Below are 288358 nucleotides of genomic sequence, written 5' to 3' on the forward strand. Positions count from 1 at the left end.
AATATTATCAATATTCTCACCATCCATGTGCGGCAAACCGTTGATGATGAGATCGGTGGAGACAGCTTGATTTTGGCACTCATCCAGCTGCGTCTTCAGTAGCGCAATATCACCCTGTAGTTAACCATTTAGTTGAATTTGTGCTTCAGCTTTCCCCAAGCGTTCTTCCATTATTTTCATGCCTTTCCGCAGATTCGCCATCTCAGCCGCAATTTCGCCAAGCCGCTGCATTACTCGTTCTTCGGAAGTTTTCATTCTTTCGGAAATCTCTTCGATGATACTCCTTCTCTGCAACTCGGGTTGTTTCTCTATCCGCTCAAGCCAGAAATGAGGTGGTGAGCTCCCTTTTTTCGCCACTTTAGTTAGAATACTCGCGCTGCTTTGCGGAGTGGATACCATTTGGCGTGTGACTTTTCCTCTTGAAGTCATTTTTTGCTTGTTATAATTTGCAAAACTATCTACTTTACTACTTTACTTTGTATTAACGCACACAAAAATTTTTTCGCGACCACAGAATTAGAATAGTGAATGAGTGTTCAAAGAGACACGAATCGCTAAAAAAAATTTTTTCGCGACCACAGAATTAGAATAGTGATTGAGTGTTCAAAGAGACACGAATCGCTAAAAACAATATAAATAAACTGGGCACAAACACAAGTAAATCAGAAATAACTGCAGCGCACACAAAAACACGTCTACTCAGCTTGCATATATGTATTATTTAAAACAAAAGTAAAGAAATGTTTACTAAAGTAATTGGAACCTTCACGTGTTTTATTCTTTCCCACCAACGAAGTGAAAAGCTTTAATAGCTATTGACTAACTTTTGGCTTTCATAATCTACTTACTTTCCTAAAACTCACTCAGCTAATTTCTTGACATTATTTAAACACAGCGTACATATTTATACTACAAACTTCCTGTGCGACTCCTAAGACAAAAATGAAAATAAAAATACATTTCCATTTATCCACACCACCATAGCACCATTAGACTACACTCGTATATGTATGCATATAAAAGTGTGCGGAAATGCTGGCTAAAGTTACAGTTAAACGCTTCTATGCATTTATTTTTATGTATTTCAGCTTTCATCGCTTCTTTCGAAGTTTTTATCCGCATGTCGTTCCGCAATGTGCGATTAGCGCCTAACTTTGTACGCAACAACGTATGTATGCATTCAACCCTGAAAGTATGCAAAGAAAACTGCAACAATTGCCGTGCTGAAAGTTTAAAACATCTGTGCCAACATATGCATATAAAGATTACATCAATGCACATACATTCACACCATGGCAATTTATTTACAACGCATATATATTTTCAATACAATCTGAAAATGTGCATGAATTTTGCGTATACGCCCCGGCGGATATAAATATTGTAAATGTATGTGCAGCCTCACTCTTGTGCCTTGCCGGAAAGCGAATTGTGGCGAGTTAATGCATTTTACGTACATAAAAATATAGTTGGTGGGGAGTGCTTTGTACAAATTTCAATATTATTGGATTTAAGTGAACGGAATATGTAGAATTTATATAGAATATTGAAAAGGTCCATTTTTTCAAGCTCAAAATATGCCCTGGTAGCTTAAGAATTACATATTCAAGGAATTAGTATGAGCAAAGTGCCCTAATACTTTTACTTTGATTTTTCGCACAGTTTCTTTCCATCCATTCCCTTTCTATCTATGCAGTCCCCTATGAATACCGTGCCGAAAACTGCCAATGCGTTTTTCTCTAAACCATATTTTTCAAGTCGACCAGACCCGAAGAAATATTTGTCGATAAAGTATTTGAAATATTAACTATATGTATGTTCAAAATTAATTTCTGCATTAAACAGAAAATGCTTTGTTTGGAAGTTGCATACATATTTGTATATATAATTGGCGCTACACCCTTTCCTCGGTATGTGGCCGAACTCATCCTACGATTTGTGGTGTGCGGCTTGATGATAGTGTGCGGGATGACTTATGTGCCAAACAGGGATGCTTATTGTCGTCAATACTATTTGCGCTTTACGTAAATGATTTCGATGAGAGCTTAGAAGAAGAATGAAACATAGAAAGGCAAAATATTAGACTTTTAATGTATGCGGTTGATATCATTTTGTAAGCGGCTTGTCGGGCAATACAGTCATATGCAGCACAGGTATTTGGGTTTTGGTTGCTTCGAAGAAGTTGATATACTGCAAAAGTATATCGTAAATCGAGTTCCGAATCTACTATCACATATGTCTAAATAAATACATCGTTCTCTTTTTTAAACCGGCATGCAAGAAAATGTATAGAATTTTGTTTATGTATGAAAATCTGCTGCCACATTAACTGTCCAAAATTGTTATAAAGAAAGAAGCCTTCTGGATTCGAGATTTAAAGAACTGATTTAGTAAAAACAACGTCATCTGGCGAATAGGTAACATACAGTCAAAAAGCTGGTTAGAAGATGCAAAATAGCTTTTAACAAACCACAACCAGGTGAGAGTGAATGTGTACATACAAAAACCCTTGAGTACTAGAGGGATAAATAAGGAATTATACTAGTCAAAAGGTCTGGTTTATTTAAAAAAATATAACTTAAAATCCAGTATCACGGATGGCTCCAGGACCGAGCACGGTTCCGGCTCTGGTGTCTACGTGGAATCTAGCGGCACAAAACTACATTTTGCTCCCGGAATATACGCATATGGGTTTCAAGTGGAGGTGTACGCTATTCAAAAAGCGATACTGAAGCGAACTTTATTGTGAGAAACAGATAGAGAGGCAGATCTGTATGTGTATGCAGCGACAGCCAAGCTGCGCTCATGCCCTTCAACCACTTCAAGGGCAGTTGAGTCATGTAAATCCAGGTTGCACTATGTCGGTAGACATAATAAGCTAATGCAAACATGGGTTCCGGGACACGTGGGTACCGAGAAACCTCTGAGGATGGGCTCTGAGGCCAACTTCTTTGACCCGGAGTTGCTATCAAAGCCGCGTTTAGTAAGCGATTTACTTCAACCCACAAGCGAGCTTGGTAAGCTAAGAGAGAGGCTGCATATGGACTAAATAGATGTTACCTGTCATGTCCGAGTGACTGTCGCAGTTCCTCCTGTCACTAAGCAGAGGGGACTGTAGGAGGCTGATTGGACTAATGACGGGCCACTTTCTACGGGCAAAGCACATGGAAAAGGTGGGCATCGCAGACAGTGCACTCTGCCCAATATGTGGAGAGGAGGATGCGACGGCGGAGCTCTTTCTGTACGTCTGCCCGGCCTTCGCTCGAATCAGGCTTGAGGTCTTTGGCACTGATTTGTAAAAAATGACCAGCTTATCTACTCAGATTTCGACCAAGATCTACTCAGATTTCTTCCAAGAGCCGGCAGATTTAAAGAACATTAAAGAGACACCCGAGTGCAGTAGATACAATGGGCTTAATATTTTCTGAGTGCTGGACTATCTAGTTTGTACCGACAAGAAAAAGTAAATAACAACAGTTTTAACACAGAAAATAAAACTTGCTCAAAATGTAATTTAGACGAGCTTGAAAACATAGAAAATCTCCTAACGCTCTGTCCAACAGTAAGAGAATATAGTCCTTTTGGGAAAATTTACCTTAAATGATTCAGAATTGGTTGAGGCTCTCAATGGGCGAAATGAGCATTGCGATAAACTTTTGCGTTCTATTAAACTTCTTTTTAGACACAGAAATTACTTGAGAAAAGAGTTTAAGTGGTTATTAAATTATTGTAAATATACATTTTTTTCTTAATACTAGAATAACCACTTTTTCCCACAGGGTACAAACAAATTCCATGCATTTGGTGCAGGGTTTTAAATTTGACTTCGAATAGTTTTCGCGCTTACACCAACAACACCAATGGTTGTTTATCGTTTAAAGTATTCACCTACGCTGAGACTACAAGTAAAAGTGTGGTGCTGTTACCCAAAGGCATGTGAGGGTGTGGGGATTTAAGCAAAAAGTGCAAAGAATCTTTCGCGAATGCACATCTGGTCGTTGATTATATTTGGAAAAATTATGAAATCTTCAGTGTGCTATTTATTGCAAGAACTTCCAAGTAAACATATTTTCTATTCAATTTTGAACTTAATTTCTTCTGTTCATGAAATCTAAATACTTTCTTAAGAAGTAAATAAAGTGGTAAGATGAAGCAAAAAATATGCGCCATTAGTCGGACTGCTAAAAGTTGCGAACAAGTTTGAGCAGGTTGGACGTTTCTTTCCATCATCCACTCTAAGACTAAAAACTGGTGAGTTAAGGAAAAAAGTCGAACTAAAATTCACAAAGAAAGGAAGTATGCTAAATTTCTAAGCATACCAAAAGAAATGCCTCCTGAAGAAACTAATAACTTGAGCTACTAAAAATCGTGATCTCGCTCTGTGTTTTGAGAAATACACTTTTAGGGCTCCCGCAATGATATTTTGTTGTCAAACAATCTTCGTACGGCGCTGCTTCTAAGATTGCAGTTTTTGTTTCACTTCAACCAGAATTTTCATGGAAAACTTAAAGCGAGTTTCATGACTATAGCTTTTTTAGACTTCTTAGCAGGCTTTAACAATTAATATATATTATATATATTTGATCCTTTTAATCCTATATGGAATATAGGGAGTTGTTTCCACTGGGCACGATTTTGCGCCCGGAATTTAATTTCCTTCCCTATTTTATTCGTAAAGGCGGTATAACCTACAAACATCCAGAGGAAATGCAGAACCAAAGCCCGTCGCAGATGGCCACCCCAGCACTCAGACGGGTGCGGCAGGCCAATAACCTGCCCACTTTAAGGGGGGTACACCACTGTGATTTTTCAAAAAAAAATCTACTTTTTTTTTGCATTTTCTTAAAGTAGATATATTCAAAAATATGTAAAAAAAAATTTTACTTAAAATCTTGAAAATGGACGAAGTTATACACAACACAATAATTGCAGGTAGTGAGTTACAACGGCCAACGAAAACTTCAAATCTTTTTTTCTCAAAGCGATTTTTCTGAACACGGTAGCCTCGGTTTCTCGAAGACAGTTTTTAATTTTTTTTTTTGTAATTTTTGTACATGTACTGGGTACAGTCGTACACAGCCGTTTTTAAAAATTCCAAATATTAATATTTTTTCAAGCCTTTCGAAAACAAAAAAACAGGTAAATACACAAACTCATTTTTCAAAACTGCATAATTTTCTGGAAAAAAAAATTAAAAAAACCGCCACGTACGACGATAGCCATTAATGTATAGATTAAGAATTTTTTTGGTTTTTTTGCTTTCAGATGATTTTGCACCGCTGTATCGTGGCCACCAGGGTGCATCAGTTTTTTATGACGTCATTGCATTAATATTAATAACAATTGTAAGTTTTAATATTTTTTAATAAAAATTTGTGTCAGTATTGTTGAATATATGCTAAATAAATTATATTTTGTCCAATCCTAAAAATAATCATCCCTACTTATAAAAAAAATGCATGAAAATCACCTCATTTTCACGCGTTCACAGTGGTGTTCCCCCTTAAACTCAACATTATTACAATTTAAACATATAAGAATAAAAACCGGAACCTGATACAGTTGATGAACTTTACAATTTACTTGTCGCTTGTTTACTTTTAATAACACAGGCCTGCGAAATCTCGCTTTTTGACAGTTTCTACAACCGCTAAGGGTGTTTCTTGAAGGTTTTTTTATGCTGAAAACGAATATGACCTTGAAAATGTTCCAGGCTTTTAGATATGCAAATTCAACCTTCCTAACTCTCTAACGCCCCTGTAAAGGGCGAATTCAAAATGGTGTAACTTTTTTTATATTAATTGCAAAAATATTTTTAAAAATGGATTTTAAATCTGAAGACTAGTACTTTGCGATGCCGTTGTGGAAAATTAATAAAAAAACTTTACCTTGCTCAAAAAAAAATTGCCAAAATCTGCATTTTTTGACTATTTAACCTCAAATTGCCAAAAATCCTGACGTACTGGAGCATTTTCAAGGTCATATTCGTTTTCAGCATAAAAAAACCTTGAAGAAACACCCATAGCCGGTTTAGAAACTGTACCTCGCAGGACTGTGAAATATAGCCGATACATTTTGGTACATTAACTTTATTTTTACTTAATTGTAAAATGTGAAAAATTGATGGGTGATATAACTTTTTAATAATTTTTTTCGTAATCAGGACACCAAATTACAAAGTAATTAGTTAAAATTATCGAAAAAGCTTTTTGGTTGTTGGCCTGTGTAATTTCTGTATGAAAACATAGTTTATTCTTCTACAAAAACTATATAAATTCAATATTCAAACTTTTTAGGAATTAAGACAAAAAATTAACAAATTTGTATCAAAACTTAAAAATGTCTAGTCAGAGGTTTAGAAAAATTTTGAGCATACAGTTTTATAGTCTATCGAATTTTGGGGTAATAAAGTGCATGTATCAATTGGATAAATGTCGCACTGTACTTTTCTACATTTTTTTTTCCTTGGCGGTCTTGTACCTTGTTTTCCATATAACGAATGTTCGATCACACATTTTCCAACAAAACGGCCAACAAGTCAATGGACCTTTCCTTTCTTTTGCAACATATTCGACCCTAACAAAATCCCCGATGTTATAGATTTCTTTGTAGTCAAACAAATACCAAACCATATCATCCAAGTAGAAGACAGCGTAGACCTGAACTCAGACCATTCACCTATTTTTATGTATCTTAATGGCAAATCAAAATTTAACGAAAGAAGTCCGTTAATAATCTCAAATAAAATGACCGACTGGAATTTTTTCAAGTATAAACTCGATACGTATATGGAAAATACCGACACAATTACCAACGAAGAAGATATTGAAGACGAAACAATAAAACTTAAAACACATATTCAGAAAGCAGCTTGGATAAGCACACCAGCAACTAAACAAACACGAGATAACCATCAACAAAGATATCCACAAGAAATATTAGAAATATTAGGAGACAAAAGAAAAGTAAGAAAAAAGTGGCAATCAACAAGGGTGCCCTCCAAGAAAACTGAACTAAACAGATTAACAAAATTGCTCAGAGAAAAAATACAGGAGCATAAAAAGAATATCATAAAAAACACTCTGAAAAACTTATTAGCAGAAAAAACAGGTGATTTCTCGCTTTGGAAAGCGATGACGTGTGTCAAACGACCAATTCAACATAATCCGCCAATAAAACAGCAACATTGTATTCACATTTGGGCTAAAAGCGATGCAGAAAAAGCTGACGTATTTGCCAACCACCTGCAGAAAATCGTTCAACCGCACCGAAAAACAATACATTTCACTCCGCCATCAACTGTACAAGAGTTCGTTAAAATAAAGCATTTCAGTATAGATAAAGTTGCTACCGAAATTTCCAATTTAAAATTAAGGAAGAGTCCAGGGTTCGACTTAATAACCGCCGAAGTTTTGAGAAATATATCAACTAAGGCGCTAATGAAATTGACTTTTATAATGAATGCATGCCTAGATTGGAAATATATGCCATTCCAATGGAAAGTATCCGAAATAGTAATGATACCTAAACCAGGCAAAAATCCGAATGAAGTGTCATCTTACCGGCCAATCGCTCTGCTTCCAGTAATGGGTAAACTATTCGAAAAGCTGTTCTCCAAACGCTGTAAAATCTATAATTGCCTGTAGAAACATCATACTCTCACATCAGTTTGGCTTCAGGGAAAAACACTCTACCGTTGAACAAATACACAGGATAACACATACAATAGAAGACGAGCTAGAGAGTAATAAAGTCTGCTCAGCAATATTCCTTGACGTTGCCCAGGCATTTGATAAAGTATGGCACGAAGGACTACTTTGTAAATTAAAAGCCCTTCTTCCGTTGCAGTTCACTGACATTTTGGAATCGTATATAACAAATAGGTACTTTAGAGTAAAGCAAAAGCAGGCGTATTCGGAAATAAAACAAATATTGGCCGGAGTACCACAAGGCAGCATACTCGGCCCAGTACTGTACCTACTCTATACCGCAGACCTGCCAGTACCAAAAATGTGCAAAGTAGCTACATTCGCTGACGATACATGCATCTTAGCTGTTGGATCAACTGAAAACGAATCCATCCAGAAACTGCAGACGAAGTAGTCACATGGACTGAAAATTGGAACATAAAGCTAAATGAAACCAAATCAGTTCACGTGGATTTTACTAATAAAAAAATTATCTACAAACCAGTTCATATTTTGTTAGCAATAGTGCCAAATGCTAGGCATGAATTTAGATGTAAAGCTCAAGTGGAAAGAGCACTTGAAAATCAAAGCTGCTGAGCTGAATCTAAAGACGCAAAGCCTCCAATGGCTAATTGGCAAAAACTCTGAGCTATCAACTCAAAATAAACTCCTCATTTACAACCAAGTGTTAAAGCCGGTGTGGACCTATGGTCTTCAATTATGGGGATGTACTGCAAAGACCAACATCGACATTATACAGCGCCTCCAAAATAGAGTAATCAGGGGCATCGTTAAAGCTCCCTAGTACGTGCGTAATGAAGATCTGCACAAGGATTTAAATTTAAAAACCGTCTCAGACGCAGCCAATCTCTTTGCAGTTAAGCATGCTGAAAAGTTAAAAAAACACATTAACGCAGAAGCTTCCGTACTAAGCGATGAAGCAACTGTAAAAAGAAGATTAAAAAGAAAGAAACCTCAAGACTTAGTTGTCAATATTGTTTAAGTTACTTCAAATTGTGAAATGAAAATTACTTATTAGTTTTATACTAGGTGTAATCTTTATGGAATGTAAATAAAAAATTTATAACATTTCAATAAAAAAAAAAAAATATTCGATATCTTAGCAAATGGCAACCTTTTGTATTTGCAAGGAGCTGATGGGAAATTTTTGACGTCTTTATCAAACACATTGACCCTCCCAAGCATCGAAAATCGTACGAATAATGCAGCCGTTATTTCTCAGTTCACTACTACTTTGGCTGCGAAATCATTTTTCAACAATCCAATTACTAGCCCTGCGACTATTGTAGTCAACCAACTGACCGCAGCCGATACACTCACAGCGCAGAGAGATTGTCATCTTTGTCTACAAAGAGGCGAAAAGCTTCGTCCAAAAACTCATTTCTATTCTATTGCATGCAAGAATCCAATGTGTCAACAGCACTCAGAAATCTCTTATGTTACGATACTTATTTACAGGTATGGTACTATTAATTGTCACAGCTACTACAGTAGATAAGTTTTAGTATTTCTTATAGAGCATTACGATTTCACTACCAGATTCATGTTCAAGCTACTACACTACAAGAGCACTAAATGAGAAAATTATTTCTCGAAAACCTTTTGATTTTCTTTTCTTAATTCTCAACTACTTCACTCATATTACTCTATAATAATTATCCATAAATTTTGTTCAAGCCTTTAACCTGTAATAATTAGTGCTCAGATTTTGATGATTTAACCTCAAACTTAGTAAAGAAGTAAATTAAAGTGAATAATTTAGAGTCAATGAGCTACAAAATATGCTTTCCCTCGGACTTAGACTTTTCCATACTTGTGACAATTTACTTTCAGTTATCCAATTTCTCACATTTTCTGGCTTTCTGCTCGCTGCAGCAAATAACATCCACAAGTAATTTGCAAGGCATTGGCTCATTTAACGCATCTAAAAGAATAATTTATTACTCTAAAAGCCATAAAATAATTAGCCGAATTTTGTAAAGTACCCTGGAACTATAAATTCATACATACACGGAGCCTAATTTATTTATTAATAAGTTTTATTTTGCGCAATCTCTTGGAAATACTTGTCAGGCACTCCATTTCTACTCGTAGGTCAACCAAGCTATGATGTACGGGCACTTGTGAATAACAACAACTGCAATTATGATGAGTACACCTCGCGACAAAACGATAGCACATCAACAATTTGAAGAGTTTTGACTATTTCTTTTTTTTTTTATTTTGTAGTGTTCATTATTCAAATAAATGCAATTCTAAAATCCACAATCTTTGGAAAACACAAGCGGCGCTATCACTGAAAATGATTTTGCTTGCTATTAGTGCACAAAATTTAAGAGGTTTGGGGTAGTCAGAATTTTCAAAAACTTCGATTTTTTCTTTGCATTTTCTTAAGGTATGATATCTAAAAATATTGTGTGAAAATTTGAAGTGAATGCGACAAATACTTTTCGAGTTATTCAAGAATTAACGAATCGATAACAAAATCGATAGCAAAACTTTAAATGCGTTTTTCTCAAAACTATTTTTTTTGAACTGGTGATCACTGTACCTTAAAAACCGCGTGATAGATTTCAATATAGTTTATACTGCTTTCGAAAAACATAAAAAAATTTCGGTTTTTTCCTAAAAATTAATTATCGGTTTTTTTCGGAAAACTGAAAAATATTTCCAGAGACCGCCATATTGTCAAATGAGAAAGAAAAGCTTCAATCAGGCACAAGATTATCTATTAATAAAACTAGTTGCTCTTCTCCGATTGATTTTAGATGAATCTCCAAGAACTTGTGATGATCACCGTGACTTCTGGAGAAACGGCCTCCACACAAGCAGCGATAACTTTTACAATTTTTAATTTCTTTTTTTTTCAAATTTTGCTAAAGTCAAGTCGATACATGATGTATTAATGCTATGTTTTTATTTTTATAAAATAAAGCAATTGAGTAGCAAGACAATAAAATATTGCAAAATCATCATTTTTTCTGGCCTCTGACTACCACTAACTAAAAGACAAAAACAAATGTATCTTTTTCACTTTATTTCATTTTCAAAGCGTCACAATATTTTTTAATGTCTCAAATCGCTATTCAGTGATTTCGTCATCCCTTTCATCGCCACTGATTTCATTGTAATAAGCAGTTTTCAAATTTTCGGTTAGTTGAACATATTCGAATGTCAGACATATAGACCCAGGCTTTTCAATGTCAATGTCTTTCAGTGGAGCTTGGCCTAAGAAATGCAGAGTTAAATCCAAGAAAATCCCATTATTTTGAGATCAGTATACACAATATTTACTTCGGACATGCCAATAACATAAGAAGTAAAATGACTACTTACGCTGACGATACAGCCTTCATAGCTTCTAGCGATTCACCTGCAATCTCATCCTCTTTGCTGCAAAACCAACTAAATATTTTAGAAATTTGGCTTGATAAATGGAGGATCAAAGTTAACTCCGACAAGTCTACCCATGCCACCTCTACGTTAAGAAAAGATAACTGCCCTAGAATATTTTTAAATAATGCTGTAATACCAACGAATACCAAGGTGACATATTTAGGAATGCATTTAGATCGACGCCTTACTTGGAAATCCCATATTAAGGCCAAACAAGAGCAGCTTAAAAATAAAACCAAGCGAATGCACTGGCTGCTTGGTCGCAAATCTCAGCTTAGTTTTGAAAACAAAATAAGACTATATAAAGCTATTTTAAAGCCTGTATGGACCTACGGTATACAGCTTTGGGGAACTGCTAGCAAATCGAATATAGAAATCCTGCAACGCTACCAATCAAAAACTTTGCGTGCTCTTGTTAACGCCCCTTGGTTTGTCACAAATGAAGCAATACACAAGGACTTAGATATCCCATTTGTAAAGAGTGAAATTCCAAACTTTTCTAACAGATATCTTGCACGGCTGTCAAACCATGTAAGTACGAATGCTATATGCTTATTAGACTCAAGTAATGAAACAATACGACTGAAGCATAATCATATCTTAGACTTGCCATTTCTCTAATTTGGCTGAATTAAATTATTTATTCAACACTAAATAAAAAACAAAATACATAAGTTCCTATATGAAGATAAGCAACTCATTAGTACAAATGAAATTTAATACATTTAAGATATAAGATTTGAACAAATATCGTAATTTTATATGTAGTTTTGCATTTGCGCAAATACTACCGCTGCTATTAGATTATAAGACCTAATTTGCTGAATATCATTGTATTAAGATAGATTGCAAATAAAATATTTACACAAAAAAAAAAAAAAAAAATTTTCAACCTATTTGTAACCTTTGATTTTGATCAGTGGAACTTGAGTCTTGCCAATTTGTATACCGAATACATTTTGTTTTCTATTGCTCATGCAAACAGCCGAACCTGTGACGTGCTTAGTACGAAGTTTTGCCAAAATACCATACCAACATATCCCAGTACATATAACTATACCCATTTGAATATTTTGCGATGCCAAATTATTTTCTGGAATTCATTGGGTTTTGTAGACAATTTGCGCACATCATCGAGAAGACCTTCAAATCTTGCATCAAACAACTCAGCACTTTCAATCATATTAATTTTTTTTGTTTCCTTCTTTACTCCTCTCCGGCCTCTACAAGACTCAGTCTTGCGTTGGTTTCGTTAATCTGTTGTTGGTTTGTGACAGATTAGGTGATTAATCTGCCGCTCCCAGTCCTAAATAGTGGGAATGCCCACATGTCGCTGCTTGGGAAGAACACCTTCTTACTACTTGGAGCGCCATCTGTGTTTCACATTTTTCTGGCAGAAGGATCGCATAGATGGTTGAGGACTTTGCAAAATTTCGTGTGTCTGCGCTATTACCGAGGTTGCCCGCTTCCACTTGCTGGCGCCACTGATGCAATTTGTAACTGTGTGTTTTTCTTTGTTGTTGCTTGTTTCAGCAGCCATAATGCAAATAATGCGCTGACTATTGTACGGGAGTAAGGATGGGAAGAATAAGTTTTTTTTTGGGGTTGAAAAATGGAATTGGAGAATTTTTTTTTTAGAAACAGGGAAAGTAGGTATATTTGGAAAAGTGCGAGGACCGTGCTTTACATGGAACTCGAACCCACCACTTTTGGGATGACAGGCTAGTGCACTTATGCTAGTTAGTTTCCAACAAAATGGAGACCCGATATATGCCCTCTAAGGCGCTGATGTTAAGCATAATTTTTTCTGCGGCAAAATCTTTCGAATTACTTGTACAAATACCGAACATGTTTCCAATATATGCAAATTTATGCATTCTTGTTAAATTTTCAGCTTTTAGGGCCTTGTGCAAAATCCTTTCTGTCAATAACAAGTTAGGTTAGGCTAAATGGCTGCCCTAGCTTAGGGCACACTTGGACAAATATTAAAAATTCGTCCGTTGTGATCCCATACATGGGAGAGGAGAAAGAAAAAGGGAAGGAAGAAGGAGGCTTGGGATTAGAGACGATGATGACCAATATCAATAACAAGGCTGGGATAATTTGTTTACATCTGTCCAAAAACCATTTACAATATCGAAATTAAAATTTCCACTTTATTGCGCATTTTTTGTTGTTATTAACTTCACTGGATTCTCCATCGTCACATTCCAAACAACTATCATCGGCTAATTCAAAATTATTTCTGATGTCGTTTCTTTCTTAAAAAATGCACGCTTTGTTGTTTAATAGCTACAAATCTTTAATATCTTTTTTACGGTTTCCCGATAATTTTTACATCGCTTGGCATATGATAATTTTACCTATTTATTTTTATTAATTGCTTCCTTCCTCTGTATTTTTTGGCACGCTCAGAGGTCGATTTTCCAGTATTGGTTGTCATACAAAATAGTCTTGTAATACTGCGCTAGAATTTTCGCATTTTCTGACATGTCTAACTGTCTGTTATGACTATTATGACATCTGACTATTATGAGTTCTTGAAAAATACAACCTGTGTTCTTACGCTTTATTTCTACACCGCGCGTTCTATCATCCAAATTCAACACAATCAAAAATTTTGCTTTCGAACTTGTAAATGCTACAATATATATTTGAAAAATCCATTTTTTGAAATTCTACATGAGCAAACAAGAAATACAGTTAGTGTATTTATCAGATTTTAGTGTTTGATAGATTTATATATTTTACTTGTGTGACGATTTTTATGTCGTGTCGCGTCGCTTATGTATATTTTATTCTCGAGTGCTTGGGGGCCTCTTATCAGTGGCTTCAAAAAATGGTGTTTTTTCTCAATTTTTTTCGAGGCGAAAAAAGCGACATACAGGAATAATCTTTTGCATTGATTTGAAGGCATGATTGAAGAGTAATAAACAATTTTCTAACACAAATAAAAACAAAATGGCGGACATATGAGGGATATCGCACAGCTTCTCGTTGCGCGCTAGTAAAACTGCGTGTAAGATTGCGGTCGTAGTTTTCATCTGAAACACTAAAGAAAAATATGGTCTTATTCAGAAGACTTTCCTGCATATAATAGACTACTTTTGTATAAAAATATGAAAAAATTAACACACAATTAATTATTAAAACAAAAAGAATGTTTTTTTTTTCGCTATTTTTTTTTCAAAAAAGGTGTTAAATAACATTGAAAAATTAATTTTTTTTCTATTTTGTTAGTTAATTAGTTGCGCGTTTTAATTATCTTTTTATAAATTATCGGTTTGAAACGATAACTTGTGACGGTTTCTTTAAATCTTACACGCCATTTTCAAAAACATGGTTTTGAGAAAACGTGTTTCAAAGTTTTCAGAAGGTAGACTACTGTCTCACTCGAGGGACGGTACACAGGCCTGTAATTCCAAAATTACTTTAAATTCCGCTATAAAATTTTGAGGGCAAATTCCCCTATAATATATCTATAGATTGCCGTAAATAAAATCGAAATATCTTTCCCCTAAACACTTTTTAGTACATACTTTAACCCTAATAAATATAACGAAAGCGTTAATATTATCAAAAAATGGTTTCGCCCTGTCTATATACGGGCACTGTGCCAAAAATCATCTAAAACTACTGCAATCACCATATCACACAGCCGCTAGAAGATGTATCCGGGCTTTCCCCACATCCCCAACCAAAGCTGTCTTAACGGAAGCAGGACTACCAGATATCGCAACCAGAGTATTGAGCAAGACGCTGATGTTAATACCAAAAACTATGCACTGCAAGAGCAAACTTCTATTCAACATAGTCGAAAGGTCGTCACAGCTTACAATGCAAAGCAAGAAGCCGTCGGTCCTGTCGCGATGCATCACACTCGCCAAAGAATTGAACATCATATCGGCTCCGATCCTTAGGAGCTTCCCTCAAATCCTGTTTCTATAATAAATTATTCTGCCTTAAAAAAATTGAAAGAGCATCGGTCGAATACATACAGCACTACAGCGAAGCTACTGAACCTTTTCGTGCGGAATGGGATTTTATATTCACAGACGGATACAAATCGGACACCAGCACAACATTTACTGTGACAAATAGTGACGGTGCCATAATTTCTGTCGGTGCACTGCCTACATACTGCTCAGCTTTCACAGCAGAAGCAGCTGCACTGCATGAAACAGTAATGTTTGCCTCCCAAACGAGCAAAAATCATCTAATATGCAGCGACAGCAAATCCGTCATTGAAGCCTTGCAGAACCCAAAAAACGATCTGTTACTCATCAATATGATTAGAAATATTATATATGAAAAGAAAGACGCAATAAAAATTATGTGGGTTCCTGGTTATGCTGGAATCAAAGGCAACGAAGTTGCTGATGAACGTGCAAATAAAGCACGGATGCAGCCATTACATTTCTTTAACCACCTCACTCCTAAAGACCTACGGATGTATGCGTCAAATTACTTAGCCGGAAAACTCACGCATGATTAGGCCGCCTATCATCACTTCTACAAATTAAATAATCCCCGTGGAAGTAAACCCATTTTCCCATCTGACTCTCCTTGCAGAAGTATCAGAACTTTTGTGCGTCTACAAATCGGACATTCAATTCCCACTCATAGTCATTTACTAAATGGAGCCTTGAAGCCGCCATGCTCACACTGCAATACACCAGATTTATCAGTACAACATCTCCTGGACGAATGCCCTGGCCTAAGTCAGATCCGAACAACAGTTTTTGCCAGCAGCAAACCCTCTTCCCATCTAATTAAAATTAGCAAACTCAGATAATATTAACGCTTTCCTTAAATTTCAAATCTTAGCTAAACTAAATATTTAAAATTATTGTTACTTTCATCCGGCATAACACAAAGTTTTGTTTGTTTTTTTTAATACTTAATGTAAATTATCTCTAATTATCTAAAATAGTCTTATAAGTATAAATCTCATGCCGAAGGCCTTAGTAGCCAGAGTTCTTGTTACATTTTAGTGTATTGGTTGTTTATAAATACTACTCTTACATATAAATAAATAATATAAATAAAAACAAAAATCGAATTTTTGAAGCCGACTGATAGCCCCTTAATCATTTTCAATGATAAAAATAGAACTTTTCATACTTATTCCAATGATTTTAATTTCCAGAAAGATTCTTGGTACGCAGTTTTATAGCCTATTAATTTCTAGAATAACTAAGCGCCCGTTTTAAGGTGCTAAAAAACTCCTTTGATTTTTTGTAATTTTTTTCCTTGACGGTGTTCTGCATTTTCCCCACATAGAAAGAAAAAATCCTGTTAAAATATTGGTGTACTTTCATTTGACGCAGGCTGTACATGTAAAAGCAACTTGTTAATGTAATACAATATTACACTTACATATATATATATATATGTGTGAGAAATTGTTAAAATGTAATATCTGAAGCGTATTACATCTTTAGCCACTATACAACACAAGCAAGTAAATAATTACTTTATTAATGCGTTTTTTATTCTCGCCACCAACATCAATGTTACCGTTAACATTGTCAACGCCGCTCGTGTTGCACATTGCACACATGCATATTTGTGTGTGTATGTTTGTGGCTTACACGGCCACAAAATAATGTCATAGTGTTGCTACTCATTTTTGCTTGCCGCCTGGTTTTGTCATTATTGTAGCCATTTTGCAATTTTGCCATTTGTGTAGTTGCGGTAGGATGGTTGTGCGGTTTTCAGGCGCTTGTCTGTTAAGTTGTTATATGCTATGCTATTATTGTTATTACTGCTATTATTATTATTATTATTATGAATATGTTGGTCTACTCTGTTTCTTTGTTGCTTCTCGTTGTGGGCTTCTATGTTATGTTGCTAGGTTGCTTTTGGCTGCCTGGCATGCTCGCTGCGCTCTTGTGGTCAATTAATAAATTCATTTTGCTTTTACTTTACCAACACTTCCAGCAGGTAGTGAAGCACTGAAGTGCGCGCATGCATACAGGTACTTTTATATACATATATGTAGATTAACACACCGACATGGCGTATACGCAACATATGCACACACAACATCAACTGGGGTTATTCGGACTTACCTCATTTCGTGTGCCATTGTTGTTGACTCTTGTTGTGTTTATTAATATGCCTGCTTTTCATGTTGCCATAATTTAGGAAGGCCCAGATGTATATCTCTATGCTTATGATTGCCGTTGTTATTGCTTTTGTCAGGCGCAAAATTATTGCTCTGCCTTTCTATCTAAATTATTACACTTGCTGTGTAAAACATCATAGCGGTTCCGTTGCTGCCAGGTGTCTCATACACACTCTCGCACATGTCAGCAACATAACACAATGGTATTTAGTGCATGTATACATTCATTAAATGTGCTCTCACTCAGCCTACCATATGGACAGTCATAGTCGTCACTTCAGCGCCAACTTACAACGCTGTACGTATGTTTATTTGTATTTGTAAGCTAAATATGGTGTATGCTTGTTATGTTGTGCAACAATTCTTTGCTGATATGGCAATCTGGTTATCTTTGGTGTCAGCCTGTTAATTATTTGTCGTACTGTTAATTAGCAGATAACATTTTACATGTGACAGTTTAATTGGTATGTGAAGAAAATTATGATTATGACAATCTTCATGGCAATACGCGTGTGCTAGTGATTTAATACCCAAACACATATAGTAACAGGTATTTAGAGAAGGTATGCATATCTTTGTAAGGTATATATTCCAGTGCCACAAGCATATGACTGCATCAAATTAAAGTTGTCGGCAGTCACCTTAGAATGTCAGGTGGTTTCAAATATTGCAGGCATACCTAGGCCCAATTAATTAAGATCAAATTATTTGTATATCCAAATGTATTCTAGCATTAGAAGACGTTGCATGGACACTAAAATTTGCCATTTACAGAACAAGTTATCAATTTTCGACTCAAATGCTTCAGTCAGTATTGTAACATAGTATCGGTAAGAGTAGATAGAGAGAGAGCCAGTAATTTGTTTAACACTAAGAATTAGCTATTCGATATTTTCCTCATGCACGACTAGAGCTATCGACTAGAGCTATGTTCTAAGAGCTGCAGGTTTGTTGGAAAGTAATGAAAGCAAGGAAAAAAGATAGGAATTCTTTAAACCGGAATGAAATTAATTGTTTTTATTCAACCTAGTGCCTAGTGCGCAGTGCGTTGTTGACGAAGAAAGACTATTCCACAAATATTTGTGGAAATATCGTTTAAGGGGTTACATATGTCCAAAATTTTCAAAAAATCGATTTTTTGTTTTTTCGATATTTCGAAAGGATAGTATCTTAAGACTATACTGTGTGTGTTCGTGCAGAAATATAGCTTTTACAGCCCATTAACTAGGTAAACAGCTGTTCGCGCGCTCCTGTACCTCAAACTTTAAGCTCGTTTTTCTCGAAACTACTTTTTCCGGCACTGTCTACATGATAACACATACAGTGTCTCATATTTTTAGATGCGGTTTTCTTTTAAATATTCGAAAGTGTTTTCTCCATAGTTCGCCGAGCCAAATAATAATGGACGATGAGGTAGATTGACCTCAGCACCATCTTTTTAGCTGTCCTGATTTATTGGGGCTACAATTTAGAAATCTTGGATCTGATTTCTTTGCTGCGTCTACTACGCCACTCCGCTTAACTCGCACTCGCCACCCATTTTCTGACACTGAAACCAAGTAAAATAACGAAAAATTCTCAAAAAGTTCTTAAATACTTTCCAGAGGACAGGGTAACAGCATTTATCTCCGTTATGTACTTACTTTAAATAGTAAATGGCGAGCTCAGATTTATATGTGTCTGCAGCGACAGCCAAGCTGCGCTTATGGCCTTAGACAGCTCCCCAATTTCGAGTCCTGTAAACCCAGGCCGAACTATGTCGGTAGACATAATAGCCTGATGCTAACATGGGTCCTGGGATACGTGGGTATCATGGGTAACGAGACCTCTGACTCCTTAGCTGAGATGGGCTCTGAGGTCAACTTCTTTGGCCCGGAACCCGTTTTGCCACTCCCTTCAGCGGCCATCAAAGCCACGGTGAGCAAATGAGTAGCTACAACCCACAAGCGAGTCTGGCAGGATGAGAGAGGCTGCAGATGGACTAAACTGGTGTTACCTGTCATGTCCGATCGACAGTCGCAAGCCCTTCTATCATTAAGCAGAAGGGAGTGCAGACGGCTGGTAGGACTGATGACGGGCCTCATTCTGTGGGCGAAGCACATGAGAAAGTTGGGCATCTCAAACAATGTACTCTGTCCAGCTTGTGAAGAGGAGGATGAGACGGCGGACCACTACCTGTGCGTCTGCCCCGTCTTTGCTCGAATCAGATTTAAGGTCTTTGCACTGATGTGTTAAGAAGCGACCATCTTGGCTCCTTGGCACCACAAGATCTACTCAGATTTCTTCGGAGATCGGGTAGATTTACAGAAAATTAAAAGGGAATCCAAGTGTAGTACAATGGACTTAATGAAAGTCTGAGTGCTGTACTTGCTAATTGTCCCGACAAAAAGAATGGCGACATATTCCGACATACTCCGATTTTGCCACTCGATTAAAGGCAAGAAAATATTATTGTAAAGATTATATTTAGATACCTTGAAGACTATACTTAAGATTAGCAGTTTCACTGCATAGAAGTCCTGCAGCGGAAAGAAAGTTTCCGGAAATGCATCTAATTAAAAACAAATTAAAATGTAGACTGAAAGTTGAAACTGTTGAACACTTTGACCTCACAAGAAATGTAATTAAAACCAGGTCTGTTATTACAAAATCAGTGCTCTGTTCACCAATTCTGCCACTTTCAACTTTCCAAGATGGCCGACATATATTGGCAAAATTCGAGCGCACGAATTGAAAAATTGGCGATACCGCAAAAATGTTCTTTAATGGATTCGAAGATGCTTTCGTCTGACTGGTGAATACAAGGCGCTTAAAGAAATATATTAAAATAAAACAAATGGATCGTAACTTAGTGCTGAACTTTGCACAGCAACTCCTGTGAATATACTTGTATTACCACTTGTTTTTGGTGGCTCTTTGAAATCCAAACTAAGAAAAAAGTAAAAGCAAATGAAACCATCTCTACATATTTCAAGAGTACACCTTCGTTGCACATTCATACAAAAATTATCACATTTGAGAATCTGCTTCTGTCTACTTCGTCTGCTTCTAAAGTGCAGTGAGCTGATAGTCTCGCTTTGCCTAATTTTATGCTGTCTTACCTAAACTTTATACATTTAGCCGACTTTTCTTTCACCTTTACGGCAGATGCTATTTAAATGGAACTTTAGAATACCAATAAAAGCAAAAACTATCAGTTTGTCTAACAAATAAGCGAACATTTCGTTGAAACATTACTGAGAAATCTTTTTAATAGCTGAGCAAAGTCTACTAATCGTGCAAATAAGAACATAAACTTCGCAGCTTCATTACGTTAACGCAGCGTACATTAGCACGGTTGTAAACCCTAAAAAAATCCTCACTAATATTAACAAATAACCGAACCCATTAAGTTAGCTTAACAACGAAGGCAGGTGAGAAGCTGAGAAAAGCAATAAAGACAAGAAGTTCAAATGAGTTGCTACAACAACAAGTATGCTTAAACGAAAGGCATACACCTCCACATACACAGATTGCTGAAGCAGATGTTTTGTAGGCGGGTTTACCAAAATTAAACATAAGTAGCTGATAGTCGTGTGGAGTGATTTAACAGGAGTATTTCGCACCTTCACTGAAAATGGTAACCTTTCGCACCTTCCTTCTTAGGTAACAGCAGTCATACATAAATCTGATTTTACGTGTTGAAAAAGAAGGGTATCACTTTAGTTTTATCAAATTTTCGAAAAGGATATTTTTCCCACCAGCTATCAAACTCACACTTTTGATGTCAATTTCCACATATTTTAAACCATGAAATACTCGCATCTGATCAAAAAAGTTGACAAATAAATGAGAGGGTGCTTAAGGCAAATGGATCTTAAAGAAACAGAGTGCGTGTAGCGTAGTACACATAACAGCAGTGTAACTTTCAAGGCAAACAAAGAAAGAGGGAGAGACTCGAGAGAGAATGAGAGAGAGAGAGAGAGAGAGAGAGAGAGTAAGAGTATATGTAAATAAATTCACGACTTTTGCAGAGAATACAAATAGACAAAATTGACAAAACGCGAAGAAGGGTCTACCGGTGTAGGTAAACGCCGGACACAAACCGTGGCTACTCCGAGCGTTTATCACCCGCACAAACGCTGCGATTCCAGAACCGCAGCAACGGCGCAAATTATCGCAAGGCAATACCAATAAATCCGATGCCTAAATGGATAGCACTATATAGTACGCACAAGCACTAGCCAGGAAACGGAAAGAAGCGCCAAAAGTAGGCACCAAAAAAACGCCAAAAAATTGGGAGCCGAAAACGCTCCAAACAGTAGGCATCAAGGAAATATAACGCCAAAAAGTAGGCACCAAAAATATATTTCCTGCAAGTTTGCACCAACAAACAAGCGCCAAAAAGTAGGCAGTGTTATTTCTCTAGAAATTAGGAACCACAAGGAAAAACTCAGGAAAAATAGCCTAAAGTGTATCTAAGATATATATAAGGTATAGCTCTCTCTTTCCTTTTCCTCTACGTTATATCTTTCTTCTCTCTTGCGAAACGAAAATGCCCAAAACGTTGCATGGCCTTGAAATTTTACTCTCCATTCTCGCTCGTCCATCGACGCCTAAGAAGTTTCTCTTTAAAAAGACAGAATTATAAAACTATCCGATAAAGAAAAGTTTTGTCTATTTATTTATATGTTCATTCTCTAAGTTCAATTATTTTTCATAAAATTATATGCTGTTCCATTCAGTCTTTAAAAAATCATATTAATCTAAATTTCGAACTTTACAGAAGATTTAAAAATTCGAAATTCATCGAAATTGCAAACGTTTTATACCCCTTAGCATAATAAAGTGCAAGTACGAAATGGTTCAAATGTTTCGTTGATTTTTATATTTTTCGCCTGAGGCTGTTGCGTATTTTTCTGAAATATCAGGTCAGTCCATAAGTTCGTGCGTATTTTACCCACAATTTCACTTGTGTACGATTTTTGCATACAAAAATTATTCGCGGAATATAACGGAACTATTTATATTTTCTTTGATATATTGTGTTTTCAACAAGTGTTTTTAGTCGCGGATAGAAGCACGTGCTGTTAAAAAATAAAATGGAATCTTCGAACGCGTATAAGATACATATTTTGTATTTTTTTTCTAAAAGTGGTAAAAATGCAACAACTGCTGCTGCAGAAATACTCGTAACACTGTTTACGGAGGGGATACCGTGAGTGTAAGGACCACGCAAAAGCGGTTTTCAAAATTCCGAAGTGGTAACTGCGACGTGGAGGATGCCCCGCGCACTGGTCGTCCTGAAGTCTTTAACTCCGACGCCTTGCTCGAACTCGTGGAAGCTGAGCCAAATTTGACAGTCGATATGATAGCTCAGAGGTTAAGTTCATCGCATGGAACAGTTCACAGACACCTGCTTGAGTTGGGAAAGGTTTCAAAGCTGGGAAAATGGGTTCCGCATAGACTTTCCGTCGCTAACCATCAGCAGAGAGGGAATGTGTGTTCTCAGCTGCTGCAACGGCTTAAAAATGAAAGTTTTTTTAACCGTATCGTTACTGGTGATGAAAAATTAGTCTTTTGCAATAATCCTGATCGCAAACGCCAATGGTTAGATAAAGATGAAACACCAGAACCGACCCCTAGAGATGGCCTTCACCCCAAGAAGATTCTCCTGTCTATTTGGTGGGATATGGCCGGTTTTGTTTATTATGAACTTCCTGAACCAAACCAGACGATAACTGCTGATTATTATTCCCATCAGCTATTGAACCTGAATGAGGCACTTAAAGTTTTGTTTCACCACGACAACGCAAGACCTCATACCGCAAGGCAAACATTAGGCAAGATGAACGAGCTCGGATGGGAGCTAATGCCGCATCCACCATACACTCCGGATATTGCACCTTGTGATTATCACCTTTTCCGTGGACTTCAGTCCCATAGAAGTAACAAGGACTACACCTCAAAAGAAGCTGTAAAAAGGGATATCGAAGCGTATTTTGGCTCCAAAGACAAACAATTTTTGAGCACGGAATTAAACATTTGCCTAAACGTTGGGAAGACATTGTAAATAATGAAGGAAAATATATTATTGATTAATAAATACTTTAAACATCTCTTTTATTCATTTTTAAACCACCTTTGAAAAACGCACGAACTTATAGACAGACCTGATAAAAAAAAACAAATCGTGCGTTTCCAATATGGATAAATTGCGTAACACCGCCTAAGAAAAAAACTTGCAAAAACCAACGAGAATGTTGAGCCAATTTCAACTAGACTATAAACCATATTCTAAAAAGTTTGCTGAAAATTCTCAATAAAAAGGGTGAAGGTCTGATTGTAATCGAATGCATGTTAAAAAATGTTGCACTAAATGTAAAATGTAGATTTGTTATAGAATGAAAATATATTTAAAATAATAAATATAAAAACATATATTAAAAAATATATTAAAATTATTTTAAGAACAAATATGGTAAAAATGTATCACTATTCACTCATTTATCATTATTTCACTCACTATATTCCAAGGGCACCACGATTGAAGATACCATTCATAATGCTTTTGGATATATAGAATTTCCATAAAGATTTTGAATTGCGTTTTATATGAGACTCATTTGGGCTCATGTATTTTTGTTTTAAATTATATAAAAGGTTTGATGAGGGTCTCATCCTCCTTTTTAGCTAAACAGAGATCATCTCAATCCATTGAAACGAAGTCCTTTTTTTAATTTTTTACTATAAACCCTATTTTTTTTGTATCTCGCTTTAAATAATCTATGCTTATACCGGGGCAAACTGAAAATTATATTTTCCTTAAGTACAGGAAAGTAAAGGTTTAGACTGTCTCGGAGAAAATTCGAAGTATAGATTTTGGGAAAAATAAAGAACCATTTGAAACTTGCACCGATTGAGTCCGATTGGGTTCACCTTCAGCATATAAGTAATTTTCGAAAAGTAGATTCCCAAGGTAGCGTTGGAATCGGGATATTTCTAAAAATCCTATCTACAGTCCGATTTGGCTTATACCCAAAATATAAACGAGTTGTTTGAAGGAAGCAAAATAAATTTTCAAAAATATCAAAAAAAAATATTCAATGTAATTCAATCCCTTACGCGGGAATAAGCAAGGAAAAACCCAATATATCTTTCAGATCGCGGTGCTAAAGCCCCTCTTAATAAAAATAAGCAGGCAGACCAAGTACGAGCCTCCTAATGAGCTTGTACAACCAGTTCTAAACGTGGGAAGTACCCAAGCGCAGAGTTCTAAAGCAAGTGAAATAAATAAAATCATCTACTAAGTAAATGCTGAGTAAGAAATACTAACAGCTGCCACAAAATTAGTCATCCAATTTTGTTTTTGAATAACTTTTTTATCATGGGACCAGCACAAAGCGCCCTGTGTCGATGGGTAGTTTTCCAAGCATCCTTCATTCGATGATGTATGCCATCTGCATATGTTTAGAGATAAACGTAGACAGAAATTTCCGGAATGAACCAATTGCCATTCTGAGCGACAGTGAGGCGGTACTCAAGGTACTGTCACTCTGTTATATTAGGTTTGGCAGCCGCATCGCACATAGAGACAACGATGCCACTTAGACTACGAAATGGGTCCGTTGTGAGCTCTGTTAGATTAAGCCCTCCTGGGTCTTGAGTGTTTCGAGAAACAGAATCTACTAGGAACGCACATTTGCATCAGGCTAATTTGGTCCCAAGACGCACTATAGCTGGGAACGAAGTGGCAGGCGCATAGGCGCCTTACTTTTCGTCAAAACACCATTAAGGAGAAGCTTAAGAGTGAAGAGCTAAGACTAATGGAGGTAAGCTGGTACCAAATGCTATGGGGCTTAGCCAGACGAAATCCTTACTGGGTGAGTACAACCAAAAGAGCTTTGAAAACTTGATAATTCATCTTAACAATAAACCGAGAATGCTCCCGGGTATTCTCACAGTTCACTGCAGATTGTGCGTTCATCTGCACAGTGTTGGGCTATGGTCTACAGACTCGTGTCATTTCTGCGATCCCCGCAGACTACAATACACCTTCTCCTTGAGCGTAGCGCTATAACGCGGAAAAGGTTGAGACATTTGCAGTCAGAAGAAAGGCACACAAAAGCACTCAGTCCAAACCAGCTGTATAATGAGTTTAATAAGAGAAGTGGGTCTGGATGAGTAGAGAGCCATGAGGTCGAAGTGAACTTCTCGAAGTTATCTACATCGAAATCTAATAAACTAGATTCAGAAGCGTGTTAAAAAGATTTTATTTTTTATTATTTTATTAAAATTATTATTTTTTTATATTTCATTATTTTATAAATTTTTTTATTTATTTCATTATTTTATCAAATTTTTTATTTACTTATTTCATTATTTTATTAAAAAAAAATTATTGTTATTTCATTATTTAATTAATATAAAAAAAATGTTTTTAATTGCATTGCCCTAAAAAAACACCCATTACATATTCATATGTATGTTCAGCCATGAATAAATGCACACTTATAGTAATTTGCCGGTATGTCGGAAAATTTACCAAATTCTTACACCCGACGTCATTTATACTGCGACAAGGTTTATTATCCTTATCCTCGCTTACGAGTAAATTGGCACACCTCTGCACACTTACAGAACTAAAATTGCACAGTATACGTGTACCCAAGGTGTTAATAAATACGCGTAGGAATTTGCCTATTCTGATATCACGCATAGCTCGAAAATTTAAGGTATGTTCCCTGCTTGAATGCTTAACTTCTATTGATTCAATCCGAAACAAGTACATGCATATGTATGTATATTATGTGTTGGCACGTCTCTAAATTCATTCATACATATGAAGCTAGGCAATCACTTACCTGTATTTATAACGCACACATTTAGCCGCGCACATTCGCACTTTACGATAAGCTTCTCTACGTTTGTGCTTCAGTTGTGCTTCTCTTGTGCGGCCGATTGCGTTTGCTAACGTTTTTATGCTACTGTACGAGTATTACGCTCACTAGCGCTGCTGCCTTGAGTGGTAACCAACAAGCACACACTTAAGTGTGATTATAAGCGCGAACACAAACGCTTACGATATAATATGCACTTATTACCAAAGGGTGTTTCAAGTTCGTGCTTCTTTCTTTTACTTAATCCAATTCACTTTTGCGAATGCGAATTCAAATTCTACTTATATGTTTGACTCAAATAAAGAATTGAATGAATAATGAATTATATATTCTCTCTCGCGACTCATGACATTGGCGCATATTTGGGACTACATTTCAGTAACCTCAAACCAATACCAAATGCTAGCTCTTAAGGCTTCAGTAGTTTCCGGTTTTTTACGAAAACCCTTTAGGGCCCCGCATAAAGTATGACAAAGGCGTGATTTTGCTTCAGAATTTCGATAAATTATTCTTTACGTGAATTTCCCTCGCCATAAGCTGAGTTTCACTTTGGCTATGTGGCATGTCGCACCGTCTTGTTGAAACCGCATATCTCCAGTAGCCATTCTATCGGCATTGTACGCTTATCGCGTTGATAGTAAATAAATTTCGAGTTGTATTTTCGAAGAAACATCAGAAACATCATACCATGGCTTTCCTCCAAGAGTCGGTTCTAAATAACCGGGACGAACCGGCATTTCTTACGACCAAGAACTACCACGTCTTTCAAATTCTCAGAACATTTTCGGGGAATATTTTTGCTGTTACAGCAACAACCACGATGTCTAGCAATAAGTAACATAAAAGGAATGCAAACGCTTCTCAACATATTACCGAGAATTTTCCATTCCCAAATAATGCAATTAATTGTTTGCCTACTCGTTGGAACGGATATGAGCTTCGTCTGAGGGACCGAGAACGAACAAAACCATGTGGCTTTTTCTGTATAGGGATTTTAATTGTTTTTATATGACTCTCGAGAGAAATCGAAATTATTTTAGTACAATAAATTACCTATATTTTTCCCCGTTAGGAATGAAACAAATTTTTTTTTGTACTTTTTTTTTTATTTTGTTAAAAAGTTTTATTGCCGCAACAAATTTTTTTTTTGTACTTTTTTTTTTTATTTTGTTAAAAAGTTTTATTGCGGCAACTTTTTAACAAAATAAAAAAAAAGTACAAAAAAAAATGTGTTTCTGCAAATGACATAATCAATGAATTAAGATGGGAAGAAGTTCTAAATACTTTTATGTTTAGTATACCCCATTTTGGGCATAGGGAACGTTAATTGAGTTTAGCTCCAAATAATATTTTTCATAACACGAAACAATTTAGACTGATTAACTTTAAATTTTTACTATATTAATAGGACTATGAATAAGTTCGTTTCGGTTTTACAACAGATGGCGTAACTTGATTATTATTCCATCGATCCACATTTCCAAACATTCATTGGAGAGCTACTGTCGTAAGGCACAAACGTCAGTATAAGTTTTTTATTTGAAGCGTAAACAACAATATTTTTACCACACTTGAAAATGTCGAATTTCGTGCCAAATAATGTGTTTTTGCGGGGAATTCTTCTTCATTATTTTAATATGAAGAAAAAAGCAGCCGAAAGTCATCGTATCTTGGTGGAAGTTTATGGTGAGCATGCTCTATCTGAGCGAACGTGCCAGAAGTGGTTTGCACGCTTTAAAAGTGGTGATTTTGGCTTGGAAGACGAAGAACGCGAGGGTGCGCCGCCAAAGTTCATGGATACCGAATTGGAGGAATTGCTCGATCAAGATCCGGCTCAAACGCAAGAAGAGGTTGCAAAAACTTTGGGAGTTGATCAATCAACCATTTCCAAACGTTTAAAAGCCATGGGAATGATCCGAAAGGTAGGCCATTGGGTGCCGTATGAATTGAAGCCAAGAGACGTTGAACGCCGTTTTATGGCATGCGAACAACTGCTTCAACGGCACAAAAGAAAGGGTTTTTTGCATCGAATTGTGACTGGCGATGAAAAGTGGGTCCATTACGACAATCCAAAACGTCGGGCAACGTATGGATACCCTGGCCATGCTTCAACATCGACGTCGGCGCAGAATATTCATGGCCTGAAGGTTATGCTGTGTATCTGGTGGGACCAGCTGGGTGTTGTGTATTATGAGCTACTGAAACCGAATGAAACGATTACGGGGGATGCCTACCGACGACAATTGATGCGTTTGAGCCGAGCACTGCGAGAAAAACGGCCGCAATACGCCGATAGACACGACAAAGTTATTTTGCAACATGACAATGCTCGGCCACATGTTGCACAAGTGGTCAAAACATACTTAGAAACGCTCAAATGGGATGTCCTACCCCACCCGCCGTATAGTCCAGACCTTGCGCCATCCGATTACTATCTCTTCCGATCGATGCAACATGGCCTGGCTGACCAGCACTTCCGTAATTACGATGAAGTCAAAAAATGGATCGATTCGTGGATTGCGGCAAAACCGACCGAATTTTTCACAAAGGGAATCCGTGAATTGCCAGAAAGATGGGAAAAAGTAGTAGTAAGCGATGGACAATATTTTGAATATTAAATTTGTAACCATTTTACGTCAATAAAGTTTCAAATTTCGAAAAAAAACCGCACGAACTTATTCATAGTCCTATTATATTATTTACCTTTTTCCCTATGTAATTTTTTTTTTTTTTTTTTTTTAATTTTTTGTTTTTTCAATACATTACCATCTTTTTTAATGTACACCATTTAGACGGTTTTCTTAATTTTTCCAATACGCCAAGTGGTCGCCATACGCCAAGTTTTTGAAGGAGCCATATACTAGGTTGCTCAATAAGTTTTGCGGCTCAATAAAATGATTGAGAATACATTTTATTATCCAGTTGTGTCTCCCTGAGCATCAATACATTTATTCCAACGTGAGTCAAATCTATGAATTCCATCCCTGAAGCGAGAATCTGAAAAGGCTGTAAAATACGCTTCCACAGCTGTTATGACTTCATCATTTGAAGAGAAATGCTTTACACGCATGAATTTTGGAAACATATGGGAGTCACAGTTGGCCCGAAACTGCTGAATACGGTGTATGCTCCGACAATTCGAACTTTAATGCATGGATTTAAGTCCTAATGAAAAATAAATCTAGAACTTGAACACAAACGTCATAAAATACATAAATCCCCAATGAATATACTGGCTTGGACACGTAAAAAGAATGCCTTAGCAAAAAGCACCAAAACGAGCCTTCAAGAAACAAACGTATGGAAAGCGAACTAAGGGAAGAACAAAGAAAATATGGATAGATTCGATTATCGATAACCCCAAAGAGGTGAACATGCAAAACTCATGGCGATTGACAGCAGATCGAGAAATCTGGACAATAGTTGCGGAAGCAGTGGTCCACTCAGAATTGTTGAGAAAGAAATTGCTAAGAGAGAAGAAGAAAAAGATTTTTTTACAATTTTTTTCACGATTTTTTCCCTTCAGCTGGGTTAAAAGGCTACAATAATATTCAGAATTCAATGTTTTACTAGTTTGCAAGTAATCCGGAAACTAAATTCCTTTCACATACCAAGAGACTGGCCAATTTCTGAACACAATAATAGGATCATAATGATTGCCCTAAGTCTCATCTGTAGAATCTATGAAGAATCGTTGTCCATCGATCCCACTTTATCCTTTCGAATAAGCTCTAAGTGTTGCTGAGAAAGTCGCCTTCCATGGTGTTTTTGTTCCATTGATATCGATTGTGGCACCCATTGTGCACACAGCTTTCTGAAACCGCATACTTCTGTCAAAATATTGCTTACACTGCCCAGTGGGATACCTAGGGCTTGTAGTAAATCCCTTGCAGTCCCTTCACAATTTTCCAATGCGATATTTTGTATCTTTTTACGATTTCTGGTGTTGTTGCTCTTTTTGGACGTCCTTGAGGTGGATCGTCTTGAAGTTTTGTACGACCACGTTAAAATTCAGCAACTCATCTATTATTATAATAGATTAGATAAGATTAGATTTGTGGGGGGTTGGACAAGTCCAAGCACTGAGTCAGTAGACCATTGTACTACACCCTGATAGAAATCAGTAGAAAGAATAGAGATAGGAAAGATAGAAGGTGGATGGTAAAAACGGATAGATTAGTTTGAGGTCACTCTTCCACAAATCTCTTGGATTCATTGATAAATTTAAAGAGATCCGGAAGAGGAAGAGTATGAACTTTGTCCATACTCAGTGTAGCGCAACCCAATATCCTAAGTCTGATTCTGGAAAATGCAGGACAGCTACAAAGAAAAGTTCAACTCAAACAAACGACCTCTGTGGGTAGACCTCATGAAGTCCTCAATCCATAGTTGAATTGATGCTGAATTGACACCTAGAAAGGATTCAGGGTCTTGTGGCATACTTGCAGAGCCTTCATTTGCCAATTTATCAGCCAACTCGTTCCCTGCAATACCACAATGTCTAGGCACCCAAATAAGACTAACTTTGTTGTGGTTTGCAACACTCTTCAGTTTTGTCTTACATTCACCGACTAACTTCGAAGAGCAGCATGGGTTAGCAAGGGCTTTCAGTGCAGCGTGACTGTCACAATAAATTCCAATACTGTTGTTGTTATATTGTATAGTACAGTGATTCGTAAAAAGCTTTTGCGTCTTCGATTACCCGAAAGTCTTACAAATTTGCCAAATTCATGCTGAAGCTGACGGAAATGGACCAAACAAAAGTTTGACATTTTTTTCACAGAAGTTATGGGAGATGGCGGAAATCAAAATAGTTCATAGTCATTGGAAAGGTTAGGCAGTATTATAGCTTGGTTAAAAATATTCCCAACTTTTCCCAAACTATTTTTTTTAAACTCTACTTCTTAATTGTCAAAATTCCATATTCCCAAAAGGTTTTAAAAATGCATTAAAAGTATTAAAAAAATGCCTGCAAAATTTTTTGTATTCCTTCCTTATTTTTCGTAGTAGAGTCCATGTCCGTCAGTTGGAGCATCAGCTCATATGCAAAACTTGCGCAAAATCGAAAATAAAGCAAATTCCGTTACATTTTATATGGAGTGGCTCTGTATACATACTCATTTTGCCCTTTACATACATATGTAGTAGAAAAAAAATTTTTTTCTGGTAAAGAAAAATTTATTTGTTCAGTTGGTTCGTGCGTGCGCTAATCAAATAATTGCCTCGGCGCAGAGAAGCTGTAATTTCTTTTTCTTTATAAGTGAATTTGAAATATTTTATTGTCCTGCTGTTAAAAATTTCCAGCAGCTTATATTTTTCGCATCTACGCCACCCTAAACTCTTGACATCAGTCGAAAGAGACAAAATTGTAGTAAAAAATAAACTCCAACTTGTAAGACCCTATTTGTAACCCATGCCCTAATATTGACATGCTCATCCACACAGCTATTTACACGGATACATCCACTAATGGAAACTCCCCAAATCCAGTGTAATACCAGCACTTAACGCCAGCAACCTATTGCAACTAAGCCCAACTAACTAACCCAGCGCCATTATGCCACGCCCCAAGGTGTAAATCTTCTTAAGCGTTTTAGTGCTTGCATCCATTACTTTTCCTCCTTTTTGTTGCCATAACTGCACTTCGTCTTTTTCTTTATTTCTATTAATGCAAAGTCTCTCTGTTAGTTTCAATTATCCAAAGCACCAAAATCAATACACGTACATTTTCTGCATGAACAGGTGCAATAACAACAACTATTGGAAAATAGTATCACTTGAGTGAATTACGCAACGAATATTGAGGAGTTTTGGCATAATAAGGTAGCAATTGTTAAGTTTTTAGCGTGAAAACAAAACGATTTTCGTTAATAGCCAGTTCTTGAAATTGAGCTTATTTTAGATACATAAGTGCGATTCTAATTGGCTTACGAAAATAGTTTCCCTGGAAACACCGCTTTGCTGTTGCATTCGTTACTGTATTTGGTCCATAGGCGCAACACAAATTTGGTCCCTTGGGTAATCATTGAGAGGATAAAATGGAAAAGACAGGAAGAAAAGATAAGAGAAGTAGGCCGAACGATGACTACTTTCGGTTATATTAACCGCTTCATACTACTGACAAATCTCATTAGGTGTGCGATATCTAATCCAATCTCAGATCAGCGAGAGCAGCGCGGCTGAGAAAAAAGTGCTAGTCTCATCCTCTGGTGTAATCTCATACTATAGATGGCTGCTGCCTAAAGGACTCGCAGCAATACCAAAGCTCACCGCGTGAATTCTTATCGGATAATATACGAAAAGGGTACGCTTCGAGAGCTGCGGCTTTGTTAGTCTTAGAAGCCTCCTCGTGTGCCTTCGACATGCCCGTTGCCAGAAGTATATCGGAACTTCACAGGTTTAAGTACAGCGATCACTGAGTTGACTCCAAGCCCACCACGGAATCCAACACTTCCACTACGCGGAGAAAACACATCAAGGATCTGCTGTCTATCTAGCTCACCCAGCCAGCAGTTTCTCGAAATGTCGCCGTAGCCAGTAACCAAAATGAGCCTAATATCAAAGTATTTGGATGCAGACGAGAGCAAAGTAACGACCGCACTACCAACGAGGCCAGTGCTCTGATTGCCACTTGGATGTCGGAGTAAATGTTTACCTTTTCGATAGTGGTTACACAAGTAGGCGACCACTCAGGCACTTGTTTGATTGCGGCTACGTCTGCTTAGAAGGAACTACAGAACTACGCTGATCCAGTAGCCTGAATTTGAGCTTGATGGAAGCTCTTCGCAAAACACATTCTCCTCCACTAACTCTTCCGTCCTTCAATCCAAATCACAATGGAACAAATAAAGACATTTAGTTGCATGAAAATAAAAAATAATATTAATTTGATATCAGTGCGTCGCTTAATTGCCTGCCTGTCTACAGCCTTAGTTCTAGTATGTACTAAGTTGATTCGGATTAAAAAATTCAATAGGTACCATCTGTCTCTTGTTGCTTTAAAAACACCAAGAACTGCTTTAAGGCTAATAAACCTTAATAACCTGAAACAATAACACACGAAAAAAACCAGAAAAAAAATGTTTTGAGAGTATTTTAAGTTTGAGGCTACACATCCCCTTGCAAAGCGATCGGAAAGCGAATCTTTCATTACGGTCATGAAGTATAATTTTTTTTTTTTACTTTAAAGTATTTACAAAACTACGAGTCGCAAATACTCAATAAACTGTGTAGTCTCCATCGTTGTCGAGTATAGCCTGACATATTATCGGTATGCCTTGAAGCTTTTCTGTGTAGCTCGTCGAAAAAGAGGACTAGATTTTGCGAACTTGATACACGAGTTGCTTTAAATCGTGGACTATATTTTCGAAAAGATGCGTTTTCATAATTTCCCACAAATTTACAATGGGTTTGGCGTCTGGGGACTGGGAAGGCCAGTCCATTACTATGACACCATTTCGTTGTTTCTCAATGTGTTTTTCTGAGAGTAGGGCGTAGACGATGTGGGACGGTGGGATATGTTCGCCTCCTTCAGTCGTCGTTCGATGTTGTTGACACTCAAATCTATTCCCTTTTACGCATGCTTGGCGTAGTCGCAAAGAAGGGCCCCGCTTAAAACGATCTCGTTATCCTGCTTTTTTGTACTCACTCCTGCTTTTTGACTTCCGCGCTCGGAAAAGTCATCAACATTTTTGTGCACTTTACCTATAGCGCTAATTCCACATCACAACAATTTTTTTTGATTTCTTTATCACTTTTGCAGCCGCGGCGTAAGATAATTTCGACCCTTTCGAATGCGTGGATAAAAATACCGCCTCGAAACCGTTCGTGTACTTCTCACTAATTTTTGTTTGGTTGCGTTTACGTGAAAGTTTCGAACGACAATACCCTGAGTTAGCACTGGCGTCGAAGCCCTTGAGTGGGACTACTACGCTGCAAAAATCAGAGCGAAATGTATCTTAGAGTTACAAGAAAAAGACCGGTTCCTTTCTTCTGACACAGACTGTAGGTCAATAATTTTTGAAAGAATACAAAACATAGAGTGCCATAGTCGTTGCATACAGTGCAGTTGCTTGGTGAATCTTGTTATGCTGGAATCTGGTGCTGCAGACTACCATGTTTCGGACCCCTGCGAAGTCGATGAGCCTCTGTCCGTTACCGGAGGTTTCGTTGTACAGACTGAATTTTCCGACTGTGGGACCAAGAATTTCCTCCTTGGCCACCCTGGCGTTGAAGTCGCCAAGCACGATTTTTATGTCGTGGCGGGGGCAACGCTCATAAGAACGTTCCAAGCGCTCATAGAAGGAATCTTTGGTCGCGGGTCCCAATCCCAGCGCACAACCATGTATCCTGGAATGTTTCACCTTCTCACCTTAGCTCTCTCCCGAACGGGTGTTCGGAAGCTGCCCAGAGGATACTTGGGCTAATCTCGGGAGTTGTGAGCTGCTTGAACCATATGCAGAAGAACCGTCCTGGCCACTCCCAAGTGAATGGCGATCAGTAACTTTCCCCACTTACGTGGACTTCTACATATGGAACCATCCTCCTTTCGGGATTAATATTAGTGTAAAATTTGAGAGAAATGCAATTTAATTTAAAAGCCATTTATCATTTTCCTTTATTCTTTTGCAAAAGCCTTCTCCACCACTATCATAAGATTTGTCTAAATAGGAGTTTTTCTGAATAACACAACATTGTTGAAAAAAGAAAATGGCAAACGAAATAATCCTCTACTCCTCCGAATGCTTTCAAAGAGCTTAAAGCTGCTCGCTCTTAACATCATTGTAATTTTTGGCTAACGAACAGATATTTATGCAAAGCACAAACTTACACAAATTAGCCATGTGGGCTTGCCGAAATACTTGGAATGCGTACATGTAAACAATATGTAAACATCGGCAATTTTGTATTCCTTTTAACCTATTTTTGCAACAGTTGCACTTTCACTAATGGTCTCTGCAACATTAAGAACATTGTATTCCATACATTAGATTTGCTGAAAGAGTGCCGGGCATATATTTGAAAACAAATACGAGCTTGCACATTAGAGCGGGTCGACGAAAATGCTCACAAATCAGCTACTATGTGAAAATGCTGGCGAAGAGTCTTCCAAAATAAGAAAACAATTTATGGAACGTCAAATTTAATTTTAGACACAACTTTTTATATAATATTTTTAATTTTACATATCCGCTAAATGCTTTAATTTTTTTGGAAAAGCAATAATTACGGTGTATGTTGGACCAAAAAAGCTCACTAAGGAAATATGAATACGGAAATGAATATGCCAACTGGCGACTGCTTTTTATTTATTTACTTGAAATACTCGTATAATTGCAAATAATCATATTTTTAAAGACAACCAGCAGCAGAGGCTATCCGCCTGATTTTCAACTAAAGGGTGGTTAAATTTCAATGGCCGATGTTGAATCTAAACCACACCTAAAAGTCAAGTTTTTTCTGCATTTTATTTGACATTTTTCAATTTCAGATTAACTCAATTTGAACCATGGAAAGACACACAATCGAGGAATGGTCAGAATGGTGGCAGGAAATGGCAAAGGTGAATGACCAATTTTCGGAGAAAATCATCTTCAGTGATGAGGCACATTTTCACCTCAGTGGATTCGTCAATAAGCAGAATTGCTGCATTTGGGCGAATGATAATCCAAGAGTGATTGCCGAAAAAGTAATGCACCCACGAGCAAAAATCTAAAAAGTTCCTTGAAAGGACTACTTTTGACGGTTTTAAAGTGATGCAAAAAAAATATTGTTCTTGAATTGAAATTTTAAAATAAATGTTGAGCTGTATGATTCCAAATCACCCTGCGCCTAAATATAAAATTGCCTTTAGTTTTAAGCAGACTTGGGACTTTTCTTACCTGAGCCCTTCTCTGTAAAACTTGCCCCAGTGCTGCGCTTAATGTCCTTTTGCACTTACTTCCCATCGACTTATATTCATCACAGTTCACAGTGCAATCAGGTTAAAGGAGGTTGGCCTCTGGAGGCAATCTCTCAAGGGATATGGTAGCATTTTCGGTTAACTGAATTCATCTCAGAGACCTCCTACCCGTGCATTGGCATCCTCGTGACAATTGTTAAAGGGGAGCTGCACAAATTATTTCTCAGGAAAGTGCAGAAAAGATGGACCTCAATTTCTTCATGTGCTATTTTGAAAACCCTTTGGTCCCAGTACAACATACGGAGGGCTCAGAAAGTCCTTTGAACTCCTCGGCAATCAATTTCCAAACTCGTGGCTGAGTTTACCAGCCATTGGATGATCGGCACACACGCGGAAAAGCTAGGTCTATCATAGCTACGAGTTTGGAAATTGATTGCCGAGGAGTCCAAAGGACTTTCTTAATCCCCATTGCAGAAACTGTGAGGACCATTCAGAGAAGGAGACATGGAGCACTTTCTTTGTAAATGTCCAGGTTTGGCAGCTAGACGATTAACGTCACTGCGTGCTCCTTTCTTCAACAGCCTGGGGCAGTGTTTCAGATATCTGCCTGTTGGAGGTCTCATAAAGGTATCAAAACGGTGCTTTAGTGCTAGTTGAGAAGTGCCAAACTGACACTTCAACCATTTCACTTTACTTGCTCTGAGTGTATACTACTGACGGCCGCCATAGTCGAATGGGTTGGGGCATGACTACCATTCGGGAGTGCGTAAGGTCGAGATTCTGTGCATGAACATCAAATGGCAATGGTACCTCAATGTGTAGAACAAAAAGGAGAAAGAGCTGGGTAAAACATCTAACAGAAGTTTATGCGCCAATTATTTATTTTTTATAACAAGTGCAATGCTTTTTGTGCCTTCAAAAATTATAATACATATTTAAAAATTAGCTCGAGTCCAAAAATTGTTCATAAATGAAGTAAGCAAATCTTTCGAAAACTCTACAGTTTTACACAGTTTTAACAATAAATGTTCCACAATCTTACATTTTAAGGAGTAGTGTCTTTACATGCCTACCCAGCTCTACTAAATATCCTTCCAGATGCCGTTGGCTTTTCTGATATAAATAAATATTATTTCCCTTTAGTGGACTCATATCAACAATCAGTTTTCATTCATAAAAAAATAAAATCTTGTCGCTTATACTTATGAAAACAAGAATAATACCTTCCAGTAATTGAGACATCTTCGTGCTCGAACAGATGGCATTTCTCCAAATATTGCTTGCTCTTCAAGTTTTCTGTTTACACGAGATTTTTTACTTCAGAAAGAAAAAATTTGATGATTATGAATCATCTGTTTATGTATGCGGTAGTGTTGGAAGTGGTTGAGAATTATCGGCTAATATTGCGCATATGGCGCATATTTTTTGTCCTAGCACTTTGGACGAATCATAGGTAGGTAGGTAGGTAGGTATAAATGGCAATCGGTCTCTGAACCAACTCACTAAACCACCCAACTCAAGCATTGCTGATCCATTGTGATACCCCAGTAGTAGTTTGTCTGCTACTCCTCGTTAAACCATTTGGTTTTAAGTACAAACCCTTTGATCTGGCAGACACTTATGTTATAGCCCTAAGGTCATTGGTATCATTCCAGAGCGATGAGCCAAAGTATCTAAACCTACTGGAATGCCACACAGGGCAATGACAAAGGAAATGTGTGACAGAATCTTTCTCCTCCTCATTATTGCAGCTTCTGCAACTGTCGAAAAAGATAAATCCAACCTTTGAGCATGACGACCTTGGAGACAGTGGCCTTTGACCAAAGTAATTAGCATGGAGAAGTTTTTCCTTGGCCGATTGAGTAGCACCTTTGAGTGCATTTGAGTTCCATTTTGGCCCAATTCTTTTTGTAGCATTACATGCCAGATTATCAACCCATTTCGTGTTGGCTAAAGTGACTAAGCTACTTGTATCACGCAATTTTAAGGTTCAGAGAGGTACACCTACAATCTCCATATGAAGAAGGGGGCGAATGGTAATGCCCTCTTTCGCTAATTTGTTTGTCTTACAATTCCCTGGTATGTCACGTTGCCCATATCAAATGGATGCAGAAATATTCCACCAAATCGTTAAGAGGTGCCCGGCATTTGCGAGCAGTGATGGGATTGGTGACAACCCCAACAAGACATTTAATCACCGCTTGGCTATTGGAATAAATATAGGTCATCTGAAGGTAATCACATTTTGCGTAACCAGACAACGACCTCATTAAAGGCTAGAATTTGACCCTGAAATACGCTACACTGGTTATGATGACGAGCCAAATCGGCAAAACCAAAACGTTTTGCTTCTTACAGTGGCTTTGGTGTCTGCCAATTTTATCGTCAAACTTTGAGCCATCAGTAAAGAACCGTAAGCAGCTTTTCCGTCTTGGGATATTGTCGACCCACTCACGTCTAGTTGGAATTCTAGTACTAAATAACATATTAAAATATGGTTCATCCAAACAATAGTCAATAGGACTGATTGGACCCAGACCGAGTGTTATGATTGAGTGTCCAACACCTAAAACGCGCCATTGATTAGTTGCCGCAAGCCAAGCAGCAGAGTTACCGTCATTCTGTTTACCAAAGAAGAAGAGGAAAAGAGTATTCTGAACATCAGAGGATGTGGTTCTGTGGTGCCTTTGATGCATTTGACCACCAAACTTTGAAGCTGCTGAAGCCTGTTTTCAATCGAAGCTTTATCGAGAGCCTACACCAGACTATAATCCAGTAAATGAGGATAAGTTTGATAATAGCCCTATACAGCCAGTGAGGGTTCTTCGGAGATAGACCCCACCTACTTCCTATGGCATGGAAATAGAGTTTTCCTTGATCTGCCCTCTACATTAATATTCCAATTTAGTTTTTTGTCGAGAATTATACCTTAATATTTAGAGCTATATCCTACTTCTAGCCTTACATTATTTAAAGTTGACTTTACAAATTGTGGAATTTAGTATTTCCTCGAAAGCAGCACTAATTCTGTTTTCTTGGGTCTGAGGGATGGGCCGTTGAAAGCATATTCTTTGACTATAAGGATATTTAATTGTTGCTACCCTGAAAACCTTACTGGCGCCCTTTTCTGCAGCAAACTGAGTGTTTAATTTGCTTGGCCCATGAGCTCGTTCACTGCCCATTCTTTTAGTGTTTCGTTGTATTTCACATAAGTATTAATGGAAAACTTAGTGAAATGGTGACGTATTTGCTTTCGGGCTTCCTTTTTCGGAAGCCAAATAAATGCAGGGCTACAAACACATTAGTGTTGAGAAAAACCCCATCCAACCCTACAGTCGAGATTACTCCCAAGGGAGTACTTGCCAAGCACAAGCGCACACCCTGAGCAACAAACGGACGAGTAAGTAGGTGCATGTAGGGTAGCAAGCAGGGGAATGCGCCTTACTGGGTATAACCTAACGCGCACGTGCGTGCGAGTGGAACATCTCTGGAAAGCTGAGTGAGGCAAACAGACTGGGCAAATGTGATAAGCAGACGAGAAAGCTAATAAATTAATTAATTATTGTAATTAAGCTTTTAATTACTTTAAAATACTTTCCACAGCGATGTTACACCTTTGAGAGCCATTAAGGGTTTTTTAGAATTAGAAGGCAGATTTATAAATAAGTAAAAGTTCTCAAAAGGCACGCTTAAACTAAACATTTGTAAATTTTATTTGAGGTTTTCGATACATTCTTCATTACAATTGCAGGCAAAGTGAAAAGTCGCAGCAGTCGGCGAAAAAAAAAATTGTGCTGTTAATAAACCCAATACAGCATCGAATGCAATAGCAAAGCGGTTATTTCAGGGCCTCTGTTCGGGTAGGCTAATCATCGAAAATATTAACAAAATCACAGAATTCGTGAAGCCAGGCCCACATTTAGCGCTTATTCGAATGACTAGGAGTTGAAGATTAGTCAAGGGTAGGTTGAAACGTTTGTCCTCTCGGGGACACACTCAGGCTCATGGCACATTGTGATGCCGGATGGGGAACTTGTCCTTAAGATTAGTCAAAGAACTGTTTGAAATCATTCAGTTTACGATTCTTTGTTTCTTTCAAAACTTCATATGAATCTTTCATTGCTTGAAACAGTGCCGGAAGTCTTCTTCTACATTTATAACTTGCTCGAAGAGGACGCGTATCCGCTTTCTATTTCACTGTTCTAATGCTCTCAAAGGTTTTTGCAATTAACGCAGATTCCTCCTTAGAAAATAGTTAAAAGTCGCATGTTATAATATCCCCAGTTTAAGGTTGACAGTCTAACACCAAGAACTCTATTTTAAATCGATTTTTCTTAAGCACTATTTTGCGCTATTTTTACACTTAACATTTTTCAATTATCTGTTTTAATATGCGAATCGATCCGGCCTTATGTGCCTACCGATGCTCATAATGAATGTGTGTGTATGTGTGTGATGATTATGGGTGTGTGTATGTGTAGAGGTTTGAGTGCCCAAATGCTTGTCTTTAGCCTTTGAGTAACATTTGCTATTTATGTTATTTGCTCCCTAAAAACCTCATTCTGATTTCTGCCAGTTATGACTGTTTTGTATGTATGTATGTATGCATGTGTGTATATATGTATGTATGTATGTATGTATGTATGTATGTATGTATGTATGTATGTATGTATGTATGTTTGTATGTTTGTACGTATGTATGTATAAACAGACATGTAACGACGCCTAAATGTTGGAGTCTTCACTCAACGTCGAATGCCATCTCTGGCAAACTGACATATAATTGTTTATTTTTTTTCTCTTTTATTGAAACAAGAAATTTATTTTATTTTGAATGTAAACACGTGTCTGTATGTATGCCACAAATATAAACATGTGTATATGTTTATGTGGTATATACGATAATAATATATATTCCTTTTGGGTGGTTCACCCTTCCAAAATCAAATGGAAGCGGTATGTAAGAAGAGCTTCGCATATGAATATTTTTATTCTTTTGCTACAATTCATCCCTGAATTTGAATTTGCATTATGTAGCATACATATAGGCGCTCGTTAAATTTCGTTGCTGTATTTTCGTTTAAATTTTCATTTATGCGTACAGTGGGCCACAACGGTACAGATATAACATTTATATAAGGTAATTATCCCATACTTGTTTTTATCACACTGGGTCTCGAGGCCTAAATGGGTGAGCTCTAATTTCTTATGGAGAGTGGTTAGCACTGTAACCTAACGTAATACCTAGTGATAATTATAATAAATAATAAATAATAACCTAAAGTGATAATTTGCCATTTTATGAATTTTTAATTAAAAGAAAATTGTGAAATTCATTACTCTTAAGTAATTTTCTATTTCATTACCGATTGCAACACTGAATTGTACTTGCTTTCTTTCATGCTGGTTTTTTTATTCATTAAGTTCCATGAGTGCGGCATATTTCGCTAGTTAATTGGAATGTTATGCATATAATTTCTTTACTTACTCCGGCCAGACAAATAGTTTTTATTCGCGCTAAAATTTATACATAAAAACTATAACATAACCATTTTTTCAGAAATTAAAAAACCACTTACAGAGGCGGTCATAATAATAGCAATAAAAGCAAAGTTTCGACTATTTATACATATTTTTTAATATGTTTATAAAAATAAGATTCACATTACAACAAAAACCATTTAATTTAAGGGGGTTTTCTAGTCTAGAGGCCCGAGCCTCGACATTTTTTGACGGTGAATAAAAACAAAGCTATTGATATTTTCACTATCCATTTTCTTATCATTTATTTATTTATATATAAAGTGCCCACAAAATGAATTTACAAAACAAAAAATTTATTTTCATGGAATTATGCGTCCTTGAAGTGGAAGGGGAAATCCAAAGGCAATGTCCTCGCCGTCACGATTTCTACCTTTGTGGTCATTTGAAAAAAAAACAAAAAGATGACAAATTCTTAATTAATATGAATGTCATTGTCGTATGACGCAGAAAAAAAGAAAGAAATTTTTTTCATAAAATGGCGGCTACTCAAAAATTGAGCTCGATTTTTCCCTTATTTTTAAGCTTTCTCCAATTGTTTACACATATTAAAAATATTGAAATTTCCAGTTTTTCGTGCGTCATCCGATAGAAATACAGTCGAACTTCTCTACAGTGAACTTCCATATAATGAAGCTCTCCTTATAATGAACTGGTTTCGAAGACACTGCTTTTTCGTTCTACTTTCGTGTATTTTTGTCTCCTTATAATGAATTTCTATATAGTGAAGTTTTCTATATAATGAACAAATTTTACAGCTGGAAATTCAAGCGTCCTAAGTTTTTGTCTCCATATAGTGAATTTTTTCAAAAGTTTTCTGTTGCAAAAAATTACAGTTAGATGTGGACAAACTGTAATGAGGGGAATCCCAAAATTAAAACAGAAAGAGCTGAGCTATTACAGTTTTATTCAGTGATTGAAGTTACAATGACGCATCGACGCAGCATTTCGCTTGAAAAAAAGTTATTAATGATTAACAAAGTTAATGAAGGAAAGAAAAAAAAAAAGATATTGCCAATGAATTCGGAGTTCTTCCCAGCACTTTATCAAATATTTTAAAAAATAAGGAAGTGATTTTAAAAAATGCGGAGGATTTGGCAGTAAATACCATAATAAAATCTTTAGGTGTCGATTATGAGTTTAACAAAAAAGCATGGATGACCAGTGAGATTTTTACGAAATGGATTGTAAAACTCGACAAAAAATTTTGTGATCAAAACAGAAAGGTGTTGTTTTTTGTTGATAACTGCACTGCCCACCCTAAAGATGTAAGAGACAAGTTGAGAAACATTCATCTCGCTTATTTTCCTCCCAACATGACTTCGTTACTGCAACCAATGGACCAAGGCATTATCTACAACATGAAACAACGTTACAGAAAACGAATTTTAACGAATATATTGACTCAAGTGGATGAGGGAAATTCTGTTATGGCCATAGACTTGCTGCAAGCAGTTCGAAATCTTAGCAATGTATGGAATGTCTATGTTAAACCAGAAACAATTGCCAACTGTTTTGAAAAGGCTGGATTTTCAAAAGATGCTATGCAGATTCCATTTGAGCATTGGGATGGGGAGGACCTTCTTTCAATATCGGATTTGGCTGCTTTACAGTCTTCATTTAAAAAAGTAGCAAATATCGAAGCATCGTTTGATGACTACGTAAATGTTGATAATGGTGTGCAGACTTGGGACAACCCATCCGAAGAAGATATTCTCAACAGCATTTTTGAAAGTCGCGGAGTTCCAGCTGAACCTGGTAAGCATTTATCTTTTTATAGTCAAACAAAAATTTAATATGTAAATATTATTTCAGATAACGATGAACACGATTTGACCGTTGAAGAATTGGCAGAAACTGAGGAGGCATTACCTACGTTGATACAAGCTGCTTCATCCATTAGCGTGATTATAACCTTTGTGGAAATGAGGAGTGACGTGCCGATTAATGTTTTCAACTCTCTACATGATTTGGAAGCTTTTATTGAAAATGAAAAATGGAAGACTGTAATTCAAACCAAACTCACTGATTATTTTAAATAAAATTACATAAAAAATCAATGTTTCTTTATAATGAAGTTTCTATATAGTGAAGTGATTTTCAGGTCCCGTGCGAATTCACTATATGGAAGTTCGACTGTATATTCAAAGAATATTCATGATGAACTTCAAGCAAATTGGTTTATTAGAACTTGAGATATCGTGCCGACCGTATCGAAAGAAGAAGTTTCGAGAAAAACACGTTTAAAGTTCGCCCTCCGCTCAAACCAGTCTAGCTGTCGCGTCACTAAAATAGTTGTAACTTCGAAAATAATTCGAATTTTGAAAAATCCTTTTAGGGAGATATTTTTTAATACTTAAACTATCGAATTTTGAAAAAAAAAATGTTCGATTTTTTCAAATTTCTAGACTATAATACCTTAAGGTTCGAGATATTGCACAAAATTAGAAAAAAATTAAAAAATTATAAAAAAAGTTATCATTTTATTCATAATTTCTAGAAAAATTCTCCAGTTGCGGTTTTGTAGTCAATTCAATTTTGGAATATTTAAGTGGAAATTTCAAGTGGCTCAAAAATGGCGTTGAGTTTCAATATTTACTTTTGGCTGGCGATCGTGTGCATTTTCTCTATATAAATAAATAAAACAAATTTACATACAAATATCTATCTTTTTATTCATAGGTTAAGCTAGATTAACCCGGCTGGCATTAAGCTACGCATAGAAATTTTTGGTCACTAGTGATACCAGATGCAAATCTAAGCAGCTTTGGAAAATACACTATGGAGATATCTTCCAGACACTCACACTGGGGGGCTCCCAGGTACTTCGAGCGCGTTTTTGATAATGGCGGATAAAAACACAGAAGATGCTCTAAAGTGTCCTCTTTATCCTCTCTGCACTTCCTACATGTTGCTCTATCGTTGTTAGCAATCCCTACCATGTAAGCATATGCAGCCAGTATATTATGACCTGTCGGCATACCTATGATAGCTGTCCAATCTTTTTGTGAGAGCGTAAGTACGAATGAAGTCAGTTTCCTATCATTATTTCTACACATGAATTTTGCAGTTTTGCATGTGGTCATATTAGTCTATCTAGCTTTCACTTGCATCTTTGTATATCGTACTCTTATTCAAATGGTAGGCTAACAGCACTTTCCCCTATCTCCTCGACTACTTCGTTTCCTATAATGATTTTGTCATCCGGTAACCAATTGATGTATGCGGCTAGCCATTCTATAGCTTCCTTCCTCAGTTGGACATTTTTTGAGTTGATAAAATATGAGCTTATTGCTTTTATTGCTGCTTGACTGCTCACTGCCCACGACTTCCACAACACCAAAAACTTCCGCTAGGAAAATACTGCTCTGATCCAACAGCTTGATGAGCTGCCTAATTCCTAGTTTTTTTATTCATAATTTCAAGAAAAATTTTGGGAATGCAGTTTTGCAGACCATTCAATTCTGATATAATATTGCATCAGTTAAAAGTGATTCAAAATTTTCAATAAATTTTGATAATTTGTTTGTTGGCCATTAAAAAGTTATCCCAGCTCACGTTCGAAGCCAGTATTAATACCATCACACAGAGGTTCCAATGCCTTCGCATCATCTGTAGAATATTCTGGCCGCACACCATCAGCAACGACGCGCTGAGGAGACCAATGAATGACTAACCAATCCTATGGCAAATCAAGCGCTGAAAGTGCGATGGATAACTCACATGCCCACAGAAAACCACCTGATAGAATTACGATATTGACACTGGATTGGAGCCCGTAAGGTAGCAGAGGTCGCTGTCGGCCAAAGAATACCTTGAGAGAAAATCGATGTTGCGCGAACTAGCAGATATCGGCATCGCACGGAACTGCGAACCGCCCAAAAGCGTGTACGATGGAAGAATATTGTCCAGACCGTATGCTCCCGAGTGAAGTGAGCTCGGAGAAAAAATAATTAATGAGTAAAAGACCTTCAGTCGCTCCAATAAACGCTTAAATCTTGAATCTTAGTCCTTGGTAGACGGTTTCCTACCATTGCGCTAAATTGTTCTACTGTACAGCAGCTGAAATATTTCAATGCCATTCTGGTCAAAGTCAGATAAATACACAGAATCGGTGGGGTATCTAATGATTTATAGTAGTATAGAAAACCAGGAATAGGTCTCTTTACACAAGTGACTTCACATGCCTGTGATATGCAATTCAATTCAATCCCTCAGATAGCAAATGGATAAGCAAATGTCAAGTCCAGTTTTAACTTAAGACCTTTATATATAGTATATATCTAAATAAAATACCTGTGCTAGGCTGAGGTTTCCTGTTTTTCGCCAGTACTAATTATGCTCTCAATTTACCCACTCAGTCTTTGTAAATCTGTAAGATGATCAGCTTGGGCCACAAAATAGTTCCGCTCTTACGAAAACGCTTGTCTAACCCTCCTATTACTGTAAGTTCTGAGTTCTACTGTAAGCTCATACTGGATGCCTGATTTCTGGCAGAAATCAAAAATGTGTGGATATTGCAACAGAGTGGATGCACGAAATTATGAAAAATCAACGAAAACTTTGAGTCACTTTAAACTTCCATTTTATTGTACTACAACTTAGAAGGCTATAAAGCTGCATACCCAGAAATTTTATAAAAATTCTAAATAAAAATCATAAAATTGTGATGGAAATTGGATGAGCGTTTAAAAACGTTACATAAAGTTTCAAACTTGGTTTATGTGATTTTTGTTATGAAGTTAAATATATTTTTGTAAAAAATTAATCTGAAAAACTTTGATAAAGTGGCCAAATTTGTCCAGCTGCCATTCACCACTTGAAACTCGCACTTAGCTGTACCAAAATTGAGTGGGCTACAAAATTGCATGCCCAGAATTTTCTATAGATCTGAAAAGTGTGATGTTATGATTGGGGCGATCGCCGCAGCCGAATGGGTTGGTGCGTGACTACTATTCGGGAGCACGTAGGCTCGAATTTCCCTCCATGAAACATCAAATGATAGAAAGTTGTCTTCTAATAGCAGCAGGCAATGGTAACCCTCCAAGTGTATTTCTGCCATTTGAAAACTCTTCATAAAAACCTTCTTCCACTCGGTGTCGGCTTAAAACTGTAGGTCCCCCATTTGTGGGGCAACATCAAGACGCACGCCACAAATTGGCTCGTCCAAACACTCAAAACGGGTGTAAGCGCCTGTTATATGTATGTAAATTATATACAATATATTATCATTAAAGTTGTTTGATTTTTTTTTATTTATTTTTTTTTTTTTTAAATTTTGTGCAAACTTTGAAATTTTGAGTTTTATGGGTTTTGTTATAGTATAAACTCTATTTTTATAAAAAAAATTATTAAAAATTAAAGAAACAAAAAAAAATTATAAAAGCTGGTCCAAATATCGAGTTTCTTATTGGGTACACGCACCAGTTGGTCTAGGAGTATAAACGTATTAGACCCTCCCCATAGACAAATTTTTATTATTTTACACGTATTTCCAATCATCTTCTTAAATACTCGTCCTATGCTTTAGAGAATAAATATGATGTGACTTATAAACTTTCTAAAAAGACTTTCTCGAGAAAAAAAAATTCCTTTATTTCTCTAATATTTTTTCTCGCTAAATACAAAACCCCTAATAGGTGCGACTGGAGGAGGAGCTCACCCAAGCACCCAAACACCCAATAAAAGGGATGTAAGCGCCAATTATTATTATTTTTTTTCCTTGTTCACTCCACTCTGGAGCGACAAGACTCAGTCTTACGTTGGTTTCGTTAATCTATTTTGATTTCTGACAGGGTAGGTGGTTAACCTGCCGCTGCCAGTCCTAAATAGTGGGAATGCCCACCTGCCGTTGCTTAGGAACAATGCCTTCTTACTGCTTGGAGCGCCATCTGTGTTTCACATTTCTCTGCCAGAAGGATAACACAGATGGTTGAGGACTTCGCCTGCTTGCTCTTGCTCGCGCCACTGTTGCAATGTGTAACTGTGTGTTATTCTTTAGCATCCACAATGCAAATAATGCAGTGAGACAGGAGTAAGGATGGAAAGGATAAGGTTTAGGGGTTGAGGAATGGGATTTTTTGTTTTTTTATTTTATTTTTAGGAACAGAGAAAGTAGATAAATTTGGGAAAGTGTGAGGGCCGTGCTTTACGTGGGAGTGCCAATTATACATACAGTTCTAAACATTAGTTACATTTAAAGAGTTCGTACTGTACTTAAGTGTATGACATTTATTATTCTTCTTTCCGCAAACGTCAGTACATCTACTATAGAATATCGATGTATAAAAAGTATGCTGTATATATGTACATCGTACGTGTGTATTTGTTTTGCCAATGTGTGTGCTTTTATTTTTCCCTTTACTCTCGCCCCATTTGCTTACCCCAATTTTTACATACCTTGTTGTCGTTCTTTAACTTTTTCATAGCTTTTCAATTGTCATTTGTTTGGTAAATATGATATTGGAATACACATATACATGCATACATACACACAAACATACGTACATTTCTCTTTAACTTTTCCTTTCGCTGCTCTACGGTTATTGGTAAACAATTTCTAATAAGTGGCAATCACCGTATCGACTTTCGCCCAACATGAATTCGGTTAAATTTATTTGTTAACAAAAAATAAAATACCCGAATTATGTCTAGTATTTATCGGTAGACTTTCTGTACTTGTAGATATGTACGTAAGTATAGGTATATACCTACACACACGCGCTCAGCGAAGACTCTGCGGATTGTCGATACTCTAGTGGCACCATTTATATTTGCACATCCTGCTTTCATCTCTCTACCATATCCTTACTTTCACTATTTTCTTTTATTGCTATGCTGCCTGAATTTTAATGTGCCTACAGTGGTATTTAAAAGCCATAAATCATGCGTTTGTCGCACAACCGCTTCCTCCGTCCAGAAGTACTGCAGGAAAATATTGGTATAATGAAGTACAGCAGAGACATACAGATACTTTTACGTGTAGTCTGAAAGGGTTGCATGACTCTGCTGTATTTTTAAGAATTATATCCCTCAATTTTGTTTATATTTACTTAAATTTTTTCATAGCAATAATTCAGTCATTGCCTGATTTTTGTCCGTTTTTTTCTTCCTTTTTTGTGGTTAATATAGAATAAGTATAATATATATTCTTATATACATATTTTATATATTTATAATAGGATATATAAAATAGCGATTGCTAAATTTCTGGGGCAGTTCTATTCACTCGCCTATAAGTATGCAATTCTCAATAGAAAGTTACATTCATTAGCACATAAGTATGCAGGCATGTCTGAGCTTCTCAACTAGCCTATGCATTTTATAGTCTTTCAAGAGGAGCGGTATACGGCAGCTACTGCAAAAGGCGTATTGCCTGCCCAGACCAACAACAATGTTCTGTACGTATTGGGAAACTAGAAAAAAAAAATGAATTCGCCTTGTTTCATTCTGAGCTGACAGCCACATGGACACGGCGAAAGAAAAAAAAACAAATCAGCTGATTTACCAACACCACCTCTAAGGGGACAGATACCTGTAAACGGCCATATTTTCCCTGATTTGCATTAAAATTATTTAAAATGAATGAAATTATTTTATTCAAAATTGGCATACAGAATACAAAAAACCAAAAATTTTTTTGTTTACTAATGTCACAATTTCTATATGAATTAAAAGCAAATAGAAAAAAAAATCGTGGAATGAAATGCTTCAAAACAAAAATGAATTTTGGGGCGAATTTTCCTACTATTTTTCCTTCGAAAAAATTATTTTTTCGAAAAATTTTCGAAAACTTGTAAATTCACATAGAAAATAATATAAAAAAAAAAGATGTGTTCAAAATTTCAGGAAGATCGGTCAATAACTTTTCGAGTTATCGGCCGATTCGAAAAATATAGTTTTGAGAGAAACGCGTCTAAAGTTTGAGTACAATGTAACTATACCTCTCCCAGCGCTCGAACGCAAAGAATAGAGTCGTCACGGTTGACAATCTATAACACAAGAAATACTTAAACTTACGTTTTAAAATTTTTTTTACATATTCTTAAAGGATTATACGCGATATGAAGTGTTACCTATTTAAAATACCATAACTTTTTTGTGTGACACTAGTTTTTATTGATTTCAAATACAAAATTGTTCAAAAATGATTGCAATTTTAACATATGTATATTCACTTCAGCTCGATATGACCGCCTTTTGCCTTGACTATAGCCTTCAAACAATTAGTTGCATGCTGCACGTATGTGATCTTGAGGTATTTTGGCCCATTCTCGTATAATCGCTTTTTCCAGCGCATCCACACTGGCATATTTTTTAGTCCTCACCTTGCTCTCCAAAATGGACCAGATGGAATAGTCCATTTGAATTGCGTCTGGCGAATTCGAAAGCCATTGTGTGGACGAAATGAAGTGTGGAACATGATTTTTTAACCATTCAAATAAGTCGCATTCACTTTGACACCAGGTTCGATAATAACGATTGGAGAGCGTCCATCAGCGGTCACTGCAGCCCAAACCATTAGTTGCGATGGGAAATTGCTTCGAGTGGCCATACGTAGTCTCAAATTCTCGTATGAGCGTTCGGTCAAGTAAACACGATCGTTTTGAATGTTTATGAACTACTCATTTGGGACATTTTTTTCATCAGAAAACACAATGTTAGGAAATTCGCCACTTTCGTGCAAGCGCAACAACTCCTTTGCTCTTTCACACCGAAACAATATATTGAACTGTCTTTAGAACAATTTTGACGGTGATGTCATGAGCTATTTTACAGATACAAGCAGTGTGAAGTTGGTAACACTTCATATCGTTCACCCTGTATTAACATTTTATGAAAAAACAATTTTTTTTTTCGAAATTTTACAGGCATCTATTTAATCTTTGATAAAGTAAAACACGTTTTTGTTTGAATATCAGACTTGGCATTTTCCACTAATAAATTCTATTTTATCTTGTATTTATTTATACCCATAAATAAGGATATTCTTCATAAATTATGATATTAACATTCAAATATTAATTAAAATATTTTTTAAACCGTTCGAAATTTGTTTTCAATTAAATAAAAAAAATACTATTTTTTGGTACCATTTTTACCAAAAAGGATTTAATTTTTTCCACTTTCTTCACCTTCTTAAATGCAATCTTTTTTAAAGGAGTGTCAAAAATCTACTGTCATAAGTGAGTAAACCTTTAATAATTGAATCATTGGGGGCAAACATCAAACCAGCTCTCAGCGAATTTGAAAGAATCAGCTCATCGGTTGACGTCACCTGGCTCATGACAGCGATTTGCTTATGAAGAAACTGAAATCGTTTTTTTTTTTGATTTTGATATTATTTTTGTGTTCACTCTAGTAATGATTTGGTTATTTGAAGATGTATATGTGAGGTCTCGATCGCAGGAGTTGAAATTCGTTTGAAGCGTAAACTTTTTCATCTCACGTCAAAGCGGCCGCATTGGGGCGGTAGACATGACAAACTGATTTTGCTGCATGACAACGCCAGGCCCCACGTTGCTAATTCGGTAAAGAAAGGAACTGAATTGGGAAATCTTGCCCCACCCGCCGCATTCCCCAGACAATGCATCCTCGGATTACCAACTGTTCCGATCAATGCAGTCAGCCCTTATTAGAGAGCGGTTCACTTCCTACGAGAGCGTGGCAAACTGGCTCAATGAATGGATCAAGTCAAAAGAACTCGAATTTTTCGTCAGAGGAATCCGTATGCTGCCTGAAAGATGTAGTAATGTTGTAGCTTCCAATGGTGCATAACTCATATAATATCAAGTGTTATTTAATTTTTTAAATACTGCGTAACTTTGGCTAAGGAAGAAATAGAAAGGGGGAGGGTTATCGAGGTCTCTTGCGCGCTGCGTTCAAATAACTAGTACTCGAACCATTCTCAAGTAAATAAAAAATTTACCTCTGTCAAGTTTTTTTATGGTATTCGGTGCAGAAAAGGGGTCTGCCCGTAATGGATTGGGTCATATTTTACAGTTATTTCAAAGAGCTTTTAAGCTTAAAAAAAGTTGTGGCAAATTGTTTTCTTTAGTATAGCGAGCTGTGTTTTACAGCATTCCAAAATAAGGTTAAAAATAGAAAATTCGATACATTCTTCAGCACCACAACGCCTCGGATGGAAAGTCTGTGAGAATTGAACTTCTATGAAAGCTGTTACGTCAGGAAAACAGTTGATTTCCAAGGATGACAGTTGTTTGACCTTCAACTCTGATGAAAACCAAAATGGTGAGAGTAACTTCGGTTGCCACATTACATAGGCCTCGGCAGCGTAGCAGAATTCTGCCCGCTCATTTCACAAGTATTCCTTCTCTTTTATGAGGACGGAAACTTATTCCCATACCTAATATTACTTTCACATTTCCTGGTGTATTTCATTGATTGGATGTTTTGTTGATAGGTTTCCCTGAACTCTGAAAACAAAATAGTTTTTCCTTTTTTCTGTACGCGCGTCAGGTAGTCTACGAAACCTAAAGAGAAAGAGCTGTAAACCAAGTATAAGCGGCCAATGAAATCTTCGTTATCATTTCAGGAAACTTGGGTTAGCAAAAAGCAGGGAATGCCGTTTTTGCGAGCTGAGGGTTGAAATGCCGAAATGTTGCCTCTGTGAATGTGTAACTGCCGCTAGGCGAGGACACTCACACCTACATAGGCGGTGTGACTCGAAATCCATTGATGATGTGGAACAAAAAGCATCAGCTTGAGCTGAAATTCATTACAAGTCTCCAATTATGGGCACAATAGGGCGCACTAGAATATGTGGCCCGGTAATAATAATAAAATCAGACAACATAGCAAGAAAAACCGTGAAGGAAACCCAATATTCGTGCTCAATGACTGAGAAAGTATCAGGAAAAAATTATGCTTAAAAAAGACGATTTTTTATATCAACTTTTTTTTATTTTTTATGTTTTTTTATTATATTTTTTTATTTCTTTTTATAGTTTTTTTTTGAATTTCTTTCTCTTTACCAACTTTTTAATAAAGTTCATTAAAAATGTAAAATTTAAACAAATATCCAGTTGCAATCTTTTTTTGTTAAATAAAACAGCTTTTCATTTCAGTTTAATATTTGCTTTTATTTTTTATTTTTTTCTACTAAAAAACAAACACATTTTTATTCATTTTATTTGTTATGGTTTTACAGATGCACACAAACAGTAGCCGACATATGCATGTATGTGTGTATATGTGTAGAGTTATACAGTATATCCTCATATATGAATATTAATACGCCATATGTTTACAAAAAACAGTTATTTCATGATATTTACTAAAACTTACATATTTATTGTTTATTTATTTACACGAGTACATGGAAATTTTTAATTATTTAGTAATAAAGTAAAGCACAGAAATAATGGACTTCGAATATTAGTAAGCAGTGACGTTTCAAAATTAAAAACAAAAAAAATGCTTCTCCCTTAAAATAGAGGTCAGCTACAAAAATGATTGAACAGACAAGTAAAACAGCATAAAACTCTATTGAACAAAGCTGTGAATGCAATCGAAAAATCGCAACAAAAAAAATTATAAAAGGAATTAAATAGAATTAAATGAAATAAAAATAAAAAATAAATAAAAGAATAAAAACGAAATAAAAAAATTAAATTAAATAAAAAATATGAAAAAAAAATCGAAAAATATTAAAAATAAAAATAGAAAAATAAATAAATAATAATACACTTTGGGTCATATGCTTGGTACAGCTACGAACCTAAGAACTAATTTAGACTGAGCATAGCTTTTTTCATTTTTAATAGTTACAAACAAATTAATTTCTTTAACGTCAATTTTATTAATAATTTACACATTTTTTACATTATCTTCTAAAGCAGTTTATATACACTCATATTTCTTATTTCTAGTTTTTTTTGTTTTGTTTTTATTTGCCTTTAAAAATTCATAATTGCAAGTACCTCGCTGACTATAAATTGCTGTGACGCGTAAAATCACTGTTAGAGCTCATTCGAAAATGCACTCAAATGCATTAGAATTTACATGAATATTACACAAAATAGAATTATTGGCTTAAAGCTTAGTTTCTATATTCTTAAGGTAAATAAAATATGAATATTCTCTGCGTATTTAGTATTACGATTTACATATATTGGGTTTTTCCTTTTGATATACTAAATAAAAACTAACATTTCCGGTATGTGTGAATGCAGCCTAAGTTCAATTACAAGGTGGCGCAAAATTACTAACGCTATCGTTCATGAACCATATTTGACACTTTTGCACTTTTGACAGCTGCAGTAGGCAAACAGATAAGCAGTGGAGTGCGTACAGGTAAAAATAATGATTTCCATCATTGAAAGAGAATTCTTTTTATTTAGAAAAAAATTAATTTAAAAACAATATGGGATGATTCATTTTTATTTTATTTAAATATGCAGATAATTGGCGCCTTTTGAGTATTTGGTCGAAGTCCTCTTCCTATTTGTGGCATGCGCGATTTGTTGTTTCATAAACAAAGGGACCTACAGTTTAAGACGACCACGCCCGGTGGATGATTTTTTTCATGAGAAACTGTTTTATGGCAGAAATACGCTAGGAGGCATGTCTATGCCTGCCGCTGGGCGACAGCTGGTAGCAAAAACTTTTTCTATCATTTTTGATGTTTCATGCAAGAATTTTCGAAATTACGCACTTCCGAATGGTAGTCACGCATCAATCATTGCGCTACGGCGACCACCCTATTTTATTTATTTACTTGACGTTTGTTCGAAAGCTTTTTATTTGAAAGAACATAATTTTTGTTCGGATAACCATTCTTGTCATTTTTGTTTTTATTTATATTGACTGCCCTATACTTAAGAGCGCCTCTCAAAAAAATGACAGTTTTTCCAACCAAATTATAAAATTTTGAAGAATTTAAGTTTTCTACCAGAATATTTTGAAAAAAAAAGTAATAAGATTTTCATGAATGCGACTGGTTTGCAAATAACTGAAAAAGTCGAATTTTTTAATAATTAATTTTTAAAAATATTTTTTCCTTAAAATTAATTCAAATAATAAAAGGTTCAAGTTTAAGTAAGTCTCTGCTTAAAAATGTTAAAAAAATTGCATGAAGGAAATTAAACGAATGAGGTATTTAAAGCAATTTTTGGCCTTTATTGGAAAAAACTTGGTTTAAAAAAAGCTTCAGGCAAATTCTGATAGATTTAGACTTCTAAGGTATGAAAAGTATTTTCGTTTTCGTTTCTTGGAAAACTAACCAATGCACATCTCAAACATCATTATTTTGGTTATATGGACAATATGTTTTAAACTTAAACTCTTCTACCATCTGAAGTAATAAATTAATAAAATAAAAACCAAGTTTATTCATTAAAACAACTCGATGTTTGGAGGCATTTTAATTTTTTCAAATCGGTGCGGCTCACGTAAATTTTAATATTTGTCTAAAATATTTTTGGAAAAGTCTTAAAATCTAATTTTTATAATTCCAACGGAAAAATATTGTTTTTATTTTGTTCCTTGGTTCTTTTTTTTTTGTTTTTTGTTTTTTTTTTTTTGTTTTTTGTTAGCTTGTTTGTTTTTTTTGTTGTTTGCTTGTATGCAAAGTGATGCACTTACTGTACAGAAACAGACTCTTTCCTCAGAGTCATTATTTTTCAAACCAAAAAATGTGTTCTGAGTTGAAATAGCGAGCATTGCGCATTCACTAATTTTGCAGCATCGAAAGGAAAAGCTGATCCACATATTGCATATCACTCTGTGTGCAGTACTCGTATGTATGCAGCGAATGTGTAGAACAGCGGAGGTGTAACTGTTATACTAAAATATGCTGTTTGACAATGTCTTGATGATACTGATAATATTTATTAGAGCGAATGCGGCAATAAAAATATAAAAAGAAGCCGCAATTCCGGTCTGTTCTTTTGAAAAAAACCTGTAAGAAGTTTCGTCACACGAAAAAGCGAATTGATACTGAACTTATTTTAATTGACTGCAGTAGATTTTTTGTGAGTTAAAATTTCCTTTGTGAGTTTTGCCTTTCCACACTCTTTGATACAACCCTTAGACAGCCTTGCAGAGAAACCAACTATTCACTATATTTTCAGAGCTATACTTGAGCGTTTCACCAGAGAAGATGCAACACATATACCAAAACCCCTGAATGAGCTTCAGCAGCTTGGTTCCAGGAGGAATTTAATTGTCCAAAAAGTAAGGCGGTCTGACCTTTCTTGAGTCATCTCTAATAAACATAATTGAGTAAATCTGGACTATTTACTTTGCTATTAGAGATTGGTATGTTTGTAGAAGTATGCTTATTTCCCATTTAATTAAATTTAAAATATTTTTAAAAATATATTAATTAATTTTTTTGATAGTTGTTTACAAAAATCTTGTTAAAACAAAGATTACAAACATGACCGTTATTTTTGTTGTTCACATTTATGGAGTGACATATTTTAGAATTATATGAACCGCTTTTAAAATTGATTTAGAAGCTATAAAATTTCCGATTTTTATCCGTATAAAATTTGGATGAAAAACTGCAGCCAACTGAGCATTTTTAATCCACCTACTATATTCTTAAAGGTTTTAAAATGGAATACTGCAAGAATCATCCTGTTGTATTTTGAGGTGATAAAATAACTCATCCACAAATAAAAATTAGCTCTCAAAGATGTCGTTTCCATTATGGATCAATGCACCTAACTTTCGAAGTCTTTCCGTGAACGCTTTTATCTCAAAAACATCTGAAGTGACATTTGAAGTTTGTTTCATAAAATATGAGGCGTATTTTGAAATTGAATTGTAATTTTTAAATCTGAAAGGTTTACCGCTCAACCATGTCACTAGTAAACTTGTTTTTTTTCCGAATTTATCCCAACTGTTACAAATTCCGGAGTTTCCTTCATAATGGCTGTGGCTTTAAACATGTTATGCTATGAAATATTTCTTTCTAGATTTTTTCCAAACCGTCATAAATCTCGCAAGTTTCAAGTTAATGGCTAACATTTGAAAAGTGTTATGACATAAAATATGTTCCCCGAAATTTCCTCAATTTTTTGGTTTTTATTTGAAAAATTATCAGCTATGAAATATTTTCTTCTCAGTTTTCAGAAAACCTTTATAAACCGTTCAAAAATTTCCTCGGTAATGGCCAATACTTGAAAAATTTTAAGCCACAAAATATTATATTTTTTTTTTAGATTTTTTCTGGACCGGCATAAATTGCGAAATATTCTCATTAATTGGTAATGAATATTTGTAAAATATTATGCCATGAAATATTGTATTTGCTTTACGGATTCATTCGCAAAATGTACTGCTTTAAAGTATTTTCTTCTCAGTTCGCGTAAAAACTTTATAAGTCCTAAAATTTACTTAAAATAAATAAATAATTGGCGCGTACACTTCTGTTAGGTGTTTGGCCGAGCTCCTCCTTCTATTTGTGGTGTGCGTCTTGATGTTGTTCCACAAATGGAGGGACCTATAATTTCAAGCCGACTCCGAACGGCAGATATTTTTTTATGAGGAGCTTTTTCATGGCAGAAATACACTCGGAGGTTTGCCATTGCCTGCCGAGGGGCGACCGCTATTAGAAAGATGTTTTTATTAATTTTGCTTTCACCGAGATTCAAACCAACGACCTCTCTGTGAATTCCGAATGGTAATCACGCACCAACCCATTCGGCTACGGCGGCCGCCGTACTTAGTAATGGTTAATATCTGAAAAATTGTATGTCATAAAATATTTGCTTCACGATTTATAAATCCCGAAATTTCGTAAATAATGTCTAATATTTGAAAAAAGTTTTGCTATGAAATGCTTTATGCCATACATCGCGAAATCTCCTCGTTCGCAGTTTTCAAACTCCATTTAATAAAATCAAACGCCCAAAAAATTTTATTTTTTTAAAGGAATCAATACCTCTTGTCACAGTGTGAACAGCTACTGACTTCCATTGTGAATTTTATACTCGCTCATATAAAAGGAAGGTAGGAATAGCTGCGAATGACTTAAAATAATGATTTTTCTATTGAAATTTAATACATAAATTATCATGCAAATATTAAAACTTTTTCTGTGTGTTTTGTGGAAGTTAGCGAAGCCCTTTATTTTGCATGGTTCACTAATTAAAATGAAAATATTAATTGCAGCTGTAGTTATTATTATTTTTTTTTTTCGATCACGATACTAATGAATTTTAAATTAATCGGAATTTTGGTTTGTTAACTAAAAAGTACAATTTCTGTTTGGAACTGATGTCGCTTTGTAGTTCTAATTATAGAAGTATTTAATTAAATCTCTTTGCTTCACTTTTCTTGAATGCCATTTGGAAACATTAGCCTTATGATTGAAAATTCATTTGATTCAATTCATTTCATGTAGCTTTTATAAAAATTAAATAGAAATAATTAATTATTAAAAATAATTACCATACAAAAAAATTAAAAAAAGGACATGAACTGAAATAGAGATCAAAGAGAACTTTGCACACTTCAGTGAAAAAATGGGCCTACATTTGTATGTTAACAGTAGTTATAATATTATATTAGATTTTCATTTTTTTCGTCAGCAATTATGGTTGTAAAGGTGTAAAGGTTTCCTCAATATGTGCGCTCTATTTGCACAATTATGAGCTAGTAGTATTGCGGATTATTTAGTGAAATTTAGTACGAGTAAATCTCATAATATTTCCTTAACTCGTATTCCTTTAACTCGACAGTTAAAAGATACATTGAATACTTATTACAGAAAAAAAGATAGACCTCGACACAGCACAACAAAGCGAAGCCGCCCAGACATAGACTTAAGAAGACGAAGCTGGCTGCATGTCAGACCCAGACGTGGGTGAACAGAAATGGTCCATTTTACAGAAGCCGTTCTGTAAGGGTGGACTTCTATAAGTAAATAACTATTTCTGACCATAGTGGGCATAGAAGCCATTGAAACATGGCAAAGGTTTGTACGGAGAACTCGAAGAACATTGCGCTCGTTTACAGGGTGAACGATATGAAGTGTTACCAACTTCACACTGCTTGTATCTGTAAAACAGCTCATGACATCAACGTCAAAATTGTTTTCATGACAGTTCAATATATTGTTAATAAGCCATCAAAAGCATTTGCGTCTCAGTTTTGTTGATTTTTTTTTTTGTGTGATGGAATTCAAACGTAATAGTGTGATTGCGTTATATTTGGCTGGAAAATCACAACCAGCCATTGTTCGTGAGCTCAGTCACCTCAAAGTGAATAAAATGTTTGTGTATCGCACTATAAAACGTTACGCTACGATACTGGTAGCATTGCAAAGCGCTATGGAGGTGGCCCAAAAAAAACCGCAACAACGCCAGAAATAGTTCGGAAAGTGAAGGCTCGACTCGAACGAAATCCACGTCGAAGTGGAAGAAAAATTGCCAAAGAACTGAAAATATCGCAAGACAGCATTCGACGCATATTGAAAAATGAGCTCAAGGCTTACAAGTTCCAAAAAGCACACGATCTTTCATCCCAGCACAAAAAAGTTCGGTGCGAAAGAGCAAAGGAGTTGTTGCGCTTTCACGAACGTGGCGAATTTCCTAACATTGTGTTTTCTGATAAAAAAATTTCCCAATTGAGCAGTTCATAAACATCCAAACGATCGGGTTTACTTGACCGAACGCTCATACGAGAATTTGAGCCTACATATGGCCACTCGAACGATTTCCCATCGCAAATAATGGTTTGGGCCGCAGTGACCGTTGATGGACGCTCTCCAATCGTTTTTATCGAGCCTGGTGTCAAAGTGAATGTAACTTATTATCGGGAAAATGTTTTAGAAGCTTTAGAGCCATAGACACGCAAACATTTCGATCGTAGACAATGGACGTTCCAACAGAACTCGGCACCATCTCATAAAGCTCGTGTGAAATAAGAATGGTTAAAAAATCATGTTCCACACTTCATTTCGTCCACACAATGGCTTTCGAATTCGCCAGACGCAAATCCGATGGACTATTCCATCTGGTCCATTTTGGAGAGCAAGGTGAGGACTAAAAAGTATGCCAGTACGGATGCGCTGAAAAAAGCGATTATGCGAGAAAGGGCCAAAATACCTCAAGATCACAGAGCAATGGGCGATTTTTTTGCCTCCCCAAAAATCGATCCGGCCTACTGTACATATATAATTGGCTCTTGCACCCTTTTTGGGAGTTTCACCGAGCACATCCGCCTATTTGTGGTGTAAGTCTTGATGTTGAACGAACTGTGGATAGCTGTTAGATTTTATATGTATTTTATGAGAAGCTCTCTCATGGCAGAAATACACGCAGAGGCTTGCCATTGCCTGCCGAGAAGGATTACAGAGACTTTCTATCAATTCAAGCTTCATATCCTCAGTGAATGCAAGCGATATGCGCATTTTATCTATTTCAATTAATCAGGCAATTTTTTTCTCAGTAGCTACTTTTTCATTTAATCAGAATTTGCATTACAAAATGTTTTAAAAATCTTATATAGCGTAATTTTTTGTTCTCTATATTTGTAAATCATTTTTTTTTTTGCCAAAAATACTTAACAATTTGTGATGTATCATGCAATAAAATAATTTGTTTCGATAATAGGCCACCATTTGAATGTTGAGTGAATATTTAGAATATCCTTAGATATCTTTAGATTATACAGCTGAGTTCAAAATAATAGCAGGGCGGCATATTGCAGAGTTTTAACTATTTTCATATTTTTTATAATTTTTTTATAGTGTTTTGTTGGAAAAATATGGTTTATACTGTAATAAAAACCATATCAATGAGACTTTCAAACTTTGTGCGAGGTATAAAAAAATTACAAAAAAAACTTGTCAAAAAAATTTCAAATTTTTTTTCAACATTGTTTTCACAATTTGAAACCTTTTAGTAAGAATTTTCGGGAAAAATCTGGGTATGCAGTTCTGTAGGCCATTAAATTTTGGTATCACATTGTAACAGCTTAAAGTGGTTAGAAATTCAGTTTGTTGCATTTCCTTCCATACAATAATTGCTTTATTTTTTTTTTTTTATGGAGAAAATATACACAACCGCCAGCAAAAAAATTTCAAAAATCAGCGCGATTTTTGCGCATCTTCAAACATGCACTTTATTTCACCAAAATTTAATGGGCTGTAAAACTGCATACTCCAAATTTTCCTTCAAATTTTTATTGAAAAAAATCTGAACCATAATTAAAAAATTTCAAAGATTGCAGTATTGTTTTTTTCTTGTTCATCTTCTCCTCTTTCTGTTTTTTTTTAATTTGCACACGATTTGAAACTTAAATTTATACAGTTTTTGTTGCAGTATTAACTATAATTTCTTATAAAAAAAAGTTAAAAAAAATGTTCAAAACTTTGCAATTTATCGCGCTCCTATTTTTTGAAACTCATCTGTATATATTATCTGAAATTTTATCTCAATTCCGGCCATACGCTAACATATTAAACATACATACAAAAAATGGTGTTATATAGTTTTTTACAATATTGATTATATATAATATATATGTATGTGTGTGTGTGTAGTATAATTTAAGTATGACGGTTACTAACAATATTTTTCTGTTTAAAATTTCACAATAATTACGCTTTTATGCACATGCAAAAGTTGTTGTACACAATTAAACTTAGTTGGTAGTTAATAATTTACATTTATGTATATCGCTTAGAACTAATACATACAAACTTACATAGTAAATTGCATAAATAATTACATACATCGAATCATCAAAATCAGATACATTTAAATTTATAAAAAAAATGTGTTCTTCGATCAACACAAATTAATTTGCTTATACTTGCATTACATCACATTGGTAAATATTGCAATGGCATTCGCCGTTTTGTGCCACTGTACAACAGAAAACGCGCAGAGCAGAAAAACGAAAACAAAAAACTTTTATAAAAAACAAAACCAAGTTCGATTATTGATAAAGTGTGAAACATGGAAATACACGCAAGTATTTGGGCGCGACAGCCAAGTTGCTGGGCGCACGAATTGATGCGTACTTTCGGCATTTAAAATGGAACGTGTGCAAAAACTCATACGAGGAAGACAAAACATACGCGTGTATGTATGTATGTACATATGTTTAAGGAAAGAATGGAGTGGGCTTTACGATGTTCAAATCATTTGGAAATTTTCCCAAATCATTTTGTGGTGGCGGGAATGCAAAACGGCGAATGACCTCATACGAAATGCGTGCAGTTTTATAAAAACGTCTGTATTTAGGTAGGTATATATATGTATGTGTGTGTGTGTATGTGTGTACTTATGCACTACTAGCTTGTGAAACCTTAGCTGCAAATGCGCAGCAGCAGCAGCAACAGCAACAACAATAACACTACAACACTAGGTACTACGTACGAAATCAAATTTTACCCTTAGACTTACAAAAACAAAAAAGTTGTAATAAAAAAAAATAATGCGTTTTTAATTATCTTATATTACAGTTATGTATTTAATGTAAAATGATTAATTAATATAACAGCAGCAACAAAAACAATACAATAACAACAGCAACAATGGCCTATACTATAAATTACAAATACATTCAAGTGAACATCAATACAGCGACGTTTCGTATATGCAGCAATACATATATTTTTTGTATTATTACTTTTTTTTATTTTTCCCCTTCTTTTACTCTTTTACTTTGTTTTCTTAAAATGTTCAAGCTTATCAGGCAACCTCGACTTGTGTGCGCGAATTCCGCGCGCCACCCAAACGCCCTCTCGTCTTTACTTGTACGAGTATTTGATGCGCGCCCATACTTTGGTAGCTTTCAAAATAATTTCCTGGTACTGGCTTATCAAATTCAGTTCACAGAACTTTTGTTGCTTCAAAAAAATACATATATTTTATGAAAAAATTAATTTATGAAACATTTTTTTTTAATATTTTTTTTTAATATATTTTTTTTCAAAAAATTTTTTTCTAAAATATTATTTTTTAATAAAATTTTTCATAAAATATTTTTTAATAAAACATCTTTTTTTTAATAAAATGTTTTCATAAAACTTTTTTTTTATGCGTAATTAGGGTACACGCTAGGATTGCCATTGCGTAAAGCGCTTACTGGAGTTGTTTTTAGAAAAGAAAAACAAAGTCAAGCACAGTTGGTACGCCTGAATCCTTTATTTAGAACTACAAGTAACCATACTTGGCCGCTCATGTCCGCCACAGCGTTGTTTAACTATATGACTCAGAGCTATAAGCCATTAGATGGACTACAGCGCGTGCCTTAGAGGTTTTCACTAGTGCTGAAAGTATTTATTTAACGCCCGCTATGTAGACGTTGCAGGACCCACTCACTAGCATCCTCTAGCCTGCTTTGCTAACTCCATTTGGACGATTTAGCGACCAAACTGTGCTCATGTTTTGAAACTCAAGCACTTCATCTCTATATTTCGACAACTTGAAGCTATGAAAATTCAGCGATGCCCCCTACAGATCTTTAAGGATTCAGCGGGGATCACTAGTTTCCTCTAACCTGCTTCCCTAACTTCCTTTGCCAATTTAGTGGCGAGCTTATACTAATATTTTGAATCTGAAACACTTCATCTCTCTATTCCATTAACTTTAAACTATAAAAGTTTAGCAATGCTGTCCATAAGGGTTCAACTGGCCCCACTCAACTTTTCCAGCTTACCACTCGAGCCCCATTTACCCATCTAGAGACGAGTTCCAAAGAAATACTTTGAAATTCAAGCGGTTCATCTCAATATGCCGTCAGCTTTGACGTATAAATGTTCAGTAACGCTACCCATGAGGGTTCAGCTTGATATGCAACACTTTACCAGCTAGCCCTCTAACTCCATTTACCCATCTAGAGACGAGTCCATACTATTGTAATATTTTGAAATTCAAGCATTTCGTCTCTATATTGTTTCTCATTTAAGCTACGAAGCAACACCGGACCAACAACCTTCTCTAAGCTGCCTCCCTAACCCCATTTACTCATTTCGCAAAAAGCCTGTGGTAATATTTTGAATCTCAAGCACTTCATCTCTATATTCTGCGAACTTTGGTCCATGAGAAGTAAAGCAGCACACACTATAAAAGTTCAGCGGGACGCATTAAATTTTTCTTGCTTACATCTCTAACTCCATTTATCCATCTAGAGACGACCATATACCGACATTTTGAAAATCGAGTACTTCGTCTCTATACTTTCTCACATTAAAGCGAAAAAGTTCAGCTACTATAAGGGATCATCCGGCCCCATCAACCTCCTCTAGTCGGCTGCTCTAACCCCATTCACTCATTTAGCGACGAGCCTTTGGTAATGTCTACAATCTCAAGCAGTTCATCTCTATATTCTGCCAACTTTGAGCTATGAAAATTGAGCAGCACACATTAAGAGAGACTTACTAAACTCTTCTAGCTTGCCTTGCTAGCTGTATTCTTTTTTTTGATCCTCCAGTCCTCTACTGTCAATTTTATACTCAAGTACTTACTCCTATCTTTACCAACTTTCGCGCACACAGGCTCCATATAAAACCAAAATTTGTGTGATAGTAGTTACCCGATGTTAAAGCTTTAGCGGCTATAGTCGAGTTTGAGCTTTCAAAACTGAATGAAATTTTGCTCATACAAAAAGTGAAATCCATTTACTTCCTAAGAATATTCTTTGGCGCACATTTCCCTGCACTAACTTCCGACCGAACGCTCTTCATTCGTGCCCTCGTCAAATTTCCGCAATACAAGTTATGATGTGTACTATTTAGCTATTTAAAAATGTTCTATTTTTGTTCTTTTCAGTGGTCTCTATATTACTAAGCGTTAATTTGTTGATACATATCTTTGTTATTGTTGGTTTTTTATTTTCTATTTTTTTACTTTACTTAACTTTGTTTATTGGTATATGTAGGTAATTTGTACGAGTGCTCTTCGGAAAAAGCTCGCCCCTTTCAATGACAGCTTTTGCTTTGCCCGCTTCACTACCCTTGAAATGGTATTAAAAAAGCTTTTAAAAAATTCACTAAAAAATTGTTCACTAATTTCTTGCTCAATTGCCAACTTTCCTCTATTTATTTATTTTTTGTTTGTTTTTGTTTTTTTTTTTTTTTGTACACGTTATACACAGGTCACACAGGTGGTACGTACATACATATATACTTGTAGAGGAAAGTTAAGGGTTTATGTTCTAACTTTGGCTTTCATTTGACTCTCGGGAAATGCTGACCACAGGCGGAACAGTAGCGATTGTTCTTTGTTCGCGTCCCGATTGGTACGCCAACTGGCTGGTAACCACCAATAGGTCGACTGTTCCGCCTCGGCTGTTGCTGTTGTTGTTGTATACATATTTGTAGCTGCTGTATCTTCGAGCGTGTTTGTTGTTGCTGCTGGCACACTATCATCACTTAGCTGATCAATTCGTATAATTTTACTATTTCGACGACTATGACTAACAAAATTGTTGTTATTGCTAATTATATTGTTATTATTAACATTCTCACTAACGCTACTAATATCACTTAAAGTACTACTACTACTAACACTACTACTACTGTGACTATTTTGTGTACTATCACTACTATTACTACTAATACTACCAAATGAAGAGCTTCCAGCAAATTCCTCTGGCGTAGTTGCTATTGTTGTGGTTGTTGCTGATGTTGCTTCAGCTTCGGCTTCGTCTTCGACTTCGGCATCGTCTTCCACTGCCGGTGGAATGGCACCAAAGCCAAATAAAGGCATGATCCGCGACCAAAGTGTCCCACCGGTTGCCTCTGTGCTTGCCGCCGTGGCCTCGGTCTCGGTCTCGGTCTCGAAATAAGGTTGTGCACTTGTTGTTGTCGCAAGCTCAATGATCTTACCAAGCGCAGCCGCAATTTTAATGTTTTCCACAGTTGTGGCCTCTGTTGGCGTACTGCCAATTTCCATTTTAGTTGCTGTCTGTGCTTGTGGTGCGGCTGTTGTGGTTCCACCAGCTACTGTTGTTGTTTGTAGAACCTCGTCTTCGTTGCCACCAGTCACGGACACGGACGTCTTGTCCAGCATTTTGTCTTCAGCTGTTATTGCGGCTAGCTGAGTTTTTGTCGCTGCATCAACATCACGCCGCTCCTCAACCTCACCCTCACCGGCCGTTTCCACGCGCCTCACATTCTGTTCATTCTCCACTACATTTGCAGATTTTTTCAAATCCAATTTTGGTTCAATTGCAGTTGGCAGCGTAGAAGTTGGTGTTGCTGTTGATGCTGTTGTCTTTATAGCTGGCATTTTCGTCGCGGCCAACTGTCGATTGCCCTTCACCAATTCATTAATCATTCGCAATTCTTGTTGGATATTTATTTCACTCGTTGCTGCCGCTGCCTCCGCCGTCTTACTGCGTATTGGCGATTCCTTATTGTTGTTATTCTTATTGTTGTCATTATTGGTGTCGCTGTTAATGCTACTGCTGGCAGCAACGACATTCACTAAATCGCCGTTGCCACTCCTCGGCACATCACTCACGATGTCGGTGCTTGACGCTGCTGTCTCCTCTCCGGCAATTATGTTTGCTGCTTGAGGGGCAACTGAGTTGACTGCGGCCGATACTTGTTTACCTGCTGCCACTTGGATTGGTGCGACGGCAGCGACGGGAGTACTGCGCAACCGGTTCGTGTTTGGAGTGGTTGTTAAAATTGTTTTTGCAGTAGTGGTTGCGACTATTTTTGATGGCAATGCGGCTGCATTGGGTAACGGTTGTGTTGTTGTTTCTGCACGTGTTGTTGTTTCTACCGATTTTTCGCTCACTTCGAGTGCTTGTTTTGTTGTCGTAGTTGTTGTTGTTGTTGTTTCATCTGTTTCGTTTACAATTGTTTTGGTAGTTTCGGTTTTTGTTGTGCTGTCGCCAGCTATTGTTGTTTCCTCGTTAGGTGTAGTTGCTGTTATTGGCGCCAAATCTTCAACCGGTTCTACTTTCGATTTCTGAAATTCCAATTGCTGCTGCTTCGAAATTGCTTCCAGTAAGGAAGTGTCGTCCGGCGTACTGGCGAACTCAGCATTCTTCTCGACCACCGTTGTGTCGTCGATTTGAAAGCTTGTGGTGCCTTCAGCTTCTGTAGTCGTCGTGAAGCTCAGCTCCTGCGCATCGGTATTGGTTGCGGCTTCAGCCGAATTATGCTGCGTCACGCTGCGTGGGCGTTCATCTTTTGTGGCCGGCGGCGGTGTTTTCGTGGCATACCCAGCAGCATCTGCTCTAAATGTCGATGTAGACGTTGTTGTTGTTGTAATGTATGGAGCAACACTGCTCAAGGGCAAGAGCGCATCGGCGCGTAAAAATTGTGCAAAACTGTTTTGTTGGTGTTGTGCAGCTGCTACTAAATCTCCATCATTGGCGCGCATTGCGTCTTCATTGCTTGTGTGGTTGCTGCTGTTCGAATGGGCAATTACCGTTGTAACCAGCTGTACACTACTATCGTCCTTGAAAAGTGATATGCGGTGCGGTTCAAGGTCACCACCAACAGCACTACCACCAACACCACCACCACCACTACTTCTCACCGTTGTTGCCGATATGCCTGAGCTCGCGGCCGACAATATAATCGCATCGATGTCACCGACTGCAAAGGCCGATATGTTGCTACTAGCCGCATGCAAATCGCTCACTCTGTGGCTGTTGGTGCTGTTTCCATTGGTAATGCGATGATTGTTGTCGGTTGTGTTGGCATTAGCCGTTGTGGTGTTGGCGCTAATGATGCCGCTGCTTGTCGCGGAATGCCTTTGAAAAAAACCCTGCACCGCATCTAGAAGCTGTGTGGTATTGAAAAATGGTGTGCCTGCATAATTGTCAATGCTAGCAACTCCACCAATGCGATCGCCTTCAGACATATTCGTTGGTAGCATTTCATTTAATGGTCGAGCACCTCCACTCCCTTCCACCGCGCCACTACTAACATCCGCTTCGTAATCATTTGTTGGATACTTTTGTTGAAACAGATTAAATTTCAGCGGTTCATCGCGTGCAGGCGGCTGCTGTGCATTCCCCGACCCAGCAGCTGAGCCGGCGTTGAAAGACTGTGCCGACTCATACATCACCGCCGGTTCGCCTTCACCATATCCCAATCCATACTCCTCGTCCTCATAATCAAATTCGTATGCATTTTCGCTGCCTGCTGTACCCTCATTGCCCACAAACAAGCCCAGCACTTGCTGCGTCAGCAAATCACTCTGATTGATGTTCACGGTTGGTATACAGCGCGACTGGAAGAGCTGATGGCCGGGCGGGCAATCACGAAACGGCAGCGAAAATATCGATTTCGGCGTGACTTTGCGCGATTTCTCCAACTGCTTCTGCTCGGGCGGCAGCATCAGCCACGCTTGCCAGGCAAGATTTTCAGCGGTGCCCTCGATGGGTTTCGAGGTAATCGGTAACGCTTCGACGACGAATGACCACCGCGGTGGCAAAAGTGCCACCGGCAGTAGCGGCTGAAGTGGTGGTGGCAGCGCACAAACGAGCACTAAAACTTGCAAGACGGCCAAACAACAACGACGCATTGTTGTTGCTGTTCGATTTGTTTTTGTATGTGGCATTGTGATCAGTTGACCGGCTGGTATCGATGTGCTCGTTGAATTTGTTATTATTTTCGTATGTTGTTGCATTGTTGCTCTTGACTTAGATCTGTTACATGTAGGTGTTTCTAATGATACTTTTGACGTCGCTGCTATTCTTGTAATCATGGCATGTGATTGCGATCAGCGTTTTGTACGAGTATTGCGATATCGCTAAGGCCTCACTCTGCTGCTTTTGTAACACATTTAAAAGTATTAAATATTGCTGCAGTGGTACTATGGCGTGAGTTGAGTTGTTGGTGGTTACTTATGTATTATTCGCTGTTGTTGCTGCTTGAAGTTGCTTGATCTGCAAATATAAGAGGAAATAATTGTCTTCAATTAGCATTCTCTTCGAAAGTTTTTTCAGTTTGAAAAGTTGAATTAATTGCTTTAATATAATTTTAGTAGAATAAAAGATATTTGAATTTAATGGTTCATAAGGGCGGGCTTGCGTTCTTGTATAATCAACGCTTATATGGTGGCAACAGGTAAGTGAGCGGAATGATTTTAATTATTGGCATTATACAATTAGATTTATTGACTTCAATATTCTGTTCAGAAACTTAGGAAAATTCTGCTAGCTTCGAAATAATTGAGCTTGCATGTCAAGCAATGGCTTTATACCATAGATTTCACACAGAATGTATACATATATCCAAAGCGATAGAAGAAAATATTTATCATATCATAGTGATAATCAGAAATCAGGTCAAATATTCTGGTAGATTTTCTTAGTGGCAGAATACCTGTACAGTTTATACACGCAGTGGGTAACAATGTGGCAGCTTTAAGAAAAAGTGATGCATGGTAACGATTTTTAGTGGCCAAAAATTGAAGGCATGAACTTCAGCGAACTTCAAATTCAGTAGAACGCCAGCCCATGCCAAAATCGATCATTTGCGCGCCAAGTTCGGTAATCGTGCCATCGACCTTCTCGACAATGACAATTGGCCGCAGGTGCGATTTAACACCGTGAAATACCGATGTTGTGGGGTTCTTTAACTCTTCACGAAACACCTAATCCCAGCTACGCATCGTCATAGCTCGCTTAGAGTGCACAGTACCTCCACAACACGTTTCGCCATAAACACGAAGGTAAAGCGTGTGATTAACCACAATCTCCACTGCGGGAGAACTATCCTAGCAGTGTTAAACCTATCAAATACTTTCGATACAGTTAACCATTCCGTGCTACTAGATGATAGCCACCAGTCGCCCCTTCTGCTGGGACTAACGAAGTGATTCACGAAATACTTTTGCGGTCGGCAACTGCCTGCCATCTTTCGAGACCACAACTCAAAACAGAAGGGAATAAAACAGATAAAGGAGTGCCGCAGAGTAGTGTCTTTTCATTCTTGCTTTTTGACTTCTATATTTCAAAGCTTCGCAACCATCAGAAGGGGTTCATGAGTGTTCAGTGCTGACGATTGTTCGATAGTGGCGCCCGGGAATGGCATTGATGATCTGTGTTTCAAAGTCGGCGTTTATCTCGCCAGCCTTTCTCAACCTGATTCCTGACCCTAGCCACAAAACTAACAATGGACAAAGCTTCAGACCTTTCAGAATACTGTCATCCGGACAGTCGCGAAATGCCTCGTGATGTCTCCTCTGCAACATCTTCACAATAAAGCATTCATGATACTGGTTAAGAAGCATAATAAAATGCTCTACTTATAGTTCCTGCTGAGGTCCTATCGCAGGAATCACCTTCCAGGCTAAGTTAGGAGACATGTTTTCGACGGCACTGACGAGATCAGCCACTTTATAGACAAATATTAAACGAATTTCATCGGGAGCCTCTTATTGCCTTCCTAAACTAGCGACCCCCGAATGTCATCATAGAAGTCCACCCATTACTCGTCGCCGACGAAGAGATTCAGATGCATCGTGAGGCCCGCCTATCTTTGGCTCAATTCCGTTCATGATATTCTTACAGGTTAAACTCCTACTTTTCCATAATGTGCCGAGGTCCAGTATATGTCTAGCACGTGCAGACCCACCGCACTCAACTTACACATCTCTCCACCTGGACGCCACCCGTCGAGAACACACGTTTCAAAAATTTAACGAGCCATTTGTGATATGGAGTCAAAAACCGTTACCATTATTCAAGGGGGCCCTCGAACAGTCGAGCTTTTACGCACTAATTTCTCTATTGCTGATATCTTCAAAAGAATGTAGCTGCTGCTCAACTAGGTTATGCTGCATAGAGCGAAAAAGTGGTAGTCCGAAGTAGTCTAAACTATACTGGGCATGAGCATCCCACTTCAGTGCTTTACAGTATAATCAAGAAGGCAGTAAGGTAAATCTTGATTACATAGAAAAAAGTAGGCGCCGGCTGGTTGCTTTCAAATATCTTAATATTCATGTTTTGCTTAGCATCGTTGCTAATAAGCTATCCGCCACTGTATTTAGCTGAAACTACATACAAATGTACATTCAACGAAAAACATATTTGATACTTTTCCATTTAATTTATTTATATTTTTGTTTTGACGCATTTCATCAGACATAGACCAAGAGCCACGGCGGCTGCATAAGTAATAAAACAAAAACCATGAAAAGAAAAGTTTTCATCATCGACGTCAACAGTTGTCAGTGAGTGAGGGAAATGAGCTGTTGCTTGTTCTTCAAGTAAATAAAATAGAATAAAACCAAACTACTTAACAGTGCTTTTGTTTGGTTTTACTTTTTTTATATCTGAGTTGTTATTGGTATACGAGTACATGCATACATACATACTTATGCGCGTACTCTGTTTTATTGTTTCATTTGTTTGCCTCGAAGAGGCTTTGTAGAAGAAACTATTTTTTTATATTATGTTTCATAACACCTGCAGCACACTTACATTTGTATACACATTAGGGTGTATTACTTTTGATCCCAAAAAATGGGCACTGCTTTTAAATCGGAAGACTTCAACCAAAATATTTCAGAAAAATATTTAGATTCTCGTGAGTGGAACCGAATTGAAAGTACCTCCAAAAATTAAAAAAAAAAATTTTTTCATTCTGCTGGTACAATTTTTATGCTGACTTTTAAATAAACATAAATTATTTTAATATCTGAGCCGATTGTTCGGAAAAAATATTTTTAAAAACTAATTTGGCGATTTTTTTTCCACGTAGGAAAATACCTGAATCCAATGAGTGTAGCTCACGTAAATAGCTCAATATTTTCCCGAAATTTCTGGACGAAAGTCTTACATAAAATATATTTTATAATTTCGGTCGAAAATCAGTTTTCTTTGTGAGACGCCCTAATATGCATACATACAAACACTGGACAGATATGTGTGATTACATGCGTATTAATTCACATTGAAAGCTCTGTTGTCGCTTGTCATATAATCGTGCAACACACTTGTTGAACCACATTTTGGAGTTCTTACTTAAAAGTACTGCTATGTAAGTATATACATGCATACATATGCTCGAGAGCTCGTTGATAAAGGGTGGTTAAATTTCATGGGCCGATGTTGAATGTGAACCACACCTAAACTTCAAGTTTTTTTTCTGTATTTCATTTGACATTTTTCAATTTCCGACTAATTCAATTTCAACCATGAAAAGATACACAATCGAGTCAATGGTCAGAATGGTGGCAGGAAATGGGAACAGTGAATGACCATTTTTCGAAGAAAATCATCTTCAGTGATGAGGCACATTTTCACCGCAGTGGATTCGCCAATAAGCAGAATTGCGCGAATGCTAATCCAAGAGTGATTGCCGAAAAACCAATACACCCACAAAGAGTGACTGTTTGGTGCGGTTTATGGGCCGGCGGCATCATTGAGCCGTATTTTTTCTGGTGGTCAGGCAGTTACTGTGAATAGTGTTCGCTATTGTGAGAGGATAACAAACTTTTTATGGCCCGAATTGGAAGATATGAATGTGGACGATATGTGGTTTCAACAGGATGGTGCCACTTGTCAAACAGCTAACGAAACAATGGCTCTTTTGCGTGAAAAATTTTATGGCCGTATAATCTCACGTCGCGGCGATGTCAATTGGCCGCCAAGATCATGTGATTTGACACCGTTGGACTTCTTACTTTGGGGTTATTTGAAAGAAAAGATGCACGTCGATAAGTCAGCAACAATTCAGAAGCTAAAGGATGAGATAATTCGGCACATTAACGGCATAGAACCTCAATTATGCCACAGCGTCATCGAAAATTTGGACCATCGGATGGAGGTGAGCCGTACCAATATTATTATAATAAGGAGAAATGACAATAATTTCTTAAAAAAATTGTATTTTATTCAAAATCAACACCAGCCCTTAAAACTTAACCACCCTTTATATGTCTCACATACATACAAATATAAGCATACACCTGCGTTCACAATAACAGCAGACTGGCATTTTGAAAAGTTTTGACTACTTTTTACTTATTGTATACAAATGTCGTTTATACCGCAAAAAAATGACTTTAAGGTTCGAATTTTGTACAAAATTTAAAAAATTAAACGAATTTTCGTCAAAATTTTAAATTCTTTAATCAGAATTCTTCTGAAAATATTGGGTATTAATTTTATAGCCCATTGAATTTGATTACAAGAAGGTGCAAGTGTGAACTGTAGCGCTAATTTTCAACAATTTTTTATGTTATATGAAAAAAATCTCGTGAATTCTCTATATGGCAGAAAATGCATAACATCGTCAGGAAAAAAATTTACTAAAAATCAAGGCGAATATGGAGACACTTTAAGTGTCAAATTCACATATAGGCTATAAAACTGTGCACCAAAGTTTTTTTATTTATGATAAGAGAGAGAATCCAGATTTTTTGCATTTTTTATACCAAAATTAAATGAGCATAAAACTGTAAACGGAAAATTTTCTAAAAACTCAGAATAAAATGTTTAAAATTTTAACGAAATTTTTTTTAGCAGATTTTTACCAAAGCATCGACTATATTGTTATAAAAAATATAAAAAAGAATTAAGTAAAAAATATATAAATAAGCAAAACCTTGCAATATGTCGCGCTGCTATTATTGTGAACAGAGGTGTATATTTCCATAAGTAAACGTACGCATTCCACATGAGGCTCTTAATCTTTCTGCAATGCCAGAATTCCAAATTTAGAATTCTGGGAATGTCAAAGTCACATCTTTAACGACTGTCATCTGTGCTTCACTTCCCTTTTCCATACCTTTCAGCAGCTATTATGGCTCAATTATGCAAGCCAGTTCTGCATAAACTTAATGTTGTTGAACTTGTTGTTCATATAACGGTCTGCTAGCATGCATATGAATGTGTGGATGTGATAAATATGTAAATATGTATGCATGTAAATGCACACAATTGTATAGGTTATGCAATTTTGGAGCTGTCATATAAAGAAAGTGGCAAGTGTCGGAATGAAAGAGCGAACGCGCAGACAAAAGAAATTTGTTCGCTGATACAGTTTAAAAAAAAAAAAAAATTTGTTATTCGCAGCAGCAGTGCTTCAAATTCAAAAGGCTAAATACATTTCAACTGCATAAATCGAAAATGCGCATGCAAATGACATTTTTAAAGTATTTCGATTAGATTTCAATAAAACTGGTAATATTTAAATTTTTTATACTTTAGCTATATAATTTTTTTTTATATTATAAACATTTTTTTTTTGTAATATTCCATACGTTTTTTCTTCGCCAGATATGCATGCATATCAGTTGATGCACAATAAACAAAAACATACGAGGTGTGACTTTAAAATAAGTCGACGGACGCTGGTAGAGAAAAAGTATACATGCCCCAAATACCAGCAGTCGCGAAGTGTTTATGGGGAAGCCTTCTCTTTCATATACAGCATCTCGAGTTCCTGTGAATAATTCAGCATAGTCATGGTATTCGTTTTTAAAAGTGTTTTCTTTTTAAAGTGAAACCTCTTAGGCGTCGATGGACGAGCGAGAAGGGAGTGAAAGTTTTCAAGGTTATGCAACGTTTTGGGCATTTTCGTTCCGCGAGAGCGAACAAACACTTAACGTAGAGGAAAAGGAGAGAGAGAGAGCTATATCTTATAAATATCTTAGATACACTTTAGGCTGTTTTTCCCGAGGTTTTCCTTGTGGTTGCAAATTTCTAGTGAGAAATAACAATGCCTACTCTTTGGCGTTTGTTTGTTGGGGCAAACTTGTAGGAAATATATTTTTGGTACCGACTTTTTGGCGCTTGTTTATTGGGGCAAACTTGTAGGAAATATATTTTTGGTGTCTACTTTTTGGCGTTATATTTCCTTGGTGCCTACTGTTTGGGGCGTTTTTTGGTCCCAATTTTTTAGTGTTTTTTTTTTGGTGCCTAGTGCTTGTGCGTACTATAAAGTGCTATCCATTCCGGCGTCGAATTTTTTGGTATTGCCTTGCGGTAATTTGTGCCGTTGCTGCTGTCCTGGAATCTTTGCGTTTGTGCGGGTGATAAACGCTCGGAGTAGTGCGCGTTGTTGCCACGGTTTGTGTCCGTCGTTTACCTACACCGGTCGACCTTTCTCTGCTTTTTGTCAATTTTGTCTATTTGTATTCTCTGCAAATGTTGTGAATTTATTTAGATATATATTTTCTCTCTCTCTCTCTCTCTCTCTCTCTCTCTCTCTCTCTCTCTCTCTCTTCCTCTCATTCTCGCTCGGGTTTCTCCCTCATTCTTTGCTTGCCTTGAAAGTTTCACTTCCTTTATGTGTACTACGCTACACGCACTTTTTTTTTTATATATTTTTTTTTTGTTTTTAATTATTTTTTCTTCAGCGTATAAATGGTAAGTTTATCAAGATATCAAAGTTATGCAGCAGCTCATTCAGCATTGTATGCCCAGCGGTATCTAGCCAAGTTCAGCTTCCCAAGGTTAGATCATCCAACTTATTATTCAAATATTACACCGTGGAAGGTATTGAAATATTTAAGTCTATCTTTGAGAAGCTATTAGAGGAGACTTTAAGCATTTTTTCGTTTCTCATGGAATGCTGTAGAGTTAGAGGCGTGACATATTTTGAGGCTAATGACAACTAAATAAATATGAAATATGAAAATAAATGGTCTTCTAGCGGCAGCCTAATTATTTATTAGCCACACCACGTACGAACTTACATACCAATATTTACAAATATTTTCATAAAATGATATCTGTCGATGATTAAAACAATGATGTGCCACTCGACGCGTTATTTATTAATATACAAATTCAATTCCGTCAAAAAACTTCGATATTTTAATTAAGTTGTGTGCTGTAGTTGCATACCTACGTACGTATGTATATGTATTAATATGCAGATATCGAAAATATCATCTAGCAAAGAATGTTTTCCAATGTTTTCTAATGGCTGATGCAAAAAATGTTAAATTAAAACTGCAGCTGCAGTAGCCGATTTGCAATGCCATTCATTTTTAATTCAATAAAGTGCACATATACACACATATATACACATGTATAAGCATATATTCTCATGTGTTTGCAGTGGTATGCCCAAGTGTGTGTGGGCACTAGTAATCGAACGCGGAGGCGATCAGTAGCACCAGCAAATAAATCGAAATGCTACCACGCGGGCAATAAACAAGTTAGGCAGTCGGCCATTGCGGCAAACAGTCAGTCAATCTGTCAGCCAGCCAGACGGTATGCAGAAGCTTTACATCAAAGTATCCGTTAGTCAGTTAGTCAAATGGCTGAAATTTTTAGTGTGCCAGCAAAGCAAATTAAAAAAAAATGTAAGCCAGTCAGTCAGTCAGTCAGTCAATTATGCATTTTCCCCCTTCGTGCATTCACTTAAGCATTTAATCATTCTTTGTCAATTTAATTGAAATGACATTAGCGTTATTAAACCACAGCAATAGCGCTGCCACAAACTAGCCAAGCCACAACCACAACAGAGCAGCAGCACTAACACCAGCACTGGCATATCTACAGCTTACAAAATTCGCAAATAAAAGTTACCAAAAGCTGCACATACACACACACACACATACACAGCGGTATTAGCTGCCACACCTATTGACCGCCACAGCTTTAGCAATCATCTACCGATGGCAAGCACATCAACGCCAAATACCACAATCAAAAAGTTTTGCGCGAAACCGCATTTGCTAAGCCAAAGCCACTGTACTCGTATGCACACACACAAATGTGCATACCTACAATACATACATTCATACAAATACATACATACATCTGTTCGGTAAGATGCTCAACACATTCATTTAGAGAATCGGTCAGGTGAGTGAGCGTCCAACTTGCTTATTTGTCCGTCCGTTGATCCGTTTCATGCAGCCAACTTTTCGCGTTTGATGTCAGTCATCAGTCAGTTAGTCAGTTGGTCAGCCATATATACAGCGCAGGTGTTCTCAAACTTTTTTCACCGCAGTAGCCTTCTGCTAAAAACAAAACCAAATTAATTTGAGTGCTTACAAAAAAGAGGTTATGCTAATTTTGTGCTCATAAAAATGAAACTGTTTTAATGCACTTTTTGTTATTCTTTTCAAGTTTATGAAAAATTTTGTAAATTTTACCCTAATTCGCTTGACACTGAAAGCTTTCTTACTAGAGTTTTTTAAGGCAATCTTGCCTTGGTTTTTGCATAAAAGGAGTGACATATTGATAAGAACACCACATATTGTTAAGTTTTGGCTATTTGGCTATACAAATATTTTTATTTTTATTAATTTTAATATAAATTTCTCTTTGCAAATTAATTTAATTTTTTGTAATATATTTTATTTATAACAAAAACCTCCTATATCCAATTTCCAAATTTGTGCAAAAATTTTAAATGTCCATCAAATTTCCATCAAAGTTTATTTTTAATCAAAATTTTCACAACATTTTTGGGTATGCATTTTTTTTGCCTACTTAATTCTAGACAATAAAATGCTATATTAGTTTCAAGTGTCTAGATATTCTCGTTGATTTTTAATGCATTTGTTTTTGCAGGTGTTGCGCATTATGAAAATAATACGCAATGACTTACCTATAATGAACCATAATTTATAAAAAAAAGATTTAATTTAAATAAAAAAGAAAAAAATATATTAAATAAAACAAAATAAGACTTGTCTTCTTGGCCCACTTCATGGTATTTAATTTTCAAAGTGCTGTCTTCACTGATGTCTAGCAGACTTTGAAAAGCAGCATTTGCCATCTCAATAGGTTTATGTTACGTGCCAAATGAACACGGCTTTATCATCCAACTGTGTACATGATTTAAGTCAAACTTCATTCACGTTTCTACAATAGCCACAACTTCCGGATGTTTTAATGCTTTCCCGACTCTACACTTTGGATATTTGTTCGCTTCCATACAGTCATCAATAAAATGTGATTCAAACGGGATATTGTTGTTGTAGCACCATAGACATTCGCCATATATGTTTTGGGAATGCTGCTGAAGTGACAGTCTTTGACCAGATATAAATACTGGTCCTTCCGATAAGGCAGAAGGGTATTTAAAAATTTTTTTTTTGCCTAGAAGTCCGTGCTGTGAAACTTAGGTGCATTTTATAATAAAATATGTTTTTTTTAATACAAATAGGCCTGTATTGTAGTGTTTTTTTTTGGATTTTTGTGCAACTACCTTTAATTAAATTCACTAAGAAAGATCTGTAATGCATAAATGGGAGAAAAAGCCTTTTGGAGCGCCTGAATAATAGTAAGGAGTATCAATATTTGATGATGACAAGAGAAAGGTGGTGAGACCCTGAGGGCACAATCCTTTATTTTATATAAGGGGCTTTCCAATAAGGTTTTTCCAATAAGAATGAGTCGATGTTGATAGGCTGTGGCGCCGTACCAACCCCATGGCGGATATTTAAAATATGTCATATTCAATACTTTGCCCTTTAAAAAAGAATTTCAGCCCCGCAGCGTGTTTTGTTCTTCAGCTTCTAATAACAAAATACGAGTTTATAAAACATACATTTATTTTTATTCACCTAATAAAGTCTGGTTTATGTATTAATACACTTATTATCTCTTTTGTATCTTTCCAGGTGAGCTGCAAAGGTTATTTTTGAAAAGTCGTGTTTAAGCATTACAAAATCTGTAAGTCGACTTATGTAAATTGAATAATAATAAATCTGTTTATGTACAAAACTGAATAGAATCAGGAGTCGGAGCAGGCGTTTTCTCTAAATCAGCCAATTAATATATTTCTTAAAAATTTTAGAATACTACTGAGGTTTTCCAGGTAGAAATCTTTGCGATCCTGCAGACATATAAAATACTTAGGAAACGTGGGAGAGAGGGGGATCTCAACATTTTTTCCGATAGTCACGCCGCGGTAAAGGTTCTGACGATGCCATGATGCAGATCCCAACTATTCAACTCCTGTAAGGAAGAGATAAAATCTCTTGGGTACGAAGGTAACATTTCTCTAATCTGAGTTCCAGGGCATAGGAACATAGAGGGGAATGAAATTGCTGAAGAGCTTGCCCGGAAGGGGGCTGAATTGGTTTAAGAAACCTCCTACTCGGTCATCGGCATCCCTCTGACTGTTGTTAAACGGGAATCGCGCAACTTATGTCTCAGGAAATTGAAGCATCATTTCTTCATGTGCTATTTCGAAAACTCTCTTGCCCGGAAGGGGATTGAATTGGTCTCAGAAACCTCCTATTCGGTCATCGGCATCCCTTTGACTGTTGCTAAAGGCGAATCGCAGAACTTATGTCTCAGGATAACGCAGAAAAGATGAAGCATCATTTCTTCATGTGCTATTTCGAAAACTCTCTGGTCGCAGTACAATAGACGGAGGGCTCAGAAATTACTGGGGACTCCACACCATTCAATTTCTTAACTCGTAGCTGTATTTGCCGATCATTGGACGATGAGCACAGACACGGAAAAGTTATGTGTACCATTTAACCCCCATTGCAGAAGCTGTGGCGACCTTTCAGAGAAGGAGACTGTTGTCAGTGGGCGCTCCATTCTTCGACAGCCTGGGACACTGCGCCTACTTAAATCCAATAAATTTGCTCCATTACATCAGCAGCTCGGGTTGGCTGTAAATATCTGCCCGTTGGAGGTCTCAGCTTTTGTGCTTTTGGGGGAGCTTCAGAGTGGTACTTCAACCATTTCATATACATACAGTCTTATTGAGGTCGGACCAAGTCTTAGGCATTTTGGTTCTCATTTTTTAAAGCTGAGTAGCTATCAGATTGGGATATTAGTTGTCTGCGGAATTTTCTAAATAGCAACGCACTATTTTCACTTTCGCAATTCCCAGCCAGTGACAAGTACTAAGGACAAGGGCCATCTTTACTTCCTTCCTATCTTGAGTTTGTTTCGTAATAGCACCGTGATGGAAGATTTCTGTACTCAGCTGCCTAAGTATACCGCCAAATTGTTTATAAGGCTTTATGATTAAATGAATTAGTTGTGTTTAGCAACTAACGACCACATACATATACATGTGCATGTATTAAAAAATAGTAATCATAAAAAAATATCTTAAAACTGTAGGTCCCCCAATTTGTGGAAAAACATCACACGCACACTACAAATATGAGGAGAAGCTCGGCCAAACACCCAAATAGGGTATAAGCGCCAATTATATATTTATTTTTCTAGACAGTTTTATCAAAGCAATAGTGCTTCCCGTATTCTAGCTGCTATCTTCCATATTGACATTGACTTTTCTTGTAATCTTCATTTAAAAGAAATGTATCTAATGCTTTAGTACATTTATAGAGCACATCAGCTTTAAGCCCACCCAAAATAAAAAATCTCATAAACTGATTACAGAAAGAAGACCGTGAAATAAAATAATGTAATCGCTTTAGATAGCAGAGCTATGTTCAATCAGAAGCATCTTGGGGCATGCTCCACAATAAAAGCTAAGTTCATATGTTCTTGCACACACATTCGTAACCACATATGAGCACACAAAAGCGTACAATGACCGATAAAGAATGGGAAAACAATGATTATAATTGGCCACGGATTAGTCACAGTAGTGAGGTGATACGCTAGTGAGGTAGGTGCGTACCAGTATGCATATATATGTGTATATGTGGTAATGAAAAAAGTACCTACAACTACATACATATATACATAGTTACGAAGTAAATAATTATAGATAATTTTGGTAAGTTTCATGCGGAGCTGGTGTTAATGTCAGCTGAGTGCCACCAGACAGCGCGTGGCGGTTGGATAGTCTACGAAGCTGGCATTTACTTGCAACTCATCCAGTGGCTATGGAGGCGTTTGGGCTTCAATTGTTTTTTGTATTGTGTGTGAGGTATCCCAAAATTTTCAACTATTAGAAAACTTATTAGATGGGAATGTAATTTAATATGAATTAAATGGCAAGCGGAATTTTGTCAAATTTTGAGTATTAGAGGTCCAAATTTCAAATATCTGGTTGCATAAATGGAACCAAAATAAGTTGAGGCATCGCATTTAGTGAAATTTAAGGTACATTTATATGCACATACATACTATATACATATTGGGATAGCTAAGAAAAATATAGGATTTCTTGATGATGGCATAGGGCGAAATAAAAAATAGTTTAAGTTAATTTTATTATTTTTTTTTATAAATCATAGAGTACCATTTCTGGACATCTTTGAAGAGAAAGTAAAAAAGGAGTTTAAATAATAACTATGTATGTATAGATAAAAATTGTATACCAAATTTGCGGAAGAGTGAATATTTTGCTTGGAATTCAATGGTATTTTTCAAAGCCTTGTTGCCACATATTAAATATAAAAAAAAAGAACAATAGGTGTCTGATAGGGATACCTTAAAGAAAAAAATATATTTTTTCTTATACCTACATATATACTAGGTGACGCAAAATTAATCTCCATATCGGAAGATTTACAATTTTAACAAATGGCGGCGCACGTCGGCCACCAGTTAGGACTCAAGTACCACCTCTTATTACCAATGTGATAAAACCACTTCATCGCTCTGATAAACGCTAAAATATTGTGGATGGCTGCCGATTCCAAGTCTGCTAGACATCCAAAGAAGCAAGAGATTTGGCAGCGATATTGCATTCTAGAAAGAGCGGAACAGTGGCAAAGGAAATATCCAACGGTCTCCACCTCCGCCTCGTTTCTGCAGCTGCGACAGAGGTAATTTGAGGTTACCCATGTGTTCCAGGCAATGCTTGGTGATGATACCAACTCCCGTACTAATGGGAATCTAGTCTATAAGATACTCGTACATATGTAAGGGGCCTAGTTCCGTGCACATTTTTCCTAGACCAAATTTATCTAGTTATCTCACAAGTGGGCTCGGTGTTCCATTTCCTATTGGCTTGTGTAATGTAGACCGACCTGATCCAAAGCTTAGATTAGATTTGTGGGGGCTGGACAAGTCCAAGCACTCATTCAGTAGACCATTGTACTACTCCAAAGCTTGCTTGAGGATAAAGAGATGCGCACGTATTGGACAGAATTGACGGATTTAAGATGAGTTCCCCTCCTACCCTGCTCGTCCGCGATCCAATTTCCAGGGATATCTCTGAGTCCAGGACCTAAGACAACGTGCGGGATACAACCTATCACTTAACTACTTATAGTACAATATGATTTTTATAAAAACTACATACAACCATAGCAATGGTATCATTGAATTCTAATAGCTCCGAATTTAAATCTGAAATTCATCGAGTGGCAACATCATTGAATCCCCTCGCAATGTCAAAGCGTAACTAAAGTATTTGCTAGCGTGGAAATAATATAAAGGTGCCAATTCTAAATAAAATATGTGTGTATGTATGTATGTAAATTGTAAGTAATTTATTTATTTGCCTTCCGTTCATACACAACATTAATACGAGAGACCTTTTATTTACTATAAAAGGCGAGTTTAGCCCTCAAGTAGGCTTTTTTCCATTCAGGTCCAAGTTGTGCTTCCAAAATGTGTAAAGCTCTAGAAAATGTAAATCAGGGTATGATATTGATATATAAAAATTTTTTCTAACGCTATGCAGGCAGAAAATCTGTACACTAAAACCAACCAATCGAAAAGTTCGACGGTGATGTAATTAAATTTTGGCTGCCTTGCCTCAGGACGCCAACTGCATACGTTTGCTTGTTTATGGTAGTAGTCTGGTAACTTATTTTGAAAATTTCGAATTTCGATTTTTTACATATTTTGAAAGTGCGATATATTGCTAATATACTGTACAAATTTTAGACCGAAATTCGAAATATTGACGAAATTATAGCACATACATGAGAGCGGCTCGTACTTGCGCGCGCTAAGCCGCTAAAACTTTAAACGCGTTTTTCTCAAAACACCGTTTTTCCGGATGGCCGTCGTGAAAACCAATTTTCTATCTAACGGATTGAGCTGAAATTTAGATATGTTTTGCTACACATCAATAGTTCTGGCGGGTAGTAGATTTAATTTATTTCGTCCCTAACTTTCCATTTTTTAGTCCGATTTCCACTTTAAAAAAAGGCAATTTTCTTACGAAGTCCGCCATTTTGTTATTTTTTGTCAAAATCATTTGATCTTACTGCCCGCCAGAACGACAAGCACACTGATTAATAAGCAATTTGTTTTTTCTGTTTCAGATGACCACAAGTGACGATGATCACGCCGGCCAGCCACTGTTCCTCTTTTCTTTGCCGCTTGCTCCAGTGTACAAAAATAGTATCAAAACATTGAAAAAAAAAAAATTTTTTTTGTACACCTTCTGATACCTATAATAACATATCAGAAAATCAAACCGATTGAATTTTATTTTCCTTTCCAAAAAATGCCCCAAACATGGCCTCAAAAAACGTGTAAGTTGCCAGACTACTACCTTATGTGAGGGCTTTCTATGAAAATGAGACTCAGAACTGATCAAGTTTCTTTGTAAAGATAACTTTTATTTACGTACATTCATTATGTCAACAATTTCGAGAAAATTTCACGCGACTCTTAACATTTTCGGTTGAATTTTCACCGCAAAGGGGCCCATGGATTTTCTCTGCCTTTCGAGTGCAATAGCAAAATACATTTTTTAATCGCTATACTTTATTTAATCACACTTTGATTGATTACATTGTGGCAGTTAAATTCGATGTTGACATGTTGGTCTGAATGTGATTACAAGCCTGGTATGAAAATTTGCTAGTAAGTAAAGGGTATTCCCCTAACCATCAAAACTTAAATGTCTGTGTGAATAGGCCATCAAGCGATAATTCCGTGCATGCAAAATAGTTTAGAAATCAAGTAAAGAAAATAATAGCAGCTAAAACGAGAATTTCATTAATTTTATAAGTTCATTTCATAAGTAAATTCACAAAGAACGCCGCACAGTGACCCTAAACCTTTCATTGCACACGAAAATGTCCAATACTGTCTAGCAGATGAAACTCGTTTGTTTGCAATTTCTATTTTAAATTGATTTTTCCGGCCCATTAATATTAAATTGAATACTGGAAATATCTGAAACACTGTCATTGTTGTCGGTTGTACGTTGCTTTGAAAAATATTTTACAAATAATCTTCCTTTGAAAATCTTAACCTTGGGAATTAATTACTTTGGTCGCTTTGAAGTGAGATTAAAGTGCGCATGTTAGATTTGCTTTTGTAATTTATTTAAATGTGTTCATTTGAAAAAATGTATGTATGTGGACATGAAAAATCGCTGCTATGTGAGCAAGTCTGTGGAGCTCCTTCCATGGGTATACACATGCATATGTATATATGTATATATGTACTTGTATGAGGGTACATATGAAATTAATAAATACTTTTGTACATGAATGTACTTTCGGTGCTTCAGAAAATTTCATTTGAAATGATAAGCACACATTTGTATGTATGTACGAGTTTTAGAAGGAATCAGTCAAGGCAGCTATGCATCGAATGGAGTGTGTCGATTTATAGTGTTGAAAAAAGTGTTAGTTTCACATCACAAACATTTTGATTTTTTGATTGAACAGAAATGTGACAATATAAATATATTGTAAAAAAACCCCTTTAAAGAGTGGATAAGGTTAATTCGGCGAAGAAAGCCATACTTAAAGAACATCTGGGCGATACAGACCTAAGGTCTGTCTCATCGTGTGCTATTTCGAAAACACTATCGCCCCAATACGATATAAACAGAACACTTAAGGGATGGGAATGCCCCCCCATTCAATTTCCAAACTCATTGCGGTGTTCACTGGTCGCTGGGTGATTGGTACTCATACGGAGAAGCTTGGAATTCCGTACAACCCCTGTTGCAGAAGTTGTGGGAATCCTACAGAGAAAGAGACTATTGAACATTTTCTTTGCAAATGTCCAACTCTGTCGGCTAGGTGATTGAGATTCCTTAGATGCCCTTTGGGGATGACTTTAAGAAATTCTTCAGCCTAGATCCCTTTTCTCTCCTCCACTACATCAACAGCACTGGATGGCTGTAGAAGGTTTTCTCTTCCCAATAAATTTTCTTTGCACAGGTAATGGTCCACATTATGGTATCAAAACGGCACGTAAGTGCTACTTGAAGTGTGCCTGGAGCACTCTTGCCATTTTACCTAACTACCTACCTACAGACCTAAGATACAGATAGTGTTAGTATATTCAGTATTTCTTTTTTAATAATACAACATTTGAAAAATATTTTTCCAAATTTTTATTGCGAAACATTGAAAATTCAGCAAGTCAGTTTAGTGGCAGTGAATCTTCGGAGACGCTTCGAAAAAAGTTGCTACAGTTTATACACCAGGACTCGCAACAGAATCATCTGAACCAAAAAAAAAAAGCAAATTGCATTTGTAATAGAAGATGTTTCTCGAGTTATCAATGACAAGATATTTTTTTTTATTTTTAAATTTTCAGCAGCTTGGTATTGGTATACCTGGTGAGTTATTTAATTATTTGTTAAGCCAATGAATATAATAGATCCTTATAACCTAAGTGGACACATTTTAAGTTTAATAGGTATTAAAAAAGGAAGTAAAATTAAACTATTTATAATAACTATTCAAAACTTACAATGGGTGATCTTTTGAACAAAAAAAATCTATCTCAAGGAACTTAGAGATTTGATTAAACTCAATTAAGGCTCTAGCAATAGGAACATTTCGAGTATAAGAAGATTTTGAGAGACCAACAGAGAAGAGCTCCGAACTAAGCAGGGCTCTGGCCGGAATATTAAAGAAAATGTTCTTAGCAAGCACCGGACAGTCAACAGCACCACGAATCAAGTCAAAAATGAATGCGAAAGATAGGATTATTCTTCTGATCAGCATTGATTTTAAGTTGATCAACAAGCAGCGCGCTTCATATGTAGGGATAGGATCCGAAAAGCGTAAATTACGCAACACGAAATGTAAAAATATCGTACTTATGTGATAAGTAGGGTGCAGAAATTTGATGGGTCCAAAATTTTAGAAATTTCAAATTTGTACAAAATTAACACTTTGAATGCTAACGCAGTTTTTAGTTAAATATCCAAAAACAAATTTGGTTTTAGATTTTATTTACTGTTCAACAAGTTGATATCGAGGATGTGACAACAAAATGGCACGGAAGCGCTAGTTGGATCCTGGAAGAATCACCACTTTAAATAACCAACCAACCAGGTTTTATTTAATAAGATATTTAAGAATATAAATATTTTTTATTTATTTCGATGCGCTTTTCCGCAAAATAAAAAAATAAAAGTGGTAATGTAATGTTCCAATGGAGCGGTTTGTTTGTCAGCGGTCAAAGTGTAAAAAAAAAAACAAGTCCAAAAATTTTCATTAATATTTCCAACTTTTTAATTAAAATTTTTATTGAAATTTCAATTATGCAGTTTTGTAACTCAATAAATTTTTGTAAAATTGTGAGTTTCAAGTGGCTCAAAAATCGCGTTGATTTAAAAAAAAAATTTTTTTGCTCTGCGTTCTTGCGCATTTTCTCCATATAAACAAAATTTCGGTCATTCTTTATATGGAAAAAAATACATAAAACAACAAAAAAAATCTCAAAAAACAACGGGAATTTTGTGCCACTTCCAACTTAAAATTTGTTTTATCAAAATTTATCGGACTATAAAATTGCGTAATCGAAATTTTTTGAAAGATTTCTAGGGTTGCCCATATTCGACGGACCCATGTGTTTTTTTTAAATCAAAGAAAAACACATTTTTTTGATGTTGACGATAATAATCATTTTATTTGGTTCAAATAGATTTTTTGACATCACTTTTTGAATATGATATCTCTCAAATGACCACCTTGAGTCTGTACGGCGTATTGTGCTCGTTTTGCAGCATTTTCCATAGTTTTAGCTAACATTTCGGCTGAAATAGCGGCTATTCCCTCACGGATGTTGTTCGTGAGCTCTTCTATGGTCCTTGGCTTATTAATATAAAACTTTGATTTTAAATATCCCCACAAGAAGAAGTCAGGTGGCGTTAAATCGGGCGAACGCGGTGGCCAGTCAAAATCGCTATTTTTCGACATCAAACGACGAGGAAACAATTTCTTCAAAAAGTCGAGGGTTTAGCGAGCGTAGCTTAGTCTACTATATAAAAATTTCAAGCGATGTATCTAAAATGACAAATAGGACAAAAAAATAAATTTTCTAGAAACTCTAACTGAAAAGTTTGAAATTTTGAGTTATATATTTCTTTTTTATTATAATTTTAATAAAAAAATTAAACAATTATATAAAATTTAGTGAACATTAAAAAAAATTAAAACAATTCCGGGGGTTGTGTCAAATATTAAAAAAAAAATTTGCATACGAACATTTTTTCTAGAAACACTTACTAAAAGATTCGAAATTTTGAGTTATATATTTCTTTTTTATTATTTTTTTATTATTCGTTTTTATAAAAAGAATGAAAAAATTATGTAAAAAAAATAAAATTAATAAATGATCTAAACTTTGAAATACTTTACACTGCTATTATTGTGCACACCTCTGTATATATGTATACCTATCTACTTGTGCACATAATTTCACTTTTTCTCACCTAGCCAAACAAAAGTTTATTGTGCGAGTCCCATTACAAGCAAATATACATATGTATTTAGAATACACCTTTCAGTTATGGGAATTTTTTAAGAAAACTTGCCATAACAGCCACTCATCCGCCTCCAACAGAGTAGCGTAACACAATTTTTCTTAACCAGGCCTCAAGTCCAATAAACAAAATCATGCCATGGCATGGAAATAGAAAATCAAAGAAACGAGAGCCGCAAGTAACACAACAAAACAAAAGGGTACTACATACACACACACATATACATACATAACTGCTTGTACTTGGTGCGCTTTTATGATTTACATACTTGATGTGCAGTTAGAGGAGTGGGTGCGACCAGTGAAGAGAACGAGAATAGGTGAAAAGGCCAGCCAATGTAAAGGAAGTGCAGAAGCTGAAAATACGGAATTTTACTTTTTTTATTATTATTAGCAAGTTGAACATGTGTTAGAAAGTCAGAATGTGGTAAATAAATACAATAACGCATTGTTGAGTACAAAGTTATAGCAGCATGTACGTTCTATAAGTACCCGTACATCACAACAACAATGCAGTACGTGAAATAACAATGCCGTGTTTATGAATTCGGCACGCGTTCACCACCGAAATTTACAAACAAAATATCGAATTGAAGAATTTTCATGGTGGCCCCTGACTTTCGGTGCAAACTGGCGTTCATACAGTCGATAGCATAAGAACGTAGCCAATTTTATGAAAAATGAAAAGAAGGTTTTTAGAATATTCTTAAATTTATTGTTAACCTGCTGCTACCTGAGATCGTTTTGTGTAATTTGAGAAATGGAGAGAAAAAAAAACTACCTCAAGGCGCGAGACATAAGCAGCGCTCGCCTGGCTAAAATCATGCACATCTTCTTTTCGCCAAGCGTTAGCAAGTGAGTTATACCTGGTTAATGAGGTATAGCCATACTTGCTAGCGGCAAATCTTGCTCGATAACTTTGTTGTTGCTTTCGCCTGCAAATTTTTCGTTAAGTTAGACGAGCAGAGATGTAACGAGCAAAGAAGTGGCGAATAGAAGAGGCCTTAACTAAATAAATAGAACAAATAGCTGTTTGTTTCATTCTTTTGGTTTTTAAATGCCTCAACAACCTTATATAAAGTGGCACAAAGTTAATCATCCGATTTGATTTTTGTACAACTTTTTTACTAATGAGAAAAAAATGATAATTTTAAGCGATGGAAATCTTATTTTGAGCTTTACGCGCTCCATTGATTACCTGTTTGTGTACTGCAGCTGTCTAGTTCACAAGTTTGATAATATGGTTTTGAATAAATAAATTATCCGATAGAATGATTACTTTTGCGCCAGCTAGTGCAAGCCAAAAAATTTTATACAACGAATAATCCATTCCCGCTAATCGAGATTACGCTCTTACGTGGCAGACTGTACATTTTTATTGTTTTTGCTTTTTCCCATTTTTACTCCGCCTGTTTCTGATGGATATCAGCTAATAGTTAGTTTGATGTTTACTGTTCTCTCGACTTGTGGAACTTTCCATATGCGGCTATGTATGCGCGTACTCGCGTCCGCACTTACGTGTGTGTGTGTATTGTGCATTTGTATGCTAAAAGTGCGCACACAATCAATTTAATGCCTCCTTTCATGATTTCTGCAAATAAATCGAACATTTGCTTGCATCTGTTCTTGTTATGTGGATTTGTTAGCGGCAGCCATCAACCCCCTTTTTCCTGGCCCGCAACCTGCCTACCACGCTTCAAGCAGCTACTTTTTTTTTGGCAATTCATCTCCTATTTGGACTGCAATTATAATTGCTTTTTTTTGTTACTTTGTTTGTTTTTAAAATGTATTTATTTTCTGGTTGCTTTGCACTTTTTTGTCTGCCACAATGTCTGCATATTTAGAGCCTCACGAATATTTTGAATTTTTATGTTCGTTTTTGTGTTTTTGTTTTGTTTTGGCCACGCTTAACCCATTTGGCCAACACTCTTCTTTTGATCTCTATCTTATAATGGTAATTTTTATTGTTCTTCTCGGTGTTAATTTTTGTGCTGCCGCCCTCTAACGGTGTTGGTGTTGTGTTACCAAAAAAATTTAAACATTATGAGCGTGAGGAAGGAAAAATGCCGAAAAAACAGGCTAACAACTATGGAGGTGTTTAAGTTAGCCACTTGCAACATACCATTTTTTGCCTTGTTTTGTGTTTTATTGGCTACTAACAGGCGGTCATGTAGTCCATAGGCAATATACCCCACTTCCCCCTGCTGCCTCGCCTATCAATATTCAGCCTTCGCTTGCCGGCATGCGGAAATTTAAAATTGCTTCTCACTTCCAATTGTTTATTCAATTTATAGTATTTTATGGCAACCACAAAGTTTCCCAGCCCACTCAGCTCTTTGCGATTTTCTTAACACTTTTTCTAATGGTTTTGAATTTAATTTGAGAAATATTTATTTATTTTTTCGTTTTGTTTGTTGTGACCTGCACTCGCCTTTGTAGTCACGTAGCGCTTAAATGCTGTGCGAATTTACTGGAGGTTTTCACAAAAACTATTTTCATCATTTAATCTAAGATATAGCAGTCATTTATATTTGAGTATAGATTTTTCTGGCGCTCCAATTTCTACCATTTATTTGTTTTGAATTTTTATTGACTTTAAGTGCATAAGTGGCATAAAGTGCACAACTGTAGTGGGAAAAATTGAGAATTTGAGTTCCTAGAAATATTATTCTGTATAAGTTGTATGTATAAATTTTCCCCATGCGATGTAAAATAAAAAAAAAAATCGTTTAAAATGCATTTGGTTTTGCTTTCACGATTTTGAAGGTGTTTGTATGGTAATGAGCGATGTCGATCCCGAAATCTTTGGATACTTTTAATGTATAAGAAGTATTAGAATGCCAAAATGGCTAACGAAACATATTTTCCTTGAAGAGAAACATAGTCGAAGTATTACAAAAAGAAAAAACAAAAACTATTATTATTATTAGGAAAACAAAAAAAACATTTTTTTTTTTAATTTTAGAATCACGAAATAGCCCCATGATATGTAATTTTCTTAAAGAAGAAAAATAAACAGTTGCAGGATAAATAATTTCCCTAAAGAAAAGTAGAAAAATTAGGAAAAACAAATAAACTTTATTTATCTCAAAAGCAAAAAAAAATATTTTTTTCTTATAGAATATGCATAATCTCAAAATGTGTATGTAAATATTGTAAATTCACGAGATATAATTAAAAAAAAAAATCTCACTCGAAAAGTTAGAAAAACGAATAATTTACTTTTTATTTATCATTTTATAATTTCAAAATGGACCCCAGATAAATAATTTTCGTACGGGAAACCCTAAAAAAAAATATGTATAAAAAAATATTTTTTTTACTCGCAATATGTATGTAAATAAATTCACGAGACATAATTTTTTTTAAGAAAAGCCTTATTTGAAAAGTTAGAAAAATTAATAATTTTTTGTTTTAAAGGAAAGCCTAAAAAATAACAAAAATTTTTTTAATTATTTGAAAAAAATATATTTTTTTTTATTTTAATAGATTATCTCGAAATATGTATGTAAATTCCCGAGATTTAATTTTTTTAAAGGAAAAATTAGAAAAATTATTTTTTTTTATTTTAAAATTTCACGGCATATGATTTTATTAAAGCACAAGTTGAAAAAATAAAAAGAGTTTAATTATTAAAGAAATAAATTTTTGTATTAAACAAAAAAAATTAATTATATAAAAATAGTAATATCTAATTAAATAAAATTAAAATTAGTTTTTTTTGTTTTAATATCTAGAAATAGATGCATAAGGTATAACTTTCTTAAAGAAAAGCCTAATTAGAAAAATGAGAAAAAATGCATCTTATTAATTATTTATTTAATTGAAATATTAAAAAAAATTATTTAATTGTATAATTTCAAAATAACACCTCGATATATGAATTATTGAAAGAAGAAAAAAATTAAGAAAAAAACGACATTTTTTTATGAATCTAAATTTTTTTAATTCAAAAAAATTTTATTTTTTTATTTTATTTTTTTTATATGGATTCTTTGAAGAAGACGAAAATTAAGAAAAAAAAACATTTTTTAAAAATCTAATTTTTGTTTAATTAAAATTTTTTTATTTTATTTTATTTTATAGGTTTTTTATATGAATTCTTTAAAGAAGACGAAAATTAAGAAAAAAAACATTTTTTTATAAATCTAAATTTTTTTAAATTAAATATTCTTTTTATTTTATTTTATTTATAATCTCGAAATATATATGTGGATTCACGGAATATAATTTTGTTAAAGAAAATCCTAAGTTTAAGAATAAAAAAATACAAATAATTCTTTTTTTTTTTTTAATTTTTTAATAAGCGTCATCGAATCGCCACTTCTCCGCTCGCTTTCCCTGGGCTCTGCTCACTTGTCAAAAAATTTGAATGTGAAAGCAACAACAAAGTTAACGAGCAAGATTTGCCACTAGCGAGTATGATTATACCTCATAAAACTGGTTTAACTTACTATTTTCCAAAACAATGTAATTTTTGGCAGCTCTTTTCCAGCGCCACCAGATATGTTTATTTATACCAGTTGCTTCATCTATTCGCCACTTGCTAACGCTTGGCGAAACAAAGAGACCCCATGTCAAACTCTACTCACTACACAAATTCCATTAAGCAGAAAACAAAGCCAAAAAATTAGAAAAGTAACTTTTTCATGTCATCAATGGGAAAAAGTCGTTGGAAACATGAAAAAAATTTCCGAAGGTCGGAACGAAATTGATCACGGCTTTGCTAAGTCACAGAAAATGTTCGATGGGTAGGTTTTTGCTACATGAATTAACAGTGAAAAATTTAATGTAAAAAAAAATAAAAAAAAAATGTAAAATGCTCCTAAAACGAAACGAAACCGAGTTATTTAAAACAAATTAAGAATGCATCACATAGAGCATTACTATAAGAAAAAAATCCTCGGTAAGTTAAAGCGAAACTTCCGAAACTGTATTAAAATCAGAATTGTCAATATGGCAAAAATACTCACCATGTATTTTTTAGGTATTAGAACTATGGGGCGTAGCTTTTATACAAAGAGGCTGTTGCTACTGTAAAAGAAAGACATTTAAGTATGAGATGCTTCCTAATGATAAGCTGAGAATTTTCACTGCCATTCTCACAGATTGCGTAATCAACTGTATCTGCCTCATACCTATATGAACTACTGACTCCTGTCGTTTCTGTAACGAATCGCAAAAACTGCAATGTGAAAGAATGCCCTATACGGCATTGGGATGAGTAAAGGGCACAAAACACTTTTAGGTTGAGGTGCAAACCTCCTATTATCCTATTCTATTCTTTTCTACTATACATAAAGTGCAAAAGTGCCAAAAACCAGCGACCACCAGCAGTTTGTGGTGAGCCTTATCGTTCAAATGCACCCCTGGCTTCTGTAAACGCAACGGCATAGCCACGGTCTTGGTTCGCACTAAAATTGCGCGCTTGTTTCACCCGAAAAAGTCGAAGACAATGCGACAGGTCATTTGGCTTTGTTTGTCAAAAAGTTTCTAGCAAAGTAGAGTAACCTAGTGCTAGATCAGCCGCCTTATTTGTTATATCCTACGCCGTAAACACTTATCTATTTTCTCATGCAAAACCTGTATAAAAATAAAGAGACCCGTCGCGATTGTTTAAGAAAAGTAGCACAAATCTTTAAGTAACTTACCGAAGAATTGTGCCGGCATTGTTTCAAACAAAGAAAGGTTTGTAGTGAAGCGATACAGGACGAGTGGCGTATATTAAAGGCGCTAACATGCAAGTAAATACGTTTCGAATGAAAGTAAAATGGCGTATGCTGTGATTTTGTTATTTAGGAGCCCCAACTAGTTGCAAAATATGAGCTAATTTATATATAAAAATATATTTCCCGTGGTTTCTAGAAAGAACAGCTGCTTTAGTCTAGCCAAGCGATGGCGCTTTTCTTTCAAAAAGTAATCAAATTAAAGTAGGACATTCTACTGAAGTGACCAGACTTGATGGTGAGAAAAGGCCTGTAGCTTAGCTGGGATGGCGCAGCGCTTGGCTGGGAAGGTTTTATGCATCCTGCCGATATTCTTGAGTTGTATTTTTGAAATAAATATGATTCAATTTGGTCTCTGCAAAGCTTAGAAGATCGCGTAAGCTTTGGACGCACTCAAATTGGTCAGCAACACAAGAAGTTTTACAAAATTGAAACAATCGACGTATCCTAAAAATTTAAAAAAATATGTCGTGGTTCAAATATAATATTTAATAAAGTTCTTTCTCGATCGCTCGCTCAACCAGGAAATCGAAAGCTGGTTAATTTTAAAATGCTTCAATTGCTTTCGTGAGGAGTATTGATTTGCAAAAAATTCGGTTTATCTGAAGAAGATTTTGAATGCCAGAGAAGTCTACGCTCACTTGCATACATACATTACATACATACAAATATTTTTGTAATACATTTTTACCCGCTATATCCCTCTGTTATAAGAATTTCTCGCTCTTTTCCATGAAAGAGGCCAAAAAGGCAAATCCATTAAAGCGTTAGAGGGTTAATATGTTCCACAATAATGTTGGACATGTTTTTTGCATAGAACTGCTGAACACAGTATGCATCTAAACTTTATGGTTCACATAGTTTCCTATGCCGATTTACCATAAGAATATGCAAAAAGGGGAAACATTTGATCCCACGAAAATAAAATTCAGACGTAAAGCTTCAAATCGGCCATACGGGTACATATGTATATTTTTTTTTGTCGCCTCTACCAGAATCTATTGTCGAAACCTTGTCATTTCAGAAAAAGTTTGATTTTATCATACAGTATCCAGCCGGCCGCCGTAGCCGAATGGGTTGGTGCGTGATTACCATTCGGAATTCACAGAGACGTCGTTGGTTTGAATCTCGGTGAAAGCAAAACTAATAAAAACATTTTTCTAATAGCGGTCGCCCCACGGCAGGCAATGGCAAACCTCCGAGTGTATTTCTGCCATAAAAAAGCTCCTCATAAAAATATCTACCGTTCGGAGTCGGCTTGAAACTGTAGGTCCCTCCATTTGTGGAACAAAAGACGCACACCACAAATAGGAGGAGGAGCTCGGCCAAACATCTAACAGAAGTGTACGCGCCAATTATATATATATATATATATCCAGTCCAAATACTTACTGAACTGTACCTGACCTAACCTAATATATGGCCTAGGAAACTAAAAATATAAAACAAAATACAAGGAAGTAGTGAAAGCCGATTGCCGACTATTTAAAGAAAAAGACAGAATCTTTCCTAAAAAATTATTTCGTATAGAACAAAGAGCCATGTACACAATTTAATAGCAAAAAACAAAAAAACCCTGGTCATTATTTGAAAGCATACTGATGAGTGATTATTTTTTTTATTTTCAAAACTCCAGTGTATGAATATACGAATACAGTGGATCGTAGCATCAACAGGTAGGTACTTAGAATTCCAACTTCCATAAAATCGTTGCTGAATTTGTATTATTTTCAGTTTTATCTGCTACCTTTTACAAAAATTCCAAGCAATCTGAAGTCATTACTGCAACTGAAGAGCAGTAAATCAACTTGAAATGCAGTTTTATCATTTCGCACTCAACTCCGAGGGGGGCACACATACAATAACAAACCATTGCATTTACCTTTTGTTATCTTATTGGTGCACTTAGCTGACCAGCAACTCGATAACCACCACTTGACCTTTGTATACAATGGAAAAATACGTGCTCACCAAATCTATTCACGCTTGCAAGAGTTCAAATATGTAGAAAGTGATTTAATTTGAGATATAATTAGGCCACTTCGCTGCTTTAACGTCAGCGTCATTTGTCAAAGTGTACCCTCATCCCTTCTCATGCATAAATCAACAGTGTGTGATTTTTGATATCCATTAAACGTGTAAAAGTATCTATTTATATACCTTCGTACGTTTACTTGGGCACTCGTGGAATGTTTTGTGTATGTAAAGCGAAATACAAAAATATAAACAAATACTTCACACACCACATTTATTTTATTGTTTCAGTTAAGTACTGCCTGAGCACTTCCACTTGTCACAGCCAAAATGTCAAAATGTCTGGCTTGGCATATTCGTCAAACGCACAGGCAGGGGTATTTATGTCTGATAATATGTAGTCTGCTTTTCGTAGTTTTGTCTGTTTGCTTCATTTTTTTGTATACGACAATTTTCGGATACTTTTTTCGTTAGCCTCACAAAAAAACCAAACTATCTACTGAGGAAAAATTTGGTAGAAATGCAAGATATGCAAGGAATGTGGCAGTTTGAAAAGAAATATTTAAGTATGTTTGAGTGTTTTCGAAAGTACATATGCGTGTATGTATGTATTGTACAAATGTATGTATTTTGGTTTGTTTCAAATTTAAGGCCCATATTAATAGAGGGCACATTTTCAGAGCAGACATATAAATTTGGAAATTTTTCTTACGTTTACTTGATTCTTTTCGATGACACCGTGCGATAAAATAAACTTCTCTTATTCCCAAGAGAGATATTCCATGTGCCCGTGAAATTATAGATTTTGTAAAGTAATGTTGCATATTCCGTTCTTCATTTCCTTATTAATTAAAATTTTGAAAGGATTTCAGGTTTCAAATATAAATACTTCTACTTACTCCGTGATATACTTTTACTTATTCTGTGATATTAATACAGATATCAAACTAAGGAAAATATACATATGAAGCAAATCGCGAATATGCGATATGTGAATAGTTGAAAATGAGAATACGGCTACTGCCACTTTGGATCTATTTACATAAAGTGAACTGTTCCCCTTTGTTTGAGCGGGTCCTATGAAGACTGATTGTACCTTTTTGTATCCAAACTGGTATGATGTGGGACTAGTTCTCGAAATTTGAAATTCGAGATTCATAACTATGCGAAACAAACATAGCAAAACTGAGATTTGGCTCATAATTCATTTGGCAATGCAATAGCCGATAGAGGAGAGTATTGACGCTCCCGGAAATCAGGTTTTATCCTAAGCAAAGAAAATTAAACAGCGTTGCGTTTACTATTTTTCACATTCTAACTTCTTTATAAATTTATGCAAAATTTAATTTTTTCTTAATGCAAATATTACAAGGAAGCTTTATTTGTATTTCATTTGAAACATTCACAAGGCCAAGAGCGTACTAGAACCATAGCCTACAGAATCGTAGCAGCTGCTTCATATTTCACATTTCATATTTTGATTTAGTTCAAGTCTAGAACATAACCATTGTTTTTGCAGACCACTTAGAGCTAATATGTGCTTAAGATAGTTTAATAAATAAATAAAAAAAAGAGTTCAGAAATGTATAAAATTTATTTTTTGACACTGAAAGGGCAAGGGAAATAGAACTCCAGATTTCATTGAATTCACTTAGAGCGCGAGTAATAAACGCATTACGCGCATAATTCGTGTTAAGCCATTTATGTAAGATGAAATTGGTATTAGATTAGATTTTTGGGGAGTTGAATAAGTCCAAGCAGTCAGTCAGGATACCATTGTACTACAATGAAATGAGTAAATATGAAATCTTGTAGGGATATGAAAGTGAATGCATTTTCTTCTCAGCCTTGTTACTTTCAAACTTCAAGGAAGTGGTTCAAAATTGTCAAATTAATACCCAATTACACTCTTTTTAGAGATTATACCTACATTCTTATTTTCATTCTATAAAAATATAGCTCAAATAACAACAACCATATAACTCAAAGTTTTTATAGTATTTTCTCAATTTCAGAAAATGTTTGGGTGTGCAGTTTTATAGCCCATTCAATTTTAGTACAATAAACTGCTAGTTCTCAGTGATTACAAAGTACCATTGATTTTTGACAGATTTTTCCCCCTAAATCTCACGGCTTTTCTTCCGTACTCGCATTTTGTTATATGGAAGAAAAGGTCTTGCGCCATCAATACAAAAAAATGTTGCCAAAAATCGAAAAATATTGAAAGTTTGAAAAATCAAAAATCGAAAGTTTGAAAAAGTTTGTCCCTATTTTATATCTAATTAATTTTATAAAAAAGAAAAAAACTAAATAAAAAAATAGCCGCAGTAACGGATACTTGTCGTAAGAGGCGACTAAAATTCACACCTCAGCCTGTTAGTAAAGAGGACTAACTCAGCGCTAATAAGCAGTACGACACAGATATAGAATCAGCTTGATCACGATGAGAAAATTGTTGCATTTAAACTAAAATTTATTGAGGAATTAGGCTCAGAGAAATACTCTGAATCCAAAATAAATCGATAAATCGCCGCATAATTGAATACTCGTATATGGATCAAAGCTCAAAATTAAAAAAAAAAATGTTGAAATTCAGTACAAAATGTTGAATTATTTTTTTTATAAAATTGATGTTATATTAATCGTATATTCTACGTACATACGTACATAGTATATACACCGTGTAGGATGAAATTCTGGAAATAAAGTAAACATATTAAGTCAATTTTTCAAGATTTGTTCAAGTTGTAAGTTTGACCAACTTGAAAAATTCCAATTCGAGAAAAACGCATTTAGAGGTTTCAGCAGATTGCGCAAGGGTTAAAAAAGACTGAGTTAGATTCAAAATAAAAGTATATACTTCTACATTCTTCTAATCCTTTCAGTATCTCATTTTCATATAGTATTGAAGAATTTTTAATGGTGAGAAAAATATCTATACTTTGAGATTTCACCAGCGGTATAAATACTTAAGAAAGAAATGATAAATATAATTATTATCTTCCCTTCAGATCGCATAGCCTTAAAAAACGTTTTTCACTTTTTAATTGTTTTTCAAGTTCGAACCAAAATTAGCAGAAAATACAAATATGAGTGTTTGAAAGAAAAGGTAGCAGCTTTTAAAAAAGTAGTCGAAAGGAGAAAAAACATATGTCATAGCCGAAAACTTGACAGTCCCGTTTCTTAATTCAGCCACCACCAGTTTGGTTTATTAAAATGCTGGTTTTCAGTCTCTGGCGTGTTGCACGTTTCAAGTGCTCGGACTAAAAGTTCTTCCACGTCCTTCTAATTCTTTCAGTATCTCATTTTCCGAGTATTGAGAAATTTTTAAGGGAGGAAAAAATATCTATACTTTGAAATTTCTGCAACAGCATTAAATTTTAACAAAAAAAATTGTGAAAATCATAGTTTATATTTTTTCATTGGATTATATAGAGAAATTGTCATTGTCAAATGTCAAAAAAATACATTTTTTCTTTTTTTTTTTTCAAGATTGAACCAAAATTAAAAGAAAATGCAAATATGAGTACTTAAAAGGAAAAGTAACAGCTTCTAACATATATTTTTGAAAAAAGGGACCATTTCAGGTGCCTCCCGAACAAATTTCTAAAAGCTAAAGGGAAATGCCGGATAGTTCTATTAAATATTTGTTTCACAGCTGTTTTAAATAAAAAAGTAGTCGTATGGAGAAAAAACCATATATCGTAGCCGAAAACTTGACAGTCCCGTTTCTTGACGACAAGTTCGACTCATTGAAGTGCTGGGTTTCAAACTCTGGCGTGTTGCATCGCTTCACTGGAGCCTTTAACCATAAAATGTTTGGCATTGACTTTTAAGAACCAAAATGTCGCAGGCTATTGATGGATAGACAACATTGGTTCTCAATCTCAATCTTCAGTATGGGAAAATATGGGCTCATGCCACTTTCAGCATCGAATTGGCAACAAACTTTTGTTCGCAGTAGCCAAGATGATCGCTACTTACGTCTAGTGGCTGTAATTACGTGTATTATAAAAATTAATTAAGTACTGAAAATACATATTTTAGTGGTGCACTAATTATATAAAATACTTATTGCAGAAATACTCAGATTAATAACAACTTTCTAAAAAAACGTATTCAAACTTTTATAGTTCAATTGCTGCAAGTTAATTTCCAGCGAGTATTACACACGTACTCGTGTACATTAGGGTGACCTACGCACTTTGAGATTAGAATGAAAAAAAAAAATATAGTTGCATATCTTAAAGAAAAGCAATGTAAGACAGACATTCCTTTAAAGACATTTTAGCGAAATTCGAAAGCTTTCCAAAAGTTGACTTGTATTTCCAATTCATTCGAAGAAGCTAAACTAAAACGGATTCTCAATTAGAAATATTGGTAAATGTTAATAAGATATATAAGTAAATACTAACTCACATTCACTTGAAAAAATTCTAAAATTCAATTTCAGTTTTTTTTTTTTTTTTTTTTTTTGAGGAATAGCGAATAGATTTACTTTTCACATTTCGCTTTCATTCCACAAATAATTTTTGGTCGAAATTTTTCACTTACTGAGTTTAAAAGCAAAAATTATTATTTTCGAGGCCATTAATGGAAAAAATTCTACACCCACAAACCAACATCCACTACCGTTTCTTCTACTTTAAATCCGCATTTGATGGCAGGAAGAGAAATAGCCTACATGGCATTGCCATACCTCGAAAATTGATATGCTTACGTAGAATGACATTAGGCATGCACATCAACCTCTGATAAAACTAGAAAAAGTAAGTCAATTCATGACCAAGGCAATTCATTTTCTACGCCCTAACGGTACCATACAACTAAATACTACTACGTTGCTGGCGTACACAGACGTTATTGACACAGTAGTTGGCCTCATCACCAAGACTCTAAGCGTGACACTTTTAAGCTTAAAGAAGGAGGCAAAAGAAATTGGTCTAGTAGGAAGCGAGAACAAAAAACGAGAACATTCCGGGAAATATATTTTACGAAGAGCCATCGGATACTAGAAATCACGTCACTTTGGAAAGTTATAACTTTGAAGTAATGAAGGATGTCTTTTGTCTATATCCAACAGAAAAATCACCAACACTGCCAGCCGTGAGGGCAAAAGAACAATTGTAGGATTAACAGTTGACTGACTTCGCTCGAAGAAAAAGTAAGAAAATCAACTTTTCAACCACAATTTTCAATATGTTAATGTTGTAGCAGTTCGTCAAGCCAAGCCCTGTCAGTGCAGTGTGGTCACCGATCGTCATCGTCTAGCTCATCTAACGCTAGGCTCAGGAAAAATGCTGTTTCACCAAGTTGGGTCCAAGGCGAGAGGGGTGTTTGGTAAACAGATAGAGCTTTCACAATATTTTAATTGGGTTACTTAATGTTTTGTGAACATTTTTGATGGAGTACATAAGTTTTCAGCAAGTAGATACATTTTTTTATAAGAAATAAAACCCAATTTTTTAGTGGATACCCTTATTAAACTGCGCTGCATTGCAAAATTTTATATTTCTCCAACGAGAATTTCTCATAATATTATACCTATATTGGTAAGTAAAAATTTCGGATCAGATTAAACTACTAAGAAACTTGAAATTTTGATTGACGGATTGGTCTACAATCTGCCAAATCAATGAAATCCTCTTCGATCTGAAGCAATAGGCTTCAGGCTATCAGTTTTTTTTTTTCGTAATGATTCAATTTTTGAAGCCTCGATACGTGGGTACTACTCATTTAGAGTCACCCTTTACTGATTTAACAACTTGAAAAGGTTGAACTCCACTTTGGCTATAAGTACAGATGAGCAAATCCTGAAGGTTTCAGGAAGAGCAGCTAGGATAAGGAGCAAGAGCACTTCAAACACACGTTATTTTTAACTTTAGAGCCTATTTTGTGCGAATTCCCCTCAAACCTATATTAAATTAAAAAAAATTCCACTCAATAACGAACCATCCTAATGTGCAAATATGCACACATGTGCATGTGCATTTATTTTTAGCTACCACTCAATTGACATTCTCTTTATGGTATTTGTTACATATTTTAAAATTACTTTCAATTTACAAAGTGCCACCTTGAAATACGAAACCGGACAGCGCCGATAGCACAGCGCAACAGTAATTCGTATGGGCGCTTGGCCAAACTTAATATACAATATGTAAGTACGTAAATATGTGTGTGGTGTATACATTTGTGTCTGTACTCTGTAGGAAATCCAAAGGTATCAAACTGGTTACATTTTTGTGAATTTAGAACTATGAATAGTTGACGTTTCTTTCGTTGGATATTTAAGTAATTGGTGAATTAAAGCTGAATCAAGTTTTTGAAAGTTCGGAATTAGTACTAAATGCAGCAGATGAGATTTAGTAAGCAATGCCTCCGTCATTCCATAATTCGTTAAATTATAACTAAGAGAAACAAAGCGATAGTTATATTCTCATTCGCGGTATTTGTACTAGAGTTGCAGTCAAGAGGGTACTGCATAGGTGTATCATAAAAAATACTCTGTTCAATTCTTGGGAAAGACAAAAAAGTGTCAGGTTTTATTTTTTTATTTATCCGCTTATAGTTTATAAGTTTGAAAACTATCAAGAATTCGCTATATATAATCTACGCTATTTTAGGGCTATTTCAAACTCGCTTATTTTTAAATCGAAAATCAATGGACTACAGAACCGCATACCCGAAATTTTTTTTAAATTCTGAGTAAAAAGCGTGAAATCTTGATGAATTTTTTTTAAGTTTTATTAACTTGAAGAACTTTAAACTTGAGTGATATGGTTTTTGTAGAAGAAGAAACTGTAAAAATGATTGGAATTAAATAAGAAACAAAAAATTGTCAAAAATTCACGCGATTTTCCAGCCATTTCAAACTCACCTTTTATTAAATCAATATTCGATAGGCTATTAACCTGCATACCCAGAATTGTTCTAAATTCAAAATCTAATTCTGAGTAAAAAGTGGGAAATTTCCATGAAATTTTTTTGAAGTTTATTAAATTTGCGAAAATTTTAAAAATGGATTTGCATGGTTTTTTTTGGGGAAAAAAACTATATTTTCTGAAAAAAATTATTAGAATTAAATTAGAAAATTAGAAACAAACAAGTTGTCAAAACTTGTCAATAAGTCATGGTGCTTAACGAAGTAAAATTTGCTAGCCCTCCTCAAACTAGCAGCTTATTAACTGAGAAAAAGTGGCCTCACCCAATGACACATTTTTTTGAGTACCATTTCTCCTTTACTTCGTCAAACTGAGAGGACAATTAGTGTTACTCCCAAAAGTAATAGCAAAGCTTTTGACAATTGGCGAAAGTTGTACTATTTTTTAACCAGTAACTCGTTTCACTAATGCCAATTTTTCCAGCAGGGAGGTATGCATGTTTTGCTTGTTCAAGAAAACTAAAATAATATATTAATATATGTACATATGTACACATAAGTATCTATAGGTCATATACGAATATGCAAGTGAGACCCTCTGTTGATAAAGTACTAGGAATTTGTCAAGTAAATCAAAAAGGTTGAATTATTTATTTGCATGGAGAAGCTAAAAAAAACAGAGACTGTAACTTTGATTTATGTTTTCGATGTTCAAACGGGCTTTGGCTTTGATTTTGATGTTGCACAGCAATGCCGTATATAAGTAGAAAGGCGTGCATCATCGGAATAAATATTTTTTTATCTTTGGAAGTAAACCGTCCATAATATTTTTTTCTTTTGTTACACGCTAAAAACCATAAGACAGTTGAAAATCGACGCTGCGCCTAAGCACTTGACGGATGGGATGAATGAAAAATTAGTTTTACGAAATTTTAGAATTTCTTTTTCGTTAAATTTTTTTTCTGAATTTTATAAGCGTGCAGAAATATATCTTTACTTTTTTTTATAATAGTTCATGTTATTTTTTTTTTAATAAATGTTATAACAAAACCGTAAATAAGAACCTAACGAGATGTATTGCCCCGAATTTTGGTTTTTTTTTCAAACAATTTGACCAATAAATGAGTCAAGATGCCAAAAGGTAATACAAATTTAAGAATTTTCGAAAAAAAAAAACGTAGTTTTTCATACCATCCCTGATATTTTCAAGAAATTTTCACCTTATAATATAATACGATTTTTCTTTTACATTTCCTTTTACCCAAGAAATGTTTTTTTTAGAATCTTAGAGTGTTTTTACCGCTAATAAAAAACTTTGGATTCTTTTCGACCAGAAGTAATTTTGTATGTACTTAGACGAGTATATTCGGAGCTCACATCCTTTATTGGGAGTTAAAATGAGTTTTTTGCTCAACTTATACTGTGAGGCTTAAAGTTGTCTTACAAATGAATTTTTGAATTTTTTTTTCTTCTTTTAATTTTAACGTTTGCCCTTGCCTGCCGAGGTGCCACCGTTTTTAGATAGACTTTTCTATCATTTCATGCCCTTTGATCACAATAGGCTTCGAATCTGGGCCCAACCGAATGTACTTACCTACAATTCTACCTTAATATTAGAAGCGAAGCATAGGGTGGCCTATCTAGTGTTTGGAAGTTAATTTATTTCGGCTATAAATATAAAAGTGTATGACTATTTTTCAATTATTAAAAATTCTAAATTTCGGCAAAGGTTTTGTTGGAAAATTTTACTTAATTGAGGTCTTCTAAATTTAATTGCGTCAGATTGGCTCCAGTTTTCAAAACAGTATTTGAAAATGGGATTTCAGCTGAGGGCTCTTTAAGAAACAATCTTAAATCATAAAATTTTAAATGAAAAACTATTCAAAACTTAATTTATACACATAATTTTGAATGCAAAAAAAAAATACATTTTGATGTGTTTTTTATTACTTTTTACATTTTTTGTTTTTATTTTATTTAATTTTTTTATTTATGTATAGGTTTTTTGTTTAGTAATTTAGTTAAAATTTTAACTTTTTGCAGATAATTTCTCCAGTCTCAAATCTATTCTGCTAAAATTTTGGACAACATTAATCTTCAATATGACATGAGTTTTTTTCTGAAAACCATCAAGATCGGATCCCTTTAATTTATATTTCAAGGTTGTTTCTAAATAAGCCCTCAGTGGCCCAAGGTGCATTTTTAAGTACCATTATCTTGAAAACTGGAGCCAATTTTGCAAAACCGTAGACGCCATTGAATTTAAAAGCCTCCATTTAAGTAAGGTCAACAGACAAATATTTTACCCAAAAAAAAGTTGAATGTCAGAACACAGTGTTATTATGGTTTTATAAAAAAGAGTAAGTCTATAAAAATTTAAATATATTTTCATTCTAACAACTTCTAAGGCTGGTTTCAAAGTAGAAGATTCGGTCAAATAAATTTTTCAGTACTTTTCCGAGAGTTTTGTCACTTATCGCACCAATGGCTACTTCTATTACATGTTTCAACTCTTGATTCGTCTTTGCATGGTTAGTGTAAATTTTAGTCCTAAAATATAATACCTCAACATTTCGACCAGTTTTGAGTATTTGTCTTTTCTTTTCAATGCTCATTATTTTTTTATATGTATAAAAGTGTAGCCTATTGTCTAACAAATAACCATATAAATCCAAATTTCAGAATTCATTCGAAAATTAATTAGAAAAATTGGACAAATCTTCATCGAAATTTAAAATTTTTTAAGAGAATTAAAAATTGAAAAATAATTACGCAATTTTATAGCCCATGAAATTTTAGACCCGTCAATTTTTTATATTTTTTCCCCCTAACGGAGTTACACATTTTTTCCAGCCAAAAGCCTACAACTGCTAGTGCTAGAAAGTAAAATTTGTACCTTATTTTCTTTTGTAATCAAATAATAATAATAATTTTTTCCATATAAACAATCCACGAATTTTTTGTACCTAGAGAAAATAGGCAACACCGTCAGAGAAAAAAAGTTGCCAAATATGAACGATAATTTTTAGCCACTTTGAAGTTGCACTTTATCAGAGAAAAATGTAATGAACTATGTATCCACACTTTTGTTCTTTAATTGTGATTCAAAATTTTAAAATTTTTATGATGATTTGCAATTTTTATAAATCTTGTATAAAGTCTGAAACTAAGATCAATATGGATTTGAGTATAGCATGAACTATGTTTTTATAGAAAAATAATTTTATTTAAAAATTAAACCAATAAATAGTCAAAACCTCTCAAAATGTGCTTTATTTTTTTCGCGGGCCTTAGTTAAGTCACAGCTTCTAAGTGGTTACTCGACTTTCGAATATCTTAAATGAGTCCATAATTATGGATAAGTCAAAATGAAAAAAAAAATTGCTTGTCACTTATTTCACACCACCTGATTTTAAACTAAATTTATTCAATGTAGTTTTTAAAATATGGTCAAAAAATGAATCGTTTGAAGGTGCTTATAATTTTAATATTGCATGGCATCCATTTAGTGTTAATTATGAAAGTGGTCTAAGTCAAATATTGAAAGAAATTATACAAACATAACTTGACAATGACGCGTGGCTCTCTTTGTTGCGTTTCTGAACGATTTAATAGGGCGATAAATAATTCATTCGTGTTTATCTAACGACAAAGTTCAGTGAGGCTCTTCGGATCTAATTATTTGAATTAATTTTATTTCAACGAAATCGTTAGAAAAATTAACTACAAGAAGGAAGTAAAAAAATACAGCAGGCGAATCTGTTTTTCGGCTATAAATGCAATAGATGAGATTCTTGAAAAATTAATCTTACAAATGGTTCTATAAAACTTTTTTAGATGATACTAAATTGCACGTTTTGGATTCTTCGCCTAAAAGAGGAAGACCAAAAATATATGGTAATTTTAAGCTACTTCCATTATACACCACCACTAGACCAGTAGGGGAAGAAAAACATAAAGCTGTTATGTATTAACTCCCATACATCACTAAAGTTTTTTAGGAACACTTTAATAATATTAAAAACCCGAAATGATAAAAATGGATTACTTTTTTTAAATAATTAATAAGCGTTCATGATTTATTACATTTAGGTTATTTTTTCAAATAAAATGCATAGTTCTTTCTTGCTTTAAAAAATAATTTAGGGACCATTCACCTTATTTTCAAAATGGTTTAAGTCAATTCCAACTTTAAAATCAACCTTTTTATGAAATTCACGCAAAGTTTCATATTCATATTAAATTTCTGTTAATTACGACAACTAAAATTCGAAATAAAACGGTCAGATAAAGTAAAAATATGTTTTCAATTATACAAAGGCAGTTCATTAAATATCTCGAAACAAAAAATATATGACTCAGACCACTTTCATAATTATGGGCACAAATGTATCTCAACTATTTTTCAAGCAAAAAGCGAGCCATTTTTTGATGTCTAACTAAAAACTCAATTTCTAATAAAACACGGCTGTTATTTCAGCTATCAAAGCAAACAAATAATCGACAGTTCAAAGATCGAGGCCCCAGCTGAACCACCCTGTAGCAAAACTTTTACAAGACGCACTAAAATAAATATTTGCGTACGAGTATTTTGCAAGAAAGATAGTTTCGCTGCTGCCATTTACCAATATTTATGCAATTTTGTGTGAGGAAAATGTCGGTAAAAGCTTACATGACATGCACATTGGTACATTTTTGTGCGCAAATGTATACGTATGTATATATGTGTGTATACTCCATGTACATACATATATGTTCGGTTTGCTTATCGACTTAAATTACTACTTTCAGCGTTTTCCATTGCATAAACAGTAAAAGCACAATTCCCGTAATGCAATTGTTATTGTTGTTGCTTTATTGTTCATATCATTATAGTTTATTGCATTTTTTTGTTACTTTTGTATTATTACTTTTCAGTTTTGTTGTTGCTTTTATGTTTTGCAACTTAATTAAAGCAGTCAATGTCATTGCCGAGACCGAGACCGAGAATGAAATGGCAAAAGATAATAAAGTTATGGCAGATCCAACAGCTTAGAATGAATACGAAAATAAATAAAATTGAAATTAAAACAAAAGTACTTTTTTTATAATGTCACTATTTGCCGAGAGCTATAACAAAAGGCTCATTAAACCATGTATGTATGAGGTATAATGAGAAATAATGTAAACAATGCAATGCAACATAAACGAGCCACGCGATGTGTCATTTCATTGCACCGCTTTCTTGCCATCGCTTATCTCCACTTAAGAGCAGTCAAAGCTGAATGGCACTTGGAAGACAATGCAATTGTTAAGTATTTATTTCAACGTTTGTTCATATGTATGTGTGTGTGTGTGTATGAATACCCATTTGTGTGGATGTGTATGTATTTGCACAATAGTATTTACAATCGTGCAACGGTGGCGGTCTGCCACTTTAGTAGGTGAGTGAGTGTTATCATACGTACGCCCATACACAAGCATACATACGTATGGCGCGGTTGCACGTTGCCAGACAGAGTCAAAGCCAAAGCCAAAGTTGTCTAGTTTTTGTGAGCTGTTTGTTGGCAAACAATATCGAAGACTGGGTAAATAGTGTGGAATAAAGAATAGATAAATGTGCTGATAGACAGTCGGTCAAGTAGACAATGATTTCTGCTTCTACGTAGGTAAGTGTGTTTGTGCGTATCGCATGCAGCGACAACATTGAAGACGGCATGCACAGTTACACGATAACCACAGCGCTGTGGCTGGGCACTGCTGTCATTGAACGCGTGTAGGTATGTATGTATGCGAGCGTACAAGTTTAGGTGTTGTTGCAATTGAAGTTCTGTGTTAAGTTGAAAAGCGTTCGATGAATTGCACTGACAATGAGTGCGCTTTTATATGTGTGCTTTTTGTTTTATGTGCTTAATGGCAATTCAGTCACTCTCTATTGTGGCTAAATGTGGCTAACTGGTGGCCGTGACAGTGGCACATGCGCACATCACTTTGATAGACTCATTAAATACCAGTGGCGACATTGTGCCACCACTACGAATCACTCAGTGGACAGCCAGCCATCCAACAATATAGTCTAGGCATCGAAGTAAACTGCACAATAGATTTTGATTGATGTTGACGCCAGAGAGAAAGCCGTTAAAATGATGGCGTAAAGTATTTGCGTTTTTGCATTTTTGCATTTCTGCCACACTAACACCACTTCGCTTCACTCTACTCGTAGGCGAAAAACTTTCAACACCTTTTTTTCAACTTTTAACTCCTAGGGCAAGGTGCGTATCAGCGTTTACGTGAAAAGTTAGAAAATTAAGAATAGGATAGACCTTTTTGGTGATCGTGATGTACAAAAGGTCTTACTTTCCTAAGTCGAAACAACATCTCAGTTTTTAGTTTTATGATTTTGGTAGATCAGCTGGAATTCCGCTAAGGCGTTTATGGTATCCCTGGTTCTTTTTAATGATCAGAAATAATTATTTTTGCCAAAAAATTTTTTGAATGATTTTTTTTTAATTCAAATATTATTAAATATATAATTTTTAATCAATTTAACTAAATTTATTATTAAATTACTACTAAATATTACTGAATATTTAGTTATTAATTTTTGTATTATTTATTTTTTTAATTCACTTGACATAAATTGGTTATCTCAATTGCCAAGTTTTGTGTAAAAACATTAGTCACAATCAGTTATTCCTACTCTATCAATCTACTGACTAAAAGCAACAAGCACCTACTACTATATACCTGTACAATACACAGTAAGGAGTACTAAGAAGGCGGCGCATATTGCATCATTGCTGCTCGGCTCTCAGTGGCCTCCACAGAATTAGTTATTGCACTGACATATTTGTAAAGATTTGATAACATTGTTTTTTTACTTGCAAATAACATTTTCATTCTATTCTCTTTTGTGTTATCTTCTCTATTTTATATGTACATAAATATGTACATGAATCTAACTTAATATTTACACTTCCGTCTATAAAAGCTAACTATTCTAGCATTTTTTCTTAGTTCTTTCAAATATTACTAATCTATAATACACCATGGGAGTTACCCCAACTTTTCCTCCTTATTCTGCGTGATCTTAAATTCTTTCTTCTATTTTTGTGTAGATTACGCTTTGCTGAGTTGAACGAAAGAAAAAACATTTTAACGGTATTGAATAGATAAGAAACATTCGCATCTTTAAACTTATACGAGAAAATCTTCTATATTCAGACGGCTCGAACGATTTCTAAAAATTTTTGTGTGCATATGTAAATGTTTTACACTCTTACATACGTCGGACTGTATAAACTCAAATAGTGATCTCACAGACGATGGAATACTCTGGCATGTTGTGGATTTTCATCCCGCTTTTTAATAATAGTTAAAAAAAATTTACTTTCTCAGTTTATGTAAAGAGGAGTTTACATTTAAAATTATTCGCACAAGGTTGCCATCCTTACTTCATTTTTAGTATTGAATAAAATATCATAATATCATACTTAAAATATTTTAGTCAGCCTTAATTCAGGTGTATTTTTGAGTAAGGTTGCCACGTAGTTTTTAATAATTTTGTATAATTTGATAAACTATTTAATAAACTAAGAGGCGTTACAATGATATACTTCATGGTATATACATATATTGAGATGCTAAGCGAGGATTATCCGGCAAATTATGTATTATACCAGTGAGCATGCGTGTAAGAGATTACGACACTTTTAAATTATTTAAAAAAGGGAATAAAATACTAAAAATATAGATAATCTATTTCTAACAGCTTCAATGCTATAATATTCCTGAATAGAGTTGCCACTTAATTTAATTTATTTAAAAACTTAGTATTATAAAATACTAAATATATAGATAATCTATTTCTAACAGCTTCAATACGGTAATACTTTCGAATAGAGTTGCCACATAATTAAAAAAAGATATTAAAAAAGTGAAAGAAATATTAAAATATGGATTATCTATTTTTGACAGCTTTAATGCGATAATATTTTTGAATAGGGTTACCACATAATTAAAAAAAAATTATTAACAAAGTGAATGAAGTAGTAAAATATGGGTAATATATTTCTAACAGCTTCAGTATGGTAATACTCTCGAATAGAGTTGCCACATAATTTAAAAAATATATATTAAAAAAGTGAATGAAATAGTAAAACATAGGAAATATATTTCTAACAACTTCAATACGGCAATACTTTCGAATAGAGTTGGCACATAATTTAATAAAAATGTATTAAAAAGTGAATAATATACTAAAACAGGGGTAAACTATTTCTGACAACTTCAATACGGCAATATTTTTGATTAGAGTTGCCACATAATTCAATAAAAAATTTGTTTAAAAATAAATAAAATACTAAACTATGGATAATCTATTTTGACAGCTTTAATATGGAAATGATTTTGAATAGAGTTGCCACTTAGTACAATTTTAATTCATTTAAAAGTCAATAAGATACTAGACTATGGATTATCTATTTTGACAGCTTTAATATGGTAATGATTTTGAATAGAGTTTCCACTTAATATAATTTTAATTTACTTAAAAGGCAATAAAATACCAAACTATGGACAGTCTCTTTTATCAAATCTCACATAATTTTAAATTATTACATAATTGCTTTATTCTTTTATTTTCTTTTATATGCTACCCCGAAAATATTCATTTTTGACTATCACTGCTTTTTAATAATTTAAAAAGTGATGAAAGTACTAAAATATGCATAACCTATTTTTGACAGCCGCAATACGTTAATGGTTTTGCTTAGAGTTGCCGCCTCATTTTAATTAATTAACGATTTTACTTTTTTAGGTGTTAAAACCTATTTTTAATTATTCAAAAATTAGTTAGAAGAATTACTTGTAGAGTACGGTAGAGTGTAGAGTTGCCTCCTAATTTTAATCAACCAATTAATTTTTTTGTTCTTTTATTATTTTTTAGATGTGACCCCTGCGAATATTTATTTAGGACTATCATTTCTCAAATTAAGGACAGAAGAGTTGAGTTGCTACATAGTTTGAATAAGTAATTATAATTATAATTCATTATTATTCCTGCTTAGATGCTATGAATATATTCATTTAATGTTACCACTTTTTTAAAAACTAAAAAGTAAATAAGACACCATCATAGCAAAACTAATTTTTGGCAGTTTTCATACAGTTACATTTTTCAATAGAGTTGCCGGACAGTTTTAACAAATTAATTATTTTGTTTATCATTCCTTTTTGTAGGGTTCCCCGAAAATATTTATTTAAGGCCATCATTTTTTAAATGATTTCAAAAGTAAGTAAAATACGTAAAGAACCTTATGAGGTTTCTCAATCCCACATAGTCGTGAGGGAACAACCGTATAACTTGTTGGTAGCGAGGATGTGGCAACAAAATGGTCGCGAAGCGCTAATGGGATTTGTAGTAAATTAACAATTTTACCAACCAAAGTAAATTACGATAATATGGAAAATCTATTTTTGATAGGTTTGATAAGAAAATATTTTTGTGCTAGAGTTATCACATAACTTTTGATCGAATAAAATTTTTATTTTTAATTACTTTCGCAAGCGTTACGTATTAAAATATCCATTTAATAATACCAAATATTTTAAAAATAAATAAAATACAGAAATATTTCTGAGCAGGGTTGCCAACTGTTTCACCTTTTTTTATATTACCTGCAAGATCTGTATTGATATGGCAATACAGAGAAATCAAGGCAAAATGTTTATGCAAGGGATATTACATATATATCGATGGTTTTCGAGAAAAGTGACAATTCAAAAATACAAAATACTGAGTTGGGCCAGTTTTCTAGATAAGTGACGCGCCAATTCGATCTCCTGACAAAAGGACACTAACGCCATCTCTCAGAATTGCTTCAAGATTCGCTTATGACGCTTTCCAAATTTGAGTTAATTTTGAGTTGTGTCGCTTTTCTCGAAAACCATCGATATGTATGGTATATGGCATTTTATCAAGCGAGGCATAAAAATTTAATTATCAAGGCATGGTAATGATTTACTAGTAAAAATTCATGCCATATTTCTTGGGTGAGGCTTATTTTTAATGAATTTGAACGCTTTTTTGTGCATAATGCCACACAAAGATCTACCACAAAGCTACTTTTCATATTCGTTCATTTCATGAAGAAACTAAAATTTTACAGAGTTTTACATAGTACCTTTTTTTTTGTACCCATTCCGAACTTGGATACTGAATGCAATTCATAAAACACATTTTTGCACACTAACTAAATGGTGCAGCAGTTATATAATATAAAAAATGAAAAATATAAAAAAATTAAACAAAACACTATATTCAATATGCAAGTTGTGACGACTTGCTTTTACGTTTGAACTCCTCCAGTTTAAATTTCTTTCAATGAAATTTCCCTCTTTGCAATTGACAACTACAAACATATACATATACAAATAAATTTTTCTAAAGCTGCAAATAAGTGTTTCAATAAAAAATGGAGCACTGCTACAAATTGCATTTAAAAAGCCACCAGGAAATAGTAATTGCAACAATTCAAACAGTAAACAAAGCCCAAACAACACTTGTACAAATATTGGGAGGAAAAAAATTGATTGATTGCAATGCTGTTAGTGCGACCAATTTCGGTTGATATAAAAACCCACAAATTCAACTTAAGAGCAATCCAATAATTACTAGCTGGCGTAAAAAAACGTATTAAAAAATTCTAAAAACGTATTTCATTGAACAGCGATAAACCAATTCAAGCCAAACAACTTTTTAGCTGAGGGCTAACTATTGACTTTGGTTTTGCTACATGAAAAACACCTACGGCTAAATATGCTGTTATTTACTTTAAAGAGCTATAAATGCATACAATTAAAAATAAATAAATGTTGTAGATGAATTGCAATGTGCAACGAAATGTGATTAAAGTTTGCTGAGCCAACTAGCGCATGGAAAAAATTGGGCAAGTTGTCAACAAATGTGGAAAAAAATGAAGGAATTAAAACACAGATGCGTTGCAAACCAGATTAATATAATTTGTATATAAAGTAGATACACACAATTATGTGGAAGGCCGTAAATAGGTAACTATTTCGGTGGTACGGAGGAGATCGGAGTTTCGAGCGAAAAACAATTGTTTACCAGATTTTATTTCACTTTAACATTTCTTAGCAACCCCGTAGAATACAAAGAGCATGAAAGTGAAACGAAAACAAAAAGCAAATTAAAATATTAAAGAATTTCACAAAAGCGTTGCATAAAACACTAGGAAAATCACAAAATTAAGAGATAGCTAAGAAAATTATCAAATATCTGCAACTAAAAAGGTTAAAAAAAAGATTGTTTTTTAATTAAATTCCATGCGTAGGTCAAGAAGCAAAAATTTTCGTTGCCATGGCAGTCGGTTCCAGCCGGTGGAACGCCTCGAATTTAAGAACTGCCTACTCCAGCAGCAATCGCCGCGCATGTACAGAGAAAATTTATGCTGCTACAACAATAACAACAACAAAACCTACATTTTACTAGTATTTTTAGCAGCAAATCAATTAATCGCTTTTTCAGCATCCAGCCAAAAATGATAGTGAATGCTCATTCAAGCTTTCAGTGGAGTTTGTTATTAATCGAAAAATTGATAATCGTTTCAAGGTCGAAAATTACCATTTTGTAGTATGAAATGTAAAAAAATTTTGAAAAAATTAATTTTTAAAGTTACATTGCATGGACGCTTGCTGACAGAAAATGTCATACATTTCAATCTCTGTTAAAATTTTACAGCTTCTTAAAGCAGTTAGTGAGAAATGTGAAAAGAAATTTAGTTCATGCACCGACCAAGCTTTCTTACTTCGCGTCGCGAAACCTTCTTTCTTTGTACAGGATTTGATGTGCCATCCTCTGCCATTTGAAGTATTGATTGTTCTGACTTTGACTGCTAAAATAATAACCGCGATAAATTAAAAATTTAGTTTTAGCAATTCCCAAACTCGCGAATATGTACCGAATAATTGGCCGTTGAAGCCAATGATACTTTGTTCAATATTTAACAGCAATATTTATCCTACATTTATTTTACATAAAATTTCACTGGAAAATATATATGAGTTTTTTATTTGTAGCCGCATTAATTTAAAATCTCACCACTACATAGACAAAACCAGTTAATATAAAATAATTAATTGAAAAGTTCTTCTTCTGCCGCTAAAAAAATAAAGAGCAGAAATTTTGTTCTGAATTTTTAAAATGTTTTCTAGTATGCAATTTCATTACTCATTTAATTTCAGCATAACAAAGGGCAAGTTTGAAATTGCTAAAAATTTGCTACAAATTCATGAAATTTTCAGCTTAATTTCGCACTTTCTATTCAGAATTTTTCCGAAAATTTTAATTGATTAATTAATTAGTGAAAACAGTGATAGGTAATGAAAGTTTATCGTGACTCAAAACTCCCATTCATTGATTTTTGAATATTTTCCGCACATTCTTTCTTCATATGAGTGAGTATGGAGCAAACTCACGATACCGCCTGGGAAAAAATTATCAAAAATCAACCAGAATTTCTAGACGCTTCACACTTGCACGGGATTACACTAGAACTAAATGAACTATAAAACTGCGTACTCAAAAATTTTCTAACGATTCTGAAAAAAGTTTAAGTTGTTAGTTAAAAACTTTAAAATTTATATATAGCTTGTACAAAGTTAGAAACTAGGATTGATTGATTTTAGTTATAGAATATTTTTTTTGAAAAAATTATTGAAATTTAAAAATTAATAAAAAAAAATCAAAATTTGCCAGTGCGTACCGCTTTTAAATTTTTTAATTGATTTTATATTCAACTCAATTAACGAAGTTCTGATAATGCTAAATAGGGGTGGGGTTATGGTAGTAGCATACGCCAATGACTTGGTCCTAAGCTCTTCGGAAGGGCTATAATATCACTAAACTAGAGAGGGTGCAAAGCACTGCATGCATTGGCATCACTGGAGCATGTAAAACTTGCCCCAGTGCTGCCCTGAATATCGCTTCGCACTTACTTGCCATCGACTTTTACGTTATTTCCACCGCAGCTCAAAGTGCAATTAGGTTAAAGGAGGTGGGTCCCTGGAGGCAATCTCTCAAGGGACATGATAGCATTTTCAAGCAGTTAACACCGTATTTCTCTGAGCTTCGTAGAAATCTCTCTATCCGCAAATTGGAGTTTAAGGGTCAGGCCAGAGCAATCTTTCCAAGTAGGCAGAATTGGAACGGGGGAAAAATCTGTACCGAGGCTGTTACCTCTGTCTTCACTGACGGCTCCAAGATGGAATTGGGAGTCGAAGCAGGGGCTTACTCTGAATCAGCCAATTTGTCTATCTCCTTTAAACTGCCGAACACTGCTAGACTTTTTCAAGCAAAAGTCTTTGCGATCCTGCAGGCATGCAAAATGCTTTGGGAACGAGGAAGCGAGGGAGATATTAACATTTTCTCCGATAGTCAAGCCGTGATTAAGGCTCTGACGACCCCATGGTGCAGAACGAAATTAGTAAACTCCTGTGAGGAGGAGATAAAATCTCTTGCGTGTGCGGGTAACATTTCTCTGATCTGAGTTCCAGGATATAGGAACATAGTGGGAAATGAAATTGCTGATGAGCTTGCCAGGAAGGGAATTTAATTGGTCTCAGAGACCTGCTACGCGGGGATCGGCATCCCCCCTGAGAGTTGTTAAAGGGGAACTGTATTTCTGAGGAAAGCGCAGAAAAGATGGGCCTCCATTTCTTCATGTGCTATTACGGAAACCCTTTGGTACTCCTCGCCATTCAATTCCCAAACTCGTAGCTGTGTTTTCCGGTCACTGGACGATCGGCACATACGCGGAAAAGCTTGGGCTACCATTAAACCCCCATTGCAGAAGCTGCGGGGACTTTTCAAAGAAAGAGACTGTAGAGCATTTTCTCTGTAAATGTCCGGATTTGCCAACTAGACGACTAAGGTCACTGGGTGCTCCTTTCTTCGACAGCATGGGACAGTGCGCCAAATTAAATCAAATCATTCTTCTCCATTATATCAACAGCTCTGGGTGGCTTTAGATATCTGCGTGTTGGAGGTATCATGGTGGTATCAAAACGACGCTTTAGTGCTACTTGAGGAGTGCCAGACTGGCACTTCAATGTTTTCACCTACCTACCTACATATGTATATTCAATTATTTACGTACATACATACATACTAGAGCGGGTCGATTTAAAAATCGCTCATTGCTCTGTGAAAATCGTATTCTAGGGATCAAAATAAGAAACTTTGCCGAAGGAATCATTCCTCTAAAACGAATTCTGATGTCCCCCAATTTAGGTCGAACGAAAAATCCCACTTTGACCCATTTAGAGTGATCCAATCGAGTCCAAATGTATGACCGACCCCCATTAACTTTGGACGGCCGATCCACCCATGCCAGTGGCACACCCCCTGGAACTCCTCTGGGGGGTTCCCCATACAATCATTTCAAAATATCACCATTTTTGGCATTTACATGAAAAAAGAAACTAAAAAGTTCGACCCAAATTGGGAGACATCAGAATTCGTGTTAGAGGTATGGTTCCTTCGGCAAAGTTTCTTATTTTGATTCCTAGAATATGATTTTCACAGAGCAATGGACGATTTGTTTGCCTCCCCACAAATCGACCCGGCCTAATACATACACATTTTATTTGCGCCTGAAGCTACATAAAAAACTATATCGTGCTTTTGAATTTATTAATAATATAAATTTTCCGAATTGTCAAATAGCTCGTCTAGTTTGTTGCTTGATATATTAAAAACAAAACAAGCAAAAAAATTAAATAAAAAAGCGCTCTCATTTTAAATTGAATATCTCTATTAAATTATGCTTATTTGCACCTTTGCATATGACCATAAAACATCACTTAATAAATAGGTGAAGTGTGAAAAAGTTGCGCAGATAGCGAGATAGTAAGTTTGCATATACATACAATAACAAAGTTAACATAACATATAGTAAATCATATCAAACACACTCGTACAAATATACAAACATAATTTTTTCACAGCTTAATGAAAAGTATGCAAAAAAAAACAATTGAAAGCCGCATATTATGACAACTCTGGCATTTTCCAATATGCAACTGATAACTATTTTTTGTGTTTATTTTTGAAACGTAAATCATGAAAAAAAAACAATAGTGGTTTCCATATACAAAACGCACCTCTCTCTGTGTGTTTACACCTCTCATATGTGACTTTCTATGGCACTTTGTCAATGCTCTGCCATGACATTCTTTATTGTAATATATTACATTTCTATTGTTTTCAGCTTTCAATTATTGCGGATTTACTAGACATTTGACAGCTAAGCATTATTTTCGCTGCCCATTAGCCTCGTAAAGAGTTCGTAACCGTTCATTTTTTTACCAAAACATATACCCACACACACACGCGCACATTTGTCACACTTACTGCATATCACTACTTTTCAATTATTCAAAATATTTTATTAGCACTTGTTTTATTTTTTCATGGGAAATATACATAATAAACATATGTATGCACATATTAAGTTGTTGTTTTTCGTCCCGCTTGTTATTCTACATATTTAACAAAGTTCATGCGTTCATGCGTTCATGTATTCACTCACTCAATGAACCTTTTATTTACGAATTTTTCTTTGTGTGATATTGTTTTGATTGAAACTGAATCACTCGTGAAATGTTTTTACTACACACATACACATGCAATACACAAACAAGCAGATGCTTTGATTATACCCTGTAGAGAAAATATGATTTAGTGAAATCAGTTTCTGGCCCAGAACTAGTGCGATTCTGCCAATTGCGAACCACCTCGTGACTTCAGTTGCGAAAAAAGGCATCTGGTAGTCGTGTTGGTGCCGCAAAGTAAGTCCAACGACCACTTCTAATGCAATGGATAAGGAATGCAAATAACATTTATTATAATATATTAGTTTGGCAAAATATAAATCCATCATTTTTATTTTGCGCAAATGGCTTAAAACTGTTTTGTGGTCAATCTTTAGCTCCTAGGTGATGCTACGATTACTAACATTTCGGACAAGTTCGTTTATTTCTGTGACGTTTTCTTTAACATCAAAAAAGCCTAAACGGAATCGACGAAACCAAAATCGCAAGTACAGGGTTCAGCACTCGAAGTGTAACCAATTAAAGAGGCCATGAATTTAGTTTGGAAGATTTCTTTTATTCAATTCAGGGTAAAAAATGTACTATGTAAAATAATACAAAATAAGAACCACAATAAGAAATAATACAAAATTAAGAATAAATTTACATTTGCTCGATATGGCCACCGTATGCCTTGACTATGACCTGGAGACGGTCCAGAAACGTATCGCAAGCTGCCCGAATGTGACTTGCAGGTATTTTAGCTGCCTGCTGGTGGCCAATCTATAACTCAAATTCTTATATGAACGGTCGTTTTGAGGGTTTACGAATTGCTCAGTTTGAAAAATTTTCTCGTTAGAAAACACAATGCGCGGAAATTGAGCGCTTTCGGCCAAGCTTAATTAACTGTTACAGTATCGGCATAAACATCATTCGCCTTTAACAAATCACTTCCATTGCTAACACAACTGAATAGAACTCACAACTGAATAGAACAAACAGCAAATTACCACTTAAAGAATAGCATAAACTTGAAATTCTTTGATCGATATTTTTCGAGATATCGATTACTACAGCCATCTACCGAGAAAATAATGGATTTGAGAAAATATATTCGTCTTTGACCGCAAACCAATCATCGAGCCATTTTTTGGCTTCATCGTAAGAATTGAAGCGCTGCTCGGAAAGTGCGTGGCCCATCGATGCAAACAAATGATAATCGGAAGGCCCCAAGTCTGGTGAGTAAGTCGCATGCACTAGCGGTTCCCAATCGTACGTCTTCCCAATTACCGGGTCACTCTTGTTCGATTTGGCGGTGCATTGTCAAATTTTCAGTTCATGCGGCTCCCATCTTCCGACCTTTAAAATCATGCCCATGTCTTTCAAACGTTTGGAAATGATTTTTTGGGTCCCTCCCAACTGCTCTGCCATCATTTCTTGCGTTTGACAATCATCTTCATCCTAAAATGCTTGCAATTAAGCGTCCTCAAACTTTTTCGGTGGCCGGCCACGGTCCTCGTTCTCCACGCTAAAATTACCACTTCGGAATTTTTCAAACCACCTGAAACACTGTGCTCTACTTAGAGAATGTCCACCATAAGCTTCTATAAGTATTTGATGAGCTTGAGAAGCAGTTTTCTTCAATTGATAACAGAAAATCAACGATGTCCGCAAATCGTGGTTTGAAGGCACGAAATTCGACATTTTTAAGAGCGACAAAAATGCATTGTTGTACGAAACGTAACAAACAATGAACTGAATATTGTTGACAGACGAAAAAAACAAGCCATTTGGGAAGGTTCAAAAATACTCCTAGCGACATCTATGAAATAATAGCTGAAAGTCTCATTTCATAGGTATATACCATAATTGGCGCGGACACTCGTTTTGGGTGTCTGGCCGAGCTCCTCCTTCTATTTGTGGTGTGAGTCTTGATATTTTTCCATAAATGGAGAGACCTACAGAAATACAATCGGAGGTTTGACATTGGCTGCCGGGAGGCGACCCCTATCAGAAAAAACTTTTTCTTCATTTTGGTGTTTCACCGAAATTCAAACCCACATTCTCTCTAAATTCCGAATGGTAGTCACGCAGCAATCTATTCGGCTAAGACGGCCGGCCGTCCAGTTATTATGTCAGCTAAATCCATCAGGACACAAAGCGACGCAGTTGAAAAGCGGAATGCCACGTCCAATAATCTGCATCATAAACCAATGAACTATTTCGGCACTTTGCGCCCTGGCCGGTACTCTAACAAATAATACTAAACCGTTGAAGAGTCAAGCAAAAAATCTAAATGATAAAAAAAAATAACAGAACAGGCCAACATTTTTTTTTGCTTTATTATTATTTGAGATTAGCAACTCATTTTCTGCAGATTTTTGGGCTTCTTGTGACACGAATCGTGTTAGTATTTCAGCAAAACTCAAAAAATTATACGAATGGGCATTTTAGAAAATTAATACTCAATCTCAAAATGGCAAAATTTTTTCCACAAGAAATTTTTGTAAGCCTACATATTATATATACAGGATTAAGTTTAAAATTCATTAAATGACTAAGTTAAAAAAATGAACTTTTATGCTCTTCCCAGGATGCAACTTAGAGACCGGCACGCCAATTCCCTACCTCATCAGTGGTGGACACAAAGGCAGCAGCGCAAGTTAGATTAGTAGCTCTAATCTAAAAAAAGCGCTGCAGCGATAGGCAATGGACACTACCTAGAACCCCATGGCATGCAAAGTATGTCAGTTGTTTATGTGGCCAAGTGAAGAGACGTGACCTAGTAATGCTGCTAGTAGGATAATAGTGAATTTCCCTACAGGGTGATTATAATACAAAAACACATAGTCGGTCACCTATGCTCGCATGTTATTCATTGTTTGTGGGATATTCTCTGTACACAATAGCAGGGCTTCGGCAGCACTAACATTTCGGTGAGTGGTTCAATTTAAATTGATTGAAATGTCACCGAGGTGTTGAGTGTCACATTACTCGCCAGTCTGCCAATTACGTTAGACCATTTTTGTTATTATTATTTTGAAGTGGTTGTCAGAGTTTAATTGCTAAAGCGTGAGAAAATTGAAGCTCACTGCGGAAGCGTTGGGAAAGGAAAATACAAGCACATACATACACCAATAGGTGTTTACTTATAATTTTGTATGCCTTGCAGGGGATCATGAACCAGTGAGAAAATGCTCAATTTCATAACAAAAACAAAAGAAATAAACACTTTTATATTTAACTTAGTTCAAAGTTCTGAAATATTCAATGAATTCATAAATTTTTAATTAAATATTGACCATGACGCTTATGTAAGGTCGCAACAGAAATCTAACAGTTTCGAAACTAGCAAAAGTTTGCTCTATAATTTTGGCAAATGACGTCATACGTCAATCATATTTGACACTTGTGAACTAAAATTCATAATACAGAATGGAAAGTTAAGATAGCCACTATGGAGGGAATAAGGAAGGTGGCGAACGATTATATTCTGCTCTTGGTGAAATTTCACAGAATCAGCTGATTTGCTGACGTAATGATTGGATATTTGTTTTGATTTTATTATTGTATTGTTTTTCATTTCTATTGTTATTCAGGAATGAATTTATATTGGTTAGCATTTCATCAAGCCCTGCTAGCTTGGTGTAGTCAGAGGTTATCATCGTCTTTAGTATCGTTCGGGGTAGCTTCACATGCCGGACGTATTGAGTACATCGGTGACGATTCTATGTAGATTAAGTTTAACCTGCTACAGTAACCTGAACTGAATTGTGCCAAGATGAGGTGTGCGTATCACGAAGCAGCTGAATTTGCGATGACGGCATTCGGGGACGAGAGTTTAGGAAAGCGATGAATGCCATTTAATGCCTATCCACTACTGTACGAGCGAGTTTATGGTACTACGACAACTTTCCTGTTACGTCACAACCATAAAAATTCCCACGGTTGTCGCAATTTTGTATTCTAAAATTCCTGTTGGTTATTGTAGCGGTGATATTGCGGCAAAAATTCCCAATTTAAAATGTGTTGCTTCTGATTCAAAATTACAATTTTTTCTCACATTTATTTTACAAAATGTTCCGTATTTATACACATTTCTTTACAAACAAAACCTACTTAATTCACAGAAAATTATAACAAATAACAAAAGTTGAAAAACATTAAAGTATTTTAACTAATATTAAATTGAACTCAACATATATTAACATTCTTGATAGAGGATCGTATCGGCGTTATCAGAAGAATGTGGCCATATTTGAATGCATTTTTTTTCAACAAAAACTTCTGCATAATGAATGAGGAATCAACGTGTGCGTTCGCGTGTCGCAAGATTCAGCTATTTGTGGCGGAAAATGCGTGCCCCCAGCTATTACAGCTTATTGTCTGTATGACCGACAAATAATCATGACGAGTGATGTCACTGAATGAACTATTCGAATTACTTTTAGTCGTGACGTGGATATTCCCGCATTCATTGACCGCTTCACACCCTTTTCTACCACCAAATCCTAACTTTATTTACAGCCCTCGGAGTCAAGCTCTCGGTTGCTTGAAATGTGAAGTATTCATTTTGAAGACACCAGTAAAAGAGTCACTTTCGAAAAAACAGGCATGAAACGTGAACAAAACGTGCTATTAACTTCAAACTTTGAATAGAACTAAAAGAATTTCTCCCATTTTCAAACAAGTTCTCAGGAAAGGTTCTGCTATATTCGTAGTGGCCTGAAGATACTGGAATTGCCCTCTTATAGAGAACTGATTCAGATGTCAGTAGGGAATAATAGTTTCCACACGGTTTTTTGTAAATTTAGTCATGCCCGATCAACGATAAATTTATGAAGTAGAGATGTGCCATTTAACAAGATAAAAACAAAAAACGCTTTAAATGGTCAATCATTAAGAACAATATTTCGCGTGGGAGTAATCGTTCGAGTGATTCAATTCATACGTTGAAACAAAGGCATTCAAAGCACTGACAGCTTTCTGGCAGTGCAAAGGTGTTTTTGGGAAAACGTGGGGTCTATATCCTAGCAAGGTCCTATGGATCTACACGGCCATGATAAGACTTATTAGCACCTATGCATCAGTGGTCTGGATGAGTAGACTCTCTCTCGTGGGAGTCGGCAGGACCTTATCGAGACTATAACGCACAGTGGCCATCTGTTGCGTCGGAGCTTTTCCGACTACTTCAGGCCCAACATTAGATGCTCTGATTGGTCTACCACTACTTGATGCTTTCATCCAAGGAGATGCCTTCAAGGCCATTTGCAGCCTGAAACACAATGGAAACTGGTACGGTGCTTCTCCGGCATTGGAAAACAGAGAAGGCAACGATCGATCCAAAGATTCTCTCCATACCTCTTGACTCCATGCCATCAAGAGTCGTACTTGAAAATAGATACAGTGTGGAGCTGCCAGAGGCTCAGTTGTGGTCAAACTTTGAAAATGTGCCCGACAAGCACTGTTTTCGCATTTTCACGGATGGCTCCAGGACCGAGCACAGCTCCGGCTCTGGGGTCTACGTGGCATCCAGCAGGGCAAAACTACACTATGCTCTTGGAATGCATGCATCTGTGTTTCAAGCGTAGGTGTATGCTGTTCAAGAAGTGATGAACTGTGGAGAGACAGATCTATTTGTATCTGCAGCGACAGCCAAGTTGCGCTCATGGCCTTAGACAGCCCTTCAACCACATCAGGGTAGTCGATTCCTGTAAATCCAGGCTGAACTAAGTCGGTAGATATAATAGCCTGATGCTAGCATGGGTCCCGAGACATGCGGGTATCGTGGGTAGCAAGACCTCTGACTCCTTAGCTAGGATGAGGCCAACGTCTTTGGCCTTGATTGGACTGATGACGGGCCACTTTCTATGGGTGAGGCACATGGAAAAGGTAGTCATCTCAGACAGTGTACTCTGTCCAGCTTGTGAAGAGGAGGATGAGACGGCGGAAGAAGTGTCCTTTGCATCTGCCGCTTTCGATCAAATCAGGCTAGAGGTCTTTGGCACTGATGTGTTAAAAAGAGACCACCTTGGCTTCTTGGCACCACAAGATCTACTCAGATTTCTTCGGAAGGCGGGCAGATTTAAAGTCGTTCTCCAAAATTAGGTTTTGATGAATCGACTGTTAAGCTGATTTTTCGTGTGGTCATTTTACGTATATTATATAATTTTTCAGAGCCGTATTTTGAACAAAAGTAGGTAAACCTGAAATAATCTACATTTTGAAATGTTTTATTTTAAAAGAACATCTGGGCGCGTATTTTGGATGACCCTTTATCATAAGACGGTGGTAGTCTGATTGGAAACTTTTTATGCTCAATAGATTAAGTCCGTGATATTTCAAACCCTAAGCAAATGAAGTGCACTGATGCTGAATCTTTTTGCTTCAACAACATGAAATGAAAAAATGCTCACTTAAGCAAAATTGTGCTTTAGAGGGTTAGGTTGTAAATTTTGGACAAAAAAAATTAGATTTAAAAGTTTTTTTTTACCCATTTCCATAGCTTTTTTTTTTTGCTCCACACCCCATTTTTATTCGCAATCGAAATTGTGAAAACCCCTCTTAAGTGTTTAGCAGCCAAACACCAACTTTAAATGACATGAAATTGTAAGTCAGTTTGCGATTTGTGAAGACAAAAATTATTGACCAAATTTAGGCAATTCCTTATTCATACTTCATTTAGATTCTATTGCTGCGCTAATTTGAAATGTAAATAGTGATTTGGTTTTATTTTTAACCCACTTCTTCATTCCATCATTGCCACTTTTGTTTGTGTTGCTTGTTTAGAAAAAAACGAAACAGTTAGTGTAACATAAAGAAATACAATTGAAATTCCCACAGTCACTGACAGCACGTTTGTACGCCCAAATGATGCAATCCATGGCCAAAGCGTTTTAAATGTGAGACCAGCCGACCGACCAGTACATCACACTCGCTGTTTTGACCATGAACTCTTTGCTTTAAAGCGCACTAAAATCAGCGCAACGCACACACATTCGTACCGATGTGTATCCGCATACACCTGTATGGTGTTTGTAAACAAAAGCACGTATCCACCTCAAAACACCCAACTAAGCAACTAAGCTAACTAGTATTGCACTAACAACAAACTGGGTAACCCCAACTAACAATAACTCAAATTGATTGACCGAGTTTGAGCAATTCATATGTGCGTATGTATAAGTGTGCACATATACTAACGGCGTCAAAAGAAAGTGTACACCACATATTGATAAGTTTTGACTAATTATTTATTTATTTTTAATTTTAATTTTAAGTTTTTTTGTAAAAATATAGCCTATACTGCAAAAAAAAATCGTATAACACAAAATTTTCAGATTTTGCTCGTTAAAAAGTTCTAAATTTTTTACCAAAATCGCAAACGTTTTAATCAGAATCTTTAGAAAAATTTGGAGTACGCAGTGCTTTTTTGTGTGTGCTCGAAATTTTTGTTAATTTTTTATGATTTTATTGTTTTTCTTTGAGGTTTGCACTTTTTCCACTATATCAAAAAAAAAAAAATATTAACGTTATACTCGTATGGAGGAAATGTGTCCAACCTCAGCAAAAAAAAAAATGGTCAAAAATCAACTCGATTTTTGTGCCACTTTAGACTCACACTTTGCTACACTGAAATTGAACGAGCTACAAAACTGCATACCCCCAGTTTTTAGAAAATCCGCACAAAACCTGTTACAATAGAACAAAACAAAATAATAAATAAAATTAAAAAAAAAAAAATTTTAAATAAAAATATTAAAACAAAATTAAAAAATTAAAAAAAAAATTATTTTGACTATGGTTCACAAATATATGGTGTACACTTTCTTTTGACGCTAATGGTATGTATGTATGTTTATGCTCGCATGTATTTTTTTATATTATAACTATCAATGTATGTATGTGCGCATGCCCAAATCACCGATCAGACGCTAGTAACCGACAATCGTTGATTATTTATTTAGTAGCCAGCTATTGAGCCATTTTATAAACCGTTAACAGGTGACACAATAGCGAACGGAACTGTTGTTGGTGAAGATAAGCGTGAAATCAAGCAGCAAAAATTGCATTCAACTGGTGTTGCCATAATAGTTACAACAATTTTTGATTGCTTTTCACCATTTCGATTGTGTCGCCATTGGGTTGTGTGTACGTAAGTACATCCATATATGTATATACATATATATATATTTAATAAAAACAATAGTGTGCTTATTTGACGTAAGCTTGCTCTATTGGATGTAGGCTCTTTGGCACTTCCTCGACGTTTTAGGCTTCAATTTGGCTATTAATTAATTAATTATTGCATTATATTTTCTTTGTGACAGCATTCAGCAATAAATATGGAAACACTTACACTGTGTGCAATATATATATGCCCAGTAATGCACTAAGGTACAAATTTTAACTGTAAGGCATGAAGTGGGCAGATTTTAGTATAAACTGCAAGGTGGCGCAAAATTAATCATTCAATTATATTTTTGTATACCTTTTTTTATCAAATAATACAAATATTACTTTGAGTGATGGAAATCTTTATGTGCCTTTACCCGTTCCATTACTTATCTGATTGTATAGGGCAGCTGTCTAGTTCACAGGTGTCAAATATGATTGACGTACGACGCGATTTGCGAAAATTATAAATCTTCCGATAGAGTGGTAAATTTGTGCCGCATTTTGTAACACATTTACTTAAGTTTAATAAGGGAAATGGGTCTCGCTGAGGTAGTGGAATGAGTAGAGGACACAAAAGGTCATGAGGTCGAAGTGCAAACGCCCAATAAATCTAAATCTAATAACACTTATAATAACACAGGGCTAAATAAATGTTCAATCTACTACCAGACTACACTTTTTCGAAGATTTTTGGTGTATGTAACCCCAATATCAACTCAGAATAGCTCCAGCAAGCTATATGTTGTGAGACGGTTCGGCTTATAAGTGCAAAAAAAACTACTTTGTTTTTGTCCATGTTTGAGGTTATTTAGTATCATCGGATATTTTTTTTTTCTTAATATCGCAAAAGAATCTCAAAATACCACTAAATGTTTTATGCAGTTATTAGCAGGCCTGTATGCATTTTCTTTTCGAATATGCAGTTTTAAAAAACCAAAAACCAACTTTTCTTATTTTACTTCACATTTTACTTTTTGCATACAAAAAAAGGGTAATTTATAATTACATATTTCTGGGTACTTCAGGGAATATAAAGGGTTTTCCAATACCAGGTGTTGTTTTGAATGTGATTGCGCTATCGAGAGATGATTAACGATTTTTTATGACCGCAATTGGATGGTATTGATCTGGACAACGTTTATTCTGAACAAGACGGCGCTACGTGCCTCACAAGCAACGAAACCATTGATCTTTTACGGGAAAAGTTTCCGGACCGTATTATCTCTCGAAGAAGTGATCAGAATTGGCCACCGAGTACTTGTGATTTAACACCTTGTGACTTTTTTCTTTGGAGCCACGTGAAAGAGAAGGTCTACGCCAATTGCCCAGGTTCAATTCAAGACCTCAAAGATGGAATTCCTGAAGCTATCGAGGACATAGGGCAGCCACTTTGCAATTCGGTTATGGAAAATTTCATGAAGAGGATATTGTCCGGTAAGCGTGGTCGTGGTGGTCATTTGCCTGATGTTATTTTCCACTATTAACGGCATACCTTCCTCTTTATAATGAAATAAACATCCGATCATTTATACTAAAACAAAGCATTTTTCTTTGAATATCAAAATAACACCTCTTTTTGGAAATCCTTATACTTAACTTCGCTTCGGCACAATGCGCCCAAAGCCAGCGCGATAGCAACTAAAAAAAATAATAATTTAACTTTGCCAAAAATTTTGCATTTATAAGCCTTTTCATTTTAAGATGAAAAACTCTTGCAATTATATCATGGCGATCCTAAAACGTTTGCCCTCAAAAGCTCGTTCTTAATTTGCTGCCATTCGGGATTGCAAGTAAACTTTATAAGTAAGCCCAGGTGACAGCGATTGCGAACATAAGTCATACCGTTCTGAATTTTTTCTTGCATATATCAGGACCATCGCTGGGGGCCGGTATTGATCTTTTCCGTGGCCGCCTGCGGTCTCTGGAGACCGTCGTTACACTTATCGTGGGACCGACAATATTAAAGTTAAAGATAGATGTAACCTGAATGAATGTGGTCAAATATCCTTTTAGTGAGCTATGTATATTGAAACATTCTAAGCAAAAGTGTGGCCGGGATTTATACGTGTAACAAAATGTAGCAACTTGTTTTTAAAGAGCGACCGCTTTTTGACGGCCTAGGGGAAGGGTCAGAAATATCGGTGCCACGCTCAACGTGTTAAAAAAGTTCTGATAATCCAAACTATTTGCTCTAACCATAAAACGGTATGAATTGAAAAAGCAGTGAGAATTTATTAAATGCGATTAGAAATAGTTTGTTGTGAAATATTTGGGTGATATCCACTAACTCCTGATTGAAATATCAAAGGATACGATACCCTATGCCCGGTGTTATTCAGAAATTCGTTTCAATTCCCTCTGTATAGAAAGCGAAGGTGTGACCAGTGTCAGACAGTTACCTGGCTCTCAGTGATTTTGAAGGAATCCACTGATTGGTTGATGTAGCAGGGGTCATTACAGCGATTTGTTTATGAAAAAACTGAGAATGTATGGGAGATATGAAAAAATTAACATAGTCTGATTGGACGAGCGTGTGTATACGAAGACGAATTGGGTGGGCAGAATTCTGCTCCCGAGTACCCAGTGACATGGTAGCCGAAGTTACTCTCCCATTTTTGCTTAAAATAGTCAAGCCCGGTAATCAATCATCCTTAAAGAACTGTTAACCCAATAACATACCAGTTTGTAGTTATGATAATGTTATATTACTCAAAATACCCCGTTATGTTATTTAACATGTTACTGAGCATCTCTTTCATGCGTACGTTAACAGTAGAGGATCGCAGAATAACAAATTGCAGTACCGATTCCCCCATTATATTTGATTATGAATTTCATTTACTGCATTTTATTCATTATTTGTTATTTATTGTTTTGTTGTTGCACTGTATATAGGATTTTAAAAGCATATAAGGCAAAGGTAAGCAATGTTTTTTTTCGGCACGAACACTTGATAGTTGAAAGCTATTTATGCTGAAAATTTTATGAAAATTTCAAAATACCAAATTTGAAAAAATCCAAAAACAAAAACTGAAACTTTTTTTATAACAAGGATTGTTTTGACATTTTTTATTGACTTACAATTGAAAAAAAAAAAAAATCGGTATGAAAAAAATGTAAGCTGATGACCTCTTTATCTCCACAAGCAAATAATATATTCTCACTAGAATTAGTAGAATAAGTGAAAGAGTGGCAAAGGAGTGCATTCAAAATCAAACTAAATAAAAAATAACTTTCTCTTCACAAAGATTTTGGTAATATTTTAGAGCAAAAAAACCTAACCCTTTAATTACAAAAAATTAATATAGTAAGAAAATCAAAATTAAAATAAAAAGAAAATAAACGTCGAAATTTGAAAAACATTAAAAAAATGTTTCCGAAAAACATTCGCTTTTTTTATTGCTTTTTGTAATTAAGCAAAGTTAGAAAGAAAATCCAAATTAAATTAAAAAGAAAATAAACGTAGAAATTTGGAAAAAATAAAAAAAAAGTTTCACAAAAATATTCGATTTTTTTTAATTTTTTTTATCGGAAATAAAAATATCCCTTAAATAAGTTTTTTTTCGTTTTCTTTCAGAGAGGCAATTATGTGACTTTACAATTCAAGGGGAAAAACTTGCAAAACAAAATCTAAATTATTAACCCCTCTATTTGGGAATCAATCACACTATATTCTCTCCGGGAAAAAAGAAACAAATGGAAGAGTGCATTCACAATCAAAATTAAATGATAACAATGTTTTTCTCCATAAAGCGTGGGGTTACACTTTAAAAGGAAAAAGTTTCAATAAAACTGAAAACCAAATATTTCGCTTGTTTTAAATGATTTTTCGCGTATTTTCTGATTAAATATATAAAAAAAAGTTAACAAAAACAAAAAGAGTTACAAACAAAATTTGGAAACATTTTTGGGTAAAAAAAATGCACAATAAAAATATAAGTACAACAAGAGATGGAAAAAGTTTTGAAAAAAAAAATTAAAAATTAAAAAAAAAATCACAAATTAAAAAAAAAATATTAAAACTTAAAAAAGAATAAAAAATAAAACAAAAATTTGGAAACATTTTATAAAAAAAAAATTTGCAAACATTTTTAATTTTTTTTTTTAATTTTTTGGATTTATTGTAATTTTTAATTGTTTTGTTTTAATTTTATTTTTTTTTGCTTTAATTTTTAAGTTTTAATTTTTGTTTTTTAATTTTTAATTTTTTTTTTAATTTTTGATTTTTTTTTTTAATTGTTTCCATATTTTTATTGTGCATTTTTTTTTAACCAAAATGTTTCCAAATTTCGTTTGTAACTGTTTTTGTTTTCGTAAATTTTTTTTTTATATATTTTATCAGAAAATACGCGAAAATCCTTTAAGAACGAAAACGCACAAAAAAATTTAAATCTTTAACTTCTTTTGCACTATTTTTGCTACTGTAAAATCTTCTAGCGCATCTTAACCAAAGCTCATCAAAGTCGAAGCGACAAAGTTTTATAAGTAAATATATGTATGTATGTAAATGTGTAAGTACATTGAGCTTAAAAAATCTCTCCTCTGGTTCATATGCAATAGCACAAGACACAACATTTTTTATTAAAAATATAGCACAGAAAAAAAGTTCCACTAAATGTCTGCTATTATAGCTTCATTAACACTGCTTTAAAATTAAAAAAAATTCACATTAATTTTTACGTAAAGGCATACGAGTTTCTCAGCAAGACGTTTTAAATTCGTATTTCGTTTAATTGTTATTTGCAATCTTCTTAATCCAGTTGAAGCTGCTGTAAAAAAAACTTCCACGAAATGAAATTATATTAAAACGAGCCAAAAAGCAAAATTGTCATAAAGAATAAATAAAATATTAAAATCACTTTCGTAATTAATGGCCAGCAGGGTTGGCGCTGATTGCAGCTTCATGTTTTTTTTTTTTTTTAATTTTTATTTTATAATATTTATTGGCTGCTTTTTGCGCAAGAACAGCACCGTTTATTGGTATTTGTAATTTCGTATGTGTGTATATGTAATGTTTACGGCGTTGTTGTAGCCGCCACAGCTGCCAAAGTTGCCGTACCATCCGCTTGTTTTTCCCCCTTTTTGTTGTTTCTGATTGCGTTGCTGATTACACTGCGCTATCAACGCCAATCCACTGCTGCTGAATTTCGTACACCAAAATAATTGTTAATACATACAAATGTATGCACATATATGTGCATGTATTTACTGCGGCCACCGCGACCGCCTGCAGCAGTAGGGCGCTTTAATTCATTGGCCATTCACATTCGCTTTGGCGACAAGTTGTCGAGTTGTGAGCAACGGAAATGCGCGAGAAAAAAGTCGCGCTCATTGGCATAAAAAGCAATGTTCGCGCATATTTTCGCTTTAAATATGGCAGGCGCCGATAAAAAAATTAAAAATTAAAAAATAAAATAAGATTCACACACACAAATAGCGATAAAACAGGTAAATTAAATTTATTGTGTAAACCTGTCACAGCGCCAGCCAAATCGAAAGTTGGTTTCTCCCTTTGTTTTCTCACTGGTCACTTTGGTGCTATCTTTTCTACATTTGTTTTCTTTTTTATCCTCGGCTTACTCTGTATGAAACAATACATTACATATTAACCCAGTAAGGCTAGGCCAGAGAGGTGCAAAGGGAGAGTGAGGGATGTAAATTTATTTTATAATAGAATTAATTATTGAAATGAGATGAAGACATTTTTATTTAGCAAAATAAGACGTGGGCGAGGAAATTTCCTCGATTGTGGCGAATATTTAGGTGTGAATAGATTTCGTTGAAGACTGTTTTGGATGCTCAGATATATGTATGTAGTAAAATAAATCTTTGTACGCAATAAGGTAGATAAATAAGTTGTTGTTGTTGTAACAGTACATCAAGCCCAGACAGTGCCGTGTAATCACCGAAGTTACGCGTCTTACGAGGCAGCAGAAGCTCTTCGTTTGGGATGAGTAGCCGTTGCACCCCAATGACGGCATTCGGGGATAGGAATTTTAGGTGAAGGAGAAGGTGTCTGAATACTGTCCGATCCAGTAGTTGCAGAAGTGCCTGGTCCTGGATCTCGCCATTAGAAAGAAAGATAGATCCGTTGTTGCTATTGTAACAGCATAATTATTTCCCATAAACATTTGGGGAACGCTGCTAGAGTGAGAGTCCTTCTTCTTTTCTTCTTCTTCTTAACAGCTTACGCAATTTTGGCCGAGTTTAATAGAGCGCGCCAATCGTTTCTCTCTCGTTGGACACACCAAATGAAGCCAAGTCCTTCTCCACCTGATCTTTCCAACGCAAAGGAGGCCTTCCTCTTCCTCTGCTACCACCAGCTGGTACCGGATCGAATACTTTCAAAGCCGGAGCGTTTGTATCCATTCGGACGACATGACCCAGCCTACGTAGCCGCTGGATCTTTATTTGCTACGCTATGTCTGTGTCGTCGTAAAGCTCATACAGCTCATCGTTCCATCGCCTGAGATACTCGTTGTCGCCAACGTGCAATGGTCTAAAAATCTTCCGCAGAATGTTTCTCTCAAACACTCCAGGCGCCGCTTCATCGGATGTTGTCATCGTCCAAGCTTCTGCGCCATACGTTAGAACGGGCATGATGAGAGTCTTGTAGAGTGTTAGTATTGTTCGTCGAGAGAGGACTTTACTGCTCAGTTGCCTACTTAGTCCAAAGTAGCACTTGTTGGCAAGAGAGATTCTACGTTGGATTTCAAGGCTGACATTGTTATCGGTGTTGATGCTGGTTCCTAAATAAACGAAATCTTTTACAACCTCGAAATCATAACTCTCAATAGTGACGTGGCACCGATACGCGAGTGCGCCGACTGTTTGTTTGAAGACAGGAGGTACTTCGTTTTGTCCTCGTTAACCACCAAATCCATTCGCTTTGCCTCTTTATCCAGTGTGGAAAAGGCGGAACTAACAGCGCCTGCGTTCTGCGGCTCGTACGATCTTTTCCAATATCAGGTTAAAGAAGTCAAACGACAGCGAATCACCCTGCCTGAAACCTCGTTTGGTATCAAACGGCTTGGAGAGGTCCTTGCCAGTTCTGACAGCGCTACGTGGCCGGATATAAATCCGTTCGTTCCGATGAGGCAGAACCGCCTGTCGTGACAACAGTTGGTAGTTATGGCTGTCTTTGTTCTCCTCCAAACTTAATTTAGATCCAATGTATCCACTGTGACACCGTTCTTGAGGCTTGTTTTGCGCAATTATAATCTGCTAAATATTAAACTTTTTTTTCTTTTTAAATAATCCTTAAAAATTCATGATTGTCTGCTGACCTCAGCCACTCGAGGCAAGCAAAGAAGTAAAGGCGAAAGAAGCGCTTGTTCTTCCCCACTAAAACGCATACATACATATAAAAACGTAAATCTTTTTTCATTAAACCAACGGAGCAGGCATATAATTTATCAATTATAATGTATGCCGAAATTATTAAAAATTCATTGTAAAAATAAAATCTGCACAAAAATTTACTTCCTCTACCAGAACCGGAATGTTGATAAGAATGAATTGTGGATAAGCTCCGAATATTTCCGCATAACTTTTATAAGAACTTTATCGCCGCTGTGATGCATAAAAGTACTTGTGGCATATTGAACAAGTAAAAAGTTTGTGGTGACCAAAGCGAACTGAATCTTCCATTGCATTACTTGAAAGCCCTTGGTTTTTCGCAAGGGACCATACAGTTCCTATAGAAGATAATGCAATACTTAGTTTCGTTTTACTTTTTTCGAAGATTTTACCAACACATGACTTTCCGACACCTCTACATCTAATAGATTAAAGTTAAAAAATATGTGTGAATAAATGTAATTCAATAACTTCTCACAAAATTTACCGATTTGAACAGGGTGTTCTGTATTTGGCATCCAGTTTCTGTTGAAAGGTTTTGTGATACACAAATTGCATAAACTTACAAAGCGGGCGTGATCGTGAGCAAAGAATAGTTAAAAAATCACTCAATTAATTTTCAAACTGCAACAAATCAGAACTCATTCAACCAAATGCAGAATCTTTTTTGAGTATAAAGGTTTGAAATCGTAGCTCTCATTTCGCATAAATAAATTTACCAATTATTTTCTATAACTACTAAAATTTTGAAAAAAAAACAATATTTGTCAAAAAATTGCTGATTTTGTGGAATGCACACAGGAACAAGGTGAAGCAAATATGAAGATGAAAAATGATGCATTCACAAGGCAGCCAGTTTTATCTACCAGAATGACTCATGTTTTTCGGATCGAGGGCTCCCACTCCAGTAAACTAGCGCTGTTTAGGTGCTGACTAACCCTTTATCCATATGACCTTGTTGTTGATATAGCAGCATAAACATGCATATACAGAGAATGCCACTGATGTGACAGTCCTTGGCCGAATATAGATCAAGGTCTTTCCGGTTACGTAGAACCGACTGTCCTTAAAAGGATTCATAGACTCTCTTAAACCCCTCTTCCGGGTCTTGGCTCCGAGGGACCACAAGATCTACTCAGATTTCTTCGGAGGTCGTAAAATGGATTTAATTCTGTCTGCACTTCCTAGCTGTCCCGACAAAAAAAAAAATCCTGGGCTCACCGTTAGATGCATTAGACGATGACGAACAGTGACTACACCGCACTGGCAGGGCCTAATGTACTGCTACAATAACAGCAACAACTTGAAAGGTGATGGTTTCCATATCTCCTACACTTTCGTATAGACAAAAGTATTTTTCTTTAACGACAGAACAGCGCGTACCGGGTCTTCGCTTTAACTTTAATGTATGCAGGTTGGCAGGTAGATTAGATGGCAAGAGTACCAAGTAGCACTAGAGGACCATTTTAATACCATGATGTGGACCACTACCAGCAAAAAATTACAAAACTTAAAGGAAGAAAAACCATCTACAGCTTGTTGATGCAGTGGAGGAGGAAAAAAGGATATAGACTGGGGAACTGTTTCAGGCTATCTCCAAAAAAGCACTCTAAGGAAATTCAAGCGCCTAGCCGCCAAGCCAGGATATGTGCGAATCAAAAGTTCAACAGTATCTTTCTCTGCAGGATCCCCAAAGCTTCTGCAATAGAAGTTGTACGGCAGTCCAAGCTTCTCCGCATGAATTCCGATCCCCCAGTGGCAGGTCAACAACGCTATGAGTTTGGAAATTGAATGGCGGGTGATCCACAGCACTTTTTCGTGCCCAAATTACTCTTAATTCGTAACTCTACGATTTCTTCCGATATACATCCCGTTGCCAAATTATGAACACACTTCGATTTTTTTAGAAAAATATCGTTCATACTAGAATCAAGACATCAGCCAATAAGTATACATCATAGACAATAAATGATAGAGTTTTAGCAGCAAATAAGTCTTATTTTTCTGATTTGAAGCTGCTTAAGTCTAAATTATTATCTCGCGACCAAAAGTTAAGAATATAAAAAACCTTGATCCGTCCCGTGCTTACCTATGGTTGCGAACTATGGACGCTAAAAACAATTGACATTAATTAGCTAAAGTATTTGAAAGAAAAATATTGCGAAAAATATATGAATTTCTACACTGCAAGACAGTACCTATCGAATTAGATATAATCATGAGCTGAAAGTATTAGCAAAAAACGAAACTGTGATGAGAATTATAAAATCTCCGAGGATAAGATGGCTCGGGCACGTGCTTCGAACGACCAAGGAGAGAACAACTCGAAAGGTAGTTGAATTGCGCCCTGTTAGTGGCAGAAGAAGAGGACGCTCTATGAAAAGATGGCTCGAAGATGTGGAAGTTGACTTTGAAAAGCTTAACGTTCGGCAGTGGAAGGAGGTAGACTTACTCGTAGGTAGAGACAGATGGCACAAAGTTGTGAATGAAGCAATTGTTCACTAAGGACTGTGATGCCAAGTAACAGAAGAAGTTTATAGTAGAGCAAAAACCATATACATCAAACTTCGTACACAATTTTTCAAAACTTTTAAATACCTTTCAAAAATTTCAGCGATATTGTCAACTTTTTAGTCAGAATTTTTAGAATTTTCCAGCGTATACAATTTTATAGTCCATTGAATTTTAGTGGAATACAAGTTTCAAATGACTGGAAAATAGCGATGAATTTTGATAATTTTATGTCGCCGAGGTGTCACGCGTTTTCTTTCAAAGAAATTACACGATCGATTTTTTTTATATGGCGGAAAAGCCTAGCACAGTTAGAAAAAAATTGTGAAAAATCTTTTATACCAAGTTGGAAATATCTATCTATTTATTTTATACACACAAATTAAACGTCTCTAAATATGACTAAGTCATAAAGTCCTTAAAATAATTTGCAAAAGCAAAAGCCTTGCACCGAAGTCTTGAAAGCCAATATAAAACAAGCATTTGCTCAAATTCAGTCGGATCTATGCAGCAGAGTTATTGAAAATTTAATATCTTGGATCAGTGCTGCCGTTCACGCCACCATTCCAATCCACTCTTTGTGGCTTAAAAAGGAATTTCAATTAAAAAATAAAAAAAAAACCTATTTAGTTTTTTAGTCTATTTCATTTTGCCCGTTTTGGAAAACCGTTTTTAACAAAAAATATTTCAACTTATTCACTAATTAGATTCTGAATTGTTTATGAAATTATTACTTCTTTTGTGTCTTTGCAGGTGAGTCGTAAAATGTCATTTATGGAAATCCTTGCCAAAACCCGGCAAATCATTTGAAACTGTGTAAGTAAGCTTACGTATGTATGCATTTGGATTTAATTAGCTTTTTTATAAAATCGCGAAAGCAATGCCTGTGAAAATTGCGCAAATATTCAAATTACATTCGATGCGCCAAATTTTAAGTCATATAAATCTTGTACATTTTTTTCATTTTTATTTTTAAGCAAAATATTATATGTATGCCGTACTTTTTAACTATGCATGTACATATGTATGTCTGTATGTCCATGGTAGATGCACAGGAATGTTTTTTTTTTCAAATGAAGTTGAAAATAACCACATTTTATACAAATTTCTGATCACTGCGCGAATTAAATTGTCAATGAAACTTTTCGCAGCTACGGGACAGTTGGACTCGCATACATAAGCAAATACATGTGTTTTTGCATTTACAGTACTATGCATTAAATTTAAAAATTACCGATAGTTTGAAAACAAACAAAAAAAAAACACCTGTTTTTGCCTAAAGTTTTTTGACAATGTCACAAATGCCAATGGTAAAAAATGTATTACCCGCTTGAACATAAAAAACTAATTGATGCACATACATATATACAAACTTGCATACGTATGTGTGAGCAAAAAAAATGTGAGACTATAATGCGATTCGGTATTCGAGTAGTCAGTTTAAAATAAATAAATTAAAGGAGTGCGTTATGGCAAAAAATAAAAATAAAAATAAAAATAAAAAAAATAAAATAAAAAATAAGAAGAAAACATAGCATCAGATAAATAAATGAATGGGAGAGTAAACGTTCGCTGAATTATTCACAGCAATAAATATTCGCGTGAAAGAGATAGAAAGTCTGTTGGAAAATATTAAATTTTTGTTGAAATGGCGGTTTTTAATGAGGTACATATGGCAAATATTGAGTGTGAATACTTATATGCATATATATATATATGTATATATATACTTAGTACATATATATATATATATATATATATATATATATATATATATATATTGGGAGGTTGAATTAGTTTTAAAGGTTTTTTTCGAAGATTTGGGGCTTTATTGTGAAAAAACGGTACAAAATATTTTATTTGAAGTATTGGCCATCGCTAGCTACAACTTTCGCCCATCTTTCGGGCAATTTCCGGATGCCGTTTCTCCAAAATTCTGGCCGCTACTTGGCTATCCATGACTCAACCCATATTTTGGTAGCCTAGTACGAGGAGAACCGCTGGTCCGCCAAATCGAGACTCATATGCCGGAACAAATGATAATCGGAGGGAGCTATGTCTGGACTATACGGCGGGTGGGGTAACACTTCCCAGCCAAGCGTTCCAAGGTATTTTTTGACAGGTTGAGCAACATGCGGCGAGCGTTGTCATGTTGCAAAATAACCTTGTCGTGCCTTTTTACCGTTTCCGGCCGTTTTTCTTTCAATGCCCGGCTTAAACGCATCAATTGCAGTCGGTAACGATCCCCCGTGATTGTTTCGCCCGGTTGGAGCAGCTCAAAATATACGACGCCGACCTGATCCCACCAAATGCAGAGCATGATTTTCTTGCCGTGAATATTCTGCTTGGCCGTCGACGTTGATGCGTGGCCAGGCAAACCCCATGATTTTTTGCGTTTTGGGTTATCGTAGTGGATCCATTTTTCGTCGCCAGTCACCACCCGATGCAAAAAACCCTTCCGATTTTGTCGCTCGATCAGCAATTCGCACGTAAAAAGTCGCCGTTCGACGTCGCGCAGCTTCAACTCGTACGGGACCCAATGTCCTTGCTTTTGGATCATTCCCATCGCTTTTAGACGCTTGCAAACGGTTGATTTATCAACGCCCAATGATTTAGCAAGCTCTTCTTGGGTTTGGCACGAGTCCTCGTTTACCAATTCCCCCAATTCCGCGTCCTCGAACTTTTTGGGCTGGCCAAGACGCTCCTTGTCTTCGGTGTGAAAATCACCACTTTTGAATCGTCGAAACCAGTACTCACATGTTGAAATCGACGGAGTATGGTCTGGGTAGGCCTCCTGCAGCAATTCACGGGCTTGGGCTGTATTTTTTTTCAAATTGAAGCAGAAAAGCAAAGCTCCCCGCAAATTGCGTTTCGACGGCACGAAAGTTGACATACTCGGAGCACGAAAACACTGCGTTGTTTATACTTCAGCGAAATGACAGATACTGATAAACAAAGCCTAGGGATGAGGCTTTGTCATGAATATATATTCAGTATTGCCAACGCGATAAAGTGATAAATAGCGCCATCTGTGTGTCACCTTTAAAACTAATTCAACCTCCCAATATATATATATATATGCATGTGCGCCAATACACAGTGCTAAATTATTGTACTATCTACATGGGGCACAGGGCTCACTGAAAAGTTTTGACAATTTATTTTCTTATTATTATATTAATATTATTACAGTTAAATAACCATAAAAATTCTAGTTTCAAATTGGCAAATTAAAAAAATCAATAAAATTTTAACAAAATCACAGACTTTTTGATAAGAAGTTTTCGAAAATTTTTGGGTACGCGGTTTTGTAGCTCAGTGAATTTTGCTGCAATAAAGTGCAAGTCTGAAGTGGCTCAAAAAACGTGTGGATTTTTAAATTTTTGAAGTGAAACTTCTTAGGCGTCGATGGACGAGCGAGAATGGAGAGTAAAATTTCAAGGCCATGCAACGTTTTGGGCATTTTCGTTCCGCGAGAGAGAAAAAAGATATAACATAGAGGAAAAGGAGAGAGAGAGAGCTATACCTTATATATATCTTAGATACACTTTAGGCTATTTTTCCTAAGTGGTTGGTAATTTCTACTGGGAAGTAACACTGCCCACTTTTTGGCGCTTGTTTGTTGGTGCAAACTTGTAGGAAATATATTTTTGGTGCCTACTCTTTGGCGCTTGTTTGTTGTGGCAAACTTGTAGGAAATATATTTTTGGTGCCTGTTTTTGGCGTTATATTTCCTTGGTGTTTACTGTTTGCGGCGTTATTTGGTCCCAATTTTTCTGGCGTTTTTTTTGGTGCCTACTTTTTGGCGCTTATTTCCGTTTCTTGGCTAGCGCTTGTGCGTACTATAAAGTGCTATCCATTCCGGCGTCGGGTTTATTGGTATTGCCTTGCGGCAATTTATGCCGTTGCTGCGGTCCTGGAATCGCTGCCTTTTGTGCGGGTGATAAACGCTCGGAGCAGTGCTCATTGTTGCCACGTTTGTGTCCGGCGTTTACCTACACCGGTCGACCCTTCTCCGTTTTTTGTAAATTTTGTCTATTTGTATTCTCTGCAAATGTTGTGAATTTACTTGGATATATATTCTTTCTCTCTCGCTCTGTCATTCTCTCTCGGATCTTTCCCTCTTTCTTTGCCTGCTGAAAGTTTCACTTCGGTTATGTCTACTAGGCTACACGCACTTTGTTTTTACTGAATGTATTTAGTTTTTATGCTATTTCAAAATGATTTTTTGACTTTTGCACGTTTGTGACGGCGATGGAGTAATGAGCTGTAGGTGCTTCGCGATGACACAGGCATAGCGCAGCGAATACGCTGGCTGGGTCACGTCATCCGAATGGATACAAACGCTCAGGCCCTAAAAGTATTCGATGCGGTACGAGCTGGTGGTAGCAGAGAAAGAGGAAGGCCTCATCTGCGTTGAAAGGATCAGGTGGAGATCGGCCGAAATCGCGTAAGCGGTTATGGCGGCAATTAAGAAGAAGAAGAAGATGTAGGAGAAGAAGGAGAAGAAGAAGAAAATGGAAAAAGTTACGCCAGTAAAAAACAAAAAATTAAAAATTAACAAAGCAACTTGCTCTTTACTATACCAAAATTCAATGGACAATGAAAATGCATACTGGAAATTTTTGGAAACATCTTTTTTTAAGTGCAAAATTTTGATAAAATTTGTTTTATATTTTTTAATTTGCACGCAATCTGAATAGCGGATTTTTATATTGAATGAAAAGAAAATAAAAAAAATATTTTTTTTAAATTTAAAGAAATAGACTATGAATAAGTTCGTGCGGTTTTACAACAGATGGCGTAACTTGATTATTATTCCATCGATCCACATTTCCAAACATTCATTGGAGAGCTACTGTCGTAAGGCACAAACGTCAGTATAAGTTTTTTATTTGAAGCGTAAACAACAATATTTTTACCACACTTGAAAATGTCGAATTTCGTGCCAAATAATGTGTTTTTGCGGGGAATTCTTCTTCATTATTTTAATATGAAGAAAAAAGCAGCCGAAAGTCATCGTATCTTGGTGGAAGTTTATGGTGAGCATGCTCTATCTGAGCGAACGTGCCAGAAGTGGTTTGCACGCTTTAAAAGTGGTGATTTTGGCTTGGAAGACGAAGAACGCGAGGGTGCGCCGCCAAAGTTCATGGATACCGAATTGGAGGAATTGCTCGATCAAGATCCGGCTCAAACGCAAGAAGAGGTTGCAAAAACTTTGGGAGTTGATCAATCAACCATTTCCAAACGTTTAAAAGCCATGGGAATGATCCGAAAGGTAGGCCATTGGGTGCCGTATGAATTGAAGCCAAGAGACGTTGAACGCCGTTTTATGGCATGCGAACAACTGCTTCAACGGCACAAAAGAAAGGGTTTTTTGCATCGAATTGTGACTGGCGATGAAAAGTGGGTCCATTACGACAATCCAAAACGTCGGGCAACGTATGGATACCCTGGCCATGCTTCAACATCGACGTCGGCGCAGAATATTCATGGCCTGAAGGTTATGCTGTGTATCTGGTGGGACCAGCTGGGTGTTGTGTATTATGAGCTACTGAAACCGAATGAAACGATTACGGGGGATGTCTACCGACGACAATTGATGCGTTTGAGCCGAGCACTGCGAGAAAAACGGCCGCAATACGCCGATAGACACGACAAAGTTATTTTGCAACATGACAATGCTCGGCCACATGTTGCACAAGTGGTCAAAACATACTTAGAAACGCTCAAATGGGATGTCCTACCCCACCCGCCGTATAGTCCAGACCTTGCGCCATCCGATTACTATCTCTTCCGATCGATGCAACATGGCCTGGCTGACCAGCACTTCCGTAATTACGATGAAGTCAAAAAATGGATCGATTCGTGGATTGCGGCAAAACCGACCGAATTTTTCACAAAGGGAATCCGTGAATTGCCAGAAAGATGGGAAAAAGTAGTAGTAAGCGATGGACAATATTTTGAATATTAAATTTGTAACCATTTTACGTCAATAAAGTTTCAAATTTCGAAAAAAAACCGCACGAACTTATTCATAGTAAAAAATTAAAAACAAGTTTATAAAAAATTAAAAAAAAACAGTACACAACTTTCACGCTGCTATTATTGAGAACATAGGTATATGTAAACGCTTATTAACACAGATTGGCATGGATAGATAATATATATTGTCTACGCACATATAGTACATACAAGGTGGCGCAAAATTACTCACTCTATTTACAGAACCATAATTTTTGCAAATGGCGTCATACCTCAATCATATTTGATACTTGCGAACTGCAGCATACAAATAGAGAAACAATGAAGCGCGTAATGATCAAAATCTAGATTTTCATTACTCAAAATTATTATTTTTACTTAGTAAAAAGTTATTCAAAATCAAGGACGCTATCCATCTGGTATCGCTAGGGACCAAAAGGTCTATGCGTGGCTTGTTGCCAACCAGGCTAACTTCACCTAAGCTAACCTATTCAAAATCAAAATTGAATGACTGATTTCACGCCACCTTGTATATGGGGCACAACAATGGCGCGCTTAACGGTCAAAATAAATATTTCCATCAATCACAATTATTTATTTTTTAATTTAGTGAAAAAATTTTTCAAAAACAAATGATCGCTTAATTTTGCGCCACCTTGTATATGCATGTATTTTACACGCAAAGCTATGTACTTGTGTGCATACATACTTATTTGTTTAACATGAAAAACTACTTGTGCAATACATACCTTTAGTACTGATAAGGCACCAATTAATGTTTATTAATTCTTTGTGGTTGCAAAAATTCACAGCTGCAAGCGTTGAACTAATTTGTGGATGCTGTAAAGAAAAACAAAAAAAAAATATTATTTTTATTATCAATATTTTAATTGCCAAACTAAATTATGCAATTTTGCAATATTTTCTTAACTAAACAATAAATATAAATTCAATAATAAATCAGTTACATTTACTTCTATAAATGATTTTAAAAATGAAAATGCGAATAATTCAAAATTCAATCTTATTTGATTTATCTATCCAAATGTAGGTATTTGTTAAATTTGCAATCTGATTTATTTGTTCAGCTAAAAAAACATTTGCATATTTGCGTCAACGTTGATTTTGTGAAATTAGCATAATTTTTAAACAAGCCACACTTTTCCAAAACCACGTTGTGTGTGTGTGTGTGTCTACAAACACATGCACATGCTATGACCAAATACCCCGCAAATAGCAAAAGTTCAATATATTTTTACGAAACAAATCCACTTTATTAATGTATGCAAAGATATACCTGTAGATTTATCGCTCATTTGCTGCAAGAGTGGCATAACACCAAAATAATTGTTTTTCATTTTCCTAGTAAATATGCAGAAATAACTGCAAGCTCCTCTGCAGAGCAGGGTCGGCTAACATTACATGAAAATATGTTTTTTTCTTTTGCTTGGGGAAGCAGAGTAAATTCAAAACTTTGAAGCCGTATTTTTCAACATTTAGGTTACTTCGATTTTGATACTCACGCTAAGAAACAGAAAAATTACTCTCAAGAAAAGCAAATATACACTTTTTTTATTTTATTGCTTACACTAAATAAAATAACTAAATCTTTATTTTTCTTCTTCTTCTTCCGTTTCTTTTTCTTTATTATAGCATTAAATCTTGTTCTTCAACAATTTTTGGTAAAAGACATACAATTTGTTTGGATTATATTGTTTGTAAAAAAAATATTAGTTATCGATTGAGTTGGATGACCAACACTGATCCCAGCGTTTGGGAGCGCTTCCGAGTGGCCTCGTAATTATTGGCTTTCCCGTCATTACTGATTTAGCCAACCTATTGGCGGACAAGCATAGCACGAGATTTTGATTCCCTTCTTTGTCTTCGACTCCACCTAACAATGTCTTGCGTTTGGCATATCGCTTTAATCTCTTCGTTTCGGCAGATATATTTTTATAAAAAGGTTTTTCATGTCAAAAATACACTCCAAGGCTTGCCAATGCCTGCCTACCTCATGGCGGCGATCGCTTAATAAACTCGATAAATCCATAAATGGTTCATAAACTGGCAGTCTGATGGAAAAATGTTACATAAAAATTGTCAAAAGTCAACGCGAAGTGAATAAAGAGCTGGAAATGTTTTAAAAAAATTTATTGAGCATTTGAAAACGTTGTACAAAGTTTGAAGCTTTGATTTATATGTCTTAGAATGAACCATATTAAAAAAAAAAAACTCAAACTAAAAAATAAAAAAATTAAATACCTCAAATACCTTCTGCTCAAATATGAACGAGACTTTATCAATAAAACGGTCCGCGGATGACATATGGTAAAAAAAAATTTTTTGTTGGATGGTAGGACTTTTATAAGCTTACATAACAAATTTCAGCGTGATATGTCACATAGTGTTGTTCCAACAAAATTTCGGCTTCAGACGCCTTATAAATGTTGCAGACAACCTATGGGGACTCTGCTCTATCGCGTGCACGTGTTTTCCAGTGGTACAAATCGTTCAAAGAGGGCCGTACATCAACCCGAAAAACCACACCAAAGTCGCTCAAAAATTAAGGTTATGCTGACTGTTTTTTTCGATTACGAAGGTGTGGTGCACTCGGAGTTCCTTCCGCAAGGCCGATCGGTTAACGCTGAATATTATTTAGACGTTTTAAAGCGTTTGCGCGAGAACATTCGTCTTAAAAGGAAGGAATTGTGGGACAACAAGTCATGGTTCTTGCATCACGATAATGCACCAGCTCACACATCACGTCTTGTTCGCGATTATTTGAACAAAAATAATGTTAATATCGTTCCGCAAGCACCGTATTCGCCTGATATGGCTCCACGTGACTTTTTCCTGTTTCCCAAGCTCAAGTTGCCGCTCCGTGGAAGATATTTTGAGACAATTGAAGTCATAAAAGAGAATTCGAAGAAGGAACTGAAATCCAAACCGAAATCGGCCTTCCAGAAATGCCATCATAATTGGAAAAAACGTTGGCATATGTGTATCGCCTCCAATGGTGATTACTTTGAAGGAGATAAAATAAAAATTGAACAATAATTAACCGTTTGTGTGTTATTAAATCAGTCTCGTTCATATTTGAGCAGAAGGTATATGTACAATATATAAATCGTCAAAACTGTGGAATACGTCGCGTTCCTTTTATTGTGAACACCGAATGTATATCTGTAAGTGTCATAGCCGTAAGTTTACTTAGACAGCTGGATTTGCAGATATTTCCATCGAAAGTTGAAAACATCTAAACAACAAAAAAAAAACTCCCGTTATTAGCGTGCGTGTGATCCTACATTTAATTTCCCGTTTCAATCCACCTGTCAGTTACTTTTTTCCCAAAGTTGTTTGCTCTTATTTCCAAGATTATTGCCAAATTGATGCGGGTTCATCCAAAAATCGATGATGTGAGTATCTACGTACAAATGCTTTGTCTGCCGCCCACAAAAAATAATCGGAGATCCACTCTAATTTGTTGAAATTGACAGTTTAATTCAACGCATCAATGCATCTTTAGTGATTTTGTTTTTTAATTTTTTTACTTTTTTGAAGTTTTCTTCCTTTTGCTATTTCAACTTTATAAATTTCATTTTGTTTTGTTTGCTCGGCTGCCGGCCCAAACAATGGTCAAGAGCCTGTAAAGTGTAAAGATAAAAATCAAGCGGTGATGCGGTCATAAAATGTGTGTCTACCCCCTGTCAGTTGCAAAACAATGGCAATTGACAATTTCGGTGACATCCAATTCGAAATAAATTTGTGTCAATTTCGTTTGTGGCATGTAAAATCATAGTGCGATTACTTTTATACGGGGCAAGATGTTTATGTGTACATGCATGTGTGGGTCGGAAAGGGTCGGATTTATTTACATATGCATGTATGTATGTGTGTAGCTGGGTGGCTAATAAAATGTTGTAACGAATTTGGTATGTTTTTCTTTGTTCTTTTAAATTTGTCTTTATTTTCCCTAAAGTTTTGCTATCATAAATTAGTTCGCATATGTAGATAGATTAGGGAGCTCCACAATAAATCGAACTAGTAAACAAGTTTTGAGAGGCCATGCACAGTTGTTCTATATTGAAGAAGAAGAGACATATGTACAAGGTGAAGTGCAAAATAAGCAAGACTGGCGACATAAAAATGTTTTTGTCAGTTTTATAACTGCCTTCCAGTGAAAGCTTAATGGCATTCGGTTCAGTGGAAGTGAAGGTGTTATTGCGTCTAAAGTGTCAGTCTATTTGTGTCATCGGTACAAAAATGAGTTTCGAACAAAGAGCTAATATCAAATTTTGTTTTCATATCGGTAAAACGTTTACCAAAATATTTGAATTGATGAAAAAAGTGTATGGCGATGATTGCCTCTCTCGTGCAAGAGTTAATGAGTGGTTTACACGTTTCCGAGATGATTGTGAGGACATAAATGACAATGAACATATGGGAAGCCCAAAATCAGTAATCACCGAAAACTCCATCGAAATTGTACGTAAATTTATCAGAAATGATTGGAGTAGAATATCTCCAAAACATCGAGATATCGCATTTTAACTAAGAACCTAAAATAACTCAGAATTATCGCCTTTTCTCGCCTCTTTAATTAGTGATTGACCTTGTGCCCTGTGGATGCTCTTTGAAAACGCAGGCAAATGGGGAGCTGCAGTCGTTTGAAAGCAAACGGTACATCTGTAGGATAGTGCGCAGGTCGAAACTAAATATATATATATATTATATGTTACTAGACGAATTCAGCTTAATAATCGCCCAAATATAGTCCTTTCTAAGTCCCAAAACTATTTTTTATTTCAACATTTGAGATGATAAAATGTTTAAGCTTAAAAGGTAGGCATGAAACTGTTTAAAGATTCTGTCAAAGGAGTAAAATTTATAAATTCTTGTATGCTATTTTTGGTTTTTGTTTTTCGGAAAAAATTTTAAGCAAAACTTGAAGAACTCAGGAATAAACTAATATGGAATTTACCCATTATTCTTCTTTTGGCCGAATTCGATAAAACGATTGGGGCGTTTCTTTCTCCTGCTAACTGAGGCCAGTTGGCCACACTAAGTGAAACCAAGTCCTTCGCCATCTGATTTTTCCAACGCAGGGAGGCCTTTCTCTTCCTCTGCTACCATCAGCTGGTACCGCATCGAATACTTTCAGGGCCATCGCATATATCATTATTTTTAGAGTCACTTTCAAATTGATCCAGCTCACATAAATCTTAATGTGTCCCCCGAATATTTTTGGGAAAAACACTTTCAAATAAAGTAAATTTTGTAATTGCGTCGGAAAAATAGTAACATTTTTATTTTATATGAGAGCGATGCACCCTAATGTATAAGAACATATTTCTTGAATATGTCAATATTGCATAAATCATTTCACAAAAACAAAAAAAAAGGAAAATGTAAAAGTCAAATACGTATATTTATTACAAAATAGTCCTTAATTCTTCTCTATGGCTAGTTTCATTAATCTTATTTCATTCTCGCGCCATTTTATTAAAATAATATTTTGCTTACTAGATGCACCTACGCAAATCACTGATTGCTCGGTTATCAGCACCAAACTAAAAATATATTCAAAACTACCATACATACGTACTCGTACATGCATCAGTGGCCCTACATGAAAATCAGTTCAAGTTAAATTACAAAGTCAGCAAAAATATTTTCTTATTAGAGATTTTGTACCAGAACCCTATCACAACAGCATTCTAAGTATACTGTCTTTTCGCATAACAAAATTGCATTGATATTGATTTAGCGATTCGGTTTAGTTTTCTAAGGGCTAAAGAACTTAAAGTTACTTGTTCCGCATTAAGCAAGGATCCTTTGGAGAGCTGCAACTGCAACGCATATCTCGGTAAATATCTCTACAGTCAAAGCTGCTAGCTCTGAACTACATAGAATAGTAGCTTATTCTTCTATAATCTGTCAGTCTATACTCGTACATCAGCATAATATCAGTTAACGAACTAGTAAGCCCAGCATATCGGTGTTAAACCAGTTATTGAACTAGTTTACAATGGACAAAACCAAAGTCAGACAATTGATTTAAATTTTAATGCAAAAGTAGTAACTTATCACATATTTCACTTGAATGCTAAGGTATATACGAATATATCAAATGAAAGAACTTTCAAAAAATTTTGATAAAAAATATTGTTCGTTGGCGTTGCCACTAGAAATTGGTACTATTTTTGTGTTTTCGTTTGATATTAAAAAAATTGTTTAAAAAATGGATACATATTTTAGAAAATGTATAAATATCAATTTAAAGATTTAATCTAACAGTATTTTTAAATGACGTTGCCATCTAATTTTACGGAAAATTGATAAAATAATTTAATTAGTGTTTAAGATACTTGCAGTAAATCGAATTTTATGGGGAAAAATAACAAAACCTTAATTAAAATTTTTAAGGTGTTGCCACCTTACACTTAAGTCAAAAATAGTAAATAGAGGTACAGATTAAATAAAGATGTGGATGTGGGTATCATGCAAATTATTATTAAAAATGTTTTAAATCAAACAAATTTTTTGCATGGCGTTGCCGCTTTTTTTAATGGTGTTGCCATCCAATCTTAAAGAAAAATTTGAATTGATAACATAATTTTGTAAGAGTTTAGAATATTTATAGCAAACGATATTTGTGGGAAAAGTAAACAAAAGTTTCATGAAAACTATTAAGGTGTTGCCATCTAACTCTTAAGGTGAATGCAGTAAAAAACAATGCGGATTAATTCAGTATCAGGAGAAGAGTATCACGTAAATTATAATGGAAAACGTTTTAATTAAACTAATTTTTTGAACAGCTTTGCCAGCTTTTCTTTGAAATGGTGTTGCCGTCTAATCTTAAAGAAAAATTTAAATTGATAACACATATTAATAAGAGTTTATAATATTTATAGCAGACGAAATTTTGTTCGAAAAACGAAACAAAAGTTTCATAAAAACCATTAAGATGTTGCCATCTAACCCTTAAGGCCAATTCAGTATTAGAAGCACAGTATTACACAGATAATAATGGAAAACCTTGTAAATAAAACTTATTTTTTGAGTAGGGTTGCCACATTTTTTATATGGTGTTGCCATCTAATCTTAAAGAAAAATTTAAATTGATAGGATAATTTTATCAAGCCAAATTTTGTTGGAAAAAATAAACAAATTTTCAATGAATATTATTAAGACGTTGCCACCTAACTTTTAAGGCAAAAGTAGTAAAAAGTAATGAAGATTAATTCAGTATTAGATCGTGGGTACCATGGAAATTATTATTAAGAACTATTTTTTTAATGGCGTTGCCACTTTTTTTTAATTCAGAAAGTATTGGAATTAACTTCTAATATAAATATATACACAGACCTTTTGCAACTTTGCATTAGATGAAAACCACTGTCGATTTCAATGCCCTTAACTATTATAAATAAATTTCTAAGTATTTCATTTACACGAAAGCGAAGCCGCGGGGACCCGGCTGGTAGAATAAATCTGATCAACTTAGAAGTGGTATAACTCTAGTCACTTTAGAGCTCTTATGACTTCTGTCATCAAAGTCCCAATTTACACACATATATATGTAGATATCTGAAAGGGATACACTTGAAATTGTCTTTTTATGTTTCATTCGCGGTCTCGCGAGCAAAATTGTTTTCGGCAACATTCGTTGCTTTTGACGTTTACTTCTTTAAGATTGACAATACGATTGAGAAACACAAAACGAGTCGCCAGTACGGGAAACAAAAACCGCTCTCTCGAGGATCGTCCGTCCTTGTCTCACGAATGAAAAATGTATCTCTGTGTAAATCGGGACAAACACCTGAAATATAATGTTAGTTGATTTGGCTGTGCATTATAGGGGCCTCCATATGTATGTACGCCCTTCGATTCCCCTTACTTCATACATGCCCACTGAAAATCTTGCCCTCTGTATGCCCACAAGCAGAATAATACATTAGCTTTTTGTGCGCAATTTTTGCTCTACGCTCCAGCTTTTCCCCTGCATTCGATTGCCTTCCCAGAAATGTATATACATATGTACATATGTTTGTGTGTATTCAAATATGCCTCATAAATCGCAGCCTTTTCGAATGCACTACTTTACAAATTTTTTAATTACAATGCCCTCCAGTCTCATTTTGCCATTTGTCAGCTCATCCAAAGCCTGCACCACGATCACAAAGCTGAGCTACAACTTTGGTACATTCGTACTGAAGGTCTAATTTTAAATACATACATATGGACAGAGTAATACCTTATCAGCTGGCAGATTCATTGCTTTAGCTGCTGTTTCAGCTGCCTCTAGGGCTTCTACAGCCTTAGGGGCTTCTGCAGTTGCTGATGGCGAAGTAGGGGATGAGTCGAATGCTGTTGTCGCTTATCAGTTAAAAAGCAGTCGGCGCGAGAAAACAGACAACGGACAACAGTACAGGGCCAAAGGCGGCAAAACCTACATATGCACGTACATATCCCCATATGTGTGTGTGTGTGTGTGTAATGTGTTATTATTACAGAGAGCAATGTTCAACAAAGCAACAAAATTGGTACAAAAACAAATGAATTTACATATTTTAAACTCAACTGCCGCGACACGATTGCCACGCTGATAATGCAATTCTAATTAGGAGCATCAACGTATATTGCACACATCTTCATTGTAATTGGCTTTGTAGTGCGCTAATGCAAATGCAAATATGAATGTGCAAATATAGACTATAACAGCCCTGTTGGAAAAACTTGAAGCTGTGAAATGTGTGCAATAACATAAATATATTTTTAACTATACATAAAACGAGAATAAGTGGGGATTGACTTAAAAGGTTTAAGGTGCATTGCTTCTGATAACCCATACAGAATTTGAAAAAAAAAAAATGTTTGCTTACTGCAATAAACCACTTGTTGTGTATGCTGGTTTAACAAAAATATTTACTATACTAATATTTTTATTACTACATTTTATATTTTTATGCATGCAGCTAATTCTTGTCCTCCTTAACAACTTGACCGGATTGTGTGCTTTCGAAATGGCTAAATGTGCAAAATTCAATTTTTCATTTGCATGTAAAAAAAAGGTGGGACGTAATTAAGACTCATGATGGAAAGAATAATGAGATGGCGTCTATCGTGGTCCCGTTACTTTGCTCTCAGCGAATTTGACAATGAGTTACGTCGCTTTAGCCCCAGTATGGCTAGGTTACCATTATCGTAACTTGATTTGGCATTTTTGTTTTTTTGTTATTTACATAGTCTCCGAGTTTTAGTTCTTTCTTCAAGACATTTTTCTTGCCACTTTTAATTAAAAGTGATGTTTATAATTTTGTAAAATATACATTTTTTAAAAATTGGTTGAATAATTCGCTCAGTTTTATTTAGCTTTACTTTTTTTAACATCTGGTCGCATTGCCCCCGATTGCAGTTGTTTTTGGTGTTATTCTGCTTTCAGCAGTCAAATCTCTCTCTCTCGCTACTGCAGTGTTGCCTAGCTTTGGATATAAAAACGCACTAAAATGCCCATTTAAATTAAATAAAACAGCAAATTTTTATTGAATTACTTAACCCCTTCAGACCTGAATTATTGTTAATGGATAATAAAATTATTTTTTTACCAATTTTACCAGTAAAATAAAAATATTATAAGCCTTTAAACATTATGTGCCTAATTCTGCACAAGAGGTCCGAAGGGGTTAAAGAACTTTGTATGAGTAACAAATTGTCTTCAAAATGTGCATTTTTTTTTAAATAAATGTGTTATAGTTATTTGCAATTTAATTTATAAGTCTTTTTGTTAAAAGAAACTCTTTTGTTAAGGGAACGACTTTTTTGCTGTATTTGAGGTTATCTAGTATAAGGTACACTTTTTGTAAAAATGTCATTATGGTTTCTTTGGTATTTTATGGTATTTGTTCGCTTATTTTTACTATGAATGCACCTCTTAATGCCCTATGTCACACTAAGGATTGATGACCGAAAGAAACGATTACACCTCTATGGTTTTAATTCGCATTCAGTAAATTCAAACGCTTTTTAGAATGTGTAAAAAGGTGTTCAGCGGCGGCCGCCGTAGCCGAATGGGTTGGTGCGTGATTACCATTCGGATTTCACAGAGAAGCTGTTGGTTCGAATCTCGGTGAAAGCAAAATTAATAAAAACATTTTTCTAATAGCGGTCGCCCCTCGGCAGGCAATGGCAAACCTCCGAGTGTATTTCTGCCATGAAAAAGCTCCTCATAAAAATATCTGCCGTTCGGAGTCGGCTTGAAACTGTAGGTCCCTCCATTTGTGGAACAACATCAAGACACACACCACAAATAGGAGGAGGAGCTCGGCCAAACACCTAACAGAAGTGTACGCGCCAATTATTATTTTTTTTTTTTTAAAGGTGTTCAATGTTAAAAGGAGCAACAAATTAAATTTACACTGTCGAAATGTCAAACTTTATAAGAATCAACAAATTTGCATTAGCACTAAAATCTTCTCAGAGTGACCTTTTTTAACCTTCTTTTGTTTAATAATACAGTTTTTTTAACTTACAGCTTCGGTAGCTTTAAATCATAATAGAAAAATGAAACAAACACCAAACTTAAACATTTTCTTATTTTGGGTATAAGAAAACACTAAATTTATTGTGAAGATCAAATGGTTGGCAACACTGCACAACTCGGCAAACGTGCCGTCACGCACTCTCTGATGAGCACAATCTTCTTTCTATCATTCTTGATTAAGACTCAATCAACACATCAGTTTTGTTTCTATGGATTTCTCTACAGGGTATCTGTTGCTCCAACTGATTAGTGCGCATACAAGGCATGAATATATGTACGTATGTATATATGAATGTACGAGTATGTGTAATATATAAGTATGCTGATTTATAGAATTACTTGTCTATCAGCATTTGCTTGTATTCCCCAAAAACCTTTTCCAGTTGTTTCTTTTGCACTTCTCTGCATTGCTGTCGAGTAATCAATGTTATAATGAGCGGCGTCCATTGCCACTTTTACTAGTTTCCCGCATATGATGAACATATACATACAGCGATAGCGGCATGAATATATTAAGTAATAGCCAAAGGCGGTTGTAGTGATGGTGGCGATAATTTAACATTTCTACCTTTTGCTTTTAACTTTCTCTGCACGCGCTCAACAACGCTTTAGAAATGTCAATAGCATAGTTTTTTTTTTTTTGAAAACTTATACAGGCACTTGGCCAAACGAACTTCCGATTTGCTGTTTTTTGTTTTTTGTTTTTTTTTTTTTCATTTCGAAAAATTCTTGTCTCTACTCGCGGCTTGTCAGACAACAGGAAGTCATCAAAACCTTTACCAATTTGTTTTTTCCTTAACTTATTTGGTAAACAAGCATGTCCTATCAGACATACTTATCTTCTTAATGCATTTTTATATAAACACACACAATCGCCCATCTACTTGTACACAAATGAATATGGAAATAGAAGCATGCACTTGTAAACAGCTGCGTTTTAGCACTTGATAATACTTGTGTGGGTGATTAGTAGCATTAAAACGCTTATTTGCTTATTAAGTATACATATATCTATGTTCATTTGTATATATACATACATACATATGTCTTAAGTGACTTGATGTCAGGGCTGAATAAGCAGAAAGAATTGTTGACAATGAAATAATTTAGTTGCATCTGGTTTTATAAAGCATCTGAAGCATCCAAAAGTCTGCTAAGATCATCTAGATCAGATAAAACACCTGCATATACGAGCACCTTATATGTGTGTATTTGTATACAAAATTAACGGTATATCAGTGGTTTTATTCAAGAAGATGTTATTTACAATTTTTCTTAGAAAGGTAGCTCATTTGTGGGCAATGGAAACTTTTGACGCTTATGAGATGAATAAAATTTATGCACGTCACAGCGCTAGTGGAAAATGTGGCGGCAAGCAGCAAATATAGGCAACAAATATGAGTGAAGACTATAAGAATGTGCAATTGACCAACGTACAGTTGAAATTAAAAAAAAACCTAAAAAGCAAAATATATAAAAATTTTACTAATAAATATATATATATATTAACAAAATAAAATTTTTTTTAATTAGATTTATTTTTTAAATTGTTTACAAAACAATTATTTTCCTTTTTTAATTTTTTTTAACGGTGCCTTGCATTCTGGAAGAGGTAAAAAATTTGAAGTGTTTAAATTTGAAAAAAAAAACATAAATAAAAAATAAAATAATATAAATAAAAGTTTTATTCAAAAATTAAATTTTTTGTTAAATTGCTTATTAAAAAAATAACAAAAAGATAACAAATTTTGTTTAATAATTTTTTTTTAATTCAATTTGATTTTTAAATTTTTTACTAAACAATTCTTTTCCTTTTTTAATATTTTTTTAATATTTTTTAATTTTAATTTTTTTTTAACTATGCTTTGCATTCTGGAAAAGGTAAAAAAATTTAAAGTGTTGAAATTTGAAAAATAAAATAAAATAAATAAATGAAAAATAAAATAAATAAAAACTTTATTCAAAAATTAAATATAAAATATTAAATTTGTTGCTTAATTGCTTATTAAAAAAAGAACAAAAAAAATAACACATTTTTTTAATAATTTTTTTTAAATTTTATACAAGACAAATCTTTTCCTTTTTTCAATTTTTTTTTAATATGTAGTTGTATCTTTAAAATTTTTTTTAACTGTGCTGTGCCTTCTGGAAGAGGTAAAGAAATGTAAAGTGTTGAAATTTGAAAAAAAACATAAAAAATAAAATTAAAAAAATTGTATTAAAAATTAAATATAAAAAAATAAAATCTTTTGTTAAATTGATTATTAAAAAAAGAGCAAAAAGTAACAATTTTTTAATAACTTTTTTTTAATTAAAATTATTTTTTAAATTTTTTACAAAACAATCTTTTCCTCTTCTCTCTTTTCTGCACTGAAAGAGGTAAAAAATTAGAAAAAAATGAAAAAAGTTCAAATTATAAAAAATTGTATTTAATAATTTAAATTATATGCAATTAAATTTTTTTGCCTTATTTTTTTTAATTTCGATATTTTACATTTTTTACTTCATTTCGGATTTTTTTTTATTTATGTCTATAATTATTTTTTTTTAACTTTTTTTAAATTTTAAAATTAAGAAAAAAGTTCTTTTTAATTTTTGCCAAACAAGTTTTCCCCTGTTTTCCAAACTTGTAAATTCTTTTAATTTTTTATCGAAGAATACGCAAAATATTTAATTAATTTCTCTAAATGCATGTGGATCTATTGCACAGCGCAGTGGTGGTAGCGCCCGTGCCTTCAGCATCAAAAATTCAGTCACGAAATTTTATGTCTGCATAAAAAGTTAATTATTTTTTTAAAGAAAAATGCCCAAGCTTTCATTTGAGCAAAATTAAAAAAAAGTCCAAAATGTAGATGTTTCAAAAAAAATTTAAAAACTAGAAATTTCGGCCGGAAAGTGCGTTAAATATCCAATTTCAATCAAGAAATGTTAACTTTTCATAAAAAAATAAATACTATTATTACTTTAAACTATAAGCTCCACTTGCATTTCAGCACAATAGAAAACAAAAAAAAAATTGGCGGGTTAAAAAAAAAAAATTAAAAACAAAAATAAAAATTTTTGATGATAATAAAAATTTTATGTTTTTTATTTTTAAAACAAATTTTATAAAAACAAAATTCCCGTTTTTTTTTTAATTTTTACCATAAAATGTTTAAGTATTTTTTTTTAATTTTTACCGAAAAGACTTATATAAAAAAAATTACTTCGTTACTTAGACCGACAATTTTTTGATTTACAAATAAGAGAAAAAAGACCAACACAAAAGAAAATAATAATAATAATTGAACCCGTACATATCCACAACCCCTATATATTATTTTATATTTCCTCTCTCCTGTTATTAATATTTATGTGTTTGCTACTGAGTAGTAAAACAGCTTCACAAAATTCCAACAAAATCGAAGGGATTAAGTTTTACAATACACTCAAGAAGATTTGCCCCCATAAATGGAAAATACTTCCGAACAAATTCCTTTAGTTATTGCATAGTAAGCAAGTATCGATTGGCACGACGGCACGACAGAAATGAAAAATGTAAAAAATATTTCTAATCATATAATTTTTCAATATTTCTAAGCCCTCATAGTTTTCCTAATAACGCTGAAAAGTTGCATTTCCGATATTAAAAATTTCATTCATCCATTCATTTATTTTCGTCCACTTTGGCTTTGGTATGGCGCATAAGCCTTCACTTTTATCTTTTAAAAGACGCTTTAGTGGCTCAAACGTTTTTGGCCGACTGTAAAAATTCACACAATCCGTATTTTCTTTTTCGCAGACACAATGACGCCTACTAAATTTAACACCAAGTGAGGCCAAGTATTTTTATTTTTATTTATCTACTTGTTCTTTTCTCAACGCAGAGGGTGGCTTTGCTCATTTTCTGCTACCACCAGCAGGGTGCACTTACACGAATACAATTTCCAGTCTCTGTGAGTATCTTTCATCACTAACGCGCAAACATTCAACCAAGATTCATATAACTTTTATCTCAAACACCGTAAGCGCCGTCTCTTCATTTGATCTCATTGGCCAGGCTTGTACCTCATACTGTGGGAGGCGAATGATAAGGTTTCAGAACCAGGATGTGATTTACACTTTCGGGTCAGAAAACCGTGTTCAGCGTACAAAAAAATATCGGGCTGGTCCCTTATAAAAAAATATATATGTATATTTTACAGACCTGTGTTATTTTTGGAAAACTGTTCTAGAAGTCAGTTTAGAAGTCGTCAAGGGGCTAAAATGCTAAACTGAAGTATCATACTTGGCGAACAGTTTCACCCGGAGTCCTCTATAAAGAATGGAAAACACGCTCAAAAAAAAAAAAAAAAATTATAACTATTTTTCCCAATGCTTTTTATATGACGCATTTGGCATTTCTGCCCTACAACAATTACTTCAAAGGAGTGACATAGTGTAGTATTTAAAAAAAGATATTTTAAGATGGCATATACGATATTTTTTTCGTATAGCAATTTGGAGTTCAAGCGCATCTATTGAAAACATCATTAGGCATTTGATAGGTCTTGGAGACACTCGGTCACATATGATGGCTTTTCACATCAAATAAAAAATTGTGCAACAAAAAGTCAATACGTGCAATAACAAAACAAGAAGAGACAAATACGCGAGTACAACAAGTCATTGATAGGCAATAACTATAGCAATAAAATCAACCATAGCGCCAACAACAATTCATCTAAAGCCAACAATCATAATGAAGAAAAAGGCACGATCACTGATAGTAACGATACTCAAACTCAAGCATCGCCGCCAAAGCTACTATTCTCTGTTTTTATTTATTTTTTTCTATTTTTTTATTATTATTTTTTTGTCTGTATACTTTGCTATTGTTGCTACTTTTATATAATAGTCATTGTTGACAGTCATAATGCCAAGGCAATGGATGCGAATGATGATCGTGTTGAAAAACTTATTGATGAGTGGGCAATAAAACGTCACAAACATGTGGGGAATATTATATTGTATTTAGGTGTCGATGTATGTATATGTACATAAGTACACATATACATTCATGCCTGGGATAACTGAAATCCTGAAATTATTTACGATAGCTATTTCGAGAGAGCGACGCGATGCAGACAACAACAAACGAGAAAGTCCATTATGTAGGTTTTTCTAGGCGCTACTGCAGCTTGCACACTGACCGAGTTCGTGAGTAAAATTCCTGGTGAATGTCTTTAATTCATGCCTGTATGTTTTGTTTGGAATGATAACTACTTTTGTAATGGACATTTTCTGAGAATACCTGGGTTCCGATACTGGAAAAAGCGAAAAATCGAGAATCGAGTACATACTAATATGAAGCATAAGGAGTAAACCACGCCATTGCGGTTTGAGAAGACTTAATATTCTTTTGCAAGAGTTTAGGACTACACAGACTTTTCTTCCATTCTACGCAACTCATTAAAAAACCGTAGCCCGTGCATTAAAAAGACCTGAAGGAAAAGCAATATTTAGCATAAGGAATAGGTGACTGAGAAGCTATAAAGTTTGAGATTGGATCTTTAAGAAACAACACGTCATTCACTGCAACAGACAAGCTCTAGGGGTATGAGTATAATATAAAATATTAAACATTTAATTCTAGAAATATTACACTGAGTTTAGATTGAACGTTTGATTGATAGATTATTCGTCATTTCCTTTATGGACGCGATAGCCGCCTAAGCATTTTTGCTCATTCATATTCTCCCATATGAAACCATGTATATATAGTTGTTGTAGCAACATAAGCATTCCCTATAAATCTTATGAAAATGCTTTTAAATTGGTAGTACTCGGCCTGATATGAATCGTGGTTGTTCCAGAAACGTTGAACCAACTGTCATGGGCAGTTATCAATCCAGCGCAGAGGATGTCTTCCGCTTGCTCTGCTATCACCAGCTGGTACCGAACCTGAACTGGAGTTTTTTATTAAATATAGTATGAGCTAACTGGAGAGGCCACTGGCTCTTTATTCGCTATAATATGTCCACGCCTTTGATAAGCTCATACAGTCCATAGCACCACAGTCTGCGATATTTGACGTCGCCAACGTGCAAAGACTCAAAAACTGCATAAAGCAGCATTATCATCTGAGTTTGTCGTCGGGTAAGGTTTTGCACTTTGCAGAAAGGTGATACTACTTCAAAATTTAAACTGCCTCCTGCTATGCAGGTGGCAAGATGCAAAGGTTCCGACTGTATTGACCGAAGATCTATACTTATTGGATCCACTCGAGATGCTTTCCTGAGAGCCTTGCCTTTACAAAGGTAATTTTTTCATCATAGAGGTTGGAGGAGGGGTGTCCGCGTTCCGTTGTTGTTCCTTAAGTCGACTGGAAATAATTTTTCGTGTCGTTGTTCAGCTCCAGATCCATTGTCTCGTATGAAAAATATCGCCTAAGCAAATTCATTCTGCAGCAATAGAAATAGTGGGCTACAACAGATTGAGAAGTCAGACGAAAGAAGACATTTCCCATTTACATTCTTCCCGTTGGTTGTAGTGATACTGGGGAATGTATCAATGTTTTTTTAACCCCATTTGGAAAAACTGGCTTTATGAAACACACAACGTTGAAATAACTTTTTTTAAGTGTAATGCCACTTTTAAGTCATGAAAATTTGGCGCATTAAAGGCATCTAGCGAAAAATGGTCATCACTTTTTACTTCATCCAGTATTGTGTAGAAATTTAACAAATACCGTGGGAACTACTTAAGATGAACCGTTACGCTCTCTGCTGCATTTCTAGGCTGGTTTGTTGCGGAAATAAGTGAATAAAGGCAAATTTTCTTTAGAGGTTTTTCTAGGGAATAGCCTGATTTTGTACGCATCACAGCTCAACATGGGATAGCTGCTTTGTTTTCTTTGAGAAGCTGGAAGCTGAGGTGCGCAAATATACACCACTGGGTTCTCTCGCAATTCTCTGTGTGTATAAATGCCATCTGTCTGCCAAAATGGCTGCTATTCTTTGCTGATCCTCACAGTGCTGCAATAAATCAATTTTCTTTCTTTTTTATTTATTTTTTCGTTTTTGTTTTTGTAATTTTTTTTGCGCGTGATTTGCATTCATTGACCGATTTATTTATGCACGAAGCACGAAGAAAACAAAAATAACAAAAACATATGACTAAGCATACATAGCGGCTAAGAAGAAGAAGAATGCTATACTAATAATATCATTAACCAATAAGCGAACCTTAAATCGATCTAACGAGTTTTTCTGCCGATCACTGCTGGCGCCTCGACTGTACACTTGCGTTGCTGGGAAATTTTCAATTTCTAAGAGTTTGGAGCTGATGAAGTTTTCCCCTTTTTCTTTGATCAAAGGCCAGAGTAAAGCCATCGGACGTGATCGACACAAAAGAAGCAGCTATTTATAGCGCCACGCTATATACACGAGTATGTGTATGTGTGTGTATGTATGTATGCACATATACACTTGCTTGTTCAAAATTTATGTATGTATGTATCTTTAAATACCAACTTGTTCTCCTGCCTTGTTTTGTTGTAGCTTTTTTGCCTGAGAATTTATTGATGTTATTGTTGTTTTGTTTTGTGATTTTAAGTGTTTGGTGTGCTCTTGGACCACCTTACAAAACGTATTATTAACAACAACTCCGTGCGATACTTATATATGTATGTATATGTATGTATGTGTGTGCACACAAAGCATTAAAATGATAAGGCAACAAGTTAAATGACTTGACACAAAAATTCATTGCATTGAAAAAGATGAAAAACGATTAGTGGGGATGACATGGGTTGGGGGTCCAAAGTCTGTGGGCTGCTGCTGCTGGTTTTTCTCAGAAGTCAGTATCGGCTAGTGGGTTAAACTGCAGACCACGCTGCAAGGCATGGTGCCTGTGACAAGTAAAGTTTAATAAGAAAACGCACTTGCTTACGCAGATAATATACTTTTACATACATATACATATTTACTGCTGTGTTCACAATAATAGCAGCGCTTCATACTGCAACGTTTGGACAAAGTTTCAACAGTATCAGAATTTGTAGGAAAAATCGAATGTAAAAATGTATGTAATTTTATATTTCATTGGATTTCGTTATAAAAAAATGAAGGGTTATAAAATCGTGTTGATTCTTGACATTTTTTTTTTTTTTGTGCTAAGGTTCTTGTCCATTTTCACCATATAAAAGAGATTTCCAGCATTTGTTATATGAAAGAAAATGCATAATATTGTCAGCAAATAATTATGATAAATCAATACAAAATGCCAAAACTGAATAGGCTATACAATTGCATACCCAGAGTTTTTCTAAAGGTTCTGACTAAAATACTTGAAATAAAAACAAATAAATAAAAATGACAATAAATAAAAAAAGAAACAAATAAAAAAGCTAAGCAAAAAAAACTAACTAAACAAACTCAAATAAATCAATTTAATAAAAGAATTAAATTCAGAAATTAAATAAAAAGTAAATAAACATAAACAAAAAAAAAAATATGAAAGATAATTTTGAAAACAGAAATAAAAAAAATTTATTCAAACATTAAATATAGAAAAACTAAAATTAAAAAACCCTAAATAAAAAAGAAATAAGTACAAATGAAAAAAAAACAAGTAAGCAAAAATTAACTTAAATAAAAAAACTTAAAAAGGAAAAATTAATTAAAAATTCAATTCAAAAACAAAATAAATAAACTTGTATTAAAAAACACTTACATGAAACAGAAAGAAATAAAAAAATTAAAGAAAAACGTCAATGAAAAAATTTTGTAAAATAATATTAAAAAAAAAATCAGTGAAATAATTTAAATAAAAAAACACTATGAATCAACTTAAATAAAAAATTATATTCAAGAAACAAATAAATAAAATACAATAATAAAATTATATAAAAATAAAAGCAGATAAAGAAAATAATTAAATAAGACAAAGAAAATAATTTTTTTTTAATTTAAGTTTTAAGTAACAATAACAAAAACAATTAAAAAACTTGAATAAATAATGAAAATATAAAATAATTAATTAAAAAACCTTAAATAAAACATGAATTAGAAAAAGGGGAATAGAAAAAATTAAATTAAATTAAAAAATTATAAAAAAAACTTAAGAAAAAACTAAAATAAAAAAAGCTAAAAATTAAGTATTATAAGCAAGTAAATAAAAAAATATAATAAAAAATTTAAAAAAAAAAATTAAAAAAAAACCCAATAAAAAAAAATGAATAAAAAAAAATAAACAGAAATTAACTTAAACAAACAAACTTAAATAAAAAAATTTAGTAAAGAATAAAATCTAAAAATTAAATAAAAAAATACATAAGTTAAAAATTAAGAAAAATAAAAAAACAAAATTCTATAAAAAAATTAAATAAATAAAAAAAACTTGCATTAAAAAAATTATTGTATATAAGCAAACTTTTATTCCAAAAATTAAATAAAATTAAATAAAAACAACTTAAATTAAAAAAAACTTAAATAAATAAAAAATTAAAAAAAATTTTAAATAATAAATAAATAAAATTTAGCAGAAAATAACAAATAAATAAATAAACAAACTTAAATTCAAAAAATTAAATAGTAAAAAAATTATTAAAAATAACATAGTTACATAAAAAAACTTATGAAAAAACGAAAAATATAACAACTTGAATAAAAAAGGTGAAAAAAATTAAATATTGTAAAAAATAAAAAAAATAAAAATTAATAAAAAACTTAAATGAAAAAGGAGTATATCGTCAAAACTTTGCAATATGATGCGCTGCTATTGTAGTGAACACAGGTGTTTATGTATATGGATGTATGTACTTGTATGTATGTATATGTATGTATGTACTTGTATGTACAGATATGCACTTGTATATACCAGGCTTCTTCCTCAAACTTGCATGTACAAGTACGGCCATTGACCTCCCAACTACCAAAAAAGCTTAAACATTCATAAATACTATTAAATATTCCTTAGAAGTAATTATAACAATTAAAGCAAGTAGAGGCCACCATGAATAATGAATTATTAGAAAATAATACGCTGCAATTATTAAAACTTTTGAGGCATATCCATTATAAATTTAGCCACTGAGCGTTAAATAGAATTCTAAATCAAAATAATTCAGTGCGCCCCCAGCAACCTGGGCAGCATCACAAATCTTTCAATATTTGATTACGGTAGACATGATGATGTAAAGTCGCTTTGTTCGCTCTAAGCATTCAACTTCTATAATAATCATCAGCAGCGGACATCACTTGATGATGCCGACAGCGCAGCACCGCTAATTCAATGCTTAGTTGGTAGTCATAAATATTAATAAATGCTTAAGTGTATACATAAATTTTAGTTATTTTAATAATTTACTTAGAGTTATTCAATAGTTCGTGTTTGGTTTTGAGTCGCTTCAAGCTACAAATAAATTACAGTTTAATGAGTATTATTTATAGCTTCGGTAGTGATTTCGTAATAAAAACAAAATATTTTCCTTATACGTGTACGAAGCATACATAAGGAGAATAAAATATGTATTACTCATTCAAATTTATTTCATCGCCCTTCCGAGATCTTGGGAGGACTTAAATGTTCTGACCACTTTCCCGCTTAATTTCGGTGAAGAACTTGTGTATAGATAAGGAATGGAATCGAATGAAGAAAAGCCGAACATTTTTCCAAGGGTCTGAGTGCTCTTATGACCCATTACTGTTATGGCTAAGAGAAAGGATATATGGAATAGGAAGCGACAGTTTGAGGGTGGTTTCATTGTCGTACCTATGGACTGCGACCCGAAAATAGTGCGTTGTTGCAGTTCGGTAAGCCCTGCCGGGCACAGGTAAATCAGCAGCCGGAAGTAACCTGCAAGTTCCTTTGGAGTATATTCCCAGGAGCATTATTAGTAAGATGATAAATCAATCTACAATACCCTGATAGAATTTCTGTGAAAATTCTCAAACTATTCTTATTTAATTCCTTGCAATCTTTAAATCGGTTTAGGTGGATCATTGGTTTTGATTCCGATAAGCTGGCTAGGTTATCCCTGTGTGATCTTCCTTGTCTTTACTCTACTTCCTGAATAAGAGAGGAGAAGTAACCTTTCTGAGCCTATAAATGAGAAGGCCGCCATTTTCCTTCTCAGTAGCCTCTATGTGCCCCCAAAATATGTTGGAGTAGATTTTGCGCGGCTATCACGAGACAGTGGACACCATTCGGAGAGCACGAGTTTGAAAAGGAAGTACTAGACTTCCCATGAATGTCGTTTAAAGCAAGTCCATAACAGTCAGTACTGATTCTCGACAGTTAAGTCGAAGAGATACATCCTTATGTGCCCTGAGAGGCGGTACAGCTTTCACCAAATGCCTGCAGGAGTGGTTTTTCCGGTATCATTTCAGCAAAGATTGCTTGTTGAACATCCTACTATGCTCCTTAACAGAACCGGTCGGTCATTTGCTTTAATGTCCCATCCACATTTTTTTGTCTTTGCCTCAAGTGATACCGGATAGCGATTTAAGGACCTTACTGGGGTTTCGGAAGTTAGTGGTAATTGCGGTTGTATGCGCCGAGAAGAAAAGCTAACTATCAATGATTACACTCAGTATCTTGGGGTTTTTGAGACTCAGTATTGGTATACCACGATTTGGACTTGTAGTTTGAGCGCCTTCCTTCAGTTGGGGAAGAGGGTCGCAGTAGATTTAGTGGGGGAAACTTGGAGGTTCCTTTCAGTGAAGAAGCGAGAAAATCTAGAGAATAATCTGTTACATGCTTGCCGAGAGGTGACCCCTTTAGAGAAAAGGGACATCGAACACATCCAAAGCTAGGTTTACAAAAATATCAAAAAAACTATTTCGAAACGATCTTCTTGTGAGAGGTAAGCAATCATACATTCCGAGATGCGAGAAGTGAAAGATAAAAACAAGTATACATAAAATATTTCTGCTTCAGTTGAAACAGAAATTTTCCAATCTCAGATATCCATTCGCTTAGCATAAAATTTCGCTCGATAAATTTTAATTTAATACTCCTTACCGGTTGCGAACTTTTAACTATGTACGTCAAATTTAATGACGCCAATTGATGGGAAGAGTACGGCCTAAACCTGTCAACCGGCTTTACAACAATGAAATAATACAAACCACAACAATAAAACTTGTGCATTAGTTAACGTGTTTTGCTGGTTAATAAATTTTCGTTTTGGCGTCAACTGCCAACGGCGCACCAGACAGATACACCGCATTTGTGTGTATGTTGCTTTTTTTTTTAATTGCTTCAGTGTAGCTTTCATCATCGAAAGAAAAAACAGCTTACACAGAAAATGCGCACCAAATGGCACTTCTGTTGCCAATAAATATTTGTACTTCTTTTATAAGCAAAAAAAAAATAAATAAAAAAATGAAAAAATCCAGTTTTTAACAAACGTAAAGGCACAGAAAAATGTGGCTTCTGCCAGTCGTCGCTTATGCAAAAACTAAGAAGATTAAAACTTTGTACGCAAATAAGTAACAGAAAAAAAATTTAAAGCAAAAAATATTATAATTAAATAATTAGCGGTTTTTTGAAAAAAAAACAAAAAAATTAAAAAAAAGTTAGAAACATTGAGCTGCTGTTCAAGCTGCTAATTATAAAGCCGTGAATTGATGATTAAGGTAACGCCACAGCTCATCCCATCACAGGCACACACGCATTCGTATAGACAGTTATGTAAGAATTAATAAGTACACCTGGCAATACCAAAAACCGGAAGGTAGCTATAAATGCCGCACATCCCTTAACGAGATGTTTGAGTCACTTCACCCGAAAGTAATATGGGTTCCCGGCCATGGCGTCATCGAGGAGAAGGACTGATGAACTAGCGAGACTTGGCACCAGGCTGGCTGATGAGTACATAAACAATGACATAGGCATACCCTTGAGCCATAAAAATTACTTATTTTTGGGAAAATTGTAAGAAGGGAGACCGAAAGATGGCGTAATGAGCCTAGCTGCAGAATCGACCCACAATTGTGGCAAATTCTCAATGCTAAACATACAGAATCTCTGCTAAGTCGAAATAAGCGCATGATTTCTGCAGAAGTAGTCTAGAAGAGGAAGAGACGATCCCGCACCTTCTGTGCCATAGTGCTGCTCTATCCAGACGCAGATTAACAATTTTAAGTAGACCATTTCTCAGATCTCAGTTCGAATGAAACTAGGGTGCTTATAAAACCTCTAAACGGTGCACATTGGTTTAAGGAGAGAAGAGGACAATTTCACCACGCGGCATCACAATAGGCTATGAGTCTGAGTGTGGTATAGCCACCTAACCGGCAGAAATTACCGATGTTAACTTAAAAAATATGTGAAACAAAGAGTACAAATTTAATAAAAAATATTTCAACAGAAAACTTATTGCAATAGTATCCAGAAGCTTATACAAATACCTCAACAAATTGAAAAAGTCGCTTAAAAAAAACATGAAAACTCCGAGCCCTAGAAAAATGGGGGAAAACATATTTTAATAAAAAAAAAATTAATTTAAAAAATTGTATATTATTAGAAAGAAATTTAATAAAAAACATATATTAGAAAGAAATTGAATACAAAAAGTTTATTAGAAAGAAATTTATTTATACAAAAAATTATTTTATTTACAAAAAATTTATTAGTAAGAAATTTAGTAAAAATATTTTATTAGAAGGAAATCTATGAAAAAGCATTTATTAGAAAGGAATTTATTACAAAACATTTATTAGAAGGAAATTTAATAGAAATATTTTATTAGAAAGAAATTTATGAAAAAGCATTAATTAGAAAGGAATTTAATAAAAAATATTTATTAGAAAGAAATTTAATAAAAAACACTTAATCAAAAACATTTATTAGAAAGAAATTGAATACAAAAAGTTTATTAGAAAGAAATTTAATACAAAAAATTTATTTGAAAGAAATTTAGTAAAAATATTTTATTAGAAGGAAATCTATGAAAAAGCATTTATTAGAAAGGAATTTAATACAAAACATTTATTAGAAAGAAATTTAATAGAAATATTTTATTAGAAAGAAATTTATGAAAAAGCATTTATTAGAAAGAAATATAATAAAAAATATTTATTAGAAAGAAATTTAATAAAAAAAAACTTAATCAAAAACATTTATTAGAAAGAAATTTAATAAGAAACATTTATTAGAAAGAAATTTAATAGAAATAAATTATTAGCAAGAAATTTAATAAAAATCTTTTGTTAAAAAGAAAAAAAACATTTATTGGAAAGAAATTTAGTAAAAAATATGTATTGGAAAGAAATTTAATAAAAATATTTTATTAGAAAAAAATTTATGAAAAAGAATTTATTAGAAAGAAATTTAATAAAAAACATTTATTAGAAAGAAATTTAATAGAAATATTTTATTAGAAAGAAATTTATGAAAAAGCATTTATTAGAAAGGAATTTAATAAAAAACATTTGTTAGAAAGAAATTTAATAAAAAATATTTATTAGAAAGAAATTTAATAACAAAACAACTTAATCAAAAACATTTATTAGAAAGAAATTTAATAAGAAACATTTATTAGAAAGAAATTTAATAGAAATAAATTATTAGAAAGAAATTTAATAAAAGACATTTATTGGAAAGAAATTTAGTAAAAAATATTTATTAGAAACAAATTTAGTAAAAAACATTTATTAGAAAGAAATTTAATAAAAATATTTTATTAGAAAAAAATTTATGGAAAAAAATTTATTAGAAAGGAATTTAATAAAAACATTTATTAGAAAGAAATTTAATAAAAATTATTTATTAGAAAAAAATTTAATAAAAAACATTTATTAGAAAGAAATTTAATAAAATATATTTGTTAGAAAGAAATTTAATAAAAAAAAAATTAATAAAAGACATTTATTAGAAAGAAATTTAATAAAAAACATATATTAGATATAAATTTAATAAAAAAAATTTAAAACAAAAATTCTAATTTAAAAAATTTAATAAAAAAGTTAATAATGTATTACGAAAAAGTAAAGTAACTGAAATTTGATTTTTTTTTTATTTTAATAAAAAGAAAAATGTATAAAAAATATTTGCATAAAAAATAAAACAAAATATAGAGAATTAATAAATTATAAAAAAATTAAGAGCTTAGTTTAATAATAAATAAAAGCGGAAAATATCAAAAAACTTTAGTTTTGTAATTTATAAGCAAATTTTTATTTGAGTTAACCCGCTAAATTTCTCTAATTCGATTTCCTCTCACAACGAATCTCGAAATTGCCTACCACTGTATCCATGATTGCTCCCACAACTGTACCTACATACAGAACATACCAACATACACACAAAAGCAGTTAACCACTTACCGTCGCCAACCATACCCGCATATGCATAAGTGGGAAGACAGAGAGCCCACCACCGATCAGTATCGAAATGTGCGCTTTTAATACCCCTGCAGCTTCTCCCTCAATACATACAACGAGCTGGTAACAATAACTTGCTTCCAATCGGAATTTATTAGTTTTAGCCAAGACAACAAAGAAACCGATTTTAATTTGTTGGAAACTACCATTGTATGAATTTACTAACAGTTTTATGCAATAAACAATAATAAAGGGAAACACATGTTTAGCGATAGAAAAACCATTAATAACCGAATTATCTGAAAATTGAGGCAGCAGAACTGTAGCAAAAGCTTATGGGCAGCTGTTAAAGCTGTCCGAAGCAAATTATATTAATTGTTATTTTTTCTCCGTAAATTTCAAATTACTTTTTTTTTGCCGCCTAACAATTAAAATAGTCGAAATAATAATTATTTTTTTTTCTTTTGGTTTTTTATGTTTTCCTGGTTTTGGTTCGGCTAAACCACAAGCAGAAATTGAGGAACGCAATAAAACCAAACAATAAACATGAACATAAATATTTTGCCAACATAGTGTACGCGCAAAAAGTGCTAAGTGCCAAATTGGCATAATTTTTCAACGTATTTGACCCAAATTAATTGGCCGTTGAAAATGTGAAAAAATTGCCTACAATATGGAATTCAACTTTGCTTTGATGTGAACTTGGCGAGCTATTAACGGCGGTGTTACTTAAATACATGAGCAGAACAGATGAATTGTAGGCAATTTTTTTGTGTGCCTGTATGACCATACGGTGTATTATATTATATATGCAAGCGAACATTAGGGTTGTCTTTTCGCAATAACTTTACAGAAAAGCGGCTTGACTGAAAAGGTTTAATTCAAAATGAGATTTGCCACAGTATCCGATTTTTACTTAAAATAAAATAGCCAAAATTTGATATTGAGAGCAGAATTGAGGTTGAAGTTGAAATAATTAATCAAAGAATGTTAACTTTACAAATAATTTTTTCTACGTTAAGCAACTTTGACATTAAATTTTAAATTTCTCGATCTGCTGCATTTTCATAATTCAAAAAAACCTCAATTAATTGTTTTTTGTTATTATAGCAGCATATGCATTATCCATACAATTGCGGGGAATGCTGCTTGAGTGTCAGTCCTTGACTGGATATAAATCCAGGTCGTTCCGGTAACGAAGAACTGACTGCCATGGGAACGACTCAGTTGATCACTTCTCCTGGTGTATACCTATGAAACTGGAATTAAGAAATATTTGGAGCTAACGAAAAATTCATAAAAATGTTTAAGTGCAACGATTAGCTGCCTGATTCTTTATAATGATTTCAACCTCTGCTAAAAACTTAAAGCCAAAAACCTTAAACTTTTTTCTTCCCATCTCTTCCGCTTCTAATTATCCCAAATTTTGTGCGTTACAGTATTGTACTTTTGATACATCATCACATTTGATTTCCATCATCATCTTTGATTTTCTATCAAAGCAATTCATTTAGCAAAGTGTACCAAAAGAATTCACTCTCCCAAGCAACTTCTCAACCAGACTTGGCGCCATTTCATTAAATTTATTTCATGGAGGGAGCACGGACTTGCAGCGATTCTCAAGTAGTTGAAATTGGAAAATGGTTTACTTAAAGTACCAAAAATCATTCAGGCGAGGTATTTAAAATATTGCCTGAAAGCTGAAAAGATTGGTATCTAGCAACGGTCATTACTTTTAACACTTCAACGTCTCAGACTTTAAAAAAAGTTTAGACAAAATTTAAAATATTTATAGAAGTTTATTGCTGCGCTGCACTTAAATCCATCGTCAAAGTTAACAAATTCCAAATAGCGATTTTTTTGGAATTCATTACTTCTTGCCGAAAATATAGACTTTGAAATATTCGAGATTGCTGATCACGAATTAGATTAAGAGATTCAAATTTTATAGACAAAAAATCAGAGTTTTAATAAATCTGCAATATCTTGAAAATCTATTCACCAACTTTTATCTTTCATTGAACGGATAAAGTGTTAAAAAGACATTTCGAGCCTTCTACAAGCTAATAAGCCAAGGTGAAATTCAAAAGTAGTGATTTCATTGAATTATGATTATATTTGTAGATTAGTCACATATGTAACAGAGCCGTTAGAGGGTTAATGATACATATCGAGCCTTTTACAAGCATATTAGCTAAGACAAAATGTAATAGCAGTGATTTGATCGAGTTATGATTATGTTTTATATGAGTCATATGTGTAACAAAGCTGTTAGAGGGTTAATAAGACATTTCAAGCCTTCTGCAAGTATGTAAGCCAAGATCAAATGTAATAGCAGTGAGTAAAATAAGTTACAATTATTTTTGTACGTGTGCCATATATGTAACACAGTCGTTAGAGGACAAATTTGAGCATTCTACAAAAATTCAAGCCAAGATAAAATGTAGTATTAGAGATTTGATCGAGTTATGATACTTTTATTAGCTGTGTCATATAAGAAACAGAGCAACTAAAGGGTTAAAGAGATATCTCGACTCCTCTACAAGCATATAAGGCAAGATCACAAGTAATAGCAAGTTTCGATTATTTTTGTAGGTGTATCATAAATGTAACAGTGCTGTTCGAAGGTTAATAACACATTTCGAGCATTTTTGAAAGATTCAAGTCACGGTAAAATGTAGTATTAGAGCTTTGATCGAGTTATGATTTTTTTTTGGCTGTAGATATACGAAACAGAGCAACTAAAGGGTTAATAAGACATCTCGCGTTTTTTAAAAGCATATTAGCTAAGGCAAAACGTAATAGCAGTGAGCATTTGATTGAGTTATGAATATATTTGTAGAAGGGTCATATACATAACAGAGCCGTTAGAGGGTTAATAAGACAATTTTGAGCATTAAACAAAAATTCAAGCTAAGATAAGATCTAGTGGTAGAGATTTGATGGAGTTATGATCATTTTTTTAGCTGTGTCATATACGAAACAGAGTAGCTAAAGGGTTAATAAGACATCTCGTGCCTTCTACAATCATATAAGCTAAGACAGAATGTAATAGTATTGATTTGATAAAGCTGTGATAATTATTTTTTTGTATGTCGTATTTGAAACAGGGCCATTAAAATGTTAATAAAATATTTTCAATTTTTTTTATTATTTTTTCGGTTTTCTAAATAAGTAAGTGGAAACTTAATTATTAAAGCTTCACAAAGAGTTAAAACCCCCCGTCACCACATCCAGTCTTGACCGCAAAACCAGTGCGTCAGAAAATTACTAGAAATGGTAGCTGTTGAGATAATCACTTTCATTCATCATTATGCCATATTTGGTGTTTGAAATAATATTCGGTAACTTCAATAGCAACAGTACGCGGAAATGAATAAAAGTTGATGTGTAGAGTATGCTTCAGATGACTACTGAGCAGGTAGGAAGTATTTTTCTGGTAAAACTATTAACTAACTAAAAATTAAAAAAAAATTTAAATGTGATAAAAGCTAATTTGATCTTATCTAATTAAAAAAAGCCACAACATAAAGCGATTTTTACGCTCGAATTTTGACCTTACTTATCACTCCTTAATGTGCGCTTCATCGTTTGAATGTTGCTGCTACGAAGTGAAATGCAAAGGATTTGAAATGGGAAAAATAATGGCGCTGCAGGTTCTTAAAATCCCATATATTTATGTACTATATATTAATTAGATATTAATATGCTATATGCAGATACTATTCTGAAGTATTTGAAGTCGATATCAGTTCAATTATTGCAATATGCGCATGGTCCAGAACTGCGAAATTGAATTTTTCGCAGCCAGCTATGCAAATTTTTCTAATTTACAAATTCCTGTGCTCACGCAGCTGAATTCATGCGTATCCCAAGCTAGCCAGCCGCACACTCTGAAGTGTCTAGTTCATTCTATATATACGTACAAGCATATATATACATGTGAACATACATACAAACAAATAGAAAGAGATTAAAAAATGTTCCAGCATATGCCCAGCTGCTAGCTCTTGCAACAAATACTGGGAATGGAAGAGGAAAATGTATGCTTTGATTGTGCAAGCGGAAAACGTGCATCGCGATTAAGGAAAATTTTGTGTACAACACCAACAACAACGATGAAAACAATCATTACAAAAACAACAATGTAACTACATACAATCTGACCATACCCCAAACGACAGACACCAACCAAACCAACTGACTTTGCTGCCAATCGAAGCACAAAAACATGAAGGGATCCCAACAGACAAACGCTTGAAAAGCAGCTGCAACAACAAGCCATCCAACCGTTCAACCATCTAACCGACTGAACAGCCAACTAACCGGCACTGCGGACGAACTCAGAGCCAACTACTAACTAAATAACTGGGACGATACGAAGGGGCAGCAAATGTGCCACAAAGGTGCAGCGGCACACAAATGAAACTTTCTGAAACTGGACTGACTGCCCAACTGGGACTGGAAATGACTACGACTGCCACTATGACTGTGACTGCTTGATTGTCGGACTGGGAGCGCCAAACGAGCGGCTGCTTGTGTGGCTTTTGCATTTGGTAAGCGTTTCTAATAGTTTAATCCTGCGCTGCATTTAAATTTGCCAGCGCGCGCAAAAAACGAAAAAATTAAAATGAAATTGAAAGCAAAAGAAAAAGAATTAAATTAAATTTGCACTGGCGCCAGCATGTTGCAGCGCAACATCAAGATGCCGCATGTGCAAGCGCACTTGCAACAGCGCGATGTAATGCCCAGATTAGTGTAACATGCTGAGAACAAAACACAAAAACAAAACAAAAGAAAAAATACTGGAAAAAAACTCGAATAAAAATTGCAATGCATTGAAAGGAAAAACGTCTAATAACAAAAAAAAAATGGGAGAACAAGAGCAGAGCTTCAAAGCATTTGGCTTTGAAAGAAATCATTGGAAAGCGCAATAAACACTAATGCGCTGCGGAGCTGGGGACGTGAGAGATATGTATGTGTGTATGTATGCTGGCGATCTGAGGCGGAGATAAGTAAATTAAATTGCCACATGCAAATTTGCCAGCCCGCGGAATTTGAGTGTGGTTTGGGTGAGGCAGGGCGCTTCTTTATACGTACATATATACATACATACAGACATGCATACATACATACATACATAAATACATACATACATACTCACATGCATACATACATACATGCACATATGAATTTTGTTTTGGCTTGAGACAGACTCATAAAGTTTTTGACGGGAAAATGGGATAGGCAAAGAGTGAAATTATTCAGAAATTGTTTATTTGTTTATGAAGTTCAGTATTAATAGCATTTCACTTAAATTTACAATTTTTTAGTTCAGTGATTTTAATTATGCTTTTCTTATATTTGTTGCTTTCTATGCCATTTTATTTCAGATTAATATTATATTTTATTTTATATTATTATTATTATTTTTTTAATTGAAAAAAAAATTTTATTTTACTTTTTCTTAATTTTATTTAAATTTTTTTATTTCTTATTTTGGTTTTTCTTCGTTTCATTTATTTTATATTTGTTTTCATTTTCTTTTTGTAATCTTTTTTTGGTTTTATGTGTTATATTTTATGTTTTTGTAAATTTTTTAAAATTTTTTCTTTATAATTTTCACTTTTATTTGTTTTTATTTCTTATTTTCGTATTTCTTTTTTTTTTTATTTTGCCTTTTTTTTTGTTTTCTAATCCTTTTTTATTTTTTTGTTTTTAATTTTCAATTTTTTTCATTTTATTTATTATTTCTTTTTTTTGTTTCTTTTTTTCTTATTTATTTTTATTTGTTTTTGTTTTTTTTTCAATCTTTTTTTATTTTTTTCTTATATTTATCTTTATATTCTTTACTTAATTTTTAATTTAATTAAAAATTTTTTTCTTTTTTTAAATTTTATTATTATTTGAATTTTATTATTTTATTTTCTATTTTTGTATTGTTTGTTTTATTTATTTTTTGTTTTTTTTTTTAATTTTTTAATATTTTATTTTTTATGTTTTTGTCAATTTTTTAATTTAATTTTATTTTTTAATTTAATTCTTTCATTTTCATTATTTAATTATTTTCTATTTGTTTCTGTTTTCGTTCTGACCTTTTATTTATTTAATTATAATTTAATTCTTTTTTCTATTTTATGTTTTTGTTTTTATTTGTTTTTCTTTTAATTTTCATTTTTTTATTGCTTATTTTTGTATTTATTTTTCTTATTTATTTTCTATTTGGTTTGGTTTTTGTTCTGACCTTTTTTGTATTTTATTTTCATATTTTATGTTTTTGTTTTTATTTTTTTTTTAATTTTTAACATATTTTTTGTTGTTTTTTTTTTAATTTTTTTATTTGGATTTTTTTATTCTTGAATAATTTTATTTCAGTCAATTTTATTTGAATATTAAATCATTATATTTGTTTTTGACCTTATTTTGTGTTAATATATTATTTTCTTTTATTTTTTGCTTTTTCATTTTCTATAGATTTATTTCATTTTATTTTATGGTTTTACTTAAAGTGTTTACGTAACGAGAAATTTTTCTTATAATTTTTTTTATATTATTATATCAAATCGGCCACAGTAGCCGAATGGGTTGGTACGTGACTACCATTCAGAAATCACAGAGAGAACGTGGGTTCGAATCTCGGTGAAAAACCAAAATGCTGGAAAAGTTTTTTCTAATAGCGGGCGCCCCTCGGCAGGCAATGGCAAACCTCCGAGTGTATTTCTTCCATTAAAAAGCTCCTCATAAAAATATTTGCCGTTCGGAGTCGATTTGAAACTGAGACCTACAGTGGAACAACATCAAGACGCACACCACAAATAGGAGGAGGAGCTCGGCCAAACACCCAAAAAGGGTGTACGCGCCAATTATATATATATATAATATATATATATATATATATATATTAAATGTAATCTTATATTTTTTTGTAGTTTTTTTCTGATTTTTATGGTTGTGTTTGCTTCATTTCATTTTAATTTAAAATGACGGAATGTATTTAATTATTTTTATATGTGAGTGTATATTATACTTTGTTTTCCTTTTTTGTCGTTTTTATTTCATTGCTTTATTATTTGATTCCGAAATCTTTTTGTTTTTTGCTTTATTTTGCTTTTTTTAGTTTTATTTTACTTTATTTTATCTTAATTTAAATTTAACATCATTTATTGTTTTGTTTGGCGTACTTTGTATTATTTAATTTAATTGAAGACTATTTTTTTAACTTCAATTTATGTATTAATTTTCAAATAATTTAAAGAAACTTTTTATTGTGTTTTACTTCGTTTTCTTGCCTTTATTTTGTTTGGTGTTTCCATTTTTTTATTCTATGTTTTGCTTTATTATATTGTAATTTAATCAACTTTTATTTGTTTTATTTTAATTTAATTCAGTTGATCCCACTTTAATTTAAATTATTTTTACTTTATTTTCTTCTATTTCATTTATTTTAATTGCTTTGATTTTATTAAAAAGCGAAATATTCAAGTTTATAGCGCACACAAATTGACAATCGGAGCAACAAAAATTTATCCAACCAATTTATTTACGACTCAGGTTCAACGTCTTGTCAAAGTGTCGACGAACGTTGGCGTGTGACTAGTTACCGACACGGTTTATTTTTGTTTTTGCTTTATTACTATTCTCCTTGTTACTTTTTAGTTGTTTTATTTTTTATTTTTTTAGTCCAACGTGCAACACGACGTGTCATTAGAATGTAACATTGTACAAAATCCCACCGGCCAACCAAACGTCTCACCGCTCCACCAACAGCCCACCACTTTGTAGACTAATAAATTGTGTATGATTGTGTGTGAAGGGGTGGCGGTTGGTGGTTGGTGGCTGGTTGATTTGTTGGTTGGCGGCCCATTAAGTTTCTAAATGTGTTGGTAGGCGTAAGAAGCGATTTATTGAAGAGTGCCCAGCAACACCGTAAACCGGAAGCTTAAAAAAATTGCATTTTTTTATTTTAATTTTTTATCCCCACATGTTTTTGTTTCAGCTCTTCTCCATTTATTTTATTGGTTTGTGTATCGAACATTCTTTTATTTCTACTACGTGTTAGTTATTTTTTACTTTTTTGTACTTATTTTCCTCCACAACGACGTGTTCTTTTTTATTGTTCCATTGCCGGTGCCAGCCAGCAGTCATGCCTGGCTGACTGATTTGGTTTATCGTTGCGTTTTGTTGTTGTTTTCATTATGTTCGGCCTGTCACTCTAATTCATTGGCGGTGTTGGTGCTGCTGGTCAACGGCAACAACGACTAATTTAGCCGCAGCGCGACTAGCGTGACTTTGGCGTTACTTGTCCATTTCGTCCCACCATCATCCGCATGCCACATTAACATCGCATCCGTGCCGCATATGTAAGCACGTATGTTTGTATGCATGTTGATTGGTCGGTGTCGGCCTGCTGGCTAGTTGGTGTTGCTGATGGTCGTTGTTTGCTTCCTTCTTTGTTCGCTGCTTCCTCCTGCGAATGTTTATGGAAAATTCTAATTTGCTCTTGTCTGTAGGCAGAGTGTATGTAGAATATATGTATATATGTACGTACTCACTCGCATGTATGCATGTCCGTCAGTTTGCCTATTGCCTCTGCATGCGTATGAGCGCGAGTGTCGGTTTCGCTAGCCGCATTTGAATGCGGGCACTTCATTTTCATTTTCACGCTTATTTGCATAAAACAAAAATTACAGAAGCAACAACAGATTATCGTGTACAGAAATTAAAATACGCATTTGGTATACAACTGTTATAAATGCACATATACGTGTATGCGTAAATGGGTGCACACTCACGAGCGCTTTAGTGAAGGTGGTTTAATTTATTTGATCACCACTTCCATTCCCATTAACTCTATTATGAAATGTTTAATCTACGTAATATATCGTCTGTTTTATATCTTCTACGCTACCCCTTTTAAGCTATACGAGGAGCAGCAGTTAGTAACTATACTGAAGGTGAAAACGCATGGAGCTTAAAGCCTTCAATTCAAACATAAATTTCGTTCGCACTGAAGTTGTTGGCTTTTTTTTCGCAGGAAAAATGTTATAAATTCTGCATTGTTTGCCAAGAAAGTTCTGGTTGAGTATATCACCCAGTGATAGGTTATGCGCCTTGTTCGCCAAATCTTGCACCGTAAGACCGCGGTTTGTTTTCCAGGGCGAGATTCCATTGTAAGATATGTGAAGAAGTAAAGTGTTTCTATCCATGCTCTACAACGTTACTGATCCAAGCAGTTATTTTCAGCTAAATACATTTAAGAAATTAGACATGTGTACATATTTTGTACAGTGCATATGCATGTGAGTAAAATTCTTTATTTTTTAAATTTAAACATTACTTCTAAAAAGGTTCTACCCACTTTTGCTAACCAACTGACGACGAAATTATTTCACTTTTTTAGTAGGATTTGAAAAATCTGTATAATTATTTGAGTATTAAAAACAAATTTATTTTATGACTAACTTTATACTATATACTTTTGTATAACTTATAAAATAGAAATAAAAAAAAACTTCCAGAATAGTGTCTGCAATTTATGAATTGAATTGAATTATGCAATTGAATGCAGGAGCAACAAATGCTAATTCCAATCCTACTCACGAGACAGCCTTGCATTCTTCTGACATTTAATATACAGTGGAAAGTCAACAAATCGTATAAGTTTTCTGGGTAATGTTTTTGTTAATTTTTTTTTTCATTAATGCACATAAACTCATATTAATTCGTTTTACTATGAAAATTAAAAAATAACAAAACTAAATTGAAATTTTTTAACTAAGAAAAAACACTTAAAAAATTCATAAAATGTGCCATAAAAATAAAACCCATTCTTAAAAAGAGCCACACAATTTCAAAAAAAAAAAAAAAAAAAAAAACACAAAACAAAAAAAAAAAAAACACCAAAAAAGCAAACAACAAATCCACAAATTAAAAGAACTTAAAATATTCACCATATTTCAAATAAAAAAAGAAAAATTCCAAAATAATAAAAAATTCTTTATATATTTAAAACAATGTTTAGAAATTTTAAAAAATTTAAAAAAGTACTCAAAGTAAATCCACATATTAAAAAAAAATAATTTAATTACATTTCAAAAATCCAAAAACTTAAAAGGGAAATAAAGTAAAACAAAGATTTAGAAAAATTCATCAAACACAAAAAAAAAATAAAAACACAAAACCTCCACAAATTAAAAAAAAAATACTTAAAAAATTCACCAAATTTCAGATAAAAAGAAAAATTCAGAAATAATAAAAAATGTTTAAATATTAAAAAAAAGGTTTCAAATTTCATAAAATTTAGAAAAGTGCTCACAAGAAATCCACATATTAAAAAATAATAATATAATTAAATTACACTTAAAAAAATCCACAAAATTAAAAGAAAAAGAAAGTAAAACAAAGACTTACAAAAATTCACTAAATTTAAAATAAAAAAAACAAAACTTTAAAAGAATCCACAAATTAAACAAAAAATACAAATAAAAATCGCTAAAAAATAAAAAAAAAAATTAAATTAAATTATAAAATCCCCAAACTTAAATAAAAAACAAAAATTAAAGAAAAGCTTGAAAAATTCACAAAATTTAAATTGAAAAAAAATTTTAAAAAGCCCACAAAATTATATAAAACACCAAATTAAAAGAAAAAAATACAAAGAAAACCACGATAAAAAATCCACATAGTAAAAAAACGCAAAATTAAAAAAAAACGTTCATGAAATTGCACTTAAAAAATTAAAAGCAAAATAAAATTCAGCAAAAGCTTGAAAAATGCATCAAATTCAAATTGAAAAAAGCGCTTAAAATCCACTGAATTATAAAAAGAAACACTTAAAAAATTCTCAAAATTACAAAAACAAAAAAACAAATTTTATTGAATGAAACAACAAAATTAGTTGAAAGAAAAATAAAATTCGCTTTAAACATCCACATATTAAAAACCAAATAAAAGGCTTAAAATTCACCAAATTAAAAGAAAAAAATAAAAATAAAACGACGATAAAAAAAATCCACATATTCAAGACGCGCTTCAAAAATCTGAAAAAATAAAAAAGTTTCTATAAAATACACCTAAAAATCCACAAAATTAAAAGAAACCCAAATTAAACAAAAGTTTGGAAAATTCAGCAAATTGAAATTGGAAAAAAGTGCTTATATATTGTAAAAGAAACCCTTAAAAAAATTCCCAAAATTAAAACAACAAAAAAAAAATCTTAAATAAAAATAAACGTTTAAAGCATCCACAAAATTAAAAAACTAAAATTAAAAAAATTCACATATTGAAACAAAATAAATAAAAGACTTAAAAAATTCACCAAATTTATATTCAAAAAAACCTTGACCCATAAAATTAAAAAAAATATTATATAATTATATTAAAATAATTATTATATTATAATTAATATAAAACATATTATAATTAGTATGAAAACTCTTAACAAATTCCCAAAATTAAAAAGAAAAAAATAAATCCACGTGAAATCGCTTTCGTAAGGCGGATGGGTTTTATAATAAAAAAATTCTTTCATTTCGAAACAGAAACCAGTCGAGCGTAGTCACACTCAAACCCAATATAATACGACGGTCACTTACTTATATGAGTACATGGGTATAAATTTTCGTCCACTTAAGCTCCTATTTGAGTTACTCACAACCAACCACAAAACTTAAAGCCAGCCTTACGTATTTATAGATATATTTCAATTAACAAATGCATTTTCATTTCAAATATATTTAACTTTGCACTCTTATATGCGCACACGTGCATGCGTGTGCCCTAAATACATGCATAATTCTCTCTATTTGTTGTTGTTGTTGCAGAAAATTCAAGCAAGAATAATAGTTTCTGTGGGTTTATTAACCCGATGCCCATATATTATACAAATTGGAGCAGCAAACAAAAATAATAATAAACAAAACTGTGGTTATAATATTTGTATTTATATTGGTGAGATACCAGGGTCGTGCAATAAGTCTGTAAAAAAATGTGTTGCACATACGAGGATTGGCTATACAAAATAGCATCATTACATTGATAAAATATTTTCTATTAAACTTTAATATACACCCTTTCGCTATCCATACAACAGTTCCTAAAATGAATTTTTCTGTCAGCTTCATCAGGTTGGGTGCTGAGATCAACTTCAACGTACTCAAATCATGTCAGATAGAACGCACACGATAAACGAATACTCTTTGTGTTCGGTGCAAAAACAATTGCACGGTGTTCACAAAACAAAATTTCTCCACAATCGAGGCTTAAGTGACTTGAATGCATTATAGGAGCACTCTTCTCTAAATCGTTAAAAATACTGGAAGAATACAAGAGCCATAATTTAGTCGCTTGACTCACACTTTATGAACATTTTCACTGAAGGCTAAGAAGGGTTTTTGATCAGTTGATGTTTTTGTACGAAATTGGCCTCTCCGAGGGATCAGGAATCGTAAAAATCATCTAAGCGCTATGAAAACTGGCCCAAAATACTTTCAAACATCAGCTGCTTCTAAGAAAACAGAATTAGATCTAATGTGTATCCACTGTCTAAAGTGTATCCCTGTTTTAAGGTGATTCTCACACGGATCTGGTTTATGGGCTACTCTCTTCCTATACCTAAACCTGAAGTTATACGAACTAGATGAGAAAAGCTTTTATTTGAAAGATGAACTTCATGTTGAGTGAGATTCTTGCCAGAAAATTTTAATGCTACTTCAAAATGAATAAACTATTACAGCAATTGGTTCTACGTTAATGGAAATACCGGTTTTATATCTGGCCAAGGACTATCATTTCAGGATTATTCTCCATACATGAATGTAAATGCGTCTTCAATTCCCTTCTTCCCTACTCGCTACAGAGCTCCAATACTGTTCAAACGACGAAAAATTTGCATATGATAACAATAACAAAGTTATCGAGCAAGATTCGCCACTAGCGAGTATGGCTATACCTCATAAAACTGGTGTAACCCACTATTTCCTCTCTTTTCTAATATTGGCAAGTTTCATTAGGCCGCGTTCATATAGCGAACACTTTTTTGCTTAAACTTTCCGAAATCTCTTTGGATTTTTCCGTTGTTAGTTTTTAGTCTACAGTCAACAACAACATTGTGAAAAACGAGAACACAAATGCCTTGGCAGAAAAAAAACATCACAAGTAACAGGTTGCAGCAACAAAAGTTGCCCTGTGTGAACCTGGTCTTACTAATGATCATTAAGTGCTGCGAAATATATGTAATTTTTGGCAGTTCCTTTGAGGTTGCTTCATTTATTTACCACTCGCTAACTAGGCATCTCGACACTAAATTTGTGATTGCTTTCAATGGTACATTAAAATTGCCAATCGAGACAGCAAATTGAATGAATTCATGTCATGAGATATTATATTTTAAGTCATATATTGCCAACATCTTTAAAGCAATGGGCTGTTATTTGTATTTTTGACGAGCAAATGGCCTTTTGTTGTGAAGCTCACAGTGGCAGCATCTTTGATCATTTTAATTTTCCAGACTGCGCATTTCTCTTCTTTGCGAGAAGGATTCACCCAGAATCTAAGGTTAGGTGTCATTCTTCCCTATTATTCGTGAGGATGCGTGTACTACAAGTGTCTCTTTGACAGTGTTGTGATCGTATGTTTCAGTCTTAAGTTATAGCGCGTCAAAGGTGGAGTCCACCAAGCAAGAAATTTGTCATATTTTACGTTTTTACTACCTTAGAGGTAAAAATTAAACGAGGGCGGCAGCAAAAATTTGTGAAGTTTATGGGCCTGATACTGTAATGATTCGCACAGCACAGCGTTGATTCGATCGATTTCGTTCTGGTGTAGTAGATGTCGAAGATGCACCCCGTACTGGTAGGCCAATCGTCGTAGAGACTGATCAAATCGCTGAAATTATCCAAAGAGACCGGCATGTAAGCATTTGCTCGATTAGTCAGGAACTAGGTGTAGACCACAAAACTGTTTGGAACCATTTGCAGAAGATTGGATTCAAAAAAACGCTGGATGTTTGGGTGCCACACGTGTTGACGCCAAAAAATCTCTTGGACCGAACTAACGCTGGCGATTCTCTGCTAAAACGGAACGAACTTGACCCATTTTTAAAGCGGATGGTGACTGGCGATGAAAAGTGGATGACGTACGACAACGCCAAGCGAAAAACATCGTGATCGAGAAGCGGCGAGCCGGCCCAAACCATCGCCAAGCCCGGATTGATCGCCAGGAAGGTCTTGCTGTGTGTTTGGTGGGATTGGAAGGGAATTATCCACTATGAGCTGCTCAACTATTCAACTATGGCCAGACCCTTAATTCGGTCCTCTACTGTGAGCAACTTGACCGTTTGAAGCAAGCGTTTGACCAGAAGCGGCCAGAATTGGTCAATAGGAACGGTGTTGTGTTCCACCAGGACAACGCTCGCCCTCACTTATATTTCATGACCCGCCAGAAGCTACGGGAGCTCGGGATGTCCTATCGCACCCACCATATAGCCCGGACCTGGCACCAAGTGACTATCATCTCTTTCGGTCCATGCAAAACGCCCTCGGTGATACCAAGTTGGCCTCAAAAGAGGCTTGCGAATACTGGTTGTCAGAGTGTTTTGCAAATAAGGAGCTGCGGTTTTATAAAGGGGGGATAATGAAGTTGCCTTCTAAATGGCAACAAGTTTGCGAACAAAACGGGGCATATTTGACTTGAATCGGATAATTCTAAGTACGTTGAATAAAGCGTCAAATTTCGATCACAAACACGACATTTCTTTTTCCCCAACCATATTTAATTTCATAGCAGTACGGCCAACACCCATAAAAATGATCCCGATCGTTCCAGTGAGAATCGGTCGTGAAACTGAGCTATAAACACGCACAGAAACACGTGAAATGTGTCAAAGAAAAAATGTCCAATACATTGCATACTTATCTGCGCATACTTATTGACCGACCCGCGTACACTGCACGCTAAAGCTATGACATACAATGGGCGCACTGACACCAAGCTAGACAGACAGCAAGACACTTAAAGCGACAGTCATATGCCGCCGCCAGACAGATGTGGCAACATAAACAAATATAAAAAAATAAAAAAATAAAAGCAAAAAAATGTTCTATAAGCAAGCAAAAACACAAAATAAGCTACAAAAAAAAAAAATAAAAAAAAAAACACAATTGGCAAAAGCAAGCAAGAAAGCAAAAACAGGAAGTGCGGATATAGAAATGTATTTTTGCACAGCCATATGCACGATATGTTATACAATATGTCTGTACGTATAGCAATTTCTTTTTCATCTGACTGATGAGCCGCTTACTATATGTTTACATACATACACACACATATATGCATATATTCCTATGTGCCGGAGCAAAGAGGTTAGTAATTATGCGGAGAGAAAAAACTAAATGGCGCTCCGCTTTCCTACACAGCGTGTGCGCGTGTATGTGTGCCTCACAGTCGGCAGCATGCCTGCCACAAATAATGGCATATGCGGCGTTTGCGTTATGCGACGCGTTGCAGATTTGCTTTTATTTTTTTTATTTTTGCCACATTTTTTCTTTCCATTTTCTGATTTTAATGCCAAAGCTGTTAAAGCTACTGTTGCCGCCGCCAATTTGCCTCGGGCGTTTATGCACATGTTAAACACATTTGTGTGTGTGTGTGTGTGTGCGTGTATGTTTGCATGTGCGAAGTCTTGATTGTTGTTACAGTTGTTGTTACTGTCGTTTAATGCGGCTTCAATGAAAATAAACAACATAATCAAATGAGCCCATAATCATGATAATTAAAACATAATGTACTCACACACGCGCAAGCACACGCACACACACAAAAAAAAACACACACACACAAACGCATACAACAAAAGCAAAGCATTCGAAAAATAAACAGACAAACTTTGTTTTTTGTTTTCAATACTGTTTGTTGGTATATTTTGGATTTGGATGCGTGTGCGCGACGACAAATGCACTCACGATAGCACACACACATACATACATGCCATATGTGGCAAATGCAGTGCTTACACTTACAATAAAAAGTCATACATAAAAACATAAATATTTATTTTTGTAAATTTCTGTAGCTGCGTGCAAAGAAGTGTAGGACAGTAATAATTACAACTTCAATGAAGTCATTGTTCTCAGTTGCAATTAAACAAAACAAAAAAAAAACGCAATGAGAACAACAATAACAACACATTATTGCTACCTAGTGACTGCGCTGCGCTGCATGAGTGGATGTCGGCAATGTTATTATAGATTTTTAGTGCAATTGAATGCAAATTGAAGTGTTGTCAGTTCTATTACATATTCATAGGCGAATGTGTATGCAACTACATATGTACATATATTACATACACACGAACCCATATGTGATATGCATACAATGGTTAGTGTGCCAATTTAAGTTCACAGGCTTTAAAAGGCAAAAGTTCGGTGTGAAAAATATATTTTCTTACAAAAGAAATTTCAAAAGCAACATTAATTTTTCACACGTTACAAATCTTCTTGGCTGAAATAATATAATATTGAGACAATGCAATGAGCTGCAAGTCATCCATGTACATACAGCGGTTAAAAAAAATATTCGACATACATATGTAAGTAAAAAAGTTTATTATTTTGTCAATAAAAAACTGTTAATTGTGAAACTTAACAAAAGGAAGGAGCACAAAGTTTTATAAAGGAACCAAAATGTAATATTCAATACAAAAACTGAGATATCAAAACAAAAATGTAAAAAAATGCATGACTTAAAAAATAAATAACAAGAAGCAAGCAAAAAAAGGATTCGACTTTGGTAATATTTTTAAAATGTATTAATGATACTATAACTTTAGTAGCGAGTTGCTTTTCCTTGTCGGCGTATGACCTCTCTCAAACGATCTGGCATAGATTTGACCAATGTTTGGCTATATTCTGGGTCAATTTGGCTCCATTCTTCCTACAGGATGACTATCATCTGGTTCTTGTTTGAGAACTTGCGATTTCGGATTTTTTTGTCCAAATGACTCCAAAGGTGTTCAATTGGGTTACAATCTGGGGACTGTGGCGGCGTTTTCATTATTTTTGAACAAATATAGAGCAGCCAAAGCTTTGTATTAATCGCGCTATGTTTGGGGTCATTGTCCTGATAGAATTTAAATCTATTTGACAGGCCCAATTTTTCTGCGCTTGGCTGTAAATTTCGCTTTAGGAGATCAATATATTTTCGAGGGCCCATAATCCCATCAATAAATGCTAAATTGCCAACACCTGATGCTGCCATGCATCCCCATACCATAACACCACCTCCACCATGTTTCACCGTTGGTACCATATTTTTTTTTTTCCAATTCTGTGTTAGGCTTACAATACACCAGAACTTTGCCATCACATCCAAAAAGGTTATATTTACTTTCGTCGGCAAAAATTACATCCATCCAAAACTCAATGGGCTTATTTAGGTGTTCCTTCGCAAAGTCTAATTTTATCTTCCTATTTTTCTTCGAAATGTGTGGTTTCTTTCTGGCTGATCGCGCATGGAAGTCATGTTTTCTTAGCACATTTCTTATTATTTGGGAAGTAGCAGATACGCCTATGTGCTCCTCAGTGAATTTTGCCAAAACCGTGGCATTACTTTTCGGATCTTTTCGCACTTCCCGCACGATTCGCCGTTCATCTATTTCCGAGGTCAACCAGTCATTTCCTTGTTTATCACAGTGTTTTCTGTCTTGAATTTTTTTATGATATAATGAACAGTAGTTCTTGGTTTCTGAACAATTTCTGCTATGCTTTTTTCGGCGTTTCCTAATTTGTAATGATGTATTATTAAATTTCTTACATCTAGAGATGTTTCTTTGCTTTTACGTCCCATCTTCGTGATCACTTTAACAAAAATGAGTAAACAATGCTTGTAAATAATAAACAAGAATTCTAACGGTATTTTTGACAACAACAACAAAGAATACAAAATACATATTCACTATAAAAGAAAAACAACGGTTGTCGAATACTTTTTTTGCTTTGGAATTTGTGCGGCCTTATCCAAAAAGATGACTGAGTGTTAAAATGTTAAATATTCGTTAATTTATAACGGTATGTTTTGAAATACCTACTACACCACATTATCTTAATCAGAAACTTAAACATTTTTAAAGAATACTAGCATTTTGAGATCAATTTTAAAAATGTACTCTAATGTCAAATAGTTTTTTTGGTGTACTGTCAGCGTCAAAAGAAGGGGTACATCACATATTTGCCAGATTCTTTTGCATCCGAATTGCAAAACGAACGCACCAAATCGGTTACATTTTACATTTAGTTAGTGTGCTCACACTCACCAACGTAACCGTACGCCCGTATCAGCTGACACGATGAAATTAATGACAGCCCCATGTATATCAATTTTCACCAGCGTTGCGTTCCGTAGTACCGCAGATAGTTGTTTCATCGTGTAAGCTGATACGGGCGTACGGCCCTACGTTTACATTGGTGAGTGCGAGCACCATTACAGTTGCTCAACTTTCTTCTTTTTTATTTCATTTCCGCCGAATCTATACAAGGCGAAAGCAGTAGTACAAAATCCAAATTTGCAAGTTTTTTTTGCACGCATTTTATTTGAGCGTAAAAACTGTAATCAAAATATAAACAACCAAGTGAAACAACAACAAAAAAGCATTAAATCCACCAAATTGTTAGAAAAAGAAAAAAGCAAATCAGCTATTCTACTGCCGTGTAGTTATAATCGAAAAAATCGACTGCAATTTCCCTAAATCCACCTTCGACAGGGAGATGCCCATATCCAGATATTAGAAAGGGGTAAACAGTCCTGAGCCACATTTCAACCTTTTTGTCCCTATGAAGTCTATAAACCCCTCATTTGGTGAAGTTTCTGTTCGGACTGAGCCATTTAAAATGTCAGTCCAGCTAGAAAAGCGGACTTCCAGCAGCACTTCGAGCGTTTTCTTACTATCATTGATCTATTAATCGGTTTATTCGCAGACCATTGAAGTGATCAGCTGACATTTAGTAAGAACCTGCCAAAGTTTTGTCGCCTTAGAAGTCTTATGTATGCTACCAGAAGAAGCGGATTAGCCAGCAGGTACTTAATTATGCACTCAAATTTTGGAGTCGGGAACTACTAGGATACAAAGAATGGCAAGGAAGAGAAGCTAAAGACCTTCTGCATACGGAAACTATGCAGCGCCTCGAACTAGGGACTTCAAACCTGTCAAAATACTGTAACCAAAACGGCTACTGATGTCTCCATTTAAGCCCCTGCACAGTGAGACATCTATGCTCCCGTTAAGGAGTGCAATATTATGCGCGCTGGGTTATAAGCTAGGACCTACCCTAATAGACACTTCCTGGAGATTGAGCCACCTGATTGGTACGTCAGAATTGACGAGATCCAGGGCCACACAACCAGGTTTTAAGCGATATTTATCGAGAGTTCCTGACTACCTACTTTTATGAACTCACTCTCCCTGATGTCGTTCTGTGGGTACAAATATCACCCATTGCAAACGAAAATTTTCTTTTGCCTCGTGTGACCAGCGTTACTTTGGCAAAATTACACACATTCTGGAAACTGTTCCAGGTTCAACTACAAAATCGTTTCAGACATGCTCAACATATGTGCGCCATGTAAAGGTACCCCGCACGACACTAACCACCTCTTCTTAGAGCCACTTAATCCCTCTCATATAACACCCCTCTCCCTCTGATCTCGCCTTGCCGAAACCATGCTGTCTTCCGGGCCTATATTAGATAAGATAGACGACGATCTATCACCATGGAACGTTTTTGGATTTCTACTGCAATGATCAACAAAGGGAATAGTTTCTACAGGTAGAGCTGTATGCTAGACATACCGGTAGTCTGCTCCGTGAGTTGAAAGTCGAGATGCAGTAATATAAATGCTCACCGTTGCACTCGTCAGACTACTGACAGGCTATAAATCGGATCGGGCTCAAATTCCTCGACATTGGAAAATATTTCATCAAGTGAAAATTTAATTTATATTCCCAATGGCAATATTATTGTTTTTTTATATTACTATGTCATATTTCACTTTACTATAGAAAGGGGTAAAGGAGGCCCAATAATCCGGCCTTGACGAGAAACTACATTCATCGCTAGCCAATTAAGATCTTCCAAGAACACAGTTTTCAGTATGTTTATTTTTAAATAAAGTGTTTCATGCTTACTTCCGTATCGGACCTCAAACATCTCTTAGATATGCAACTATCAAAATACTACTTTGCATACACCATCAATTGGTCCTTTGGTAGCTGATTTCATACTAGTCCCTTTCGAACTAGTACACATTTTAATATCAAATACCAGTTTATAAACTAGAATGTTTGCTGAGTAGTTTGACTTTACATAGCAGTATTTGATTAGCAAGTCGGTCACATAAAAATACGAAGTAAAGCGAAACGGTGAGATTACGTCACACTAAAAGGACGTCGGTGGGTGAAGCAACCAATTTTCAATTTTTTCGAGAAATATACTTTTCAGACCCAAAGGTCATTTTTGACAACAATTTCTGCGAAAGTATGAAAACGGTGATTCGTCAAATACAACCAGTTATCAGAAGGCGCGATTTCTTGTAGGTATGACAGGCGGGGTAGTGAGTGCTTTTCTTTTGAGGGTTTCTAAAAATATTTTGACCACACATGAATTAAGCGGCTGAGGTGTGTCGCGCTGTTAAATCAAGCAATCATGTCTTCTATAAGCTTCTTTGTGTTCTTTTTTGCTTGCTCCGCTCAAGAGCATCAGTTGCAGCCAGTACTAAATGGTTTTAATTTCAGTTGAATTTATCCAATAGTTGTTATCTTCTAGTTGTTGCGCATCATAAAACTTTTTTTGGCAGCCCTCTTACAGTTGTACAGTACAGAGTTGCCACTTTTAAAGCACTCAAACAACAGCATAAGTTGGCATAATTTTCATCAAAGCAAATCTTCATCGTGGCAAATCTTTCGACATTTTCATGCCTAGCAAAAACACCGTTGAGTTGTTAACACTTCAGCTAAATGACTTTTATCTTTTGAGGTTTGCGCAATTATTTTATTGTAAATACTACTTAGCAGTTATCTGGAAAGAACGTTATCTGGTCGATCGCCCACAGCCTTGAGTGCTTGAGTATTTCAGCAGGAGGTAGACCTGCGACCTTCGGGGAAATATGAAATCTCAACATCATAAAACAGATAAATAGATAAGAATGTGTGAAGGTACACTTGTGTTGGCAATAATAGCAGTGCGAGATATTGCAAAGTTTTGACTGTTTATTTATTTATGTTTGTTTGTTTAGTTTTTTTTTTGCGGATATGGAGTTTTGTCACCCATACAATTTCGATAATTTGCCCGTTTAATGATTTTCGATAGGTTTTTTTGTTGTTGATGTTATGCATTTTCTTCCATATAATGAATGCTTGAAAGTTTTGTACATGTAAAGGTCGCCACCAAAAAAAAAATTTCGCAAATCTACATGATTATTCAGCTAGTTTAAACTTAAGTTTTATTGCACGAAATTTTTATGAGCTATAAAACTGCATACTCGAATTTTTATTAAAAACTTTAATGAAAATTTTGATGAAATTTTAAAACTTTTTTTTTTAATATTGTGAATAGCTTGACATTTTAACTTAAATGGCTTTTGTTGTAGGGTAAACAACGTTTTTATAAAAAAAAAACAAAAAAAAAAAAATTGTCAAAACTTTGCAATATGTTGCGCTGCAATAATTTTTCACACAGGTGTATGTGCGAATATGTGTATGCACATATATATGTATGCGCAAGTATATACTCGTATACCTGCATAGTTACCAAGTCCGCGCCTGCCAGGTAGTCAGTCAGCGAAAGTGATCACACGTGCCTTAAATCACAAGGATCGCTTCAAGGGAAACGTCAAACGCCTACGAAGTACGCAAATTGTTCGCTCTGAAGATCTCTCTTTTATGCGGAAATTTGTTTAACAATTGTAGAGAAAATTGTGGCTGCTTGTCGAAAATGTAAATGCTTAGAAATTAAATTTTTAAGGTCATTGTCTTATTTCTCTTAATTTTTTGTTTGGTTTGTTTTTTGAATAGTTGGAAAATGCAGAGGCTTGCAACTACGTTTTATGAGGTTTAATATTAATTTATGTATTATTCATTTCCACTTTTATTTATGTAAGTTGCAGATTGAAGCATTTAACCCCATCCGAGTGGCTAAGTTTGAATATTTGTGTACGAGTATTTATGTGTGTGTAAGTATGTGCATGTCGCATTCAATTGAATTGAATTTAGTGGACGTCATTCATTTCAATTTAAGTGGAACTGCAGTGTCAATTTAAAGTTTACGGGTTAAAATGGTTCACTGCAAAAGCTTTAATTCAAACCTAAAAGCTCATAATTTATATGTACGAATGGATATGCAAGCTGAATGTTTGGTGCGGATATTTCATTCAATTTACAACAATAGAAAGTCGCCCAATCGTGCGAGTGCGCGGGTAAATGAGCGTGTAAATAAGTCAGTGGGTAGTGGGATCGAGTTGTTTAGTTGTTGAGTTGCTAGTTGTTGTCGGTCGCTTTACCCGCTGAAGTCCTCTTGGTGTGACATAATCGCACGATTGCTCCACTTCGTATTTTTATGTGGGGCATTTGTTCATACAACACTGCAGTGAAAAGTCAAACTACTCAGCAGCAAACACTCTGATTCACGACTCAAGTATTTGAGAGTAGAATACGTACTAGTTCTAATGGGACTAGTATTGGACCAGTTACAAAATGGTCAGTTATTATTTTGTTGTTATTAATAAGAGTGATTTAAACGTTGAGATGCGCGAAACGATACATGAACATGATACAAATACATTTTAATAGATGGGTGAATTTTTATGCATTAACTGGTTTCTCACTGATGCTTGGGCTAAAAAGTTCGTTAAATGGCATATTACTGATGCAGCGTCCGACTAACTCGTTAAATGGTATAATGCTAATCAAAATGCCAGGTTGCTAATGCTGAAAAAAGCTATAAAATGAACTATTTTAGCTGCAAAGTAGACTGGTCGGAAGTTGGTTCAGTACTGGCAGGTTTAACTGCGGGAAATGTGAGGGGTATATAATTATATTTGGGTATATACATATGTACAAGTAGATAAAGGGTGGTTATTGGAAAGAAACGGTGTACGTCGATAAGCTAGCAACAATTCAAGAGCTTAAAGATGAGATAATTCGGCACATTAATTTGGACCATCGGATGGAGGTGTGCCACCAAGTCCACGGCGGCCATTTGGCCGACATTTTGTTCCATACGTAATTAAGCCATACCAATATTATCATAATGAAGGGAAATGACAATAATTTCCTAAAAAAAATTATTTTATTCAAAATCAACACCGGCCCTTGAAACTTAACCACCCTTTATATCTATCATATTTTTGAGCGCATATTTGACTTATTTACTTGCTTTAATCTGCTCAACAAATTCATCTTTTCTTAATTCAGCCTGCGTATGTTTTTTATTTCACTAGTATTTTTCGTATTTACTATTTACAGCTGTCCAAAAATTTTAGTTCTTATTTTTATTAATACTTTCATTTCATTTTATTCTCTTCAAAAGATAAATGACACAGTTATTTGTTAGAAATAAATACTTTATAAAATACTCTAGGCAAGTATATATGTGAAATGTATGTATGTATGTATGTGTGTATGCATGAGTTATTTTAGCGGCATGCTGACAGGCGCGACACTTTGAATCCAGCAATGATTTGACTTATGGAAATCATGAGTGGGCTAGTGGGCATGCACGCGTATAGACATAGACGCCAGTGGGGGGTCAAATGAAGCGATGTGTGCGCTGATGGCGCCAAATGTGCATTGGGAAAAATTATTTCACGTTTTACTAAGTAGTTCAAATTTATTTAGAAATACATATACAACTAGAAAATTTATAAAAATAAGGTCAGTTCTGCGTAGCAATATGTTTAAAAGGATTGCTAAATTATACAAAAAATATAGAAATAGAATTAGGAAGCCTTTCATTTGCGCATGTAAGTCAGTTCTAATCATTTCAAATTAACTTTGCTGGCTGAGATCGAAGGGAGTCATATGGCTATGAGTGCAATAAAGACTTCGTCACCTGAAATGTTGCTATGCCAGGCAGTCCCAACGAGAGGAGTCCAGATCAAAGGCGGCATTCTAAGGTGTTGAAGAGAAAATTTCAAAAAAAAAAAAACCTGATTTAAGGCCTGGCAATGGAGAAGAGTTTGTTATTATTATTAAAAAAATTCGCTATATATTCAATAAAATAATAGTTAACGCCATTGAATTTTGAAGTCTATTTTAGCTAGAAATTTAGACTTTAGGAAATCAATAAGGCTTTAAGAAAATCAAATCACATAAGTATGTATACACACACATATCCAAAAACGGGATATTGCAAACTAAGCAAATATGTCTTATAAAAAATTAAAAAAGGTATTCCTCAAAAAAAAATAAATAAATAAATAAATAAAAAAAAAAATATTAAAAAAATTAACAAAAAAAAGATTTAATGAAACAAAACTTCAAAGGATGTTTTACAAAAGAAGCAGGACATTGAGCGTTGAAAACTCGTTGGAATACGATTCGATATCTAACATTTTTCTCGATATCGAGAACTAAGCTCCCCTTTTGTAGATAATCGTATTCTAACCTTCTACCTTAATTAAAGATTTAGAATTCGACTCGTTTTCTAATCTAACCTTTAACCTCAATGTTTATTGGACTACCAGTCCATTCACAAAGCTCTCATTGTCTGCGATTTCCCGGAGACAGTAAATTTGGCAAATGATTTGACGTAACTGATCAATTCGGCAATGCTTCGTTGTAATACGTGAAAGAATCGAAGTCAGCGCAAGTAATTTTTCGTATTTTCCAAGGCGAATCTATTAAGGGTGGTGTTGATAAATCAGCTGAGTTGTTTCTTTTCTTCCGCCGTCTCCATGTGGCTGTCAGCTCAGAATGAAACAAGGCGAATTCATTATTTGTTTTCTAGTTTCTCAATACTTTGCTTTGTCAATCAAACGTATAGAACAGTGTTGTTGATCTAGTGACACCACCTACCTTTAATGAATGCGCCTTGGTATTTTCTAATGTTTTCAATCTGTGTAAACCCAAAGTGATAAGAAGGATGCCGACTGATATTTATTTTTTCAAGCTTAATTTCCATAATTTTTTTTCTATTTCGACATTTTTCATTTTCTAATTTGTAAACAATTTCCACAAATTTTTTTCTATTTTCAAAAACTTTTCTCCACATTTCTTTAGACGAAACTCATATAAATTACACATACACGTCAGTACAAATTTTCGTGAATTAAAATACATCCTTTATTTATCAGGCTAAGTCGGTGCAGCATGGTAAGTTCCAGAGGTGCGTCACACCCACTGTGGCCATGAAACAGCAAATTATGTACCGTAAAAGAAGCATCTCTAATAATGTTTCCAGCTCGAGAGTATTGATCTTAAAAGGAGAGTCTATGAATTTGTTTGTTTCAAATTGTTTGGCTTAAGTAAGAAGTCAGTTTCAGAACAAGCTGCTTGTGCTTAGAATCATAATTGGGCAAAAGGTTGGATTCTAAGGGAATGGTTTGGCCGGCTATATATACGGGTCAATACGATAACGTAGAACCGGCAGTCGTGGGAATTGACATGCACTTGCGAGAAAAGCTCACTTCTTAAAAGTATTATTGTGTTCATTTACTACCCTTCAAGTCTTTTTATGCCAATTTTGACGCATACTCAAGGGAGTTCGGAACCTATTCTTACAATACAAAGTTTCAAAGGAACATACACAGATGAGCAAAGCTGAGCAAATTTCGCACGTTACTTAATCCTGGAACGCATTGGACGGGTAAACGTACTGAATATTACAAAACGGCCGTCGTACTCAAATTTTCCCATTATAAATAATACTTGGGTATCAGACTCGAAATAATTTTCGTGCGCCCCGAACAGCTGCGGCCGTGATCGAAACCATAAATCACATGCACGAGCTATTAAAAAAATTAGTGTTACCCACGCAATTTTTAAATTTCAGCAATAAATAAATAAAAACTGATGCCAACTAAATTTTGTTTCTTCTAAATTCGTATAAATTTATCAGTTGACAAAATCGCGTATGAAACTTTCGTTTTGAAAGTTTTGCGTGCGACAAAAAGAAAAAACGAAAATAGGGCGAGAAGAAATGAGGAATGAAAAAAAGTAATCGAAGTTTAGAAGCGTGGCACGAGAACCTGATTTTATTCATTTGCTTTGCCGTGGCGTTTCAAATTTACAGCCTGCTGATGATTCGTAACAGCGCGTCTAAATTTATTTATTATAAATGCAAAGTCCGAAACAAAATTGGCAACACACGAAAAGACAAAAGACAACAATGCAAATTAGACCAAAGTAAGTGACACGATTTGTGCTCGTTCTTGATGTAGCTCAATTTTGTTTGTCGATCGGGCACCGAAATACATTTTGGTATTTTTAATAAAACTATGCAACAAAATACTAATTTTTTTTTATATAACTGGAAAGTGATTAGCCTCATTTGATAGATTCTAAAGCTTCGAAGTAAGCCTTAAAAATTTTCCAACTCACACAGAGTTTAGAGAAAATTTTACTCAAATTGTTGAAAGAATGCCTAGTAAGCGAAAGAGGGGTGTGTGACAAAATCAAGAATTAAAAAACAGAGCGAAGAAGCTCCTACTCAAAGTAAATAAGTATTTTTAAGTAAAATTATTGAGTTGAAAAATCTTTAATTTGCATAGATTTTTGCCAAGCATATTTGCAAATTTAGCTACTATTAGCAGCTGAATTTTTTGGGTCTCAATGCATGTAAGTTTACAGCTCTATGTTAACACTTGCTGTTAACCCTTTGAATGGAAAATTTTCTGTTTATACTAATTTTAGTTGTTTTTGCAAGTCATGGCTAAAATTTCAGACAAATATTTTTCCAAAGGGGAGGGGCTTTTTGCTTTGGAAAATCTTTATGGTTTCACTGCAAAATCATAACTTTCGTTAATGTGCATAGTACAAGGTGGCGCAAAATTAATCCCTCCATCGGAAAATTTATATTTTTTGCAAATGTATATCGAGTACACAAAGAGAAGCAATGAACCGCGTAAAGGTCAAAATAAAGATTTCCATCACTCAAAATAATTTTTGAATTTAGTAAAAAAGTTATACAAAATCAAAATTGGATGATTAATTTTGCGCCAGTATGCAAACAGACACGCAATGAAGTGCGCAAAGGTCAACATAAAGATTTCCATCTCTCAATATAATTTTTTTTATTTAATAAAAAAGTTATTCAAAAAAAAAATTGGATGATTAATTTTGCGCCAGTATACAAACACACACGCAATGATGTGCGTAAAGGTCAAAATAAAGATTTTCATCTCTCAAAATCACTTTTTTATTTAATAAAAGACTTATTCAAAAAAAATTGGATGATTAATTTTGCACCAGTATACAAACAGACACGCAATGAAGTGCGTAAATGTCAAAATAAAGATTTCCATACCTCAAAATCATTTTTTATTTAATAAAATAGTTATTGAAACACAAAATTGGATGATTAATTTTGCGCCAGTATACAAACAGCCACGCAATGATGTGCGTAAAGGTCAAAATAAAGATTTCCATTACTCATAACCATTTTTTATTTAATAAAAAAGTTATTCAAAAACAAAACTGGATGATTAATTTTGCACCAGTATACAAACAGACACTTAGTGAAGCGCGTAAAGGTAAAAAAAAGATTTCCATCTCTAAAGGTCAAAATAAAGATTTCCTTACTCCATTTCCTTTTCCATTACTCATAACCATTTTTTATTTAATAAAAAAGTTATTCAAAAACAAAACTGGATGATTAATTTTGCACCAGTATACAAACAGACACGCAATGAAGTGCGTAAATGTCAAAATAAAGATTTCCATACCTCAAAATCATTTTTTATTTAATAAAATAGTTATTGAAACACAAAATTGGATGATTAATTTTGCGCCAGTATACAAAGAGATAAGAAATGAACCGCGTAAAGGTCAAAGTAAGGATTTCCATCACTCAAAGTCATTTTTTATTTAGCAAAAAATTAAAAAAAAAAAATTGGATGCTTAATTTTGCGCCACCTTTTATAAGATTTATTTAGTATGAGATTCCATAATATACTTTATTTAGTATCCAAGATCATGAAGTTTATTCTATGCTATACCACTATTGAAGAATATTTTATCAGCCATAAAGCAAGCACTTTATGAGATATTTGAAAAGAAATTTGGAAGAGATACTCAGGAAACCCACCATTTTAATAACATACCGGAATGATCCAGACTAGGACTGTTACTCCAGTAGCATTCCCCAAACATTTATAAAGCATTTGATGCTGTTACAATAACAGAAAAGAGCTCTGTAAAGAACTGCGCCTGCTATGGTTAGCATTAATCCCCAATAAACGCGTCGCATCTCTTAGAAACCACTGCGATTTCGTATGGAGATTATCGAGAATCTGATTTCACCACATGAAAGCGAAAGGCTTAAATGCTTATTGTGTCGTATTAGCACTTGTAAACAAATTTTATAAGAAAAGCAGCAGCTGATAGGGTGAGAATCGGTATACTAGACAGGGCTAATTTCCTGGGCTAGCAGCTGATCAAAATATTTGCTTCAATTTTCAATAACTGCAAACTCGAAAGTTATTGTTTTGCAATAGCTGCATTTGTAAAAAATTGCGAAAATGCGTTTCTTGAAGAAAATTTTCTGTAGCTAGTGATGTGGTGCAAGATGTCTATAACTAAATTGAAATTCGGCGTACTAAAACATACCAAAACCAACCAACCTTTTCTTGGGGAAAAACAATGTAGCATAGTGTAGTTTCTTTGAGTTGAGAAAATAATGTTTTTAGGCTCGCTATCGATCTTCTTAATTTTTATATATTATATATTTTTTTTTTTGGCAAAACGCATTTTTTTAATTAAATGAACATTTTACAATACATAAATTCTGTTAGCTTTTAGTATCACTTGAATGCTCGTATCTGTCGCCTTATTCCAATGAAACGCTCGCGCTACTTTGCTATAGTAAATGACGTACGAAGCGTGGGCGCTACTTCATTGTTGCCTTCAACTGATAACACAAATAAAATTAATAGTAATTTGTTTATTTTCTTAAGTATTTTCTTTCTTCTTATTGCTGCAACTGCGCTGTTGCATGTCTCATATTGCGGCGTATCCGTTTCCCACAACGAAGAAATACAATATACAAATGCAAATAAAGCAAGTAATAGTGAAAAGTCAAACTATGTCACTTGATGGCAGAAGTCATACTAGTACGAAAGTGACTAGTACTGGTCTAGTTACAAAACGCCCACTTAGAGATGTTATATGTCTTATTATAACTAAGTATGCTTCAAATATTGAGGATGCATGAAATTTGCAAGATTATACCCATATAAATGTTAATGCAGGCAATCATCTTCTCTCTCGTCCATTATGAACGAGGCTCAGTTATTGACCTCTACTTCTTATTAGCGCTGATATTTAGGTTTATTTGTTTACAAAATGGCATTCAGCTGATGCAGCGGCTGACAATTGACATTTCGTGGGAAACCGCTATGGGAAAATACCAGTTGCTAGCATTGGTAGAAAAAGAAGGTAGAAGCTGATCTACCTCAGCTGCAAAGCAAACTGGTTGTAAGGTAGTTCGTAGGTTTGACTGCAGGGAGAATCTAGAAAAATGTTAGCAGCTAAACAAACGGAGTTTTAAGTATCGCCAAAGATGAATGCAGGTATATATAATATACAGTATGTATGTATGTATGCCTGTGGCGTATATAGAGAGTGTCGCTGAAAATCATATGTTTTGATGTTATGATGATGACAGGCTGACAGGCGCCTTCTCCAGAAGCAAAATAATAGGACTATGAATAAGTTCGTTTCGGTTTTACAACAGATGGCGTAACTTGATTATTATTCCATCGATCCACATTTCCAAACATTCATTGGAGAGCTACTGTCGTAAGGCACAAACGTCAGTATACGTTTTTTATTTGAAGCGTAAACAACAATATTTTTACCACACTTGAAAATGTCGAATTTCGTGCCAAATAATGTGTTTTTGCGGGGAATTCTTCTTCATTATTTTAATATGAAGAAAAAAGCAGCCGAAAGTCATCGTATCTTGGTGGAAGTTTATGGTGAGCATGCTCTATCTGAGCGAACGTGCCAGAAGTGGTTTGCACGCTTTAAAAGTGGTGATTTTGGCTTGGAAGACGAAGAACGCGAGGGTGCGCCGCCAAAGTTCATGGATACCGAATTGGAGGAATTGCTCGATCAAGATCCGGCTCAAACGCAAGAAGAGGTTGCAAAAACTTTGGGAGTTGATCAATCAACCATTTCCAAACGTTTAAAAGCCATGGGAATGATCCGAAAGGTAGGCCATTGGGTGCCGTATGAATTGAAGCCAAGAGACGTTGAACGCCGTTTTATGGCATGCGAACAACTGCTTCAACGGCACAAAAGAAAGGGTTTTTTGCATCGAATTGTGACTGGCGATGAAAAGTGGGTCCATTACGACAATCCAAAACGTCGGGCAACGTATGGATACCCTGGGCATGCTTCAACATCGACGTCGGCGCAGAATATTCATGGCCTGAAGGTTATGCTGTGTATCTGGTGGGACCAGCTGGGTGTTGTGTATTATGAGCTACTGAAACCGAATGAAACGATTACGGGGGATGTCTACCGACGACAATTGATGCGTTTGAGCCGAGCACTGCGAGAAAAACGGCCGCAATACGCCGATAAACACGACAAAGTTATTTTGCAACATGACAATGCTCGGCCACATGTTGCACAAGTGGTCAAAACATACTTAGAAACGCTCAAATGGGATGTCCTACCCCACCCGCCGTATAGTCCAGACCTTGCGCCATCCGATTACTATCTCTTCCGATCGATGCAACATGGCCTGGCTGACCAGCACTTCCGTAATTACGATGAAGTCAAAAAATGGATCGATTCGTGGATTGCGGCAAAACCGACCGAATTTTTCACAAAGGGAATCCGTGAATTGCCAGAAAGATGGGAAAAAGTAGTAGTAAGCGATGGACAATATTTTGAATATTAAATTTGTAACCATTTTACGTCAATAAAGTTTCAAATTTCGAAAAAAAACCGCACGAACTTATTCATAGTCCTATTACACAAGAATTCATACTCAACGAAAATCCGTATAACTTTTAAGCTATTAAAAGTAGGCACTTCAAAAATGCGGTGCTTGATAACAAAATTAAAGGCGCACAAGACTGCATACTTGAAAATTAAAAAAAAACAAAAAAAACAGTCATTAAAATTTTTGAAATTCTACTTAAATTTTTTCTATTTTTTTTAAGTTTTTTAAAAAGTTTGTCTCAGAAAATTATACGTTTTTTTAGTATATGAATTAAATTTTTATAACAAATTCACAAAAAAATCAATGAATTATGAAAATATTGCACACATTCCAACAAAAGGCAGTGTCAGTACGATTTCCAGTGATGTCCACTGTAGGTATGATAGATATATTGTAGCATTTGCTTTTAAGCGCGCGAAAATTATTTTTTCGCCAAAGTTATTTATATATTTTTTTATTAATAATTTCAAAATATTTTTTATTTTAGTAAAGGGTAGTTAAATTTCAAGGGCGGCTTTTGAATGTGAACCACACCTAAACGTTGCACTTCTTTCTTTGGGGTTATTTGAAAGAAAAGGTGTACGTTGATAAACCAGCAACAATTCAAAAGCTAAAGAATGAGATAATTCGGCACATTCACGGCATAGAACCTCAATTATACCTCAGCGTCATCGAAAATTTTCACCATCGGATGGAGGTGTGCCGCCGAGGCCGCCGATATTTTATTCTTTTCGTCATTGAGCCGTACTAATATTATCATAATAAAGAGAAATGACAATCATTTCCTAAAAAAATTGTATTTTACTCAAAATAAACACCGGCCCTTGAAACTTAACCATTCTTTATAACTTCTTAAAATTTATTTTGAGTTGTTTAAGCTATTTTTTTTTCACCTACCTTTCAAATCCCCTTTTTCGGCGTTAGCAAAACGCAATTTATTTACGCTATTCTTCGATTTAGTAACACTTTTAAAATTTCCAAATTTTATGTCACAACTCTTTTCACCTCGTTTTCGTATTTTATATATATAAATTTTTTTTTTATTTATTTATAGGCCTTTGTATCTCTTGTTAATTTCAATATTTCACAAAATTTCGCACTTGAATTTCGAAACTCACATATTGACATCGATTTTTTCAGACTTCTGCCTTTTTCGCTTTTTCTGCTTACCGCACTTCTACACCTTTTCACAAATCTACTTAACTTGTTATTGTTTTTTTTTTTTATTTCATCTTTAATTTCACTTATTTAACACTCGTAAACGTTGAATTTGTAATAAATTTGTGATTTTTATTGCCATATCGTCATTTTGTTGTGCTTGATTGAATTTTTTCTATTTTTTATTTTTATTCTTTTTTTTCACTAACACCAGATTATCGTGGACAGTTGCACGCACACAGAAACAGAAAATTTAAATAAGATGTATTTTAAAACAGACACGTAATTTGCCGCTAGATTTCTTTTCTTTATTCTGTTTTTTAATGAATTCTAAATAGCCTTTCTTTATTTCTGCTTCTACTTTGTTTATTATCAATAATCTTTCAACTTGTTTCGCTTGAGTAACGATCGCCGATTATTCGTCCGTTCAAAACGGTATCTCGCTTTTGACTGAATTACAGTTGCTTGACGTTGTGTTGGAAATGCATAGGCAGAGCATAATAAATTTGTCCATTGGCGGAGTTCGACGAAGCCATGCCGAAGATGATGATCGCCCACGGAAGAGACTGAAAAGACAAAAAGAAAAAGAGGAAAATTCTGTTAGCGCGGCTGTTGTTGGTCGACTTTTTGTCTATCTGCAGTGTATAGAGCGGGAGAGCATACGAAATTGCGAGATGGTAGTAGTGGGAGAATTACAGATCGAGTGGGAGAGAGCGAGAGAGAGAGAGAGAGAGAGAGAGGTAAGGAGAGAAGAAGAGATATTGTTTCAAGACGGTGGTTTCGTTTTAAAAAGCGCATTGTTTCAAAACAATTGAAGCAGTAACCATTTCTTTGTAATTCAGGCATAAAATAGGAAAAATTAAAAAAGAAATGACCATGAAGAATTTTCGAAATAAATTTTCAGCACACACGAAAAACATTATATGAAGGTAAAAAAAAACACATAAACACACCTAAGCTAAAATCGTTATTTCTATTATTTTCCGGAAATTCTTAAAGCGGTAGCTAAATATTCCACCGCTTTTGTTATAATCAGAGGAAACAATGTCAAGGCGAACTCCATTAAATTGCAAACTCATTCATCTAATCGACAAAATCGTCACGTGTCACAACTTTCCAACTGCTTTCAGCACAAACACTTTTTAGCGGTATCTTTAACGCCAACGCAACTTCATACGCATATGCACAAACATATGTACATGCATTCATACACATACACATACATAAATACACACATACATATTGACCATTATATTTTACTTAGGTATGCATGCATGTTCGCGTTTGATCCGTTTGTTAAAAAAAAGTCAAATGAAACATATTCTGTTCCATGCATTCAAAGTGAGACTTTGCACACCCGGTAGGAAAATAGAGGGATATATAGCGCTTTCGAGTATACGTGAAAAGTGTTGCAATTCCAGGTTTGTGCAAGTTTTTCACATTTATTATTCGTACTGCAAATCTCTAACAACGTGCATACATACACGCACGGCTTTCGTAGTAAATTTCAGCCGAATTCATGAAAAAAATAATGAAAGGCAGTGTTAGATGTTTAATTTCCACCCTGTGTCGGCCATCTTGGGCTATGTACTTAATCAAGCCGTGGTGTCCTCTTGGAAACGCTACTTTTTATTTCAGAGCAATTTCCGATAGCAAATTCAGAGCAAACATTTTTTCCGATAGTCAAGCTACGATCAAGGCACTGACGACGCCATGGTGCATATCCAAATTGGTAAATTCCTGTAAGGAGGAGATCAAATCTCTTGAGTGGGTAAGTAACATTTCCCTGATTTGGGTTCCAGGACATAGGAGCATAAAGGGTAATGAAATTACTGATGATCTAGCCAGGAAGGGTTCTCCTATCAGGTCCTTGACATCTCACTGACTGCTGTTCAAGGGGAATTTACTACTTATTGCTTAGTAAGGCGTAGAACAGATAAAGCTACTTGTCTTCCCGCGCTATTTCGAAAACCCTTTGACCCTAGTACTATAGACGCAGGACTCAGAAAGTTCTGGGGACTCCTGCTTATACAAAGGCACGCTTTTAACGGCAAAACTTATCACTCAGATACTTAGTTATACGTCATTGTCTGATGCTCGAATAACGCACATGCTTCAGGGCCTACATTTAACTGTGAGGCATGCAGGCCGTCTAAAGGCGAAGTTAGCAGCACAGCTGTTTCGGACACTACAGCAAATGCAATCCGTTGGGGTTCGACATACAGGGTTTGATTGAAAAGTAATGAGCCTTCCCGCGCGGAGCGTCTGCCAAGCGATCAACCGAATCGGCTGGTGGGGGAAAATGATCGTTGGACCTTCCCCTTCTACTAGAAACCGGTCGCAGTTCGCTGGCAACAGCGGTGCAGTCAGCACCGCTCCGCGCGTGAAAGCTGTTTTAAAAGTGTGTTAGGATTTTGCAGTGGCGAAAATGCAGCGATCGTTGGAGCAACGTACTCGATCAAATTTTGCATAAAACTAAACAGTTTGTACCTCCAGGAAGCACTGTAAACGCGGCATTTTACAAAGAAGTGCTCCGTCGGCTGAAAAACCGCGTCGCCCGAGTTCGGTCCGATCTCGTCAACAATTGGGCCCTCCATCACGACAATGCGCCGGCGCACACCGCCTTCCTCTGCATTGGCCAAAATGGAAGTTCCGGTGCTTCCGCACCCTCCCTACAACCCAGACTTGTCCCCTCCGGGCTTCTTCTTGTTCCGGTGCCTGAAAAGAAAGCTGAAGGGGAGTCCGAAGAACTGTGACAGCCGAATTGAACGCGATTCCGGCGGATGAGTTTAAAAAATGTTTCCTACAGTGGAAGGGCCGCTACCAGCGGTGTATTGACGCTTAAGGGTCCTATTTTGAAGCATATTAGTTGTATAAGCCAAAAGGTTTAATAAAAATGCTTATTACTTTTCAATCAAACCCTGTATATCAGCAATACCAAATTTTCTAATTTTCCCTATGGGCTGGGCTTGGTGCGCAAAACGAAATTATAAGAAAATATAAGAAAAATGTGCACTTTGTTGCCTTTTCATAAAATAACATAAAATTATTCTATGGTTAACATCGACCTTTTTTTAAACTTTCTGTCCATCAAACCTACATTTTCAAAGGTTAAATAATAGAAAATACTGCATTAATAAAGTATTATTTTCTAGCATTATGCGGAAACTCATACAAACTCCTTTCCTATTATGAAACATCATTATTCGTATACGCGCTCTGTCATACCGGAAATTCTATACTATAAATATTTTCACTAATTCAAGTTTTCCCTACATGGCCTGCTCAGCACATGCACCTACATATGTACTCATGCAAAGGTAAAAACGTAAGTAAATCATCACAGCTGTTTGCTCCAAACTGTCTCTCAGCTCCTGGTTGAAATGCCTCGCCTGCATAGTCAATCAACGAATGATCGGCTTAAGAAAATTCATCGTTCGATCCATCCAGCCATACAAGCGGCTTGTATGCTCGTGAATATGCACCTACATACATAAGTATACACACACACACATACTGGGCAAACATGCACACGCACACGCACAAAGTTGTGTACTCTGGCTGAGATGAAAGTCGTTTACCAACTATAAACAGTTCTGCATACATGAACACACTCAAACATACATACATAGGTACATCCACAATGCAACTCTCAAAATCAAAAAGTAAGTCAAAACCATAAAGTTGTTTACATTACGCGTATGCTCTCTTCTCAGACGCTGAGAGTTTGTTGGCTGGTATTCTCGCTAGTTTGTTTGAGTAGCCGCACTATTTGATCATATGTTTTAACAGAGCTCACTAAGATTGGTAAGTGTTGTGGGGGTGTTAACAATGAGTGCAGAAAAAAACAGAGAGAGTATACGCATTTAACAGATAGTATGTGATTAATATCTGTTATTAACAGCAATTGTTTACAGTGGTTTGTAATATCGTAAAATAATAATTGTGCAACGGTCAAGCTAGGGATGCCAATATAAGTGGAAATTTCAATACCGCAATTGCGGGATACTTTTAAAATAATGTCAAGATCTGAATATTATAGGATACCGGTATTGACATTCTTAAAGCATATTGGAAATTTAAATGATATTTTATTGCAAATTCGTTCTTATTAAACAATTAAATGCATTTTTTAATTAAAACAACCGTTTGAAATAATTAAGATGATTTTCTAGACTTTCTTATAAATTTTTTGACGATAAATATATCTACAGTTTTATATGTCAGTATGATTCCTTAATAAGTACACTACACGACATGAATTTGAATCCAGAAATACCCCGAAATTGTTTTTATTTGGTCTAAAAATTGTGTTAAAAAACAAAATTGGATGATTAATTTTGTGCGACCTTGTTTAATTCTGGAAGTACACCATGAGTAAGCCAATTTTGCAAAATAAAGCTGTAGTACAGCATGTCTAATTTTTTTCAATTTGTTTGACATAGGGAACAAACTGAAATTATAGCTCAGCAAGTCAAAGATTTTTTCCCAATTTATTTGCCTTGAATTAACCAGGTACTGTGAGATAAGACTATTTGCCGATGATGCATAGCTGACTATAAGTGAAAACCATTTGCGTACTGTAATTCATAAAATGCAGAATGATTTGGACTCAGTGTGTGTTTGGTTATTTAAAATAAAGTTAATGTTAAATAAAAATATACTGATTATATCGTCCCCTTAGTATTAAAATAGCCTATAAATTTTTTTGATGTTTTGAGAAAATGAATTTCAAACTTTTTGTCGAAAGTAGCTCTCACTCAAATCTCGTTATGTCTGTAAATATTTATTATTTTTTGACTGACGTTTTGACCAACTTTGTGGAACTAGAATTTGACAAAATTTTGACCTCATATAAAATCGACGATGGAGAATCCAAATATTCAATAAAAAAATAATAGCCTATGAGCACATAGGGGACGACATGCTAATACCATCTAATAAAACGAGATTAAAATGACACGATTTACATATTAGGACCGAAAGAATATCAGAAGTAACCACAGTTAAATATTTTGGTGCCCTAATTTACAATAAATTAAAGTTCCATAATCTAATAACATTGACTATGACGATGAACAAAATAGTGGAAAAATTGGATGAACATGTAAACATCTAAGAAGGAGATATAAAATTCTAGTTTATAAATCTATTGTTTATCCAAATTTCACATCCTGCCCTACTATATTGTTTGTAACATCGGAAACTCAGATAAACTGCAAAAAATGCAAAATAACTCACGATGCGATACCAGCATTTCATCGATGTTGAATAATATAAATTGTTAAATGATAAACAACTAATATTGGTCCACACTATGCAATTTATTTATGGTTAAATTTCAAGGGCCGATGTCGAATGTGAACCACACCTAAACTTCAAGCTTTTTCTGGATTTCATTTGACATTTTTCAATTTCAGACTAATTCAATTTGAACCATGGAAAGATACACAATAAACCAACACCTTAAAGTTATTCAGGCTTATTATGAAATGGTGGCAGGAAATGGCAACAGTGAATGACAAATTTTCGAAAAAAATCATCTTCGGTTATGAGACACATTTTCACCTCAGTGGATTCGTCAATAAGCAAAATTGCCGCATTTGGGCGAATGATAATCTAAAAGTGATTGCCGAAAAACCAATGCACCCACAAAGAGTGACTGTTTGGTGCGGTTTATGGGCCGGCGGCATCATTGGGCCGTATTTTTTCAACAATGAGGCCGGTCACGCAGTTACTGTGAATAGTGTTAGCTATCGTGAGATGATAATGAACTTTTTATGGCCCGATTTGGAAGATATGTATGTGGACGATATGTGGTTTCAACAGGACGGTGCCACTTGTCACACAGCTAACGAAACAATGGCTCTTTTGCGCGAAAAATTTGATGGCCGAATAATCTCACGTCACGGCGATGTCAATTGGGCGCCAAGTCATGTGATTTGACACCATTGGACTTCTTTCTTTGGGGTTATTTGAAAAAAAAAAGGTGTGCATCGATAAGCCAGCAACAATTCAAGAGCTAAAGGATGAGATAATTCGGCACACTAACGGAATAGAACCTCAATTATGCCTCAGCGTCATCGAAAATTTGGAATATCGGATGGAGGTGCCGGCCATTGGCCGATATTTTGTTTCATGCGTAATTGAGCCATACCAATATTATCATGATAAAGAGAAATTCCAATAATTTCCTAAAAAAATCGTATTTTATTCAAAATCAACACCGGCTCTTGAAACTTAACCACCTTTTACAAAAGTAACCTACTCATGAGGGACTTTTGAGGAGTACACTTGTATTTTCGTTTTTCTCTTCCAAAATTGCCTACAGTTTAATATCCAAACATCGTAAAACGCCTGCTTTCTTTGCTAAAATGCGGTACGAAATATTTACAAAATTTGACCGGAATTAACTTTGACCATCAAGAGGGTCATTGTTTGTTACTTATTCGCGGCCATATGTATGTATGTGGAATATGCACAAATGCGCACCACTTTGAATTTCGATTACTCCTATATATTCCATATACCAAATGTCCTTCTGGCAGTCCAACCACTTCGTAAGCGCAGCAATAATTTACTAAACCCGAAACTTAAAAAATAAACCAGCCTTCAACTCACTCCAGTATGGACGTTCAAAACGTGACCCAAATAAACAAATACAAAAACAAAAATTGATTTATACCTAAAATGCAATAAATAAATATGTAAGCCAAAGCAAAAAACTAAAACACAATTTATGCAGATTGCGAAAATAAATATATCCGGATTTGTTTATATCGTAATTTCGAATAATAGTTTTAAGTGGTAAAACTTAATGCGATTCAAAAAACAAAAACAAAAAAAAAACAATTAAATGGCATTCATATAATAAAAACATAATTTTTCAGGCAGCGGAAAACAGTCGTAAATGCTTATTTATATGTGAAATAAAGAAGGAAATGAGGTTTTGCTGCTCATAAATAACGAGGCGTCGAAGAGCGTGCTCAAAAAACAATTACGACGAGTGGAAACTCAGCAAAAAGTTTTGAAAATTTTTCCGATTTATTTCAGCTGCGCGAATTCCTGGAAACATTTCTGTTTTTTTTTTGTTTTTGTTTTTATATGTTTACAATGCAAATGTTTCAGCTGCACATAACACAGCTCAACTTACCAACTTTGGTAGACGTACAAAATAAAATATGAATTTATGTATTTTTGATGTACTTAAATACTTCCGTATAGTTCATATATCAAATGCAATTACAGGATATTTCAAGTTTCAGTTTCATTTTTGAATTCAAGCAAAGCAGATAAAATTTGTCAATACGATGACTTCATCTGTTTATCGACCCATGTATCAGGTCTGTCCATAAGTTCGTGCGTTTTTCAAAGGTGGTTTAAAAATTAATAAAAAAGATGTTTGAAGTATTTATTAATCAATAACATATTTTTCTTCATTATTTACAATGTCTTCCCAACGTTTAGGCAAATTTTTAATTCTCTGCTAAAAAAATTGTTTGTCCTTGGAGCCAAGATACGCTTCGATATCCCTTTTTATAGCTTCTTTTGAGGAATAGTTCTTGTTACTTATATGGGATTGAAGTCCACGGAAAAGATGATAATCACAAGGTGCAATATCCGGAGAGTATGGTGGATGCGGCATCAGCTCCCATTTGAGCTCGTTCAGCTTGTCTAGTGTTTGCCTTGCGGTATGAGGTCTTGCGTTGTCGTGGTGAAACAAAACTTTGCGTCTATTCACTCAAAACGATCGACTTTTGGTAAGTGCCTCATTCAGGTTTCATAGCTGATGAGAATAATAATCAGCAGTTAACATCTGGTTTGGTTCCAGCAGTTCATAATAAACAATACCGGCAGGAAAGTCTTCTTGGGGTGAAGGCCATCTCTAGGGGTCGGTTCGGGTGTTTCATCTTTATCTAACCATTGGCGTTTGCGAACAGGATTACTGTAAAGTACCCATTTTTCATCACCAGTAACGATACGGTTAAAAAAACTTTTATTTTCAAGCCGTAGCAGCAGCTGAGAACACACATTCACTCTCTGCTGAAGGTTGGCAACGGAAAGTCTATGCGGAAGCCATTTTCCCAGCTTTGAAACCTTTCCCAACTGAACCAGGTGCCTGTGAACTGTTCCATGCGATGAATTTGACCTCTGAGCTATCATGTCGACTGTGAAATTTGGCTCAGCTTCCACGAGTTCCAGCAAGGGGTCGGAGTTAAAGACTTCAGGACGACCAGCGCGCGGGGCATCCTCCACGTCGCAGTTACCACTTGGGAATTTCGAAAACCACTTTTGCGCAGTCCTTACACCCACGGTATCCTCTCCGTGAGCAGTGTTTATTTCTGCAGCAGCAGTTGTTGCATCTCTACCACTTTTATAAAAAAAGTACAAAATATGCCTCTTATACGCGTTCGAAGATTCCAATTTATTTTTTAACAACCCTTGCTTCTATCCGCGATTAACATCACTTTTTGATTGCACAATTTATCAAAGAAAATATAAATAGTTCCGTTATATTCCGCGAATAATTTTTTGTATGCAAAAATCGTACAAAAGTGAACTTATGGGTAAAGTACGCACGAACTTATGGACTGACCTGATAGGAATTAAAAAAATTGGAAACAAATTTTAACATAAAATTTTATAATTTTGAGACTTATTCAAAAATTAAAGTTTGGAGAATTTTGGTATAAAGTTTTTAAATATCTTCAGTTATTTTTAAAATGATGGTTAATTATTTTAATAGGATCAATGAATAGTTCTTAAAATAAAATATAAAAACAAAAATTTCTGGGAGTTTTCTGTAAAACAAAATATATTTTAGGAATTTTCTGGGAGAAAAAAGTATTTTTTCTGGCCAAAAAAGATGTTTGTCTGTCTTTAGGAATCTACCGAGAATTTTTTAAAAGGTCCTGAAAATTTTTTTTGGGAATTTTCTGGAAACAAAAAAAAAATTTTAGGGGTAAAAAATAATGTTTATCTGCCTTTAGGAATTTTCTGATAATTTTTTAGGAACTTTCCTGAAAAACAAAATTTTTAGAAAATTTTGGTATAAAGATTTTGAATATCTTCGGTTGTTTTTAAAATCGTTGTTGATTATTTTAATAGGATTAATGAATAGTTTTTAAAATAAAATTTCTGTGAGTTTTCTGTAAAAAACAAATATTTTAGGAATTATCTGGAGGAAAAAAAATTTTTTTGGGTAAAAAAAATGTTTGTCTGAGAATTTTTTAGAAAGATTCCTAAAAAAAAAAATGTTCTAAAGTTTTCAAAATTCTTCAAATTTTTTTGGGAATTTTCTGGAAACAAAAAACTTTTTCTGGGTAAAAAAACTTTGCGTCTATTCACTCAAAACGATCGACTTTTGGTAAGTGCCTCATTCAGGTTTCATAGCTGATGAGAATAATAATCAGCAGTTAACATCTGGTTTGGTTCCAGCAGTTCATAATAAACAATACCGGCAGGAAAGTCTTCTTGGGGTGAAGGCCATCTCTAGGGGTCGGTTCGGGTGTTTCATCTTTATCTAACCATTGGCGTTTGCGAACAGGATTACTGTAAAGTACCCATTTTTCATCACCAGTAACGATACGATTCAAAAAGCTTTCATTTTCAAGCCGTTGCAGCAGCTGAGAACACACAATCACTCTCTGCTAAAGGTCGGCGACGGAAAGTATATGCGGAACCCATTTTCCCAGCTTTGAAACCTTTCCCAACTGAAACAGGTGCCTGTGAACTGTTCCATGCGATGAATTTAACCTCTGAGTTATCATGTCGACTGTCAAATTTGGCTCAGCTTCCACGAGTTCGAGCAAGGCGTCGGAGTTAAAGACTTCAGGACGACCAGCGCGCGGGGCATCGTCGCAGTTACCACTTCGGAATTTTGAAAACCACTTTTGCGCAGTCCTTACACCCACGGTATCCTCTCCGTGAGCAGTGTTTATTTCTGCAGCAGCAGTTGTTGCATCTTTACCACTTTTATAAAAAAAGTACAAAATATGCCTCTTATACGCGTTCGAAGATTCCAATTTATTTTTTAACAACACATGCTTCTTTCCCCGATTAACATCACTTTTTGAATGCACAATTTATCAAAGAAAATATAAATAGTTCCGTTATATTCCGCGAATAATTATTTCTATGCAAAAATCGTATAAAAGTGAACTTATGGGTAAAGTACGCACGAACTTATGGACTGACCTGATAGGAATTAAAAAAATTGGAAACAAATTTTAACATAAAATTAAATAATTTTGAGACTTATTCAAAAATTGAAGTTTGGAGAATTTTTGTATAAAGTTTTTAAATGTCTTCAGTTGTTTTTAAAATAGTTGTTGATTATTTTAATAGGATTAATGAATAGTTTTTAAAATAAAATTTCTGGGAGTTTTCTGTAAAAAACCAAATATTTTAGGAATTTTCTGGAGAAAAAAAAAATTTTTTTGGGTAAAAGAAATGTTTGTCTGAGAATTTTTTAGAAAGTTTCCTAAAAGAAAAATTTTCCAAAGTTTTCAAAATTTTTCAAATTTTTTTTGGGAATTTTCTGGAAACAAAAAAAAATTGTATGGGTAAAAAATAATGTTTATCTGTCTTTAGGAATTGTTTAGGAAGTTTCCTGAAAAAAAAAATTTTAGAAAATTTTGGTATAAAGTTTTTAAATCTCTTCGGTTGTTTTTAAAATGGTTGTTGATTATTTTAATGCGATTAATGAATAGTTTTTAAAATAAAATATAAAAACAAAAAAATTCTGAGAGTTTTTTGTAAAAAAAATATATTTTAGGAACTTTCTGGAGGAAAAAAAAGGTTTTTTGGGTAAAAACATGTTTGTCTGAGAATTTTTTAGAAAGTTTCCTAAAAGAAAAATTTTGTAAAGTTTTCAAAATTTTTCAAAATTTTTTGGGAATTTTCTGGAAACAAAAATAAATTTTTGTGGGTAAAAAAAATTTGTATCTGTCTTTAGGAATTATCTGAGAATTTTTAAGGAAGTTTACTGAAAAAAGTTTTGTGAAAAATTTTGAAATTTTGAAAAATTTTGAAATTTGAAATATTTTTTTACAAAATTTTTTTTTGTCATTTGTGAAAAACATCTCTCCACAAATTTGTTCTATTTGATTTTAGCATTAATGAATAATTCTTAACATAAAATATAAAAAAAAATCTGCGAATTTTCTGTAACAAAACAAATATTTTGGAATTTTCTGGAAAAAACAAAATTTCTGTCTTTAAGAATTTTCTGAGAACTTTTTAGGAAGTTTCGTGAAAATAATTTTTGGTTTTCAAATTTTTTCTTTTCAAAAATATAAAATTTTTTTTTGTCATTTGTGAGAAACATCTCTCCTCAAATGTGTTCTATTTGATTTTAGCATTAATGAATAATTCTTAACATAAAATATAAAAAGGCTATCTGGGAATTTTGCCCAACATAAAAAAAAAATTTGGGATTTTCTGAAAAAAAAAATTTTCTGTCTTTTCAAATTTTTTTTTTTTCAAAAATATAAAAAAAATATTTTGTCATTTGTGAAAAACATCTCTCCTCAAATTTGTTTTCTTACATACTTTTTTTTCTTTCTACCAAAAAAATCACTGCTAAAACCTGTGCAACTTAAAAGATCCCGTAAAAGGCTTAGGTTTTCTTTATAAACAAATAATACAGAGTGTACTCTCTCCTATGTCTCCGTCTGTTGAGTGGACCCCTACCATAAGCGAACACTTTTCAAGTACCGCAAAAATCCTTAGGGGTTTAAACAAATTTTCTCTTCCCATAACAGGTCGCGGGCACTTTTTCCGCTCACCAAAGATATTCTATTTTAGTTCTTTCATTAGCTGACAGTTTACAAACTCTGCCTTGAAGTTGTTCAAGTCAATACATTTCAATATTTCATTCGCAAAGCGTGGGAGCAACTGATTCCACAAATATTAAAAAATTGTTTTGGAGAAAACTGATTGTGAGAAAACAAACTTCCAAAATCACGTTAGGACGGTTCTACTGCAGAGGATGAGCTTCCACTATCGGCAGTTGCTCAGGTCCCCTACATTAGCTCAGAAGCAAATTCAAGTTGACGTCGAAACTGTAATCAAGTCATCATAAATGATGTACTATAGAAGGAAAAAATATCTTTGCTGAACTAGAAAAAGAGATTGACGGCAAGATAACTTCTTATAAAGAGGGGACAGATACTTGTAAAATTTCAAAACAAAAATTTTTTTTCATAAAATTTTAAAATGCAAACGCGTTTTCCTCAAAACAATATTTTTCGAATTGGCGTACACGATAACTCGAAAAGTTATTGACCGATCTCCCTTTAAATTTTGTGATTTTACAAGTTTTCGAAAATTTTTCGAAAAGCCAAATTGAAAAGCCCCGCTGCGACCTTCCTGGAAGAATTGAGTGTACATCCGCCAATTTAAATCATTAAAATAAAATAAAAAAATGTTATATTATTTTACTGAATGCCAATTTTTTTTAAATATATGGACTTCTTCATTAATTTAATTAAAATCCGGGAAAATATGGCCCTTTACAGGTATCTGTCCCCTTAATAAAGAGAAAATTAAACGCTATTTCTCTATATCAAATATATCTCAGTGACCTCAAAGGCCTGAATTGCTTACGCCTCTAAGATATTGACTCTAAAGGAAAAGCTGGCGAAGCTAAAATTTCTGACATTTTTAAATGAATTTGAAAGCCTTGCATAGCAAATTTTTTCTTTACATTTCTCGTATTTCTGTATAGTAATGAAATTTTTGTTTAATTTGTGAAATATTAATGTGGAGTTGGTGGTCTGGGTTTGGATATAAAACTGATTAAATATCAAAGACTGATTAAAGATCAGTCACAAATTCTTTTAACTTTTTTTACGTTTTTCTGATAAGCGGACGCCTCCCTTAAGAGGACACATTTTTCAGTCTCTCTCATTTAAGAGAGTGCACTGTATTTCAATTTCCTATTTGACAAATTATTTACATAGAAATGGTGCGGTCATAGTTGGTTTTCGCCAAGAAAAAAAATGTCAATAATAATAATAATAATAATAATAATAATATAAATTGAGTAGCAGTTAATGCACGAATGAAGTAATAATTATTTACTCAAATACAATTAAGCAAAATATGTGTGTATGCAAGCATCAAACCACTAACTGAACCATTAATGCAGCAAACGAACGAGCAGAGCAGCACTTCATTGGACGCATCTCAGAGGGTGGCCACAGACGCACAAGGAAACCAACAACAAGCAAGGCATTCAAATTTCGATTATTAACCACACATTTTCATTAAAATACAGAGTGAATTGCCAACAAAGCCATAAAGGCCGCACACATATCACTTAAATGCATTACCCAACAAAGGCCCTTATGGATGTGCGCATGCAGGCATTTCCATACCCACACACACACACACACAGTTAGCTCTTAGACGGAAGCTGTGGGGGAAGGCATATCTTAAGGCGAGGCCATTTGTTGTATATCAAACAAACGAGTGCGATTACGAGTACATAAATCTAAGTAATGGGGGCTGATATTAAAGCATGAATTAAATGCGTTCCTGTTTGTGACTGCATAGCCAGACGTCCGTCTTCATTTGGTTTGTGGCTTTTCATGAACGATGACAAATTGCTGCTCTGCGTTACGTTACTCCTCCGCCACGCTAGCCCTCAGCTCCCACACCAATGCACTTTGCTTCGCTTATTGCTTTTTGAACTTGAATGAAGCTGTTGAACGTCTCGTCGTTTTGTACGTCTTCCTCCACGTCATCAGCGGCCACTGTTTACACCATTAATTGGTATGCTTAGTGTTAATTTGTTGAAGAAAAAAAGTATATATTTTTCAAATTGAGGAATGCATGCATGAAAGAAGAAGAAAACAACTATATAAGTGTGAAATACGTAATGAAAGTGGGATTTTCTTAAGTGCTTTGCCTTCGAAAAAATGCTATCGCGAAAGGTCAGGTTTGTTAGCCTCAATTAGCAATGCGGCGGTAGGTCGAACAACATAAGCGTTGAAGCATTTTGCTTGAAGGAATTTCATAGCATTCATTTGTATTCACTTTTCAATTATTATCAAATATTATTTGGAGCCATTTCAAGCTACCCAACTGAATGGAGACGATTAAGTGCACCTGTCGGCGGAGTTTAATGCTAATATTTGTTCTACTTATATATGTAATAAAAAAAAAAAAATAAAAAAAAAAATTAAAAACAAAAAACAACACATTTTTGTTGTTATTCACGTGCGAAGCTTGGATCTAATATAGTATTACCACAGTTGGCATTTATGCATTTTTTTATTGTTACAGCTACCCAACCAGGCCTCTGCTTTTTCAAGTTATTTAGCTTGAGAAAATTCTTTATGAATAACATCAAGAGCAGGCTATTAGATATTACAAGTAAAATGGTAAATTTCGTGTACATGTATGCGCATTAGGGTGGAGTAGTTTTTTTTAACGCTTTTATCAGACCTGCAGAAAGTTGGCTTTCTATCCCGGAAATAAGGGGGACAAATTTAGTTTGGGGAAAAAGAAATCCCTTATTTTTGCCCAAATGTATTATGGCTGACCTTTAGGTCCTGAGCGATGCTATGACTACTAACATATCGGTCAACTTCGATTATTTCTGTGAACGAAACGACATTTTCTTTAAGGGGTTCCGGTGTTCTAGAGCTCAAAAATTTTGGGTAATTTCAGGATTTTTTTTTTACAATAAAAAAATTAAAAACGGGTTTTATATTTTTTACGATTTTTAGCTAACGAGTTTTATATTGTTTACGATTTATAGCTAACTTCTCATACACAAATGAAAAAAACAAACATTTTTTTTTAAATTTTAATAATTTAAAAAATGCCGCTGAAGTTGAGCCTACCGAAAAATTGGACCTGGACGATGTCGTCCATTTTGGCTCTTCTATTTATCTGAAACACAAAAACCAAAAAAATTATTAATCAGTATGGCTGTAGCTATGTCCCGTACTAAAATTAAAAAAATTGACAAAATGGCGCGGTTTTCAATTTGACACTCTAAAAATCGTGTTTTTTTCAGTTTTTTAATCAAAAATATACGAAATTATTAAAATAATAATATGATTCTAGTACGGGCGATAGCCATTGATGTTGTGAACAACATATTAAAATTTCAGACAAATCGGTTGACTAGTTTTTTTTTTACAACACCAGGCTGAAAAAAGTAGTTTTGAGATATTTAGTTCAAAGTTTTTAGAGTGGAAATTTTCCATTGAATCCGCCACGTGTCGAATCTGACTGTACCTGCTAAAACAGCTGTAGAATAGAAAATACTGGGAATATCCTTTCAAAAATTTGATAGTACAGGGTGAACCATGTAAAATTTGCTTTTTGAATCGGCTATAAAAAAAAACTCATCAATATTTTTTCAAACTTTTTTTTCTATTTTGAAGATTGAACATTTTAATTTATGAATGAAAAATAATATCGTTCAAATGACTGCCACGACTGGGTTTACTGTACGCCATTCGATCAACCCAATTTTGAAGCACATTTTCGATTGTTTGGGCTCCAATTTCATGAATGCCAACTTCAATTTCGTGTTTTAAAGCATCAATCGTCTCTGGATGGTTCGCATACCATTTGTCTATAACGGCTCCCCACAAAAAATAATCCAACGGGCTTACATCACAGCTCCGAGGCGGCCAATTGATATCGGAATTTCGGCTGATTATTTGGTTTTCAAAAACGGTAGCCAAAAGTTCGAGTGTAACTTTGACAGTGTGACAAGTTGCACCGTCCTGTTGAAACCAAATGTCGTCCATGTCATCCTCTTCAATTTTTGGAAACAACTCGTTTAGCATGTCACGGTAACGCTCGCCATTTACTGTAACCGCGGCTCCTCGCTTATTTTCGAAAAAAAATGGCCCGATGATTCCGCCAGACCAAAAACCGCACCGAACAGTGATTCGTTGTGGATGCATTTGCTTCTCTACAGTAACGTGTGGATTTTCTGAGCCCCAAATCCGAAAATTTTGCTTATTGACGTAGCCACCGATGTGAAAATCAGAAAAGAAGAAGAAGAAGACTCACCACTTTGGAAATAGGTTTTCAATATTTCCCAATTTTGTTCAATCGTATAGCGTTCCATTTCGTAATGTCAAACCGTTAAGTAAATTATGAACACATTTGACATATCATTTGTGTTACCATTCCCAAAAAAATAGGTGGTTCAAAAAGCAAACGCTATATGGTCCACCCTGTATATTCTTAAAAGCCTATACTTCGGAAATATCGAAAAAACAAAAAATCGATTTTTTGAAAATTCTAGACCTCCGAGACTCTTTAAGCTCCCAAAGGAGCATGGAATAATAATAAAAAAAAAGGCACAGAAAACTACAGGTATGAAAACATTGAATAACTTCGAAAAAAAAACTGATTTGTATAAGTGAGGTATTTTTATTTGGTTTGATTATTTATCAGACTATTCTATGACTATTTTTTGAATACCATATCAATCAAGTGGCCACCTTTATTAGCAATCACAAACTGCGGTATTTTTTTCTGCGTTTGTGATCCCCTTGTCCAGCATCTCGGGTTTTATAGCGCCGATTTCGGCACGAATGTTTGCCTGGTCAATAGTCTGCGAGTTGTTGGCGTAAACCTTACTTTTGAGATAACCCCACAAAAAGAAGTCCGGGGGAGTTAAGTCAGGTGATCTGGGGAGCCAGTCGATGTCGCCTCTTTTTGACACTAGACGCCCCGAGAATTTTCGTTGCAGAAATTGAATTGTTGCATTCGAGCAACCATTCGAGCTATTGTTTGGCCGTATTCCAAGCGACGTGAATGGTCTGTCGGCAATATACTTTGTGTCAATTGCACTTTATACGGGAACAAATTTAAATCATCCTTTAAAATGCGCCGCATTGTGGTTTCACTCACGCCAAAATGCTGAGCGCGACGACAATACGACACTGTTGGCTCTTGGGCAACGCTCTGCGACGACGATACGACACTGTTGGCTCTTGGGCAACGCTCTCCCTTACTGCTTCAACAAATTCATTGGAACGTGTTGGTCGTTGATGAACGGCATGCGGACGATCTCCTACTGTCCCGTGCTCAAAAAAATTCGACACCAAACGACGAATAGTATTGTCAGACGGTGGGTGTCGGCGCGATACTTTTTGCGATATGCGCGTTGAATTAGAACAATAAAAAGACTATTTTCAATGTTTAGCGTCACTATTCCAGCGCATTGTTTCGGTGTAAAGCGATCCATGGTTGAATTTGTACTGAATTGATGTATCGAAAACAAGTATATTGAAGTCGATCTGTTGGTAAATGACAAAGTTATTAAGCGTTTACATACCGGCATAAAAGATAGCGCACCCTGTACTAAAAATGTTTGGGTGGCATTATTGTGAAAAGTGCTTTATGTTTTTATAATGTTTGTATATTCTCATGAAAAACAAAAAAAAAAAACATTTAATGCATGCTTTAGGCTTAAAAATGGATGACAAAATAGGTGGCGCAAAATTAATCATTCAAATATTTACCTTAATAATTTTTTTTACTACATAAAAAAGGCGTGCGTCTTGATGTTGTTCCACAAATGCAGGGACTTACAATTTCAAGCCGATCCCGAACGGCAGACATTTTTATTTGAGGAACTTTTTCATGGCAGAAATGCACTCAGAGGTTTGCCATTGCCTGCCGAGGGGCGACCGCTATTAGAAAAAAAAATTTCTTCATGTTGGTCTTTCACCAAGATCGAACTTACGTTCTCTCTGTATTCCGAGTGGTAGTCACGCACCAACTCATTCGACTACGGCGGCTACCGTAAATATATGAAGGGTTTTCCAATAAGAGGTGTTATTCCCGTAAAAGATCAATGGTTTCGTTGCTTGTGCGGCACGTAGCGCCGCACAGTGCGGCCGATTCCCGAAAAGCTGGCCAAAACTCAAAAAATTAAGTAATTGATTCAAAATTTCTTACTCGGGGGTTGTCGGGGTCGCTGATTACGAATTTGATCTTAAAATTTTGAAAATCCACCCCCTTCCACCCCTATTGGCCACCCCCTCACGTGAAATAGCCTATATTCTAGAACATAATTAAGATGCATTTTAATTTATATGTTTTCGGGGTCGCAATGTAGCAAGTGGTAGCAGCTGAATCTTGTTTTATTCAGTAACCATTACTTTTTGGGTAGCCTATAATAGGTTTCAAAGCAGCATATGACGGCGTTGTATTACTATACAGTTTGAAAACTCAAATTTTATAAAAAAAATTGCAAAAAATGTATCTACGTATTGCTGCAGCTAAAAATTTTGTGTCGAGGTATTGATATGTACTAAAGATTTCTCGTATTTTACTAACCTTCCGAAGATGATTCCATTTGGTTTTGTTCAATTTACTCCATTACAAAATCTTTCAAATGTGTACAACTTTCACTATTCATCGACAGTAATACGATGCTCAAACGAAGGCCACGTTGCGACTGAAAATACAGAGGATACTTAGGGTACAGGACGTTGCTATGAACGGTTTTCACTACTCAAGGCATTACTGTAGCCAACCCAAAGACAAAAAAACTCTATCTAGAAACTTTTTTTTTCGACTTTTGGCCAGCTTTTTGGGAATCGGCCGCACTGTGCTCCGTCTTGTTGAAAGTAAACGTTATCCAGATCAAAATCATCCAATATCGGCCATAAAAAATCGTTAATCATCTCTCGATAGCGCAATCCATTCACCGTAACTGTTGCTCTAGCTTCATTTTCAAACACGTAAGGTCCAATGACTCCGGCGGACCATAAATCGCACCAAACAGTCACACGTTAGTAGAGAAACTTTTCAACAATAACTCTTCGATTTTTTGAGCTCCAGATCCGACAATTTTGCTTGTTGACGAAGCCACCGAGGTGGAAATGGGCCTCATCACTCAAGACGATTTTTCGATGGAATTCCGGATCATTTTCATGCACTTCAACGACCCAATCTGCAAAGACACGACGTTGTTGATGATCCTCAAGGCGGCCGATCTTGTGTCAGCTGGACTTTATAAGCCTTAAGACCCAAATCTTTATGCAAAATACGGTGTAATGACGTTTGTGGAATGCCTAATTCCAAAGAACGACGAGGTATGGACAAAACTGGGTTTTCATTAACACTTTCGGCTACAACAGCAATATTTTCGGCTGTTCTTGAGCGACGTGCACGGGTTTTATTCTTCACATCACCGACTTGTCCCAACAGCTCGAATTTTTTCACCAATTTCTGTATTGCGGTCCGCCAAGGTGTTTCACGATGACACAAAAATGCTCGAGTTTAACGAATCGTCACTGCCAAATTTTCACCATTTTTATAGTGAATTTTAATTAACGTGTATCGTTCCATTTTTATTAATGACATAGTTTCTACTTATCAAAAAATGAGAACTTCAGAAGTGACATCTACCGAATTAGCGGGCTATTCAAAATAACACCTGCTACTAGAAAACCCTTTAAATGGATATATTATGTTTAAGTAAAAATTTCCTAAATTTTCGATTCATAGATATAAAAAGTGACTTCAACTGGTTCGTACATTAAAACATTTTCGTTTCTCTTTCCTTTCTTTCATTTTTATTTGATATCAACTTTCGACAAATTAAAAATTCAACTGCAATATCAATATCCTCCCATTAATCACTCAATTCCGATAGCTAATTTTGTTATTTTAATTTCTCGCACTTATCGCGCCATTCCTTTGTTGTTTATTTATTTTCTTTTCAAACGCCAAGATACATTTACATTTTTATTTGCATCCATCTGTGGTGGTGGTGGTGGCACGAGTGAAATTTTCCATTGATTTTACCAACTAGCAACTTGCCAAAAGCAACCAGGCTGTCAGAGAGATCAAACAAGCAACCAAGTGTTCTTTGCGTCTTCTGTTGCAGCTACTCAACTTTTTCATTCCATGGCATTTATGTGCGTGTACTTGTGCTACAACACGTCTGCAAGTTTGTGTGTGTGTGTGGGTATGGCAAAGTGCGAAAGTTGGCCCGCGTCTGAAGAACACCGCCTCCAATCAACACTTACCACCCATTAACGCCCTAGCAATACGCCTGCCTGCCTGCTTGCCTGCCTGCCTGCTTGATTTGGCTCAAATAACTTTTCGCGCAATTTCCATTTAATAATATCCAATGTATGCATGCATGTACGTGAGTATGTGGTTGATGCATAAATGTGTGTGTGTGTGTACGAGTGCTTGTTTGTAAATAAACGAAAGCAAACACAGCGGCAAGTGCGCGCGCCAAAATAAATTATCGATTTTATTTCATTTTCCTATTTGAAACACCCGCTACTCAAAGTCTGCATTCATTAACGTATGTTTGTATGTGCTTACATACGAGTATATGCGTAGATAAAATCATGGTAAATACCACTTGCTCTGTGGATTCATAGTTCTGTGGCAGAGTGTTTAATTTCCGCTATTACGAACTCGCACTCAACTCTGCCCTGAAGACTGGCGTTGGGCTTCTTCTACAAAGTATTCTTGATGTTTCGCTCTTTTGCAGCATTTCGCTTAATTCCGAGTGATTGCCTCCAAAGTGCCCCTATGTAGATCAGATCCACTAGGTAGGTAACCATACAGATACCACAAATGTCCTCAACTTTGTTCCACTCCCCCCGCTTGCACAACTATAACCCTCCAATGGTGCATATCTATCTATGGTTTGTATGTGAGTTGTTGGTGTTTGTGGCAAAATCGAATGAAAATAATTAAAATGCTACATACACACATACTTACACACATACATTAACACATACATTCGCACATCTATACACACAAATTTGCATACATTTGGTGGTCTATTTTCTGGTGTGAAATGATTTTCCCAACAAAGCATTTTATTGGCGCGATATTATATTTTAACTGTGGTTTTTGTTGTTGTTTTCCTGTTTTTTGTTTATTCTGCTATTTGCCTACACCTCGCTGCTTGTCATTTGTTGCACTGGTTGTGTTCGTTTTTTAGCAAATATCCTCTGACAGTTCGCTCAGCTGTAAAGTGCGCAAAATTTACATTTTCAATTCATTTTAAATGGAAATTTCCAATAAAAAACGTAAGAGCCGAGTAATGAAACTGGGAAAATGAAATGCAGCAATATTTCAATTTTAATTTTTGTATGCCAAGGCGCGTTGATGTGTAACAGCTGAAGGAGCATATTTTTGTGGTGCCATAAATGGAAAATGATAGCAGTGAAATTGTTCGCTTATAATTTGCTGTATTTCGGTGCAAAATGCCAATTATAAAATTTTAGTAACTTTCAAGAGCGAAAGTAAGGTTGGGTCCGGCACTCGAAGTGTAACCAACTTCAGACCGCTCGCGCAGCTAATGCACGGAGATCGGCTATCTGTTAGTTAGCTAAATGACAGCTCAGTATTCTTTACAAGCGCGAGGAAGCATTTTGCCGAGAGCAAACGCGAAAAAAGAAAATCAGTAATGGATTTCAATCGAAAAATTGGGTTATTGCACTATATTCGGCTGGAAAATCACAACCAGCGATTGCGCGTGAGCTCGAGCACCTTAAAGTAAATAGAGATGCTGGTAGTATCGCGAAACGTCATGGAGGTGGTCATCAAAACATTGCAACGTCACGTGAAATGGTTCAAAAAGTGAAGAAGCGACTTGAGCGAAATCCCCGACAAAGTGTCAATCAAATGGCAAAAGAACTGAAAATATCTGACCGTAGCATCCGTCGCATACTTAATAATAATCTCAATGTTAAGCCTTACTAGATCCAAAAGACGCACGATCTCACAACAAAGCAGCAACAAGTCAGATTTGAGAGAGCGAAGGAGTTGCTTCGCTTGGCCGAAGCCAAAAGCGGTCCATTTCCAAACATTGTGTTTTCTAACGCGAAAATTTTTCAAATTGAGCAATTCGTAAACTGCCAAAGCGATTACATTTATTTTACCGACCGTTCATACTAGAATTTGAGTCATCGATTGGCCACCAGGAGCCAACACCCGGCACAGGTAATTGTTTAGTCGGCCGTAACCGCAGATCGGCGCTCTCTGATCGTTTTCATCGAGCCTGGCGTCAAGGAAAGCGCGAAATTTTATCGAGAAAATACTCTGGAGTTTGCATTCGAAGCCGTGGGCAGACAAACATTTCGGTGGCAGGACGTTTCAACAGGACTCGGCACCGTCTCCCAAAGCTCGAGTGAACCAAGAACGGCTAAAAAACAAGGTTCCAGACTTCATAACGTCCGGGCAATGGCTGCGAAATTCTATTTGGGGTATTTTGTAGAGCAAGGTCCGAACTAAAAGATTTACCAGTCTCGAGGCTCTAAAAAACGCCATTGTCCGCAAGTGGGCCAAAATATCCGCAAGTCACATTCGGGCAGCTTGCTATTCGTTTCTGGACCGAGTGGACATATCTGGTCAGTAAGATTAGATGTGATTATTAGATTAAATGGAATCGAAGTGTGCTCTGCCTAATCCAGAATAAGGGCGATCCTGCAATATGTGGCAATTACCGCGGGATTAGTCTTCTAAATATCGCCTATAAGGTTCTAGCGAGCGTATTGTGTGAAAGGCTGAAGCCCACCGTCAACCAACTGATTGGACCTTATTGGTGTCGCTTTAGACCTGGAAAGTCTACCATAGACCAAATATTCACAATACTTACAATACTCCAAATCTTGGAAAAACCCCATGAAAGGAGAATCGACACACACCATCTTTTCGTCGACTTCAAAGCTGCATTCGAGTTACTTGTATGCCGCGATGTCTGAATTTGGTATCCCCGGAAAACTAAAATGGCTATGCAAGATGACGTTGCTCAATCAGTAGCGCCGTCGGAATTGGGAAGGACCTCTCCGAGCCGTTCGATACCAAACGAGGTTTCAGACAGGGTGACTCGCTGTCGTGTGACTTCTTTAACCTGATGTTGGAGAGGATCGTACGAGCCGCAAAACGTAATCGCTTAGGCATAATGTTTTAGAAGAGCGTACAATTGTTCATCATCGGCCTTAACAACCGCGCTGTTAGTTCTGCCTTCCCCAAACTGGATAAATAGGCAAAGCGAATGGGTCTGGTGGTGAACGAGTACAAAACGAAGTATCCCTGTCTTCAAACAAACAGTCGGCGCACTCGCGTATCGGCACCCACGTCACTGTTGGCAGTTTTCATTTCGAGGTTGTAAAAGACTTCGTATATTTAGGAACCAGCATGAACTTATGAACCAATGTCAGCCTTGAAACCCAACGTAGAATCTCTCTTGCCAACAAGTGCTACTTTGGACTAAGTAGGCAACTGAGTAGTAAAGTACTCTCTCGACGAACAAAACTAACACTCTACAAGACTCCCATCATGCCCGTCCTAACGTATGGCGCAGAAGCGTGGACGATGACAACATCCGATGAAGCGACGCTTGGAGTGTTCGAGAGAAAGATTCTGCGTAAGATTTTTGGACCTTTGCACGTTGGCAACGGCGAATATCGCAGACGATGGAACGATGAGCTGTATGAGCTTTACGACGGCATAGACATAGCGCAGCGAATAAAGATCCAGCGGCTACGTTGGCTGGGTCATGTCGTCCGAATGGATACAAACGCTCCAGCTTTGAAAGTATTCGATGCGGTACCAGCTGGTGGTAGTAGAGAAAGTGGAAGGCCTCCTCTGCGTTGGAAAGATCAGGTGGAGAAGGACTTGGCTTGATGTGTCCAATTGGCGCCGGTTAGCACGAGAAAGAAACGACTGGCGCGCTTTGTTAAACTCGGTAAAAATCGCGTACGTGGCTAGCGCCAATTAAGTAGAAAAATAAGAAGATTTGATAAGCCATCATGAATCGTTTTACACCACAAAAAGGATTCCAAATCACTCAAACCACTTTAAAAAACTATATATATCTACTAAAATTTTCAATATTGAATAAATATCTGAATAATAATATTTTTTAATTCTTTCAGCTTATTTCTTTTTATACTCAAGTCTACAAATAAATCCACTTTCAGCAAACTTGAAGGCCATGCCCACTCACACTTCACTTGGCATGGTATCACTCTATCGGAAACCTCTGATTTCTATGGGAAACCTGTGATCATACTAAAGAAAAGTTGAAATAAGAAATCTATTAAAAAATGAATAAAATCTCGGTTTAAAAAACTTGTAAGACTCGAAGCTGTAGTTCCTTGCATTTATAGGTTAACAACAAGTCACACTCGTACGCCCCAAATCCGATACGAAGCTCAACCTTGTCCTCATTATTACATTATTATATCTGCAGTTCCAATAATTGCGACTTTTCTGTTATCAGTGCGCCAACAAGCAGTCCCAGAGGGCACTTGAGCTTCTTTCAAAAGCTTTCGCTTTTCTTGGCGCTGTTGCAACTTTGAATTGCTTACAACGGCCACACACTTGGCATACCAGCCTTTACCTTCACCCATTTCCATTGCTAGTGCCTTGCATCACTTGCGTTTGTACCACTTAAGCCATTTTCTTTATTCTGCTCGTTGCAACTTTCGATATGGCAATGCAAGCACTTTCCTCTCTTATTTCCATTACCTTCATTGGAGCCACTTTAAGTTTGCGCATAATATTTTGTAATTCACATTTTATATGTTACGCAGGCCACCCGTCATCTGGACAGCCACCAAGCCAGCGAGCAAAGTTGTTTTGCTGAGGGACTCCACCTGTTTTTTGTTATTTTTGTTTTTTTTTGCCTTTTGGTACCTCCTGCGCTACTGACTGTTAATGCCACTTCACATTGATGGCGATCCGTTGCATCGAACGTTTTCCTGCGCGCTGGTCAAAAGCTTTCTTTTTATTACCGCAATGTGTGTGAAATATGGTCAAGTGCTTGCATGTTCTTCTGCAGCGCACTCTTTTCGTATATCCCTACTTCTTCTGCCCTTCTTTCGCCCTTCTTTCTTCCGCTTCTTTCGCAATGGCAATGCGATATTGTTTATTTTATTGCCACTGCTGCTGGCTGGTACTTGACGTTGCTGTTGTTGGTCGGCAGTATTTTTCCAATGGGAGCATTTCCGCATTGAGTGTGCTGAGAATGAGAAGAAACCAATAACAACAACAACAAACATCCTACAAGAGCAATAACATCAACAGCGTAGCCAGCCAAAAATCAATTAAAGCTTTTTGCTCTTGTTGCTGCTGTTGCAAATTTTATGGTTTACTTTTACTGTTGTTGCCTCGTTGGCTATCGCCTCTTGTGTCGATTTTTTAGCTGCAGTTAAGCAATTCATTAAGTGGGGCTTTAATTTTCTTTTAATTCTTATTTTAGTACTTTTTTTGACAGCCGCTCAATATTTTATTGGCAGTAGACTTGAATGTAGATCAGAAATGGCAAAGGGGCATTTATGTTTTTTTATTTATTGGTATCCTTTTACTGATTTAGCATTTCATTTTAGTGGCATAGGTAGTGACAATATATGTACATATTATAAAGGGTTTTCCAATAGCAGGTGTTATTTTGAATAGCCCGTTATTTCGGTAGATGTCACTTTTGAAGCTGTCATTTTTTGATATTTGACAAGTAGAAACTACGCCATTAAAAATGGAACGATACGCGCTTAAACAACGCATTCAAATGATTAAAATTCACAATAAAAATGGTGAAAATTTGGCAGCGACGATTCGTAAAAGTAATTTTTTGTCATCGTAAAGCACCTTGTCGGACCGCAATACAGAAATTGGTGAACAAATTCGAGATGCTGGGACAAGTCACTGATGTGAAGAATAAAACCCGTGCACGTCGCTCAAGAACAGCCGAAAATCTTGCTGTTGTAGCCGAAAGTGTTGAAAAAACCCCAGGTTTGCCCATTCCTCGTCGTTCTTGGGAATTAGGCATTCCACAAACGTCATTACATCGTATTTTGCATAGAGATTTGGGTCTTCAGGCTTATAAGGCTCCAGTTAATACAAGAACTCAAGCCGGCCGATCATCAACAACGACGTGTCTTTGCTGATTGGGTCGTTGAAGTGCATGAAAATTATCCGGAATTCCATCGAAAAATCATCTTGAGTGATGAGACCCATTTCCACCTCGGTGGCTGCGTCAACAAGCAAAATTGTCGGATCTGGAGCTCAGAAAATCTAAGAGTTATTGTTGAAAAGCCTCTCTATCCTCATCGTGAGACTGTTTGGTGCGGTTTATGGTCCGGTGGAGTCATTGGACTTTACTTTTTCGAAAAAAAGCAACAGGCGGTGAATAGATTGCGCTATCGAGAGATGATTAACGATTTTTTGTGGCCGGTATTGGATGGTATTGATCTGAGTAACACTTATTTTCAACAAGACGGCGCTACGTGCCACACAAGCAACGAAACCATTTATTGAATATCAAAATAACACCTCTTATTGGAAAATCCTTTATATAAGGATGAAAAAATAGCAAAAAAAGTCGAAACTGTTTTTCCATCGGAATTAGTTTTGAGTCTTAAAAATGGAATACCGTAGAGGCAAGAATTAAAATTTTCGATACCTGTTTTTCTTTGCTTTCCATCGAGGTCGAAAAGCTGCCGAAGCAGCCCGGGACATTTGCAACATCTATGGAGAAGGTGGCATAAGCGAGTCTACCGCACGGAAATGGTTTGCAAAGTTCAAAAATAGTGACTTTGACACGTCCCCCAGCGGAAGATCTTCTGAATTAGATGAAGAACGTCTCAAATGTCTTTTGAAAAAGAACAGCCGCCAAACCTGTCAGAAGTTGGCGGAAAAAATGCACTGCGATCATAAAACGATTCTCAGTCACGTTCATTCAATGGGGTTTTCCGAAAAATTGGGAGTCTGGGTCCCTCAGGAATTCAACGAAAAAAAAACAAAAATAGTCACCTTCAAATTGCTTCTCAGCATCTCGCCCGCCATCGAACAACATGCGGTCATAAACAACGCCGTTTTTACCGAATCATCACGGGAGATGAGGAATGGTGCCTATAGATTAAAATGAAGCAAAGAAAAGAGTGGGTGGCTCCAGTAAATACGCCAAAGCCGAGAGCCAAGACGAATCTTTAACCAAAGAAGATCATGAAATGTGCTTGTTTTTGGCTATTCAGCTGAAAAGACCTTATCGACATGATCAAACCATACTCTTTCACGTCAGCGCCAGGCCAATGTTGCACAAGTCGTGAAAGCCACACTTTAAGAGATCAAATGGAAGGTCCTTCCGCATCTGAACATTCGCCGTATTCTCCGGACCTTGCACCGACCAATTACCATCTTCTCCGCTCCCTGTCAAACTATATGAAGGGCATTACCTTCATATAACAAAAGGTCCTTAAAAACTGGCTTAGCAACTTCTTTGACGCCAGACCAGGCGATTTTTGGCGGAACGACATCAACAAACTGGTCGAGAAGTGCCACGCGCATATTTGCAGAGGCTGTGCTATGTTGTTTCATCGTCAAACGATAGATGCTCGATTGTCACAGTTTCCTGAAATTATAACTACAATATCCAGTAGCAGTTCAAAATCCCGCTCTATCCAGCTTTGGGAGCCCATTTGATGCTCTTCTAGTGCGAAAGTCAAACTGTTTAACCTACTCTGTTCGCTCCATCCAGTGTCGTATGAATTCCACTTCCTTCTAGTCGTTGATGATTTTCTTTATGTGTGCTTTGATAAGCCTACAAAAGGATGATTATGCTTGGAGTTTTGAAGTAGTGCCTGTTCGCTCCATCCAGTGTCGTATGAATTCCACTTCCTTCTAGTCGTTGATGATTTTCTTTATGTGTGCTTTGATAAGCCTACAAAAGGATGATTATGCTTGGAGTTTTGAAGTAGTGCCTAATATTGCTAGGAAATCAGCTTGTTCGTTGCCTTATGGAGATTGATCTCATGATACACAGCCGAGCAATTGAGTACAGTGAATCCGTTCCCACGACACTCGGTTCTACGTAACCGGAACCACCCGAATTTATATCCGGCCAAGGACTGTCACTTCAGCGGCATTCCCCGCATATGTACAGGAAATGTTTATGCTGCTACAACGACAACAACAACAAGGACATTGAGACCTTAATATAGGGACTTATAGGTTATTATGTGAGGCTGCACGGCTGCTTGACACAGTACACTTCTTATAAATAAATGTATTTGTGTACGTGTGCAGTATTTTCAGGATAAGAATTAATTATTTATTGTTTTATTTATTTATTAAGTTTCTCCTTCACTTTACACTAACTCATACACACATAAGTGTGTGCTTGTACTCGTATATACCCATACATTTCAGTGTACAAGCAGGCGCATTCTTTGTACTTTAAATTACAACTGTAGGAGTGACACACCTCTTTTCCTCCTTTTTGCTTGCCTTAGTTGTTTGTTTTATGCTGTTTTTTTTACTGATTTTTTTCGCTGGACGAATACTTGTACACTTTGTCTTAAGTGCATTTTAATTAAAAGCGAATTTCCAAATTGTATGCAAAGCACTTCAGTTGATGTCTTCGTTGGCTTTACTGCAAGGCTTTCTAAGTCTATGCACCCGACAACTCCCCACACCAACGACTAGAATTTGTTTTAGAGCTTTTTACACGTATTTCCATTGTAGTTGTTTCTGCCATGCCAAAGTGTGGTCATTATGGTCAAACATTTACCACCGAAGAAGTTCAACTGAGTTTAGTTGAGTTGAGTTCAGTTCGGTTCACTTCGGTTCACTTTGCTTGGCTTCATTGTTGTTTTTTGGTTTAATTGTTGTTTTTTAGCTTAATTGTTGTTTCTTGGTTTAATTGTTTATTTGTTTTTGTTTTTGGTTTTGCATACATAAGTACATATATTATATTATTATTTTTGTGTGCTCTTTTGAAAGCTTCAGTATAAAATATGCAGGAACTTATTTTAATTGTGCTTTTTTTTTCTTTTACTTTAAATAACGAAGATAAACAAATTTAATGTCAGAGATTTCGTTTTGCAGGAAAATCGCATAAATTTTGTTCGCAGTTTGTTTACAGTTGAATTTCATGGTTTCCGTTGAAAGATAAGACGCATTGAGTATTTTAGCATTGAGAAGGTAAACAAATCAGTTGAAATGAATCAATCGGAATAATGACTTTCTTGAAGTTTGAACAAATAATTGATATTATTGCACAAAAAAAAAACAAGAAGATCTTACAATTTTATTCGGTAAGGGAATAAGTTGCCGTCCTTTCTTAGCCAAAGTTACGAATTATTTAAACAATTAAATAATACACGATTTTATGTGAAGTATGTGCCACAGGAAGCTACAAGTTTACTACATCTTTCAGGCAGCATGCGGATTCCTCTGACGAAAAATTCGAGTTCTTTTGACTTGATCCATTCCTTGAGTGATGCTCTCGTAGGAAGTGAACCGATCTCCAATAAGGGCTGACTGCATTGATCGAAACAGATGGGACAAGGTTTCCCAATTCAGTCGCTCTAAATATTCCTGGACCGATTTAGCAACGTGTGGCCTGGCGTTGTCATGCAGCAAAATCAGTTTGTCATGCTTACCGTCCCATTCCGCCCGCTTTTCTTTGAGAGCTCGATTCAAACGCATCAGTTGCAGTCGGTAACGATCGCCAGTGATGGTTTCAGATTGTTTAAAAAGTTCATAATAGATGACACCCTTCTGATCCCACCAGATGCACAAAATAACCTCGGAAGCATGAATACTTTTTTTCGCTGTCGATGGACCTGGTTCATCTGGCAGGCTCCAACATTTTCGACGCTTAGGGTTATCATCATAGATCCATTTCTCATCGCCAGTGACGAGGCGATGCAGACAACTTTTTATTTTCTGCCGTTCATCCCTCTCCTTCAATTGATGTGGCATCCTGCGGTGAGTTACCTGCTTTCTGGATCACTTCCATCGCGTGCAAACAATTACCGATGGTTGATCTATCAGCATGAAACTCAATAGATAGATATATCATCAAAAGTTCAACATGCGTCTGCATCCAATAATTGTTGTAGTTAAGTATCTTCGTTGAGTATCGGTGCCCCTTTGCGATGTTTATCATTCACGTCGAAATTGCCACTTTGGATATGTCGAAACCATTCTTTACAAGTGTTCGATGAAGCGTAATTATGGTAAATATTGATCAATATACGACACGCTTTAGCTTTTTTTTTAAAGGTAATGATGAAGCCTGACTTTACGCTTCAAACGAATGTCAAATACTGCGATCCAAACCTCTCATATAACAGGTGTATACCTATGAAATAAGACTTTTTTTCAATTACCAACGTTTGTTAGCAAACAATGGTTAAAAATGTAATCCTCAAAATAATAGCCATCGCTAGCAACACATTTTTCCCATCTCTCAGGCAATTTGTGGATGCCGCGAAAAAAAAATTGGCCGTCTTTGGCCGCAAACCAATCATCGAGCCATTTTTTTGCTTCTTCGTGAGAGTTCAAGCGCTGCTCGGAAAGTGCATGGCCCATCGTCTGGTGAGTAAGCCGCATGCACCAGTGGTTCCAAATCGTACGTCTCCACCAATTCCCGGGTCGCTCTTGTTCGATGTGGCGGTGCATTGCCAACAAGAAAAATTACTTTGAGACGCCGATCGGCATATTTTGGGCGTTTTCGGTGTATAGCGCTGTTGAAATCGGCCAGCGTTTGTCGTTGTTAGCGTGCACCGTCAACTGTTTCACCTGGTTTTAATAGCTCGTACCAAATCATACCACGCTGATCACAAAAAACACATAGCATTGCCTTGCGGTCGAAGCGATTTGGATTGGCCGTTGTTTTTGGCTTGTGGCCGGGCGGACCGTACGATCGTTTACGCTAAGGATTGGAAAAATACACCCATTTCACAAGTGGTTTTTCGATGTCCGCAAATCGTAGCTTGAAGGCACGAAATTCGACATTTTTAAGAGTGACAAAAATGCATTGTTGTATGAAACGTAACAAACAATGAACTGAATATTGTTGACAGATGACAGACAAAAAAAAACAAGATATTTGGAAATGTGACATTTATCGAGTAATAGCTGAAAGTCTCATTTCATAGGTATATACCGTACACCTTCAAATCGCCAGTAGATTACTAGAGCGAACACAAAAATAGTATCAGCAGCGACACCTCTATTAATTTTTCTAATAAGGAATAAATAGAAAATATGTTTCAGCTTTAAACTAAATAATTCAAGGAGCGGCCTCTGTTGCTGGTGCTAGTGGTGTACGTACCTATTAGGTATAATTTCTAACTTCTCACGACGCTCATGAAGTAGAGAGAAAGATCCCCGTTTTTAAGTAAATAATTGACTTAAATTTTTAGCAAATACGCATTGTTTTATTTTTAATATACATACAAATCAATACATACATACATATATGGATGCCTCTTTCATAAAAAGTTACACTGGCTTACTTTTTTTTTATTTTATTATTTTAACATAAAATAAATATGCATTGAAGCGTACTACTCCCTATTCATATATGAACTTCTTTCAACCTCAAAATACATTTGTTTAAGTTGTAATTTGTTTCTTTTTTTTATCTTTTTTTTAACGTAACTTAAGTTACATTCGCAGTTATGTATACTAAAGCGTGGTGACACATCAATTTATGCATTAAAAGTGTAATCGACTCTGTTTCGGTGACTGAAGTATTCTACAGGCGATTCTGAACAAAATGGACCTTGGAAGCATAGCTCTAAAATAGATTTCGGTCACTTTGGAATTGCAAATGGCCATCTCTCAAATAAACAACTATTCAAAATAGTAAACAAACAAAAAACTGGTAAAAGCTTAAACTGGGAAAAAATTAAAGAGAAATAATAAAGGGAAAGAAATGCTTCTTCCATATTTAATTTCGTTATATATACTTTTTCCAAAGCTAAATACAATTTTCTGATTTGCTTAAATTGTAACCAGCAGTGCTCGGTCACCTATTTTCTTACTTTCCAGCTTCCCCTCAAAATCAAATGTCACTTTTCTCTTTATAATTCCCCTCCTTTGCCTACGGGAAAGCCAAAAGCAGATAGTGCGCGGACATTATTATTACTTATTATTTAAAATGTTTTTTTAATTTTTTCCCACAAATATCCAAATGATTAAAAAAAATGTTTACTATTTTTTATACGAACCCTAAACTAAAGTATTTATATAATTTTTTTTTTTTTTTGATTAAGAGGTTATAAAGAATTTATGAAATTTTGTTTTTAAATATTTAAAAAATTGTTTATTATTGATGTTTAATAATTTTTTTTGTCTTACAGCATCTTGTCTTGTTTTTTACAGGGTACCTGTAATAATTTTTTAAATCATTTTTTTCGTATTTGTGGAAATTGAGAAATTATATCAAATAAATTCGTTAAAATGTTTAGAGTATAGCAAATTTACTTAAAAGTGTATTTTTGAGCGAGAACTCAATTCAGTTCAGTTTTAAAATGTAAATGTTATATAATGTTATATAAAAAAAAATATTAAAGAATACTATAACTTATTTTTTGGGAAGTAGAACGGAGTTAGAGAGTAGCGACCATGAATTTTTTTTCATGGGTACATACACTTATACGAACTAAAAGATTCACCAGTCTCGAGGCGCTGAAAAAAGCCATTGTCCGCGAGTGGGCCAAAATACCTTCAAGACACTTTCGGACGGCTTGCGATTCGTTTCTGGGCCGTCTCAAGGCCATAGTCAAGGCAAGAGGTTGTCATATCGAGAAAGAGGATATTGATTCTAATTTTGTATTATTTTCACACATTTTTTGCTTTGAATTGAATCAAAGTAATTTTTCAAATTAAATTTATGACCTTTTTACTTGGTTACACTTCGAGTGCCGGATCCTGTTTCCAGTTTCGACAACTTCCTTTTTATTTTTTTAATTTTCATAAATTTTTTATAAAAATATAGATCATTCTCGTACAAAAAATATCATGTACAATATTTCTAGAAATTCAACAAACATCAAGAAATTTTAAGCAGAAAAAAAAGAATTGGATACGCAGTTTTATAGCCCATTAAATTCTGATGTAATAAAGTTCGTAGCGGCTGAAAAAAATTCTCATAAATCAATGTGAGTTTTGACCTACTATAAACTAGTTTTTAACTACAACAAACTTTTATGAGCTAATTTTGATTAAAAAGTTTAAAATTTTTAAGAAAATTTGCTGAACTTTTCTAAATTTTGTACACATTTTGGTACTTTGTTTATAAAAGAATTAAATTGAAATTAAAAAGTATATAAATAAATAATCAAAACCTGTCAGTATTTGGTGTACACTTTCTTTTATGGTTGACTGGATATATAATAAGCATATAAAAATAATGTAACTTAAAAATAAATTGTTTTTCACACTGTAGCAATTCACACTCTTTTCTTCCAGGTAAGCTAATATAAAACTTATTGAAAGCACCAGAGGTAATCAAACTCATTTGGCTCCGCCGGCATAACTGAAGCCCACAAATTGCGGCAACAGGTATTTCTACTACTAGAAGTTGTATATTTTTGAGCCCACATTTTAATATTATCCATTCGATGCATGTAAAGGAGTGTAAAATATATACATCATACAAAGGTGAAGTCCACAATAAACAAGACTGAGCTAGAATAGAAAAGACAGGAGCTGTGTTCTGATAACTTCGAGTTTATTTATTCAAAATAGTCCCCTCTGACCTCGTTACACTATTTTGCGCGATCTTAAAGCTTTTCGAAATAGTGTTTCAGGTCATTGACCGGCATGTCCTTCAGGATGTCGGTACAAGTCTTTTGGATGACCTCTACGCAAATGACGCAAAACGTTTTCCTTTCATGACCAAATGCAATTTTCCGAATAGGTAGAAGTCACAGAGAGCCATATTAGGCGAATACGGTGAGTGATTGATAGTTAAAATGCGATTTCTAGTAAAAAAATCAGTCACAAGAGTGAATCGATAGATGGTGCATAATCATGCAATAAGCCCAGCTTCCTCTTTCTCGGTATTCAGGGTGAATTCAACGAATGCGATGCAGCAAACGCTTCAAAACGCCAGGATAGAAAATTGCATTGACGGATTGACCCGTAAAAACAAATGAACATCGACTTGAGTTTCGACTTCTCCAAACGCGATTTTTTGAGTAGTGGCTCATCTGGGACCTACCATTCGACACTTTGACGCTTAGTTTCAGGTTCAGGGTGGAAACACCAAGTTTAATCACAAGTTACAATATTGTAAAGGGAGTTTTCGTCTTTTCTCGCCTCTTTACTGAGGTCTTTCGAATGTTGAATTCGGAGCAGTTAACTTCTGCGGAATGCAAGGTGCACAGACCTTTCGTAAGCCCAAATAATTAGTTAAAATAAGATAAATCGATGCTTTGGTGACATTCAACTTCGATTCCATGAATTTCAACGATGATTTCTGTTCATTTTTGATAAATTCACAAACAATTTCAATGGAGTTTACGGTGATTATTGATTTTGGGCGGCCCATATGTTCGTTGTCATTTATGTCCTCACAACCATCTCAGAAACGTGTAAACCACTCATGAACTCTAGCGCGATATAGACAAACATCGCCATACATTTTTTTCATCTATTTAAATATTTCGGTAAACATTTTACCGATATGAAAACAAAATTTGATATTCGCTTTTTGTTCGAAACTCATTTTTGTACCGATGACACAAATATACAGACACTTTAGACGCAATAACTTCGCTTCCACTAAGCCGAATGGCACCAAGCTTTCACTGGAGGTCAGCTAGGTATGTAACTTCCAACGCACTAGCTCCTTAAAAATATGGCGCCAACAAGAAAATTTTTATGACACCAGTCTTGTTTATTTCTGACTTCACCTTGTATGTATTCTTGCCATCTTTAAGACGATAATGTCATTTCTCATAGTGCTTTAGTTATTCGTGAGTTTCATCTTGAAATACATTGCTGAATATGATAACAACCACCTCCATTTGATGATCTCAAAAATTAGTACCCAAAATGAGTACCAGATTTTTAAAATATGAAGGCAATGAAGCAATAGTAACTTGTGGCACAAGCGGTTATACCAAAAATCCAGTTCAAGAAAGCCATTAAGGAGTGGATCAAACAGAGACTATACTGAAGGACAATTGGATTTTTGGTGATTAAACAAGTATGTTTTTTTTTTTTGTGAATAAGCACCGATAATTTTTTATCAAGGTACTGTTTAATAAAGCAATCCAAATTATGTATACTTCTTTGCAATAGCCTTGGTCTAAGTCTGATAAGGGACATTGGCGGAGCTTTACCCATAAACAAAATTAAAGTCCAGAACGTTTAAGTTCTGTTCTTGTTGGCATGCAAAGGTTAAGAGGGTGGGTTTTTATATTCCAAGTACGATATTTCAAAGAGCCAGCGGTTTACTGTCTCAGGTAAAGTAGTTTCTTATCGAAAATTCAAGCACTATCTCTTCTTCAGGCAAATGTTTTCAAACATTCTAGAATTTGTTCCAAAAATTAACAGTTTTAAATATCAGTACTAATATACAACGAAATGGACGACTACATGAAAAAACTAGTGGAAGCTAGGTGGACTAATCTGACCACATACAAAAAAGGAAAAGTTATGTGTAGAACTAACGACAAAACTGACTCAATTCGTACTAACGCTCTTGCGAAAGGACTGCAGAACTGTTATAGGTATGCTAACAGGTCATAATCTATTGGCTGCACATGCGTACAAGATAGGGATTGCTAACACGGACAAATACAGGAAATGCAGAGAGGATGTTGATAAAACTTTGGAACACCTTCTGTGCGTTTTGTCCGGCATTATCAAAAACGAGTTTAAAATACCTGGGAACCCCATAGTTTGAACTGGAAAAAAGTCGCAAACGTTCGAGACGTAAGGAGGTCCCCCACGTGCAGCAGGCCAAAGCTCACAAAGAGCTATAGAGCCAAAAGACGATGATGATGTAGAACTGTTGATTATTTCAGGTGGCACTATTTTTAAATTGAACATACGGCTCCTAACAATTATACCTACGTAAAAAGCGAAGTCATTCAAATGTCCACGATGAGCAAGTCTACAGTTGGTGCTTCACCAAATAATCGATTCAGGATGCCTAATTGTTGAGAATGTCGAGATATCCATGTTGAAGGTTGTTCAGCAACAGTTTACGCTGCAGCAGCAATAATCTCAAGAGAATGTGCAGTCGTTGGTCTGCCAGTCCTTTTTTATACTCGACAGAACCGGTTTCTTGAAAGTTTTTCATCAACCTTTGAATTGTTGACTCATTCAGATGATAATTTCCACCAAGAAAGTCACGAATTTCGCGATAAGTCGTTGTTAAAAGATCGGTCATTTTTTAAATAAATTTCACTAATTGTTGTGCGTTGTTCTACAGGGTTTGATTGAAAAGTAATTAGCCTTATTTTTTTAAGCAGTTTTATTAAACCTTTTGGCTTATATAGGGTTATTCAATAGGTGCGCTTCAACTTTTTTCCGATAGGGAGGGCGAACGACGCAATATTTTTTTTATTTTTAGCTTGTCATTTGTAAACTTCATTAGTATACATTTCATCATGGAACGCTACACACTTGAGCAACGATTGCAAATCGTGCAAATTTTTTATGAAAATAATCGTTCTGTTGCTGCTACTTTAAGAGCATTACGGCCATTTTACGGTCCATTTAACAAACCGTCCCGTTTTGGGGTTATGTGAAGTCATTGGTCTACAGTAACAAGCCGGCGACGATTTGTGAGCTCAGAGCCAATATTGAACGCGAAAATGCTGGAATTTCGGCCGATTTATGCAAAAGAGTGGTCGAAAATTGGGTTCAACGATTGGACTTCGTAAAACGTGCACGCGGTGGTCATGCAAACGAAATCGAATTTTATACTTAAATGTATATGTTCAAGCTCGATAATAAAAAAAAAATTAGTTAAAAAAGTCAAACCGTTTGTGTTTTATTCAAAAAAGTTCAAAAATTGAAGCGCTCTTCCTGAAAAACCCTATACAACTAATATTCTTCAAAATAGGACCCCTGAGCGTCAATACACCGCTGGTAGCGGTCCTTCCACTGCAGGAAACATTTTTAAAACTCATCCGCCAGAATCGCATTCAATTCGGCTGTCACAGTTTTTTGGATCGCCTCGATGGAGTCGAAACGCCTCCCCTTCAGCTTTCTTTTCAGGCGCGGGAAAAAGAAGAAGTCCAGAGGGGACAGGTCTGGGTTGTAGGGAGGTAGGTTAAGCACCGGAACCCCCATCTTGGCCAATGCAGAGGTGCAGAGGAATGCGGTGTGCGCCGTCGCATTGGCGTAATGAAGGGCCCAATTGTTGACGAGGTCAGGCCGAACCCGGACGACGCGGGAAGGAGCTGAAGGAGCCCTTCTTTGTAAAATGCCGCGTTTACAGTGCTTCCTGGAGGTACCAGATGTTTAGCTATAGGCAAAATTTGATTGAGTAACGTTGCTTCAACGATCGCTGCATTTTTGCCACTGCAAAATCCTAACACACTTTTAAAACAGCTTTCACGCGCGAAGCGATGTTGACTGCAACGCTGTTGCCAGCGAACTGGAACCGGTTTCTAGTGGAAGAGGAAGGTCCAATGATCATTTTCCCTCACCAGCCGATTCGGTTGATCGCTTGACAGACGCTCCGCGCGAGAAGGCTCATTACTTTTCAATCAAACCCTGTGTCGTGTAAAATTGTGCATCTATCTACTTGACAAATATGAAAGGTGACCCAATAAAAGTTCCGTTTAGGAATTATTCACTACTGATACGGCGTCATCCTTGAATGGTATACATTTTAGATATGATTTTTGTGATAAAAGCAGTCACAAGTGGTTTGTCTTCATCTAAAAAAATTTATCAGCGGAATGCTCAGAGTCATGAATTTTACTAAATATTTTGTGGCTAAACTCAAGCGGATTGGAGCATAATTTTTTTGTAATATGCGGTGATTTTTGGCATCTCAGGATGGTTTTTTTCCAATAAAATAAAGTAAAATATTTTTTTTTTTGTGTTTTACCTTTAATGATTTATTTTCTTCTTTGAATTTTCCTATTTTCACTCGTAATGAGCAGTTTTATTCGGATCGAAATGAATTCTACCCGCTCTCCTAATATACCGAATAATGCAACTTTCCCTAGAAACCAATTAAAAATTCATTTAAATTTACTTAAATCTGTTTTCTATCAACTTGTCTACATTCTCACATGACTTTCCTGATCGATTTTCATTTCAGCAATTTTATGGCGGAATTCGGCAGATCTGCGCATTTTTAATGGCGTTCTGCACAAGAAAGCAAATTGTGTTTACAACTTTTATTACTTACATGTAAATGCGTGTGTAGGTGTGTACGTGCATCCACGACTACTTAAATCGATATGTTTATACCAATTCAATTTGGTTTTTGGTCTTTGTTTGTGTGTTCCGAAAGGCAACAACCTTCATTTGACCAGCTTGTTTGTGCTGCTGAAAATTGAAAATTAATAAGAGCTACTTTCTAAAGCAGATTTTATATTGAATTTTAATTGTGCTTTTGCAATGAAAGTGGGCGCACAAAATTCAATGAAAACAGATATTGTTTTCATACAAAATATTTAATTTAGGTACATACAAGCATTTGTTGTTGATGTGGGTTGTGCGAATACTGACAAACATCTGTTATTCTGATGTTTATCTATTTATGTACCTATATTTTAATGTTTGTGCGTAAGTATATTCAACTATAGAAGATTTGCAGTGCAGAACTGCTGATATGTGTTCAAATGCAAACTAGTCTGCGAGTGACTAGATTTACACTAGTTGATAGTGGCCCAAAATAAGGTTTGAATAAAAAAAAATTAGAATAATAACAATAACATTTGGCGCCTACATCGTTTGTTGGGTGCTTGGCCGAGCATCTTCTCCTTTTTTCTTTGTATTTTTCCAAAAATGAAGGACCTACAATTTTATGCCGCCTCCGAATTTTAGATGATTTTTTATGGCAGAAATACACTCGGAGGCTTGACATTGCCTGCCAAGGGGCGACCGCTATTCAAATAAAACTTTTTCTATCATTTGATTCTTCATGCTCGGGGTTTCGAAATGGGCTTCTAAATGGTTGTTGTTGTTGTAGAAGTGGTTGAGTATTTCCCCTGAAATAATCTTAATTAGTGACCAGCACCATTTTACTACCACCGTTCTCGTATAATGATGTTTTTTGGCTTTTTTTTGTTGTTGTTCTAAGTCAGATCCATTTAGAGAGGTCTAAGTATAGGAGCAAATTATTTATTTCGATACCTGAGATCTCTTAAATTTGCTGCAAGAAAGGCTTACCGAAAGAGCAAAGTTGTGCCCTAGCTAGCCCTGGACATTCACCTAAGTAGTGGAAAAGACTTCCTTCGCTCCTTCCACTTGACAGCTTTTGCAGATAGGATTGAAGGGTAGGTTGAGTCTAGCTGCATGATCCCCTACCTTCCAGTGGCCAATAAGGGTTGCAGTCGTGCGTGAGATGTTTGGCGGAGAGCATCCTAACAGATCTTTTGTCCTTTGGATTTTATATGACGGCCATGTGTTTTTTGTTGTAATACATGTAGTTAGTAGATTCCATATTCTTTCGGCTAAAGCATGATAGTGTGAAGCAATGGATGCTTTTAATGTGTTCAGTGGGATGGAGACTGCCATCGCCTCTGCTATTTCTAGTGTCGAACCTTTTTTTGCTAGCTCATCCACGATCTCATTACCTCGTATGGTCCTGTGACCGGGAACCCATATCAGAGTGATTTCAAGCCAATGACTAAGCGTTTCCAGCTCCTCTCTACACTGTAAGACCAGGTTGGATCAAATGGAGTTGGAGTCTATTGCCTTTGTAGCTGCTTGACTCTCTGAGAAGATACTCGTAGCTACTCTAGCACCAACTTCCTTGTAGAGCTTTAGTGATTTGCATGCTTCTCTGATCGCTAACAGTTCTGTCTGGAACACGATGGCATGGCCAGGAATACGAATTGACTGAGATAGGTTGAGCGGTTCCGAATGGAAGCCAGCTCCCACACCACAGTTCATCTTAGAACCATCGCTATAGATTTCGATATCGTATCTCCAAATCACCTTCCCTTTGCTCCATTCGGCTCTCGGTGGAAAACGCACCGTAAAGCCTTTCTTAAAGTTAAGGTCGGGGACAGTGTAGTCTGATCTGTTATTGAGCAGCGCCGGTCCTTGTAGGAGAATTTTGCTGTGACCGTTTGACCTTGTTGTCCAGCTTCCTATGCCTCTGAGTCTCGCCGCGCTGCAAGTAGCGATTGTTTTAATGTGTAAATCTAATGGTAACAGGTGAGTTAGTACATTGAGCGCTTCAGTAGGACTGGTGACCGCGTCTACCAGCTTTGGGGATAAAAATCACCTTAAGCATAAGGCTTTTTCTGAAAAAGACCTCCAGCCAAGGAATCGTCGATTCTCGAGTGTTCCATAGCAAGGCTGGGAATATCCCACCAGAGCCGGCTGTTTTGTATGGTTCAAAGTTTTTCATCGCCCATAGTATTCTATCTTGGGATACGATGTGATTGATTGTATTGGATGACGGGTTGGCGATTGGCAGCCCTTAGGACATAGACGAGGAAAGTTAACCAGTTGCTGATATGCCACAGAGTAGTCGCGAATTTGCCTAGTCCTCGAGCTCACTGTCTATATATACAGAAAGTGGATTCCCCCACTGGGTTTGGGCAAGCAATTATGTTTACCTATTTGTATTCGTATGTTTCATAAATTATGTACGATTGTGTACTATTCACGGCGCTGTAATAAATCAAATTGTGGGCGGTAGGTTGGTTAAGCGCAACATGTGCAAAAGTCATGAAACCAGGGGAACAGCTGCCAAATACGCCTGCGAGTGAAACTAAATGCAGTAAATAGTGTGGTACGATCTGCCCACTCTGATAATTGAAAATCTATAATTCTGCACACGAGCCTTCAGCCATAATTACAAAGCAATACGCAAATATTTATTGCTTAGCTATGATTTCTAGGTAGATTTTAAATTTAAAAGCCTTTAATTTGCAAAGCAAAAATGTTGGTACAATTTGTTGGCCAAAAACGAAAATGAAACCTCTCAAAAAAGAGGAAAAGGGAAAAACCACGCAAGCGATTCCGCCAGATGCAATAAAATACTCAATTTGACGTTGCTTTGGCAGATCGGATCCAAATCAAAGCTAATCCGCCATGCTAACTAGGCAAATCTAAACCCAGGATACCAATAACAACAACAACAACAAGCACAGGAAATGCAAATAAAATAACAAGCCTGTTTCAATTGTTGTAACTTGAGTAGCAACAACAAGCAAGCATCGCATCAAACGTTCTAATGCCATGACAGCGCAATGACAATTGACAACTTAATACCGCCAGAAGTGAAGAGTGACCACACTCATACAGCCACAGACATACACATATACATATACCTACATATGTAAGTACAGTAGGTTCTGTTTTTATGCGGTAGATACGTTCCGCAAGAAGCAGCATAAAAAAACAGCATAAAAAAAGCTACTAGTTCTATAGTAAAACTATAGATACGTTTCAAATGCTAAAACCGCATAAATCTGAAATAATGTAATAAAATCGCATAAAAAAGGGCACTAGTCCCATATTATTACTATAGATACGTTCCATAGACCGCATGAATCTGAAATAATTAAATAAAATCGCATAAACAAAATATTGTATCTTTGAAAATTATATCTTTATATATCTTCCATACTTCTAGGGTTAGCATTTCTGATGTAATCTGTGATGAGTTTTTGCTTAGCTGGTTTAGAATCTTGTTTATATGTACAATTCCCGATATGTCGACATGCATTTTGTAATTTAAAAAAAAACCGCACTATTTCAAAACCGCATAAAAAAAAGCCGCATAAAAACAGAACCTACTGTACACACATAAAGTTAAAAATATAAAACGAAGCGCTGCTAAAAAGTGTAATGGAAAGGTCCTACCTAAAAATGGCAGCAAACAATCAAAAAGAAAAAAAGAAACGAAAAAAATACGAAAAAAATCTGAAAAAAATCCCGTAGCGTATTGACAGGCCGAAATCCAAACATGAATAACATTGCCAACAACATTGCAAACAAGAAAGCAACACTGTAACGAAGCGGCAACACATACACATCAGTGCGAACATTAAGCCGTGCTGAGGAAACGGGGGGCGGAAATGGGGCATTGGGAGCAAACGTCTAACAAAAACATAAAATGTCCAGCAGCCTAGCTCAGCCCAGTAATTGGAAGCGTGCATGTACACATACATACATATACTCACACATACATCCTAAGAGTATATATGAATGCCCTGCAGTGAAACACCAAACTAGTCTGAAAAATACTAGTTTACAACTAGTTGTTCTTGACTGAAATCGAACTAGTGTGAAAATGACCAGACTTGCGCCGAACGCAAAACGATTTATTTACGTCTGTTTAATTTGTCTTCAACATTTTAATGAACTTTTATTTCGGTTTATTGTAAAATATCAAATGAACCCAATGAATTAGCCAACTTCGTTGCATCAGCGGTGACTCCACAGCGACCAAAGTGGAATCAGTTCTACAGGAATCATGAATTGAATAAGCAAATGCAAGTATGCAATTTACATAAAAAGCGATGGTCCAGTCAAGAATGCGTAGAACTGCAAAGTGTTTTGTGACAAGTCCGAACAGAAAACTTTCGAACTTTCTACTAAAACTTGGAAGGAAAGACGTTCAATTGATGGTCGGTATTATTACAGGACAAAACCCATGAGGTCAGCATGTGACCACCATTGGAGTCATTGAGGACCTGATTTGCAGGTTTTGCTTAGATGAGGTGGATAACACTGAACATTTTCTCTGTGAACGGACCGCTTTTACTACATAGAGCAAGGGACGCTCACAGAGAAAATGTTCAGTGCTATCCATGGGTTCCCATGCCATGAGAACGAGTAAAATTCGTTTTCTTGAATTGTAGGATATTTTCAGATTTATCAATGAATCTGGAAAATTTTCACAGGATTAGCTAATCTCTTTTCTATCCTACCTATTTCTCTCTGTGACTTTTCTTCTTTCCTCCTTGGCTGTCTTGGCTGTCGCTTTTACTTTCCACCGTTTTGAATGCAATAGGCTTGGGCAAAAGCAGCTGAGTGTTGTAGAAATTCTCACGGTGCTTCTTGGCTCGCCTTTTTCAAATTTGAATTTGAATTTCAAACTATCAAAACGATCATATATTCAATTATTAAGAGTCTTTCAAAAGTGTGGTCAGTAGTGAATGATACCTAGAAGGTACTTTGTCATCTTTGACATTTATCAAGTAGACAGATGCACAATTTTACACAATTGAACGACGCGTTAAAATTATCCGAACTTATTATATAAATGGCAAATTTTTATGAAAACTAATATATATGGCAAAATTCGTGACTTTTTTATGGAAATAATCGTCTGAATTAGCCCAACTGAGGTGCCGAAATTATCAAGAAATTTTAGAAAATAATTGGCGGAGTAATTGGTATGTTTTTTTTTTTGTGGAAGAGCTGTCAATGGACATCGCTATAGACAAATGATTGAAGATTGTTTTCGTCTTCAGCTCGAAAGAATAGACATAGGCGCTCATTATTTTCAACAGGACGGAACCGCAAGTCGCGCAACAGGGGCAAATAATCCACCATTGAGATCTAAGTTTCCCGGTCGACTAATTCCACGTAATGGCGACATAAATTGGTCACCTAGATCACGCGAATTAAATACACTAGACTCCTTTTTGTGTAATATAGTTTTTTGAAAAGTAAAGGCCATGTGAATAAGCCGAGAAAGATTCAAGAGCTGACGCACGACATTCGAATCGAAATTGCTGTACTCAATTGCTGGACGAATTGCTAAAACTCGTATTTTCAATAAAAATTGTGAAACCTGAAGCAATATAAATTTTTGCATATTTTACTTTAAAACAATATCTTTCAACGTGTCTTTTGGAAGACTATTTATATACCTAAAGTATGCTTTTTGATATGCGGCCGCCGTAGCGAAATGGGTTGGTGTGTGACAACCATTTGAATCTTGGTGAAACACCAAAATTAACAAAAAGTTTTTGAAGTGAAAACTTCTTTAGAATCGTTGGGAGTGATTTGAGATTCGATGAAACGAAAAAGCGACACTAAAAAGAGACATACATATAGATCTTATAGTATATAGCCTGCGAGAGAATGAGATAGAACACAGTTATACAGCGTTCCCTATTCTCCGTCTCCTCTTTGTGCGGTGCTTCGTAGCCTCCCCACTCTTGGCTACGAAGCGTTATATGTTGATAAACGTATATGTGTGTGGCTGCGTACTGCTGAGCCACGCTAGTATAGTGAGTATTGTAGTATGTATACTACACTGCCTATTACTTGCTTTGGTGTTTAGTTCAAGCGTCATGCGTGTGTATGTTTGTATGTATGCTAGTACGTGCTGTATTGCGTCCGTATTTTTATATTCGTAAATATTTTCATTTTTAAATATAATAAAAAATAGTTTAAAAAAACTAAAAAACACGCTTTTATTGCTAATCGAACTAAAAAGTAGAAAATAAATTTTAATGACAAAGAGACCTATAATGAAGTAATAGCAAATCGAACGATCAGTCATAGTCAACTACCTCAGAATAGAATTATAACAAAAATTAAGATACAAATAGAGTAATTCAAATTAGAGTTAAAAGCGTGGGATGCTTGATATAGTAAATATTACAATCATTCTATTGGCAACTACCTATGTACAGAGGGTTATGAAAGTGAAGCAAAATGCATTATTATAATGAGCCTCTAATTATCCTAATGCTGCTTTCGTCTCATTCTCTCTCAGTTTGTTTTACGGAAAGTTTCACTTCTATCGCGTCTAACCGTTAGACTGGTATTTTTTTCTAATATCGGTTGCCCCTCAGCAATTTTTTATCTACTTTCTTTTTATATACAAATATACAAAAAGGGAACCCACACGTTGTATACCGGTCCACTGCCCTATGTTCCTGAACCAAGAAAACTGCTTACGCCCGAAACCTCTTCTTCCTTCAATCTTGCCCTGCAATATGAGATTCAACAGTTCATATTTCGGGTTCCGCAGAATATGCCCCAAAAATGAGGTTTTTCTTCGTTTAATGCACTTGAGTAGTTGTCTGCCACCGTGAACTCTTCGCAGCACTTCTTTTTTAGAAACGTAGTCGGTGCATGGTATCTTGAGCAATCTCCACAGAAACTACGTTTCAAATACTTCCAGTCTATTCATGTTGGCGAATTTTATGGTCCATATTTCCATTCAAGCGCATTTTTAGTTGAAGATTGAAGTCGGTTTAAGACTTTGCCATATTAAAGAAATGCGGATATTGCCACTTCGATGCAACATCTTATTTCTGTTTAGACATCCCAGTTTTCGTTGAGAAGGTACCCAAGGTATCTAAGTTTATTTACTCTTTTTACATACAGGAGCATTATTGATTGTTAAATAAGTGATGATGCATGTCATTTCTTCTGCTTGACTGTGCATTGCAGCTTTGTCCACCTGTTTTTGAAGACGAGCCAAGCTGTCATCTAGTAGAGTTGTATTGTCGGCGTACCTGATGTTATTTATAATGACGCCATTTACTTTGATACCATCCTCAATGTTTTCTTCTACTTCCTGAAATGTTTTTTTCGTAGTAAATATTAATGACCAGTGGAGAGAGTATGCAGCCTTGTCGAACAACTTTCGAAATCTGTATTTCTTCAGTGCGGTCACCATCAGCTACAATATGCATTTATATAAATTTTCAATTGCTTGGGTTTCCTTTTCATCGATATTCAGGTAAGTAGGTAGGTAGGTAAGATGGCAAAAGTACCCCAGGTACACTTCAAGTAGCACTTACGTGCCGTTTTGATACCATAATCAAAAATGTGTCTGTCATTTTTTCACCGAATTTGTCCAAATTGCCTACGTGTGCCCCTTCTGTGGCAAAGAGAATGTACGCTCATGGCTCCAAATTCACTAGAACTGCATTTGTTCGGTAGTGAAAGACTTTGCCTGCAGGGTATGCACATGTATTCTAATGCATCTGTAATTCGATATGGTTTGCGAGCTGTTTTGTTTTCGAAAAGCCTAAAATGCTTTTATTTGACTTTTTTGCTTGATTTTATGCAAGCAGTTGTTATTGTTCTGTTGCTACACACAGTTATCGTTGTATGCGTTTGTTGCTGATGGGAATTTGCGTAATTGTTGTTTTCTTGTTTCAGCTGTTGCTTCACTTTTAGCCTATCCATCGATACCCTGTAGTCAAATGTACTGGTTGTAAACCACCTCACAACCAGTAGGAGTCGCAAACGCAACTAGTCACTCTACTGCCCCCTTTATATACAAGAAGTATGTAAAAGGAAAAGAGAAGAATGGTATAACAGGTTTATAGAAAACATTAACAACATTAAAGATAGCGCGAGTTGGTGGAAATTTGTTAACAGGATAAAGGGTGAAGCTTTGGAAATAAGTTCCGCCATATCAACGCATGAATTTAAGATTTATTTTGAAAATCTGCTAAGCCCTACTGCTAATGACAAGAAAATTTTTTTTGCAGATAACTTCGACGCTGACGATCTGCTTGAGGCAGTTTTTTCACCAGACGAAGTTAGAGATCTATACTAAACAAAGTTAAATTAAACAAAGCTCGAGGGATTGATAGAATTCCTTACGAGTTCTTAAAAAATGCTCCCGATACTTTCATTACGGCTATGGCAAGTGCTTACACAAATCTTTACAAAAAATGCAAAGTAGACGAGGCTTTTAGAACCAGCGTAGTTTTTCCTATCTTCAAAAAAGGGGATCCTGCCCTAATAGGAAACCACAGAGGAATTTCATTCACATTTTCGATTGTTTGTGCTCCAATTTCATAAATGGCAACTTCGATTTCGTGTTTTAAAGCATCACTCGTCTCTGGATGGTTCGCATAGCATTTGTCCTTAACGGCTCCCCACAAAAAATAGTCCAACGGGCTTACATCACAGCTCCGAGGCGGCCAATTGATATCGGAATTTCGGCTGATTATTCAGTTTTCAAAAACGGTAGCCAAAAGTTCGAGTGTAACTTTGGCAGTGTGACAAAATGCACCGCCCTGTTGAAACCAAATGTCGTTCATGTCATCCTCTTCAATCTTTGGAAACAAAAACTCGTTGAGCATGTCACGGTAACGCTCGTCATTTACTGTAACCGCGGCTCCTCGCTCATTTTGGAAAAAATACGGCCCTATGATGCCGCCAGACCAAAAACCGCACCAAACAGTGACTCGTTGTGGATGCATTTGCTTCTCTACAGTAACGTGTGGATTTTCTGATCCCCAAATCCGACAATTTTGCTTATTGACGTAGCCACCGATGTGAAAAACCGAAAAGCAGAAGAAGACTCACCACTTTGGAAATAGGTTTTCAATATTTCCCAATTTTGTTCAGGCGTATAGCGTCCTATTTAGTAAATGTCAAACCTTTAAGTAAATTATGAACACATTTGGCATGTCATTTGTGTTACCATTCTCAAAAAAATAGGTGGTTCAAAAAGCAAACGCTATATGGCCCACCCTGTATGATATCTGTAATTATATCACATATACATTTCTTTTAATTATTTCAATAATTCACTCAGGTTTTAAATGAGAGAGGAGTTGAAAGAAATATCATAGATCCAATGTTTTTGGATAACCTCAAAAGGAACAAAAAATTACATATACACTTTCAGAACATCAAATTTTATAAGAATCAACGAATTTTCAACAACACTAAAATCTTCTCAGATTTGACTTTTTTAGCATTTTTTTAATTATATTGTACAAATCTTTTTTCAGATTACAATTGTGAAAGCTTCAACTTAAAAAGAAGAAACCAACACCAAACTGGAAAGTGTTCGCATATTTGGTATGAAAAAGCACTAAATTTATTGCGAAGAGCAAAGGGTTGGCAACAATGCACAACCAGGCTAGTGTGACGGTACGCACTCTCTGATGGGCGCAATCTTGTTTCTATTATTCTTGATAGAGATGCATGGGGACATCAGTTTCAGAGATGTGACTCAAAAGTGAATCACGTCCGCGTAAACGCGAATTCATCCACACATTTAATGTTAAAATTTGCGCCGGTCATGAGCAGTTAGTTTTTTTTATAGTTCATTCTATGAACGCTGCCACGCTGCTCTTCGAAGTTAGTCGGTGAATGTAAGACAAAATTGAACAGTGTTGCAAGACACAACAAAGTTGGTCTTATTTGGGTGCCTGTGCATTGTGGTATTGCAGGGAACGAGTTAGCTGATAAACTGGCTAATGAAGGCTCTGCAAATATGCCACTAGGCCCTGAACCCTTTCTAGGTGTCAATTACGCATCGATTCAACTATGGATTGACGACTTCATGTGGTCACCCATAGAGGTCGTTGGTCTGAATTGAACTCGTGCAGAGTAGCCAAGTGCTTTGTGAAATAACGAAACAAGAAAACAGCGACCTTCTCCTAAAACTCAGCAGCAAGGACCTGAGAGTACTGGTGGGTGTTATCACAGGACACAACGTCTGTGGTCAGCATATGGCTACCATGGGGGTCGTGGACAGCCCGATATGCCTATCCTGTCTTGAGAATGACAACACTGCAGAGCATTTCTCTGTAGCTGTCCTGCATTTTCCAGAATCAGACTTAGGATATTGGGTTGCGATACACTGAGTATGGACAAAGTTCATCCGCTTCCTCTTCCGGATCTCTTAGAATTCATCAATGAATCCAAAAGATTTGTGGAAGAGTCACCTCAAACTAATTTTTCCATTTTTACCATCCACCTTTTATCTTTCCTATCTCTATTCCTTCTACTGAATTCTATCCAGGTGTAGTACAATGGTCTACTAACTAAGTGCATGGACTTGTCCAACCCCCCACAAATCTAATCTAATCTAATCTTTGATATAAATTTGTACAACATTTACAAGAGCTCGACAAATTTACATCAAAATTTCAAACTTTTTAATTAGAATTTAAAACAAAATTTTTATGCAAAAAAATGTAAGTGTGAAGTGGCACGAATTGATTTATTATCATATTTCTCCATGAAGGTGTTACGCATTCTCTCCACACTCGCTGAACACAAGCACGACACTTCAAACATTTTTTCTAAAATGCCATAGAGAAGAAAAACTATTGAACTTTTTTAACATCCACTCAATGCCTTCATTTTTTGCTAGTCAAAGTTAGAGTTTGGAATATTTTGTTATCGTACGCAATTCGTTTGGCAGATACTACGCAATTACATATACATACGTACATTCATATATGCATGTAGTATATATTTATAGTACAGTTGTGAAATGCTGAGAATTCAGCCATCAGTGAACTGCCGCGCTTTGGGCGCAAAAGTGCTAATGTTTTACCGGAATTTTGTTTCACTACAGCAGAGTTTCCCTGCGGGGTATGCACTACCACATACATACAAATACAAACATATGCATATGTACATATGTATATGCAAGAGTGTGTGTGTTTTGTTGTCTCTACTCCTGCTCGTTTCCTGCCAACTTGAATTCCTACCAAACTGTTTTTGGCCGGAAACAAAAACGGATAACATTGAAAATTTGCATTTCGATATTTGATGGGCAATACGGATGGATGCACAGATTGATGTAGGGTTAGTTGTAGAAAAGAATTAAAGAACATTTGTTTACCAAGAAAAAAAACGCCAACAAATATTTGCATATTCGCATACGAATGAACTATGCACACAAACATGGCATTTATGGGAAGATATATTATATACAGGATTTCCTATGGACGAGCTGAATTTTGAAAATATTTGAGAAATATTTACATATGCATTTAAATATTTTTATTAGATAAGCCAACTAAGATATCACAAAATTAATTAAGAAAATGTAAGCTTAGAAAATATTGTCTGTATTGGCTTATTCAATATTAGCTAACTGCATAATACCTGCCAGGTTTTTTGCCGCCGCATAAGTGAAATATTTGAAAAATGATCTTAATTCCAATGTCGGGCCAGAGCAAAAGGGAATGAGTGGCTGTTAGGGCATGCAAAGTGATGAGTGGTGTGTTGTCATATTGAATATTTATTTTTTGGTAGAAATGGAGTTACCTAATATACTTTCTGGTCCCATTGCTCTACCTATTCACCTTTCTCAGCAGCCATCTAAACTAATCTAAACTACCGAGATAAGGTCGGTTATGCTGGAATTGATACAAAATTTTATTTGCCGGATAGTTTTCACAAAACGAATTAGATTGCGTTGTATGCCAGAAACTATTTGTAAACACTGTATGCCATAAAATTTGCAAACTAATCTAGCGAAAACATTGAATATTCCATTTAGTTATTTAAACAAAATATCATATAAAAAAAATGTGTATGCTTTACCGCTGGCTTATATTCAATGCCCTCAATCTACAAAAGCACAGAAGAACTCTTTCGACTGTCACTTTGAAAAGTGATAATCATAATACGAGATTTTGCAAAACGATTCATAGGACGTGGCACGTTGCGACGGCGAGTAAAACAGGCGATAGAATAATGAGCTTTACGACGGCATAGTCATGGTAAAAGTCGATGACACACCAATTCCGACGGTAAACAACCCCAAAATTTTGGGTGTAACCTTTGACAGTTTGCTCTCCTTCTCAGCGCACACAACTGCAATTGCCACTAAGGTCCAGAATCGCAACAAGGTCCTCAAATCGCTTGCCGGCAGCACTTGGGGCAAAGACAAAGAACTGTTGCTATCAACATCTAAGGGAATTGCTGAGTCGGTTCTGAACTATGCTGCGCTCGTCTAGTCGCCTGGAACTAGTGACACGCAGTGGATAAAGCTACAGACTTGCCAAAATACTACTATTCGGACAGCGTCCGGTTGCCTCCTGATGCCCCCTATTCAACACCTTTACAATGAGGCACATATGCTCCCTGTAATGGAGCACAATAAACTGCTCAGCAAGCAGTTCTTGCTAGTTTCCGTAGGTTTCACCCTTGCAAACAATTGCTTGTGGCAGAGCCGCCTCCTAGGCACGTCAGGAGACACCTTTTAAACTATACCGACGAGATCCGGGACAAAACTAACAGAAATCTACTGGACCAGACAGTATTTAGACAGTCAATAAACGACAATCACCGGGAGACCGTCACCACCTTCTTCAGCTCCCGTCCTGTGAATGCCGTAATCGGAGACCAGCCACCACCTATGGCAGATGAAGAGCTCCAGCTTCGCCGTGAGACACGCGTAACACTGGCACAACTACGTTATGGATACTGTAGCAGATTAAACTCCTACTTATCCAGAATTGACCCCGACATACTAAACATATGTCCGGCATGTGAAGATACTCCGCACGACGCTAACCACCTTTTCACATGCCCTCTAAAATCTATTCATCTGAAGCAAAAAAGTGATAGCCAAGATGTGCGAATCTTAGCTCAACGAGAGCAGGACAGCTAAGAAATTATACCTCAGTCTCTAAATAATTGTTGCGGAAACGACTCGAAGCAACACCAAGTTCCATCCCATGGATACCTAACGAACTATATCCGGTAAGGATATTCACAAAATTAGAGAGTTGCTTCTTTATTATTCTTACAAGTTCTCTTGAGTGCTTTCGATCTACCTGTTATACTCGTTCATTGAGTTGACGTGAAGCCTATATTTTCAGGAGCAGACCACATGTTTTCAAAGCCACCCTAATCCTCTTATTCCAGGGCAAACCGTCTCGAGAGTTCCCTGCCTAGCTAACTCATTCGCAAAGCAGTTTCTCGCTATGCGGCTGTAGCCAGGAACCCAAATGAGCTTAATATCGAAGTATTCGGTAGCAGTTGAGAGAGAAGTCAGGTATTCCTAGATTAATTTCGAGCGCACTAATGTCGCTTAACTGTCGGAGTAAATGTGTATCTTCTTCACAGTAGTTAAAGAAGTAAGCAAACAATCTGCTGATTCTTTGATTGCGGCTACCGCCGCTTGAGAAATACTATATGTGGTGGTACGGTGGCCCAAATTTGAGCTTAATGGGCAACTCGTCGCACAGTAATCCTCCACCAACCCTTTTGTGAAACTTCGAGCCATCCATAAATATGTTTGTCATGCACTGTCTCCAAAGTCCGCACCCCGTTTACTCCTTCCTGGAGGGAATATGAATGCAAAAAGTACCGCTCGGTTGCAGTGAGTAAGTGCATTGATCAGTCACCAGGGGGATGCACTTAGATTTTCTAAGGATACTGGAGTGGCCGTAGCTTAAGTCTAGCTTGTGACTCGAGGAGGAAGCATCGAAAGTCTTTACCCCGTCAGTGTGTGTCTCTAACTCAAACCAAACGCGTTACCGTCAATGTACCGATTCCCTTCGGGTTAAGTAAATCGTCTCGGGAGGCGGTTGAGTACTGGCTTTTCACATGCTATCCGTCAAAAGTTGCTTGTGCTCTAACCCTCCCACAGCTTTGTTTATTTCCAAAGGAAGAAAACCGCAGTTGAGCTTGTCCACCCCCCCTCCACCATATTTGTCTTACGCCGGCTTAAGAGTCCGTTTCTTTGTCAAGTATCATATGTTTAGCTGCCGCTGACCACGTACACGTCTGTGTGCTTTAATACATGTGGCATATTGCTGATTGCTGACGAAATCTTATTCCCCGCATACTTTGGCGGTATCACGATGTCGACTCTGTTTACTGGTGTTATTGGGTCTTCTGATAGTGTAGCCAAATCACGTCTGCTAGTCGCGAATCGTGGGCATACCATTGCGTTAGTTGGAAGTTAAGCTGGCCATAGCTTCGATTGAACCATCTTTTGATGTTTCGGATAAGCGTATAGGTTCATCTTCCTCTTGTCGAGTTTTCCCAACGTTCCTGCCATTTTAGTAAAGATATAGCCTGCTTTCTCTCAGCAATCGTTGATATGTTAATGTGACCCTGCTCCTTTTGCACGTACACTCTCGCTCATTCTACCGCCAACATATCGATAAGCGTCATTCCTTCAACTGATGTAGTTTTGTAGACGCTTGGCACCATCAGTGCGCCCATTCTGTATGAGGTCCCGAATGGTCTTCTCTATGCGTTTTAAAATCAAAGGATTGATCCCATACTGAAGCTGCAGATGTATAGCATTTTGATTCATTTTTAATAGATTTTCTTACTTTTTTAAATTTTTATTGTTTTTTATAAAATCGCAGTTTATTCTACAACAAATACCATATAGTTTATAGTTTACAACTTTATAAAAAATTTATAAAAATCAACAAATTTTCATGAAAATTTCAAACATTTTAAATCAGAGTTTTTAAAAAGAATTCTGGATACGCAGTTTTATAGTTCATTAAATTCTAGTATAAAAAAGGCAAACATTTACTCACTCAAAATTCTCGTAGAATTTTGAAAATTTTTTTCCTGAGCGTGTAAAGCATTTTGTCCACACAAAAAAAAATGTCGCGAATTTGGTGCTACTTGCGAATAGTTTATATAATTTCTACAAGTTTAAAATGAACTTTAAATTACCAAGCTTTGATTTTTGAACTTAAAAAAAAAAAATAAAAAATTTCGTTAAATAAAACTTGTAACTGAAACTGACTTTCGTTCAAAAATAGCAGCCTAAATTACAGAAAAGTAAGATCACCATTTCTTAATTCATTAACACCAACTAAGTCTCAACTTTGTTTTGATGGGTTCTTTGCTGCCTTTCAAGTGCGTTCACTTTTCATATGACTCATTCTAAGTACACATTTACACACGCACGAGTGTTTGTGAAAGACAACAGCGGCAGCTGGAATGCAAAGGCGTTCACTTTCAATCAAGAAACTTAATCTTCACTTTCTTTTAGGTTCTTTGCTTTATTAATTCACTGCTTAGCCAAGTTAACATGTGCGCACGTATGTGTGTATGCAAGTGTGTGTGTGTGTGTGTACATTGAAAAATTAGTGCTTTAGGCCAAATCAACGAAATTCTAATTGAGCTGCCATGTATTGGTATGCCATAAGTATTTATGGGTCGAGAAACTCAAATAATCGTGAGTCATGCCACAAATATTTTAATTGTCTGAAAGACTAAAACACAAAAAAAAACAAATAAACGGAAAAGCGGAAACAGAGTTAGAAATTAACGTCTGCAAACACATACATATAAACATATTCATGTCAAATATTGAAATTATTTAAGTAGGTATGCGATCAAAGAATTCCACACATTCCAAACTGCTTACAGCATCCACAGACTTACACACGCGTGTGTGCATACGTATGTGTTAGTTTAGAGCAAGTTTTCCATCCGTTTTCGATAACTTCAAACACAACAGCTCATTTCACTTCATTAAATTTCTATGAAACTTGCCTCTGAGATGGATTTTTTCCCCATTTCTATGATGACAACGAGACAAAAATGTAACAGTTTGTACACAAATGCGAGGAAAGGGCAAAGGATGGGTGAGTAACGCAGTGAATGCCGACTTTTATGTGCCTACCAACGTTAATGATGCTAGTAAATGAATTGGAAATCTGTGTATTTCTCACATTGCACACAAATATACTTACTTGTGCCTACTCGCGATCATACAAATAAGCGCTGCACATTCACATGAGCTGGACATTTCGCATGTGCGGCGTGAACTAATCGCCAGCGCAATGACTCAAGCCTTCCTTTTTATCTATGCTATCTTCTCACATAAGCATACATACACAAATATACATATGGTACATGCACATACGAGGGCACTAACAAAAGTTCGGTAAATTTATTTGAAAAAAGGATAGTTTTTTCATTTTTTATTTTTAATCTTCATTATTTTTTATCTCATCCACATAATAACCATTAGATTAGATTAGACTAGATTTGTTGGTGGTTGGACAGGTCAAAGCACTAAGTCAGGAAGACCATTGTACTACACCCGGATATATTATAGTTGAAGGAAAAGAGAGACAGGGTACATGCAATTGGTTTGAAGTCACGCTTCCGCAAATCTTTTCGATTCATTGATGAATCCTTAGAGGTCCGGAAGAAGAAGAGTATGAACTTTATCCATACTCAATGCAAGCTGAGGTCCAAACTAAACAAGAATGCTCTAAAATAGAAACGACAGGAACTGTGTTCTGATGACTTCGAGTTTATTTATTCAAAATAATCCACTCCTGCCTCGATACACTGTTTTGCGCGATCTATCAGCTTTTCGAAAGAGTGTTTCAGGTCATTGACCGGAATGTCGTTTAGGATGTCACTAAAAGTCTTTTGGATGTCCCCTACGGACCCAAAACGTTTTCCTTTAATGACCAAATTCATTTTCTCCGAATATGTAGAAGTCACAGGGAGCCGTACCAGACGAATACGGTGAATGGTTGATGGTTAAAATGCGATTTCTAGTCAAGAAATCAGTCACAAGAGTAGATCGATGAAATGGTGCATTATCATGCAATAAGCGCCAGCTTCCCCCTTTGCGGTATTCAGGGCGAATTCGACGAATGCCCTGCAACAAACGCTTCAAAACGCCAAGATAGAAAATTGAGTTCACGGTTTGGCCCATTGGCTCGAACTTCTTGTAGACAATTCCTTTTGAATCGTAAAAATGAGCATGGACTTGATTTTCGATTTCTCTTCTTCTTCGACTTGGGCATCCATTTGGCACTATGACGCTTAGTCTCAGGTTCATGTTGGAAACACCACGTTTCATCACCAGTTGCAATGTTGTAAAGGAAGTTCTCATCTTTTCTCGCCTCTTTAATGAAGTCTTTCGAATGTTGAATTCTGAGCAATTTTTGGTTCTCAGTTAACTTGCGCGGAATGAAACGTGCACAGACCTTTCGTAAGCCCAAATGATCAGTTAAAATGCTATAAATCGATGTTTTGGATATATTCAACTTCGATTCCATGAATTTCAATACTGACTGCGGTTCATTTTTGATAAACTTCGATGGAATTTTCGGTGATTACTAATAATGAGCGGACCGTATGTTCATTGTCATTTAAGTCCTCACAATCATCTTGGAAACGTGTAAACCACTCATGACCTCTGGCGCGAGATGGACAATCATGGCCACCCTTTTTTTTATCAATTCAAATGTTTCGGTAAACGTTTTACAGATTTTAAAACAAAATTTGATTTTCGCTCTTTGTTCCAAACTCATTTTTGTACCGATGACACAAACGTACTGACAGTTTATACGCAATAACTTCGCTTCCACTGAACCGAATACCACCAAGCTTTCACTGGAAATCAGCTAGGGATGTAGCTTCCAACGCACTAACTCATTAAGAAGATGGCGCCATCGAAAATATTTTTCTGACGCCAATCTTGTTTATTTTTTAAACAGGCAGCCTGTAGTAGCACTTCGGAAAAAAAGTTTGTTACATCAGGTCATAAATATACCAAAGACATTAAAGATATGGTCGCAGAAAAACGCAAGGTACGAAGACGATGGCAGCAAACAAGATCTCCATCCGACAAAAAACTACTATATAAAATTACGAAATGAATTTCCAAGAAAATAAAAGATTTTAAAAACAGATCTCTGAGTACTTATCTAAAGGGCTTATCAAACGAACGCAGCAATGATTACTCGATGTGGAAATGCACAAAAAACTTTACACAGCCAGTAACACAGTACCCACCAATTAAAAAAGGAGACAGTTCTTGGGCCAAAAGCAGTAAAGAAAAAGCTAATATTTTTGCTGAGTACCTCGAGGGCATCTTTAAGCCATATGACACGTCGAGGGCAGCCGGAATGCAGCCACTTAACTATGAAACTGATTCCGAAGTTCCCCTTGTTACGGAGTCCGAATTGCTTGGTGAAATGAATAAGCTAAAATCCAAAAAAGGCGCCTGGGTATGACCTTATTACTACTGAAGTTCTAAAACAACTTCCTCAAGGCACAATATCCAAGATTATTGAAATAATGAACGCCACATTCAAACTGCACCACATCTCTATATATTGGAAAACTGCTGAAATAATTATGTTTAATAAACCAGGGAAGCCAACGCATGATGTCACATCTTATCGGCCTAGCTCGCTCCTACCAATCATATCAAAACTGATGGAAAAGCTTTTAGCCAAACGTCTCAACATAATTATTAAGCAAAGGAATATAATACCAGTACATCAATTTGATTTTCGCACAAAACACTCTACCATTGATCAAGTGCACAGAATTACTCGCATCATTGAAAACGAGTTTGTGGAAAAAAAGACACATATTCCGAACTTAAGGAAATTAAAGCTGGTGTCTCACAGTGAAGCGTGCTGGTGCCCATTCTCTATATTCTTTTCACATGTGATTTGCCTAATGACACAAATTGCTCCACAGCAACTTTTGCTGACGACACAGCTATCTTGTCTCAATGAAAAACCTTCAAATTTATTTAAATAAAATCTCAGAGTGGACCATTTAATGGCGTATAAAACTAAATGAAACAAAATCGGTTCATTTAGACTTCACACAGAAGAAAATCCAATATCTGCCACTATACATAAACGGCGTCCAAATCCCGTATCACAACAACGCCAAATACTTAGGTATGACTTTAGATACCAAGCTTAGATGGAATGCTCACTTTAAAAAGAAAAAAGAACAGTTAGAAAGCAGATTTAGATATATGTACTGGCTTATGGGCAACCAATCAGCCTTATCCCTATACAATAAAATTCTATTATATAAGCAGGTGCTTAAACCAATTTGGACCTATGGGATCCAGCTATGTGGCTGCTCAAGCGCAACCAATATGAAATCTATACAAAGATTCCAAAATAAGGTACTACGATGCGCTGTTAATGCACCTTGGTACGCCCGCAACACTGATATTGAACGCGACCTTGACATCGAATCAGTTGCCACTTCGATCAACATCAACGCTAAGTCTCATATGGAAAGACTGCCCCAGCATGTAACTAGCGAAGCCTTAGCCCTAATTGACCCCGGTAAATGGAAAGAAAGGCTGAAACGAAAATAAAAAATAGTTTAAAAAAACTAAAAAACACGCTTTTATTGCCAATCGAACTAAAAAGTATAAAATAAATTTTAGTGATAAAGAGACCTATAATGAAGTAATAGCAAATCGAACGATCAGTCATAGTCAACTACCTCAGAACAGAATTATAACAAAAATTAAGATACAAATAGGGTAATTCAAATTAGAGTTAAAAGCGTGGGATGCTTGATATAGTAAATACTACAATCATTCTATTGGCAACTACCTATGTACAGAAGGTTATGAAAGTGAAGCAAAATGCATCCCACGCTTTTAACTCTAATTTGAGTAGCCGTAGCCGAATGGGTTTGTGCGTGATTACCATTCGGAATTCACAGAGAGGTCAATGGTTCGAATCTCGGTGAAAGCAAAACTAATAAAAACATTTTTCTAATAGCGGTCGCCCCTCGGCAGGCAATGGCAAACCTCCGAGTGTATTTCTGCCATGAAAAAGCTCTTCATAAAAATATCTGCCGTTCGGAGTCGGCTTGAAACTGTAGGTCCCTCCATTTGTGGAACAACATCAAGACGCACACCACAAATAGGAGAAGGAGCTCGGCCAAATACCTAACAGAAGTGTACGCGCCAATTATTTATTTTTTTATTTTTATGAAATGAATGAATGAAAATTATTGTTATCATTGCAGTCGGTGAATTAATGATTCGATATATTCGTGTTATATTTAATTCCTTTCTTATCGACTGTGAGTCTAAAGCTATGTAGTTAACGGCCGTGATAAAGAAGTAATCGGGATGAAGAACTTATTTCGTGGAGGGAGCCTGAGAAACGGCTACCCCACTCCATTGGCCAGTTTTTTCGATTTTCGTGGTGTGGTGCACTATGAATTCCTTCCACCTGGCCAAACTGTTAATAGGGAATATTAATTATTTAAGCGTTATGCGTCGTTTACGTGAAGCAATTCATCTAAAAAGACCAGAATTATGGGCCAACAACTCTTGGTTTTTGCATCACGATAATGCATCGTCTCACACTGCACTCGTTCTTCGCGACCATTTCGCCAAAAATTGCACGCATATCGTTCCGCAACCACCGTATTCGCCTGATTTGGCTCCGTGTGACAAAACTCAAGAGACCACACCGGGGACCGCGTTTCGAGTCGATTGAGGAGATAAAAGCTGAATCGAAGAAGGTGCTGATGGATATACCGGAAATGGACTATTTGGCATGTTTCGGGGATTGGAAAAATCGTTGGCATAAGTGTATTTCATCGAGAGGGGATTGTTTTGAAGGGGATGAAATTGATTTACAAGAATAAATAAAGATTTTGCATTTTACAACCAAATTCACCTTACTTTTTGCCCACAGGTAAAAAAAGAAAATAATAATTCTGGCAATCCTAATAAGGATAATGGAAAACTTTTATCAAATTATTGCATTGTCATCGGTCCTTGATAGGTGTGCAAAATTCCAAGTCGATCAGATTTTTAGAAGCCAGTGAAAATTAAGCTCAAAGATTCCGTTACATACATACATACATACATACATACATACACACATATATACATACATACATACATACATACATACACACATATATACATACATACATACATACATACATACAACCCGACCTAATAAAAGTGTGTTAAAAACGGCACCAACTCATGCAGTAGCCCACTTCTGCAGATCATTATTAAATTTAGTTGTATTGCGGCCGCCGTAGCCGAATGGGTTGGTGCGTGATCACCATTCGTAATTCACAGAGAGATCGTTGGTTCGAATCTCGGTGAAAGCAAAATTAATAAAAACATTTTTCTAATGGCGGTCGCCCCTCGGCAGGCAATGGCAAACCTCCGAGTGTATTTCTGCCATGAAAAAGCTCCTCATAAAAATATCTGCCGTTCGGAGTCGGCTTGAAACTGTAGGTCCCTCCATTTGTGGAACAACATCAACACGCACACCACAAATAGGAGGAGGAGCTCGGCCAAGCACTAACAGAAGTGTACGCGCCAATTATTATTATTTTTTTTTTTTTGTATTGCACAAAATTAAATCCAAATTGTTCGTTAGTTTATAATTTATTAACTAGTTACAATGTAAGCAAAAAAAATAAAAAATTATTTAAGTTTTCTCGTCTATATTCAAAACGATTTCTCCGAAATTTGAAATGAAAAATCGTAAAACTGTAAAGAGAACTAAAACATAAAAAAAACCATCGGCTCAACGAACTTTTGTTAGTCCCCTCGTAAGTGTGTCTTGTGCGATGTGTGCATGTGTGTAAATAAATATGCGCGCCAGTGGCGTGAGTCATCGTTGTCCAGGCGGGCGGCGCATCTGATCAATTGGCGGCTTTGCTCCAGGAACACACACACACACATCCAGCCCAGGCATGCTTATATTCAAACAACAGGCATTCAAGCATTGGATGGTTGTAACTTAGCCAGTCGGTTGCTGGATTGTCGTGTTTTATTTGGTTGATTGGTATGACATTCATGTTAATGTTAGCATAAATTTTCAAATATCTGCTTGACCTTCTCGGAAAGTGGCTCATCAATAAATTGATGCAGCGATACCAAACCATAATCACACATGCGGAGCTACGCGCCAGTATTAATGTGTGATACTTGAATATGTAACAGCACCAGCAGCAGCAGCAGCAGCAGCATCGCCACCACTGATAGCAACAAGCAACATTGCCGGTGCATGTGGGTGTCAACAATATTCAAACGAAAGGATATGCCGCTAAGTGACAGTTGACACTTGCAATGATATAATGAATGGCATTTTGTTGTTTATTATCTTTTCTCTTTCATAGGCGTCCCCTTCTCTGCTTTCTTTACACATACATACACTCCCATGTGTGTGTGTGTGTGTGCTCAGTTCAGTGCTCGGTGATACGCTGCTGGTGTGCAAAGTAACGTGGAAAAGGTCTGATCTGAGTCACAGTTAGAGGCTCTGTTAAATTATTGAGACAGTTAAAGCTAGAGTTATTAATGAAGTGCTACAATCGCCAATTTCGGGGATTTCGGCGTTGGGATGTACTTATGAATGCAGCTATTAAGAGGTTACTTCATGTCATAGCGTGCCATGAAATAAATATAAAAAAATGCTGCCAGAAGGGTTGAACTAAGGAGAAGGCAGGAATGACCAGCAGCTACTTTTCTACGTCACGATAAACGTTTGGCTAATCGGAGGATTTTTTTCGAAATAAATAAATTTGATTGAATACAATGATAAATGAATTTTGATTGAATGCATAATATTTTTAATAGATTAGTTTACTGCATACTGAAATTTCATTGAAAAGCTCATGGTGGGAAACTATTTCTCCTAGCAAAAGTAAAAGCTAGTATTAATTGCACGTGGAACGATTTTTTAGCGAAGCCATTCATTTCATTAAAATCAAAATGGAAGCTGTTCCAGGCGGTATGCACAGCGATACAAACTTACGCAGCGCAAGTTTGGAGTTATGCCTTATTCGACGAAGTAAATAAACTTCAAAGTTACTTCATCAAAGGAATCCTCAAACTGCCCGAAATCCCTCCGAATTATACAATAACACTAGCCACTAATTTAGAAGATAGCCACATTTATTCTTTAGAACTACATATGCAGTATATCTGGAAAACCATTTATAAGGTCAGTCCATAAGTTCGTGCGTATTTTACCCATAATTTCACTTTTGTACGATTTTTGCTTACAAAAAATTAATCGCGGAATATAACAGAACTACAGGGTTGCCCATATTCGACGGACCCATGTGTTTTTTGGGCCCATTCCAATCGACGAGGCTTGTCCGCAGGCAACAATCTTTGCGTCAATTGAATCTTATACGGGAATAAATGCAAATCAACGCGGATAATTCGTTGTAAAGTGGTCCGAGCAATGCCCAACGAGCAATGAGAACGGTGATTTTGGGATGTCCTTGGCCTCTTTGGATTAGAAAAAACATCACCAGTCGAAAACCTTTCGTACAAACGCTTAATGATGTTCTTAGAAGGCGCATTTTTCACATTATTTAATTTTTTATACGCACGTTGAGTTTTCACAATTCACTTCTTTTGTTGAATGGCGTGTACTGTTCCATGGTAAAAATTTGCTTGGACTGACGCTTCCAACGCGGTATGCCATTAAGCGGTCTGACGTCTCTGTCAAAAGATACAGGGTTGCCAGATGGGTCCGTCGAATATTAACAACCCTGTATTTATATTTTCTTTAATAAATTGTGCATTCAACGAGTGATTCTAATCGCGGATAGAAGCACGAGTTGTTAAAAAATAAAATGGAATCTTCGAACGCGTATAAGAGACATATTTTGTATTTTATTATAAAAGTATTAAAAATGCAACGACTTCTGCTGCAGAAATAAACACTGTTCACGGAGAGGATACCGTGAGTGTAAGGACTGCGCAAAAGTGGTATTCAAAACTCTGAAGTTGAAACTGCGACGTGGAGGATGCCCCGCGCGCTGGTCGTCCTGAAGTCTTTAACTCCGACGCCTTGCTCGAACTCGTTGAAGCTGAGCCAAATTTGGCAGTCGATATAATAACTCAGAGGTTAAATTCATCGCATGGAACAGTTCACAGGCACCTGGTTCAGTTGGGAAAGGTTTCAAAGCTGGGGAAATGGTTTCCGCATAGACTTTCCGTCGCCAGCCTTCAGCAGAGAGTGAATGTTTGTTCTCAGCTGCTTGAAAATGAAAGTTGTTTGAACCTTATCGGTACTGGTGATGAAAAATGGGTCCTTTACAATAATCCTGTTCGCAAACGCTAAACGGTTAGATAAAGATGAACCACCAGAACCGACTTCTAGAGATGGCCTTCGCCCCAAGAAGATTCTCCTGTCTATTTAGTGGGATATGGCCGGTATTGTTTATTATGAACTTCTGGAACCAAACCAGATGATAACTGCTGATTATTATTCCCATCAGCTAAGCAGACCTGAATGAGGCACTTAACAAAACTCGACCGTCTTTAGTGAATAGACGCAAAGTTTTGTTTCACCACGACAACTCAAGACCTCATACCGCAAGACAAACATTAGGCAAGCTGAACGAGCTCGGATGGGAGCTAATGCCGCATCCACCATACTCTCCGGATATTGCGACTTGTGGTTATCACCTTTCCCGTGGACTTCAATCCCATAGAAGTAACAAGGACTACTCCTCAAAAGAGAAAAGGGATATCGAAGCGTATTTTGGCTTCAAGGACAACACATTTTTTCAGCAGGGAACTAAAAATGTGCGTAAACGTTGGGAAGACATTGTAAATAATGAAGGAAAATATATTATTGATTAATAAATACTTCATATTTATGGACTGACCTGATACAATTGCAACATACTCCCACACAAACTAACACAGGGTCTCTTAGTAAAAATGTGTTTTGGCTTAAGCATCTGAACGACAGGGGAATGAAGTTCGGTCTGAAGTTTGAAGAAAACATCACCGCTATAGACTGGCAAGATCGCTGGGAGCAACTTCTTACCAAAATGGAAATAAAATGTTGAAATCTTTAATTTTATGGTAAGGCAAAAAGCACAGTCAATTGAGATGCGAATTTATAAGCATTTAGACTACTCAAAAGGGGAATCATATCTATATTAAAGAAGATATGCGACTAGCTGACACTACGACATGATGTGGTTTATTGAAGCTAAATGCAACCACGTATGGAAATTCTCAGAAAATATGCACCCTCTGCAATTTAAACGAGCCAGAAGATATGCAGCACTTCTTAGGAAGATGTCCGGTAATTAAGGAGATCAAAACGAGATACCTAAACGCAGCGAAGCTAAATGAAGCAAAAGTGATAGATACACTTAAGGCTACGATTGGAAAATACTAACTTGCTTTATATACTCAGCCTTACGCTATAGAGAAATTCTTATTGCAGAGTTCAATTTTTGATTAATTTTTGAGCTGAGACAGATAACATTGTTATTGCCACAAATTTGTTATATCATTCTTTATGTATATATTTAAATGAATTATTGTATTGTATGTATTTTGAGAATGTTTGTTTAACGCCCAATCAATCGTTTTTCCCAAACGTCTGAAGTGACAGACAGAAAAAGAAGTGGTCGCCCTCGCGTGGGTCGCACCAGTGCGGACATAAATGCCTTTCGAGAGAGAACTCGCAGGAAATCAAATCATGTCCAGGGAAATGAATGTATCGACCAGATCCATGTCAACACTAATTAGTGATGATCTCCACATGAAAGCCTTCCGTCGCTCAACTGGTCATCTTTTGCAAAGGAGCTTGAAGTAAATTGGACTTGACAGAAGCAGCCCGAAGAAGCTGTCAAAGGCCATGAAAATATTCATTTCACCAATGAGAAAACGTTCACTGTTGAAGGAGTTTTTAAAAAAAATGTATACTAAAACTTTTAAAGAAACAAAAAATGTTGTTCCAAGGGTCAGCGTGCCACCATCCAGTCTCCGTAGTGGTTTGGTGCGGAGTGTCTTGTAAAGGCGTTACATCTCCTCATTTCTGCGAAAAAGGGTTTAACCCTAGGACTTATACCCAACTTTTACTACGAACAAGTAGCAGTAGCAGATGGCGTGGTTGAATCGGATGTAGAAGACCCTGATTACACAATTCACAATGCCCAGGTAGATGAGGCTGATTACGAAGAATCTGACAATGAATTCGATGCTGCAGATGATTTTGAGGAGATTAATTTGCGTGCAGCTGAATTCGTAGCACGTGATGGTACCATATGGAGCTCTCAGCCACGACTTTCACGCCAAACTAGGCAACAAAATATTTTGCGACAGCGAAGTGGGCCCGCAAGATTAACTACTATGATGTCAATAGTCAATACATATAAATGTTTTATGAGTCCGGAAATAGTGGATATTATAGTACGCTGCACCAACAAAAAAGCAGAAGCTACATATGCGGAATTAAACGTAAAACGCAAAAGGATTTCGTAAGCCGCTTTCATGGAACCGGCCGAAATATAACGATGGACAATTTTTTTACATCCCTAAATCTACTGGAAAGCTTGTTATCCATGAATTTGACGGCAGTTGGAACTCTGCGGACAAATAAGCCCTACATACCAAAGGAGATGTTGGCACACAAAGATCGTGCAGAGATGTTAAGTACATTTGGTTTTAGGCCCAACATATCCATATGCTCCTATGTGCCGAAAAAAAAACAAGGCAGTTATATATTGCTATCATCAATGCGTGACGATGATCACATTGGCGAAAGCGGCAAACCAGAAATGATCGAGTTTTATAACAAGACAAAAGGAGGAGTGGACGGGATAGACCAATTGCTTGGAGAATATACTTGCCAAAGGATGACAAAGCGTTGGCCGTTGTCCCTATTCTTCAATATGATTGATTTGACGGCATTGGCATCGTACATCATATATAATATTATGAGAATAATCCCAACATCAGATACACCAATGCGAAGCTTAAGAGATTTCTTCACCAGCTCGCCAAGGAACTGTCTATGCCCATAATTAAAGAGCGGTCGGTGAATCAGCAAGTGATGCAGAACTTCAACACAAAAATTGCAGACGCGAGTTTCATAAGTACGGCCTTGCAAGGAAGTGCTGACAATAGGCAATCAACGTCTGCAGCTGCTGGTGCAAAACCAAAGAAACAGCAGGTTGGAAGCTGTTTTCTCTGCTACATCCATGACCAACACAGAAGACGAACGCGTAACATGTGCAGAACATGTCAGCGCCCAATATGCATACAGCATTCTTCAAATACATTTACATGTAGTAATTGTGAAAATAATGAAGACAATTGAATAATTAAAATTTGTTTGCATATTTAGTTATAAGAAATAATATAATCAATAAAATAACATTTTAGGTATAAAGAAAATAATAAATAAAAATGTTGTTCCTTCAAAAATGAGAAAAAATGAGAATGACAGCTCCAATCTTGCATTGAAAGCATACGCACACACACACACACTTCCAATCATATTTCCACTTTTTTAAGCAAGTTGGGAAGCGGAAGTGCGCCATGCTGCCACTATTACCAATGCAGTAGCCATATAATAGTACACATATGTGCATGTGTGTGTGTGTATTAGCGTTTGTATGATATTTGATGCTGACAAAGCGACTTTCACACATCGCATATTTCAGCAAAGGGCGCCAATGCCACCACAATTGCCAACAGCGCCCATGTATGCATGCACTGTGCTCGCTTTTCATTCCACATTCAGTTTTGCTGCTCACACACACACACATATTAGTATAAAAGTGCAAAAAGCATGCATGCACATGCATGTGGGTGTGTGCGTTGTGTACTAGTATTTCATTTCATATTTTCGTGCTCTCTGGCAATATTTATTTCTCACTAAGCTCCGACGCAAAAAAAAAAACAAAGTGTCGCTCTATTTTCACCATTTCTGACTAAGTTTTTGTCACACACAGAGTGTTGGTGCTTTCGGTTGACTTTTATGCGAAGAACTACCGGCGAGTGAAATGGACATGACGGTGGTAATGTGAGTATACAAATGGCAAGCACAGCATTCGTATTGTAGTGTTGTTGTAGAAGAGTCAACACACTTTTTGTAAGGACAATTGCTGCAGTATTCGAATTCTCATTCACTATCAGTCAGCGTAAGCATTTTCGCGCTTTTGTAATGCTTACGATAAAAAGTGAAAAGGAAAAACTTAAAAAATATATGTCTATACACACACATGCATACATGCAAATATACATAAACCAAGTGCATATGTACACATTGCATCGTACCACCTTACAAGCAAAAAAAAGTTCGTCGCACTACACCCTCGTGACCGTCCTACCCTCGAGGGAAGAGTGGGGACAGGACGTGGTAAGACCATCCATGTATACACAGATGGCTCAAAGCTCGATGGCAGGAGGGGCGGAGGTGTATATTCCGAACATCTGGGGATCTCCTTCAGTTTTCGGCTCCCCGACTACTGTAGTGTCTTTCAGGCTGAACTGATGGCAATAATGAAAGGCGTGACACTGGTACAGTGTGATGCGATACCCGGAGATGATATCTACATTTTCACTGATAGTCAGGCGGTGATAAAATCCCTCACAAAACAGTCGATAACCTCCAAGGTAGCCATGAAATGCCGCGCATCTCTTAACGAGATGGCAGAGTCACTTCGCCTGATGATAGCATGGGTTCCTGGCCATTGCGACATTGAGGGGAACTGCAAAGCCGGTGAACTAGCGAAAATCGGTACCAAATCGACTGATGAGTACATAGATAACGATATAGGTATACCCTTGCAAACATGCAGACTACGTATCCGCGACGAAATTGTAAGAGTAGCGAATGAAAGATGGCGTAACGAAGCCACTTGCAAAATAGACCTACAGATGTGGCCGACTCTCAATGCTAAACGCACAGAACTTCTACTACGAAGAGATAAGAATAGCCTTAACACACTGATTTCAGTTATTACGGGGCACTGCCTAATTGGTAGGCACGCCCAGAGAATGGGTGTGCAAACACATGACTTCTGCAGAAGTTGTCTAGACGAGAAAAAGCAAGAGACGATCCCGCACCTTCTGTGTCACTGTCCTGCTCTATCCAGACGTAGACTCGCCATTTTTGGCGGACATTTCTTCAACGAGTTAGAAGACTTCGGCTCTGTCGAAATTAAAGATCTTGCGAAATTTTTGAATAGCACACATTGGTTTAGAAGGGATAGGGGCTAGTTCCCCACGCGGCATCACAATGGGCCACGAGCCTGAGTGTGTCCTACAATGGACAACCGCTTCAACCTAACCTAACCTAACCCTGAGTCTGAAGCATTTTTACACTGCGATTTGAAAAAAAGGAGAATTCAAAAACCAACGCAATTCTCGGGCCACCTCAAACTTGCACTTTATAATACTAAAATTCAGTACGCTATAAAACTGCGTATCCAGTTTTTCTTTTTTTTAATTCTGACAAAAAAGTTTTTAATTTTGATGCAAATTTAATTTTTTTTTTCAATTCGCATAAAGTTTCAAATTTTGGATTTATACGATTTTTGTAAGAGTATGAAGAATTGGGGGGCACATCTGAGTTCTTAAGACTTAGAAAATGTCTCTTCAAGGAATCCTGAAAACCAAGCTTTTTGCAAAGGTCGACTGACAGCTTCACAGAAACAGGGCAGGAACACTTTAATATCTCATGCAAACACACTTTCCGGCATGCCAAAAATGAACGAACAATGTACAAAGTTCTATCCTTTCTAAAAATCAGATAGATGATCTTGCAAGTGAGGTATCTATGAGACTAAGGTAATCTGGGCGCTAAACTCCTTCCAACCCCACAAGTCTAGAGGATCAAACGGAATTATACCAATGATGTTACAGCATTCAAAAGGAACGACTAATTAATGGTTCGTTAAAATCTTTCGGAAATCCCTATTTTCACAGTATATCCCTAATTTATGATGGAAGGTCAGAGTGGTCTTTATTCTCAAAGCGGAGAAACCGGGCCATAAAAGTGCGAAAGATTTCAGACTAATTAGTCTCTCTTCGTTTTTACTTAAAATATTAGAAAGACTGTTTCATCTACACAGCAAGAGCACTCTTACTACCGAGAAATTTAGAAAGGCACAACTTGCTGACGATAAGGGTAAGCCTGTATAGAAACCGCACTGCACGAAATTGTTGGAACAATAAAGAAATCTCTTAAAAATAAAGATTTCACTATGGCGGATTTTCTGGATATCCAACGAGCGTTCAAAAGTGTTGATGTGAAGTCGATAAATTTGACGAGAATAGGTAAGAACGGAAAGATTATTCGATGGATAGACAATAGATAGCATTAACAGAGTAGCCACCGCGAACTCAGGCACCACTAGTGTAGGAAAAACAGTTACCTGAGGAGCCTCACAGCGAGAGGAAATGAAGAAATATTTCTAATGAGCCCGCGAAAATGTGATTGCCTTCTAACTAATAATTCATTGTTCCCAAAGTATTCCAATGGGAGGCGGCATAAGAATTATTGAGAGCCTAAATTAGTTCGCTGTTGTTTTTGTTAATCCCATGCTGGCCAAAGAGAGCGCGTTACTGTACAAGTGCTTTCTCCTACAATTTTGAAAGCAAAACATTCTGTGGGCAGTATTTTGCGCTTTTTTTTCTCTTCTCTTCTCTTCTCTTTCGCTGTACGTATTGAGTATAACTTGAAAGGTTATGGGAACACGACTATGAAACTTTGAGAGATTAGTGAACATAGCCTCAGCTATAAACGAAAAGAAACGAGAAAAATATGTGAGATGAGAGGTTTTTAAGAAATGAAAACCAAAAAAAAATTTCACTAAACAATAAAAAACAATTTGCAAAACAAAAGAACTATTAATGAAAAAACGAAAAAAAATGTGACACGAAGTGTTTTTCAAAAATGTACAATAATAAAAATAAATAAAAAATTTAGCAAAACTATCCAAAAATTTTCAAAAAAATAATTATTGATAAAAACAACAAAAACAAATATCAAAGAAAACAATTTTAACAAACCAAGAAAATTAAATTCCTGCATTCCATTTAAAAAAAAATTCTTAAAATAAACCGAAATAACTTCATTTTAAAAAACTATACCAACATTTTTAACTTGCATCAAACTCAAAACTATACAATTTTCTTCAATTGGTTCAGTTTACTTGAAATTATGCTCAAACCTACAAAAACAAAAAAAAACAAAAATTGCCGACAATATTTGAAATACATTGATCACTTGAATGGAATCGCTTATCGCTCATATGTATGTGTCGCTCTATCACATCATCACTGGCTTGGAATATTTCCATAAGCAGCGAAATATTAGCTCTTCGGCTTTTAAAGTGTTGCCTTCTCAACTAAGCTCTCTCCTTGAAATCAATTAACGGCAGCTTACTATTCACCTCACATATCACTTAGCATAATCACTGAGTGGTACATCGGAGTAAATGCACCAGAGTGTGCTCTTTTCGGCTGTGAGGCTCTTCGCACACATTGGTGGTTGGTTGTTGCATCTCGCTCCTATTTTGCTCACGTTGCTACGACATAAAGTACGGGATTAAGTACAACAATGCATGCAGTTGGGAGTGTGTTTCGACTATGGTCCATTTCACCAACTGAATGTGTCTCTTAACCAAAAACAAAATCACATGTAATTATGAACTCTGTGCGTTACGAGGCAATGCGATTTAACTTTAACTCATTCACGTGCTCTCTGTTTGAGTTCAGATTTAACGAATTTGATTTGGTTGGTTGATTTTGTTGGTTTTTTTTTCTTTGCAAATATTTAATGCAAGCGTGTGTCATGATTATTTAATATTGAGTAGGAATTGCCAATTAACTTTACCATATTGAACGATTATTAAAAAGTGCTGCGCTTTAATTAAGTAATTTTATACTAGTGAAAAGCTGCTGCACACAGTTTGATGCTGACTGCGTCATTCTGTGGCCGGAGTGGTTAATTGGATAAATAAATTGATAAAAATATTAATATTATTTAATTATTATATATTAATTTAAATATTTTTAATATTAAATTAAAAATTTCAAATCTAAATTAAAATTTTAATATTTTTAATATTAAATTAATATATAATAATTAAATAAATAAATGTTGGAGCTCCTATTAGAGTTTGTAATAGGCGAAAAATATTTTAGTTTCAATATTTTGATATATTTTATCATTTTAATTTTTAACCGATTTCGCGAAATGGCAGATTCTGCCAGTTATAGGAAAACTCAAGTTTTCCAACGCTTTTTAAATTTCTTATACGATTACTTAAGTGGCAAATTTTAAAACTTTTCCAGCTTAGCCTCGAATTTCAAATGTTTGGGATGTTCATACATACATACACATGTATGTACTTACAAGGTGAAGTCCAAATTAAACAAGACTGACGTCATAAAAATGTTTTCGATGGCGCCATCTTTTTAATGAGTTAGTGCGTTGGAAGTTACATCTCTAGCTGACTTCCAATGAAAGCTTGGTGACTTTCGGTTCAGTGGAAGCGAAGTTATTGCGTCTAAAGTGTCAGTATGTTTGTGTCATCGGTACAAAAATGAGCTTCGAACAAAGAGCTAATATCAAATTTTGTTTTCATATCAGTAAAACGTTTACCAAAATATTTGAATTGATGAAAAAAATGTATGGCGATGTTTGCCTATCTCGCGCCAGAGTTCATGAGTGGTTTACACGTTTCAGAGATGGTTGTAAGGACATAAAAGACAATGAACATACGGTCAGCTCAAAATCGGTAATCACCGAAAATTTCATAGAAATTGTTCGTAAATTTATCAAAAATGAATCGAAGTCATCGTTGAAATGCATCGAATCGGAGTTGAATATCTGAAAAACATCGGTTTATCGCATTTTAACTGATCATTTGGGCTTTCGAAAGGTCTGTGTACGTTTCATTCCGGACAAGTTAACTGAGGACCAAAAATTGCTCAGAATTCAACATTCGAAAGACCTCAGTAAAGAGGCGAGAAAAGACGAAAACTTCCTTTAAAACATTTTAACTGGTGTTGAAACGTGGTGTGTCCAACCTTAATCTGAAACTAAGCGTGAAAGCGGAAGGCCCCAGATGAGCCACCACTCAAAAAATCGCGTTTGGAGAAGTCGAAACTCAAGTCGACACTCATTTGTTTTTACGATGCCAAGGGAATCGTCTAGAAGGAGTTCGTGCCAACGGGCCAAACCGTCAACGCAATTTCCTATCTTGGCATTCTGAAGCGTTGGTTGCATCGCATTCGTCGAATTCGCTCTGAATATCGCGAAGGAGGAAGCTGGTGCTTATTGCATGATAATGCACCATCTTATCGATCCTCTCTTGTGATCGTATTTTAACCATCAACCACTCACCGCATTCGCCTAATATGGCTCCCTGCGACTTCTACCTATTCGGAAAATTGCATTTGAATATGAAAGGAAAACGTTTTGTGTCCGTAAAGGCCATCCAAAGGGCTTGTACTGACATCCTGAAGAACATTCCGGTGAATGACGTGAAACACTCTTTCGAAAAGCTTTAAGGGCGCGCAAAACAGTGTATCGAGGCCGGAGGAGACTATTTTGAATAAATAAACTCGAAGTTATCGAAACGAAGCTACTGTCGCTTCTAGTTCAGCTCAGTCTTGTTTGTTTTGGACTTCACCTTGTATATATTAGGGTGCCTTATTAAAAAAAAGTTGCGAGTTTTCCATCGGAACTATACAATTTATTGTGCTCTAAGGCTTGCGCGAAAATGTTATACAAAAATTTAGATTTACGTCATCGAGCGAATTTCGAAATTACCTCCATGAACCGAGAGTCTATAAATAAATTTAATATTTAAAAATATTTTTCCCATAGTAAAACCTCAGTTGCTAGAAGTGTTAAAATTAAAAAAGGTCTGCATAGAAATGTTAAAAAATTTTATTGACGGAAACAAAACAATGGAATTTGTATGCTATTTTCGACCTTTTTAGAAGAGGGATTTAAGCAAGTTTTAATTATTCAGCCCAATCTTGGCCGATTTGGACTATTAAGATGTCATTGGAAGGCATTTTCTAACGCTTTTAATTCCTTTGGGAATTAAGACATTCACGTCCAAATTTTATTTTTCTCAAAAATCACTATTTTGACTCTATTGAAAATTTTTTAGACATTTTTATGCAGACTTTTTCAGCTTTAACACTTTTATCATTTCAAGTTATTTTATGGGAAAAAATATTTTTAAACACTAATAATATTTATAAAAATTGCGATTTTTGATAACTGCTTCAAATCGATCCACCTCTCGTAAATCAAAATATTTTGACGAGAGTCTTTTTTTTTTGTCGGAACGAACTAGCAACTACAGCTCTCAGACAATTTTAAGTCCATTGTACTGCATTTGGGTTCCCTTTTAAATTTTCTTTGAATCTACTCGACCTCCGAAGAAATCTGAGTAGATTTTGTGGTGCCAAGGAGCCAAGGTGGTCGCTTCTTAGCACACCAAAGATCTCAAGCCTGATTGGAGCGACGGCCGGGCAGACGCGCAGAAAGTGGTCCGCCGTTTCATCCACCTCTCCACATGCTGGGCAGAGTGCACTGTCTTTGATTCCTATCTTTTCCATGTGCTTCATCCATAGAAAGTAGCCCGTCATCAGTCCAAACAGCTGCCTACAGTATCTTCTTCTTAATGACAGGAGAATCTGCGACAGTCGGTCGGACATGACAGGTAACATCAGTTTTGTCCATCTACGAGAAACTTAGAATATAATAAATTCTATAATTCAGATGGGGAAAGAATACCGTTTTTTGTTTTTTTTTATAATTAAAAAAATTTTTTTTTTGCATTTTGAGTGGTACACCCTATATATATTAGGCCGGGTCGATTTGTGGGGAGGCAAAAAAATCGCCAATTGCTCTGTGAAAATCATATTCTAGGTATCAAAATAAGAAACTTTGCCGAAGGAACCATACTTCTAAAACGAATTCTGATGTCCTCCAATTTGGGTCGAACTTTTTAGTTTCTTTTCTCATGTAAAGCCAAAAATGGTGATATTTTGAAATGATTGTATGGGGAACCCCCCAGGAGAGTTCCAGGGGGTGTGCCACTGGCATGGGTGGATCGGCCGTCCAAAGTTAGTGGCGGTCGGTCATACATTTGGACTCGATTGGAGCACTCTAAATGGGTCAAAGTGGGATTTTCCTTCGACCCAAATCGGGGGCCATCAGAATTCGTTTTAGAGGTATGGTTCCTTCGGCAAAGTTTCTTATTTTGATCCCTAGAAAATGATTTTCACAGAACAATGAGCGATTTTTAAATCGACCCGCCCTAATAAATATGTATGTATAAATAGTATATGGCGCATATATGTGTGAAAATTAAATACAACTTTTGCTTTGGCAATGTTGATAAAGACGACGAAAATGGCAAAACTACCAGTAGCAGCCACAGAACCGACAACTCTTGGCTCTGACAGCCATCCAGAGTGCCAACGACTGGCAAACAAAAGGACGAAGCGTCACCTACTCAAAGCTCCTTTGTCTTGTTGCACACTCAGCTGCTGGTGCTGGTGCTTGTGCTGCTGCTGATGACACACTGACACCGAACAAAGAAACCGCCCAAAGTTTACTGAAGCAAAGCCGCAAGCACGCAGCCACACCCATACAAACACAGCGAAAAGAAATAAATAAACTTTAAATTGCACACTGACACACATTTCATTCGCAAAATGTTGTTATTGCTGTTGTTTTTGTGTCAATATTATTGTTTTGTGTATATGTTGTTATTTTTGTTGTAGTATTCGCATTAAAATTTTTCGATTTAACTGACTGTGCACGTTCCCCACTTCCACTCCTTTCGCCTTCCGCCTTCAGCCCGCCTACGAGCATCTACCGCAAGTTATCCTTTCGTCTCATCTGCAACAACACTTTTCAGGCGCGGCCACCTTTGCTTCGTCTGCGCAATTCATTAAAATTAATTTAATTTATTTTAATTACCACCAGTAAACGCGTTGACTTTGTAGTATGGCGAGCTAAAAGTTCGCTGCAGAATGTGACCAAACAGAAAAACAAAAACAAAAAATCAACGAGTAGCGCAACTAGGCAAGGCACACAAACACACGTGCATATGTATGTATACGTGCATACTCGTACATGTATAGAAGTTCTCGTGCTGCATAGCAGTAACCAGAAATAACAACAACTTAATTAAGGGCCGTGGTTGCAGAAGCAATTCAACCGCGACGTAATTGCGGCCCTGGAAAGTGGCAACGCAAAAAATGCAAACAGATACAAATTTTAAATGTTTAAGGAAGTATGTAAGTAAATAAGTGCGAGTAAATAAAATAATATTAACGGTAAGGGAAGTTCGGTGAACGGACTGCATTTTTCAAGCCAAATTCAACCATTTTTATTCTGTTTTTTGCAAAAATATTAACACGACTAGCAACATTGGGGAAAGTTTTAGCAAAAGAGTATAGAATCTTTGAGCCTACCGCAGCCACCCGCTAAACTCACCAAATGTGACATCGGAAAGGTCATACAAATTGGGGAAAAAGTGTAGGATTGCACTGGACAATTAAGCAAACAGACGTGCCCTTGCCCTTCAGAGGAAACTCGCTTCAGGTTGCACTGTATTGGTACAAAGATGTCTTGAAAACACCCGAATACATAGGAGATTTGGCCTCAAAACGAAATTGCCAGACTCGATGAAGACTTTTGGTGAACTGGCGAAAATGCACCTCTTCTATCTGTACACAGAGATGAATCTAAAAAGAAGCTTCCAAATTTAGCATTTTGCTCTTTTGAGAAACATTCAAGCAGCATTCTAGGCACTGCCATCCTTTGATTTCAAGTCCTCAATAACTCTGGAGAGCAAAGGTAGAGGGGTTAAATGCATTAAGGATGCGCAAATTTATTCGTATCACATTTTTTTCGCGACATAAGAGTATACCTAGGAATGAGGTAGCAGATGCACTGGCTAGAAATGCTCTCTCCTCAAAGCCAGCACTACCCGAATTCTTCCTCTTCCGCAGGACAACGTAGTATCAAGGCAAAGTTCAGAGTTGAGGAGCTAAAGCTTAGAAACATAAACGGCTGCCAAACTAAGAGGCTACGCCAGACAAAGTTCTTACTCTGCAGGCAAAATCAGAAGATATTTAAACATCTCATAAACCTCTCTAAGGCAGGCAATGGTAAACCTCCGAGCGTATTTCTACCATGAATGAGCTCCTCATAAAAAATAATTTGCCGTTCAGAGGCGGCTTAAAACGGTAGTTTCCTCCATTTGTGGAACAACAACAAGATACACGCAATAGTAGGAGGAGATCGACCAAACATCCCCAACGTGTGTAACAACCAAATGCATTTATTTAGTATAGTGTTAGTGGGAGCATGCCCCTTATATCACTGGTAAGACGGCACCTTCGATGATGTTTGTGAAATTTTCGACCTTAACCTCCTCTGCGAAAAAAAAAGAAGGAGCGAACTGAGAAATCGTACTGACTCCCTCACTGGTCATTTCAGATTGCACGATCATTTTCTCAGTCTCGGGATATGATCTAAAAAGGCTTTTGTGAATTCTCCGACCAATCTCCTGAAATACCTCTGCACTTGCTTCTCGAAAGGTAAGCCAAAGTGAGTGGAAGAAATCAACTGCTCAGCCTAGTACCCCCGGAAGAAAGGCGCGCACGCTTAGTCCAACTAAAACTTTATCTTAAGTATATTCAGGTATCTGGGTCTGTGTGAAGTATTGAGAAGAGTAGAGGGCACAAAAAATCATAAAATTCTAAGTACAAACCTCAATTTCCATTCATTTATTAAAAGAAAGTTATTATTATTAGCCACTGGGCTCTGCTACTGGGTTACTCTATATTTTAAGTCTTTTTAAAAACTTTAGCACCTTCTGGGGTTTATTGTTTCACAATTAATATGAAAGCGTGGAAATACGACCGAGATGGTGGAGCCTTTTCCTGCCAAGTGAAAGGCTTTCACAAGAAAATGTGTTCTGAATTTTCAGACAGATGATGATCCCAGAGAGACCAATTTTGTTTAAGTGATATCTCAGGTTACAGTGGCCTGTAAAGTAGCTAGTTAAAAGTCTTAAGTCTAATTTGATGAGTGAAAGTAGTTTATCAAAAACTCTTCTCTCCAGCGCTGGGAATTGTTTCGTTTTCGACGGGTAGAGTTTTGCCAGTGATCAATGAATTTCTTCTCCTCGCACTTTCTAAGGAATTCGTGAATGCGGTCTTTCGTATGTCCACAGCAAGACTCAGGACCAATTAGGGGACCCTTTTTTAACTAATTATACATTTCCCTTATATCCCTCATGTCGAGGGACCCAACATAATAATACTGTTCTGCAGTTCACTGATGTATTAAGAAGGTTCAGGCAGTCATTTGCCCTTTTTGAGGTAATTACAGTTCATAGAAGGGCCCTCAAAGCTGCCTGACTATCGGAACGTATGTGAATGCGGGCTCCTTTCATTTTCTTAGAGAGACATTCTTTCCAACATATCTCGCAGACATGTATTTCTGCCTGGTAGACTGTTGGGTAAAAGCCCATTATAGCCATTTTTTTTAATTTAGGTCAATTGATCCCAGCCCCTGTTATATCATTATGAGATGTGCCCTTATGTATGAGAAGGAGAAAATTTACCATAAAATTGTTAAGTACAACTATTTTCAAACGGGTGCCACGGTTGGCCATGTAAACGTCAACCTGATTTTGCAGCATAGTTTCCGATAGTTTTGATCTCCATTTCAGCCACGGAACACATTGTTGTGCATATTTATACAAGATTAGTTTTATTCAATTCAAAGTAAAAAACGTGTGAAAATAATATAAAATTAGGGAATCAATTTACTTTTGCTCGATATGACCATCTTTAGCCTTGACTATGGACTTGAAACGGTCCAGAAACGAGTCGCAAGCTGCCCGAATGTGACTTGACAGGTATTTTGGCCCACTCGCGGACAATGTCTTTTTTCAGCGCTTCGAGACTGGTGAATTTTATAGTTCGGACCTTGCTCTCCAAAATGACCCAAAGATAATAATCCATTGGAAGATAATAATCCATCGGAGTGTTGTCTTTTAGCCATTCTTGGTTCACTCGAGTTTTGTGAGACGGTGCGGAGTCCTGTTGAAACCTCTATGGTCTCTCAATGCAACCTCCAGAATACTTTCCCGATAATATTCCGTATTTACCTTGATGCCAGGCTCGATGAAAACGATTGGAGAGCGCCCATCTGCGGGTACTGCCTCCTAGTGGCAAATCGATGACTCCAATTCTCGTATGAATGGCCGGTCAAATGGACCCTATCGTTTTGGAAGTTTATGAATTGGTCAATTTGAAAAATTTTCTCGCCAGAGAACACAATGTTCGGAAATTGACCGCTTTCGGCTTCGGCCAAGTGAAGCAACACCTTCGCCCTCTTAAATCTGACTTATTGCTGCTTTGGTGTGAGCTCATGCACCTTTTGGATCTTATAAGACTTGACTTTGAGATCATTATTCGGTATGTGGCGGATGCTACAGTCAGATATTTTCTGTTCTTTCGCCATTTGATGGGTCCCTCGTCGGGGATTTCGTTCACGTCGCTTCTTCATTTTTTTTAAACCATTTCACGTGACGTTCAGTCTTTTGATGAGCAACTCCATGACGTTTCGCGATGCTACCAGTATCATTGCAACGAGTAATGGTGCGATAAACAAAAGCTTTGTTTACTTTAAGGTGCTCGAGCTTACGAACAATCGCTGGTTGTGATTTTCCAGCCAAATATAATGCAATCACATTATTTCGTTTGAAATCCATTACTGATTTTCCTTTTTCGCGTTAACTCGCAGCAAAATGCTTCGGCGCGCTTGTAAACAATACTCTGGACTGTCATTTAGCCAACTAACAGCTATTGCCCGTGCGTCAGCTGCGCGAGCGGTCTGAATTTGGTTATACTTCGAGTATACTTACTAGGGCGGGTCGATTTAAAAATCGCTCATTGCCCTGTGAAAATCGTATTCTAGGAATCAAAATAAAAAACTTTGCGGAAGGAACCACACCTCTAAAACGAATTCTGATGCCCCCCAATTTGGGTCGAACGAAAAATCCCACTCTGACCCATTTAGAGTGCTCCAATCGAGTCCAAATGTATGACCGACCTCCACTAACTTTAGACGGCCGATCCACCCATGCCAGTGGCACACCCCCTGGAACTCTCCTGGGGGTTCCCCATACAATCATTTCAAAATATCACCATTTTTGGCCTTTACATGAGAAAAGAAACTAAAAAGTTCGACCCAAATTGGGGGACATCAGAATTCGTTTTAGAGGTATGGTTCCTTCGGCAAAGTTACTTATTTTGATCCCTAAAATATGATTTTGACAGAGCAATTGGCGATTTTCTTGCCTCCCCACAAATCGACCCGGCCTAATACTTACCCAGCACCAGAAATCTGCAATTTTTGCTTAAACTCTGAGCTTTATAAGGAAATATGTTGCGGCTAGACACGTCAAATGTTGTGAGATTGTCTTTAACCGAAACGTGGATTCAGATTCGAGGCTTGCCATGGATATTTTTACTAAATCACAAATTTCTTTCAAATTCTTTTCGCACCAAAATTCAGTTATCATTCTTTGACCAATTGCGTCGTAAAAAAGTTTCTTTTTTTTTGTAAGTGTCTTTAATCTCCGAACTGTACTCCTTGTATGTCTTTGTAAAAAGTGTTCATTAAAAACGAAATATGAGTCACAAAACAAAACGCAATATAATTATTTTTTTCTAAAAATTTCGAAAATTTTTCGAAATACATAGTACGCGAAGTTTGCAGGAAAGAACGTATTTTATGGTATGATGTTTCATTACAAAAGGCCAAAGCGAGTTGGTCGACCCACAGTTTTTAGTTTAATTTACAATGAAAGTAATTTACCCAAAAGCAGTTTTATAACAAAAAGAGTTTTGACAAATTTGCAGAGCTCCTGGTGCTTTGATAAACTTCAACATTTGATTCAAAGTATGTGAGTTTAATTTTTATTTAATTTTTCTTTTTTTTTTGAGTCAAAAGTTGCTACAAAGTTTGAATTTTATATTGTATAATTTCATATACCACCAGTTTCTCTCGCAGCAATTTTCATTTTCTGTACATAAAAATTGCAAAATCCCATACAGAAGGCAAGGCACTGCTTATACTTATTACGATGGAAGCATTTTGTGGCAGGCCAAGCGTATAAGTCTTTTTCTGCCACTACAGCTAGACGAAAATGTACACAAAAATATACTACACTTATATGAAAGCCTACACACACACACACACATAAGTCGAGTTGTGTTCGTAAATTCGTACAGTACCAGCTGCTGGTGGCTGCTTGACCAGTTCTATAGCGCTGGAAATTTCTTTAGAAACACCATAAAAAGTAAAAGCCAAGAGCCATAAAATCATTTCAGCTTAATACTTGAATACTCTCCTTGCACAAGCAAAATAAAGCTTGTGTGTGTATGTGTGTGTGTGTGTGTAGGAATAAAAGTACATGCGTACATATATTTATGCGCACGTACTCCTCATGCACTTGAACGTTTAGCACAGAGAACACCCACCTCCCACCTCCCCCAACACTCGCCCTCGCCCAGCACTCGCTTTGCGGTTAACTTATGGCCATGCAATATTCCGCTTGTTATTATTATTATTGTTATTGCTGTTGTGCCACTTGTTGTTGTTGTAGTTGTGAATTCTTGCATACTTACATATGCACTCCTAGTAGTTATTATGGCATGATATGAGTGCAGTTTGCAACATTTAATGCCCACAAAACCTAAATTGCAACGTAAACACCTTTAAAGGGAACCAACAACTCAGCGCAGCGCAACAAGGAAGTGATTCCTAGCACACAATCACACACACACACTGACTAATGTATGTATGTATTTGTATGCGGGCATATGGCTGTTATGTAGTGCAAGTCAGCAAGCAATTTAAAGACAATTAGAATTGATTGTAATGGCTGGCGCGCATGAGCACCGCTAGCGGCTGGTTCTCACCACCAGCTTCCAAGCGTCCACCCACCTCCGACGCGTCGCAGCTGGCCAAGTCCAGCCAACTCCAACCAACTCTAACCAACAGCCAACAGCCAGTAGTCGTCAGCGATAGGCACACACCTGCACACACACGCACACATTGCATGTGAACAACATTAATAGCACTCTTCATAAGCACTAAAATAAAATGCAACAACAACATGAATAAGAATACAATCAACACAAGATCTACGAGCATACTCGAATAAACAACAGTAACAGCATCTGTAGTAACTTGGCTAACAAGGGCAACTGTTAATATAAGCAAAAATGTTGCAGCCAGTTTTCATTTAGACCATTTACGAGTACGCTTGGACTTGGATTGGATTGTGTGGTAAGGGTATTCGCGTATGCTAGAGCTAAGAGCCACTAAAGAGTTGTGGTAATAAGAAGGAGCATTAATAGAGAAAATGAAAAGGTGTTCGAAAAAAAATGTCAGTTACGCATTGTGGCTATGAGAGATGAGTAAAGGTCGATAAAGAGTTTCAGAGATATACAAACTTGCTTATTTGAAAGTAGGAACACCTTGTAATTATATAACTCTGTGAGATTTCAGCACAGTTAATAATAGGCAGAGTCTTCGCCCAAACTGAGTAAATATTTACTTTCTTGACTGTTAGTACGCATGTGAGCAGCCAATCAGCTGCCTCCTTGATTGCGACTAGCTCTACCTGGAACACACAGCAGTGGTCCGGTAACCTGAATACGCTAAAACTACTTCTTCATTTTTTGTTCGATCTAGACTGGAATATGTAGCGTTTACTTGGAGACCTCATTCCCAGTTTTCTATAGGCAGACTTGCGCGGGTGCAAAAGGTGTTCTTGAAATTTGCTTTCCCTTCTTTGAATTTTGCTGATCCTCTCCTTCATACAATTCACGTTTGCTTCTTGCTAGTCTCCAACCTCTTGAAATGAGGATAAATATTCTTTCGCTTTCTCTCATTTTCAATATAATTAATGGGACTGTAATAGAACTCCACGTAATTTCAAACCCTTCTATCCAGATAAAGCCGCGACTAATTATGCAAGAAATGCTCCCTTATTGCATGCACTCTGCGAATTCAACGTGATCTGGGATTCTGCCTTCCTTGATTTCTCACTATCTAAAGACTATTTTCTCTCTTTGTTATATTCTGCCTTTTGAAACTGTCTGTTAATTTATTATCAAGGCGCAGTCATTAAAGTTGATGGCACTAGACCACCAACAATGTTTTGTACGTTTGATTGACACAGCAAAGTATTGACAAAGTAGAAAACAAAGAATGAATTCGCCTTGTTTCTTTCTGTGCTGACTGTCACATTGACACGGTGAAAGAAAACATAGAAATCAGCTGATTGGTCGATACCACCTTTAATAGATTCGCTTTGCTTATTATAATTTTTTTTTTTGCATAATCTACTTCGATTGTAAGTTCTGGCTTTAAGTTAATTAGTCCGAGAAAACTTTGCTCATTGACTTATTGAATAAATAAATAAGTATTCACTTTTATCAAAGAATATGCCGTTTTTGCCAACCAGATACGTAAATCCAAATTTCATGCTTAAAAAATATATATAAAAAATATTTTAACTCTTTAATAGAAGGCGGCTACCGTAGCCGAATGAGTTGGTGCATGATTACCATTCGAAGTTCAGAGGGAGAACGTCGGTTCGAATCTCGGTGAAAGATCAAAAATTAAGAAAAACTGTTTTTCTAATAGCGGTCGCCCCTCAGCAGGCAATGGCAAACCTCCGAGTGTATTTCTGCCATGAAAAAGCTCCTCATAAAAATATCTGCCGTTCGGAGTCGGCTCGAGACTGTAGGCCACTCCATATGTGGAACAACATCAAGACACACACACAAATAGGAGGAGGAGCTGAGCACCCAAAAAGGGTGTAAGCGCCAATTATATAAATACATATAAATATATATGTACAATCTTAAGAAACAATTTGTGTACGCAGTTTAATTGGCCATTAAAATTTAATGGGTTAAAGTGCAAGTTTGAAGTTGCTAAAAAAATCCGTTGATGTCATATAATATTTTTCCTTGAGGGTGTTGCGCATTTTGCTTCACAAATACAAGACAATTTGTTTGTTGTAATGAGAATTTGTTGAAGTTTTATATAATGTGTGAAATTCGAATTGAGATGATTGTTGCTATAATTTTATAAAGAAAAAGGAATACTAAAAAAAAAAAAGCAGAAAAATGGCCAAAACTGTTTTAAAAGTTTACACTGTTTATTGGATATTTGAAGGAGCTCCTACTCCTATTTGAGGCATGGATCTTGATGTTCTTTCACAAATGGAGGGACCTATGGTTTTATGCCACCTCCGAATGTACATGAGGAGTTTTTTCATGGGCAGAAGTACTTTCCGAGATTTGCCATTGCGTGCCGAGGGGCGACCGCTTTTAGAAAAAACCTTTTATATCATTTGGTGTTTCATGACCGGGATTTCAAACCCGTGCACTGCTGAATGATGGTTACGCGCCAACGTATTCGACTACGGCGGCCATAGACTATACTAAATCATAAATAAACCTTTGCTATCTGCTTTAGAGTGTTTGAGAAAAGTGTTCTTTTATACCGCAATACAATTCTATTGACACGTTCGATCTTCCTCCCCATTATTCGCATCTTCGCAATGGCGTGGTCATGCTTTGCGCCCGTTTTTTTACAAGGCAGAGATCCGTAAGGGATCCGATATCTGTCTTCCCCGTTCAGGTAGTGCTCATATATTTTCGTTTCCGGTATCATCGGGACCATGTTTAGCTGGAGACTCAACTAAAAACTGTGCTTGAGTGCCATCTTTCACCAGCTTGCCTAAAATCGTCTTAGTATCAGGCAGTTTGGAGCTGATATACGGCACAGCAATGCGTTCTTTTCCAGGAGTAAGTTCATCTGCAATCCAGTTGCCCTATTATCTTCCCAAAACCAAGCAACGGCAAACTTCTGAGTTCCCTTCACCCAATAAAACCCTTTTCGCTTATTTGAATTATCAATTTGAAAGCAGGTCTCATTTTCATAAAATAACTCATTAAAAAAAATGTTTCATCCAATAATTTTGAGAGCCTTAAAGCTGCACCTCCATTCAACTTAATTGCTCTTTAATTAGGCAACTCATCAACAAACATCCACGCACTGTGCTACCCTGCGTATAACCAGTTAAGCAGCCAGCAAGCAAAGCACCTCTTCTCCAAATCTCTAATATTTACTAGTTTGTATCTTCTGGGTAGAGCGTCCGTACGCACCGGTTTGCTGGTATTTACTCCACTCGCTTGCGTGTAAAATGGCAAGCACACATACATACATACACACCGTTGTTTACGGCAAGCTTGTTAACATTAAATAAAGTTATTTTTACTTAAACTGACATTTATATGCGTGAAATTATTATTATTGCTTGTTCATGTCCAGGCCATAACAAGTTTAACGTTCACTCGGCCGTCATGCCTTCCTTCCTTTCAATTCTAAACATTGCTAAGAGTACTGCCAACTTCTGGATGACCAGGGTACTCGTATGTTGTGCCATTTACCACAACGTCGTCCAAACAAAAAGTGCTGCCAACTTTTTGGTCTCCCCTGCATAGGCAAATACAACAGCTACGTCATCGAGTGTACCGTAGTGAATTGTAAAGGCCGGCCGGCCGTCTCGCCGTATGGTCTGTGGCAGATTATTATCGCGTAGGGAAGTGCGTAATTTTGTTGGCAACTAGCTGATGCCAACATGTAATGTATAACTATTGTATGTGAAGCTATATGTGTGCGTGGTGGCATCTTGCGGAAGAGATCAGGAAGAATAGACTAAGTCGTTATGTTGATACTCATTTCTGTTATGGTTTCGCATATGCACTGGGCTTGCCTTGGCTTTCATGTTATTGCCTCACACTTATAGTGTAGGCATTTTTGTTGTCCCTTTATTGCTGTTGTTATTTGGCTGGTGGCTATTGTATGATAATAAAAGTTAAGTCTCATCTTTTGCTTAAATCGTTGTGTACTAGCAGTGATTCCACGATGAGATGTGTACACTTAAGGGGTATGACTTGCGTCGAATGAAGATAAATTGTAAATGAATGAAGAGTTATTACAAAAAAATTATATGCATATCTCCAGAAAAATGCAACGAGCAAATGGTTTATTAATATCTATTACAGCAGTACTGAATTTGTTCGATGTTAGTCCCGATGTAATGAATACAATTCAAGCATTTTTGGATTTTAGTAAAGCGCAGCAGTTTCTCTCACATGTTGCCTGATTGTCTAGAGTATTTGTCGTTTGTACTAACGATTTGCTTATGTTGACTAACACTAAACAGCTGTGTTCTTCATTTTATTCAAACGGATAGAGAGTAGCATCTTTGTCAAATTAAATGTCAAAATGAGCGCAGAAGGCAAAGAAGAATATCAAAAAGACATACTAGCCAAGCTGTTAAATTCAATTTTGAGTGTTTCTTCAATCAAAATCACTTGATCTTTCCAACGCAGAGGAGGTCTTCCCCTTCCTCTGCTACCACCAGCTGGTACCGCATCGAATACTTTCAGAGCCGAAGCGTTCCTTTCGGAAGACATGACTCAGGCAACGTAGCCGCTGGAGCTTTATTCGCTACACTATGTCTACTCCGTCGTAAAGCTCATACAGCTCATCGTTCCATCACCTGCGATATTAGCCGTTGCCAACGAGCAAGACCCAAAAATCGTGCGCAGAATCTTTCTCTCAAACACACCAAGCATCGCTTCATTGGATTTTGTCGTCGTCCACGCTTCTACGCCATACGATTGGATATCATCCACAGCTTCTAAAAAAGTCCCGTCACAGCCGAGCAACTCAAGCAAACATTTATTTTGCACTTGCCGCTCCACTTGAGCCAGAGGAAACCTCACCTTTGCGCAAAATATGGAAGGGTTGAAAGTATCTGCATGCTACGGCTAACAGAAGACTGGCATATGCACTTTCCTCATTACTCAACTACGGGTAGTTCAGAACATCAACTTGCAAAAAATCGCAGTGCAGCTAGAACCTAGTAATAAAGGGTGATCAGATTGGCGGTTCTTTTTCCTATAAGCTTTTTTTGACAGATCACGCGTGACTACTGTCAAACTAAGTACATAATTTTTTTCAGTATTCATTGATATTTCATTATGGAAAGACTTCCGCTCAACAACGTTTACAAATCGTAGAATTGTATAACGAAAATCGACGATCTATGAAAAATGTGAATCGCGCGCTCAGGCCAACTTATGGTGTTCAACGATGAGGTCCGTTTTTACCTTAATGGCTACGTCAATAAGCAAAATTTGGGCTGAAGAGCAACCCAAGGCCATTTAAGAACAGTCATTACATTTATAAAAACAACCGTTTAGTGCGGTCTATGGGCTTATGGGCTATAGGAATCATCGGCCCATATTTCTTCAAAGACGGGGTAACAGTGAATGCTAAACGATTTTTTGATGTCGGAAATTTAAGCCCGTAGTCTACACAACATTTGGTTCCGACAAGACGGCACTACTTGCTATATAGCCCGTGAAACAATGTATTTACTGCTTTGTCGAGTCGGTGAGCAATTTATCTCTCGTCTCGGACCAGTAGATTGGCCACCAAGACCGTGCGATATCACACCTTTGTGTTTTTATTTGCAAAGATGTGTGAAGTCTAAATGCTTTGGGGACAAAACAGCGTCAATTGAGGTAATGAAGGCCAATATTGCTAAATTTATTCACGAGATACCGACCAAAGTCCACCAGGGAGTCATTCAAATCGGTCTTTACGGATGGCTGAATTACGGCGTAGTTGCTGCCCACATTTGAAAGGGATTATTTCTAAAAATGTAAATGTCATAAATGGTTCTACACAAAAATAATTAAGATTGGCCAATCAATTTGAATTTTCGTGTTTTTATATCAATTTTAAATCCAATACCTCTAAATTGAACACCCTTTATTACTACCTTTTCATATACAATTTTTGCTTTTATGTTGGGAGTTTTGAGTAGTGGTTCAAAATGGTAGGTAAATAATTAAAAAATAACTAAAAGGTCATACCCCTAAAATACTTACCCATATACACACATACACATACACATATGAATGGCGTTTGCCATTGTGCGTATAGACGGCACACAAACTGTGACTTAACAGCTACGTAAATTAATTTTTATGCATGTCCTGTAGTCAGTCTGCCCACTCTTCGCCCACTTATATGGCCAGTAAGTACCCAGTAAGAAAACCACCTGCTACCAAAGCGAGTATATAGCCATGACTGGTTTGCTTTCTTTCGCTTTTTCAAACAACAAGAAACAACAGAGTGTAATAAATCAATATTCGCGGCGATGTCGAGTGCCCTTCGACCATTTGGAAATACATAGTTCGCTTGCATGCCAGTGAGTTTGTGAGAGAGGCGGCTGAGGTCTTCGCCGAAATCCATACAATGCCTCTTTTATGCAAAATCAATTGACTCATGACGTCGTCTAGGACGATGGCGAAGAAAAGGGGCGTCAGGGGACAACCTTGCCTTACGCCTACGTTGCTGGTGAATGAGTCGCTGCTATTGCCATTGTGAAGCACTGCCAGTACGAAGTTCTCCTAATAGACCGGGAGCCAAAATATAATAATGATAGTCAGCTGCGTTTATAGCGGTGGAAAGACCGTCAGCCGAAGCAAGAATGTATCCTTGTGTTCATGCATCTCGGCGGCGCGCGGAATTTTCAATGCTTCGGCTGACGGTCTTCCCACCGCTATAAACGCAGCTGACCATCATTATTATATTTTCATATGTATCCAAAATTATGTAAAAAATTTTCAATCGGCATAAAGTAGTTTTACTTATAATTTATTTTACAAGTTCGCCTATTCAGCTGACGTATTTTCCCCCTCTTCGGCGCAGCTGACTATTTTTTTTTATTCTACTAAATGTCAACAATACACGAAAAAAATTTCAGTCGGTATTAGAAGAGTTGTTAAAAATGTTTTTTCGACACGTTTCGCAGCATCCCACGCACATACCCACCGCTACTGGACCAGCTGACGGTTGGTTTCGTCATCCATTGGATGGCATCTGCCTTCAATATTAAAACCAGTCGGCATGAAATGATGAGATCAAAATGACCCCTGGCTCCCGGACTATAAAGGGCTCCAATGAGATGAATTATCTTAGCGCGAACTCCCTTTCTACTCAACGCCAGCCATATTGCGTCTCGTTTGATTGTGTCGAATGCCTTTTTAAAGTCCATGAACTGCAAATAAAGCGCCACTCAATAGATAAATAAATAAATAACAACAACCTGCTCCAGTCTAGCAGAGATCAAGGATGCAATTAAGAATCCGACGATCAACAAATCCGCGGGCGAAGATGACATGCAGCCAGAACTAATTGATTGACGACCCGCATATTTCAGGGGAAGAAGAAAAAATAAAGTATGCTGACTATAGCTTTGTTTTTCACAAATATTTTCAATACTTCTATCAATACTTGCCTCTTTCGTTCCAATCCAAAAGTCATAATTTGTTGTAGTTTGTTCTGTTTTAAAATACGAAAGTGTCATAAAAACTTATAAAGAATGATCAATTTAGAGGTATCGGTTTTCAAATTGAAATCAAGCAACGAAAATTCAAATTCATTGGGCAATCATTATTATTTTTGTATAGAACCATTTATAACATTTATTTTTGAAAGATAATAATAAATGTCCAAAGGTGGGATATACCACGATCGTCGTGGACAATCCACTGATCTGGAATAAGAGATAAATTGCTCGCCGAAACCACGATGCAATAGATCCATTGTTTCACGGGCTGTATGGCAAGAAGCGTCGTCTTCTTGAAACGAAATGTTGTGGAGATCACGAGCTTTAATTTCCGTCATTAGGAAGCCCTTTATCAAGATGCGATAGCGTTCGGAGATCACTGTTACATCGACGTCAGCTCCGTTTTTTTGAAGAAATATGGGCCGATGATTCCTCCAGCTCATAGACCACACCAACTGCTATTTTCAATGGATATAATGGTTGTTCTTGAATAGCTCTGAGTTTTTCTTCAGCTCAAATACGGTAAGTTTGCTTATTGCCGTAGCCACTAAGCCGAAAACGTACGGTTATGTACACCATAAGTTGGTCTGAGCGCAAGTCTTTGAAATGTCAATGAATACTGAAAAAAATTATGTATTTAGTTTGACAGTAGTCACGGATGATCTGTCCCCCTACAATCTGATCACGCTTTATTATTAAATCGGCCCTTATAACTCTTTATGGGGATTTGGCCGAGCTCCTCTTCCCATTTGTGGGTTTTTCACAAATGTACCGTAGGTCGGTTTTATGCCGGCATTGAACGGCAGATGATTTTTTATGAGTTGGTTTTTATAGGGTTTGCCTTTGCCTGCCGAGGGGCGGTCGCTCTTAAACAAAATGTTTCTATGATTTGGTGTTTCATGCCCCGCGTTTCGAATCTGGGCACCATCGAATTGGAGTCACGCATCAACCCATTCGGCTGCGGTGTTCAGAATAACTTACTTTTATTATATTTCCAAAAACATAAATGATCTTCCAGCCGAATTGTATCAGACCCTTACTCTGCCATTAATCGTAGTCATCATACAATATGACAGTCGTGGTGCTCGTTTATACTTTTCTCATTTTGACACTGCCATACTTTGAAGACAGATTGTCTGCAGTAGTTCAAGTTTTTCCTGCAGGGTACTTAGACGCAATACGTATACGTGGCAACAGACATATACATATATACATACGTACATATGTATGTATACTCATATATTCATGGAGGATTCTTAAATTGTTGT

At 35.7% G+C, this 288358-nt stretch overlaps 2 protein-coding genes across 2 annotated transcripts; one reads left to right on the forward strand and one right to left on the reverse strand.

Annotated features, from left to right (window-relative positions):
• The first annotated feature begins 43084 nt into the window (after positions 1 to 43084).
• LOC128856489 (uncharacterized) lies at positions 43085 to 43664 on the forward strand. Its single transcript, XM_054091792.1, has 2 exons — positions 43085 to 43314; positions 43372 to 43664. Exons 1-2 carry the CDS (start codon positions 43101 to 43103, stop codon positions 43596 to 43598), a joined length of 441 nt encoding a protein of 146 aa, XP_053947767.1. The 5' UTR covers positions 43085 to 43100; the 3' UTR covers positions 43599 to 43664.
• Positions 43665 to 60117: 16453 nt separating this feature from the next.
• Positions 60118 to 199904, reverse strand: LOC128858064 (protein folded gastrulation). The gene is made up of 3 exons (XM_054093998.1): positions 199110 to 199904; positions 141972 to 142062; positions 60118 to 68397 (listed from the first exon to the last, which is right to left on the reverse strand). The coding sequence occupies exon 3, from the start codon at positions 68214 to 68216 to the stop codon at positions 64692 to 64694; it is 3525 nt and encodes a 1174-aa protein (XP_053949973.1). The 5' UTR covers positions 68217 to 68397; positions 141972 to 142062; positions 199110 to 199904; the 3' UTR covers positions 60118 to 64691.
• Positions 199905 to 288358: the final 88454 nt, after the last annotated feature.

Source organism: Anastrepha ludens, chromosome 3 (genome assembly GCF_028408465.1).
Source record: "Anastrepha ludens isolate Willacy chromosome 3, idAnaLude1.1, whole genome shotgun sequence".
NCBI classification, from domain to species: Eukaryota; Metazoa; Arthropoda; class Insecta; order Diptera; family Tephritidae; genus Anastrepha; species Anastrepha ludens.

Excerpts from the sequence above, each read along its gene's own strand:
- LOC128856489 (XM_054091792.1), top strand. The coding sequence starts at position 43,101 with ATGCAGATTCCATTTGAGCATTGGGATGGGGAGGACCTTCTTTCAATA. Across the intron at positions 43,315-43,371 it reads CGGAGTTCCAGCTGAACCTG|ATAACGATGAACACGATTTG; the intron begins GTAAGCATTTAT and ends ATATTATTTCAG.
- LOC128858064 (XM_054093998.1), bottom strand. The coding sequence starts at position 68,216 with ATGATTACAAGAATAGCAGCGACGTCAAAAGTATCATTAGAAACACCT.